This window comes from Salmo salar, chromosome ssa09, assembly GCF_905237065.1.
Source record: "Salmo salar chromosome ssa09, Ssal_v3.1, whole genome shotgun sequence".
NCBI lineage: Eukaryota > Metazoa > Chordata > Actinopteri > Salmoniformes > Salmonidae > Salmo > Salmo salar.
In genome coordinates, this window is record NC_059450.1 from 14,625,886 (window position 1) to 14,914,243 (window position 288,358).

The window sequence follows — 288,358 nt, forward strand, 5'->3', positions numbered from 1 at the left end:
TTAAGTGCCTTATTGTGATTGCTTTCAATTAAAATTGTAAAAAAAAATAATATATATATATATATATATATAATATATATATATATATATATATATATATATATATATATATATATATATATATATATATATATATATATATAAAAAGCTTCTTTGCAAAGAGCAATTTCTCAAGCAAGAATTTTGTCAGAACTGTCTGGGAGTGGTCAGAGTGTGGAGAGGAAAACTGAAAACAAGCTGTTATTGGCAGAGAGGTTTGGGACTCTTTCTTATTGGTCTATTAACCTATTTACGCATGGTTATGTCAACATTGAAAGACCAAAGCTCTTTTCACATGATGGGAATACACATATGCATATGTTGGTCACAGATACATTAAAAAAAAAGAAAATCAGTCAGTATCTGGTGTGACCACCATTTGCCTCATGCAGCGCGACACATCTCCTTCGCATAGAGTTGATTGTGGCCTGTGGAATGTTTGCTCACACCCCTTCAATGGCTGTGCGATGTTGCTGGATATTGGCGGGATCTGGAACACGCTGTCGTACACGTCGACCCAGAGCATCCCAAACATGCTCAGTGGGTAACGGGTGAGTATGCAGGCCATGGAAGAACTGGGACATTTTCAGCTTTCAGGAATTGTCTACTGATCCTTGCGACATGGGACCGTTCATAATCATGCTGAAACATGAGGTGATGGTGGTGGATGAATGGCATGACAATAGGCCTCAGGATGTCACAGTACCTCTCAAATTGCCATCAATAAAAATGCAATATTCTTCGTTGTCTGTACTTTATGCCTGCCCATACCATAACTCCACCGCCACCATAGGGCATTCTGTTCACAACATTGAAATCAGCAAAAATGTGTCCACAAAATTAGAGAGAAATACATTTTTTGTGCATATGGAACATTTCTGGGATATTTTATTTAAGCTCATTAAGCATGGACCCAACACTTTACATGTTAAGTTTATATTTTTGTTCAGTATATAAAACACAGGGAAATATATTTATTTAATGCACTGGGCCTTTAAATGGGTTTGATGAAACCAATAACTGGGTTTGATGATGAATTGTTGGCACATCTGGGGAGTTTAGTTATATTAAGATGTGTATATAACTCATTTGTTGGCAATCAGTGCCTTCGAACAAACATTGTGGCTGCTGTAAAATATGCACCGTACTGTAGCCTAGTGGTGCGAGCAAGCTAGCGATGGGTGCATTTGCATGCCTGTTGTAGTTTCACTGTACTATCCACAGCTCCCCACAAGGTGGCAGGCATGTAGTTGACAAACAACATTCCTGTCTTAATAATTATCTGTAGTTGAGGTGATAAAACAGTCGGGATTGTGTGATCCTGTGTTTTCTCATATCAGTGATATTTAAATAGGAATTTAGCTGTAGCATGAATCACATGAATTGAAAATGACTCCCTCTTTGTATGCATGCTTCTTGAAGATGCAACACATGAAATATTGACTACTGGATATATATGACAAACCCAACGCAACAGAATTGTTTTCTACCCGTGTCACCAAAATGTGGTTCTGGAGCAGTCACAGGTTCATTGCATTATACTAAGATATTGGATCAAACGAAGCTTCTGACGTCATTGAAGACGTACTTCTGATACTGTGGCACGCATTGGCACACTGCTTCGAAGTTAGCGATGCCTCAGAGTTTCGGTATCGCGCGTAACATCACTAGTAAATACTACAGTATACCTTGCTACAGTCCACAAAACACTATAGTAAATACTACAGTATAATACCGTCCTTAAAACCACTGCCTTTAATACTACAGTATACTGCAGTCTGCAAAAACACTACAATAATTACTATAGTATATATACACTACTCTTCTTTTACTACTTTATTTATACTATAGTAAACTGTAAATACTACAGTATACTACAAGTGAATACTACAATCAAGTCCGCAGAAACACAACAGTGGATAATATAGTATTCCTACCATAGTATACATTATAGTCTCTTTTTATGTCAGTAGCTTGAAGGTGACTTTGTTGACTTCTCACAAATAGTTCAAATGCAATGCAGTATATACTGTGTGCATAACGACAATAACTAGTCCTATAAGAATGACAGCTTTTTGGTCCTTTTTTATTTGATATCAATAAGAAAAAAAAGAATTGCATCATTATGTAAACTCTGTTGGTGGGATATTTGGTCGGTCATCTTGTATTTGTTCGATGTGATTTATGTTCACACTGATTATCTGAGACATGTTAGTGTGAGAAAATGAGGGCTATTTTACGTTAGTAACCCACATTAATGTGAATCATATTAACCACAGTGCTGATTCTTTGAAATAAGACCACCATCTCAAGGGTAAATAGAGACTGAAAAAATAACAAACCTCCTTCTTTCGACTGGAACTAACCACATGACCTCATCTGGGTGTGGGAAATATGACATTCAATCAAAATATACTTATGATGCCCTCAGCTTGGATAGATCTACTCCATGATACCACATGTTCATATGGGATGACATAATGCGTAGAACGGAAAGAGTCTGTCAAACAACTGTGCTCTGCGTCTCACAATGATTCGCTTGGAGTGACACAGGACAACAGAGGCAAGACAGCAGAGTGTATTAACCCTTGGATTATCTGTATTTTTAGGTATCAAGAGCTGCAATGCACTTGATGTCAAAAACAAAACGGGTCAAGACCAAGTAAGAGCACTATGTTGCCACCTGAGAGCATCTCGACAATACAGTGCATTCGGAAAATATTCAGACCCCTTTCTTTTTTACATTTTGTTACGTTACAGGCTTATTCTAGAAAATGACTACATTGTTTTTCCCCCATTAATCTACACACATTACCCCTTAATAATGACAAAGCAAAAACAGGTTTTTAGATATTGTAGCAAATGTATTAAAAAAATAAATAAATGAAATATCACAATTACTTAAGTATTCATACCTTTTACTCAGTACTTTGTTGAAGCACCTTTGTCAGCGATTACAGTCTCGAGTCTTCTTGGGTATGACACTACAAGCTTGGCACACCTGTATTTGGGGAGTTTCTCCCATTCTTCTCTGCAGATCCTCTCAGGCTCTGTCAAGTTGAATGGGGAGCGTCGCTGCACAGCTATTTTCAGGTCTCTCCAGAAATGTTCAATTGGGTTCAAGTCCGGGCTCTGGCTGGACAGAGTGGCCCAGAGTGCGGGCTCTCAAGGACAGAGTGGCCCAGAGTGGCCCAGCGACTTGTCCCGAAGCCACTCCTGCGTTGTCTTGGCTGTGTGCTTAGAGTTGTTGTCCTGTTGGAAGGTGAACTGTTGCACCAGCCTGAGTTCCTGAGCACTCTGGAGCAGGTCTTCATCAAGGATCTCTCTGTACTTTATCACTCCATCTATCACTCCAGTGTTAATTGCTCAATTGTAATTATTTCGCCACTATGGCCTATTTATTGCCTTACCTCCCTAATCTTACTACATTTTCACACACTGTATATAGATTTTTCTATTGTGTTATTGACTGTACGTTTGTTTATCCTATGTATAACTCTGTGATGTTTGTGTCGCACTGCTTTGCTTTATCTTGGCCAGGTCGCAGTTGTAAATGAGAACTTGTTCTCAACTGACCTACCTGGTTAAATAAAGGTGAAATAAAATACATAAATAAAACTTTGCTCTTTCCCTCGATCCTGACTAGTCTCCCAGTCCCTGCCGCTGAAAAATCCCGACAGCATGATGCTCCCACCACCATGGGTTGGTGCCAGGTTTTCACTCAACGTGACGCTTGGCATTCAGGCCAAATAATTCAATCTTGGTTTCATCAGACCAGAAAATCTTGTTTCTAATGGTCTGAGAGTCTTTAGGTGCCTTTTGGCAAACTCCAACCTGGCTGTCATGTGCCTTTTACTGAGGAGTGGCTTCTACCATAAAGACCTGATTGGTGGAGTGCTGCAGAGATGGTTGTCCTTCTGGAAGGTTTTCCCATCTCCACAGAGGAACTCTGTCAGGTCTTTCTCCCCTGATTGCTCAGTTTGGCTGGGCGGCCAGCTCTAAGAAGAGTATTGGTGGTTCCAAACTTCTTCCATTCAAGAATGATGGAGGCCACTGTGTTCTTGGAGACCTTCAGTTCTGCAGAAATGTTTTGGTACCCTTCCCCAGATCTGTGCCTCGACACAATCCTTTCTTGGAGCTCTGTGTACAATTCCTTCGACCTCATGGCTTGGTTTTTGTTCTGACATGCACTCTGAACTGTGGGACCTTATATAGACAGGTGTGTGCCTTTCCAAATCATGTCCAATCAATTGAATTTACCACAGGTAGACTCCAATCAAGTTGTAGAAACATCTCAAGGGTGTTCAATGGAAATAAGACGCACCTGAGCTCAATTTCAAGTCTCATAGCAAAGGGTCTGAGTTCTTATGTAAATAAGGTATTTCTGTTTGGGTTATCATGTGTGGATTGATGAGGGAAAAATGTATTGAATCCATTTTAGAATAAGGCTGTAATGTAAAAAAAATAGGGAAATAGGGAAGGGGTCTGATTACTTTCCGAATGCACTGTATAAGCACCATGCAGTGGGTTTCTCTCTCTCTCGCTCTCTTTCTCTCTGTGTGTGTGTGTGTGTGTGTGTGTGTGTGTGTGTGTGTGTGTGCTTGTTCTTTGATTGTGCTAAGCATTACATCAGCACACTACACCCACACAAGTGACGGATATGTGTGAACAGAAGTGTTTTTGAGGAGAATCAGTGGCCTAACACAGCACAGGAAAAAGTACAGGATTGGATGGCGATTCCTGTGAAATCATTCTGAAGTAACTGTTCTGTTTTTGTTTTTGTTTCTGCTTAGTGATTAGACAACATTGAGAAATGTACATCACACTGTTGTTATGTCCTCATTGGACTCTTTACCTCTCACCCATTGTAGGCTGTGCTCCAGATCCCACAAGTCCATTTCACATGTCCAACAGCAGTAGAACACCCACCTTGACCTCACAACGATGCCAACCATGCCCATTGACACTGTAAACAATATACTGTACAACACATTTAACTCAGCAAGCTAATTTAGTTTATTTTTATGTAAGCGGTCTGGGCTGTAAGCTGTCTAACTGCCAAAGTCCTGAAGAGCCTGGCAGCCCCAGTCCTCGCAAGCTCAGCAACTGGCAGTGTCTTGGACTGCCTCTGGGGTGGGTTGGGGTGGCTGGCCGTGCTGGATTTTCCCAGCATGGGAGAGAGAAAAGTGGCATGTCACTTGGCACAAACTGGTTGAATCAATGTTGCTCAAAGTAATTTGAATATTGTGTCTATGGGAACCAGGGCTATCATTCATTTTGATCTACGGTGTCCACAGATTTATAAGTGAAAATGTCGGTCGGAACCGGTACCAGAACTACGCAGATCCCCTAAACAGGTTTTTACTCCTGAAATGTATGCTTGTCACAACAAAGGGGTTGAATGCTTATTGACTCAAGACATTTCAGCTTTCCATTTTTATATTAATTTGTAAAAATTCTGAAAAACATAATTCCACTTTGACATTATGGGGTATTGTATTTAGGCCAGTGACAAAACAAATCACAATTGAATCCTTTTTAAATTCAGGCTGTAACACAACAAAATTATGAAAAAGTCAAGGGGTGTGAATACATTCTGAAGGCACTGTATTCAACCTTAAAATGAGTAACACATCATGGCCACATTTTGAGATTACTGTTACTATAAATGTTTTCTTATGTAATGATAGAAAGCGTGCATGTTCAAGATAGCATGCAAAGGTTGCAGGTCTGTGGAGATCTTCACCATTGTTATAATAATATGGCCAAAATCTCTAACAGCATTGATCACTTGCACTACAGTATGTACTTCTAATGTAATCTCAACTGCAATCCAAGTAATTTTGGTTGTGATATTAGATGAAGCACAGTGACAACACATGAAGTTGTTGTATAAATACTAAATATTTCACATTGTATTCCCATTTTAACGTTGGACTAGATTCCATCAGATTCACGCTTGCCGATTCACGCTTGCCGATTCACGCTTGTTTTGCGGGTGTCTGAGATGGACCTGCGTTAGAGCTGTCAAATCCACAAGCGGCTCCCAGCATTATACTTAAAGCAAACATTGCCATTGGCTGCACAGAGTTGCATTAAGACAAATCAGCCTTGTTCGAACACTGAAATGTGAGATGTAATCTACACCTCGATTATTTCTATTTATAAACTGGGTGGTTCGAGCCCTGAATGGTGATTGGCTGACAGCTGTGGTTTATCAGACCGTATACCACAGATATGACCCCAACATCTTTTTTTACTGCCCTAATTATGTTGGTAACCAGTTTATAATAGCAATAGGCACCTCTAGGGCTTGTGGTATATGGCCAATATACCACGGCTAAGGGCTGTGTCCAAGCACTCCGTGATGCGTCTTGTCTAAGAACAGCTCTTAGCCGTGGTATATTGGCCATATACCACACCTCCTCATGCCTTATTTCTATTTAGTCTACACATTCTCATTCTGAACTTCTCACAAAAGTGAGACGGGTGTGACTTTGTGACAATGACCACACGAGCAGCCTCTGATTTGACAGCTCTACCTCAGACACCACCAAGGCACCAGCTATGCGGGTGTCGGCTGTTGCCGGTTAACGTGTGATCTGATCTAGGCCTTTTCTGTGCTTTTAAATGGTTGATGACAACTAAACCAAAAATAGAATATTTTTTGTTGGAATTTGGTTGTGCTTTTAGTTGTAACACATTAGGAATTCAACAAACTTCTGGCTGTCTTTTTTGAGTGGGTGAATAAAGGTTGAAATGTCATTGATCAACGTCTCAACCAAATATTACCCACATTTCCATGTTGAAATGACGTGGTGTGCCCAGTGCTCAGCTGTCAAGAGTGGAGAGGGGAGCCAGGGAGCCAGGGAGCCAGCTAGCCAGGCAGCGAGCCTCCAAACAAACGCCTTCAACTGCTAACAACTCCTAGTGACTGCTGCAGAGTAGTTAAATATACACCCATGCTTTAGCCTCCGTCTACACACCGAAAGACTGGGGACAAAGGAAGAGTAAATGAAAAGACCTGGACATGTGACAAAGGACATCATACTGCTGCACCTCTCTCTCCCTGCTGAGCAATGGCTCCTTTCAAACACAGACTTCCTCACCCTTACTCCCTTCCATTCTCTCTCTGTCACAAGCACTCCCTCACTGACTCCTCAAAGAGTGTATTTCCTTGGCTGACTTACAGAGAAAGAGAAAGGGGAGAGAGAGAGAGAGAGAGAGAGAGAGAGGAGAGTGTAAAGAGAATGTGTGTATGAGAGAGGGGAGTAGGGAGAGTGGATAAGCGAGTAGAGCGAGAGAGAGAGACCCAGATCTCTTTGCTGTAGCATTTTATTCTTGACCTGGAATCCTAGAGGAGGAGAAATGAGAGAGCAGAGCTGGTCCGTTGTGATGGTATTCACTCTGTAACAAGGCAGATGAGCATGAGTAGTAGTAGTGAGAAGAGGAATAAGAAGAGGTCGTCAGAGGACATTCATATACGGAAGGACAGACTGAGTCTCCTGTAGGATTACCTTCAGCACCACTCCAAACCTAACCCTGGGGACCAGAAAGAACAGGCAAGAAAGTACAGGTAACTGTCTTCTACATAGTGCGCATTAAGTTGTGAAAGCATGCGTCTCTCCTCTCTAAACAGTTAAACCATTTGCCCGTGCCGTGGCAGGAGCTAAGCTTATCAGCTGAAATGCTCTAGTATTATGAGTTTGAAATGCAGAGAAGACTATTACTGTTGCTGGACTTTGCCAGTGCTGTTCTCCACTGATATACTGTAGGTTAGGGAGTAATGTGTGTCGGAATACCATCTATTTCAATGGAAATGGCTGCGTGCTTTGTGCAGGATGAGTGGGTTAAAATCCATGGTGTCCACATGAATTAAAACACATTGAGTTGATGACATGTTTTTTAAGAGAGTAAAGGTATTTTGACTGTTCTCAGGAGGTAGAATGGTCATTAGCAAGAAGCTAGACACGGCACTGTGACAGCACACACCGGAAAGAGAGTCATTATTCTAGCATTTCCTATAAATCACTACTTATTCCTCTGTCATTGTTATGTAAAAGCAGTGTGAGAAACCCTTCTAGCATTTAACTAGTGAGAATAACTTTCTGAGGACTTCAAGCTGACAACGTAATCCAGACAAATTATGTTCTCCTGAGATATTTAGGCTGGTAGATAAGGAACAGCTAATCCAGATTCCTCTGTTTACATTTGGAATAGATCTCTTCCCTGAACCTTGTCTAGAGGGTCTCAACTTTCTACCTGGTTATTAATTAATTTGAATGGTGTTCAATTATTTCATTTATCACCATGCCATAAATCACAGAACAGTCATGTACATTTGGTTCTCATGAACTGTAATCCATTTGTTAAGGCATACATCACACTGTCTAGCTGGGCCAAAACGAAATCTGCAACATATCTCTCTTTTAAAGGGTTAAAGGGAGTGCAGTACAGGCATACTTTAGGTTAACTGTCATTCATCTCCTCAGCACCTATCTGTCTCTGTCATGCTCCTAATCCAGACCAGCTCTGGGAGAGATAGTAGAGATACTTGTGCTTTTCCCACTCGAGCTGATGTGGTCCTCCAGCACTTAATGATATCATGGTAGATACATGGAGGAGGGGAGAGCGAGATATCCGCCATGAACATTTTTGGCACTTTGTCCAGGTCAGGGATAAGGAGATCCTTTCCAAATGTTTGTGTCAGTAGTTTACTTTACACATGTGAGCGTTTTGCTTCCAGGGGTCACCACAGTTCATTCACATACCTGTGAGATTCAGACACAGTGTCACGTCCTGACCAGTTTAGGGGTTATTTTGTTATTGTAGTTTGGTCAGGACGTGGCAGAGGGTATTTGTTTTATGTGGTGCGGGGTGGTTGTGTGTTTAGTGGTGTATTTGATTTATTATTCTGGGTTTTGGGCACTGGTCTATGTTAATGTATTTCTATGTTTAGTCTAGTTCTTAATATTTCTATGTTTAGTTTATTGGGGATTGGACTCTCAATTGGAGGCAGGTGTTTTCTAGTTGCCTCTGAGAGTCCTATATATAGGTATGTGTTTGTTTTAGTGTTTTGTGGGAGATTGTGCTGTGTATAGCTCTGTGCCTTACCGGCCTGTTATTTGTCGTTGTGTTTTTTTTTTTGTGTACGTATTTATTTTGGTTTACCGTCTTTGTCCGTTTAAATAAAAGAAGATGAGTGCACATTTCCCCGCTGCGTCTTGGTCCACTTTACCCTACGACAACCGTGACACACAGTATTAAAACTGGTCCTGTGTTTTACAATGTCTGAAGAGATATTAAGTCAGACAGACCAAGCTAAATCATACAAGTGCCACAGGTGCAGAGAGGGCACTAGCTTACTCAAACTGCTTCCCTTTCCACTGAGTTTGCCGTTGTCACAGAGCATCTCACGTCACTAAATAATTATGATATTGCATCACTTCCTTCTGATCATTGAGATGACAAGGACATGGCTAAGCTGTGAGGTAATGTAGCTCTATCAGCAGTGGAAGACAACACAGCACAATAGTGAATGTACATCCAGTACTGTTACTGCAGGGTACATCATGCACTAGGCTTTGGAATGTCTAGATTGTTGGATAGAACATATCCAATATTCTAGTTATAGAGAGTGCATAAGGGGTGATTATATCCCCTGGGCATGTGTCCACTGTCCAGTGCACTGCCATCAGCACCAGACCTGGGATAACTACAGTTTTAACTACGCTTTGGGGAAAGTAACTATTCCAGGGGAATAAATAGTTACTTTGGAGGTGACTACAACTATTTGAATACAGATCCCAAAAAGTACTACTTTTTAAAACTATTTGAATACAGATCTCAGAAAGTGACTACTTTTCGAAACTATTTTAATGCAGATCTGAGAAAGCAACTACTTAAAAACAATTTTTGAATACAGATCTCAGGAAGTGGATACCTTTCTGAAACTATTAGATGGGCCGCTTTCAACCAATGGCAGGGCTGTATCTGGAACTGCATGTTGAAGATAGAAATAGAATGAATAGAGCACACACACAATCTCCTGCACTATTCCAATCTATCTCACAGTCATATTTGACGAGTTTTGTTCCAAAATGCTATATACCCTCTGTGACTTCTAGGAAGATTTTAACCCACTCATCCCCAAAAATTCAGGTGATTAGTGATTAATTTACAAGTCAACCCTGTTATGTGAACTGAACTCTCGTTTTAATATGTTGAAACTATTCCTAAAAAAAAAATCCAACACACCTCTGGAATGCATTTTAAGGCTTTACATGCATTTTAGCAAAGATGCAAATGTACAGTATCTACATGTATTTGAAATAAAACTGTTGCCATTGATATTGAAAAAATATATAAATGCAACATGCAACAATTTCAAGGTTTTACTGAGTTAAAGTTCATATAAGGAAATCAGTAAATTGTAATTAATTCATTAGGCCCTAATCTATTGATTTCACATGACTGGGAAAAGAGATATGCATCTGTGTATCAGAAAACCAGTCAGTATCTGGTGTGACCACCATTTGCCTCATGCAGCGTGACACATCTCCTACGCGTAGAGTTGATCAGGCTGTTGATTGTGAACTGTGGAATGTTGTCCCACTCCTCTTCAATGGCTATGCGAAGTTTCTGGATATTGGCGGGAACTGGAACATGCTGTCGTACATGTCGATCCAGAGCATCCCAAACATGGGTGACATGTCTGGTGAGTATGCAGGCCATGGAAGAACTGAACATTTTCAGCTTCCAGGAATTGTGTACAGATCCTTGCGATATGGGGCTGTGCATTATCATGCTGAAACACGAGGTGATGGCAGCGGATGAATGGCACGACAATAGGCCTCAGGATCTCGTCATGGTATCTCTGCGGATTCAAATTGCCATCGATAAAATGCAATTGTGTTCATTGCCCATAGTTTATACCTGCCCATACCATAACACCATCGTCACCATGGTGGCACTCTGTTCACAACGTTGACATCAGCAAACCGTTCGCCCACACGACGCCATACACGCTGTCTGCCATCTGCCCAGTACAGTTGAAACTGGGATTCATCCGTGAAGAGCACACTGCTCCAGCGTGCTAGTGGCCATCGAAGGTGAACGTTTGACCACTGAAGTCAGTTACGACACCGAACTGCAGTCAGGTCAAGACCCTGGTGTGTAAGACTAGCACGCAGATGTACTTCCCTGAGATGGTTTCTGACAGTTTCTGCAGACAGTTTTTGGTTGTGCAAACCCACAGTTTCATCAGCTGTCCGGGTGGCTTGTTTCAGGTGTTCCCGCAGGTGATTAAGCCGGATGTGGAAGACCTGGGCTGGCGTGGTTATATGGGGTCTGCAGATGTGAGGCCAATTGGACGTACTGCCATATTCTCTAAAACAACGTTGGCGGCGGCTTATGGTAGAGAAATTAACATTACATTCTATGGCAAAAGCTCTGGTGGATATTCCTGCAATCAGCATGCCAATTGCACACTCTGTCAAAACTTGAGACATATGTGGCATTGTTGTGATTTTTTTATTGTCCCCAGCACAAGGTGCACCTTTGTAATGATCATCCTGTTTAATCATCTTCTTGATATTCCACACCTGTCAGGTGGATAGATTATCTTGGCAAAGGAGAAATGCTCACTAACAAGGATGTAAACACATTTTGCACAACATTTGACAGAAGTAAGCTTTTTGTGCATACAGAACATTTCTGGGATATTTTATTTAAACTCATGAAACATCAGACCAACACTTTACATGTTGCATTAATATTTTTGTCCAGTGTATATTGAAATGTATTTTTTTCACCATATGAATGGCAACAGAGGTCTGCTTCACGTAGCCAACTCAATGGTCCAACTCATCACTCCTGTGACATTGAGAAGGCATGTTTCTGCTTATAGTGTGTTGTGGGTTTGGGCCAGAGGAAGAAGAGGAGGACCATCCTCCTCAGTGAATTTCATAAAAATGACAATTTTAAAACATTTAAAAAGTTATAATTTTTAGATTACACTATACTAAATATAATCACGTCACCAAATATTTGATTAAAACACTATTTTGCAAAGAAGGTCTACAGTAGCCTCAACAGCACTATGTAGGGTAGCACCATGGTGTAACCGGAGGACAGCTGTCATGTTCTTGTATGTAGGTGGCAGGGAAGTCAGGCGCAGGAGAAACCAAGTTAGTTAATATGGAGTATTTAATAACAAAACCAACTCCAAAACCAATTAGCAAAATAAATGGGTAAAATTACCCGTCGCACCCCGATACACAAACCCACGTAACATAACATCAAAACAATCACCGACAAGTACATGAGGGGAAACAGTGCGTTAAATACACAACATGATTAATTGGATTGGAAACAGGTGTGTAGGAAGACAAGACAAAACCAATGGAAAATGAAAAACTGATCGATGATGGCTAGAAGACAGGTGACGTCGACCGCCGAGCACCACCCGAGCAAGGAGGGGCATTGACTTCGGCAGAAATCATGACAACAGCTAGCTTCTGTCCTCCTCTGGGTACATTGACTTCAATACAAAACCCAGAAGGCTCACGGTTCTCACTACCCATCCATAGACTTAAACAGTAATTATGACAACTTCCGGAGGACGTCCTCCAGCCTATCAGAGCTCTTGCAGCATAAACTGACATGTTGTCCACCCAATCAAAGGATCAGAGAATTACTGAAAGCATAAGCTACAGCTAGCTAGCACTGCAGTTTATAAAATGTGGTGAGTAGTTGACTCAAAGAGAGAGATAGACAATAATTGAACAGTTTTGAACAAATGAATTTCTTCCAAAATGAAGGAGAAGCAAGAGAGAAATAGAGAGTTTGTATTTTTTTTTACTTTCAGTTTCACTTACTTAGCTAGCAAATGCAGCTAGCTAGTTTAGCTTACTGAAACACTCTGCTCCAACAGAGGGATGCTTACTGACAGTACACTAACGTTACTGCATGATTGTAGCGGGTTTACTAACGCGTTAGTTCTATTAGCTTTGCTGACTATGACGTTACTTTAGCTAATATGGTGACAACGATGTAGGCTGTTTGTAGAGGTTTGGCTTGGAAAGGCTTTTTCGCTTGGTCACATACAGCTAATTTGTTGTGCATTAAAGTCCACAAGCGAAGGGAAGAAAAGGAATACATTGTGGCTGTTATGAAAGTGAACTCTGTTCACGTGTGATCAGGGTGTATTCATTTAGCCGATTCTGTTGAGAAACATTTGTTAAACAGAAGCAAACAGAACGTAACAGGGATAAACATACCTGAATTTGTCCAATAGAAATTCTTGTTTGTAACTGTTGGACTAATGTCACCTCAAATTTGTCTCTCGACCTGTGCGCACCTACGTTGTAAATGTTCATTTATAGGCAAGGTTGTAGCAACCTCATGATGGGTATAGGGAAAATTTGAGAATCATGTAGTACCCTAAACTTATCACTGTTACATTGAACTGGGTGAATGGAATATGAATGAAAGTCATCCAATATGCTGTAAAGGAAATAAGGCCATGCTCATAAAAAACAAAAATGGTCCTCCCTCATCTTAAACTGCACTGACCGCCACTGGGCCAGACTGCCTATAGTGGGTTGTGGGAGTGGGCCAGACTGCCAATATTTTATTTTTTATTTATTTAACTATTATTTAACTAGGCAAGTCAGATAACCTCTACAGGATCAGTGGGTCCCCCACAGGACTGTTGAGCTAACGTAGGATAATGTGATTAACATGAGGTTGTAAGTAACAAGACATTTTCCCAGGACATAGACATATCTGATATTGGCAGAAAGCTTACATTTGTATTAATCTAACTGAACTGTCCAATGTACAGTAGCTATTACAGTGAAAGAATGCCATGCTATTGTTTGAGGAGAGTGCACAGTTATGAACTTGAAAATGTATTAATAAACCAATTAGGCACATTTGGCCAGTGTTGATACAACATTTTGAACAGAAATGCAATGGTTCATTGGATCTGTCAAAAATGATTCACATACACTGATGTCATCTGGTGGCCAAAGTCTAAATTTCACCTAGGCTCAAATAATACATTATGGCCTTTCTCTTGCATTTCAAAAAAATACAAAAAAACGCAGATCTAATGTGTTATATTCTCCTACATTAATGTCACATTTCCACAAACTTCAAAGTGTTTATTTTCAAATGGTTTCAAGAATATGCATATCTTTGCTTCAGGTCCTGAGCTACAGGCAGTTAGATTTGGGTGTCATTTTAGATGAAATTGAAAAAAAGGGTCGGATCCTTTAAGAACAAATTCTTATTTACAATGACGGCCTACCACAGCTAAACCCTAACCCGGTCGACGCAGGGCCATCTGTGCGCCGCCCTATGGGACTCCCAATCACGGCCCGTTGTGATACAGCCTGGAGTGTGTTGTGGTGGTGGGCCAGACTACAGGAAGTGTGTTGTGGTAGTGGGGGAAGTTGGAGGAGTGACCCTGACTCTGGTTGTGGCCAGACAGAGGGTGCTGGGGCTGGTCACTATTCTCCCAGTGGTCACTGTGGTGCAGCCTTCAAACCTGGTGGGGAGACTCAGCAACAGCTGTCCCCGACCCATGTTGTCCCCATCACCCCATCACTAGACCCTAAGTCATGAATGTAAAGAATGTGTCCCAGACCTGGGTTTTACATAGAATGGATGCAGGTTACATTTCCATGTTTTGAAGTATGAAGAAAAACCACAGTGCTTCAGCAGCATAAATTGTATGGCCATGCAGTTGGTGGTCTTTGCTCTTTGATAAAGCTCATTGTGAACCAACATGACATTCTACTAATATTGTGACTGGAGAAGTCCTCTCTTTCTATATGATATCTAAAAGGAACCCTAAGCCTTCTGTATGTCACATACAGTACCAGTCAAAAGTTTGGACACACCTACTCATTCAAGGGTTTTTCTTTATCTTTAAAGAAATTGTACATTCTACATTGTAGAATAATAGTGAAGACATCAAAACTATGAAATAACACATATTAAATCATGTAGTAACCAAAAAAGTGCCAAGAGTATGCAAAGCAAGGCAAAGGGTAGCTACTTTGAAGAATCTCAAATATAAAATATATTTTGATTTGTTTAACACTTGTTTGGTTACTACATGATTCCATGTGTTATTTCATAGTTTTAATGTCTTCACTATTATTCTACAAAGTAGAAAATAGTCAAATTAAAGAAAAACCCTTGAATGAGTAGGTGTGTCGAAACTTTTGACTGGTACTGTATTTATCTATATAGGTCGTCAGTATCTTGGGTCATTGCAAATGGTTCTGACCCTATTCCAACTGACCTTCGCCGTCTCTTCTAGCTAGAAATAGTACTCATGCAAAGAAACTGGCTGCTGAACTTTTGAAAGGTTCATGTATGGAGACTTCGAATTCCCTTGAAGAGAGACTTACTGTAGTTATCATTTGAACTGTAGGGAACTTCATGCAGAGACCACCTGGCTGGGCCTGTGGAATTCCGAAGTGGTTCAGTGGAATTCTAATTTTAGACTTCAGAGAAATGACTGACTTCATGATTTAGTGTGTAAGTCTACTGTATCTGAGTGTGCTTCACCCATGTCTAATTTGCAGACTCTATGGCCTTTATGCAACATCCTGAACATGACCCATGATCCACGCTCCTCAGAATCTCCTTTTAAACATTATATCCAATCACGTCACGTTACTCAAGGAATTTGGCTCTTGATTGGTTGGTGTTCATTTACAGATTATGTAAACCTACTCCATGATGCTCCCTCAATAGATCAAATGAATTGGGTTGCTACCCAGCACAGTAGAGTTGTGAAGATCACATCTATTGTGAGATGCAGCACATGCAAACTTCAAATCAATCAAATCACATGTGCCGAATACAACAGGTGTAGACCTTACTGTGAAGTGCTTACTTACAAGCCCTTAACCAACAGCACAGTTCTTGTTCAGAACATATGGAGATACTTGTATGTGCACATTTTTTATTTTTTTTTGCAAATCTATTCAAAATAAAAAACAGAAATACCTTATTTACATAAGTATTCAGACCTTTTGCTATGAGACCTGAAATTGGGCTCAGGTGTGTCCGGTTTCCATGGATCGTCCTTGAGATGTTTCTACAACTTGATTGGAGTCCACCTGCGGTAAACTCAATTGATTGAACATAATTTGGAAAGGCACACACCTGTATATATAAGGTCCAACAGTTGACAGTGCATGTCAGAGCAAAAAACCAAGCCATGAGTTCAAAGGAGTTGTCCGTAGAGCTCCGAGACAGGATTTTATCGAAGCACAGATCTGGGGAAGGGTACCAAAAAATATCTGCAGCATTTAAGGTCCCCAAAAACACAGTGGCCTCCATTATTCTTCAAAGGAAGAAGTTTGGAACCAAGACTCCTCCTAGAGCTGTTTGCCCGGCCACACTGAGAAATCGGGGGAGAAGGGCCTTGACTCTGACAGAGCTTCAGAGTTCCTCTGTGGAGATGGGAGAACCTTCCAAAAGACAACCATCTCTGCAGCACTCCACTTATCAGGCCTTTATGGTAGAGTGGCCAGACGGAAGCCACTCCTCAGTAAAAGGCACATGACAGCCCACTTGGAGTTTGCCAAAAGGCACCTAAAGACTCTGAGACGATAAGAAATAAGATTCTCTGGTCTGATGAAACCAAGATTGAACTTTTTGGCCTTAATGCCAATGTCAGGTCTGGAAGAAACCTGGCACCATCCCTACAGTGAAGCATGGGGGTGGCAGCATCATGCTGTGGGGATGTTTTTCACCAGCAGGGACTGGGAGACTAGTCAGGATTGAGGAAAAGATGAATGGAGCAAAGTGCAGAGAGATCCTTGAGGTGAAGGTATACCTTCCAACAGGACAACGACTCTAAGCACACAGCCAAGACAACGCAGAAGGGGCTTTGGGACAAGTCTCTGAATGCCCTTGAGTGGCCCAGCCAGAGCCCGGACTTGAACCCGATTGAACATCTCTGGAGAGACCTGAAAATAGCTGTGCAGCGACACTCCCCATCCAACCTAACAGAGCTTGAGAGGATCTGCGGAGAAGAATGGGAGAAACTCCCCAAATACAGGTGTGCCAAGCTTGTAGTGTCATACCCAAGAAGACTCGAGGCTGTAACGCTGCCAAAGGTGCTTCAACAAAGTACTGAGTAAAGGGCCTGAATACTTATGTGAATGTGATTTTTCCAGGGTTTTTTAAACAGATTTTGCTTTATCATTATAGGGTGTTGTGTGTAGATTTATGAAGCAAAAAAAAATAATTTTAATCCATTTTAGAATAAGGCTGTAACTTAACAAAATGTGGAAAAAGTCAAGGGGTCTGTATACTTTCCAAAGGCACTGCACATGGCACTGTTAAGACACTGTGGTCCTCATGTTGAAGAGCCCGTGTTTGCTAATGGTGGAACCTCTAAATTGAACCAACGTAATCAGAAGACTGTGATGATGAAGGGGATACTATGAGTTGAAACCTGGTAGGGAAATGTACATTGCTCTGGCAGGATGACATGTCAGGCGTAAGAAATATTGATGCAGAGTATAAATAGAAGTAGATCACTAGATGTACCATGTCAATATGTATGTAAAGTAGCCAACAAGACAGGGATGATGACTACAATGAACTCTATTCCACATCAAGTAACTCAAGCGAGCAGTAAAATCAGATTTAAAAAACATATAAAACTAAATGTTATGGAACAACGCGGACTGTGAAGAGACACACACAAACAGGCACACACACATACGCACACACGCTAACACACACTCTACACAAACATACATTGTAATGTTGCAATATTGTTGTATTGTGGTATTATACATGTTGTATTGTAGATATGTAGTGGTATAGTAGTGGTGATCATGTGCTCTATTATATACACATTTTTCTTGTTAATCTTGTTTAGACCCCAGGAAGAGTAGCCTTGGCAGCAGCTAAAGGCAATCCTTAATAAATACAAATACAAAATGTCAGCAGGGACCATCATCTCTGAACTTTTAAGAAATTCCAAGTGAAATAAACAGAATTTCCACGTGTAATGTAATGCTATGACATCAATCAACGAGAAATGTGTATAATGTAAGTGTGATCAGCTGTCTCAACCGACAACAGACGTCATCACTCTTCAGTTTAACTAAATTTGTCTCTGGAACACGTCTGTTAGGACCTCAAAGGTCATTGCTTGTCTGCAAAGGAATGTGTCTGCAGAAAGCTGAGACAGACCAATTTGTACCACTACATGGGAAATAGGGAGTGGGACTTGTAAAAACTGTAATACTAATATTTGATTCTAGGCAATTTCTTCCACATTCACGAGTCAAGTTTGATTGAAATATCCGTTCATTGAAATTCTGGTATTTTCTGGCGAGGTCATGTTTTCCTTGTTAAGATGGAAGAGCCTTGGGATCTCATTGCATTTTATAAGTGTCTGCAGGCGTGGTACATTGCCAAACTCCTTCGTGCTGAGGCACAGTTCCCAGCCCATATTTAGTCAAGTTGGATTCATAGCGTGGATATATCAAACTCCCCAAATCAAACTATTGATTTTTCCAAAGACTTTGGAGGGTCCCTGGAATTCCGGCAGCTGCTGGCACTAGTGTCTCAGGGAGTAGGAGCTATCTACTTACCATTGCTGACATTACAGGCCTAATAAGGACCATTCGGCTATGCAGTCTGCGAAGAACCTCTGGAGGAGCGCTGGCGCTGGCACTGGCAGAGGAGGTACAGGCCTCACACAAACAACACCAACGCTAGAGAGGTCTGGGAAGGAGATCATATCCACTGGCTCAATCAGGCTCTCCAACTAAGTTTGTTTATTTCACAGCATGTTCACACACGTTGTGGTCGAAATTTGGATTGTATGTACAGTATGTGGTGGAGCTGTAGCCAAACTTTGTTACTTTTTTAATGATCATTTGACCAGTATGTTGTGTCCCAATCTAAAGTGGTGGGACTCCCCCTAAGTCTGCTGCACGCACCGCAGATAAAACACGGCTAAAGTGATGGGGATCATTTTTCTACAGCATTGACCAGGAGCATGTGTGTACCCTGAGTGACAGCTGGTCATGACTGCCAGGGTCTGGCTGGCTATGTGGGAGTAGACATGGGGACCCAACCTAACTTTAGTCCCAGGCCTCCACTGGCCCCACAGATCATTAGGCCCTGGCCTTCTCATCAGAGGGAGCTTGGGTTTTTGATGCAGGCAGTCACACAGTAACATACTACAGATGACTTGGATTCCATGGACGTGTGGGAATTCTGGTCAGGGGTGCCCAGAGAGGGCTCATTGTCCATTTGATCAGCTCCCTCTCCCATCAGGGAAGGAGGGAATGCAACATGCAGGAATGGAATGTGAGGCTTCGAGGCCAGGTGCCTTTAGAATCCCCATTTGCCCGCTAAGAATCTACTTTAATCACAGCAGTTGCAAACCATTACGCTGACATTTAGGGTCATCCTGTAAGAATCTGATAGAAATGTTTATAGAAAACACAATGTTGGAGGGAGTTAAGGGTATAGAGAAGGTCTTGTTATCATTACGCCTTGGTGAAGTTGGAGTAATAGATCAATATCCTGATCCTGGTCAATCAACAGTGTCCAGTCTGTTATCTATCTAACCTCAGTTCCTTGTGAATGTTGGGCTTTTCACAGCTCAACTCCCAATCAGCTCATTACTACTGAATCAAAGTAATGCATGTCCCAGCTGACAGTATTACACAATACCCACGGAAATGTGGGAATAAGAAACGGTTTAATTAAACTGTGCTGGAGGAAAAATAATATTGTTCTTGGAGTTTGGAATCATAGGTGGAAGCCAAAGGAGCCAGAAGTTGGAGCTGAAGTGTTTATCCATAGTTAAATGGAAGATGCACGCCAGAGAGACTAGGGAGAAGTGATACTTTACTCTAAAAAGCTGTTGCATAGTTATAGAACTGGAAGTATGCATGTACTTTGAAATTTGAAATTTATGGGAGAAGTATGAGCACTCAAGATATGGTCAGCATTGATTGTGTCTGATTCCCCTCTGACCTCTTACACCCTCTCTTAACTCTATTTTTAAACCAGACAAAAGCCACATAAGCATGTGTGGTCAGGTGAGAGCCGCTGTAGGCCAACTACTGTAGGCCAACATAATTTTCAACTACCACTCATGTTTGCACGGCAACGCTGATCACTATTTGAGTGTGTTAGAAGTGTTGGTCAGAAGCTGCGTGACTCAACAAGGCAGGGCATCTCACCCCAGTGTTTGGATAGAGTGGCTTTACTGAGCATTACTGTGAAGATTAAAGTATTGTATATTGGTTTCAGACGTCATTAAGTCATTCTGATCAGCGTTCTTAGAGTCAGACCACTACTAAAGAGGAAGATAAGCATTGTCCCTGAGCAGTGAACTGAAACCTCCAGTGAACCGCTGTCAAAACCCTGTACCTCACACATACAAGTACCAGTCAAAAGTTTGGACACACCTACTCATTCAAGGGTTTTTCTTTTTTTTCTTTTTCCCAGTTCTGACCTTTCTGCCTGTCCTGACCCTGATCCTGCCTGCCGTCCTGTACCTGCCTGACTCTGATTTGGATTACGACTCTTTGCCTGCACCTTGTACTATAATAAACTCTGAGACTCGTACTATCCACCTGCATCTGGGTCTTAGCCTGAGCCTTGATAATGATATGGACTTGGTCTTTTACCAAATAGGGCTATCTTCTGTATACCACCCCTACCTTGTCACAACACATATACAACACATATACCACCCCTACCTTGTCACAACTGATTGGCTCCAATGTGTTAAGAAGGAAAGAAATTCCACAAATTAACTTTTAACAAGGCACACCTTTTAATTGAAATGCATTCCAGGTGACTACCTCATGAAGCTGGTTGAGAGAATGCAGAGAGTGTGCAAAGCTGTCATCAAGGCGAAGGGTGGCTACTTTGAAGAATCTCAAATATAACATATATTTTGATTTAACACTTTTTTTGTCACATGGGATGACGCTGGAGAGACGAAGCAGGTACGGGGAGTCAAACATTTAATATAGAACGGAAAGGGAACGAGACAGGAACAGCTTCAGCAAACGAGTAACACAAACAAAAACAATGAATGCAGCAGCAGGGAACAGAGCAAGGGAAACTGACAAATATAGTGGAGGAAATAAACAGGCGATGAGTGAGTCCAGGTGAGTCCAATATTGCTGATGCGCATGACGAGGGAAAGCAGCTGTGTGTAATGGACGGTAGGAGTGTGTGATGCAGGGCAGCCTGGCGCCCTCAAGCGCCAGGGGAGGGAAGAGCGGGAGCAGACGTGACATTTTTGGTGTCTACGTGGTTCCATATGTGTTATTTCATAGTTCTGATGTCTTCACTATTCTTCTACAATGTAGAAAATAGTAAAAATAAAGAAAAACCCTTGAATGAGTAGGTGTGTCCAAACCTTTGACTGGTACTGTACATACAGTCATTTGTGCTGTCCTGGTTTGCTCCCAGTCTCATAACTTTCCTATCGAACATCTTGTTTTCATTGAGGTTACAACGAGTTAGACTGTTCTTTATTGATGTTCACAGTCCCACTGTTGTGCTGTTCTGGTGCCGGATTGCGTTGTTTCAAAGGTCCCAGGGAGGTGGTTAACCTGCAGATGGAGGCGGGTCGCACATCTAATTGAACCTCTAACTGATCTCAGAGCAGAGACAGCCGTGGAGCGGTTGCGGGAAGCGAGAATGAGTGTCAGTTCTGTGATCTCACTCAGCTCAGGACGGCTCAGAGCATGAGTCATGGGTCAGGGGTCGTATGACATCACCTGGGAGGTACAGGGGATTTGTTCCTTATCTGTAAATAATTAAAAGTACTGATGTCATACTGTGCCAGAACTTGATTACAGAAAGAACACTCTCAATATCAGGGTCTGTAGTTGTTCCATTAATCACAACTCCTTCAGGGGTGAGGAGAGAAGCTCGATGAGGTTTTAAGAAGTTTTAACACACGTGCATGCACACGCATACATACACATGCACTGATTACCTACATTGTGTGCAGTGCACTTGACCCCAATGGACACAGGGATGACTCAACAGAACATGAATGCAATGTAACTCTAAAAGTTCCCATACTGGTCTTACTTCATAATATGATGCATATGCCAACATAGTTTATAGGCCTGTGTTTCTTTTTGAGTTGGATCCCAGATTTTGTTCTGATTTGCATGACAAAACAGGCCAAACACCCAGGGGTGTTGCATATTTTCCAGTGTCCTCCCATTCAAAGTGTCACCACCCAGCATGAGATACGGCCTCTGTGAAAGAACAGGGCACGTCAGAAACACACACACCCTGTTGAGTGATTTTGCATGTTGAATATTTGGCTGAGCTCGTATAGATTAGAGGAATGACAGACGAAGGACATGCTGCCTTGGAGTACTGTTATGGTTGACTTTACACCTGATGATCTCGTATACAGACTACGTAAACATAAATTATACCATAGATCTGTCTTTATACTATCGGCACTGATAGCTGAAGAGCAGCAGTAGATCCGGTGCTTGGGTTTTTCGTCACTGGTTATATGGATAAATCACGATTTCGCAGGTGTACAGATTCTTAAGAATTTCGGAAGGGGAGAGGGCATTCGGCCTATAGACTTACTCGTAACTTGCGAAGCGCGAGGGTGGAGTGCCTCGTTCCGGTTCCGCTCCTGGTTGTAGCATCTCTTCATCTCTTCTCTTAACATGTATGGGCGCAGAACTTCATAGAGCAGCTGACCAATTACATGAGACTTTAGCTCTGGGTTAACCGAGATATTACACCTGATAATACTGTACACTTCCTCATGTAGCTCTAATTCAGCCTGTGTGCCTCCTGTCATTGAATAGAAGTGGGTGAGAAAGGTAGAGGAAGGGGAGGAGGGGTATGAAGATTCGTTTTCAAGGCCCTTAAACTGACTGTAAGTGATGTGTCTACAATCGGAGTAGGATGTAGTCCAGGATCTCCCTCCCTCTCTCTCTCTCTCTCTCTCTCTCTCTCTCTCTCTCTCTCTCTCTCTCTCTCTCTCTCTCTCTCTCTCTCTCTCTCTCTCTCTCTCTCTCTAACTCCCTCTATGTTTGCACTGATTCTGTTGACATTAAGTATATTGATTATTTAGTTGACATTTTCCTTCATTTGTATTCATTGCTGCACAGGTAGAGCAGAGCACAGGATTAAAATATGATTTCCTCTCTGTTATTTTTCTCTGCACAGGTAGAGGATGAGATCCAAGAGGAGTGGGGTGGAAAGCCCAGCCAATGGAGTACTGAGGGTTCCCCAGGCAACGCATGACATTAACCAAGAAGAGGAAGTAAATCTGCATGCACCTATAAAGAGCCTAAAGGTCAAAGTTCAACCAAACAATGAGGAAGTGGAGGGGTTGGTGGTCTCTGACATAGAGAAGTCAACTGAGGACAGCTCAGGGACTAGTGACCAAAGACTGGGAATCATCAACTTTACTAAAGAGGACCTTCTGAGGCTGCTAGGTGTCATGGAATGTGAGGTTCAGGTGAGTCTCACTCATGTTGATAAACTACCATACGCTCATATTGTACATATCTTTATAGTTAACTGTTGGAGGAACCACAAATCTTGTCAGCTGGGATGTTGTTTACTTGTATTATCCACTAGGTGGAACGTATTACCATGATTTTATTGTAAACCCTCACAATACTATAGTCCAAAATTACAATTTATTTAGAATTTCTCTACATTACAGCTCTCTCTAGTGGCTGTTGTTGGTACTAACACAGAGAAAACGTGTCTAAATGCTGTTTTAAAACATGCAATTAAGGACTTGGAAGAGTTGTCCGTTGGTGGGCTAAAGGAGATCCTAATAAACAATTGCATGTTTTTTCCAGAGTACTAACATTGTACGTTTTTATTTGTGTAACCCCCAGGCGATGGAGGATGTTATCTGTGTGCTGAAGACTGAGAAGACACGGAAGACTCTGGAGTCCCACTATGGTTCTGCAGCTCCTACCACAGCCCTCCAGGCCTTACAGAGAGACAGCCTTCTCACCACCATCCGGACACACAATGGCAATGTCTACCAGAGGCCAATGGCTGAAGTTAGTCACCTACTGACAGATACTTATTAACCTTAGGAAGTGCTTATAACATTTATTGACTGTAGTATTGTTTTTTTCTTTCTTCATACAGACAAATCTGGTTGAAGATTATTCTTTATTTTATATTTTTTTGCATTATTCTAACAATTTCTTAGTTTTACAGTAAGGATGCGTAGGTCAACAAGACTTAAGTGCAGTAGTTGACTGAATAGTAACAGTCTCTCAGAGTAACAGTCTCATAAGATTCTGTGTTGTGTGTGTGTCTCAGCTGGACCATCTACAGGAGAAACACAAGGACACGTACCGGCGCATGCTGGAACAGCTTCTATTGGTTGAGAAGTGTCACCGGCGCACCGTGCACGAGCTGGACAATGAGAAACGCAAACACACTGACTACATGAGCAAGAGTGATGACTTCACTAACCTACTGGAGCAGGAAAGAGAGAGGTGAGAGGATGAGAAAAAGGGAGGGGCTCTGTAGACGGGCTATTGGCTTCAATTCCCACACCACCCGTAAGTCGAATGTATGCACGCATGACTGTAAGTCGCTTTGGATAAAAGCGCCAGCCAAATGGCCTATATTATTATATGTAAGTAAATTTTTTGGGGACCCAAAACTGAAAGAATGGAAGTAAGAAAACGTTTTAGAAGTTGCTATTACTCAGCAATGAGGCATAAGGGGAGGCGGGTAGCCTAGTGGTTAGAGCGTTGGACTAGTAACCGAAAGGTAAAAATCTGTCGTTCTGCTCCTGAACAAGACAGTTAACCCACTGTTCCTAGGCCGTCATTAAAAATAAGAATTTGTTCTTAACTGACCTGCCTAGTTAAATAAAGGTTAAAAAAAAAACGGAGTTAGTGATGAGGCAACATGCATGAGAGAGAGGCCCCATCCCTGTGAGACCTGCTCACTGATTAAACTACTCACACAGAGGGATGAGTGAGTTCATCTGACCAGTGTGTGCTGGCAGTACCTCACCATGCCTTTGCGGAACCATGACCCAACTCTGTGACTCCCATTGACACTGATCATCACGGCTTATACTGTATGACACCTATCATATGGCTAGGACCTGTAAAGACAGAGGGCCAGCTCACTTTAGCAGACTTGTTGCTTCCCAGTGCAGCGACTAGTGCTTGCCCTTGGCCCTGTGCTCAATGGACGCATGGATATCCTCTATGCCCATAAACTCCACGCAGTTCCTTTGGCTCCAGCAGCAGTATAAAGGGCCATTGCACAGTGTTAACTGTTCTCTTGTGCTAAGGGTTACTGTGCAGTACCAGCCGCCTCTGGACACGGACCATTTACTCAGGTTTATAAATGATGTGCTATAGCTAAGCTGTGTGTTTGCGTGAGTGCGTGTGTGTGTGTGCAAGTGTGTACTGTATACAGTCAACCTGCGTGCGTGCACGAGTGTGTGCGTGCACCAGTGTGTGTATATGTTCCCCACACCAAGTCATCTGCAGGCCACAGGCCAGAGTGGAGCCCCAGCTGTGTTTCATAAGCTATAAAACATCAAACAGCATCTCCCAGACCACTGTACCCTCACTGCTCCACAGCCCCTTTCACAGCCCCTTCTCCTTTGCTTCTATTGGACAACTCAGGAGACATGCCATGAAGGCTACATCACTGTCAGAAGAGCCGCCATCAGACAGTGGAAGAAGCCTCAGAGAAGGAGGGAGAAAGAGGAGAGAAGGAGATGGCAATGAAGTACTGTACATTGATTGGGTTCATTACAACAAACTTGAACCTGAAATTTGCCCAGGTTGTGTTTGTTTGACACCTGACTGAGGTTGACCCTAAACATGCCTAACCTCAGGCAACAGGTTCCATTCCCTTTTGGAGAGAGATAACAACCCCAGGACCTCCCTTTAATGAACCTTCAGACGGTCTGATGAAAGCCTTAACCACCCTTAGCGAAGCAGATAAAGTCAGTGGGAGGGCTTCATCAGGTGCTAGCTATGTACAGTTTGCACAGTATGAGTGAACAGTGACTTTCATTCTAAAAGCATGGAAGGCGGATATGAACTATAATGGTTTAATCCAAACCTGAGATGGTTGTTGGGGTTAACAGGTTTACAGTTTTCACTAGGTAGGTCTACTGTACCTCCAGTTTGTCTTACTGTAAGTGTTAGCGGTGACCTCCTCTGCCAGGTTGTTTCGCTGTCCTGGTTGGCCAGTGTTCAGCCTGCCCTCCACAACCTCCTCTTAGTGCCAACAGCTGTGTGTTTTAACTCTCCTATCAGCACTGGCTGAGCCCACATTCCCCTGGCCTTGAGACACACACACTCCCATGCCAGGTAGAGGGTCGCCACTGTTTTGATGTTTCCGTCTGTCAGTGCGAGGTGGGAGCAATGTCCATCCATCTCACACCTGTTCATTCAGATATCTCACTAGCGTGTGTGAGTGTGAAAGGAGAAAAATGAAAACACCTATAGGGTCTTTTACACCAAACTACTGAAGGAATTTGGAGAGAAGCGGTTACGAACTATACTCACGACTTATAGCCAACAGCCCTAATCACTCACTCAGAGGGGAAAATAAAATCTTTATTTGGCATAGAAAAGTATGTGCATGATTAAAGGAAGAAATATCTCAGATTCCCGAGTGTTTTCTTTATATAAAACCGCAGATATTCAGTGATACAGTGCACTATATTTACACTCACTCTATTACACATATAGTATGTTGTGAATGAAGAAATAGAAGCCAGTTGTTGTGGTTGACACAAGTATTCATAAGATAGGCATTTAATACCACTAGATGTCATTGTGATCAAATGACACCGCCTTGTGCTCCACACATTGTGTGCTTTAAAGTAGCTCAACCTTGCTTAGCCGCTCTTCTAGTGCCCTTCTGTTAGCACAATGCCAATGAGAAGTAGGCCCATTCCCAAATCAACCCATAGACCCTATGGCATATTCACCTGTGGATATCTGAGAGGATTTGATAGGTGTAAGCAATTTGCTAAGACCCATCAAGTCCTCTCCGATATCCACAAGTGCATAGGGCCTAGGGTCTAGGGGTTGATTTGGGATTGGGCCATACTGTATAGATCATGCTGAGCACTTACTGTAATGCTTTTCCCCCTCAAGAGCAGGGATTACAGTCGAAGGCTTTGTTTTGACAGGCAGTGTTAGCTTCAATCCACAGGCCCCTGACACATACAAGCTGCTGCGCCTCCAACTACATTCCTCATGGAAACACAAGATGATTGAAATGTTGTTCCATCGTGAAAATCTGTTTTCTTAGGGACCCACTGTTGATTTCTCCTGAAGAAGTGGTCAAGCGAGTTCAGGAGTATCTCCTGTTTAGGTTGTGAGGACAAATGCTATAGCATATCCACCAACTTTTCACATTTGTGTTTTTCATCAGAAATGATTGCTTATGGGTACCTTCATGTGTGTGTAAAATATGACTGTTGTCAGATTTTTTATTAATAGATGTTAGATGTATATGAAAATGTATATTTTTTTTGTCCAAGGCGATATATCCATTGTTTAGCTGGAATGGAATGTTCAAATCTTGTTTATTTAACTGTGATATGTGGTTGTCTCTCCTACTGTAGCTATCTTTAGATGAATGCACTAACTGCAAGTCACTCTGGGTAAGAGCATCTGCTAAATGACTAAAATGTCAAATGTAAATGTTTTATATACAGATCTCATTCTTTTTAAACATGGTTTAAATATTGAGGTCACAAATGTATCATTTGTACAGGTATTTATTAAACATGTAGTTATTTATTACATTTGAATGTAAAATCTAGCAGTACTACTTATTTATCTGAGAGTGAGGTGGATAGAAAGCATTTTGAGAAAAAAACATGATTATTTGTCTCTCTGAAATGAAACCATCAAGTGATAGATTTTAAACAAATAACAAAATCAAATGTCTGTCATTGAACATGCCATGATTAGATATTTGAAAAAACACACCAATCTCTTTCATAATTTCTTTAAACAATAAAATCTAATTGACCAGCATTTCTGAAAACAGATATATAGCTTTTTGGAAAGAAACTCTTCAATTACATATAGACCAAGTCATTATGAAAGTTACAATCACTTGGAATGTAACTGGACACCTACCATCCTGAATCTATGCCCAATCAGAGCTGATACCATTCCACCCATGTTTCCTTACACACTAGCAGGCTGTGTGGCACATAACCTGTCATGCTGGTGAACTAACTTCATTAAAGTATAGTCTGGTTGTTAAAAGGTCAATGCTGCTCCTTGTTGGAGTCTAACTTGGCCTTAAATCATATAAGGGGCTCCTGAGGACATTGTTACACCTCTGATTGGTCTGGCAGGGTCTCAAGTAGCCTTTTTTACCACAGTTACTCCCTCTTGACTGACTGGGTCTCCAGGGAGATAGGAGCACTATTTTACAACTGCAGGTCAGGTGTGACTTCTCTCTCGTGTGACCTCGCTGCTGTAGGCCCCATTGACAGTGACATCATGCCTGTGACCTTTGCTTGAGGGTAATTTTAGAGTGCTGATTGCTTAGGTGTCAGTAATGTATGGACGTGTAAGTACAGTATGTATGAAGATCAAGTGGAGGCTGGGTGATCCTCTGTACAGTAGCCAGCCATGGTGGTAATCTGACTTTGCAGTGGGTTTTTGAGTGGAACAGATGCTCATAAACTCACAGCATTAACTAAGAATCTTCACTACTATAATCTTGAATTTAACGTATCCTCTGTATTGAGGTCAACTATGATCCACTGTTAAGGGATAGTGAATTACATTGCCCTTAATTGTGTTTGTTGTGGTGAAGATAGACGTTTGTTTGTCTGTAAGGTTTAGAGTACTAGGCCTACTGTCTATATACCAGGGATCATCAACTAGATGCAGCCACATTTTTTTCTTGAGCGGATGATCGGGGGCCAGAACATAATTACAAATAATTTGCAGACTGCAAATTGACCGCAAGAAGCCTAAACAGATATAATATTTGACTAAAACAATAATTTCCAACCTGGCTACATTTGCATACAATTTGTATACGATCACGTGTCTCTTTATTATGCGTGGGAATACTTGGCAACAGATTTCGAAAATTAAGATCACTTGGGCCTGATTTCCTGGTGTTTTTACAGTCTTTTATGTGCACCCCCCAAAAAATCTACCACAAAAAAATACAGTTGCTCAGAAAATTTGGCGGCCGGAATAAAACTGCCTGCAGGCCAAATTCAGTTGGGGAACCCTGCTCTGTACTGATCCACATGGTCACCATATCGTTCAGCACCTCAGAAAAGCATTTTCAGGGTTCCTGTCTTTCTATACATCTGACTCGTTACAGAGTCTCCTCCTGGGAGCGGAACTGGCTCATCCCAATCTGTTTTCCCCATTATACGTCAGTTTACACAGAGCAGACCACTGATCCACTTCTCCCAAGGTGACACTACAGCAGACAGACTCACCGTCAACTCTCCTATACCACTGAGTTTATAGCTTCCTGTCTGACCAGATAATTTCCTGTCTATAGGGAGGAGTATTAGGAGATTGATCACAGGCTACCCACATAAAAAAATACTACAGTTTACTATTAAATACTATAGTACTTACTATAGATTTCTATAGAATTCTGTAGTAAACCAGTATACTTTAGAATCCTATATTCCACACTGTAGTATCCCTCAATCGTTTAGTGCTTACTATAGACTTTTGGAGTATACTATAGAATTTTATACTATACACTGTAGTATCCCTCGATTGATTAGTGCTTACTAAAGAATTGTGTGGAAATACTGGAGAATACTGGGGCCTCCCGAGTGGCACAGCAGTCTAAGGCACTACATTGCAGTGTCACTCCAGTATTATTGTTATAATAATAGTATTATTATAATAATAATACTGGAGAATTCTATACTAGACACTGTAATATCCCTCGATCGTGTAGTGCTTACTATAGAATGTTGTAATATACTGGAGAATTTTATACTACACACTGTAATATCCCTCGATCGTGTAATACTTACTATAATATTTTGTGCTGTAGAATACTATACACTAGTATCCTTGACCATGTAGTGCTTACATTAAAATGTTGTAGTGTACTGTGTAGAATACTATACTACAGAATTGGGCTGTGTAAACACAGCTATGTTTGAAACAGGACCACAATGGAAATACACTGAACAAAAATATAAACACAACATGTAAAGTGTTGGTCCCATGTTTCATGAGCTGAAATAAAAGATCCCAGAAATGTTCCATATGCACAAAAATATTATTTCACAAATTGTGTTTACATCCTTGTTAGTGAGCATTTCTCCTTTGCCACCTGACAGGTGTGACATATCAAGAAGCTGATTAAAAAACATGATCATTACACAGGTGTACCTTGTGCTTGGGACAATAAAAGGCCACTCTTAAATGTGCAGTCTTGTCATACAATAATGCCACAGATGTCTCAAGTTCTGAGGGAGTGTACAATTGGCATGCTGACTGCAGGAATGTCCACCAGAGCTGTTGCCAGATAATTTAATGTTAATTTCTCTAAGCCGCCTCCAACCGGAGTACATCCAACCGGCCTCACAACCACAGACCACGTGTATGGCGTCGTCTGGGCAAGCGGTTTGCTGATATCAACGTTGTGAACAGAGTGCCCCATGGTGGCGGTGGGGTTACATTATGGGCAGGCATAAGCTACAGACAACCAACACAATTGCATTTTATCATTGCCAATTTCAATGCACAGAAGTACCATGATGAGATCCTGAGGCCCATTGTCGTGCCGTTCATCTGCCGCCATCACCTCATGTTTCAGCATGATAATGCACGGCTCCATGTCGCAAGGATCTGTACACAATTCCTGGAAGCTGAAAATGTCCCAGTTCTTCCATGGCCTGCATACACACCAGACATGTCACCCACTGAGCATGTTTGGGATGCTCTGGATTGACGCGTACGACAGCATGTTCCAGTTCCCACCAACATCCAGAAACTTCACACAACTATTGAAGAGGAGTGGGACAACATTCCACACGCCACAATCAACAGCCTGATCAACGCTGTTGATCATCTGCGCGCTACATGAGGCAAATGGTGGTCACACCAGATACTGACTGGTTCTGATCCACGCCCCTTCCGATCTGATCCACGCTCCTACTTTTTTTTTTTTAAAGGTATCTGTGACCAACAGATGCATATCTGTATTCCCAGTCATGTGAATTATAGATTAGGGCCTAATTTATTTATTTAAATTGTAACTCAGTAAAATCTTTGAAATTGTTTCATGTTGTATTTATATTTTTCTTCAGTGTACATTTTAAACTTGTTACTCACATGAAAAAATACTATGCTCTAAATAATGTGGTATTGTAGTATACTATAGTATTCATAGAATTCATGCCTGTAGTATTTACTGTTGTGTTTTTGCAGACATGCCTGTATTATGCTGTAGTATTCACTAGTGTTTTGCAGACATAACTAGTATATTGTAGTAACACCTGCCATCTAAAAGACTATGACAGTTACCATTTAATGAGGGGAACAGCTCAACCAGAACATAAGACACAGGTTCCCGACATACCACCTATTGAGTTAATTCAACAGTTGAGCAATGCAACGGACCAGACAGGTTCTAGGCCCATTAAAAGAGAAACAGTACAGAGGCAGGTAAGGAACAAGCAAGGTTTTTTAAAGCTTAGAGGATTAGGTTTGCTTGTTTGACGGGGAAATAACATTAACAAGAGTACACCAAAATGATTTCCACTAGATAGCTTTCTGAAATGCAACAGTGCTTTCACAGAAATCCAGCTGACCTAGTTCACAAGACGATTGATAACGATGACAAAGAATACTGCACTACTGATGTTAGAAAATAAACCATTAACCACTGCATTTACATCAATAGATATTTTAAAAATACAAATGACCTTACTTAAAGACAGTCACTTAATTGGAGGGCGCTGCCAATAAACTGCCTGGACCTCAAACCAGCAAAGCCACTCCAAACAAACCAACTGAAAAAGAAAATGGACATTATTGCAGTGGCTTTACATAATGTTGAATATTATCACACAAGTACATTCACTGATGGTCAAAACTCAACACATACTATTCAGAACAAATGAACCACACGCCAACCATTTCTTCACGACAGCATGGTCACAAAATGATTGCCCACAGAAGTAAACCAACACCACACACGCACACACACACACACACACACACACACACACACACACACACACACACACACACACACACACACACACACACACACACACACACACACACACACACACACACACGGGAACATGACCAAGAGCTCTCACCGGAACATGACCAAGGCGAGCTTTTATACATTTCCTTCCATAATAAGGGTGCCCAGGGAAACACTGACCAAAACTTTGTTTCCTAGGCAGTCACACAATATTCTTCAGTTACAAGACTAACTGATTGAGCGGCAGGTAGCCTAGTGGTTAGAGTGTTGGGCCAGTAACCGAAAGGTTGCTAGACCAAGTCCCTTTTTATTTATTTTTTATTTCATCTTTATTTAACCAGGTAGGCAGGTTGAGAACAAGTTCTCATTTGCAACTGCGACCTGGCCAAGATAAAGCATAGCAATTTGACACATACAACAACACAGAGTTACACATGGAATAAACAAAAACATACAGTCAATAATACAGTAGAAAATAAAGAAAACAAAAAGTCTATATACAGTTAGTGCAAATGAGGTAAGATAAGGGAGTTAAGGTAATAAATAGGCCATGGTGGTGAAGTAATTACAATATTGCAATTAAACACTGGAATGGCGGATGTGCAGAAGATGAATGTGCAAGTATAGATACTGGGGTGCAAAGGAGCAAGATAAATAAATAAATACAGTATGGGGATGAGGTAGGTAGATAGATGGGCTGTTTACAGATGGGCTATGTACAGGTGCAGTGATCTGTGAGCTGCTCTGACAGCTGGTGCTTAAAGCTAGTGAGGGAGATATGAGTCTCCAGCTTCAGAGATTTTTTTGCAGTTCGTTCCAGTCATTGGCAGCAGAGAACTGGATGGAAAGGCGACCAAAGGAGGAATTAGCTTTGGGGGTGACCAGTGAGATATACCTGCTGGAGCGTGTGCTACGAGTGGGTGCTGCTATGGTGACCAGTGAGCTGAGATAAGGCGGGGCTTTACCTAGCAGAGACTTGTAGATAACCTGTAGCCAGTGGGTTTGGCGACGAGTATGAAGCGAGGGCCAACCAATGAGAGCGTACAGGTTGCAGTGGTGGGTAGTGTATGGGGCTTTGGTTACAAAACGGATGGCACTGTGATAGACTGCATCCAATTTGTTGAGTAGAGTGTTGGAGGCTATTTTATAGATGACATCGCCGGAGTCGAGGATCGGTAGGATGGTCAGTTTTACGAGGGTATGTTTGGCAGCATGAGTGAAGGATGCTTTGTTGCGATGTAGGAAGCCGATTCTAGATTTAATTTTGGATTGGAGATGCTTAATGTGAGTCTGGAAGGAGAGTTTACAGTCTAACCAGACACCTAGGTGTCAGAGCCGTCCAGAGTAATGATGCTGGACGGACGGGCAGGTGCGGGCAGTGATCGATTGAATAGCATGCATTTAGTTTTACTTGCATTTAACAGCAGTTGGAGGCCACGGAAGGAGAGTTGTACAGCATTGAAGCTCGTCTGGAGGTTAGTTAACACAGTGTCCAAAGAGGGGCCAGAAGTATACAGAATGGTGTCGTCTGCGTAGAGGTGGATCAGAGAATCACCAGCAGCAAGAGCGACATCATTGATGTATACAGAGAAGAGATTCGGCCCGAGAATTGAACCCTGCGGCACCCCCATAGAGACTGCCAGAGGTCCGGACAACAGGCCCTCCGATTTGACATACTGAACTCTATCAGAAAAGTAGTTGGTAAACCAGGCATTGCCAACGGAAGAGAAACGCTTATTGAAATTCTCAATTATAGTGGATTTATTGGTGGTATCAGTGTTTCCTAGCCTCAGAGCAGTGGGCAGCTGGGATGAGTAAATAAGAATTTGTTCTTAACTGACTTGCCTGGTTAAATAAAAGAAAATGGAGGTTTGAGTGAAGGTTATGGTGATGTGCATCTACTGTGGGACTACAGTTAACCCTAAAGTCAATAGATGCTCTTCAGCATCAAAGAGTGAAGTCATTTTGAATAGTGTGTTTATGCTAGAGACTTACCGTTTCTTGTAGAGTCAGCAGCTCAATCCCCTCTTTCTACTGTTATAAAAGAGGCTATTGCGCCCATTCCATAACATGGGTTTTGTGAAAGCTGACTTTTTCTACACATGAGGATCTGGACAAGAAAATGGACATGAAATCGTCTGTAAAACCCAAACCAATATCAAATAATATGTCACCAATATCAAAAGGGAGACTCTCAGGCACGCGACGGAATCGGTTGTTTGACTCTACAACATCCACGCGCTTTACGGCAGTCGTCTGGACTCTGTCGTGGACGTCCTGACTTCGAAGAGGTCTTCTCACAAAACCAACTGTCCAGACTGAACCGTTACAAAGCAATATGTCACCAATAACGAAAAGGGAGACCGACGAACACGAAGATGTCGGTTGATCTGCTGTAAAACACACACAGACAAGCTTCAGGGGATTCCAGGACCGGCTGTACAAATTGCAAAAAGTGAATATGGGGTCAAATGAGCCAAAAATAACATGACAAAACATGGGACTAAAGAAAAAACATGTAGGGCAATTGCCCAGGGTCCCTAACCTCCAGGGGGCCCCCATTGATTGTGTTAGTCACTCTCACTCATACTGTATATCATTAACATTGCATAAGTCATGGTAAAATGTGTAGAACTGAGAAAAAAAACTTGCTTTAAAACTTTCTCTTGTAGAATTGCAGGAAGATACTTTAAAACGTGCATTTTTCTCTCCGCCGTCAACCAAATCTCACTTAGGGCCACCAAAAGGCTAGAGCCGTCCCTGACAGCATACTACAGCCAGGTCCGCAAAAAAATGACAGTGAATACTACAGTAAAGTGTGCAAAACACTACAGTCAATACTAAACTATACTACAGTCATGTCCGCAAAAACACTTCAGTGAATATTATAGTGTACTACAGTCATGTACACAAAAATATTGAATACTGTAGTACAGTCAAGTTTGCAAAAACACTATAGTGAATACTATAGTATTCTACAGTCATGTCCGCAAGAAGACAACAGTGAATACTACTGTAAAGTCTGCAGAAACAGTGTACTATAGTGTATTAATATAGTAATACTACAGTATTTCGACCATAGTACACAATAGTCTTTTTTCATGTGGGTACTTTGCATTGTTTTCCATTAACATAATTTGGCTTAGCCAAAACAGCGCTGTCTCTATAGAAACCACTTTAATTAATATAAGAAATAACTTCAATAATGGAGACATGACTGAGTAAGATGTACTGTGTGTCTGAATTACTTGTGTAAATAGGCTATTGTGACAGCCTGTGTGTAGGAGCCCTTTCCCTTGAAACAAGCTCCGCATTGCCTGTAAGTGAACACAAAAAAGGGGGAAACAAATTGAGGAGGAGTGTAGAGAACACCCTCCTCTGGGCAGGGTCCCTCCTACCCTCTGGCCAGGGTCCCTCCCACCCTCTCACAGTCTAAACCAGAGCCCCACAGAGCTCTGCCTGCCGAATATGGGCGAGGTGACCAGCTAAAGGTCCGGTGCTACACAACATTTTTATTCACCTTTCATTGTCCTGATGACATGCTTGGAATGTGATGGTAGAGTTCCAGTGTAAAAGGGGGCTATGCCAACTCTGAACTTGGAGTGGATCCTCTACTATGGCAAACATGTTAGACATAGACTCTCCTGTAATGCATCAAGAATAGTGGGTAAGTTTTGAATGGTGTCTAAGTTGTTTAGAGTTCAGCTGTTTCTGCTGACATGATATGGACTGTCGTCAGAATGTGTTTCTCGCTTGATATTGCACCTCAGTGTGAGATGAACTGTATTTTTATATATAGTGTGCACTTCAGGCAAAAGATGGAATGTTCCCAAGACAACTATCCATTCAGTGTCTTTTGCATGTAACTTGTTACAGGCTTCCTCTGTCTTCCTCATATGGACATGCACAGCAGAAAAAGAAGCAGAGAGAAAAGAAGATTGCTCAGTGGCGGTTTAGTCAAACTTTCAGTTTTCTCAGTCTTGATTCCAGAAGCAAGGATGGAAAACAGTGAGGGAGTTTTTGGCCATTTTTCCTAGTGTACTAGCTCTTTCAGTGTGCTGCAGTTCTTTGAACACAGAGGAAATCAAGCTCTATTACTGCATAATGGATGGTCAGGATAAAGCAGGATAAATAGAAAAATGTTGAACCATCAGTCTCTGATCTGACCATCACTGTGGTTCCCTGTGAACTTTTTTTTTTAAATGTATCCTGCTTTATCCTGACCATCCATTCTGCAGTAATAGAGCTTGATTTCCTCTGTGTTCATTTAACATCTACCAGGTTCATTAATTGGGAGCATGAGAAAATAATGTATATCTTTAGATTGATGTATGCATGCATTCATCACAAAGAGTATGTTGCAGCACTGAATACCAGTAGTTATATATTGTAAATAAATGGTATCTTAAACACTGTACCTTTCATGGCAGCTTACTGAACAATGAGTTCAATCACTTCTGTCATGTGAATCAAATGTTCTATGGTTTGACATTTCTGTAGAAATTCAAAACATGCTTGTGATACAAAGTATTAAGCTTGGCTAAAGTGAAACATTTAGACATTATATTTTTCTTTGTGATACAGTATGATACACCATATGAAACACTGTTACTTCCAGGATGTACAGTGCAACAAAACATTACACACATCCTTACTTATCCTTCATCTATAGTTTTTTTCTCTCTCCGCAGATTGAAGAGATTGCTGGAGAATGAGAAAGCCTACCAGGTGCGTAAAGAGAAGGAGCACACCAAGCGTCTGGAGAAGGTAAGAGAGGAGCTGGTCAAACTGAAGTCCTTTGCCATGATGCTGGTGGATGAGCGGCAACTCCACCTGGAGCAGATGGACCAGCAGAGCCAGAGGGTCCAGGAGCTGAAACAGCAGCTGCAGGAGAGGGAGCAGACCCTGAACGACACCAGCGGCCGAGCACAGGAGGACTGCCAGAGGGCCCTGAGCTTGGAAGGCAAGCTGAAGGAACACCAGGCCAAGTTCACCCAGGAGCAAGAGGAGATGACAGCCAAGCTGGTCAGCCAGGAGTGCCAGAACCACCAGCTGGATGCCAAGCTGTCTGGACTCACCCACAAGCTGGAGGAGAGCAACGCAGCACTGAGGAGGTCAGAAAAGGAGTTGCATGAGCTGAGGGATAAGATCAGCAAAGGGGAGTGTGGGAACTCTAACCTAATGACAGAACTGGAGAACTTCCGCAAACAGGTATTTGAGATGAAAGGGCAGGACGAGGAAATCACCAAGGCAGAGGTCCAGTACAGGGAGATGAGAAAGAGGCTGCAGGAAGAGGAGAGCCAAAGGAAAGAACTCAAACTGCAGGTGGAGAAGCTCCAGAGAAGGATGGTGAAGCTGGAGAGACTAGAGGGGGAGTTCGACGCCAGCAAGGCAGAGTGCTCCGAGTTACGCTCCACTCTGGAGAGAGGGAAGGGCATGTCGAAGGAGCTCACCGATGAACTGGTAGCAGTTAAGATACGCATGAAAGAGATGGAATCTTCTGAGCTGAGACTGGAAAAGACTGAGCAGAGCCTTAAAGATGACCTGGCGAAGCTGAAGTCATTCACTGTGGTAATGGTTGATGAGAGGAAAAATATGATGGAGAGAATGAAGTTAGAGGACAAGAATTATGATTTGAGTAAGATGTTCAAGGCTGAGCAGGGCAAGGTTATGGAAGTGACTGAGAGATTAATAGAGGAGAGTAAAAAGCTCCTGAAGTTGAAATCAGAGATGGAAGCCAAGGTAGGGATCCTCACCAGAGAGAAAGGAGAGCTTAGTACTAGGCTTGCATGTGAAATGGAAAAGAGTAAGGATCTTAGCTCGAAAGTCAGCCAAATGAACAAGAGGTTAGATGGATTGGAGGAGGAAGGAAATATTGGCAAAAAGAACAAAGCAAAGAGGGAACTGGGAAGCTTGTCAGATGGGGGTTCGAAAGAGTACAACAGGGTGAAGGAGCTAACATTTGAAATAGAGAGGTTAAAAAAACGCCTCAAGCAGCTGGAGGTTGTGGAGGGAGATTTGATAAAGACAGAGGATCAGTACGACCTGCTGGAGAAAAAGTTCATGACCGAACAAAACAAGGCCCACATTCTTTCCCAGCATGTGGAGGAGATGAAGAGTCAGATTGCCCTGAATAAAGGCATAGAGAAAGGAGAGGTGGAGAGCCAAGAAGTGGACCTACGACAGCGCTACAAGACGGAAGAGGCCAAAACCAGAGACTTGCAGAATGACATAGTAGCCCTCAAGGAGAAGATCCATGAGCTGATGAACAAAAAAGACCAGCTCTCTCAGCTCCAAGTGAACTACTCCTTCCTCCAGCAGAGGTTCCTAGAGGAAAAGGAGAAGAAGAACAAGATGAGCATTGAGGTCCTCCACCTCACCAAAGAGCTGGAGGTGACCAAGCGCCACAGCCGCACTCTACGACCCAGCCTGAATGGGAGGAGGATGGTGGACATCGCCATGGCGTCCACTGGAGTGCAGACTGATGCATTGGCCACTGAGATGGCAGAAGAGGACACCCCAGCTGTGTTCATCAGGAAGTCTGTCCAGGAAGAGAATCACATCATGAGTAACCTTCGACAGAAGTGCCTCAAGAAACCCACAGAGAAAGCTGGTGGTCAAGAACACTTCTCACTCTCTGCTGCAGCTGACTTCAGCATGAAGAAGTCTTGGATTCCATCGATGCGGAAGAGGGAAAATATTCCTCAGGGTGGTAATGTGGACAAGTCTGTGGCTATCAACAGTGAATCCATGCATTCTGAGCTGACCATGTCCCAAAAGGAAGGGCAGCCTTTACGCATCAGAGTGACCCCAGACCACCAGAACAGCATGGCTACCTTGGAGATCAGCAGTCCCACTGCTGAGGACCTTTACTCCAGCTCCAACCTCAGTCCCACCCTACAGGTCCACCAGAAGTCTCGGATTACCATCATTCCCACCCACACCCACACCACCACCTCTTCAAGGGGCAGAGCCAGCGCCGGGCCAGGGGGACCAGAGAGGGCCAAGTCCCCAGTCAGCATCACTACCATCTCCAGGGCCAAGTCGCCAGAGTGCAGCAGGGCCTCCTCATCTTCCTCCTCCTCTTCCTCCTCAGGCAGGCCCATGTCACCTATATCCATCATGACGGTCAGCACATCCATGCTGTCCAACATGTCCGCCTCCCCAGAGCTCCATGAGATGACCATGGCCCAGGCAATGTTCAAGGTGACCCCTGAGAAACAGATGGTCCCCACGCAGATCAGGAAGTACAACTCCAACGCCAGTATCATCACCACCACAGAGGACAATAAGATCCACATCCACCTGCATGGCTCCCAGTTCCATAAGGGCCCCTCTGAGAGCCACAACAACACAGGCCCCAAGGTGGTGGTTAGGCCTGTCGGCGTGGCAACGGAGTGTAACAGAGAGATGACGTTATCCACAGGCACAGTGTTGCGCTCCCCTCGCCACAGCACTGCAGCCCTCAAAACCACACCCAGTAAAATGATGAGCAGCATCACCATCACTCCAGTCACGTCCACCCCTGCCAGACCAACACAAGCTGTGGTGAGTCTCCTCAGAACACAAATTCCCCTGGCTATTATGTTAAACTGTAACTCACTCCTTCAAGCTTATACATTTTGATGTTGTATTAACCCTCTTCACCCCCAATTAAAGGAAATGTATAAAATTATTATGTTTATGAACTGGCAAAACAATAATTTTGGAAGATTGTGGACATGGACTTTCCTTTCTGTTACGTAGCATATTGATGGGCGACACGGTGCCGTCTCACTGAGCAGTCGGTATAATGAGGTCTTTGTTGGGTGGATGGATAGCCTGACAGAAACAGTACTCCTTCACTTGGTCTTGAAAGAAGGACTAAATATTTACAGGTCATATAGTAAATGTTCTCGAAGGGAAATGTTGTCATATATTTTCCCTTATTAATTGATCATTTTCTTCTACCCCCCCTTCTACCCCTCTCTGTTGTGGCCTCTCCTCTCACCCTTGCCTCTTTCTATCCTCTCTCTATCCCTGCATCTCCCAGCCTGGGCATGATGCCCACCCATCCCGGGCAGGGCTCACCCGTATCCCCATCTCCAAGAGCCTGAAGACGGGCAAAACCATGCTGGGAGTTCTGGGGATGTCTGGAGGAATGAGAGCAGAGAGCCAGTCCATGAGGATAGAGCTTAAGAAATCCACAATCAGCAGCACAACAGCCTTTCAAAATGGAGGGAAAAGCTGATAGAGTCAGAGACACTAACAGGGAACATTAATCAAACAAGTTGCCAACCATGGTAGTGTTCTATGGGTCAGAGGTGCTCAGTGTAAAAGTTCCAATGAAGTACCCTGAGACAGAGATAGGGATATTCAGACAAGAGAAAGTAATTTGGCTACTCTCTGTTGAGCAGAAGGCTGAGTTGACCATTGTGTTTTCGTCCAACCGAAAATGTTGTACTTGAAATTATGTATATATATTTTTTAAACAAATTCTATTCTGTTTTCATGTCGATGAAATCACCTTAACTGCTTTCTTAGATAACCATTGGCATGTGTGCGTTTTTTAAGGGAATATAGCCAATGTGGATTGCTAGGTAATGCTGCTACTAACTGCTTTATGTATTAGTTATGTACTGAGAGACAGATATTTAAAAGAGAGTATTTGAATAAAAGTGTTTTTATGCAGAAAAATCCACTTCTGGATATGGGCAAATTCACTCTGGGCAAGTGGCCTGTGCGGCAAAAATAAAATCGCTAACATCCCTGCTACTTCAGCCATATGCTATGTTAAAGAAAAAGCTCACTAAATGATTGGATTAAGTTTGGAAGGATTTTCCAGAGTCATACAGTACCTCAATAGGATAGAGTGTCAAGTGGCACAACCATTGGTGCCATGAGGTCAAAGTGTGAGGGAGATGGCAGGCCAGAGAGCTGTTGAGTGAGTGGTCCAGGCCCCTAGCTTGGAGGCTTTGAGTTGGTCCCATCAGTGTAATGCATTGTAGGGTATCTGCTGCCCCATGGACCTGCTGTTAGTGGGAAATATGTTAGCAGGAGATCAACAGAGAAAGCTATGATTGGCTGACACAGTCTTGGAGTTAAACCTCATGTAGTCTAAAACAATATTCACCTGCTTTCATGGAGAAAGAATTCACTCCTTTGGGGCAACTGCCAGAGTTCCCCAGATATCTGTTACAGGTTCCAGTTTTGGGAATGGTGCAGCAGATAATAGTTCCTGTAACACAGGATAAATGATGAAACAGGAGAACGTGGCTTCACTTTCAAAGGTTCTCTGCATTATTTTATTCAACTTTCTCTCAAGTGCAAATCGTCTTTTTCTGTCTTTTCATTGTGTTTCAAATTTTTTTTATTTTTTTTATTTTTTTAAGTGTATTTAATAATGTTTCATAAATCCTTGACATATTACTTCATAAACATATCAAAAATACATCAATTTACACATTAAAATGATTAAATTCCAATCTAATTTACATTTGAAAATGCATTACATTTATTCCCCAAACACATTTACTCTTAACTTGAAATAACCTGTTTAGGTTATAATTATGTAGTTGACTATAGCCCACTGTAGCCCCATAGGAGACTCTAAAACATGAAAGCCTTCAAAGAATGGTATAACTCATTAGAAGTTACTTCGTACCCATACATTCACCCAGTGTAAGAAGGACTAATAGAAAGACAAGACTATTGAAAATGACATTAATGTTAATTATTGGAAAATGACTGAACAAGCTAGCATAGCGCTAACCGAAGCAAGCAACCAACTGGCCAGAGCTAGCAAACAGATAACCCGAGCTAGACTCTTTCCTAAATCTAACCACTTTTCTAACATTTACAGTACACCAATTACAAAGTTCTTAAACATCACAGTTACAACATAAAATTCTCTAAACCCTGAGGATATAAGTGTCTTTTTCAAAAATACAAATGTTCAGGAGTTAATGATACATTTTTTTCTAGATCAAAGGAGTGCACCGCCATCATTTCATTTTACCCTCGGCATGCATTTTCTGTCTAGTACCAAGTTGTACAATTAGTATGTTGTTCAAAACCATTACATTTACTTCAACAGACAAGTTACAAACTATATTGTGGTATTCAGTGTATTTTTTCACTTCAACAGACAAGTTACGAAACTATATTGTGGTATTCAGTGTATTTTTGCACTTTTCTGATCTGTAACATAGGATAAATGATAAAGTAGGAGAACATGGCTTCTCTTTCAAAGGTTCTCTCAATTATGAGAACACAGGTGCAGGATCGCATATGGTCCCAGTGTGCAGCGAACACGTCTCACTGCCCCCTACTGGCCAACAGTAGTATAAATGCATCTCAATGGCAAAACCTTGGAGGACTGACCTTTCAGTAAAAGCATTCTTCCAAAATACAAAGAAACAATACATAAACACAAATGCGACCATACATTTTGTGTGCATCACATCTCCATACACCCCCATCGGTGGAGGTGGTGGTACAAGCTTGTTCTGTAAAACACCTCAACACATTTTCAAAATTGTTAGTAACATTATCACAGTTTAAATACATTGGTCATTCACTCATTTAGATTTAATTGAAAATCTCAGCCTTGGGCTCAGTTTTGTCAACCCACTTGTGCAAAGTTGGATCCCAGACAATCTTTTTTCTGTTTTTTTATTTATTTTACCCCTTTTCCTCCCCAATTGGTAGTTACAGTCTTGTCCCATTGCTACAACTCCCCTACGGACTTGGGAGAGGCGAACGGCGAGAGCCATTCGTCCTCCGAAACAACCCTGCCAAGCCGGACTGCTTCTTGACACACTGCTTGGTTAACCAGTCGCACCAATGTGTCAGAGGAAACACCGTCCAGCTGGCAACCAAAGTCAGCTTGCAGGCACCCGGCCTGCCACAAGGAGTCGCGAGAGCGAGATGGGACAAGGAAATCCCGTCCGGCTAAACTCTCCCCTAAACCAGACAATGCTGGACCAATTGTGCGCCGCCTTATGGGTCTGAATTGATGGGTGGACCTACGGTAGCTACAGGACAGCATCTTAATCTTACAGCTACAGTCAGGGATCTGGGAATAATGATCATTTCCATTTATTCTATTCTTAGATAATATAATAGATAAATGTACATCAAATGAATTATTTGTCGTGCCTCATTTTAGGAGGATCAGATTGTGACAGGTCTTCCTCACGTTTTTGTTTAGCATGTTTTGTGTCATCGGGAAAAGCCTCTATTAACCCTTGATACAGTTTGGAAATCAACTTTGGAGGTTTGTCAGACTGACTTATTAAAATAGTATCTGGCTTGTCTAGTGTTTGTCTAGAGAGTAAACACTAGACAAGCCAGATACTATTTTAAGTCAGTCTGACAAACCTCCAAATGTGATTTCCAAACTTTATCAAGGATTGATAGAGGTTTTTCCCGATGACACAAAACATGCTAAACAAAAACGTTAGGGAGACCTGGGAGAAGCTATTGATGAAGATGAATGGATACAGATATGGACAATCATGTTCATATAATCTCAGACATAAATTAGTGCAGTTTAAGACCATCCATAGAATGTACTATATGCCAGTGAAACTGAATATCATGCACTCAGGAATTGTACTATTCTGCAGGAGGTGTAAAGCACAAAAGGGGACATACAGTGCATTTGGAAATTATTTAGACTTCTTGACTTTTTCCAAATGTTGTTACGTTTTTTCCCCCCCTCATAAATCTACTCTGCAGGTCCTCTCAAGGTCTGTCAGGTTGGATGGGGAGCGTAGCTGCACAGCAACTTTCAGGTCTCTCCAGAGATGTTTGATCGGGTTCAAGTCCGGGCTCTTACTGGGCCATTCAAGGACATTCAGAGACTTGTCCCGAAGCCAATTCTACATTGTCTTGGCTGTGTGCTTAGGGTCATTGTCCTGTTGGAAGGTGAACCTTTTCCCCAGTATGAAGGCCTGAGCGCTCGAGCAGGTTTCCATCAAGGATCTCTCTGTACTTTGTTAATATTTCCCTCGATCCTGACTAGTCTCCCAGTCCCTGCTGCTGGAAGACACCCCCACAGCTGATGCTGCCACCACCATGCTTCACAGTAGAGATGGTGCCAGGTTTCCTCCAGATGTGACGCTTGGCATTCAGGCTTCTTCAGGCTAGGGTCTATTTTTCTCCACTTCCTGTCTGACTGACGTGCCCAAAGTAAACTGCCTGTTACTCAGGCCCAGAAGCCAGGATATGCATATAATTGGTACCATTGGATAGAAAACACTTTGAAGTTTGTAGAAATGTTAAAATAATGTATGAGACTATAACACAATTGATATGGTAGGAGTAAATCCAAAGAAAAACCAACCGGAATGTTTTGTTTTTGAAAGCCCACGCCCACGCTATGGGGCATATGCAATTCCAGCTCCCAGATTGCAATTCCTATGGCTTCAACTAGATGTCAACAGTCTTTTGTTTGAATTTTGAGTTTTGGTACTGGGAGTCAGAGTTGGAAAGCAGTCTGTGCGTGCGCGACGAAGAGGACACGCACCTGCTTATTTTGCTTTTCTATTGAACATACTTTTTTCCGTATGAAATATTATAGTTTAATTACATTTTAGGGTACCTGAGGATTAAAAATAAACATATTTTGACTTGTTTTTTGGATTCCTTTCTCTGCATGTTGAACGAGTGGTTTACTCAAATCGATGGCGCCAACTAAACTGACTTTTTGGGATATAAAGAAGGATTTTATCTAACTAAGCGACCATGCATGTTGTACGTGGGACCCTTTGGATTGCAAATCAGAGGAAGATTTTCCAAAATTAAGTGAATATTTAATCGCTCTTTGTGATTTTATGAAGCCTGTGCTGGTTGAAAAATATTTTGATGTGGGGCGCTTCATCAAACAATCGCATGGCATGCTTTCGCTGTAAAGCCTATTGTAAATTAGACAATGCAGTTAGATGAACAAGACTTTAAGCTTTTAACCGATAAGACACTTATATGTACCTGAATGTTTAATATGCATAATTTTTATGATTATTTATTTGAATTGTGCGGCCTCCAATTTCGCCAGAAGTTGTCGACAGGTGTCCCGCTGGCGGTTCAATCTTGGTTTCATCAGATCAGAGAATCTTGTTTCTCATGGTTTGCAGTCTTCAGGTGACTTTTGACAAACTCCAAGCGGGCTGTCATGTGCCTTTTACTGAGGAGTGACTTCCATCTGGCCACTCTACCGTAAAGCCTGATTGGTGGAGTGCTGCAGAGATGGTTATCCTTTTGGAAGGTTCTCCCATCTCCACAGAGGAACTCTGGAGCTTTATCAGAGTGACCATCAGGTTCTTGGTCACCTCCCTAACCATGGCCCTTCTCCCCCGATAGCTCAATTTGGAAGGAGGCCAGCTCTAGGAAAAGTCTTGATGGTTCCAAACTTCTTCCATTTAAGAATGATGGAGGCCACTATGTTCTCTGCCTCGACACAATCCTGTCTCAGAGTTCTACAGACAATTCCTTCGATCTCATGGCTTGATTTTTGGTCTAACATGCACTGTCAACTGTTGGACCTTATGTAGACAGGTGTGTGCCTTTCCAAATCATGTCCAATCATTATAATTTACCCCAGGTGGACTCCAATCAAGTTGTAGAAACATCTCAAGGATGATCAATGGAAACAGGGTGAACCTGATCTCAATTTCGAGTCTCATAGCAAAGGGTCTGAATTCTGATGTAAATAAGGTATTTCTTAAATCTTGTTTTTACTTTGTCATTATGGGGTATTGTGTGTAGATTGATTCAATATTAAATCAATTTTAGAATAAGGCTATAACGTAATTTTGGGGGGAAAAAGTCAAGGGGTCTGAATACTTTTCAAATGCACTGTATTTGCATATGTTGTGGACTTGTGAAGGCTGGCGGAATTCTGGCAAAGAGTATTTTCTTTAATCTCATTATGTCTACAGATTCTCCCTTCTCCCTGATTTTGTTTGCTTGGAAATGTTGATACTGGTGACTGTTATCAGAAGAAACTGTGTAACCTAGCATTTATAGTGGCTAATAAATGCATTGCCTGTAACGGCTGTCTTCGTGAAGAGAGGACCAAGGCGCAGCGGGTTGCGTGCTCAACATTATAATTTATTAAATGTGAACACCAAAAACAATAAACAAAGAAACGACGACATGAAACAGTTTTGCAGGCTACACCAACGCAATGCAAAAACAACTACCCACCATTAACAAACAAAACACATCCCTATATATAGGACTCTCAATCAAAGGCAACTACAAACACCTGCCTTCAATTGAGAGTCCAACACCCAATTACCTAACATAGAAATTACTACACTAGAAAGAACATAGAAATACAAAAACATAGAACATAACCCAAAACCCAGAAATAATAAATCAAACACCCTTCTAAACAAACCACCACCCCGAACCACATAAAACAAATACCCTCTGCCACGTCCTGAACAAACTACAATCACAAATAACCCCTATACTGGTCAGGACGTGACATTGCCATTAATTGGAAGGATGGTTATCCTCCCACAATGTATGGAAGAAGTTATGTTATGTATGTATGTCAAGTTATGTACAGTATCACTAGATTTGTTATAAGAATAAAGGTATACTGTGCTACTTTCATAAGGTCTGGATGCCTTATATGGAATACTGTACGACAAAAGGAGTCTGTATTGAAAACATGCCCACATCAGGGGAGATACCTATTTAGGCAATCCCTAGCTGCTGGGCTTCTCAGTCCTAGCCCTGGGGGTCTGCTTTACTGTTGTCTCTCTGGCCTTGGTCTAACACACCTGAAACCAATAATTAATGTTTCACTAAGATCCTAATGCTGAGACGGGGTGACCCAGCTATATTGTGTGCAAGTAAAAAGTGCTCTACAGTACTATTAGGCATATAATATGAATTATATGGAGGGTGTATTGTTCCTGTGTGTTAATGTGTAGATGCATGTGTGTTTTCATTCAACTTTTGTTTTCCAAACCTTTCCATTGAGACATAAAAAAAATGGAAAGGAAGTTGGTGAGAGAGTTCAGTTATTGACTAGACGAGTGGGGGTTGGCGTGAAGGCAGCTCAGGTTGGCTGGGCGATCTGGCTGAAATTTGATATAGAGGATGAACCTCTTACATCTAGACGTTCCGCTAGCGGAACACCTGCTCCAATATCCAATGATAGGCGTGGCGCGAATTACAAATTCCTCAAAAATCCAAAAACTTCAATTTTTCAAACATATGACTATTTTACACCATTTTAAAGACAAGACTCTCCTTTATCTAACCACACTGTCCGATTTCAAGAAGGCTTTACAGCGAAAGCAAAACATTAGATTATGTCAGCAGAGTACCCAGCCAGAAATAATCAGACACCCATTTTTCAAGCTAGCATATAATGTCACAAAAAACAAAACCACAGCTAAATGCAGCACTAACCTTTGATGATCTTCATCAGATGACACGCCTAGGACATTATGTTATACAATACATGCATGTTTTGTTCAATCAAGTTCATATTTATATCAAAAACCAGCTTTTTACATTAGCATGTGACGTTCAGAACTAGCATTCCCACCGAACACTTCCGGTGAATTTACTAAATTACTCACGATAAACGTTCACAAAAAGCATAACAATTATTTTAAGAATTATAGATACAGAACTCCTTTATGCAATCGAGGTGTCCGATTTTAAAATAGCTTTTCGGTGAAAGCACATTTTGCAATATTCTGAGTAGATAGCTCGCCATCACAGGCTAGCTATTTTGACACCCACCAAGTTTGACCCTCACCAAACTCAGATTTACTATAAGAAAAATTGGATTACCTTTGCTGTTCTTCGTCAGAATGCACTCCCGGGACTTCTACTTCAATAACAAATGTTGATTTGGTTCAAAATAATCCATAGTTATATCCAAATAGCGGCGTTTTGTTGTGCGTTCAAGACACTATCCGGAGGGTGACGAAGGGTTACGCGCCCGACGCGTTTCATGACAAAAGAATTCAAAATATTCCATTACCGTACTTCGAAGCATGTCAAACGCTGTTTAAAATCAATTTTTATGCGATTTTTCTCGTAAAAAAGTGCTAATATTCCGACCGGGAGTCGTTGTTTTCAGTCTTATCAATCATTTAACATATTTAATCATCTCTTACCTAGCTTGATGACTGTGGGCATTATTGCTTACTTTTTGTTGTTCTAAATATAGATGGCTAGAAGGGCCATGGGTCATATTAAATTGTGTAGAAATGCAGGAAATGTGCTTTAGATGCCCCCAAAAATGGGAGGACCCCAGACCCCCTTCCAAATTATGTCCACCTCTGCAAATAGCACTGCTAGGTGAATTAAAAAGTCATAGTCAATCGATCAATAATATAATAGTCTCTGAGCAAAAACAATTATTTTGAATTTACAATATGTAGAATCTATGAGAATAGAGAGGTTTAGAACTTCTGTGAAACATCACAGCACAGTTGAAAAATATATGGCAAATAGAAATCAAAACTGGATGGTGTTCAGAGAAAGATTGGAGGGGTTGAGTGGAGCTGAATGGGACTAAAAACAAACAAAAGATAACTATTGTAAAATATACTATGGCTGTCAAATCTATATGTAAGTGTTATTGTCCATTAGTTTACTCCAATTAGGGGAGAGATGGTATTAGGGGAAAAGGAAAATACATATTTTTAAATATATATTTACAAAGAAATATATGGGGGATTGGAAATGATGCAGACAATTACATTGATTGAAGCCACCATCTATCTGCAATATAGCAGCCCCTAAATGTTTTAAATAAATAATAATAATAATTCTATCCCCACCACTTCTAAAACCAAAGTTACGCCCCTGGGACAAGGTATGACAGAAATCCATGCATTGGTTTTGTTGTCCACTGTTTCAAATGCTAACTTTTTAGCATTTGCTGCACAAATCCAATGCAAATCAATGGTACCTATATTAGCATTTCCGTGCTTCATATCCAAATCATCTATAAGTAATATCATTGAGTTACAAAATTAATTTTTATCAGTGGAGGCTGTTGAGGGAAGTACGGCACATAATAATGGCTGGAACGAAGCGAATGGAATGGCATCAAACACATGGAAACCATGTTTGATGTACTGTATTTGATACCATTCCACTTATTCCGCTTTGTGCCGCAAATGCTAAAAAGTTTTCATTTGAAACAGTGGACAAAAAAACCAACACATGGATTTCTCTCATTCCTTGTCCATAGACTAAATCATCTGGAACAGCGCCATCTAGTGGTAATATCAGGATGTAGAATGGGACATAAACCCAACAACTTCAATGACTAATTTATCTGAACACATACATTGCATAGGTTGAAGAAACAATACCCTGAGCCATACTACTTTTCAGACATATAAAACTGAAACTATATAGTTGTTGTTGGGGTGTGATTGGCGTGGGGTCTGAAGGGTCTGTGGGTGGCTTTTGAACATTTCTTTGGATTCCTGATGTCTAACTCATTGTGTCACGACTTCCGCCGAAGTTGGTCCCTCTCCTTGTTCGGATGGCGTTCGGCGGTCGACGTCACCGGCCTTCTAGCCATCGCCAATCCACTTTTCATTTTCCATTTGTTTTGTCTTTGTTTTACACACCTGGTTTCACTTCCCCAATTACTTGTTCATTATTTAACCCTCTGTTCCCCCATGTTTTTTTGTGAGTGATTGTTTGTATGTTTTACGGTCCGTTATGTGGGCTTGCGTTAGTGTATTGTATTTGCCTATTTTGAGTAAATTACGTTTATTTACTCATATCTGCTGTCCTGCGCCTAACTCCTCTACACAAGCTACACTCAGACCACATTACACATTGTTCGAAAAAAGTCTGATCCAAATCAGATGTTAGGTACTATATTTATTGAATATTATATGAATCCCATAAATTAAAATGGCCAGATTTGGGTGCAATCAAATAGCTTAATTTCTCAGAGATCAAATTATATTTCAACAAAAGAATGTTGCAGGAATGCTAATCTTAGCAGTTTCTAACAACAGAAATTTCATAACAATTATCTGAGATGTTGGGTGTCAAAATCCTCTTTCTTGTCCTTTTTGAGTGCTTACCGCCATGCAAATATTGTCCCCTGTTATTTTGAACAAAATTGTCCCAAGTTTGCCTAATAGTTTCAGATTGTGATGCGCTGGCCTTAATGAAACAGTCAAGTAAACATTTCAGAGAAAGAACAATAACGATTCTACATGAGACAGTGCTTCCAGATATTGCAATCTCAGGGGTCCTTCTGCGGTAAGTAAATAATCTGGTGACTGACTAAATACAGGAAAGGTATCCATGATTCTAGATTAAGCTAATCCTTTATGTGATACACATCCTATCTGGGTCAGCAATGGAATGACTGCTACATCAGAAAAGACAAGCCTCCAGGCTACAATATGTTTTGGGCCTGGAAAACATATAAAAATAATAACTATTGTGATGTATTATTGTCATGGTAATTTGTAATGTTCAGTCAATGATCATTCCAATGGCCAAAGCTGATTTTGGACTATGAGACCCTGGGCTATATTAGAATGAGCCAGTAATATGCATAGATATCATTAGGCTATGTATAATGCATTGCATGAGTCAGTGTCTGGGTAAATGTACATTCCCGTGTTGCAAGGCCACCTGTCCAGGTCGGAATGTAAAGTTGCAATTTCGTTCAACTCAAGTTACTCAAGTCAAGTGATTGCAAAAGTTTGTTGTTTTGACTGAGCCTTTTGAACTAAAACATTAAAAGTAGTAATTATAGCTTAACCCATATGCTTGCACACGCATACACAAAAGTCATATCCAATCCGGGGCGAAGATACCGTTGGGCAGATAAAAGCTCAGGGCCATTTACCTCAGACACACGCTCTGTAAAGTGAATCATACTGATGATATCAAAGGAAACCCTTATTTATAATTTAAACTCTAAAATGTATTTTCAGCCAATCAGAATCAAGTATTTAACAATATGTATAACCCCACAATCATATTAGGCCACTTTACGTCACAAATTACAGTCAGTGAACATGGGTAAATAGAATGGAATGCAAGAAAATAGAATAGAATAATGTAATTTCTCCCAGAGGGACTTCAGGGAAGTCTGATTAGGCACATCATATACATTTAATTGAGATTACATGTATTCGGGAGCAGACTGACCATCTTGGCTCGTCCATTTTTCTCCCAGTGGGCCTGTCTAATTTGTTTATTTTTTGCAAAAGGATAATTATCTGACTAATAATGGGGGCTTCAAGGAATAAAATGGGCCTCAAGGGAAAAAAATGGATTAGATATGCCAGAGGCGATTTCTGGTCCCAGTTAGCCCCTGCATGTACTGCATCACTGCAATCCTATGAGGATAATCATAATAGTAATAATCATAATAATAGTAATGTATACATCATCATGAGTAGCCTAGCTTTAGTTAGGTCAAGTCTTTGAGTGCATGTATCCTCCAAAGATGGAGGGGGACAGTTCATATGATATGTCCTGCAACACTGAGTGACACAATAAAGTGATAAATTCAAAATTATTGATTACACTGTTGTATAGGATTTATACAATCATTGAACATTTTCTGTTAGAATGACTTCAGAGTTTCGAACCTCTGCCTTACACAGGGAAAACATTTTTCTGATTAATTTATATGGCCTCATGGGATAGTGAGTGTCTTTTTATTTTTTTTGCATAAAAGGGGAGTGCTCCTCAACTGATCACGTGCAACACCATTGGTTTAAGAGCTTCCTGATTCCGTCTCATCCTTAGCTGCCTACTTTCGCAGTAGATCGAAATCCTCTCCAAAGCAAATCCAAAGCAATTTGTATTTTTTATATGATTACATTTAATGTTACCTAACATTATAGAGAAGATAACTTTCGTTTCTAAGGGAATCAATCAATCCGCTTTCTCGCGACATAGCCAGCTGTCACTATTGTTGACAGTGTGGATTATTTTGCTCGACGAGAACTGCAGCCATGATGGCGTCTAACTACAACGCTAAGGAAGAGGACGGGCAGCAGCCTGCTGCTATTGCCCATGGAGGAGCAGGAACTGTGAAAAATAAAAAGCCGGACAACACTGCATTCAAACAACAAAGACTGCCCGCTTGGCAACCTATTTTGACAGCGGGCACTGTTCTTCCTGCTTTTTTTGTCATTGGTCTCATCTTTATCCCAATCGGCATTGGCCTATTCGTGACATCAAACAACATCAAAGAGTTAGAGGTAACGTTAACTAGCAAGCCAACAAAACAGGAAGTAGCCAATTGATTGTGTATGTATGTGTTATCTCTGTTTGGGTAGCTATCTTTCAGTTCTTGTCTGTATTTAGTGTATAACACTTATTTATATACACATAAGTGTCATTGATCATCTCCATACTTTACAGATCGATTACACTGGTGTTGACATGTCAAGTCCGTGCTATAACTGCTCTCAAAGCTACAGCTGGAACAGCACAAAGCCATGTACCTGCTCTGTCCCCTTCTCTCTGGATCAACCATTTGAGGTAAGCTTAGCAGAACCTGCACGGTCCCCAAACTACTGTATAATCACAGTTAAAAGTGAAGGCTAATCATTCAATAATTGATGTTAGTGTTTGCGGATCAAATCAAAGTTTATTTGTCACATGCGCCAAATACAACCGGTGTAGACCTTACAGTGAAATGCTTACTTACAGGCCCTAACCAACAGTGTGATTTTTTTTAAATGTAATTTTTTCATTTTTTTAAAGTAAGAAATAGGTATTAGGTGAACAATAGATAAGTAAAGAAATAAAAACAACAGCAAAAAGACAGTGAAAAATAACAGTAGGAGGGCTATAGACAGGCACCGGTTAGTCGGGCTAATTGAGGTAGTATGTACTTTTAGGTATGGTTAAAGTGAGAGTAGCAGCAGCGTAAAAGAGGGCTTGGGGGGGCGGGACAATGCAAATAGTCCGGGCAGCTATTTGATTACTTGTTCAGGATTCTTATGGCTTGGCGTAAAAACTGTTGAGAAGGCTTTTGGTCCTAGACTTGGCGCTCCGGTACCGCTTGCCATGCAGGAGTATGGCAAGACTAACCACATTCCGTACAAATTTGTGCAAACGCGGCATTCAAACGAGGCTGCAATGAAAACTAATGGGACTGTAGCAACTGTGTTGGCATAAAAATCAGGGGGGTGAACTACGTTTCTATTCAAGCATTAATCGACATGGTAATGGCCCGATAGTTTTGGCGAAAAGTTGAAAAAACTGACCCCTCTGACGCTGTACGTTAAATTGTGACGTGTCATGACATAACGTACAGCACACGTAAAGCAACTCATTCTGTGTTGTACAGCCTCCAACAGTTTAAAAATAAGAAAGGGACAGGGTGTGGGTGTGGGGGGATACCTAGTCACTTGTACAACTGAATGCATTCATTTTTTGCGTCATCACTGCAAGCTATCCTGACTCTCAAAAAGCTGCAACAGTTATTACTTCTGAAAATAACTTTAGCGCCGCCCCAAAAACCTGATTCAAATAGGTATGTAATGACACATTATATAAACTCTTTATAGTGTTTTATTTACATTTTAGAGGTGATAGGTTGGACAGATCGGGTGGAAAAAAGCAGTTTCCCCACATGGCTTATCTCCCTCTTTCCCTATCGCGCAGAAGGTTTCACTTCCCCACCCGCCATTTTAAAGACCCTACAGAGCTCATTGCCTTCTTCAATCATGCAGAGACGGGCAGCATGAAGGTCTCGTCATTGATTTTGCTGTAAAGGGTACAAATTGTGCTTTACAATGGTATTCATATTACAGTTGGCCTGAAAGTATTATGTTTTTTGGGGCGCTAAAATAAGGTCAATTGTACGTTACAGCGGGATGTACAGAAGTGCGTTAGCTCACAGTAGAAGGTACCCCCCCCCCCCCCCCAAATGTATGCAACAAGAAAGTATGCGTTACCACTTTTAGAGTAATGCATCTTTTAATAAGCCTACACAATGTATTGACATTATTTTACATTCTAAACATTATTTTTACATTAAAATATATGTATATAAAAATGTGGGCAATGCCGGACTACATGCTCCCGACACACATCATCAATCAAATGTATTTATAAAGCCCTTTTTACATCAGCAGATGTCAAAGTGACAAACACACTAATAAAGTCTGTCCTTGTGGTAGCGAATCCGTCTCGCCATTTGAGATGTTGAGTTTAGGGCTGTCCCCGACCAAAATAAAATCTTGGTCGATCGAAAAGAAGCCATCCACCCTTGATGTCAATGTCAGATTTTTATTTTCACTGAATTTCCTTTAGGATATTGGTTAGGCTACAATTAGGCTGTGGAATAGTGTAGCCTAAATAAATAAGGAGTAAGCCTATTTTTGCTCAATGGCGTACAGTATAGGCAACTCCAAACACCCGTTGTGAAATACAGTATGAACACAAGACTCATGCTGCGGTTAATTTATTGTTTAATTATTCAAGGCCCCCTTCATTTATTTTTAAAGTTATAAGTAAAATGCTTGAAGTAATTAATTATTTATAGATAGGTAGATATAGAAGTAGCAATTGAAGAACTCTTTGGAGATTATGGGGCAATTATCAGACCAAATGTGGACACAACAGTTCACCTGGTCCAAGACTAAAGTTGGAAATGTATCAATATCACAGACCTGCTTTGCCCTAATGAAAGATTCATCAAATGTAAATTTATTATAATCCACATTATAGGAAATGATTTATATACAGTAGAAGTCGTAAGTTTACATACACCATAGCGAAATAATTTAAACTCAGTTTTTCACAATTCCTGACATTTAATCCTAGTAAAAATTCCCTGTTTTAGGTCAGTTAGGATCACTACTTTATTTTAAGAATGTGAAATGTCACTATAATAGTACAGAGAATTATTTCAGCTTTTATTTATTTCATCACATTCCCAGTGCGTCAGAAGTTTACATACACTCAATTAGTATTTGGGTGCATTGCCTTTAAATTGTTTAACTTGGGTCAAACGTTTATGGTAGCCTTCCACAAGCTTCCCACAATAAGTTGGGAGAATTTTGGCCCATTCCTCCTGACAGAGCTGGTGTAACTGAGTCAGGTTTGTAGGCCTCCTTGCTCGCACATGCTTTTTCAGTTCTGCTCACACATTTTCTATAGGATTGAGGTCAGGGCTTTGTGATGGCCACTCCAATACCTTGACTTTGTTGTCTTTAGGCCATTTTGCCACAACTTTGGAAGTATGCTTGGGTCATTGTCCATTTGGAAGACCTATTTGCGACCAAGCTTTAACTTCCTGACTGATGTTGCTTCAATATATCCACATAATAGTCTTTCCTCATGATGCAATCTATTTTGTGAAGTGCACCAGTCCCTCCTGCAGAAAAGCACCCCCACAACATGATGCTGCCACCCCCGTGCTTCACAGTTGGGATGGTGTTCTTCGGCTTGCAAGCCTCCCCCTTTTTTCCTCCAAACATAACGATGGTCATTATGGCCCAACAGTTCTATTTTTGTTTCATCAGACCAGAGGACATTTCTCCAAAAAGTACGATCTTTGTCCCCATGTGCAGTTGCAAACCGTAGTCTGGCTTTTTTATGGCGCTTTTGGAGCAGTGGATTCTTCCTTGCTGAACGGCCTTTCAGGTTATGTCGATTATAGGACTCGTTTTACTGTGGATATAGATACTTTTGTACCTGTTTTCTCCAGCATCTTCACAAGGTCCTTTGCTGTTGTTCTGGGATTGATTTGCACTTTTCACACCAAAGTACGTTCATCTCTAGGAGACAGAACGCGTCTCCTTCCTGAGCGGTATGACAGCTGCGTGGTCCCATGGTGTTTATACTTGCGTACTATTGTTTGTACAGATGAACGTGGTACCTTCAGGCGTTTGGAAATTGCTCCCAAGGATGAACCAGACTTGTGGAGGTCTACAATTGTTTTTCTGAGGCCTTGGCTGATTTTTCTTTTGATTTTTCCCATGATGTCAAGCAAAGAGGCACTGAGTTTGAAGGTAGGCCTTGAAATACATCCACAGGTACACCTCCAATAGGCCAATTGCCATCATTTGAGTCAATTAGAAGTATCTAAAGCCACGTTCTTAAAATAAAGTGGTCATCCTAACTGACTTAAAACAGGGAATTTTTACTAGGATTAAATGTCAGTAAAATGTGAAAAAAAGTTTAAATGTATTTAGCTGAGATGTATTTAAACTTCCGACTTCAACTGTATGCATTTTGAAATGGTTCATTTAAATCTAATTCAATAGTATATTTCAGTTCTCGACTTGAGCCATTAAATTGATAATAGCCACCCAAAAACCCTCATAGCTAATTGGTGATCAAAACTTATTTTTATATCAATGAGAAATGCAACAAACCCTACAAATATGTACATTTATTATAATTCACCCAACAAAAATCCTCAAATTTCTGTCTCTACAATGTGAGCTGGAGGCATTTTGAAAACAACCTGTTTTCAAACATTTGTTTTTCATAAGTGTAGCAGGTTGTGAACGCTGTCAACGTTTCCACTCCGAGAATGAGAATGGTAAATGACTGTAATTCATACATTCATTCAATACATTGGGATACAAAAGAAGCCCATCTACCCATGATGGGCTATTAGCAGGACAATAGTCTTGCCAAGTTGATTTCTATTTTTAGGGACTTGAATTGTATTAATGGATGTTGGCCTACTAATGATAATAATGACATGGAGGGTAGGAGCAGCAAGCTCTGCGTGCTTATTACAGTATGTGTGATTTTAATCTTTTTTCCGACCATTTCAAACAGTGTAAACAACAAATACAAATTATAAATAGTTAATAGACCAATAAGAGTTCTAAACCTCTCTGGCAATAACTACTTTTCAGTTTTCCCCTCCCCACTCAAACCACTCCGACAGTCCTAGAAAAAGGATTGCTTGAGAAATTGCTCTTTGCTAAGAATCTATTTTTCTTTTTGACCATTTTAATTGAAAACAATCACAGTAATGAACTTAATTGTTACCCAGGAATTGTTTGGTATTGAGATAAAAATGGCTGCACTGGACCTTTAACGCCTAGGAAGCTCCTACTCAAACTCCCATTCGACAGCTCTCCAAACATTGTCAAAATATTCCCATTACTCAGCAAATATGGATAGCTGAGAAACTATCATAATTTACTCCCGTTACGGCCAGTATGGGTACTTCTAAAAAAGAGACATAAAAATGTACAGTCAACTGAAAAAAAATCCTATTTGGTATCTCCAATTTTAAATCACTCATTACTTCCACGTACAGGTCGGAAGTCAACAGCAGCCCAATACATTGGAGGTGCCGAAGAGGCATTTTCTCAGTTGGTTGTCATTTTTTTTTTATTTAGACCTTTTTGAGATGTACATTCCGGGCATAATGGGAGTAAATTTAAGATGGTTGCTCAGTGAAACGCCATATTTGGTGAGTAACGAATGTATTTTCACATTTATAATGCTTGCAGAGCTGTCTAATGGGAGTTTGAATCAGGGATTCCATACTCATCATCGTTGACATCTCTAACGCTCAGAGACTGGGCAACTAACATTTATTGTCCATTAGTTACACTTTATCGTCTCTGTTTAGAAATACTTGAAAGGTTCACCCATTTTGAATGTTATATTGTTTTTGTGCGTCTCTCAGCAATATTCTGTCGATTCCCTGGGTCATTTCATGTGTGTCTGAGTTATTGGCGTTGAAGCAGGCAGTAAACCGCCCGGTATGACGTAGCACCGTGATAAAGTTACTCACTACACTGGAAGTTAATAGGAATATGACTTTTAGATGACAAAAACGTGTATAATACATGTCAGATTTCAATACTGGCTGATGTTATAACTCGGGAGGATGTCTTCTCTTGAGTGAGCCTATCGATCGTGTTTTTGCAATATTCCTACCTTGAGAAATGGGTCATTTAACGGAGGTTCTAGCACATTTTTCCTATTATCTGCCTCTTTAGTCCATGGTGAATTGCATGGTGCCATTGCCAAAGATATTATAGAAGGGAGATATGAATGAAGGAATCCAATGAATGAACATATAACGCCCCACCCAGCACTGTCAACCAGTCGCGTTCACGTTGTCATTATGTATCACATGGTTGCTAAGATAATCCTCACGCAATCCCTTCACAAAGTGCCTTAGGGAAGTATTCAGGCCCCTTGACTTTATCCACATTTTGTTATGTTACAGCCTTAACCTAAAATGAATTAAATAACAAAAAACTTATCAGCAATCTACAGTGGTACACACAATACCCCATAATGACAAAACGAAAACAGGTTTTTAGAAATGTTTTAAAAAGAAAAAACAGATGCCTTATTTACAAAAGTATTCAGGCCCTTTGCTATGAGACTTGAAATTGAGCTCAGGTGCATCCTGTTTTCCATTGATCACCCTTGAAACATTTCTGCAACTTCATTGGAGTCCACCTGTGGTAAATTCAATTTATTGGACATGATTTGGGAAGGCACACACCTGTCTATATAAGGTCTCACAGTTGACAGTGCATGTCAGAGCAAAGACCAAGCCATGAGGTCGAAGGACTTGTCCGTAGAGCTCAGACAGGATTGTGTCGAGGCAAAGATTTGGGGAAGTGTACCAAAAAATGTACTCGGCATTAAAAGTCCCCAAGAACACAATAGCCTCCTCCATTCTTAAATGGAAGAAGTTTTGAACCACCAAGACTCTTCTTAGAGCTGGCCTCCCGGCCAAACTGAGCAATCGGGGGAGAAGGGCCTTGGTCAGGGAGGTGAAACCAAGATTAAACTCTTTGGCCTGAATTCCAAGCATCACGTCTTGAGGAAACCTGGCACCATCCATATGGTGAAGTGTGGTGGCACCATCATGCTGTGGGGATGTTTTTCAGCGGCAGGGACTGGGAGACTAGTCAGGATCAAGGCAAAGATGAGGTCCTTGATTTTAAAACCTGCTCCAGAGCACTCAGGACCTCAGACTGGGGCCAAGGTTCACCTTCCAACAGGACAACGACCCTAAGCACACAGCCAAGACAACGCAGGAGTGACTTTGGGACAAGTCTCTGAATGTCCTTGAGTGGCCCAGCCAGAGCCCGGACTTGAACCCGACCAGAAAATAGCTGTGCAGCTGTGCTCCCCATCCAACCTGGTAGAGCTTGAGAGAATCTGCAGAGAAAAATGGGAGAAACTCCCCAAGTACAGGTGTGCCAAGCTTGTACGGTCATACCCAAGAAGGTGCTTCAACAAGGTACTGAGTAAAGGGTCTGAATTCTTGTGTAAATGTAATGTTTCGTTCGTTTTTAAAAATATAATTTAGCACAAATTTCTTAACCTGTTTTTGCTTTGTTGTTATGAGGCGTTGTGTGTAGATTGAGGGGGAGGGGGAATACTTTTATAATAAGGCTGTAACCTAACAAAATGTGGACAAGGTCAAGAGGTCTGAATACTTTCTGAAGGCACTGTATGTCGAGAAAAGTCACGATTGCAAAGCTATACAATATTACAGATGGCAAGTTAATTATCTCATATCTTGGGAAATATTTGTAATGTTGCGTTTTAGAGCTAGCGCCCAATAGACTCCTTTTCACTCTTTAAAAGGGGAGCGCTCCTTGTCCCAGAATCGCTCAGAATGCACTCCTCTGTTAGGCACATCAATCTGCAGGTTGAACATGGTGAGATTGTAAACACCTAAATTGATAGTGCAGTTTGTTTAGGTGATTTTCATTTTTTTTTTTTTACAGCTAACTAGCTTTGTTACATGCTTATATTGTCTTTGGTATTATTGTGTGTAGCTATGTTTGCTTGCTAGCCAGCCAGCCCATAGAGAGAGCATTGCATTGTGGATGTTGTAGTCGACTTGAGCTGCAACAGATTTCCACAGATTTTTTTATTTTTTTTTTAATAAAAAAGTTTTATATATATATTTCCCCAACTCCAAAATGAAACATTTGTTCACAAAAATATAGTTCAGTGTTATTTCACACTGTAAATGAAAGTAATGGGTGTTTTGTTTTTTTTCCTTTTAATGGTCAGGCTCTTTCCTCAGAATCGATCATTACTATTTTAAAACATTGTCCTGAAAGTTATTTCACACACACATAGCTTTTATAGGAGGATGTTATTGATTGCAGGAATTCCTTTAGACTCACCCAACCCCCTGCTCTTTCATCTTAGGGTTGCAACGTTGTTGCATTGTCTTATGAAGGCCTACTCTCTCATCCGATGAATAACTAAACTAATTCATTGGTCCTTAATCTGCAATTCTTCCCCTCTAGAGCAACGTGTTCATGTACTATGGATTGTCAAACTTCTATCAGAATCACAGACGCTATGTGAAGTCCAGAGATGACAGCCAGTTGAACGGAGACAAAGCTTCTCTGAAGGTATGTTTACAGGTGCTCTTAGTAGATAGAACATAGGCCTACATCCATTCAATGTAATGTGTAATTGTTTGATTTCAACAACCTGCAACTGCACTTAAACATCTTGACACTCTTTACAGAGCCCCAGCAAGGAATGTGAGCCGTACCGCACCAGTGACGAAAAGCCTATCGCTCCATGCGGTGCAATCGCCAACAGCCTCTTCAATGGTAAGACCAGAGGGATACATTTTCTCTTAGCAAATGGTTGTCCCATTTCCAGCACAGGAGTCAAGTAACAATACTACACACTAATGCTCAACCACAATCTTAGCATATTTTCCTGTACTTACTTACTTACTTACAATGCTATTTAGATACGTGTCTGCCAATTTGGGCCAACCCTTGTATATGGAGTCTTGTCTGATTTTTTATTTTTTTTTTGAATTTTTTTTTTTATTATTATTTATTTTTTTGTAGGTTGAAGTGGTTTTGCTTTAGTTTACCATGTAGCACATCACTGTTGGTCTACTACTTAAGAGACCTGTCTTGCTGTTGATTACCATGTGGTACTGTGTTTCTCATCAGACACTCTGGAGCTGTATTACATTGACCCCAATGGCTCCAGAACTGCGATTCCTCTGGTGAAGAAGGGTATTGCATGGTGGACAGACAAGCATGTGAAGTTTAGGAACCCTGGTGGAAATGACAACCTCACTGTAGTTTTCCAAGGTGATTTGCAAACCATGCAAAATGGCACAACTGCCTAGTAGTAATGAAATTATCATGACTAACAAGGCCTTTTTCCTCCTTCAGGCACTAGCAAACCTGTCAACTGGAGGAAGTCTGTCTATGAGCTGGACCCTTCAGACCCTGACAACAATGGCTTCATCAATGAGGATTTCATTGTGTGGATGAGGACAGCTGCTCTGCCCACCTTCCGCAAGCTGTACCGCATCATCCATAAGAAGCCCAACATGACCCCGACTCTGCCCCTAGGACAGTACATCCTAGAGGTCACCTACAGTATCCTTTTGAGAAAGATCGCAGTAAATCACAACATGGAGGTTCATGGCAGGCATATAGGTTTGTATTGAGAGAACATTGCACAGAGAAGGCATAGAGACATGAGTTTGTTCAGTTATACACTTACTCCATTTAGTTATAATTACAATTGTCAACCTATGTCCAACTCCATCTTTGACAATGTTCACTGTAGTTGATCTGTATTGTTTAAAAAAATGTATATATATATATATTTTGTTTTACAGTTCACATGATACAAAACATTCACTGACACATCTGTATCATTCCAGATGTCTTTTCCTTTAACCATATGAACTCAGATTATCCCGTGCGGAGCTTCGAGGGCAGAAAGCGTATGATCCTGAGTACCATCTCCTGGATGGGCGGCAAGAACCCCTTCCTGGGCATCGCTTACATCACCGTGGGCTCAGTCTGCTTCTTCCTGGGCATCGTCCTCCTCATCATCCACCACAAATATGGCAACCGTAACCACAGTGCAGACATTCCCAGCTAAAGGTCTTCCTAGTATGGAGACCGTACCTCCTCCTCCCTCTGCATGCCTGGGTCTAGCCACCACTGGTCTGGCCCTGCTCTGCTCTGGACTGCTTGCTGATTTAGCCTGGATGCACTGGTCTTTGTTTGTTTTAAATGTTTGTGTTTTGTGTTGTAATGTTAGCTCACTCCTCCCCACCTCCAGGGGAAGGCTGCAGTCTGGTGTTTGTTCAGAAGGTTGATACATTAGCACATTCTAGATAGATATATTTTGTGTAGAACTGACACAATTGCTGATTCTGAGACAAAAGAGTCTGTTCTACAAAATATATTTCTAACATTGTGCCCTCCCAAATAGGCCCACGGTGTGTGTTGTAGAGTGAGTGACACCCTGTAAACTAATGGGATGAGACACAAGAAGGCTCTGGGAGCTTAGGATACTGTGTCTTTGTATGACATGACTGCTGAAATTGTTGTCTGTGTACCTTAAGTACATTGTGTATTTCTATTTATCCATATGTTGTCTCAAAGGAGAACATGTATATTATTTGAGCAATGCTTGTCATAAATTTCTTGATACTGAAGGATGTTTATGTTTTTAACTAAGTTCCACACTCATATTATGTAAAATGTCCTGCTGGTGAACGTACTAATGTATTTAATTTACATACCTCTGAGGCTTAAATGTGGAATGGGGAACAAAAGCTCATAGCCATGTTGCTCTGCTTTGTTTGTAATGAGGGCCAGTATTTTAAGGGATAAAGGCAGTCATAGATTTTACCAAATGTTCACATACAGATTGTATTGACTCTCACCAATTTGTTTGTCAAAGTCTAATAGTTCAATGTATAATCAAAAACATTTTTATTTGAAGGTTTTATGTACCAATGCTACTGACCTTGTCTCTAGGATGAAAATCTATTTCAAAACAAATATAGAATTTCAATGTTGACCAAATGCTATGCATTTTACAAGTGTCACATTTGTTATGCAGTTCTTACTTTTTTCATTTGGTTGTTATCTTTCTTTCAAAGCTAATTCTGCCTTTTTATTCTTTATGGTGTTGGATAATTTACTGATATTTCAGAAGTTAATAAAATAAATGGTATTTGTAAGTTATTGATTTGTTTTTGTTTCCCTTACATTTAATTGCCTTTAACACCATTGGTAAGGTCCAGTCCTTGGTCTTGCCCTAAACAAAGTGTAATTTCCCACACACACAGCTGCTCTCACAATTTACACATTTTAGATGTTACTGCCAGCCAGCAGCCTACTGAATGTCAGGCCAGGTTTCTCTACATCTGCACGTAGAACACACAAATTCACAGACACATGATGGACCCAATATTGATCTCTGACAGATCAGTATTCCAGGTGGGTGTCAATAAGTGAATTCGTTTTGCATGTCCCGGTGCCCAGGGAAGGTGAGATTTCACCTCAGGACCAATGGATGGTCTAAAATATACAAACTCCGCCACCCGGGGCACCGGACCATGCAAAACGAACTCGCCCATTGTCACTTAATGTAACATGTTTGCTAGACTTGTGCTATCGAATAAAGATCGGAGTCCAGCCTTCACACACCAACCAATGAGCAGCCATTGAACATGACCGGAAATGTAGCAATTTTCTCGCCGCAAAGAATTTTGGGATATCACCGGAAGCAGTAGCTAGGTTTTCAAAGTGTCCTTGTGCACTCACCTCGAAATAAACACATTTGCCAAAATGTACAAGCAACTTATGGTAAGTGTTCAATATTATTTGTTCGGACTTTTCATGGCAACTGCAATTACCTGACGTCTCCTCAATTATTAACTAGCTAGCCTAGCTAGTTAAATCAGGGTAGTTGGCTAACTAGCTAGCATTCTTAGCCTGCTAATGCTAGCTATCACCGGTTATTTTTTAAATTGCTTGATAAAATCAAGATAGACTTCTGATCTAAACACCTAACTAGCAGTGTTGTTTTATACAGTATTTTATTGTTAGTTAGCTTGCTACTTAACGTTAGTAGCAAATCAATCAGGTCGACCTAGTAAAAGCGTGCCCCTTAATCTCAGCTACAGTGAACAAGTATTTACAGAAGTGTAAAACAGTGAGAGCAAGTGTAGAGGTCGCGTAGGGTTACTAAAAGTCACAACATGAGAATAGTCACATTTCCTTGTTTTTTTTAACAATACATTTTATTTGATCACAAGGTCATTCAAAGGTACAATCATTGATATGTATGCAGTTTATGATAATGTACAATATCCACATAAATAGTTAGATACATAGGTACCCCAATTCTGACATACCTTCCACCAATCGGGCCCCATCCACACCAGATCTTTTTCAGAACTTTTCTTATTGGTCAAAAGACCAGAACTGGGCTTGGGAACTGTGTTCCAAGATGGCATAGCATTCAAGAAATGAAAGGGGGGAGAAAAACAGGATAGTCACTTCTGGCAGAGCATTAGTATCTAAAATGCCAGCAATAGATCTTTTTCTAATTTCTTTACACCATAAGTCCAAATCCCGCTCACCCACGCTCCCTCCCCATCCACCCCAATGTTACTCAATGATTTTCTATTCTTTATATCCTCATATTGAGGTTGTCATATAAATTGCATGGACAAAAGAAACAAAACGCTCGTCGAATCTCATTCCATAATCATGGGCATTAATATGGAGTTGGTCCCCCACATTGCTGCGGGGACTTGCTTCCATTCAGACACCAACATTATTGAGGTCGGGCACGCAGTCGGCGTTCCAATTCATCCCAAAGGTGTTTGATGGGGGTGAGGTCAGGGCTCTGTGCAGGCCAGTCAAGTTCTTCCACACCCGTCTCGACAAATCTTCTGTGTATGGACCTCTCTTTGGGCACGGGGGCATTGTCATGCTGAAACAGGAAAGGACTATATGTGTGTGTATATATGTGTGTGTGTGTGTGTATGTATATGTATATATATGTATATGTATATATATGTATATGTATGTATATGTGTATATATATATATATATATATGTGTATGTGTCGCTCTTATCCAGAGCGACTTACAAATTGGTGCATTCAGCTTATGATATCCAGTGGAACAACCACTTTACAATAGTACATCTATATCTTTTTTTTTTTACTCCATACATTTTCCCTGATACCCAAAAGTACTCGTTACATTTTGACAGGAAAATTATCCAATTCACACATTTATCAAGACAACATTCCTGGTCCTCCCTACTGCCTCTGATCTGGTGGTCTCACTAAATACAAATGCTTTGTTTGTAAATTATGTCTGAGTTATGGAGTGTGCCCCTGGCTATCCGTAAAAAAATATATAAATGAATGGTGCCGTTTGGTTTGCTTAATATAGGGTGAAATGAGTTATACTTGTACCTAAGTATCAAAAGTCAAAGTAAACTTGAGCAATTACTTTTAATTGAGCAATTTTTCCACCACTGTGCAAATTTACATTTAAGTCATTTAGCAGACGCTCTTATCCAGAGCGACTTACAAAATGGTGCATTCACCTTATGATATCCAGTGGAACAACCACTTTACAATAGTGCATCTAAATCTTTTAAGGGGGGGGTTAGAAGGATTACTTTATCCTATCCTAGGTATTCCTTAAAGAGGTGGGGTTTCAGGTGTCTCCGGAAGGTGGTGATTGACTCCGCTGTCCTGGCGTCGTGAGGGAGCTTGTTCCACCATTGGGGTGCCAGGGCAGCGAACAGTTTTGACTGGGCTGAGCGGGAACTGTGCTTCCTCAGAGGTAGGGGGGCCAGCAGGCCAGTGGTGGATGAACGCAGTGCCCTTGTTTGGGTGTAGGGCCTGATCAGAGCCTGAAGGTATGGAGGTGCCGTTCCCTTCACAGCTCCGTAGGCAATCACCATGGTCTTGTAGCGGATGCGAGCTTCAACTGGAAGCCAGTGGAGAGAGCGGAGGACCGGGGTGACGTGAGAGAACTTGGGAAGGTTGAACACCAGACGGGCTGCGGCGTTCTGGATGAGTTGTAGGGGTTTAATGGCACAGGCAGGGAGCCCAGCCAACAGCGAGTTGCAGTAATCCAGACGGGAGATGACAAGTGCCTGGATTAGGACCTGCGCCGCTTCCTGTGTGAGGCAGGGTCGTACTCTGCGAATGTTGTAGAGCATGAACCTACAGGATCGGGTCACCGCCTTGATGTTAGTGGAGAACGACAGGGTGTTGTCCAGGATCACGCCAAGGTTCTTAGCACTCTGGGAGGAGGACACAAGGGAGTTGTCAACCGTGATGGCGAGATCATGGAACGGGCAGTCCTTCCCCGGGAGGAAGAGCAGCTCTGTCTTGCCGAGGTTCAGCTTGAGCTGGTGATCCGTCATCCACACTGATATGTCTGACAGACATGCAGAGATGCGATTCGCCGCCTGGTTATCAGAAGAGGGAAAGGAGAAGATTAATTGTGTGTCGTCTGCATAGCAATGATAGGAGAGACCATGTGAGGATATGACAGAGCCAAGTGACTTGGTGTATAGCGAGAATAGGAGAGGGCCTAGAACAGAGCCCTGGGGGACACCAGTGGTGAGAGCGCATGGTGCGGAGACAGATTCTCGCCACGCCACCTGGTAGGAGCGACCTGTCAGGTAGGACGCAATCCAAGCGTGGGCCGCGCCGGAGATGCCCAACTCGGAGAGGGTGGTGAGGAGGATCTGATGTTTCAAAGTATCAAAGGCAGCAGATAGGTCTAGAAGGATGAGAGCAGAGGAGAGAGAGTTAGCTTTAGCAGTGCGGAGAGCCTCCGTGACACAGAGAAGAGCAGTCTCAGTTGAATGCCCAGTCTTGAAACCTGACTGATTAGGATCAAGAAGGTCATTCTGCGAGAGATAGCAGGAGAGCTGGCCAAGGACGGCACGTTCAAGAGTTTTGGAGAGAAAAGAAAGAAGGGATACTGGTCTGTAGTTGTTGACATCGGAGGGATCGAGTGTAGGTTTTTTCAGAAGGGGTGCAACTCTCGCTCTCTTGAAGACGGAAGGGACGTAGCCAGCGGTCAAGGATGAGTTGATGAGCGAGGTGAGGAAGGGGAGAAGGTCTCCGGAAATGGTCTGGAGAAGAGAGGAGGGGATAGGGTCAAGTGGGCAGGTTGTTGGGCGGCCGGCCGTCACAAGACGCGAGATTTCATCTGGAGAGAGAGGGGAGAAAGAGGTCAAAGCACAGGGTAGGGCAGTGTGAGCAGGACCAACAAATGTAACACCTTTGTAGAGGTCATAGTAATTTCACATCATTTTGTCTCCATATATAATTTGGTCTGCAGGGGATGGTGGAAATAGATTGTTACAAACTAAAGGGGAGTAGGGGAGAATCTCTAAGTTCAGCCTTACATGCTGACTACGCCGGGTACATGGATGGTGATTTTTGTCCATCCACACTAGATGCGATCAGGACACGCAGGTTGAAATATCAAAATGAACTCTGAACCAACTATACTGAACAAAAATATAAATGCAACATGCAACAATTTCAAAGATCATATGAGGAAATCAGTCAATTGAAATACACTGCTCAAAAAAATAAAGGGAACACTTAAACAACACATCCTAGATCTGAATGAAAGAAATAATCTTATTAAATACTTTTTTCTTTACATAGTTGAATGTGCTGACAACATAATCACACAAAAATAATCAATGGAAATCCAATTTATCAAACCATGGAGGTCTGGATTTGGAGACACACTCAAAATTAAAGTGGAAAACCACACTACAGGCTGATCCAACTTGGATGTAATGTCCTTAAAACAAGTCAAAATGAGGCTCAGTAGTGTGTGTGGCCTCCACGTGCCTGTATGACCTTCCTACAACGACTGGGCATGCTCCTGATGAGGTGGCGGATGGTCTCCTGAGGGATCTCCTCCCAGACCTGGACTAAAGCATCCGCCAACTCCTGGACAGTCTGTGGTGCAACATGGCGTTGGTGGATGGAGCGAGACATGATGTCCCAGATGTGCTCAGTTGGATTCAGGTCTGGGGAACGGGCGGGCCAGTCCATAGCATCAATGCCTTCCTCTTGCAGGAACTGCTGACACACTCCAGCCACATGAGGTCTAGCATTGTCTTGCATTAGGAGGAACCCAGGGCCAACTGCACCAGCATATGGTCTCACAAGGGGTCTGAGGATCTCATCTCGGTACCTAATGGCAGTCAGGCTACCTCTGGCGAGCACATGGAGGGCTAATGCCACCCCACACCATGACTGACCCACCGCCAAACCGGTCATGCTGGAGGATGTTGCAGGCAGCAGAACGTTCTCCACGGCGTCTCCAGACTCTGTCACGTCTGTCACGTGCTCAGTGTGAACCTGCTTTCATCTGTGAAGAGCACAGGGCGCCAGTGGCGAATTTGCCAATCTTGGTGTTCTCTGACAAATGCCAAACGTCCTGCACGGTGTTGGGCTGTAAGCACAACCCCCACCTGTGGACGTCGGGCCCTCATACCACCCTCATGGAGTCTGTTTCTGACCGTTTGAGCAGACACATGCACATTTGTGGCCTGCTGGAGGTCATTTTGCAGGGCTCTGGCAGTGCTCCTCCTGCTCCTCCTTGCACAAAGGCGGAGGTAGCGGTCCTGCTGCTGGGTTGTTGCCCTCCTACGGCCTTCTCCACGTCTCCTGATGTACTGGCCTGTCTCCTGGTAGCACCTCCATGCTGTGGACACTACGCTGACAGACACAGCAAACCTTCTTGCCACAGCTCGCATTGATGTGCCATCCTGGATGAGCTGCATTACCTGAGCCACTTGTGTGGGTTGTAGACTCCGTTTCATGCTACCACTAGAGTGAAAGCACCGCCAGCATTCAAAAGTGACCAAAACATCAGCCAGTAAGCATAGGAACTGAGAAGTGGTCTGTGGTCACCACCTGCACAACCACTCCTTTATTGGGGGTGTCTTGCTTATTGCCTATAAGTTCCACCTGTTGTCTATTCCATTTGCACAACAGCATGTGAAATTTATTGTCAATCAGTGTTGCTTCCTAAGTGGACAGTTTGATTTCACAGAAGTGTGATTGACTTGGAGTTACATTATGTTGTTTAAGTGTTCCCTTTATTTTTTTGAGCAGTATATATTCATTAGCCCCTAATCTATGGATTTCACGACTGGGAATACAGATATGCATCTGTTGGTCACATATACCTTTAAAAAGATGGGCCTCAGGATCTCGTCACGGTATTTCTGTGCATTCAAATGGCTAATGCAGTTGTGTTTGTTGTCCGTAGCTTATGCCTGCCCATACCACACAACGCGGCCGGTGTGGTCAGCATGTTAGGTTATTCAATATCTTCAGAGTTTGTCTGACCAGGTAATTCTTTCCGAAGGCAGTTGCAAGGGGAGAGCATACGATAGCTCTTAACGATGTGGCCGTACAGGATTTGGATTCTACGATTGTCCACTCTGGAGTTAGTCATGAGGATGAATCCAAAACATATTACAAATTGTTTTAGGTCCATATTATTTCTGAAAATGAGGGAGCCCCAAACCCCCTAGTTCTTTTGGGTTTTGCAGTATGGCTTTGCGGATTCGTGGCTTTTTATTATTTCATATGAACTCTGAGCTCATTGTGTCCAGCACCTTAAAAATAGTTTTGGGTATAGCAATTGGGATACACCGGAAAAATGTAGGAATTTCAGTAGGACGTTCATTTTTCAAAAATGTATTCGACCCATAACTGATATTGGTAGGGTTGACCATTGTATCAGGTCTTTCTTAGTCATTTCCAATTGCCGCATGAGATTTTCCTTCAAGAGTGACGAGGATGGCTTAACAGTAATTCCTAAGCATCTAAAATGATCTGTAACAATTTTAAATGGGATGTTTTAAGAGTAGTATTAGACAGAGTAGTCTTTGTAATTCGGTACAGTTAACTTTTGCTATAATTTAGTTTGTATCCTGAGATTGAGTAAAAATGTTAAGGACCAGTGGAATGGAAGCAACCGGTTCTGAAATGTATAAAAGCAAGTCTTCTGCACATACACTGCCTGTTCTGTCCTCTCTTTTCACTCCACTAATATTTTCATTGGCCCGGATTGTGATAGCTAGAGGTTCTATCGCAATGGCAAATAGGAGCCCCAAAAGTGGGCACCCTTGCCAAGTTCCATGTTTTAGTGAGTAAATATTGTGATTTGTGGCCATTCATTCTTACTGAAGCACATGGTAAAGCATACAATACTTTTACCAAAGGAAATTAAATTGCAGCCAAATCCACATTTTCATAACGTTGCAAAGCGGTAATTCCATTTTTTTGTTGTTGTATAAGTCAGATGCGAACCCGTCAGGTCCAGGTGACTTATACGTTTTTGTTGATTTAATAGCTTTTTTTCGTTGACACTTAGAGAGACACTTGTCAAAGAGCTATCTTGAGAATCAAGAGTGTGTAATGAGTTTATATATATATATTTTTTAGAATGATTCAATTAAGGGAGTGTTTCCAATAGATTCTGATATAAATTAAAATGCATTTTTGAATACTCGGTTTATTTCATTATCACAGGTGGCCATACCATTACTGTCATTTATTTGTGCAATTGTATGCGATGCAGCAGATCGATGTAGTTGTTGAGCTAGTATTTCACTGGCTTTTTCTACCTGATTCGTAATGTTAATGGGTCTTTCTATAAGTAATGGGGACAATGTGTGACATTGGGGTCAACGTTTCAAAATGTTTTGAAACAAAATAAATGAATATATACAAATTAACCCATAACTCCACCCTAAACAACAACATGTCTAGGACTATACATCCTTTAAGCAGGGCTCATCTACTGTATCTAGCAGAAGAAGTAGCTATAGGTTACTAGTTGGTCCACATATTACTTCAGTAATCATTGACAAACATTTTCATGTATCTTTTCCTGATCACCTGTTTTTTCAGGGTCTTCAGCAGCTGTCCAGGCGGACTATCTCCAGTAGTGCCCGCAGACAGGTGGACAACATGGTCAAAGAGAAGCAGAAGCTGTTCCAGGTAAGGCCTGGGTCGAGGCAAACGGGTGACGATGCAGCTGAAAGTTCCCCTGTAGAGCAGTAGAAATGTGGAACTGAACACCTGTCTACCAAAGCTGAAATACTGTTTTTAGAAGTTAACAATTCTATCCTGGTTTAGTTTTATTTACCTAATTTGACAGTCAATATTTGTGTTGAATCTTGTTTGACCAGTAATGGTACAGTAATGCTAAGGTTAAAGTTTGCACTTTATTCCCAGGTTCTGGAAACAGAATCTTATTTCCCCCCTTTGTAGCCTGAAAGATAAGTATGTGTTTGCTCATAGGGTTCACTCATAGTTTGGGCTGGACTAACACATTTTTGCATGCAGTATGATATGTAAACAGGCATCAGCCAACGCAAAATCAGACTTATGATATCCAATGCTTTGCTGATTCTTGTCTAACCTCTATGGTGTCCACAGCTGGCACTCACTCTGCCTTAAAATCATAGAGCTAAAGCAATGACTGCTTCTCTGCAATTTGTTGTTGAAATGCATTTTAGCCTAAGAAATTCCTGACCCTTTTAAGGGCATATGTTTATGGTAAGTGTTTCCATTTGTATTAGGTTCGGCTATAACATCTCTCAAGCAGCACTTGCTCTCCAAGAAGTAGCCTTGTTAAAACCCTTTTAGTTGTTTTAATTGGGGTTATATACAGTGGCTTGCGAAAGTATTCACCCCCTTGGTATTTTTCCTATTTTGTTGCCTCACAACCTGGAATTAAAATAGTTTTTTTGGGGGGGGGTTGTATCATTTGATTTACACAACATGCCTACCACTTTGAAGATGGAAAATGTTTTTTATTGTGAAACAAACAAGAAATAAGACCAAAAAACTATTCACCCCCCCCAAAGTAAATACTTTGTAGAGCCACCTTTTGCAGCAATTACAGCTGCAAGTCTCTTGGGGTATGTGTCTATAAGCTTGGCACATCTAGCCACTGGGATTTTTGCCCATTCTTCAAGGCAAAACTGCTCCAGCTCCTTCAAGTAAGTTGGATGGGTTCTGCTGGTGTATAGCAATCTTGAAGTCATACCATAGATTCTCAATTGGATTGAGGTCTGGGCTTTGACTAGGCCATTCCAAGACATTTAAATGTTTCTCCTTAAACCACTCGAGTGTTGCTTTAGCAGTATGCTTAGCGTCATTGTCCTGCTGGAAGGTGAACCTCCATCCCAGTCTCAAATCTCTGGAACAGGTTTCCATCAAGAATTTCCCTGTATTTAGCACCATCCTTCAATTCTGACCAGTTTCCCAGTCCCTGCCGAGGAAAAACATCCCCACAGCATGATGCTGCCACCACCATGCTTCACTGTGGGGATGGTGTTCTCGGGAGGATGAGAGGTGTTGGGTTTGCGCCAGACTTAGTGTTTTCCTTGATGGCCCTTAAGGCGAACACCAAATGTGTTTTGCTTATTCTTTTTCTTTAAGCAATGACTTTTTCTGGCTACTCTTCCGTAAAGCCCAGCTCTGTGGAGTGCACGGCTTAAAGTGGTCCTATGGACAGATACTCCAATCTCCCCTATGGAGCTTTGCAGCTTCTTCATGGCTATCTTTGGTCTCTTTGTTGCCTCTGATTAATGCCCTCCTTGCCTGGTCCGTGAGGCTTGGTGGGCTGCCTCTATTGGCAGGTTTGTTGTGGTGCCATATTCTTTCCATTTTTTTAATACGGGATTTAATTGTGCTCCATGGGATGTTCAAAGTTTCTGATATTTTTTTATAACCCAACCCTGATCTGTACTTCTCCACAACTTTGTTCCTGACCTGTTTGGAGAGCTCCTTGTTCTTCATGGTGCTTGGTGGTGCCCCTTGCTTAGTAGTGTTGCAGTCTCTGGGGCCTTTCAGAACAGTTGTGTGTGTGTATATATATATATACTGAGATCATGTGACAGATCATGTGACACTTAGATTGCACACAGCTGGACTTTATTTAACTATGTGATTTCTGAAGGTAATTGGTTGCACCAGATCTTATTTGGGGGCTTCATAGCAAAGGGGGTGAATACATATGCACGCACCACTTTTCCGTTATACATTTTTTTGAATTTTTTGAAACAAGTTATTTTTTTCATTTCACTTCACCAATTTGGACTATTTTGTGTATGTCCATTCCATGAAATCCAAATAAAAATCAATTTAAATTACAGGTTGTAACGCAACAAAATAGAAAAAACGCCAAGGGGGATGAATACTTTTGCAAGGCACTGGACGTCTCACTGAATATTTGCCAGGTCTAATTATAGTGCCGTGCTGGTGAATGAAATGCATCAACAAACGTATTCAGGTGGTGCTATTTAACATACTACTACTGCCACCACCAACAGACCTGTACCCAGGCAGAATCATTTAGCTTTTGGTTCATTTACGTTGTCCTAAAGGGCTTGTCAGTTTTCTGAATGCCGGATGATTCTTTCCTCTTTGCGCAGGCAGATAACGGGATTCCAGTCCATCTGAAGGGAGGAGCCAAGGATGCTATTCTGTACAGGCTAACAATGGCCCTTACAGTCTTTGGTAAGTGCATTAACCTGAAATTGGGTATGTGAAATTGTACAGCCCTGATATAACCCTCCTTGATTGTAAGTGTTAATGGCATCTTTACGGCAGTTGATCAAGTAATCTTGACTAGAGTCATGTCTCACATTTCAAGTCTAACCACAAACAGTTTGCCTGTTATTTTCAAAATCTTTCCTATCTCTTCACAGGAAGTGGATTTGTCGTGTATGAACTCCTCAATGCAGCAATGCCCAAAAAGGCATGAGTGCCCTTGTCCATGTCCATCCCTACATTAATGTTCTCTGTTGTGCAGATGTATGATCTGGGAGATTATTTGTCCTGTCAATAATGCCAATATGTTTCATGCCTGGGATCAATATTTATTGATTGTACAATTAATGTACCATAGAAAATAAAACGACTACAATACAAAGTCATATCCATGTGTACGTCTTCATTTTAAAATCTCAATTCATCTGATGTTGTCATAAACAAACAGCTTTAAAAAAAAATATATATATATAAAGCTTTGTATATGACAATGTTTTTAGCTGTGATTGTACACATGAACCAATAAATTAACCCTTCTATGGGATAAAAACCCCTGGGCCTATAGCCTAGTGGTCACTTCTGCACGTGAATGACTTTCAATGTGCTGTCCTATATGTATGTCCTGCTTTTAAACACTAGAGGGCCTCACTGACCATGAAATGAGTGACATATTCTAGATTGGTTTTAAGAAACTGGACTGACCATTTCTACTCCATGAAGATCCATTCAAAACGTTTATAATGAAAGGCAACACTGCCTCAATAATACCCAAACTGTTCAAGGCTGTTCACATGGCCTACCTGACCTGTAATTACTTAATCAAGTGAAATGGTACTAAATATGTTATGTATTTTATTGTTTGTAATTTTCATTAAATGTAGGACTGTTAGTGTTTTAACATCAGTGGCTCAACTTGGTTTACTACAATTTTCAATGTGTAAAAGTTGCCTGAGTGAGCGCATCTCGAGATCCACAAGAAAATCCACTTAAAGTCTGTTTAAAATAACATCAAATTGATCAGAAATACAGTGTAGACATTGTTAATGTTGTAAATGACTATTGTAGCTGGAAACAGCAGATTTCTTTATGGAATATCTACATAGGCGTACAGCGGCCCAGCAACCATCACTCCTGTGTTCCAATGACACGTTGTGTTAGCTAATCCAAGTTTATAATTTTAAAAGGCTAATTGATCATTAGAAAACCCTTTTGCAATTATGTTATGAAAACTGTTCTGGTTAAAGAAGCAATGAAACTGGTCTTCTTTAGACTAGTTGAGTATCTGGAGCATCAGCATTTGTGGGTTCGATGACAGGCTCAAAATGGCCAGAAACAAATTACTTTCTTCTGAAACTCATGTCTATTCTTGTTCTGAGAAATGAAGGCTATTCCATGCGAGAAATCGCCAAGAAACTGAAGATCTCGTACAAAGCTGTGTACTACTCCCTTAACAGAACAGCGCTAACCAGAATATAAAGAGTGGGAGGCCCCAGTGCACAACTGAGCAAGAGGACAAGTACATTAGTGTCTAGTTTGAGAAACAGACACCTCACAAGTCCTCAATTGGCAGCTTCATTAAATAGTACCCGCAAAATACCAGTCTCAACGTCAACAGTGAAGAGGCGACTCCGGGATGCTGGCCTTCTAGGCAGAGTTGCAAAGAAAAGGCCATATCCCAGACTGGCCAATAAAAAGAAAAGATTAAGATGGGCAAAATAACAGACGCTGGACAGAGGAACTCTGCCTAGAAGGCCAGCATCTCGGAGTCGCCTCTTCACTGTTGATAGTCCCACTAAGCGCAAACCAGATGGGATGGCATATTGCTGCAGAATGCTGTGGTAGACATCCTGGTGAAGTGTGCCTTGAATTCTAAATCAATCACTGACGGTGTCACCAGCAAAGCACCATCACACCTCCTCCATGCTTCACGGTGGGAACCACACATGCGGAGATCATACTTTCACCTACTCTGCGTCTCACAAAGACACTGCGGTTGGAACCAAAAATCTCAAATTTAGACTCGTCAGATCAAAGGACAGATGTCCACTGGTCTAATTTCCATTGCTCGTGTTTCTTGGCCCAAGCAAGTGTTTTCTTCTTATTGGTGTCCTTTAGTAGCAGTTTCTTTGCAGCAATTCGACCATGAAGGCCTGATTCATGCAGTCTCCTCTGAACAGTTGGTGTCCGTTACTTGAACTTTGTGAAGCATTTATTTGGTCTGCAATTTTCTGAGGCTGGTAACTCTAATGAACTTATCCTCTTGCAGTAGAGGTAACTCTGGGTCTTCCTTTCCTGTGGCGGTCTTCATGAGAGACAGTTTCATCATAGCGCTTGATGGTTTTTGCGACTGCACTTGAAGAAACTTTCAAAGTTCTTGAAATGTTCCGCATTGACTGACCTACATGTCTTAAAGTAATGATGGACTGTCATTTCTCTTTGCTTATTTGAGCTGGTCTTGCCATAATATGGACTTGGTCTTTTACAAAATAGGGCTATCTTCTGTATACCAACCCTACCTTGTCACAACACAATTGATTGGCTCAAATGCATTAAGAAGGAAAGAAATTCCACAAATTAACTTTTAACAACGCACACCTGTTAATTGAAATGCATTCCAGGCGCCTACCTCATGAAGCTGGTTGAGAGAATGCCAAGAGTGTGCAAAGCTGTCATCAAGGCAAAGTGACAACTTTGAAGAATCTCAAATATAAAATATATTTCGATTTGTTTGACACTTTTTTCATTACTACATGATTCCATGTGTTATTTCATAGTTTTGATGTCTTCACTATTATTCTACAATGTAGAAAATAGTAATAAATAAAAACCCTTGATTGTGTAGGTGTCCAAGCTTTTTACTGATACTGTATATGTATATATATATGTATCTATGTGTATATATATATATATATATATATATGTATATATATATATATAGCCTACATGTTATGTTCCTTAGGGTTGCCCATTAGGCACTTGTAACTCATAAGATCAATGTGCCAAATGAATTCAGAAAATAATGCAGTTTCCAGAAGTGCATTCCCACTTTGGGGGATGTTTCATATATCAAACCATTGCGAGGTTTACCAGTGGAGTTTCGTAAGAGCTTATTGTAAAATGAGAGTTGGGAACAGCCCCCTATTAAGTAGCAGATTGTGGAAAGATTCTTCCCACTTGGAAAGAGACTTTCTTTCTGGGACACATGCTGTTGGATCTTCCAGTAGCCAGCTAGAGAGAAGTGTCCATCCAGAGCTCCTGAAAGTTCTCCATCAGTTTCTAGAAGGGGGAGTCTTCAAGGCGGGTGCACCTACATTTTAGGATTTTTTTCTGTTAACATTGACCAGGTGAGCAACATGTTTTATTTTCTTCTATCCTGCTGTGGGTTAGAAATAATATGATTTATACAAAATAAATGGTTTTCAATTAATAAAACATTGTGCTTAGCTGTATGTGCTATATTTATGAGCTTTTTCTAATGAAAGGACTGATTTATTCTTTTTCTGTGAATAACTGCCAGACAGGTGAAAGATTTTTTTTGTGCTTGGTTAGTTCTTCAGCCTGTATTTTTCCCATAAAGGAACATGTATGTTGGATTATGACGGCACCTCTGTGTGGAATCAATAAGTACACTCTATTAGAGTATGAACATTGAATTAGAATAGCCTAGCCAAAGTAACAAATAAATTAGTTGATCATTTGTAATTTGCTAATAGGCACATTGTTTTGGCAAAAGTTATTTATGCTACATTGGTTTTTAAGTTATCTATGGGCCTGATGTATATTACGTTGACATTCATGATAGGATATATAAGGGCCACTTCTAAGGGTCTTGGGAGCTAAATGGGATAACTGAATGAAATGTCCTTACAGTTTCAGTAGGCCTATTTGAGCTCATGTGCCACTAGGCGGGGTGCACAACCTGTAGGACCAGTAGCCTATTTCTGATATTCGAGGCAGGTTTGCATTTGACGAAATTCTCAACCGTCGAGCCTATACGACAGGTCGAATTATGATACAATTATTTACTAAAACTATGTGAAATTGTTATTTTTTAACTAATGGTTATTAACGAATAGTTAATAGAGTTATGATAATTAAGTTATGATAATTCTTGAGACCGTCATTGTAAATAAGAATGTGTTATTAACTGACTTGCTTAGAGGTTAAATGAAAAAAATGTAAAAGACAACGGTGCATGCATGAGGTGACAAAAATTAGGTCGTTACTTTTCACTCCTTTGAACCAAATTTTGCCTCTTCAGTCACGTTAATTTTATATATTCCCTTTCAAAGGCTCGTGACTTTTTGCCCATTCTCTTCTCAAAGCTTAACCTAATGGGTTTGAACGCAACTCTCTCCTCAGATTCATTAATGTGCTGCTGCTGACCCATAACGTCTAAAAATGAAGATAAGGCTGTCATTGGCCGTGTCGGCTTTCGTTGCAGTGTTATTCGCCTCGGTTGAAGCGCAAGGTAAATGTGCCTCCCTCCTGCCCTTTTCAAATACCCCCCCAACTCTGGCTCGCTCTCTCTTTCTCTCTCTCTCGCTCTCTCTTTCTCTCTCTCTCTCTAGTTGTTTGATATAAACCTACCGGATTTAGGATTTATGGTATTTATTGTGCGAGAACCATCACATGGAAACAACCATAATGCATTGTACAGTATGATTAAAACAATGATACCCAGTTGTGTGTATTTTACTTGATTTGACTTGCCCTGCACCCAGGGGCACCATGCACCCCAAAAATCTGAGGGCACAAAGTACATGTTGTAGGGGGTGGTCTGGAGAATTTAGAATTTTTCAAACAGCTTTTTCCTGGAATCAAGAGACATAATCATTATGCCAAATTTTATGTAAAGAAGAGAAATGAATAAACCTATATTTTCTACATAGTTTTCTAAGCATACTGCCTTCACCTGTTCAAGTGTCATTTTAATAAACTTGTATGTAAACTTGTATGCCTTTAGTACAACTGCCACATGGGTATATAGTATCATTACCCAATAATTAAAACATTTTTATTCAATTGTGTATTTATTTGTCATTAGAGTTTTCAAAATAACAATCTAGATATCTGTCAATCTTTGCATGCATAGCTCTATCTATTAATTTCAGTGGTTACATTTCCACAGCCCCAGCCTGCATCTTTGCTAAAATATGGGTAAAATAATAGAATATGAATCTTATTCAGTACATTTAGTAATTGCTTGCTTTTTTAATGTCTAGCAACATTGCCAGCTAAGATAGTTAGGCTAGCTAGACAAGCTTGCTCAAACTTGATTGATAGCCTGAAATGGCTTCTTGGTAGCTCGTTATGAGGTTGGGAGATTGGTTGCCCATTTATAGATGGGCTACCAACTTGGCTAAAGCCAACTTGATAAAATTGCTAGCTAGCTGGCTGGAATTACAGAGAAACAACAAAACATTTTAGTTTTATTTATTAATCAAGAGGGAATCAATAGGCTATTAATATCTTTATCAAATTAATTTACAAACATACCTCCTGCGAGTTCTGCCCATCACATTCACGGCAGCTAAAATAAAATCAAACTACACTATATATACAACGGTATGTGGACACCCCTTCAAATTAGTGGATTCCGCTATTTCAGCCACACCCGTTGCTGACATGTATAAAATCGAGCATACAGCCATGATATCTCCATAGACACACAATGGCGGTAGAATGGCATTACGGAAGAGCTCAGTAACTTTTAACATGGCACCGTCATAGGATGCCACCTTTCCAACAAGTCAGTTCGTCAAATGTCTGCCCTGCTAGAGCTGCCCCGGTCAACTGTAAGTGCTGTTATTGTGAAGTGGAAACATCTAGGAGCAAGAACGGCTCAGCCGCAAAGTGGTAGGCCACACAAGCTCACAGAAGAGGACTGCCGAGTGCTGACGCGCTTAAGACGTAAAAATCATCTGTCCTCGGTTGCAACACTCACTACCGAGTTCCAAACTGACTCTGGAAGCAATGTCAGCACAATAACTGTTCATCGGGAGCTTCATGAAATGGGTTTCCATGGCCGAGCAGCCACTCACAAGCCTAAGATCACCATGTGCAATGCCAAGCGTCGGCTGGTATGGTGTAAAGCTTGCCCCCATTGGACTCTGGAGTAGGGGAAACGCCTTCTCTGGAGTGATGAATCACGCTTCACCATCTGGCATTCTGACGGACAAATCTGCGTTTAGCGGATGCCAGGAAAACACTACCTGCCCCAATGCATAGTGCCAACTGTAAAGTTTGGTGGAGGAGGAATAATTATCCAGGGCTGTTTTTCGTGGTTCGGGCTAGACCCCTTAGTTCCCTTACCATTACAGCATACAATGACATTCCAGAATATTTCTGTGTTTCCAAGAAATTGACTGGCCTGTACAAAGCCTTGACCTCAACCCAGTCGAAGACCTTTGGGATGAATTGGAACAACAGCTGCAAGCCAGGCCTAATCGCCAAACATCAATGCCCAACCTCACTAATGATCTAGTGTAAAGCCTTCCCAGAAGAGTGGAGTCTGTTCTAGCAGCAGAGGGGGGACCTACTCCATATTAATGCCCATGATTTTGGAATGAGATGTTCGACGAGAAGGTGTCCACATACTTTTGGTCATGTAGTGTATGTGCGTGCAGCGTGTCACTCTGGTCTACAACAAATATGGTGGATAGTATACTCTTACTCAGGCCGTTTACCATTGAAAAACATGGTCAGTTCCGATCTACTTAAGGGGGTGCTGTCCCGTAGACACTAATGCAATAGCAGCTGTGTCTGGTCTACTTAGTTCAGACTTCCATTGAAACAATGGACAGGTTGGTTGTTTATCAGCAAAACCGATGCTCGCGCAACCATGGGGCAAAACAGACTGGGTTGGCTTAGATTGTTGACATGTAAACTATATTTAGTCTCCAATGTTTGTTGAAAACAAAAATTAATTTGCACAATGAGCACTTGTCTCTGAAATACATCGTTACAGTTGTTGGTTAGCTAGCTAGCGATTTCTTTTGCCATATTAGCGTTGACATGAAATCAGTCAAAACACCTCAAAACAAGACATGACATCAAGAACAAGATGAAACTATCTGAAACAAGTCACGATTCCCCACATGGCAGTTTCTTGTCATTGTTGGTAGCTATCTGGCCATCCAGAATCACAACAACTTGCAGACTTCAGGCCGAAAGGAAGCCACCGCATTGCTTTCGTGACGTTGTCAGCTAACCCATCTATAGAGAATGATAGAGAAAAGTTATCTATATAGTCCCCTGTGGCTCAGTTGGTAGAGCATGGTGTTTGTAACGCCAGGGTTGTGGGTTCGATTCCCACGGTGGACCAGTACGAAAAAAAATAAAAATGTATGTAATGTATTCGCTACTGTAAGTCGCTCTGGATAAGAGCGTCTGCTAAATGACTAAAATGTAAATTATAGTGTATGGGCAGTGCCATTGAGGCAATCTTCATTTTGAAGTTGCCAATTTTTTTCTAAATGATTGGGTGATTCCTCCTAATTACCCGGTTGGACATGACTCCAGCAGGGTCATCAAGAGGGATCAGCCAATAAAGTTGGAAGTCCCACCCAGTTGACTACATTAAAATGGTGGAAGCTCTCAATGGCGCTGCCCATGCTAAAACTGCCTTTTGGCCACTAGATGGTAAATCTTTATTAAGTTTAGTAATTCATTTATTAATTTATGTTTTTTAAACAGGACAAATCTGAGAGGGAACATGCCCCTGGGCGTGACGCTTCTGTCTACACCTCTTCCCTTTCTCTGTGATGTAATATGATTCCCCATTCTAGGAGTCCCATTCTAGGAGTCCCATTCTAGAAGTTATTTCAAGATAATTACAATTTGATTAATTTATTTGACATTTAGTTCATCTTGGTATATATATATATATATATTCTCAATTTGGTTTTTTAAATGTCATATCCCAAATTCTGGAAATGTTTACAACTTTACCAATGAGAAAACAGTGACTCATGTCAACTGTAACAGTTGGATCTGACTCTTACATTGATGTCAGTGTCTTCACAAGGCCAGGTAACAATGTGTTACCTTCGTCTTATTGACGTTATTGTTTGGTAGAAGAATCCAGGACCCAATAGTCAGTCCTTTAAAAATTGGATAGGATTTTTTAAATTATCTTTCCAATTATGTTTTCTCAAACAAAAATTAAGTAAAGTTAAACTAAAATTATTTCATGGTTTAGCTATTTCCCTCTGTAATTATGTTGTTACATTGACGTTACAGTAGCTGTTCTAGATTTTATTGTTTCTCATATTTCAATATCCAAACAAAATTAGTGGTCATGATCATTTGTAGAAATGTGACATCATAGTTTCAATATCCTTGATGTTCAAAAACTGGAGCATTCAATTGTTCCCTTTTTTTCCCTGAAAGCTTTTTTGGTGGAGTCCAATGTCAACTCCCATTTATCTTCACTAACGGAATGAAAAGATGTAATATGAGAATCGCTAATTAATCCTCAGACAGGGCAAAGACAAAGAGCCTTTTTAGCCTTCTTACGGACATTCTCAAAAACGCTGAGTTGCAATCCATATAGAAAGTTAATATGCAGAAATGTTTAATGTCAGCACATGTTGCGGAATTACTTTGGCATCTGTTCTGCCTTTTTGGGAGAGTCAGAGCTCTTTCTCTGACTGGCTGGCCTGGCAGTAGAGCAGGCCAGGATGAATGGCTGACTGGCCGCAGACTGAGGTTACTGACAGTAGCCAAAGTCTGGCCATGGGTAAGGCCTCTGGTCAGGCAGGGTGCTGTGATGTGCATCCGCACCTGGCAGAGGGAACGAGACTGAAAAGATATCTGCTAATGTTTATTATGATTATTTTATATCGTCAATGTATTTTTTTCAATATCTTGTTTTAGAAAATGACATTAAAACGCAACATGAGAAGACTGAAAAGAAAATGTGTAAATTAACAACTCTGTCATGAATGATTCCAACTGGCTTGCGACTTTTTTTGTACAACGATGATCAAACACCTTGAGCGATGTGACACAGCTCTTTGCTCTTGTGAGTGAAGACAATCTCCCTACCCAACTTTCCTCCCCACTGTCCCTCCCAACCCCCAAGTGGGTTTATTGATTCTTGTTCGAGAGACTTTGTTGGAGAGGAGGGCAACTTACCCGGGCCCCCTAAATTGATGTGGCAGGTTGGTGATCCTCCTTTACCGTGTACCAATACCAGCTTGGCTCAGGTCCTAGATGTTGTCTGCCTGTACATTCAGTGTGTCCTGAGCTGTGGCTTTTCTCAGCAGGTATTTTACAGTGATATTCTTGCATCCCATCCCAATTCCCCTCCTCAGCAGCTTGCATGCCGTCCACTCGCTGACATGGTCTGAAAGACCAGCCTTTGTATGTATGTCTTTATCACATCCTCATCATCATCCTGGACTATAGTATGTAGCCTATGAGAAGTACATATACAGCCATAGGCTACAGGATGAATAGAAACTCATACAGCACTTCATAGATATTAAGACTTTCTTATATTCTACGCAGTTAAATGTTGTTATGCTGTTTACCCTTAAGTACAAGTTTGTCTGTCCAAAACAAAAAATAGTACTTTTTAAACACTTTGTTTACACTCTCCTTTAACTGCACTCACATAAAGATGAAAGGTCACCCAACCCTCTGATCTAAATAGGTTGCATGTGAAACCCCAGTGAGGAAGAATATCATTTTAAAATACATTTATTGTCTCTATGTGTGGTCCCTCGTGTACATGGAAACACTTTCACCCAATTTGTCAAGTTGTTCTGAACAACTTTCTCATGTACACATGCATGGTACCGTGGCAACCTGCTCAATGTGGATACGCGTGTTGTCGGATTGCATCTGTCACAGTTTTTGTTTGTTTATTTTGAATGTGTACATTATTTTTCCTCTGTATCTTAACTCTCTCTTCATTTTGACTGTGTACGCAGTGTGCCTTCACCTCACGCCATCTTGTGCACTCTGCCAATGAAAAGAACATACACAACAGTCTCCTGTGACACATTGTGTATTCTTTTTGCAAGGTTTGCAATGGATCTATGCCAATGACTTGTGCTAGAATCTCTCTCTCTCTCTCTCTCTCTCTCTCTCTCTCTCTCTCTCTCTCTCTCTCTCTCTATATATATATATATATATATATATATATATATATACATACATAAACACTTCATTTTGTCAAAATAGGTATATATACTCTGTATTTTTATTTATTTAAACAGGGAAATCCCATTGAGGCCTCTTTTACAAGGGTGCCCCGCACACAATCATACAAATTCACAATATTTACAATTCCAATGCAATAAAAGCATACAATATTTACAAATAATTTAAGATAAGTAACTTGCAAAACACCATCATGAAAAACGAAACACATTCCTCAGTAAAAAAAGTAATCAAACAGCTGTCTGAACTGCTCTAGCAAAACATCCAACTTTAGAGTATATATATAACATTGGGTGTTAAATTCAGCAAATGCCACCCTCAACATTACCTGGCAATCTTGACTCCATTGTATAATCAATAACGTTGGAAGGAAAATGTTGCTGTACTTATGTGTTGTTCAAGTCAACGTGTTGGTGCTGGTTGGTTGGGCATGCGTGGTAAGGACTGCACTCAGCATGTACTGGATGGGTCACTCAATGTTTGCACTCAGGGGAGTTTTGTGTGGAGTTGGTCTGTATTAATGTTGTGTACTCCAGACTTCCGGTGCTTGAGTTGCTGACTAGGGTTACCTGGTTGTGCAATTCAAACAAATGCCATTTTGTTTTCCAAAATGGCTACTCACACTTTTTAAATGTTGTTGTGTGTTTCTTTTTTGTCACTTTTACCATGGATGTCGGTTCTTCTTGTCTCCCTCAACAATGAACGTCTCAACTTCATTCATGAAGTGTTTATCGTTGGGCTAAATGTGAATGCTTGATATAAAATGTCTTGCTGAAATACTTGATCAACATTTTTAAACTCATACACACGTTTTGTTATTCATGTATGTAAGTTAACATCAGTTCCTCTTTTGTTTGCAGTGGAGCCCCCCTCAGACTTGAAATTTACAATTCTAAATGAGAACACAGTGCAAATGTCATGGAGTAAACCATCGCATAGGATACAGGGCTACAAAATACAAGTTGTATCGGATACAGGTTTGTGTTTATTGATCTCATTAGTTCATTGATGTTTGCCTGACTAGTTATAGCTTTTCTTGACAACCCGAATGATCATTTACACCAATTCTAATGGCAACCCATTCTCTATATCCCAGATGAACCAGCCAGAGAGTTAAACCTCCCAGCCACTGCTACAAAGACGTCTATTACAGACTTAACTCCTGATCTGGACTACTCAGTGTCCATCAACTCCTATGATGGCACAGAGGAGAGTATACCCATCTTTGGGCAGCTCACTAGTAAGTGTTCAAGATTCTGATGCTGTTACAAGGTTAAACATAACTTTGGGAAAATCCGATGGCTTTCTCAAAAGGCTGATATGGACTGATATGAAAACGGTTTCATCTCAGATTAGATTCTTCTGTTTTAAGGAACAAAGGACCCATTACATGGTTTCAAACCTCCATCTTGTCTGATAGCTTCTAGCGTCATTAGAATCAAATAAATCTGTTTTTAAAACTTGAATCACACTCTGTTTATCGCTGATTAACCAGTACAAATATGTTTATATGTATGTGATTGGTATCCCATTGAAGAGGCTTGATGATTTGTTGAATGTCTTGGATTTATTCCCCATACATGGCACATGGCACACAGGACGTCATGATAACAGTCCAAATTATTTTTTGTTTCAGTTCAGTCCAGTAACACAAGTGAAACAGAAAGGAGGCCGCAGATTTCAGATGCAATCAGTAAGTATGTTTACGTCAATGTCAACCAATCTGCGCTATGCCCATTGCCTGTCCACATAGCTTTATGATCTTACAAGTCCATATGTTTGTGTTTTTCCATTCTAATCATAATATTGTTCCCTGGAATAATTTCCTCAGACTCAAATACCCCATCTGTACTGCTGAGTTGTTAATATTTGAGCAAACAGGGGTTTCCGACAGTGGCTGAGAATTAGTTTGTGATTGAAAACAGTCTTCACATCAAAATCTAAGAATGAGAGGTTTCTGTTATGCGTATAATCCAAGGAGAGGGATGACGTCACTGTTGTGCCAGCTCTGTGCATTTCCGTCTTTTTAAATGTTGGAAGAAGTGGAAAGGATTACTGCTCTGACCAGAAGTCAGTTTACTGGAGTTCTGTGCCTCTTTCTGTGAGTTCAGTCTGTGGATTGACAGGGAGACATGCTCACTTTTTCCCTCACCATGTACGCTTTGGGTGGAAATTGAACCCAAAGTTCCTGATGGTCCAAAAACCTTTGCTCCTAGAAGCTATTTATGGTGGAACGCTCATAACACTCTTTCACAATTGACCTAATTGGCCAGATAAATCCATAGTACTTGATATTTGATGTTTTGTCAAGAAATCTTCAAACTCCATAATAACAAGATGTGAGAAGCATGGAAGGATATTCAGTCAAGTGGACCTACGAGAGCTAAGATTTGAGACATTCATAGAAGTCCGGCCAATCATCTTGGATGTTCCAGAGAAAATGAACTATTCATGATAAACCCAGAAAAATCATGGGGGTTTGAAAACATAAAACCAAACAATGCCGCTGAAAGTTTTAGTGATTATTTGGTCTATAAAAACAATTTTTTGTCATCATGTCTGTTGAAATACCATCTGTCAGAGACAGTCTGTCAGATATACAGTATTCATTAGAGTTCTGCCAGATTGTGTCCAGACAGTTGATTGTGTTCCTGCTCTACCCCATCCCCCTCTCCACCCCTCCAGAGTGTTCAGTCAGTGCCATAGCAGACCTGGTCTTCCTGGTGGATGGCTCCTGGAGTGTTGGCAGGGAAAACTTCAAGCACATCCGCAGCTTCATCAGTGCTGTGGCTGGGGCCTTCGACATCGGAGAGGATAAGACCAGGGTGGCTGTGGTCCAGTACAGCACAGACACCCGCACTGAGTTCCTCCTCAACCGCCACTCCAAACGAGGAGAGCTGCTCAGAGCCATCAACACCCTGCCCTACAAGGGAGGAAACACCATGACAGGTATACATGATAGGTGGGACTAGACAGCATGGATATGCAGTACTGCTGATATTTTTGTAAATTCTTGCTGGACTGAATCCTAACTTGAGATCTGTGTGTGTAACTAGAACATTGGTGCAAGTCTTCCGTTGATTGAGGTACATGTTTTGGTTACACGCTTGTTCTCAAGGTAGGCTTTCGCCCACAGACAGTAAATGTTATAATAAGCAAAAATGTTTTAAGAAACTCTATTTTCTTAAAGGTTTGATATGTTACATTCTGTGTCTAGGGGACGCCTTGGACTACCTTCTGAAAAACATATTTACGGAGGCGGCCGGCGCCAGGAAAGGCTTTCCAAAGATAGCCATGATCCTCACAGATGGAAAATCCCAGGACCCAGTGGAAGAGTACGCTAAACGACTCAGGAACATTGGAGTGGAAGTATTTGCCTTAGGTACTGTGTGTTTTACTGCTGAATGCTACTCTCTCTTGAGAACATCTCTATAATGCTTTTAGTTTTTGAATGCCTGGAAATTCTGGAGATTCCGTAATGGCTGATTTCCACACTACTCCATTTCTCAGGCTAACTTCTGAGATGTTTTTCACCATTTAGGCATCAAAGGAGCAGATGAGGATGAACTGAAGGAAATGGCCTCAACTCCCCACAGCACACATGTCTACAACGTACCTAACTTTGATATGATCAAGGCAGTGCAGCAGAAGCTCATCGTTCAGGTGTGCTCCGGTGTGGAAGACCAGCTCAACTCTCTAGTGAGCGGAGATGATGGTAAGACATTATAGATGATGCATTACATCACATTTCCGTTGTTTGATTTAAATCTTCACTTATTTCAAGTGCATTGTCTATAGGCGGTCAGTGTAACGAATCGACAACAACTATGTAACTGTAAATGTATTGTTAAAGTGTTTCCCAACCATACTACAGTACATTCCAACCTCAACAGTGTTTATTTGTTGTGTCTCTAGTGGTGGAACCGGCCTCTAACCTCCAGGTGCTTGAGATCTCCTCAAAGTCCATGAGGGTGACGTGGGATGCCTCTCTAGGGGAGATCACGGGCTACAAGCTGACCCTGATGCCCATGATGGCTGGGATGAAGCGCCAGGTTGTATACGTGGGGCCCACCCAGACCACTGTCAACATCCGGGACCTGTCCCCAGAGACCGAGTACGAGATCAGCCTGTTCGCCCTGAAGGGTCTGACCCCCAGCGATGCTGTCCTGGCCATGGAGAAGACTCAGCCAGTCAAGGTGTCATTGGGTGAGATAAAGCTCTGTAACAGCATATCAGCGATCCAGTCCCTCACTCACTCACTCACTGAAACATTACATTGTTGCTATAAAAACTTTTAAAAATCACGATGTAGACCATATACAGAAGGTATCTAATGTCCTTCCCTCCCCAGAATGCTCTCTTGGAGTGGACGTACAGGCTGACGTGGTCCTGCTGGTTGATGGCTCCTACAGTATCGGATTACAAAACTTTGCCAAGGTCAGAGCTTTCCTGGAGGTCCTGGTCAACTCCTTCGACGTCGCGCTCGACAAGATCCGGCTCAGCTTAGTCCAGTACAGCAGAGACCCCCACACAGAGTTTGCCCTGAACACTTATAATGACATTGCTTCAGTGGTCAAGGCAGTCCGGACGTTCCCCTACCGAGGAGGCTCCACCAACACGGGCAAGGCCATGAACTACGTCAGAGAGAAGATCTTTATCCCCACCCGAGGGTCTCGCGACAGTGTCCCGCGTGTCATGGTCCTCATCACTGACGGGAAGTCCTCTGACTCCTTCAAGGACGCTGCCACCAACCTGAGGAATATAGACGTGGAGATCTTTGCTGTGGGTGTGAAGGACGCTGTGAGGTCCGAGTTGGAAGCCATTGCTAACACCCCGGCGGCCACCCACGTGTACACTGTGGAGGACTTTGATGCTTTCCAGAGGATCTCCAAGGAGCTCACCCAGTCCATCTGCCTGAGGATCGAACAGGAGCTCCTCAACATCAAGAAGAGGAGTGAGTAGCCATTTAACATACCCTTATAACAAAAGGCCAGGGTTTTCTTGGTCTGGGCATGTGGTCAACTCCTAGGCCTACTCATAACACATACCCCAGTTTGAAGTTGAGCATGCTTACCATGGTCCGTACATGTGCCTGTAACTATAGCTATATAACCATACATTCTGGTTAACTTTAGTGGCAGCCGCTAAATGACCTCAAACTCCAGACAGTCTATTGTAATCAGTTATTTGCTATGTGGTACAGCAGGTCAAACTGAGCTGTGCTACTGAAATAGTGATGTCATGATGTAACTACATCTGCACAACACAAAAAGGCTGAGTAATTATCTTCATTTCTTATTTCCAATGCCTTGGGTCTGTTTCAGGCAGACACAAGCGAGACATATTCATTGTTTTAACTTTCCCTGACTGATCACGCTGCCTCCAAAATACCACAGAACCATACGCCTGCATCTCAGGGGAGCCTGTTACACCATTTGTTATCGTTTACTGTTTTTAAACACTATAGTAACTGACTGGATACTTTTATTCTGACCTAATTGTCCTGCTAATTCAAAGGCCACCTGTCTCTGAAAGTCAGCGGGACTGTGGATGGTTTTCAACACCATGGTAGCATGACATGAGTTTCTCTGCTGCACATATTGGTAATGATCCCCCTGTCACAAGAATACAGAACATTTAGGCATTGGCAATGTCCAGGGGTTTGTAATATGAATGTGTTGCAACCCTGTTGACTGAATGCATACTGCTAGCATACGAGGAGTGTTTCCTATGCATGTTCAGAGATGGAACTGTGAACAAAGTTGAATGAGTTCAAATAATTGGTTCCATTCCAGCTTTTCTGAAGGAATGAGATATACAGCTCTGCTTGATGTTATCAAAAGCCATTATGATGACATTGTCTATGAGGACAAAACACAAACCAGCCATTTAATTGTGTTTTATCCCACTCGTCAGGTCTGATTGCACCCAGGGACCTGGTGTTCTCTGAGGTGACGTCTAGAAGCTTCCGTGCCACCTGGGCCACCGATGCCACCAACGTCATGTCCTACCTGGTGCGTTTCCGTAAGGCCGAGGACATCACTGAGGATTACATCTCCCTGGCTGTGCCAGCCGACACCACCAGCACAATCTTGCCACACCTCACTCCCCTCACCACCTACGAGGTGAACGTGTTCGCCCAGTACGACAAAGGAGACAGTTTCCCTCTGTCGGGGGAGGAGACCACTCTGGAAGGTAAGGGGTTGAAAGCGTACACGTTCAGGGGTTTCACAGCATAAGCAAGTGAAGAGATTTAAGTTTTAGTGCTTTAGTTTTTTTCACAAGAAACTTTCATGGCTTTTCAAGTTGCCTCCTTTAGATGCAAAATCATTCAATAGGTTATCCAGAATATTTATTCTTAAAAAGTTATATTGACAAGCTACTTCTAAACAAAACCTAAACATTCTCCATTCCAGAGCAAGGGACTGTGCGGGGACTTAGTGTGTCTGAAGAGACCACGGACAGCTTCCGGGTGTCGTGGCTGGCGGCGCCAGGGCCCGTGGTGAGGTACCGGTTGTCCTATGTCCCCTTGACGGGGGGAGGAGAGAGGCTGGAGGCCCAGACCAACGGACCTGACACCACCATCGTGCTCCAGGAGCTGTTCCCTATCACCACCTACCGCGTGTCTGTGTCTGCAGAGTACACCCCCGGCCTGGGAGACGAGATGCAGGTGGACGGAACCACCAAGGAAGGTCAGTAAGTTAGCCAGCATGGCTGCTAACATTTAAATTCCTTACCTGTAGCTAATGCAGTTTTTTACTATACAGTACATAAGTGAAGATGCAGTAATTGGTTGACCCCTATGTCTTTTCCCCCTCAGTCCGTGGTTCTCCCCGTGATCTCCATGTCTTCAACGAGACCGTGTCCAGCATGATGGTGTCATGGCGGGCCGCTCCCGGGAACGTCCTCCAGTACCGTGTGGCCTTCAAACCAGCCGACGGCACCGGGGAGAGGAAGGAAATCGCTGTGAAGGGAGACACCACCGTGGCCCTGCTGAAGAACCTCCAGCCTGCTACTGAATATGAGCTGTTTGTCAGTGCCCGCTACACCTCTGGGCTGGGAGACCCCCTCCTGGGTACAGGCACCACCCTGGAAGGTACAGGAACAACTTTCTTGTGTCTGTCTTTATTATGACTGTCTGCTCTTTGGCTGCTTTGAAGAATGGGGTTGTGTTTCTTTGACAGCTGATGTGAGCAAGAGTGTGAAAAATAGCTTGAGGCCATCTTCAAAGTGAGTGTCTATACTGGCCATCTCTGTGTACTGCATTGTGTCCTGCTCCACTTTAAAGACTGAAAGAAGTATAGTGCCAGTAATTGTGTATGCCTCTGTTTCTTAACCTTCCATTTTTTGTAAAGGGAAAATTGTCTTTTTTTAATGTTCTTTGTTTTCGGAGTATGATGTGAAAGTCTTTAGGAAATCCTACTGCCCTAGAAATCCTTCCTAGATATGTCAGGATCCCTTTTCTCTGACTCAGTGTATAAGGGAAACTGTGAAAAAGCTGGAATGTGGAGCTTTATGTCATTCCTGTGGCACAGACAAACTGTAGGTTAGTTCTGCTTTACCGCCCATGAAGCTGGAAGAGATGGAAATGAGTGGGGGTACTCTCGTAAACCTAAAAAATCTCCGGGAACAGCCAACACATGCCATGCTAGGCTAGCTCATGCAGTTTTATTCAAGATTATTCAAGATTATTCAAGATTATTTATTCAAGATTATTTTATTTGGCAAATGGGGAGTTGTTTAACAATTCTTCGATATCACTTTAACGATTCGTAAACTATTTGTATTAGCAATGCTGCTGAGCAGAGACGGCTACCTCTGCTATTCTGCTAACTAAGATCCTCAACCATAGACTTTGATGCATACGTAGGCCTACGTCTTCAAGAATCTAATTGAGCAACATTAGCCAACATTTACCAAACCCTTTGAAGACTATTCCCCTCTCTCTAACCCTAGGGGATAGTGTTAGAAAACTGACCATTATTCAGGACTGACATGTAGTGAATTAGTGTGAGGGACATCTGTTAGTGCTATATAGGCTTTTCAGTAGGCAGCTCTGCCTAGAGGAAAACCTTCAGGCCATGGCAGCAGGAGGTTACGGTCCGGGTCACGCTAGCTTGGTTCCCAGGGCGCCCAACAACCACAAAGACCCCTGTATCCTACAAGCCAGAACTTACACGCCCCCACAATCCATTCTGCTCATGGCAGCCCAATCACAGGTCTCTGGATAGCTTTATGACATTAGTGGAGTTCCATCCTGAGGGTGGTCTAGGAGAGAAAGCTCTGGGGAGGGGAGGCTCAACTAGGACTGGGGTCAGGCACTCAGGAGGCTGTATGTGCCATGTTTCAGTTTGGTTTTGGGCTCAGTAGTATGTAATGTTTGGACTAGAGATATATAGTCCTTGTCACTGGACGAATTAAAGATCATTCGAATGGAAATGAATTGAGGGCAGAGAGGAAAAAAGATTTAGCAGCAGGTCACTACAGAACGCTCGGATCAACCCTTAAAGAGATGGGTGGGGCTAAAGTTTAAGATGGTGTGAACGATGCTGAATGGGTGTAGACAAAGTAGTAGTACCAAAACATTCAAAGGCCATTTTCTCAAAAGTGAGTTTATCAACTTTCAAAGCAAAACTACTTTCCCATTGTTCCTCAACTGTAGTGTATGATATACCATTTTGTAGCTCTGAGTCTCTACTTTTATCCAATGTAAAAAACACAATTTCATTTTTTTTTTTTTACATAAGACCGATTTGAGCCGGTCGGTCACAAATGGTCTCTCCTCTCAAAAGCAGTTTGAGCCCTCGACACATCAAAGCTTATATCATTCATCATGACCAAGCTGTGGAGTCCTTGTCTCTCAATGTCACCTCCTACCTAAATGACATGTCTAGCAGATCAAATGGCTTCTACACAAGGAAATATCAGAAGCCTTCTCCTGCACTGGAGGACAATGGAGAGGTGTCCTGCTATGAAGTATCATGTAGCTATTTTCAGTTCACATGCTGAATGGTGCACATTCATTCTTTCTCCATGGGACTCTCCTGCCTGAGGCTACCTTCTCCCCCTTCTTTGACAACAAAACTGACCTCGTGTCCACCTCTGGATCTCCAGCCTGGGAATGGTCAGAAGGTCAGAAGTCAGATGCTGAGATTCCATGACATGGTCAGTTATGCTGACTCATTAGCCTTAGCCTCCCACCAGAATAGAACCAGTGTCTGGGCTCCTCTCTGTGCTCCATGACAAAGCATTTGGTCTGGTTACAGCAGCACAGCTTGACGTCAGAAAAACAGGCCAACACTGATCTCATTATTTAGGGGGCCACAGACTTCCAGTCATCCACTGTGTGAGTTAGCCTATGTAGGCGGACCTGGAGAACCCGGAGACACAGTCAGGCTGTATGGTAGAGAATGCTAACAGCTGATGAAGACAATAGCGCCCCCTGTGACAAGCTTACTGTATGTTGAGCCTACCATATCCTGATTCCTGACCAATAAAGGTTGGCTTGATTAATGGGCCCCGAATCATGTAAAGTGGAGCTGAGTAATTGCTGAGATTTGAAATGTGAGCCTTTAGAAAACAATATGGTGAGAATATGTATTAAAGCGGGGAGTCTTTCTCAACATGTGTTAGGTTTTACCTAGGAGGTACTGTACTTCAAAGCTGTGAGCGGTCGAGTACTGGCTGGTTCCTCCAGCAGATAACTGACTGCCCACTTCCTCCCAGGCCAGTGAGGGGCCCAAAGAGCATGGGGAGAGAAAAAGCAGATAGAACCCACACCACACGAAGCGAAGCCCAGTTTGAAGAACAAAGAATACAGTTGAAGTCGGAGGTTTACATACACTTAGGTTGGAGTCATTAAAACTCGTTTTTCAACCACTCCACACATTTCTTGTTAACAAACTATAGTTTTGGCAAATCGGTTAGGACATCTACTTTGTGTATGACAAGTCATTTTTCCAAAAATGGTTTACAGACAGACTATTTCATTATAATTCACTGTATCACAATTCCAGTGGGTCAGAAGTTTACATACACTAAGTTGACTGTGCCTTTAAACAGCTTGGAAAATTCCAGAAAATGATGTCATGGCTTTAGAAGCTTCTGATAGGCTAATTGACATCATTTGAGCCAATTGGAGGTGTACCTGTGGATGTATTTCAAGGCCTACCTTCAAACTCAGTGCCTCTTTGCTTGACATCATGGGAAAATCTAAAGAAATCAGCCAAAACCTGAGACAAAAAATTGTAGACCTCCACAAGTCTGGTTCATCCTTGGGAGCAATTTCCAAACGCCTGAGGGTACAACGTTCATCTGTACAAACAATAGTACGCAAGTATAAACACCATAAACACCATAAACATGCAGCCATCATACGCTCAGGAAGGAGATGCGTTCTGTCTCCTAGAGATGAACGTACTTTGGTGCAAAAAGTGCAAATCAATCCCAGAACAACAGCAAAGGACCTTGTGAAGATGCTGGAGGAAACAGGTACAAAAGTATTTATATCCACAGTAAAACGAGTCCTATATGGACATAACCTGAAAGTCCACTCAGCAAGGAAGAAGCCACTGCTCCAAAAGCGCCATAAAAAAGCCAGACTACGGTTTACAACTGCACATGGGGACAAAGATCGTACTTTTTGGAGAAATGTCCTTTGGTCTGATGAAACAAAAATATAACTGTTTGGCCATAATGACCATCGTTATGTTTGAAGGAAAAAGGGGGAGGCTTGCAAGCTGAAGAACACCATCCCAACCGTGAAGCACGGGGGTGGCAGCATCATGTTGTGGGGGTGCTTTGCTGCAGGAGGGACTGGTGTACTTCACAAAATAGATGGCATCATGAGGAAAGACAATTATGCGGATATATTGAAGCAACATCTCAAGACATCAGTCAGGAAGTTAAAGCTCGGTCGCAAATGGAGCTTCCAAATGGACAATGACCCCAAGCATACTTCCAAAGTTGTGGCAAAATGGCTTAAGGACAACAAAGTCAAGATATTGGAGTGGCCATCACAAAGCCCTGACCTCAATCCTATAGAAAATATGTGGGCAGAACTGAAAAAGTGTGTGCGAGCAAGGAGGTCTACAAACCTGACTCAGTTACACCAGCTCTGTCAGGAGGAATGTGTCAACATTCACCCAACTTATTGTGGGAAGCTTGTGGAAGGCTACCCGAAAAGTTTGACCCAAGTTAAACAATTTAAAGGCAATGCTACCAAATACAAATTGAGTGTATGTAAACTTCTGACCCACTGGGAATGTGATGAAAGAAATAAAAGCTGAAAGAAATAATTCTCTCTACTATTATTCTGACATTTCACGTTCTTAAAATAAAGTGGTGATCCTAACTGACCTAAAACAGGGAATTTTTACTAGGATTAAATGACAGGAATTGTGAAAAACTGAGCTGGCTAAGGTGTATGTAAACTTCCGACTTCAACTGTAAACTTTTACTTATGTTTTGGGTCGGACGGCAAAAATATGTTTTCTATAAAATTATTGAAAACATGCCCTTTTAGTGTAAGAGCTGTTTGAAAAGACTGCCTGAAATTTCAGCCTGTTGAAGTGGGATGTTTTGGCCTGCTTGGTGACATCCCCAGGTGCTAAATTAGTTCATAGTCCAAGAAGAAAGAGAGTTCCAAACCTCTCTACCAATAACAGCAAGTTAAACATTTTCCTGTCCCCACTCAGACAACTCCCAGACAGTCCTAGCTAAATTATTGCTTGAGAAATTGCTTGAGAAATTGCACTATATACAGTGAGCTCCAAAAGTATTGGGAGAGTGACACTTTTTTTGTTTTGGCTCTGTACTCCAGAACGTTGAATGTGAAGTGAAACAATGAGGTTAAAGTGCAGAATGTCAGGTTTAATTTTAGGGTATTTTCATCCATATTGGGTGAACCGTTTAGAAAATACAGCAGCTTTTGTACATAGTCCTCCCATTTTATGGGACCAAAATTATTGGGACAAATTCACATACAGTGCGTTCGAAAAGTATTCAAACCCCTTTACATTTTCAACATTTTGTTACATTACAGCCTTATTCTAAAATGGATTAAATTAAACCATTTTCCTCATCAATCTACACACAAAACCCCATAATGACAAAGTGAAAACAGGTTTTTAGAAACTTTTCCAAATTTATTAAAAAATAATATTTTTTTAAATAACGTATTTACACAAGTATTCAGACCCTTTGCTATGAGCCTCGAAATTGAGCTCAGGTGCATCCTGTTTCCATTGATCATCCTTGAGATGTTTCTAAAATGGATTGGAATCCACTTGTGGTAAATTCAATTGATTGGACATGATTTGGGAAAGGCACACACCTGTCTATTTAAGGTCCCACAGTTGACAGTGCATGTACGAGCAAAAACTAAGCCATGAGGTCGAAGGAATTGTCCATACAGATCTGGGGAAGGGTACCAAAACATTTCAGCAGCATTGAAGGTCCGCAAGAACACAGTGGCCTTCATCATTCTTAAATGGATGAAGTTTGGAACCACCAAGACCATTCCTAGAGGTGGCTGGCCAAACTGAGCAATCGTGGGAGCTTCCTGGCCTTGGTCAGGGAGGTGACCAAGAACTCGATGGTCACTCTGACAGAGCTCCAGAGATTATCTGTGGAGATGGGAGAATCTTCCAGTAAAGGCACATGACAGCCCGCTTGGAGTTTTCCAAAAGGCACCTTAAGGACACTCCGAACATGAGAAACAAGATTCTCCGGTTTGATGAAACGAAGATTTCATCAAATGAATGTGGCAGCATCATGCTGTGGGGATGTTTTTCAGAGGAAGGGACTGGGAGACTAGTCAGGATCGAGGGAAAGATGAATGGAGAAAAGTACAGTGAGATCCTTGATGAAAACCTCGTTGTCCTGTTGGAAGGTTCACCTGAGTTCACCTTCCAACAGGACAACGACCCTAAGCACACAACCAAGACAACGCAGGAGTGGCTTCGGGACAAGTCTCTGAATGTCCTTGAGTGACCCAGCCAGAGGCCTGACTTGAACCCGATCGAACATATCTGGAGAGACCTGAAAATAGCTGTGCAGCAACACTCCCCATCCAATCTGACAGAGCTTGAGAGGATCTGTGGAGAAGAATGGGAGAAACTCCCCAAATACAGGTGTGCCAAGCTTGTAGTGTCATACCAATGAAGACTCAAGGCTGTAATCGCTGCCAAAGGTGCTTCAACAAAGTACTGAGTAAAGGGTCTGAATACTTATATAAATGTGATATTTAAATGTGAAATTAGCAAAAATGTCTAATAACCTGTTTTTGCTTTGTCATTATGGGGTATTGTGTGTAGATTGATAGTGAAGAAAAACGATTTAATCAATTTTAGAATAAGGCTGTAATGTAACAAAATGTGGAAAGACTCTCAATAAAATGCAAATTAATTACTTCAAAATCATACAATGTGATTTTCTGGATTTTTGTTTTAGATTCAGTCTCTCACAGTTGAAGTGTACCTATGATAAAAATTACAGACCTCTACATGCGTTGTAAGTAGGAAAACCTGCAAAATCGGCAGTGTATCAAATACTTGTTCTCCCCACTGTACTTATTTCCCTCATTAAAATGCAAATCAATTTATAACATTTTTGACATGCGTTTTTCTGGATTTTTTGTTGTTGTTATTCGGTCTCTCACTGTTCAAATAAACCTACCATTAAAATTATAGACTGATCATTTCTTTGTCAGTGGGCAAACGTACAAAATCAGCAGGGGATCAAATACTTTTTTCCCTCACTGTAGTAAGCATTTGCAAGTAGTAAGCATTTCATGGGCCACAGAGTGTGGCGTGAAACCAGGTGAATTCCTAGCCATTTGAGTTGATTTCCTTTCATGACTATCCCTTTGGAAACTGGGCTCTTGGCGGAGCGGTGATTTGCCAGGCTCAGTGTCACAGTGGAGCCAGTTGTGGCTGTTTTCCTCCAGACTGAAGGTCCTTTGAGGCGAAAGGGCAGAGCAGGGCATCCTTCACACGCAGGTGAACCCTGTGTCTTTACCATGGTCTGGCCTAGACAAATTCTAGGTGGACCAGGGCTCCAGGGCAGTTACATGAATGAACTGTAAATGGGTGTGCCAGGCCTAAAATGGCACTTTGGAGGAATAGTGGGTTTGATGGATCCTCTTTAGACCAGCAATCAGGAAAGAGCTGTTCTCAAATCAAACTGAACTAAACTGTTGATCTGTACATTTAAGTGAATTTCTCAATTTCCAGTGGCGTTTCTTCTTTACCTGTGTGCTCAAGAAATAGAACAGTCTGTAGTCTGTTTGTCGGGCAATAAATCATGTACTGTATGAATGCAGTCAATGCATGCTATTATGTTACATTGACAAGACCGGAGTTTGTGTCCACGTGAGCGGAGAGGGTGAGCTTTTTATGAATGCTCAGCCTCATAGCAGGTAGCACACATGGTGTACGTTTCCTAGCACCTGACTCATCCTCTTGACACATTCCAATTCAAGCACAAACTCACAAGCCTTTTGGCAGTCAATTTGAAGTTTAGGTACATCAACAAACATGCCTTGGTTACAGGAAACCCCTGGCTTTACTACTCCTATACTTCAGTTAGTGAAGTATACAGATTAGGCTCTGTGTCTCAGTGATATAGTGAAGACCCATTGTGTTTGTCAGATCTGTTTCCTTATTGGAGATTAAGGAGATTACGATGACAACTGTTTAGCCAATTTGCTGATGAATATGTGCTCTAAGTCATCCTTGGTTGATGGCTCCTTCCTCAGTTCTTCCTTAATGCTTTTCTTTGGTTCGCTACACAGAGGCCAGGCCCAATTATGTAGTTACAAATCTAAGTTCGGCTTGCAATTGTTGGTTTCAAATGCAAGCTTAGCTAATTCCAACTGATTCAACTTTGATGATGAACTCAAAATGGCGCCAGCTAGCTGTCTACGTCTGTGTTCCATGTGTTTCATGTGTGTGCTTTAGTGCTTGGTCAGACAGGGCCCTGTGACTGTGCTGTTCTCAAAGTACTGAGGGAAAAGTGGGCCATTGTCTGCAGAAGTGAGTATTGTGTGACCCGGTCCCTCTTGTGCAGCAGCACAGCCGGGAAAGTCAGTGGCTTCATTCCTCAGCGCTTGACAGCAGCTCGCTGCACCCTGGATAGAGGGGACTTGGCATCTACAGGGGCCACAGCACATTATCCTGGACAGGCCCTCCAAAATCTGTAATTCTCCGTTCATTCCTTGTTGAATTCATTACTCCTCATATCTGGAGCAGCTCTTTCTCTCTCTGCAACCCACACTGCCTCGTTGGTGAATAAGGGTTGAATAGTGAACCCTGGATTATTCATTTAGATTGATGACGTTTGATAACACATAGAATCATGCTAGCTTCACAGCCAAACCAGTCACTGAGGTGTCTCTTTACTGGCACACATTAACTACCTGATATCTGATTTGATATCTCTAGCTGTTCCCTCATTAGCAGTGTTAGGTCCAGGCTGTGTGCAGGTTACAGCCACAGCTCTGTCCTCTCCTGTCCTGCCCTGAGGTTGTGTGGGAGAGAGATGTGAGGTGGTCTTTCTCCCTGTGGTGAGTGAAACTTGTCTGCGCAGCCAGGCTGTGTTGAGAGAGCCCATCTCAGTAGGGGCGCCCAAAACAGCCAAAGATCTGTTGGCAGACAGCTGACTCAGCTAACGCCACCGCAAATCCTTCTCCCGTAACTCAGCGTCTGCTACTTCCCACCCACCCCAATAGTCTCTCAGGAAAGAGAGAGATGTAGAGAGACAGAGAGCGAGAGAGAGCAACATCTGTGATTGTAGCAAATACACTTTAATGGATCAAGTTTCTTCTGTTTCGATGGAAAATGAAAGTGCTGCTAGACGCTCTGAGCTGAGGGCTGGAATCGGGTGATTGGTTTTGCAGAGCTTTTTCCAAACCCTCAGATTATGAACAAGGTAAATCACTGGTTTTAAAAACACCCCGAGGGGTTAAACAGAAACAGATCAATGATTGTTGGTGGTTTATCGCTATACCAGCTCATTTCTCCTGCTCAATAGAACACAGTCCCCCAGACTGCATCTGTCTGCCTTGAAATCATCAGCACCCACATGCAGACAAACAACCACATCAACTAGCACCCTTGACACAAACTCTGCTGTGGTCCACTTGTCAAAGACTCTATGTACTAACACTGATATGTGAGATGATGTATCCCAGCTTCCTAAGGTTTTAACTCTGTCCCTTTCCCTTCACAGTCCTTGGCTCCCCTAAAGACCTTGTCACCAAAGATGTCACAGACAACAGCTTCGCTGTCTCTTGGACGGCGGCGCTCGGTAACGTGCGCTCATACCGGTTGAAGTGGAAGTCGCTGTACACGGAGGAGACAGGGGAGAAGTCCGTCCCCGGGGACGTAACGACCACTGTGCTTGAGGGGCTCACTCCGGAGACGCGCTACCAGGTCTCTGTGTACGCAGCCTACGGCAGGGGAGAGGGAGAGCCGCTCGTTGGTGCTGAGACCACAGATAGTAAGTCACACCCTAATGTTTCCACCATACACACACTTACTGTGGGACCTCTCTCTATGTCTCTCTCTCTCTGTCTCTCCCCTTCTCTCTCTCTCGGTCTCTCGCTCTCTCTCTCTCTCTCGTGCTCTCTCTCTCTCTCTACTCTCTCTCCCTGCCTCTGTAGCTCTCCCTCTCTCTTTCTTCCTGAGAAGATGCATTTCCGGATTTCTCGTCCCTGGGTTAACTCAGAGCTGGGAAAGGATATAAAAATACTCCATGACCGCAGAGAGTTATATCTACAGTGCCTTCAGAAAGTGTTCATAACCCTTGACTTATTCCACATTTTGTTGTTACAGCCTGAATTCAAAATTTATTAAATATAATTTTGTTCTCTAACACATCTACACACAATACCCCATAACGACAGTGAGAACATGTTTTTAGAAATTTGTGCAAATGTATTACAATTTAAATACAGAAATATCTAATTTACATAAGTATTCACACCCCTGAGTCAATACTTTGTAGAAGCACCTTTGGCAGCGATTATAGCTATGAGTCTTTCTGGGTCAGTCTCTAAGTGCTTTCCACACCTGGATTGGGCAACATTTGCGCATTATTCTTAAAACATTTTTCAAGCTCTGTCAAATTGGTTGTTCATCATTGCTGGACAACCATAACATGATGCAGCCACCATTATGCTTGAAAATATGGAGAGTGGTACTCAGTAATGTGTTGTATTGGATTTGCCCCAAACATAACAACACTTCTTTGTTTTCAGGACAAAAAGTTCATTTCTTTGCCACATTTTTTGCAGTATTACGTTAGTGCCTTATTGCAAACAGGATGCATGTTTTGGACTATTTGTATTCTGTACAAGCTTCCTTCTTTTCACTCTGTCAATTACGTTAGTATTGTGGAGTAACTATAATGTTGTAGATCTATCCTCAGTTTCCTCTTATCACTGCCATTAAACTCTGTAACTGTTTTAAAGTCACCATTGGCCTCATGGTGAAATCCCTGAGTGGTTTCCCTTCTCTTCGGCAACTGAGTTAGGAAGGACACCTGTATCTTTGTAGTGACTGGGTGTATTGATACACCATCCAACGTGTAATTCATAACTTTGCCAGGCATTGGAAAACCCCCCTGGTCTTTGTGGTTGAATCTGTGTTTGAAATGTACTGCTCGACTGAGGGACCTTACAGATAATTGTATGTGTGGGGTACAGAGATGAGGTAGTCATTCAAAAATCATGTTAAACTCTTATTGCACACATAGTGAGTCCATTCAACTTATTATGTGACTTGTTAAGCACATTTTTACTCCTGAACTTATTTAGGCTTGCCATAACAAAGGCGTTGAATACTTATTGACTCAAGACATTTCAGGTTTTCATTTGTAATTCATTTGTAAAATGACATTTGACATTATGGTGTATTGTGTGTAGGCCAGTGACAGAAACATCTGAATTGTGTTAATTAATTTTAAGTTCAGCCTATAACACAACAAAATGTGGAAAAGGTGTGTGAATATATATAACTGGAATGTGCCTATGTAGAACACCAGGAATGAAGACAAGGTCCAGAGTGGGTCATATTTGTCTCATGACAATTAAGAGCGATAGCAAGATAGCTTCGGGCTTCAAGAGATTGGATTTGGGTACAGACCTTATTTCTGTAAATAAACCATGAACGTATAGCTTTCATAGCCTGTATAATCCACAAATAGAACCTAGACATGCTAAGAAAAAAACATTATTAAATTACTTCACTCCTATCAGCCTTCAAAAGGAGTGACGCAGGCTTTAGAGTTATGCAGGAAACAAGGGTTTTGAAGGCCCAAACTTGAGCCCCATTCTTGGGCGTGATGTGGAAAAAGTGAGATACGGTGACAGTTACGGCTCATTCTTTGAGCTTGCAGATAACGTCACTGCTTCTGGCAGTCACCTGGTCCATCTAAAAGGCCACTGAAATGCTTTTGTAATCAGGGTGACGACATGTGTATTATATAGTATATGGCCATGACGCAATACGCCACACCTGCTACCAGTTATCAGGGGAGGTTGTGGATTCAGAGAGACACAGGAGTAGAGAGTGCTTCCCCTCTCCTTGCAATACAGCGACCCACTGAAATGAGAAAAGCACATTGACGGAAACTTGCCCCGATTGGGGAATTTATCCGCTGCTTAGCGAGACAAAATGTGCTAATGGAAAACTGTGTCGCTCCATCGTTTTGCTTATTGATTCTGGCAAGCGGGACATGTGCAATTTACACCAAAAACAACCTTCAGGCACCTCCAGAGGCTTGTATGGTTTATATCCGTGGTCACTTCCCCCTGCTGGTTCCTCCACCAGAACCACAAGCCCTCTCTCTGTCTGTGCTAACAGGACAGGTCCATTTGGGTTGAGCCACACACTGAAAACTTGGACAGGCTGCTTTTTTTCCATCCATAAAACTCCTCCCTCTGAAGTCTAGCTGTCTGAATATTTTCCTGCTCGTTAAGGGTTTTGACAATTCACACTTGTCCTTCCTGCACCAAAAACATACTGGGGTCATAGTATGGAAATCTGCACAGTGGGTCTGGTCAGTGTATGTTCTGACTGGGATATAAAACAATGTTTGGGAGGATCTGTGTTCACAAGCGTATGAAAACTGAACCGATACCTCAGTAAAAATCTCAGAGCTAACCAAGCATGTCAATGTTTAGATTGCCCACAAGCAGTTATGGCTTTGTACTGTTTGGAAATGTAGACAGCAATTTGGCATGCATTTCAATTCTGCTCTCTGCTCAAACTCAAACACACCATGATACTGTTATCAATCCATCAAGCATTGGTGTTTAATTTTCTTTCTTTTGTGCTCCCAGTGTCTGCAGCCGGAAAAGTTGTGGTGGTTTCAGAGGAGACGGAGAAGAGCATGAAGGTGACTTGGCAGCCTGCACCTGGAAACGTTGTCAACTACCGGGTGACGTACAAGCCAACGTCGGGAGGGCGACAGCTGGCCGCCAAGGTGCCTGGTGGTACCACCAACACCATCCTGAGACGCTTAACGCCCATGACCACCTACAACATCACAGTGCTGCCTGTGTACAAGCAGGGAGAAGGAAAAGCAAGGCAAGGAGTAGGAACCACACGTACGTTGGTCTATCATTAACCACAACTGAACTGTGCTCTGTGCTGCTTGCTTTAGCTTAGGGGAGTCCTGTGCAGTAGCTAGTGGCTGGAGGGTTATGCAGACTTGTATCATGTACTCATCATCAATCATCCTCAACTACTAAATCTACGATAGGCCAGGAGAAAATGGGTCTCCAGAGGCCGCTAAGAACTAGCATTTTACCTGTAATAATCTAATGTTTAGCCTGAAGTTTAGCCTAATTTTACTTCCACTTTATAGTCATTTGCTTATATAGTCATCTGCTTATATCAAATCTTCATGTTCTCTGTTCCAGTGTCACCGTACAAAGCCCCTAGAAACTTGCAGACCTCTGAGCCTGCTAGGACCAGTTTCAGAGTGACCTGGGACCCCGCTCCAGGGGAAGTCAAGGGCTACAAAGTCACTTTCCACCCCTTTGGAAATGATATAGACCTGGGAGAGCTGCTGGTCGGACCCTATGACAACACTGTGGTTCTGGAGGAGCTCAGGTAGCTCTATCTTTGGAATGTAAAGTACAGTGCATTCGGAAAGTATTCAGACCCCTTGACTTTTTCCAAATTTTGTTAGGTTACAGCCTTATTCCAAAATGAATTAATTGAAACCGGTTTTGCAAATTTTTGTTAATTTATAAAAAATAGAACACTGAAATATCACATTTACATGAGTATTCAGACCCTTTACTCAGTTCTTTGTTGAAGCACCTTTGCCAGCGATTACAGTCTTCTTGGGTATGACGCTACAACCTTGGCCCACCTGTATTTGGTGAGTTTCTCCCATTCTTCTCTGCAGATCCTCTCAAAATCTTGTTTCTCATGGTCTGAGAGTCCTTTAGGTGCCTTTTGGCAAACTCCAAGCAGGCTGTCATGTGCCTTTTACTGGGGAGTGGCTTCCTTCTGGTCACTCTACCATAAAGGCCTGTTTGGTGGAGTGCTGCAGAGGTGGTTGTCCTTCTGGAAGGTTCTCCCATCTCCACAAAGAAACTCTAGAGCTCTGTCAGAGTGACCATCGGGTTATTGGTCACCTCCCTGACCAAGGCCCTTCTCGCCTGATTGCTCAGTTTGACTGGGCGGCCAGCTCTAGGAAGTGTCTTGGTGGTTCCAAACTTCTTCCATTGAAGAATGACGGAGGCCACTGTGTTCTTGGGGACCTTCAATTTTGGCACCCTTCCCCAGATCTGTGCCTTGACACAATCCTGTCTCGGAGCTCTACGAACAATTCCTTCGACCTCATGGCTTGGTTTTTGCTCTGACATGCACTATCAACTGTGGGACCTTGTATAGACAGGTGTGTGCCTTTCCAAATCATGTTCAATCAATTGAATTTACCTCACGTGGACTCCAATCAAGTTGTAGAAACATTTCAAGGATGATCAATGGAAACAGGATGAACCTGAGCTCAATTTCGAGTCTCATTGCAAAGGGTCTGAATACTTATGTAAATAAGGTATAATTCTGTTTTTCTAAAAATCAGTTTTTACATTGTCATTATGGGGTATTGTGTGTAGATTGCTGAGGAATTGTTTTTATTTAATCCATTTTAGAATAAGGCTGTAAATGTAACAAAATGTGAAAAAAGTGAAGGAGTCTGAATACTTTCCGAATGCACAGTATATCAGATGGTTTGTCACAGTTACTGTATTGCCTTGCAAAGATAGTTTGAACTATGCTGCTTTTTCATTAGTTCGCCAGTTTGTTGTCAGTCATTTCTCTCAGACAAACTGACAAACTTGTCGAGATGAATGAAGTGTAACTGATTTAGGTTTTTTCTCACAGGGCTGGTACCAAGTACACAGTGAGTGTGTTTGGGATGTTCGAGGGGGGAGAGAGCCAGCCATTGGCTGGTGAGGAGAAGACCACTCTCTCTGACGCCCCTGAACCACCACTGTATGATGGAGGTAATGCCTCCTCTCAAACTCCTCCTACATGATTAATCATATAGCCAGCAACACCAGCCACACAGCACTTTTTACACAAGAGACGACACTGTAAAGTACTGTATTCACCTTATGCCCAGCCATTTAACAGGCACGGCAGCCATGTTGAAAAGTAAAAGGTCATGCATAAGGTGAATATTAGTCTGTAGGAATCGTATAAACAAGCTGTGATCCATTTTATAGAGGCAAAAGTGAAACAACACATTTTCCTCAAAGAACTCAACAGCCCTACCCACTGGGCACACACTGGTTGAATCAACGTTGTTTCACCGAAATGTGTCAATGTTTTGTGAAGTGGAAAATACATTGGATTTAAAAAAAGTAATCAACCAGCATTGTAAACATTGAAATTAAGGCTCACCTTCAACTTAAATACATTGACTCAACCTGACTAACAGGTTTTAACATCAATCTAATTTCAACATAATCATCAATGTTTACGTTGAAATTGAGTTGAAAATTCCTCATAGAAATGTCCCCAAAAAATTCATCCTATATTCAACATACTGTATATTGGGTGGTTGAAATTCTGTAGAATTTTATAGTTGGTTAGACATTTTATTTGGCCTTGTTTCAATGTTGATAGTAAAATGGTGTGTTTGATTCAACGCTACAGTTTTGCTTAACAGTGACTCCTACTGGTTTATGAAGGGTAATGCACTTCACTGCGAACAAGTCTACCATCCAGATGCCTACCTCTATGTACCCTGCTAAGCTTTGGAAACGAGCTGTGTTCAATTCAACTGAACTATCATGTCAACACATTAAGACACCGGTCAGCTCCATACTCGTTTGTGTAGACTACCTAAATAACATTGACTAGTTTAAAGTAACTCCTCTAACTTTTCTTACACAAGCTGTATGTAAAAGTACACTGAGTGTACAAAACATCAGGAACACCTTCCTAAAATTGAGTTGCACCCACGTTTGCAGTCAGAAGAGCCTCAATTCGTCGGGGCAAGGACTCTACAAGGTGTCGAAAGCGTTCCACAGGGATGCTGGCCCATGTTGACTTCAATGCTTCCCACAGTTGTGTCAAGTTGGCTAGATGTCCTTTGGGTGGTGTACCATTCTTGATACATACAGGAAGCTGTTGAGCGTGAAAAACCCAGCAGCGTTGCAGTTCTTAACACACTCAAACTGGTGCGCCTTGCACCTACTACCATTCCCCATTCAAAGGCACTTCCATTTTTTGCCTTGCCCATTCATCCTCTTAATGGCACGCATACTGTATACAATCCATGTCTCAATTATCTCAAGGCTTTTTACCTGTCTCCTCCCCTTCATCTATACTGATTGAAGTGCATTTAACAGGCTATATCAGTAAGGGATCATAGCGTTCACCTGGATTCACCTGGTCAGTCTATGTCATGGAAAGAGCTTTGTTTTGTACACTCGGTGTATATTTAGAGTGAGTTTGGGGTTATGTTGGTTACATTGACATCTGATTTGCTCAACAAAGGACCCCATCATTTCGAACCCAATGTATTTTCAACGTTAATTCCACGTCACAATACGTTGACAAATTACATTGAAACAATGTTGATTCAACCAGTGTATGCCCAGTGGGTAATGACCAATATGATTTTAAATTCCTTTTTTAATCTCCCTCATCATACTTAAGAACTTATACAGTACATATATTATTATCATATACATGTTGTTACTTCTGCGGCCATAACCAAAGTGTGGGATATATATCACACTGTCCATTTTTCGTTAGGAAAATCCGTTCTAATCCCTCTCCCCATAAAAACAGATGAGTTGCCCTAAATGCCTTTCCTCAAAGCTAATTGTCTCACCAAATAACAGATGTAACTACTATTCCATCTGTTGGCTGCTTGCTTTTTCATCATTTCGTCACTTTGGGTTCCTTTTTCTTTTTCTGGATCCAGCAGCAGCTAAGAGCAGCAGAATTGACATAAAAAAATCTAATCTGTTTGCAATTATAAATGTTTTACAACCTCACGGGTGTGAGCGCGCGGCACGACACAGGGCAGTGAGTGTTAGGAGAGGAAAGAGAGAGAGGAAAATGTTATGTGTTTTAAGGAAGGCTCCAGAGGCCAGTCCTGACCCTCAGCTGCCTGGAAGGCCTCCTCTAATAGAGAACAGATTCAGTGACAAGACCCTGTCAGTCAGTCACCCACAATAATATAATTTAATAGAGGAGGCAGAAAACCCCTTCTCCACCCCATTACCCCCTTCTCCTCACCCAGTACTCCTCAATTTAATCCCCCATCCCGATCCTGAAGGAGGACTGAGAGTAAGAGAGGAGAGGGGATTAGGTGCACTAAAAGAGCCTAAAGTAATCTGTACATCATCCTCCCTCTCCTTTGAAGATAATTTACAAGAGACAGTCATGAACATTTTTGTCTCCTGGTTTCCACTTTGAAAGTTTTTTTCTTCTTCCTGTAAATAAAAGATAACCTTCTCTTGAGTGACAGATATGTATGTGCTGCAATGCACAAGTTGTAAACCTAACGTTGAATTTATAGTGCCATTAACAGGGACTGGACGTGAATTTATTTACTTGGCGAAATGCATACTGCAGTCAAAGGTCAAACATCTGGCGTGGCCAATAAATCTTCCCCTCTTGTCTCTGTCCGATAGCCTTAGATCATTTTCTTTATTGCGACTCACTAAAACAGACTGTAGTCTGAACGGCACACGGTTCAGCCACTCTAGAACCCTCACACTCCGCTGGACATCTGTTTATCTGTGGGTTGCATGGGGAGGGAAAGAGAAGTCTGTAAATCAAACATGTGACAGTGGCAGATTGCTTAATCTGTGCGTTGCTGCCGCACCTGCGGTCTTAACGGACTGCGGACGAGTCCTTCTTCTCATCATGCAGGTGTCCGGAACACAGCGAGAGCTGTGCCAGTGAGGAATGCACAGTAACTCTCACCAAGGAGACCCTCGTTTATATCACATCAGGACGGCTTCTTTTTGTTGTTCCCCGGGAGAGGCTGAGGAGTGGCCAGAGAAGAACACTCCTCAGACACAGAGAGCGAGAGATCGTCTCAGAAGAAAAGAAGACAACCATTATATTGACACCTGGAAATGAAATGTGTGATGATGAAAATGGCTCGTAACCCTGAAAATGGAATAGAAAGTGTTTTTACTGCTTGCTTGTAAAGAGACAGATACAGATGTGTTTGGGAATTCTGTGTGATGTTCTGTGAATCCATGTCAACAATGTCATGTCAATGACCTCTTTCCTTTCCTACTCCTTCACTTCCCTTCTCACTCATGCATTTTGAACACCTCTGCCCTCATAACTCCAGCTGTGTTATACCTGAAACAGCATTTTAATAACTAGTGCCCCATCACTGTTCTGTACTGTCTCTCTGACCTGTAACCTCTGACCTCTCAGATGTGGTGTGTAAGACCAAAGCCCGGGCTGATATAGTCCTGCTGGTTGATGGCTCTTGGAGTATCGGTCGTCTGAACTTTAAGACCATCCGCTCCTTCATCTCTCGCATGGTGGGAGTCTTCGACATCAGCCCTGACAGGGTCCAGATTGGTAGGTTAAACCTCAGTGTGCCTGAAGTCTCACAGGACATGCGCATTCCTGCAACCTACTGCAAATAACACTATTGTGTCTCCACTCTTTAGTCATTTTCTTGGCATGATCATGTTGGAGGGTTATACAAGGCATCTGATCTGACAGAGGCTCCGTGTGTTTCTCTTAGGTCTGGCCCAGTACAGTGGTGACCCCAAGACTGAGTGGCACCTGAACGCCCACAGGACCAGGGCTTCCCTGCTGGAGGCTGTAGCCAACCTGCCCTACAAAGGAGGCAACACCCTCACTGGTACTGTACTCAATCTACAACCACAACCTCCATTCAGAGACTGCTGTATACCGTTAGTCACATTTAAAGGTCTATCATGTTCAAGCTTCTATTGGCTATTTAGACGGCTACTGAAAGAAGTTACAGTTCATAAACTTCAAAATGAGAACTGTGCCTCTGCTTTGGTTGTTGGCGGTTGAGCTGTTTGTGTGATAGCCAGAAGGTGAAGGAAACTGAATTGCATGCTCCATTACGCGAATAAAACTGAGTTGTTTCTAATAGACTCACAATGTATTTTATCACAATCTCCTTGCTCTTTAGCTGCCTTGTTGGAAAGGCCTCCGAGAAATGATTAAACCATATAATCAGTGTGAATAATTGTTTCTGCCCTCGTTGCAGGTCTCGCTTTAAACTACATCCTCCAGAACAATTTCAAGGAAAATGTTGGGATGAGACCCAATGCTCGTAAGATCGGAGTGCTGGTCACTGATGGCAAGTCTCAGGATGACATCATTGCCAACTCCCAGAACCTGCGTGACCAGGGCATTGAGCTGTATGCCATTGGTGAGTCTCAGCCATCGTCACTAGGCAGTTTGACCTTTGCTCTATTTTGACTAGGTAGGACATCTGAAGCTCTTTGTATCTATCTCAACTCGAATAATAGCAGTTATCTTTGTCATCTTGAAGTACAGTGTGAATGCTCAAGTTGCCCCAGAATAATTCCTTACACACCTTTGCCATACTCCAATTATCTTCCTCATTAAATATCTGTAATGTATCCTCAACCTGCTCTGAGGGGATCGCTGACTTGATGTCCCTGTTTGACTCCTCCTAGGTGTGAAGAACGCTGATGAGAATGAGCTGAGGTCCATCGCCACCGACCCGGATGAGATCCACATGTACAACGTGGCTGACTTCTCCTTCCTGCTGGACATAGTGGACGACCTGACCAACAACCTCTGTAACAGCGTCAAGGGACCAGGTACATTCAGGCCGGCATTACTGTACATTCCCTGCCGTGACAGTTAAGGATGTCAGTCTAAATAGGCTATGTAGGGTATCCCTCAGTCTTATTACTAATGACTTCAAGGCTCATATTCACAGTGTCTCAGAATAAAAGTGCTGATCTAGGATCAGTTTTGCATTTAAAATCATAATGAATAAGGTGGGGGGGGGGGCTGGGCCCATATTCTCAAACCATTTTAGAGTAGGAGTTCTGATCTAGGATCTGTCCATGTAATCTTAATCATTATGATCTAAAAAGCTAAACTGAGCCTAGATCAGCACTCTTACTTTGAGACTCTTGTGAATACGGGTGATGATCTCTGCAGCCAGCTGTGTTGTGTGAGACTGTAGTTATGTAAACAGGGTTTAGGTCATGGCTAGGGGAGACCCTCAGTAGAGTAGCATGTCTGGTGCACCAGGGGAGACAACACAAGGAGCTTGAAGACCAGCCAACCACTGGAAATAATTTAGAATCTAAAGCCCTCTTTTCCTCACCGATAGTTAATTTTTTCCTCTCTAAAATGAGAAATAGTCTGCTCCTTAATCACATTCAAAAGCTGTAACTGAATACTATGTAGGATACATTTTTTAGGAAAGGCTTAGACTGTCTATATGTCTGTCTCCTGGATTTTCTGCTAGGGAGCTGTTTCCACATCTGCGAAAGATGCAATGAGATCCTATGCTTAGGGTTGATTTGACCCCCATCTTTTCCCTGAAAGGTGGTGGTCCCGATGCGCCCACTGACCTGGTGACCTCGGAGGTGACCCACTACTCGTTCCGTGCCAGCTGGACAGGCCCTGAAGGTCCGGTGGAGAAGTACCGTGTGGAGTACATGACCTTGTCTGGACGCCCTCAGAAGGTTAGTACCCCTGACGTCCACCGTCGACCGGTAACCACGACCAACCCCAAACTCCTCTGCCAATCCCCCTCTATCAGCCTCCCAAACCCCTCTATCACTCCAACCCTGGGCCTGAGGATGGAAGCAAGTTGTAGTAAAGCCTATGTTCTGTGACTTACTTGGCTGAATAAAGATTAAAGTAATTACATTAGAATTCATCCTTACCCCACACCTAACTTTGACTGCAGGGTATTGGCTCCAGTGTACTAGAATGGGGTAGGCTAGCTGCTAGATCCACTTCCTACTCCTTGGACTCCAATTTCATTTAAAAAGGGTTTTAGTCCAGCTCTCATGGTTTGGTGAGGCAGTGGTCTAGTATGTGATCTGAGTTGTTTTTGTGTTTGACTCTTATAAATAGAAACGCACACTGGGTTGAAACCGGTAGACTTTGGTCAGAGTTCTACAACTTAATTTGTGGTTCAATTGAAACCAGACGCATCAACACAGGAAACACTTATAGCTGTAGTTTGTTGTATTGTTTGTCTTGTTTGTCCGCCAACAGAAACAAACCTGTCCAATGCAGTGAATGGGTTACGCAAAATAGACATTCCAAGTCATTCTCCATACTCCTGCTGTGTTCGCCTGGTTCATGTGCACTCTTGTTGTCTGGTTGTAGATGTTTGTTGATGGCTCAGTGACCACAGCCATGCTGCCCAACCTGAACCCTCTGACTGAGTATCTGGTCAACGTCTACTCTGTCATCGGAGAGGAGAGCAGCGACCCGCTGAAGGGGACTGAAACCACCTGTGAGTCCTGATCTGTTTTTCTGTGTTCTCCTTTGATCCTCTATACCCCCATCCCCCCCCCCCCCCCCCACCACAAGCACTACACAGCTGATTCAAATAACCAACTCATCATTAAGTTTTGATTATTTGAATTAGCTGTATAGTGCTCGGACAAAAAACAGTCCCAGGACTGAGTTTGAGAAACCCTGCACTGTACTGTACCTGTCCATTACTGTGCTTCAACATACCTGTGTCCCAAACGTAATCCCTGTGGGATCAACTAATGGACATCTTTGGGACTGTAAAACAAACATTCTTCCAGTATATTTAGCACACCCTGTTCCTGTGATGCTTGTGTGGTTCCTGTGTTCAACATTAAAGAAAGAACAAAACTGTTTTGTTTATGATAGGCTTAAAGACAGCATCATTGCAATAACAAATATATATATGTATATGCGTCCATTCACTCTCTGCAGCGAGAATTAAGTGTTTCTTTAACATTGTTCTTCAGCTTAACTTTATTTGTCCTCTAGAATAGTGTGATTTTATGAAGCAAGTCATTTCTCCATAAAAGCGGCCATAAAATAACTCATTGTTTAGTTCTCACCACATGAAATCTGCATGGCTGCGTCTCACTGCGAACATGCTGTTTTGGATGGTATTGTGTGCGCGTGTGTGTTTGTGTGCATGTGTGTTTAGAATCTAACAGTGTTCACCTCTCCCTGTTTCCCTGTCCAGTGCCCCTCAGCGCGGTGAGGAAGATGACCATCTACGAGGAGCGTCCCACCACGATGAGGGTGAAGTGGGAGGAGGCAGTGGGCGCCACGGGCTACATGCTGCTCTACAGTGCCATCAATGCCACCGAGCCCTCTGTGGATAAAGAGGTGAGAAGGCCGGGCCAGAGAGAGAGAGAGAGAGAGAGAGAGAGAGAGAGAGAGAGAGAGAGAGAGAGAGAGAGAGAGAGAGAGAGAGAGAGAGAGAGAGAGAGAGAGAGAGAGAGAGAGAGAGAGAGAGAGAGAGAGAGAGAGAGAGAGAGAGAGAGAGAGAGAGAGAGAGAGAGAGAGAGAGAGAGAGAGAGAGAGAGAGAGAGAGAGAGAGAGAGAGAGAGAGAGAGAGAGAGAGAGAGAGAGAGAGAGAGAGAGAGAGAGAGAGAGAGAGAGAGAGAGAGAGAGGAGAGAGGAGAGAGAGGAGACAGAGGAGACAGAGGAGACAGAGAAAGGGACTCCAGGCCAGACCAGCTGTGGAACAGACACAGTCAAAGTCTCCACTACACACACACACACACACACACACACACACACACACACACACACAGACAGATGCTGCCAATGACCAAATACACCGGTCTCCTGCCAATGTCTCCTGACAGCATGCAGATGTCACAGAGCAGTGATGAGTCACAAAGTGAGCGGAGTCAACAAAACACACAATTATTGAGACTCAGAGGGATGTGAGGATTATTAGCTCACTGTGGCAGGATATTAGTCCCGGAGGAGTCAAATCCAGAGGGTAAGATCGTCTGTAGTATTGGCAACACTTAGATTGTTTCAGCCCACTGTACACCACCGCAGATATTTAATCTGTTCATCTAAACTGCCTGTCTGAATGACAGTAAGCCTTGTAAACTAAGATTTGTTCCGTTATGGTCCCCCCTCTTGCAGATAAGAGTTGGAGAGGACACGACTGATGTCCAGCTGGTGCAGCTGATCCCCAACACGGCTTACACTCTGTCCATCTTCGCCCTGCATGGAGAGTCAGCCAGCGACCCCCTCACCGAGCAAGGAGTCACACGTACGTGTAGTGAAGAATTCCTCTACATTCACATTCATGTTCATGTTTTACTCTCTGTGCTTCATGGACGGTGAAGGACGACAGGTCCTTACTCCTACAGAGTAAACCAGGGCTCCTCACTCCCAAGTTTATGGAACTAAAGTGATTAAATTGGTCCCTCTGTCCCCTCCATAGTGCCCATGCCCCCTGCTGGAGAGCTGAGGGTCAGAGACGTTACCCACAGCGCCCTGAAGATGAACTGGGACGCGGCACCTGGAGCCGTCCTCAAATACATCATCACCTACAAGCCTGACGAGGGAGAAGCCAAAGAGGTGAGACTCAATGGTCACAATACATCTGTTGGATACAGACGGTAGTGAAAGCAATACTCTGCACCCTAGATAGATACTCCCCCTGGGGCTGAGGTATATCAAATCCAGGTATAGGCCTAGCTAGCCCACCTACTGGTGACAGCAGAAACCAGCTCCTGTGCTTAGCCCGTTCTCTGTTTATGCCATAATAAGCCATGATAGTGATCCTGGATAGAGAGCTAGCAGATTGATATTGATACTTTTTACAGATCATTTGAGGTATGACATTAGACAGCATAATGGGAAAGGCAGCTGGTGAGAGGGGTATGCCGGGGACCTCTGGGGCTTTGCTATTAGACCGGGTACCTGGTGGAATGATCACACCACTATCGGCAGGAGATGGGGAGAGCAGGTCCCTGCCTTGCATCCTGGGGTATAAATCACATGGAGGTACGCAAATCACATGTTCCTCCATTGGACTTAAGAGATGAAAAACACATCCACGCGTCTGATTGTGATGCGGTGGAGGGGAGGGGAGCGGTGGCTAACCTCATGCCCAGAAAGTGGCAGCGGTCTGGGCTAGCTGATGGATGATGACGCAGGCCTGGATTAGCAGCTCCAGCGCTGTTCCTGACAGTGAGAAAACAGGAAGGGCTCTTCTTCTGCATCCAAGAAAGAACGTTTGCTGTGGATTTATGATCCAGAGCCCCTCGCAAAGAAGTTTCTCCCCGAAAAACTCTGAATGCAAAAACAATAAGCCAAAAGAAAGACAGAGATTTCGGACTAAGGAACATTAGGAATGGCTTGATCATGAAATTCCAGCAGTGGTGGAAAAAGTACTCAATTCTCATACTTGAGTAAAACTAAAGATATCTTAATAGAAAATGACTCAAGTAAAAGTGAAAGTCAGTAAAATACTACTTGAGTAAAAGTCAAAGTATTTGGTATTAAATATACTTAAGTATAAAAAGTAAAAGTATGAATAATTTAAAATTCCTTACATTAAGCAAACCAGACGGCACAATTTAAAACATTTTAATTTTTATTTACGGATAGCCAGGGTCACACTCCAACACTCAGACATAATTTAAAAACAAAGCATTTGTGTTTAGTGAGTCTGCCAGATCAGAGGCAGTAGGGATGACCAGGGATGTTCTCTTGATAAGAGTGCGAATTGGACCATTTTCTATCCTGCTAAGCATTCAAAATGTAATGAGTACTTTTGGGTGTCAATGTATAGATTAAAAAGTACATCATTTTCTTTACCAATGCAGTGAAGTAATGATGTAAAAAATATAAATAGTAAAGCAAAGTACAGATGCCCCCAAAAAGTTGTACTTTAATGTATTTTTATTTAAGTACTTTACACCACTGGATTCCTTTGGCATGAAAAGCAATGGAGAAGTTAACGGTGCATTTTGAAGAAACAAAAACATACTACTGCTTCTACTTTGACAGAATATATGTTTTGTTCATTGTTTATCCCTCTCCACCTCTGGATGTGCTGGGGATTTAAAGATTTCCTGTGAAGGAAGTGAAGTTTACAGACTGTCTCGCCGGATGTTTACAAGGTCGCCCAGAGTTCTCTCACAGATTCTTTGGAATTCATCATTGAGACCAGAATGAGACTTTGGAAGCCATTCAACGTGACCTTGATGACAACATTATTACTCATTATTACTAACCTTAACCCTTCATTTACAACAAAAAAAGTAGTCATTCAGCTGCACGCTTTAAAACCTAATATCTGTGACACAAAGAAGCTTGATTTTAACAAGGATGTTTTCTTGGTCTGCAGCTTGAAGTGGGAGGAGGTGTGACCGCCAAAGCTCTGGACAACCTCATCTCTCAGACTGAGTATGACCTTGCTGTTACACCCATCTATGACGAGGGAGCTGGCAACCCCATGCTCAACACAGCCATCACAGGTACAGTACAGTTACACAGCTTAGTACAGGGTTAACACACTGGGGTTACACTCCATGGAAGTCCTACTCACTACTATACACTAGGTAAGGCCTGACCAGGAAAAACATTATTGATGGCATGGCAATCTCACCAATATCATTTTCCCTTTCTTCTGTCTAGATGTTGTTCCTGCTCCTAAGAACCTGCGTTTCTCTGAGGTGACCCAGACCAGCTTCAGAGCCCACTGGGACTATGGGGCCCCTGATGTGGCCCTCTACCGTATCGGCTGGACCAAGAAGGGAGAAACCAATTTCCAATATGTAAGAGCACTAGCATTACTGGTTCTCATCTTTTAATACCTGTCGAATGAGGCAAAACATTAGGCAACAAATGTCAACAAACCCTTACAAGCACAAAGCATTTGATGGCTTTGGGTAGTTTAAAGTCTTACTGGTGTTCTAGCTCCTTAAGGCCCATTGTGTTGTGTCTCCCAGGCCATCCTGAACAGTGATGAGACCAGTAATGTGTTGGAGAACCTAGAGCCAGACACTCTGTACGACGTGTCCGTCACCGCCATCTACCCCGACGAGTCTGAGAGTGAAGACCTGCTTGGCAGCCAGAGAACATGTAAGACAAGTCCATCATCTAATCTAATGCCATCACAATACATCAATCAAGATACATAGTTGTTGATTCCCATCAATGCCTGATCAGATTTACTAATAAGAGCTCATTATATTTCTGTTTCTCTTGCCAGTGTCCAAGGTCATCATCACCCCTGGTAAGTTTGTTTGTTGCAATCAAGCAAAACCCATACAGCACTCAGAGAGAGCATGCATTTGAATCAAATACATTCCATTTTGTTCAGCGAATTTTACACAGGTGATCACAATCCAGAAGGTAAAATGTGAAGATGATCTGTGTTGGTTGAATGTGTGTTTAAGTGGTTGTTTATGTTGTTGTGTTCGTTCCCAGCACCCACAGGCCCTCCCCAGAACCTGCAGGTGTTCAATGCCACCACCACCACTCTGACCGTCAAGTGGGACCACGCCCCTGGTCGTGTCCAGAACTACAAGATCACATACGTCCCCACCGCCGGAGGCAAGACCCAGTCGGTAAGAACCAGCCAGTAGCCACATGGCTCAGCTTAAGCATCACAGTTCCAAGTCCCAAGCCTTTCATAGTGCTAACGTCATTGTTTAATTCTAACCATCCTCTGGATGATGAACGGAAAAGGATCATGTCCATGGAGGCCTTGTAGCACGACACACAATCACCTTGTTTGTGTGATAGAAAGATCATATAAACCTTTGAGAGTCTTCCACCGAAATCCCCCCAGTAAAACATCAAGATGACAGGGTACATTTTAGGAGCACATGTGGGTCAGGGACATTGACCAGAGCCTCAGGGGAGTGTGTGTTATCAGTGAGGAAAGTGGGAGAGGTGGAGGAGGGGGGAGAGATGGAATGACTGGGCTCAGCCGGGTTGTGGGTGGGTGGATGTGTGTGTGTGTGTGTGTGTGTGTGTCTGCGTGTGTGTGTGTTTATGTAACAGGACGGGAGTGTGGTACCAGGGGTCGTTGACCTCAGACTGTTACAGGGTTACACAATGCTGTCTGGCCTTGATGCTGCTCCACTCTAGAGCTGGATAGTAGTTTAGTCAGACAGGCTTCTTTCATCAGGCCAGATGTTTAGGCACTTAGCGTTTGTGTGATGTAAAGGCACACAAAGAGAAAGAGATACAGTAAATGGGTGGAGGCAGTTTTAGATGTTTTCTCTCTCTTATCAGACTTGTCTGTAATGTATGATAGGTCTACCATGTTGGAGTTCAGGGGTAGATAGCGTAATGCGAGTTATTTGTCCATTCAGAGTTTCCATTGCAATGCGAGATGGAATGTTTTCCATTTTTTAATTAGAGGAGGGGAAACCTAGTTCTGTCCAGCGGCCATCCGTCCACCGGTTTCTGCGATGATGTCACACGCTAAACGTTGAGGCATTGTTGAAAAGCTGGAAGCTAATGAGCCACGCTCAGCCAAGTGTTTCTGGTTCACTGACAGCTTTTCAACAAATATGGCGAGCTCAGTAGGCCGCGCTTTGTTTAATTTGTGACAACAGGTCTGTGTAGGAAATGGGAGACACACGCTCCATGCTTGTGTACAAGGAAAATTGTCTTGGTGCCAAATAACATGACTTCCATCATACAGTTTCCCATTGCCTGCTGATAAGCGTTTTCCCCAGGCAACACAAAGCATAACTTGAAAACCCACACTCACGCACACACACAGAGTTTACTGAGTCAGCCGTCTCTGTGAGGCGATGCAATCCAGAAGTGTTCCTTTCAATACAGTGTCTCCCTGGTAAAGAAAAAAAAACTATGCACTAAATTCACCACTCATACCTCTAAGACAACACATCCCACTGGAGAATATGACTAAAATGAATGAGTAAAATGTAAAATGTAAAATGTAGAATAGATTTACCTTGGCTCTTACAACAACAAAGTGCAAAAATGCTCGCTGCATCCTCGGACAAAAATGTTGACAGTCTGCGATTGCTCAACCCGAATTCTTTCGATCAAGTTGCTGACACTGACAGAAAACTGTCAAGGGAGAGAAGATAGAATCAGAGGCATCCACATCTAATGAGAAAATAAATCTATTTTTTCCTGTTCATGTCTTCTGAGGCCACGCTGAAGAAATGATTTGATGCATTTGTAATCTGAAGGGAATATAAGAACCCTTCATGGTTGATCCAATAGTTTAAAAATGAGTCAGCCCTTAGGCCCTTAGTGCAATCATTGACCAGGTGAGAACAGTAATTTTAATCTGTCTTCATCCCCCAACAGACGCAGATCGGAGGGAAGAAGAACACGGTGCTTCTTCCCAAGCTGACCCCTGACACTCCCTACTCCATCACCGTTGCAGCCATCTACGGCAGCGGGGAGAGCAAGGACATCTCTGGCATCGGAAAGACAAGTGAGTGACCTTGCTGTGGCCTGTCGAAGGCCTTCGTGATTACATCATGTTCCCTTTTGGCCTCTCAGCTGCACCTTCCCGCCCTCAGGGAACCTGGGTTACATTTGATGCAGTAAAACATATATTCACACCTACCATATGCCATGTCTGTACCTCCACATGCATTTGAACATGAGAACCTCAGGGTTCTCATTCCACATAGTATGAATCCGATGGCCTCCCTTCTCTCTCTCCAGAGCCTCTGGGAGGAGTGAGGAACCTCCAGGTCACTGACCCCACCACCAGCACCCTGAACGTCCAATGGGAGGCTGCCGAGGGCAACGTCCGCCAGTACAAGATCTATTATGTACCTGCTGCTGGAGGAGCTGAGGATGTGGTAGGTTGAGCCACCACTAACCAATCACTACTGAATTTCACCATGGAATGCACACACATCCGTTATCAAATCCATGATCTAATGCTAAACGCATACTACACTGATACTTGGCATATTCACTCAGACAGTCAAACACGCATGCAGAAATACTGTTCCTTTACCAGACGTTTTATGTCAGATCAGCTCTGTGTAGCTAGTATGACTGTTGTGTGGATATGTGTATTCACAGTCCCAGGTCTCTGGTACTACCACCAGCACTGTGCTGAAGAACCTGATGTCTGACACCCTCTACACCGTCACTGTGGTCCCTGTCTACCCCCCTGGAGAGGGCAAACGCATGTCTGAGAATGGCAAGACACGTGAGTCCACGTACTGTGAGGATGGTTAATGTTCTGTAGTACAGCTTCAACAACCATTTTCTCATGGTAATTGTCATGCTATACCATGGTCACTCTGGGATGTAATGAAGAACCGGTGTTCAATACAGGATGATTATATTTCCACCATTATTAGTTCAGAATTTCCTGAGGAGAAGATTGTACAGTATGCTAAGGCTACAAAATCAGATTACGAGTTGGGATTTTGTTTCGTCGTTCTTTGAGAGCTGGCTTATCTGTAGAGCATACACCCCCGGGCCTTGTATTGGCTTCCTTACTCCTTATGCCAGTAAACTCTTGGATGTGCCCAAAATATGTCCCAGTCTTATTGTACCTGAATTTTCCTCGTAAAATAACCCCTTTTATATCCGAAGGAAATGCCAAAAATATCTAACATGGTTTGCTTCTCATCTGTTTACAGCTGAAATATCCACTTCAATGCTTGATAGAGGGATTCACTGTAGACACTATATTTAGTTTATTAGCCGTTTTCCTTTCAGATTTGAACACTTTCTCCCACAATTATGAGGCCTCCCCTCAGTGTGACTCAGTCTTTAGTGGTCTGATTGCACAGCAAAGGAATTCCTCTGCATTGGCAACAGTAGTGGTGTCTCCAGCCTTACGGTAATGGGGTCCGTTTATGGGGTGTAATGCCTGGTTGTGGTGGTGGTAGCCCGGGGGGGTGGCATGACGTCTTTTTCGACATTCAACTCAGCAGTCTGGTTATATTTATGTCATTACTGTTACTGGAACCCTTATTAACCCCCCCATCAGAACGTACCCCAGAGGTCACCGAGCAATGATAGCGTTGAAGCTTTTGATCTCTATCAGAAGTGTGGGACTCTACATCCGCATTCTTCATTCTCAGTGGAATCTATGTCTCTTCAGGCAGTCTGACAAATGCTATTAATCAAACTTAACAGATACATTTTACCGTGGCCTTGGGTCATCTCGTTCAATTTCAGCGATTGATGTATTGCTCTGACAGAGGCTATCGACATGGACTAAATCAAATCAAATCAAATTTATTTATATAGCCCTTCGTACATCAGCTGATATCTCAAAGTGCTGTACCGAAACCCAGCCTAAAACCCCAAACAGCAAGCAAAGCATGTGAAAGAAGCACGGTGGCTAGGAAAAACTCCCTAGGAAAAACTCCCTAGAAAGGCCAAAAACCTAGGAAGAAACCTATAGAGGAACCAGGCTATGAGGGGTGGCCAGTCCTCTTCTGGCTGTGCAGGGTGGATATTATAACAGAACATGGTCAAGATGTTAAAATGTTAAAATGTTCATAAATGACCAGCATGGTCAAATAATAATAATCATAGTAGTTGTCGAGGGTGCAACAAGCACGTCCGGTGAACAGGTCAGGGTTCCATAGCCACAGGCAGAACAGTTGAAACTGGAGCAGCAGCACGGCCAGGTGGACTGGGGACAGCAAGGAGTCATCATACCAGGTAGTCCTGAGGCATGGTCCTAGGGCTCAGGTCCTCCGAGAGAAAGACAGAAAGAGAGAAAGAGAGAAAGAGAGAATTAGAGAGAGCATATTTAAATTCACACAGGACACCGGATAAGACAAGAGAAATACTCCAGATGTAACAGACTGACCCTAGCCCCCCGACACATAAACTACTGCAGCATAAATACTGGAGGCTGAGACAGGAGGGATCAGAAGACACTGTGGCCCCATCCGATGATACCCCCGGACAGGGCCAAACAGGCAGGATATAACCCCACCCACTTTGCCAAAGCACAGCCCCCACACCACTAGAGGGATGTCTCCAACCATCAACTTACCGTCCTAAGACAAGGCCGAGTATAGCCCACAACGATCTCCGCCATGGCACAACCCAAGGGGGGGGCGCCAACCCAGACAGGAAGACCACGTCAGTGACTCAACCCACTCAAGTGACGCACTCCTCCCATGGACGGCATGGAAGAACACCAGTAAGCCAGTGACTCAGCCCCTGTAAAAGGGTTAGAGGCAGAGAATCCCAGTGGAAAGAGGGGAACCGGCAAGGCAGAGACAGCAAGGGCGGTTCGTTGCTCCAGCCTTTCCGTTCATCTTCACACTCCTGGGCCAGACTATACTTAATCATAGGACCTACTGAAGAGATAAGTCTTCAGTAAAGACTTAAAGGTTGAGACTGAGTCTGCGTCTCTCACATTGGTAGGCAGACCATTCCATAAAAATGGAGCTCTATAGGAGAAAGCCCTACCTTCAGCCGTTTGCTTAGAAATTCTAGGGACAATTAGGAGGCCTGCGTCTTGTGACCGTAGCGTACGTGTAGGTATGTACGGCAGGACCAAATCGGAAAGATAGGTAGGAGCAAGCCCATGTAATGCTTTGTAGGTTAGCAGTAAAACCTTGAAATCAGCCCTTGCCTTAACAGGAAGCCAGTGTAGGGAGGCTAGCACTGGAGTAATATGATCAAATGTTTTGGTTCTAGTCAGGATTCTAGCAGCCGTATTTAGCACTAACTGAAGTTTATTTAGTGCTTTATCCGGGTAGCCGGAAAGTAGAGCACTAATCCGGGTAGCCGAAAGTAGAGCACTTATCCGGGTAGCCGGAAAGTAGACTACCCATTGATGATGTGCTTTCAGGGTGAAGTCCTTTCATTCTTTGTCTCTGGCCAATACTGTCTGGTCTCTAAGTAAAGAAGCTCGCCATGTACTTCCCACTCTGTCTTTATGAGGGTACATTGCTGAGTGGTACAAAGACTGGAAACATCTGCTTTAGTTTTAAAGGCAATTTTCAGAGGGCAACAGACCTTCTCTCCTCTTCTTCTGATGAACCGTTAGCTACTGTAGGTACTATAGTGGTGTTTACTGAAGGTGTACAGTGTAAAGCTGATGTATGTTTTGAGCAGAGTCTGTGTGGTATTGAAGACTGGCCAACTATGTTGTGTTTTGCTGCAGTTTTAATGGCTGAGTCAACTAGTATGTATTGTACACAGGCCCGGTGAAAGCTTTGATGGCTTCAAGGCAAACATTCCCTAGTGTCTCATTCAGGCACCAATAAATCTTTAGTCAGACTCTCTAATTGATGTTTTCAGCTACTGTTCTCAACCCAACTCTCTTATTTTCCTCCTCTCCCCTGTCCCTCTATCCGTCCCTCCATCTCTGTGTCTCTCTCTATAGTGGAGCGTATTCCAGTGAGGAACATCCAAGTCTTCGGCCCCACCACTAACACCCTGAACGTACGCTGGGAGCCCGCCTCTGGCGAGGTCGTGCAGTACAGGGTTGTCTACGCCCCCCTGAGTGGCACCAAGCCCTCCGAGTCGGTGAGTCACCACCAAGGAGACCCACAGGGCCTCTGATTGATCCCGCCCCAGGTCAGAGGTCAAATGTTAGAGTCCAGGGACTTGGGGTGTGTGCAAGGGTGGCCGAGTCCAACGCTTCATTTCATTTGCAGCACTAGAGCTCTTTGGGAAGGAACAGAACGGAACAACATCAAGCTCAACCTCGCCCCTGACTTACTGTTAGTAAAAGAAAGCTCTCTCTGTCTGTGCTCCACATGGACTCGCTCTCTGGTGGCAGTTTTATTTAACAGTCTAGAACTGGTTTAAGGTGAGATGTTCATTAATTCAAACAGGAAACCCCATCTGGGCTTTTTCCCTCCTTATCTGGCATGGCTGTGCCCACCTCTCTGGAGTTATAAAGTATGTATGGTGAAGCCCCACAAACAACTAATAGAGCGTTACTTGACACCGCGCAAACAGCCACATCTGTGAGAAGCATTGAGACACTGAGACCCTGTTTTTATTTAAAGTCAAAGAACATTTGTTCTTTGAAGGGTGATGTTGTTCCATTTTATTGATAGCTAGAGGTGCTCTCGTTTTTTTTTAAATAAAGTCATCACATTTTGTTTCTTGGGGAATATTATGATGGACTCAGGGCTGGGCTTTTCCAGTGCCAGAGCCAGCTTTCCACGTCAGCATGTGGCCAGTGTCACGACCTACCATCAAATTGAACACTGGGAGATTTGGTGTATGCTTAACCAGATTAGGAAAGCAGCTTTGTAATATTGGGTTTACCTCTTGAGAGGAATATGTTGCTATTAAACCCAGAGCAGAGACCGAAGTAAGGGTTTGATGACGCTCGTCAAAAACAGTCATGTGAAGCAGAGAGATAGAAAAATCACACATTGAGCATGATGCAATGGTGCTTTGGGTCAGAAGTGAGAGTGAAACCAGATGGCTGTGGACAGGGCTCCTGTATGTATAGTATGTGACTCTAGGTGACTAGGACATGGCAGGTAGATGAGAAGAGACTAGTTTCCCTTTGAGATCATGTTGGCAAGACACAGACAAGTGGGGTCTGGTATCCAGTATGGGTGAACAAACACAGACACACGCAGACGACTGACACACGCAGTCAGATAGGTCATAAGAGCCAGGCAGTAAGCAACTATCAGCACATTACGTTAGTTACTCAGTGTGTTATTTCCCTGACTGTCTGGATGGGTCCTACATCATTGACATCAAAGCATACTTTTGTTCCCCCTTTCAGTGAGCACTGAGCAGTGACAACACAAGAGGTTGTTGAGTGAGGTGAGGACGAGCTGTCAGGGTTGTCACATTAAACAGCTGTCAGGCTGGGAGGGTCATAGCTGCTAGGACCATGCGGGTCATAACAGCATAATGGCATGCTTGTTGTTTTCCCCATACAGCTGACACATTTTAAAACAGGAAGTACTCCTCCCTGATCTGGATGTTGCAGTGTAGGCTAGCCTAACTGATCACTGTTCTTCTACAGATCTCCTTGATATTACTGTTCATTCTAGTCTTGATCAGTGTTTTGTCTAGTTTTCGGAATCAAACGTGGGTATGAGGGTAGTAGTTTGATTGAATCCATCCCCCTGTAAGGCCTGCTGTTTGCTTCATCCTCCCATTGGGCCCAGTCCTTCAGCATTGACTCCTGTGTCTCTGTCCTCTCTCTCCCTATTCAGATCCTGGTTCCTGGGACATCCACCACCACCCTGCTAGAGCAGCTGGTCCCAGACACGTCCTACAACGTGGGAGTGGTCGCCATCTATACTGACGGAGAAGGACCTCCGGCCGAAGACAAGGGCAAAACACGTAAGATCCACTAAATCATACATAACATCCTGTGGCCTTTATCCACGTTCACCTATTCGCTTGCTATCGTGCTAACTTCCTTATTATCCCGGTCCCAGTTCCCCGCAGTGGCCCAAGGAACATGCGTGTGTATGATGCCACCACCAGCTCTCTGACTGTGGCATGGGAACATGCTGAAGGTCCAGTGCAGCAGTACAAGATCACCTACGCCCCCACCACTGGAGACCCCATTGAGGAGCACGTAAGCACCCATATTGCTGATTTGTCTAATGAAATTCTCATCAAACACCACCAAAGTTGTATGTGGCCCAAGGCACGTCTGGCCAGAAGTCCTTATTTATCCACTGTTTGAAGTACCTGTAGTTTCAAATAGTCACGCAGTGTCCTGCCTGTATGTCCTGTAGACTATGGTTCCTGGGAACAGAAATACTGTCATCCTGCCCAACCTGGATCCAGACACTCCCTATAAGATCAACGTGCAGGCCATCTACCTCGACGGACCAGGAGGAGATCTGGATGGAGACGGACACACAGGTATGCTAGCACATTGTATGCTTGGTCCTCTACGCAACATGATAGAATAACAGACCCACACGGCGCTCCACAAACACACAGTTATTACATACTGGAAGTCATAGTCGCACGCATGCACACACACACACACACACACACACACACACACACACACACACACACACACACACACACACACACACACACACACACACACACACACACACACACACACACACACACACACACACACACACACACACACACACCACACACCACACACACACACACAAAGTTAATGGAGAGAAAGAATTCCCAGTAGAGGAGTTGTATAAACTCAGCCACTGATTATTATCCTAGATCTGAGAAACAATAGAAACTGCATGACTTGGCTTCAGCTCAGTCTGCCTGTTGGTGCCAGAGACGTGAACTGGCTGTCCTCCAATGGGAGATCTCATACGGGAGCTGCCCAATACCCAGTCTCATTTCCCCTAACAAATTACACCACATCAAAGCAAATACATAGCTTAGGATCGCATGGCTATGATATTCATGTTAAAAGCGTTTAAATATGTTGTTAATATGTTTTGGATGTCTGTGTTTCCTTCCCCACAGTTGGCATGCTGGGGCCTCAGAACCTGAGAGTGTCAGATGAGTGGTACACTCGCTTCAGAGTATCCTGGGACCCTGCCCCCTCCAGAGTGGTGGGCTACAAACTGGTCTACTCACCTGCAGGTCAGATAGCTACTGTTCTATTCTATTCAGCCGTGAAAGAACATTGTCTGACGACAAATCACTTGACTTGCTTAATATGCCTATCCTGCTAAAGAAAGTCACATATCTTTTGAAGATGTGATTGCTTGCCTGCTGTTATTGACCTGGAGTGTCCCTGTCTGTGCTTGCAGGTACTGATCAGACCATGGAGACTTTCGTTGGAGATGTGACCACCTACCAGCTGCACAACCTGCAGTCAGGAACCACCTATGACCTCAAGGTGTTGGCCCAGTATGACGCTGGCCTTAGCGGACCTCTCATTGGACAAGGAACCACACGTAAGTGATTGATTGGTTGTTTGATTGTTTTGGTTGATCAAATGGTTGATTGATTGGTTAGTTGATTAATTGACTGTTCCTGTCTTTCACAGTGTACCTGAACATCACTGATCTAACCACCTACAATGTTGGTTATGACACCTTCTGCATGAGATGGACCCCGCATAGGGCTGCCACTTCCTACAGACTCAAACTGAATCCCTTCGACTGTAAGTACTATTCCTGGCTGGGAGTCAGACAAGGCTGGTGGGAGGAGCTATAGGAGGACAGGCTTATTGTAATGGCTGGTATGGAATAAATGGAACAAAGTCAAACGTGGTTTCCATATGTTTATGTGTTGGATACCGTTCCATTATTCCGTCCCAGCCATTACAATAAGCCCGTCCTCCTGTAGCTCCTCCCTCCAACCTCCTCTGCTGGGAGCCCATTCATAACATTGATCCCAATGGGAGAGGATTGTTTCTATACATTAGCTCTTGTTTTATATTTATTTCAGAATGTCTACTGTCGATCAGATATGTAGCCAAAGTTACCAACCTATCACAAAGGTGTAGTTGATAAAATGACTTAAGAATGTTAGATAATTGTATTTTATTTATGCCCACTGATTCATCTGTTTCTCATTAACTCTCCGATGCTAGAGTTCTGTAAGAGGAAAAAAGATGGGAAGAAATGTTGGAATATTTAAGTCTGTTTACAGTATGGTAGCCATTATAGATGGAAGCAGTGCACTTTGCCACATTAAGTGAATTCTTGTTTATTTGAAAGGGTATCTGTTGAATAACAGAAATCACTGTGTAAGCCCACTGCTGCCTCAGTCCAAGCGCTACAGTACCACTGGCTGTAACCCCTTTGAGGGAATACGTTTAGTGTGTATGGGGATAAATCAGCTGATCCACTACCGATGTGGGTAACTCTTTCCTCTTCCCTGCAGCCTCTAACAAGGGAGCTCAGGAGACCACCATTACTGGGTCTGAGAGCCATTACTGCTGGGACGGCCTGACTCCTGACGCCCTCTACAACGCCACAGTGTACACACAGACCCCGAACCTGGAGGGGCCTGGAGTCAGCGTCAAGGAGAGGACGCGTAAGAAACCCCACTAACCATCAGTCCTGTAACATATCACATCCATTGTGTTCACAGCATGTATACCCCCCCCACCACACTCAGGGTGTAAGAAAACACCTGTGTCTTTGCAGGGGTCTAACATGGCATGCTAGTAAAGCCCACATGGTTTGACTGTTTATGTTCTGGTCTTTGTTACAGTGATCAAGCCCACAGAGGCCCCAACTGAGCCCCCTACCCCACCTCCACCTGCCACCATCCCCCCTGCTTTGGACGGTAAGGAAGTTTCAAGTCAGCAGGCTGTGGAGTGACGTGAAGCTAACACAGAGAAGAAACTCTTTATATGTCTCTTGCCTGACATGTCCATTGACTTTGCTCTGTGTGTTCCACAGTGTGCAGGGGAGCCAAGGCTGACCTGGTGTTCCTGATTGATGGCTCCTGGAGTATTGGAGACGAGAGCTTCAATAAAGTGATCCAGTTTGTCTTCAGCATGATCGGCGCCTTCGACGTAATCCACCCTGGTGGCATGCAGGTACATAGCCACGCAGACTATCCTCTGAGATATAACGCTTCAAAACGAAAGTGATGAGTCTCTGGTTGTTTACAGCATATTCTCTTCTCCTTTCCTTTTTTAGAGTGGATTCACGTCAATGCTTTATGTTCTCTCTTCTCTCTCTCTCTCTCTCTCTCTCTCTCTCTCTCTCTCTCTCTCTTCTTCTGGAAACAGGTGTCTTTTGTGCAATACAGTGACAGTGCCAAGACAGAGTTCAAACTGAACACTTACCAAGACAAGGGAAGGACCTTGGCTGCGCTGCAGCTCGTCCGCTACATGGGAGGAAACACCAAAACAGGTACGCCCACAGACCACTCTGACTGGCTGCCAGTCTCAATGTGACTGACTGACATCCTTAACCCTCAATGCATAATGTTGAGTTAATAGAAAAGTCGATATACATTCACTCAGCGACAATGTCATCATAGTGTCTTCATCATGCTAGTGGAGTTGAATGAGTCCATAGTTAAAGGTTGAGACTGATGTCCGACCCCTCTGTGTACAGGTGCTGCTCTGAAGCACGTTGGCGAGAAGGTGTTCACCTCAGACAACGGCATGAGGAAGCACGTGCCTAAGGTTCTGGTGGTCGTCACCGATGGTCGCTCCCAAGACGAGGTCCAGAAGAGTGCCTCCAACCTGATACACTCGGGTAAGTGTTCAAAGTTGGGATTTGTCCTTATAGAAGTCAGAAACTGGATATTTTCAGTCAAGGTTTAGTAAACCTTAGTTGACTTTAAACGTCATTTTAGTGTAGCTAGCTTTGTAACTTGTTTTGAGGTATAGCATTGTTTACCTCTTTTGGGGGTTTTTCGTTTTTTTTCAAATTGGAGTGCTGTACTGGCAGATCTAATCAGCTACTGTGAAATAGATGTGAACAGCCACTAAGGTTTGACTAGGCTATGGCGTATGGATTCCAAAGGTTGTCTTTGTACTCATCTCACTCCAGGTTACAGCGTGTTTGTGGTCGGTGTGGCCGATGTGGACATGGCAGAGTTGAGGAACATCGGCAGCAAACCAAGTGAAAGACACGTCTTTGTTGTGGATGACTTTGACGCGTTCGCCAAGATCCAGGACAACCTCATCACATTCATCTGTGAAACGGCCACATCCAGTAAGATTAGCATCGGCATGACGCAGTACCTTAAGACACAAGTTAAACCAGATTGACGTTTGCTGTCTTTTGTCCTCTAGCCTTTTACAGCTCGTCATGTTGTTTCATTTCTCCCTCTTCAGCTTGTCCTTTGATCTACATCAACGGGTTTACTTCACCTGGTAAGTATATATTCAGAATAAACTGACAGATACTGATAACACCTACGGGCCAGTCAGTACTGTACAGAATCTTCCTTTGTATTGACTTGTATTTTCTCATGATTGTGTATTGACCTGATGTGTATTCTCCAGGCTTCAGAATGCTTGAGGGCTTCAACATCACAGACAGGACCTTTGCTGCCATGAATGGCGTGTCCATGGAATCTGGCTCCTTCAACAGTTTTATAACCTACAGGCTTCACAAGGACGCATTCCTCTCTGCGCCCACAAAGTAAGTGTGTGTGTGCGTGCTTGCAGCCTGTTTCCTTCGTGCGCGGCCTGCTCCTCTCCTGCGTACTATAATGCTGGCCTGTGTAATCATTTTTAATGACCTTCAAAGGCTCAGCAGTCTGCGGTCCCCCCAGCGCCCATCCAGCATCTACAGTGCCCCTTGCCAGTTCTGTTTGTTGTTGCAGCTTGTTGAATATGAAGTGTTAGTAAGAGAAAATAATTTTGTTCAGAGTGTAAAGCTCCCAGGGCAGGGCCCTCTCCCACATATGTCATGGAGGGAGCACCAAAGCAGCCACAGGTCAAAAGCCCAGGTCTTTATTGAGCCCATTAAAATGTCTTCAAGCAATTGCTGACCTGCTCAAGAATTCTGTTCTAACCTCTAAGGCACGAGCATGCTTTGTTAATTTGTCCATAAGGATTTGTGTTTGTGCGTGGGTTAGCCATTGACTCAATGTGCACATGTGAAAACACTTCCAGCCGTAAAGTAGGGACAGAAAAATATTTCAATATGTCAGTAATTTTTCAAGGCTGGGGTAAAACTGGCAACCATTTTTAGGTTGTGTGGCCAACGTGACAGGGTGGATATTGTGTGTCTTTTTGGTTTATGGTGTGGTTTTTAAGGTGCCAGCATTGTTGCTCTGTGTCTTTGGTCTTCCAGGAGTTACAAAGAATCTAGTGTTTCATCCTGGCCAAAGGTTGTATAGGTTACGATTTGCCATCTTAATCCAAACAGGTTTTTGTGAACTCTCTGATGTTGCTCAAAGATTTATAATTATCTGATGATCTATACCCACTGGGCACACACTGGTTGAATCAACGTTTCCATGTCATTTCAATGAAATTACGTTGAATCAACGTGGAATAGACTTTTGAATTGACATCTGTGCCCAGTGAGTAAAGTGGTGATCAGATATTCTCAAGGCTGGTGTCTATGAAGTTGACCATCTTACAAAAGTAGAATCCTTTAGCTCCATGAAAGATGTCTTCCATGACACCTGTATCCTGTATTTTTGTTCCTGCCAGGGAGATCCACCCAGAGGGTCTTCCTCCATCCTACACCATAATCCTGCTCTTCCGTCTCCTCCCCGACACCCCCAACCAGGCATTTGATATCTGGCAGATTGCTGACAGCAACAACAACCCTGAGGTTGGGGTCACCGTCAACCGTAAGACCCCGCCATGCTTTGTTTCTCTTATGGGGTAAGCTGTGGCTGCCCAACAGCTGTGGTCTGATTCCCCTCCTTACTGCATCAGATAACAGTGTTTAGAAACTTAGACCAGTGTAATGACCTGTAGGTCGCTACGGTCCATTGATCCTCTCTTGGTAAATGCAGGACAAAGGAGATTCAGACCTCTGAATGCAAAAACATCAACCCCCAGACATGGCTGTATCAAGTTCACTCTCATAGGAAAGTGTTTTGGTTTGACACTGACTTTTACGCTCTGTGTGTATTTCCAAGTCCATAAGTGTTCCCTTGTGTGCCTAAGTTTGTGATCAAGTACTGTACCTAAGTATTCGCTAGTTACCTAAGTGTTTAGTTGTTCATAAGTGTTTACTTGTGAGGGCTATATCCCCTGTAGCTCACTCTCTGTGTCTGTTTCCATGTGTGTTGCGTGACTTCTCCCTGTAATGTATGGGGGCCATCTGAAACCATCGTTCCCTCTTTTCAGCTTCCAGCAAAACAATCACGTTCTACAACAAGGACACCAGAGGGGAGATCCAGAGAGCCACGTTTAATGAGGATCAAGTGAAGAGAGTTTTCCACGGAAGCTTCCACAAGGTAAACACCATTTCACTTGAATGACATTAAGGCTTGGCAAAGGAATCACATATCTTGGCTTATTTTTCTGGTTGAATTTCCTGAGGACATACAGATCAGCAATAATCTACAATCATTTGGGATAATTACTTCCAAAACACCAGGGTCCAAAGAAGCCTTTTCACATGAATAATGGATTTCTGTGGTAAAATGTTTAGATTAATGTTCAGGGGAGATTATTCCTGTCTGGGATGTGTACCCTTGATATGGTCACCACCTATGATAGATGTATTTGTCTGTTACCAGTCTTTATGAGCGGTCATGTCTGTTCATAGTTGACGTTTCTGTGGATTAGTGTTTTGCCTCATTGAGTTCACCTACCGAGGTGATAATCAATGCCAAGACTAAGGTCTAGCTAGGATCTGGTTACCTACCTCTCACGACACTGAATGCGATATGGATTCGGTGCCAAAGTGGAGTTCAGGCCTTTTTACAATCTGGCGTTTAGCTTTGTTTTCGGAGACTTTAGGCAGTTATTTTGATGAATGGTTTGGAAGGACTATAAATATCTTTCCAAAGGTTGGAGGAGACTTTGGTGACCCATGGTCACCTTGCACAATGTGCAACCAGTTAGCCTAGCGATGGAGGCTTACAGTGTGCTGATTGGCCATTGTCCTGGCGGCGGTCAGGTGGGAATTCCTGAACATTCTGAGGAAATGGGCTGTTATTGGATCAGTGTTTGTTGTGGTTTACCTCGTTTACAATAAATAAAACCTGATACATTGGGAAAAAGACCAGGTCGTACTTTTACCACGCAAAACAGAAAGCTAGCTGCGTGTGCCCTATGAAGTATTTTCAAGAGTATTTGCTGCTTGAATCAAATGATCTGTTAATAACATTAATTTCCTGCTTCAACAGATGGTTTCTAAAAGTCAGAGAAAATCCTCTCAAAGTATTATCACACGCCATGTTTGCAGCCGGGGGAATAAACTGATGTAATCGACCAACAAATTCAACAAGCCCAAAGAGACTTACAAACATCTGTAAACATGAATGGAGATATTTGGCGATATATTGCATCTCCTATACTTCACATCTTCATGCCTCTGAGTGTGGATTCCCATTGCCGCCCTATTACTTTCCTATGGTGGGATTACAATGCCAAGTCTGAGTGGGGGTTATTGAGAACATACCTTCAGTCATTAGCCACTCAATGCTTTTCAACCCTGTTGAAATAACACTACAGACAATGCCATAATTGATTTTAAAAGCCCTTGTTTCTCTAGAATGATTTTGTCACAATGCCGAGTTTTAAAACCGTCATATAAAGTGTTTCTGCCACATTCTGGGTACGGCAATGTCACAGCAGGAGCAGAGGAGCTCACATGGGACATCAAACACTAGGCCCAACTCAAAGCAGGGCACAATGTAAAACATCCTCTGTTATGCTCAGCTATCATAAGATGAGAAGGATTTAAACGATGAACGTCAGTATATTTTCATATTATTTTATGAACGTTTCAAGATGTAAGATACATCTAAGATGTAGATGTTACTGTTTCCAATGGACTTGAAGAATGTTTCAAGTGAATCCATGTTTCTGAGGGTCCTCTAAAATCACGAGGACCCTCTAGTGTAGTCTACTCTGATCTGACATCAAATGTACTTCCTAAGGTCAATGAGTCCACTCTGAACACATTCAAGTTATGAGGGAGAATGGTTTGCCCATAGAACCTAAAATAAATCTAGTTTCAGTCAGACCACTAAGCAGCAAAGCTAATTACAGGACAGTGTTATGAATGGGACCCTGGAAAATGTTGGGTCAGGGCTATATCCGATGACGTCAGTGACATCAGCACAATGACATCATCAGAGCTCTAGTTGGGTACCAGCCTATGTGTCTGTGTTTCTTTTCTATTGCTGTGGTGGTGCCTGCAGTCTGAGTGTTCTGAGTGGCTAGTATGTGGTGCTGTGGTTACTGCGCTGAGGGTAAAGGAATCTACAGCGGTCTACCTACCAGATTAATTGCTGGACTGGTGCATGTGTGTACTGTAGTTACTGACTGGTGTTTTTGTGTGTATTGTGGTTTCCCAATGGTTCATCCATGGGTGGTTTGGAGTGACCTCAGCGTGTGGCGCTAGAACCTATCTGACTAGTGAAGTCAGAAAAGACAGCTGGACTTAAATACAGCTGTTACCCAAATGCTCAAATGTAGCCCTTAGCATGTATAGTGTGCCCTACCTCAGAGCACTTCATATCTTTTGATATGAACTCAGAATAGATTGTTATGAGACTCATAATACATTTGAGGTTTTCCCCTCCTCTCGACTATTTCACTCACAAAATGAATTGTTAATTCTAAGATTAGACATGTCCATGGGAAAATATGAGACAATAATCCAAACCAACCCTCATCTTTATTTCTAGTCTGACCCATGCTCTCATTTGAACTATAGTCCTGATGTTTGCCAAGTGTAGTAAAATGTGTAGGGTGTAGCTACTTCATATAGTTCAATAGCAGGGTAAACGGTATTTCATCAACTCATATATTGTATGTATCATTGGTGCCATTGGAGGTTTTGCATTTTGTTGCGATCAAGTGGAAATATGAACGTTTTTAGTGGTTTTTGTCATAGCTAGATGTATTCAGTCCACCCACTCTGCAGTTTCCCCATACTTAAAGCTTCACAAATGCAGCTATTATTCTCTGAGAGGATCCAAACTCTCTCAAACTTTCCATTCAGGGAATGGGTGGTTAGGTTTTGCCAGTATTTGCATGCACTAATTGAGAATTAGTGGGAGAAGAGAATGCTCCAAAGAACCCAAGTTGTTTAAAACGTTGGTCTTTGGTCAATCTCTAACTGATACTCTGCCATAGCCCTGACTGCCCTCTTTGTACTCTCGTTATTACAGTGTTTTCTCTGATGCCTTCTTTTAAAAGCCTTCCATTCCGTGAGGTAGCCAAGCAGATTTAATGACGTATACAACCATTTCAGCCCCAGAGGAAGCCACTCGGAAATGAAATGGTGACTTTACAGCCAAGGCTAAGCAAGCTCCTTCAGAAGCCTGGATGGGAATATTCCATTGTCCTCCAGGACTGGACATGGGAGCGTAGATGTCTGGAATGATATGGTGGCAGTAGTATACCTAAACTAGGATTTTGTGTCTTCCTGGAAAAAGCTGAGATCTGTGAATGCAATTTAGCGCTGCATCAAAACATTTCAGGTAAGTGAGAGAGATATGTCAATCTAATTAAGGAATCCTATCTTAGGTAGCAAGGCTGGACATGAATTGTGATTTCATGGCCATCAGGGCTCAGGAGGGAGAAAAAGGAGGAGCCGTGAAGACAGCCAATACTAAGAAAATGGAGTCCGATAGAAATCATGAACGTATGTCAGGGGAATCAGGGGGAAATAAGGCAAGAGAAGCCAATATATGACTATATGAGCTGTTACTGTACTATGTCTGTGGACTGGACACCTAGCTCCGATATAGCCTACATTATGGTGTCTACAGTATACCAATGGGAGAATCCATACTAGTGTGAATGGAGTGCTGAGAAAGAGAAAGTGTTCCAGATGTGTCAATGTCCAGAAGAGCTATGGGCAGAGGAAGGGAGGATTAATTGAGTGTAATTGTGACTTGGCTGGTCACGGTGGAAGTGGAGGTCTGGTCTGTCTTGACTCCTGTGGTTTTTGATCCATTCAGAAGATGTTAATCGTCTGTGTCAGTGTGAGAGTTGTCTCAGGCCTTTGTTAGAGAATGAGCCATTGTGCGATTCAATGATTGGGTTCCAATTGAATAAGCTTCCTGTTCACCAACATCAGCCCTTTTCAGTTGATGGAATTCTAGTTTGCTTTCAAATGATGAGAGAAAACACTGACCGTTTTATGGTGAATACTAATTTTCCAGTAATATTTTCCAGTAATGTATAAGTTCGCATTCTTTGCACTTGCAGTACATCATTGAGCGTTATTTTTGGTTATCCCACAAGTGCATCATAGTATATATGTCCATGCCAGGATCCCGAGGTATCAGACCACTCTCCTGTGGTTGGCCAGATAGTCTGTTCTCTTGCCAAGAAAGTCCACTGTAATTTTGTGAGTGGTTGCCAAGTGCGGTTGTTATTGCTCTATAGGACAGTAATGTTAGCCTGCTCTCTCTGTCAGGGTGAAAGCTTGTCAGACTGTTTAAAAAAAATGCAACTGCACAGGAAAGTATGTAAAGTGTAGCACTTTTGATGGGTTACCACAAACAACATCATTTCAAAGGCCCATATTCTGACAGTGCGTGTTGTTTCATATATAGCCATAGCTTGTTTTATCTTTTAGATTTTTTTAATGTTCTGATATCAACTTTCTTCCAAGGGACCTAAAACCAGAATGTTCTTACGTGATTCTAAGCTATTGCCTTACCTCCTTTCTCCATTTGCACACACTGTATATAGATTTTTCTATTGTGTTATTGACTGTACTTTTGTTTGTCCCACGTGTAACTCTGTGTTGTTGTTTTTTGTCGCACAGCTTTGCTTTATCTTGGCCAGGTCGCAGTTGTAAATGAGAACTTGTTCTCAACTGGCCTACCTGGTTAAATAAAGGTGAAATAAAATATATATATAATAACTTAATTATAAGGAGGACTGAATAACAAATCATGTTAATAGTGGTGATTTAGTGAAATACAGTGCAGCATCTTAATAAACATCAGTTAGACTTTAGGTGTTTCGACTCCACATGGGTTCAACTGGGTTCTTAGTATCAAATCAAATAAAAAAATGTAGTTTATGTTACGAGACTATCGAATAATGTTGCTTATTAGGTCTTTCCATTGTAGAGAGAGGCTCTTTTTTAATACGGAAATGGCATGTCAAAAACTCTGGATGCTCTCAGTATCTTTCGCAAGCCTGGATGTCCAAACATTGTAATAAAATAATAATAATAATATGGTGGGTGCTTATATTTGGCCTACTTCACTTTGGAAATGTTTTTTTTTTTTACATATCCCAACTACCCCTGAGACGCCCTCTGAGAGTAAAGGGTCACGGCTAGGGTCTGCCATTATCAAGGTGACCTGGAGCAATTAGGGTTAAGTGCCTTGCTCAAGGGCACATTGACTGATTTTTCACCTTGTCGGCTCGGGGATTCAAACTAGCGTTTTTTTGGTTACTGGCCCAACGCTCTAACCGCTAGACTACCTGCCACCCGTTGTTGTTGCTGTCGTAGTTCATATTGAGATTAGAGTGGTCTTGACTAATAATCCTCTTCCTCTTCCTCCTCCTCCTCCTGCTACAGCTTCACATCAGTGTTTCTCCCGAGAGGGTCAAACTGAACGTGGACTGCCAGGAGGTGGCAGAGAAACCCATCAAGGAGGCCAACAACATCTCCACAGACGGCTATGAGGTGCTGGGAAAGATGGCTAAGTCAGGTGGATCAAAAAGGGAGTCGGCAACGGTGAGTGGAAAATGTTCAAACTGGAAAACCCCTAAGGAAATGCATCCGTCACTCACACACAAGCTATTGGTGTTAAGTGTGAAGTGCAAAGTGCCCAGGTTTTACACCTAGCTCCTCATCTGCTGATGCTCAAGTAAGAACTACAACTCACAGTCATTGCTGGAGGAATGAAAGACGCTGCTCTCTCTCCCACTCATCTTACCTGTGTTCCAGCTCTCTGTGGGTGCTGGCCTGCGTCTGGAGCCGTGTTGTTTCTGAGTCCTCAACGCTGGAGCTCAATGGAAGCCATGTGTAACGCCCATCTGTGTTCTGATCTCTCTTGTTCTCCTCTCTCTGTTCTGTTGTACAGTTCCAGCTCCAGATGTTTGATATTGTGTGCAGCTTGAGCTGGACCAGCAGAGACAAATGTTGTGACCTCCCGGCCACGGTAAGAGCAGCTTCGCTGTGGACGGCCCTCTAGTAAGGCCTCATACCTGTACAGTACCATCAAGCCTTGGCACTTTGACTCGCCCTCTAGCACGTACTATAAGTTAAGAGCGTCATTATATTTTACCATGCATGTGTCAGAGGTTACATGTTATTTCTAAAGTGTGCATGTGCTGTATAGACTTTGTCTGAAGCCTAGCTGGGAAAAAGTTTAAAATGAAATGATTGCATTGGCAGGCCTGAATAGACCATTGTATTCCTCTTTAATTGGACTAATCTCAGTACAGTTTTACAATTCCAGTCCCACCCAAACAACTGGTCCTTTTGATCATGTGGTGAACAGATGAATCATTGTACTCATCTGTGATATGTTTATTACCAGATACATGTGCACTTACTTACTTGACTGTAGCCAATTACCCATCTCTCCCTCTCTGTGTAATTTGCATGATATATTCATATATCATTGCAAAGAAGGCTGTGTTGTGTAAGATGTCACATATTTCCTTCCACAAAACAGTTGGGTTTCAGTTGTCAAAGAGTATTTGTGTGTAGGCCATGCACTCCATTAGGGCAGCAGTCATATTTCAGTATGCACCCCAGTTTTCTAAAAACTTTATCAGCTTTTCTAATGGGTTTCCTTAAGGAAAACTTCAAGGCACCATTTTATGGTTTGGGTTGTCAGAGCAGTGGCACTCATTTTCAATACAGATACTCCTATCTGCACTTATCTGTATTTTGTGGGTTACCAGAAAGGCCCACAGATGTCAAGAGATGCCCAATGGGTCATACTATTAATATTGTATTTTAGTAAAGTATTTTTTACATTCTCATTATCTTCCATTCCCTCCCCCTCTCCTTCCTTTCTGTATTGCAGAGAGATGAGCTCAAGTGCCCGGCTCTTCCACACGCGTGCACATGTGCACAGGACAGTGTTGGCCCTCCGGGGCCACCCGGCCCCTCGGTAAAGACATTAACCATACCTCCATCCCTCCATTTCGCCTTGTCTTGGTGCAGGGTTCTCTCTACTTCAGTCTGTCCTCGCCTGGCGGCAAAGCTCTCTGTCTACTCTCTCATATAATGATGATGATGATGATACCACTCTGTCTCCACTATGATGATGTGGACATATAGGAATAGTGTTACAGAGGTATTATTTTTTCTTCATAATTGTTGCCCTGCTCTAAAGTTTAAGCATGTGGATATTAGAGTGGGGACATCCCTCATGTGAGTATCCGTGTTTTTTCCCATGGAAAACGAAAGAGAGGGGAATGAGATGAATGGCGTGCGATGAGGTGTGGGCTATCAGGCTTAGAGATGTGTCAAAAGATAAATGCCCATCTGAAGAAAAAAAATAACAGGAAAAACCTTGAAGAGGAGTCTGGAATATGTATGCTTCACTTTGCAACCTCACTACGCCCCTGTGGGGATTCCTGAAGGCTTGAGGTTTAGGTCTGGAAGCAGCTCCTGTTGTGGGGATGGCTCTCCGTCTCTGACTCTGTCTTTCATTCTGTCTTGACTTTCCCAGGGTGGACCAGGTACTAAAGGACCCAGAGGAGAAAGAGGAGACTCAGGCCCAACTGTAAGTCAAGATTTTGGATCATTATCAAGCCATTTAACACACACTTGGATCCAGAGCGATTAATGAGTCTGAGTCATTGGATATTATGGTGTTGTGTGGTCCGAGCCGCAATCAAACATTGAATCAAGCCATATCCAACTGAGCTAACTCGGCTACAGTCCAAGGCCCAACTAATTTACAGTAAAGCAGAGTTCAGCACAATGCAGTAGGGATCTCAAAGCAGTTACCACTGAACAGTACAGTCCGCCATTTGCATGCCCCATCAGACAAAACAGATTGCTCACATCTGAACTCACTTATTGAATGTTCTGTATATTCTTTAGCTTGATTTGTACTGTGTATTTTTCCCCAGTTTGATTTACGGAGGCCAGTGTCGAGAGGTCTGATGAGAAATAGAACTTGTTTCTCACCAAACAGTTCATTCTCATTCTCTCAGCCCTGCTGTGGAGAGGTCTACAGTGAGATATGGTGTGAATAGTTTAAAAGTAATGGGACTATGTTTGGTTTTGTCATTCCGCTTCTACCATAGGGTTCAATGGGCCCCCGTGGAGAACAAGGACTTCCAGGACAATCCGGACCTCCAGGTCCACAAGGCCCTAACGGCTTGTCTCTGCCAGGAGAACCTGTAAGTAACACCCCCTTAGATTACGAGGAAAACCCGTGTCTTAGGGGTTTATGTTTAGTGAACATAAAAATACAATTGCAGCCGTCACTGCAGCTATCCTTCATCTGGAGTGTTCTGTAGGATTCACAGTGTGTGGGGACTGTAGGACGTCCTCCCTGACTTATGATTTACACACACAGTCACCGAGTGTTAAGATCCTATTTATTCTAGAAAGTTCTTCCTCCTGGAAATTCTCCTAAAGCTGGGCGTAAATTCACTCTCAGTTACAGATTACATGACAAAGAGAAACACCAGATCCCTGTAGTTGTTCAGGGTTGGACTTCCCTTTGTACTCATAGTTCTAATCCTCTCCTTCTCTTCGTCTTCTCAGGGACGCCCCGGACCAAAGGGAGATCCCGGAGACTCAGGCCTGACTGGGCTGAAAGTGAGTACAGCTCTCTTTTTCATTAGTTGTGGTTTGGAACAGGAAACCGGAGGCGATTCGCTGAGAGAAGCAGTGCTACTGGAGCCTGGAATCTGTCCACATGGCAATGCTGCAACCACTTTCAAAGTAGGAGGTAGACCATACAGTCCCCAGAGTGGGATATACTCTCCAATCAACCTGCTGTTTGACACTCAGTGGACGGCCACCAGTTAAGATATTATGGGACAGAATGGTCTTGCCAATGGGAGTGGAGGATTGACATGAACTGTACATGTTCGTGTAGGCCGTCATTGTAAATAAGAATTTGTTCTTAACTGACTTTCCCAGTTAAATAAAGAAATGTAAAACATTTAAAATAAATTCCACTACAGTTCTGCAACTGCACTTACTCTAAACCCTGTAGTCAAGGCCAAAAATAGGTATTTGCAGACTATTCGTGGCGCTACTTGGGTACCACTAATTGGATATAAATAGCTGGGAAAGAATATGTTGAGAAGACAAACAACCTCAGCATTGGATGAGTTGCCAGGTTGCCAATGACCACATGATCATGTTCTCAAAGTGTATTTGGAGCCTACATTGCATCAAAAGCCCAAAGAGCGATTTCTGGAGACAATGGGACTAAAGATCAAGAGTTTTCTTGGAAGATATCCTTCATCTTCTCATAGATGGACTCCTTGCACATCTTAGAAGGGGACCACAACATACTGTGATAATTCTTTGGAACTGGTCCTCCACACAACATCCAGCATGGCCAGGGACTTTACAAACTGAGAACTCCAGTGCTGAATGATCTGAGACCCCTTGATTCCAACGATCGGAGGGAGTATTCTGTAACGTCAATAATGAGCATCATTTACGTAGTCATTTCGCATTCCATCAAGGACGACTTTACTTTGGGAATACGAGACTCCCCTGAACCCTAACAATTACCCTGCGAAGATAATAATACTAAAGAAGCATTTAGTTGAGAATTTCTCATTGCGTTATGATTATGGCTATAGCAGCCTTGTCTGTCAAAAGCTCCTGTTAACAACATGCATTTCAACAGCCAATACACGTATCCTAAGGTACTGGCACTAAGATGCATCAGCAAAGTGCATCATGCTCTCACTAAATCACAGGGAACCTAGAGAGAAACAGAGAGAAAACGAGTACCTATAATTGCTGGCAATATGAAAATGCAATTATGGGCCATTTGGGACAAGTCCGATGTGTGTGTGTGTGTGTTATTACTGGTTATCACAGTTTGATTGAGTGTGTTGTGTTCCTGCAGGGTCCTGCTGGTGCTGCTGGTCCTATGGGTCCTATTGGACCAGGTGGAGTGAGGGTAAGATCTGCACCTCTACACAGAGCTGCTTAGTGTACACACCCTGTTGAAAGGCCATTAATCTAGCCAGCACCCACTTAAGCATGTGATCACCTACTTAACTCAACGTGTGCAGTTAAAATGTTGTGTGCTCATAGTATTCTGTTGCATGTTAATGATGTTACTACCCTTGTCAGATGACGTAGTTTGGCTCCGTTGGACTGGTGCAGTAAAATACACTACAGAGATGGGTCGCTAGGGAGATTAGAGAGGTCCTGGTTTATTTCACTAAATCTTTATATACTCATCTCTTGGAACGACAACATAACTTTGAAACAACAACTTTATACCAACAACTTAATGACTGCAACTAAAACTTAATGCCAACTTATTTTTTATGAAGTGTAACTTTTATTGTTGCCTGTTTGTGATTGCCCATCTTCTTTCCCCAGGGACCACCAGGGAAGGAAGGACCCTCGGGACCTAGAGGCCCAACGGGACCGATGGTGAGTACTGGATTTCAGTCAAGAGAAGTTAAACCTCCTGGTAGTGTCTTTTAATGCCTGATAGTCAGCCTGTTAGTTAGCCTGCAGCATGTGGTCAAAACACAGACAAACTCAGTCCGTCAGTAAGTATTGACGATAAAGCATGCATCTCATTCCCTATACTGTGGTGGAGGCCTGCCTCCAGTTAATGAATGGCCACACCATTCCAATAGGAAGAGGGCCTACTTTACCATAAGGACTGATCTGAGGACCATTAAGCATCCTATCCCTGTTGGGAGTGTTTCCACCCACTTTAGTGTTCTTGGCACAGTATACTGTATGGTGCCTTGACTGTGGATATACATCACAATATAAGGCTGGACCGTATTATACAACATGTTATTTAACAGAGACCGGGAGTGGTTGTTGTTCTTGTATTTACTCCTTGGTAACTTTGGTAAGTGGATGTAACAATGACGCTGTTATCTGTCCATCATCCAGGGAAGTCCAGGATCTCCAGGAAACACAGGAACCACAGGCAACCAAGGAAAACCAGGAGACACAGGAAACCCAGTATGTACACATACAAGTGGTCATATGGTGATTTGCATGGGTCTTCAAGGAGGCAATGGCCAAGATGTGCCAAAATAGTGCAGAATTTCCTCCCACTCTTGAAATTAAGTTCTAAACTTCATTTGTGGAAGCATGAAGGGATGGTTTGGTTACAAACAATGGAAATTACAACAGTTGATTGCATTGTGTCTTGGATTTTACTCTGGTTCTGACTGGATGACCTTATTCGGAACATTTACCCCTGATTGCATTCGATTCAGTTGGAAAACGTTGCAAATCTCATGCAAATGAATGCCATTCCTGTTATTGAGAAAATCAATGTTTCCTCTCTTTCACAGGGATTGGCTGGAATAAAGGGAGAAAAGGGAGAGAGGGTATGTACAGTACTGTATCTTTGGACACTTTATTACTTTTCAGAGTAGCATTACCTTGTCTCACCAAAATGTGTGTGTTTTCCAGGGAGACTTTGCATCTCAAAATCTGATGCGCTCCATTGCCAGACAAGTTTGTGAACAGCTTGTGAACAGTGAGTGGCCGTTTAGAACGTCATAAGCCAGCATTGGTTGGGTACACAAACACAGACTGGATTCATTGTCTGACATCATATCTTTATTCATTCCTCTCAGGTCAAATGAGCAGAATTGATAATATGATCAACCAGATCCCCACTGGTTACCGTAGCAACAACCCGGGCCCTGCCGGCCCCCCTGGTCCTGCCGGCAACACAGGTCCCCCTGGAGAACCTGGACAGACTGGCCGAAACGGTTTCCCTGGAAACGCCGGCTTACCTGGAAACCAAGGAGAGAGAGGTGAGTGTGATATGTGTTGTTTTTTGTTTGCCTGTTGTATTACTTCCTGTCTGTTTTTGGATGGCTAGAAAGTCAATTACAAGTCCTACAGAGATGCAGAACTTCAAGTTATGGCTTACATGTAGGACACAGTCTGTGCTCTTGTTCATCCCATGTAACCTCATAGCAAATCATCTGGAGTAGCATTGAAATTTTTACAATGATGGTATAATTAAATAATGACGAGCTCAAAGATCAAACGGCAGTTTTGATTGCAAGCGATTGTGCATAACCCCCATCTACAGTAGTCTGAACATATAGGGTTGAAGTTGGAACCTGACATCATGCTAAGACCTGAGGGTCATCTGCCATCATGCTTCACTTCCTACAGTAAATCTGATCTATGCTACAATTTCCTCCATCCTCAAACATGCTCATTTGTGGTTTCAAGAGCAGTTATTTTCTGTTACAGATACAGGTACATTGTACTGTACAATGGGACCTTTTGTCATTGCTAATAACCCGTTCTCTGGGTCTGATTGTGTTGTTGCAGGGACGCCAGGAGAGAAGGGCGAGAGAGGATCCCCTGGAACAGGACAGAGAGGACAGAGAGGACTCAGTGGTCCGCCTGGTAAGACCTCGGACATCACTTCTCAAGTACAATAACCTATTGCACAGCTATGCCTCTTCCAAGGTCCCCCCCCATCTCACTAGAAAACAGGGACCATTAATGCAAGCCCCTGACTCTGTAATTCAGCTCATGTACCTTAACAACAAGGCATGGAACCTAAGAATATTACCACATATTTACTCTAAACGGTCGTTTTCAACCGTGGGAGACAATATGTTCCCATTCATTACTTCCTGATCTACAGTTCTGACCTAGTTTCACCATGGCAGCCATTTTGTTCTACATCCTGTACTTGGACGTCTCTTTGTGACCTTTAGAACTCCTCCCAGTGCATTCTAAATGACAGACCTGAGGGGCAGGCCAAGATTTGCCAAGCTTTGTCTCAAGAACCTTCGTTTGGGCTGCTGTGCTTCATAAATTCTTAGCAAACGATCAAATGTATTTCCAGCAAACATATTCTCCTTTCTAGAGAGAATGTATGTTTCTTCTTCATGGGATCGGTCCGCACAGATGTGTTCACACGTTTGCCATGGGAATTAAAGTTCCTCTTGATCAACATACCACAAGTCTGATGATGCAAGATCAACATACAGTATAATACATCATATGTCTGAGGGCCTAGGTCTATTTCTGAATGAAGGATTTAACATGTGCTGATGCATTATAGCTGCAATTTTCTATAATCAAAACAATCTTACTCCTACCTCTAATCATTCACCAGTGATCCCAAACCCATTCTAGAAATGGCTGAGGATTAGTCTCTAATAGCCGTCTTATTCAATGTTGATATTATTCTGTCTTCATGGAGGCCCCTTTAACATAGCATTCCCCTTTAATTGAAATTCAGCATGTGAAGGCCCTGAGTCCCCAGAAGCTTTCCTATCACGGGCTAGTGGAGATATCAGGCCAGTCATTGATGTCTACTTTTCCCCTTCAGTCGAACACTGCCAAGTCTGTTTCTGTGAATGAAGTGAGACACAACCTAGCAGCAGAAGGAGGAAGGTAGCTAGCGATGATTACTCATTGCTGAGTGGGAGAATCAGATTTTTGTACAATGAGCATTGCTTTGGTGGCCCATTCATTGACAACACATGTGCTCACTTAAGAGAGCGAGAGAGAGTGGGGGGGGGGGGGGACATTCCATCCTTGGTTTGTACTGTCTAGACAGACTGGGGCAGGGGGTAACTCCACAGTCTGACTGGCTTGCTTTTTTTCAGACTTTTAATTGAGCTGTCTAAATATCTAAATTACAGTGGTATAAACCAATTTCCCCCCCTCCACTTCCAGTTGCGATTTAAGGGTAATGTCAGTGTGGGTTTCGCTCTGAGTCTGAGTATTTGTTATTTAATTCCCACACCCTACCTTTCTTTATCTATTCCCAGGGCCACCAGGTGAGGCTCGGACTGGCCCCACAGGTGCTACGGGCTCTGCTGGGCCTCGTGGCCCTCCTGGTCGCCAGGGAACCTCAGGAGTGAGGGGACCACCCGGGCCCCCTGGCTACTGTGATTCCTCCCAGTGTGTTGGCATTCCTTACAATGGACAAGGCTACCCAGGTATGTCCACGACTGACTGAATCTCTATCCGCATGGCAGGATAGCTGAATACATAGTGAATGTACGAATGTAACGTATGCACACTAATTTATTTACAACTTACAGAGAGATACTGTACTCAACAGCTAACTTTCTGCTCTGGTTCAATATATGGAGACCTTGGATTTCAAGGGTTTTTAACAAAAGGGCAATGTTGATATTCAGTATAAGTATCCAGTTCCTTTTGATCCAACAAACTTTATGCAAATGGTATAGTGGATTTATCTTAGCAGCCACAACAGGCTTTTCACAACATTATAAACCCTTTACTTCCAAGGTCTCAATATGTTTGTCATAGAGTTAATATTCATAATAGCATGTAAAACAAATAGAAATGGCAAATAACTTTCTCCAACAGAGAGATCTAACCCCCTGTTTGAACTGTTTTCAGGTCGGTCCTAGTAAACTTTCTAAGCCGCCTTACACTTTGAAGTCCTGTTACTGAGATGTTAGCTCACTGGCTAATGACCCCGTAAGGATAACCATCATGGACATAACTGATGAACAACGTTAAAAACCCAAAACGAGAAAGAAAGGAGTGGACTGGCACTAACACCACTTCACAGCTTCTATCAGACAAGCTGCAGAGATGGCAACCCTACTGGCCTGTTTGCATCTTGAGCAAAAACCCCAGCAAACCGAGAGAGAGAGGGCTTCTCTGCGCAGGGAGGAGCATGTAAAAAAACCACTCAAAAAAACCCTACTAATAAATTGGATCTCATAACAAAAGAACAACAGTGTTAACATGGAGACGTGATATCTGTAAATAAACTAATTGTGCCTTGTAAATGATGTTTGAACCACACAATCCACTAAAATCAGTTGACATCTGTATTGAGCTCGTGCCTTTTAACCCGCTTCTTACTGACTTACTTCCAGCATAACCCTCGGTTTTATTATGATGCCTGAGTGACTTACACAGCTTGTACGCCAATCCAAACTGAAGCATGTGCCATTTGTACATTTAATAATGATGTTCTTTGTATGTTTGCCTAATCTATGCTAAATGTTATTTTCTTGCCATTTTCTTCATTTAAAACAAAAAACATATATACATCATATTAGTTCCTTTGCTGTAGAACATTTGTTTTCTAATACCTCAGTGGGTTTTAGGACTAGCAAAGGGATATAGGCAAGAGCTAGACACTAGTGGCAGTGTCGTCTTAGTGTTTTGATGCAAATTCCATCCCATATTACTTGTATTGGTATTTATCTTTATTTGGGGTATGTGTTCAACATGGTTGATAGTTGTCAATAACATTAAGTGCTAGAGTGCATGGAATCACTAACATTCTTAGAAACCGAGAATTTAACAGATAAATAACAGTTCTTAGGTCCATACAGTGAATACCTTGGTTGATTATTCATATTTAGGAGCTAGTCGAAAGTTTAGGTTGTACATTGTGCATGTCAAGTCTCAGACTGCCAACTAAAGTCCTGTTTGATTGGCCAAACAAATATTTCTAGCCACCGGCTACGAGCTCGATCCTGAAACCTACATAGTCCCTATACTCGAGGAAGAATCGGAAGACGAATCTGAGGCTATACAGTCGCCTGGTTACTCACGAAACCAGAGAGGAAAGAGGTCACTATCAAGAGATGATGCAGAGAGGATATCACAATAAACAAAAATAAAAAAAGAATTGTTATATTGAATTTATCTACATTTTTACATGAGCGAGTATTAGTGAAATTCAGATAATAAAATCTATGGGTTTGATACCCCTAGCTTTATTGTACATATCTCTACACATAAACAAGCTAAATTTAGGAATATTAAGTGAAAAATATAAAGAATCTAGACATTATTTCATTACAAATCTGTGTGCTTGCTAACTGTTCCCTTAAGTGTCTCTGCTTGTAATATAACTGCATTAAGTGTTTATTAGAGTCCAATGTTTAATGCACTAATCATGTCAAAGTCAGCAAATACATTAGGGGAAGTATACAGTGGCAAGAAAAAGTATGTGAACCCTTTGGAATTAACTGGATTTCTGCATAAATTGGTCTGATCTTAATCTAAGTCACAACAACAGACAAACACAGTCTGCTTAAACTAATAACACACAAACAATTATACGCTTTCATGTCTTTATTGAACACAGCGAATCGACATTCACAGCGCAGGGTGGAAAAGGATGTGAACCCTTGGTGGACCCTCCTTTGGCAGTAATAACCTCAACCAAAGTTTTCTGTAGTTGCGGATCAGACCTGCACAACGGTCAGGAGGAATTTTGGACCATTCCTCTTTACAAAACTGTTTCAGATCAGCAATATTCTTGGGATGTCTGGTGTGAACTGCTCTTTTGAGGTCATGCCACAGCATCTCAATTGGGTTGAGGTCAGGACTCTGACTGAGCCACTCCAGAAGGCATATTTTCTTCTGTTGAAGCCATTCTGTTGTTGATTTACTTCTGTGTTTTGGGTCGTTGTCCTGTTGCATCACCCAACTTCTGCTGAGGTTCAATTGGCAAACAGATAGCCCTACATTTTCCTGAAAAATGTCTTGATAAACCTGGGAATTCATTTTTCTGTTGATGATAGCAAGCTGTCCAGGCCCTGATGCAGCAAAGCAGTCCCAAACCATGCCTTTTTTGGATTTCTTTAAGTCTTTAGCTGACACTAAGATTCTTCTTAACCTCATTGAGCATTCTGCGCTGTGCTCTAGCAGTCATCTTTGCAGGAAAGCCACTCCTAGGGAGAGTAGCAACAGTGCTGAACTTTTATAGACAATTTGTCTTACCGTGGACTGATGAACATCAAGGCTTTTAGAGATACTTGTGTAACCCTTTCCAGCTTTATGCAAGTCAACAATTCTTAATCGTGGGTCTTCTGAGATCTCTTTTGTTCGAGGCATGGTTCACATCAGCTTTTCGTGAATAGCAAACAAAAAAAAATTGAGTGTTTTTTATAGGGCAGGGCAGCTCTAACCAACATCTCCAATCTTGTCTCGATGATTGTACTCCAGGTTAGCTGACTCCTGATTCCAATTAGCTTCTGGAAGTGGTTAGCCTAGGGGTTCACATACTTTTTCCAACCTACACTGTGAATGTTTAAATGATGTATTCAATATAGACAAGAAAAATACAATAACTTGTCTGTTAATAGTTAAAGCAGACTGCGTTTGTTGTTGTGACTTAGATGACGATCAAAACAAATTCTTTGACCAATTTATGCAGAAATCCAGATAATTCCAAAGAGTTCACATACTTTTTCTTGCCACTGTATGTATGTTTCTGTACCCATCCACATTACCCCTGTCCCTCATAATTAATTGTAAATGTCACAATGTCAAGCGGTCTGTTCTATTGAAATCACATAGTTTGCCACCCTCCTCATCAGAAAGAGGGTTACTGGTTCCAGCTCCATGAAAGGTTCTCATCGACTGGTAAATCCGGCTTTCAATTAGTTACTTTAGACCGAATGTGTGTCTGTTTTTATAATACCTACTCACAGCTGATTTTTACCAAAGGTGGAATTGCATGTCTGTGTTGTATATTTAGTAAAGAAAAAAAGGAAAAAAATAAATATATAGTTGTTGTTTTGTATCAATACCAAATGCAGTTGTAATTTGTTTGCAAGACTATGGACATAGAATTGCTTTTGTCATGTTTTAACTGCACATCGTGAATTCCACAGCCTTATTTTCTTATTTATTTCTGAAACAGAAGAGGCATTTTTCAATAAAACTACTGAAAATGTATATTTTGTTTCAGTCTCATGTCTGTGGTGTGCACTGTAGCTGCAAACATTAGATACAGTATGATAACATGGCAGATGCCAATCCCTCCCAAAATGTACTTAGTAGAGTATTAATAGGTTATAGCTACACATAGGCTTATAGATACAGGAACACTTAGTATGACGAGATCACATGGAACATGCAATTGAAGGAGAAGGTCCACAACTGTACAATATTAACTGCACTCTTAAGATTGGCACACATACTGTACAAGAACAGGCATATCATACCGTACCACATGAGTAGAAAATGTAGTGACCATAATATAGTGGCTATATCCAGAAAAGTTCCCAAGGCCAGGCCGAAAATAGTTTATAAGAAATCATACCAAACGTTTTGTAATGATTCCTATGTTCAAGATGTAAAAACATATGTATTGGTGAGATGTGTGTAATGAGGAGCGTACAGTGGCTGCACTTGATGCCTTTATGAAATTGTTTCTTCCCAGTTATTGATAAACATGCCCCTATTAAGAAAATGACTGTTAGAACTGTTACGGCGCCATGGATTGATGAGGAATTTAAAACATTTGTGGTTGAGAGAAATGAAGCAAAAGGAGTGGCTAATAAGTCTGGCTGGATTATGAAACTAAGCTAAATGCTATAAAGTCTGATGGAAAAAAGCTTTGGAGTACTTTAAATGAACTCTGTGAAGCATTTATTTGGGCTGCAATTTCTGAGGCTGGTAACTCTAACTTATCCTCGGCAGCAGAGGTAACTCTGGGTCTTCCTTTCCTGTGGCGGTCTTCATGAGAGATAGTTTCATCATAGCGCTTGATGGTTTTTGCGACTGCACTTGAAGAAACTTTCAAAGTTCTTGACATTTTCCAGATTGACTGACCTTTATGTCTTAAAGTAATGATGGACTGTCATTTCTCTTTGCTTATTTGAGCTGTTCTTGCCATAATATGGACTTGGTCTTTTACCAAATAGGGCTATCTTCTGTATACCGCCCCCACCTTGTCACAACACAACTGATTGGCTCAAACTCATTAAGAAGGAAAGAAATTCCACAAATTAAATTTTAAGAAGGCACGCCTGTTAATTGAAATGCATTCCAGATGGTTACCTCATGAAGCTGGTTGAGAGAATGCCAGGAGTGTGCAAAACTGTCATCAAGGCAAAGGGTGGGTATTTGAAGAATCTCAAATATAAAATATGTTTTGATTTGTTTAACACTTTTTTGGTTACTGCATGATTCCATATGTGTTATTTCATAGTTTTGATGTCTTCACTATTATTCTACAATGTAGAAAATAGTAAAAATAAAGAAAAACCTTTAAATGAGCAGGTGTTCTAAAAATGTTGACCTGTAGTGTATTTAAATATATTTATTTACAAAAAATATATTTGGCGGATTGGAAATGACGAAGACAATTATATTGATTGAAGCTATAATCTATCTGCAATATTAAAGCTGATCTACCCCCTAAAAAAAACTAAAACAAAACATGCAGACTTGGAACAGGGATGTACCCATCAAAGACACTTAGAATTGAAAGCAAAGTTATGAGCAGTGCTTGGGTGTGTGTTTAAACAAGGTGCTCTTTGGAGTTATTAGAGCTTACTTCAGTTTTCAAAACATTTCCCAGGCACTCTTTATATTGTGGAACGTTTAAAAGCCTTTATTATATTGGCATGGACATAAGGTTCAGGTTAAAAACTTCAAACATGGTTCACTAAGAAAAACACTCTGTGAAATGCAACATGGGAGTCCACCAAAGGGGGATGTCTAAAGATTAGAATGTTCAGAATGCAAGATTACATAATTTTCTCTTAACTAAAAACAGAGGCTCTTTCAGAGTACAGCAATGGTTGATGAGTTTAATGATCAGATATTGATTTACGTGTAGCTTAATAATAACTATTTGATAGTGATCTGACTGTTACCCCTAGGAATTTTTGGCTCAAAGAGCACCTGGCAAATTCCTGCAGATCCCTATCCAAAGAAACTAACTCCATGTGAGTGCCTGAATAAGGTCAGAACTGTGATGTAAGTAACAACTGAGATTATTTATATTTATCATGATGAAGAGAAAATACCTTACATGGGGAGTTCTATAGAAGAAAGGCCTGGAGAAAGAGTGGGAGAAGAGGCATTTGGAGGTCAATACTGCTACCCCAGCAGACATGGGAAACTGTTAAAAACACTCGATTCTCAGCAGTCAAAGGATCCAAGTGTTTTCACACTCTCCGCCTGGATGCAAACATTAACGGCTGTAAAACGGCTTATTAAAAACATTTTATTTGCTTCTTGGATCTTCAAATAAATTCGATACAAGCTTTTTATTTGATAGAGCCCTGCATATAACAGTGAGTGCTAAACTGCCTGCAGGTAGGGTTTTGTGACCAGATGATATGTGTTAGCCATGAACAATTTGAGAAAACCATATCCACTAATGTACGTAGCCTAACCCTTTAGGGGTTTTGATCTTTAGCTATCAAAGGAAATATGAGAATCAGAATAGTGAAACTAAAATACCTTTTTTTTATAAGATATTGTTTAAGTGCAGTAAAAACCAATCCTCTCTGCTTTTAAGATGTCAACCGCAGTATAAACATACAGATTTGTGTCAAAACCAACTGCTCTTTGAAGCCGATGTGTACTACTGTTCTGATTAGGAAGGGAGTATACTATGGAGATACGTAAAACAATCTATAAAAAACACCACATTCCATGCACTTCAAAGCCTGACCCCTCAGCATTTCTGAGTCATGACTACTAACAGTAGACTAAACAATGGCTATTTCATTATTCTTTATACAACCATCATAACCAACCATAGCCCTAAATCAGGAAATTTGATTGTCTATACACAAATAAGTCCAACTCAGTTGTGGCAACATCCTGGTACTAGTCACCATGTCTGGTTACTGTCTTTTTGTTTGTCAGAATTCGCCATTACCCAACGTGCCTCTGTGATCAATTTGTGGCAAGTGTTTAAAGTGAGTTATGTCTCAGAGACTCTGGTTGTGAGAGATCTTTACTGGCTCCCTAATTCATTTCCAGTTGTCTCCCTCATTGTCAGACAATGTACAAGCCCCATATGGCTCAAACCTGCAAATATGTCAAATTTTCTCTGTAGACTACAACACAGATTTAATTGATTATACTGTATTTGTTCTGCCGGATGGGATGACATGTCTGCCGTGCTTCCCAATGACATGGACTGTTTATGTTCAGAAAATATAATTCCTTAAAAGAAAATCTATTGTCCTCGTTGCGCTTTTAAATTCCATTCAAAAAGCTTATTGTCCAACAACATGTACATATGATGGAAAATTGTCTTTGATTTGACTCATAACACTCAACACAAATTGACGCTTGACTCCCGAAGATCTGACTGGGTGACCTTTCCTTCTTTTCTTTTTCACAGAGGACAACCATATGAGGACTGATAGGTACAGTATGTGGTTAGATTAACTTTCTATTGAATAAGTAACTTGATATTACATTTTATTCTAAACAGTCTACCACACTGCTTTGATGTGCCCTCTTACAAGAATAATATCATCACTAAGATGCCAGCCTTTGCATGTTTCAAAGGCTTTTCTCCCTGGTGTGATATGACAGTACTAAATTCACATCGACCCCCTGAGGACAGATCCTAGTGGAGACATAATGTCAGACACATTGGCAAGTCAAAGAACCCTGTCTGTCGGTGTGTATGGAGGTTCAAAGAGAGGGAACCATAACCACAGTGGTTCCCACAAGTTTCTGATTTACAATCGAACCACAGAGCTGAGTATAAGTTTAAAGAACGCTTGAGAAGTTGTCTTTGTATCTTTGTTTAACAATTTACAATTAATTCTAAGCTATTAATCAAATGGTCAGATTTATAGTGAGTCATTGCATAAAGCAGCAGACATAATTTTAAGCCAAAGCAGGCTAAAATAATTGGAACATGCATGGACATTCGACAGTCCATGAGCGAAATGTACCAAGTATTGAAAAATTCATTAAAAGTGATTGAGAAGCAAACTCTAATTTTAAGAGGTCAATGAAAGGGCTAGTATGAGGAATTGTTTGAATTAAGGCTCAGAAAAGGAAATTACTCATAAAAACGAACATGAGAACATACAGTGCCTTGCGAAAGTATTCGGCCCCCTTGAACTTTTCGACCTTTTGCCACATTTCAGGCTTCAAACATAAAGATATAAAACTGTAATTTTTTGTGAAGAATCAACAACAAGTGAGACACAATCATGAAGTGGAAGGAAATTTATTGGATATTTCAAACTTTTTTAACAAATAAAAAACTGAAAAATTGGGCGTGCAAAATTATTCAGCCCCCTTAAGTTAATACTTTGTAGCGCCACCTTTTGCTGCGATTACAGCTGTAAGTCGCTTGGGGTATGTCTCTATCAGTTTTGCACATCGAGAGACTGACATTTTTGCCCATTCCTCCTTGCAAAACAGCTCGAGCTCAGTGAGGTTGGATGGAGAGCGTTTGTGAACAGCAGTTTTCAGTTCTTTCCACAGATTCTCGATTGGATTCAGGTCTGGACTTTGACTTGGCCATTCTAACACCTGGATATGTTAATTTGTGAACCATTCCATTGTAGATTTTGCTTTATGTTTTGGATCATTGTCTTGTTGGAAGACAAATCTCCGTCCCAGTCTCAGGTCTTTTGCAGACTCCATCAGGTTTTCTTCCAGAATGGTCCTGTATTTGGCTCCATCCATCTTCCCATCAATTTTAACCATCTTCCCTGCCCCTGCTGAAGAAAAGCAGGCCCAAACCATGATGCTGCCACCACCATGTTTGACAGTGGGGATGTTGTGTTCAGGGTGATGAGCTGTGTTGCTTTTACGCCAAACATAACGTTTTGCATTGTTGCCAAAAAGTTCGATTTTGGTTTCATCTGACCAGAGCACCTTCTTCCACATGTTTGGTGTGTCTCCCAGGTGGCTAGTGGCAAACGTTAAACGACACTTTTTATGGATATCTTTAAGAAATGGCTTTCTTCTTGCCACTCTTCCATAAAGGCCAGATTTGTGCAGTATACGACTGATTGTTGTCCTATGGACAGAGTCTCCCACCTCAGCTGTAGATCTCTGCAGTTCATCCAGAGTGATCATGGGCCTCTTGGCTGCATCTCTGATCAGTCTTCTCCTTGTATGAGCTGAAAGTTTAGAGGGACGGCCGGGTCTTCGTAGATTTGCAGTGGTCTGATACTCCTTCCATTTCAATATTATCGCTTGCACAGTGCTCCTTGGGATGTTTAAAGCTTGGGAAATCTTTTTGTATCCAAATCCGGCTTTAAACTTCTCCACAACAGTATCTCGGACCTGCCTGGTGTGTTCCTTGTTCTTCATGATGCTCTCTGCGCTTTAAACGGACCTCTGAGACTATCACAGAGCAGGTGCATTTATACGGAGACTTGATTACACACAGGTGGATTCTATTTATCATCATTAGTCATTTAGGTCAACATTGGATCATTCAGAGATCCTCACTGAACTTCTGGAGAGAGTTTGCTGCACTGAAAGTAAAGGGGCTGAATAATTTTGCACGGCCAATTTTTCAGTTTTTTATTTGTTAAAAAAGTTTGAAATATCCAATAAATTTCGTTCCACTTCATAATTGTGTCCCACTTGTTGTTGATTCTTCACAAAAATATATAGTTTTATATCTTTATGTTTGAAGCCTGAAATGTGGCAAAAGGTCGAAAAGTTCAAGGGGGCCGAATACTTTCGCAAGGCACTGTACATGTGGAAAATCTTTATATTTTCATGAAACCGTGTTAACGGTCAGTGCCTTTTGATGTTATACTGTAATGTGTTACGGTTGTTGTAGGGTAAAATGCACACACTTAGGGTCATTTTAAAAGAACCACAACAGGTTAGAAGTGGAGAACTCTTGATTGTTTTGTTGTAAGTTGGAATATTATGAACACTGCTCTTGTCAAAGATGTGTGGTTGGGGTTAACCACCTTAATATCATCATTGCTCTCTGAATGACTGTATTAAGAAGTCTGTAGTTACTTCTGTCCATTTGTAGCACCCATATTACGTTATATGCCTTAGTCAACTCTGCTTTTGGTCTTGATCACTATGTGGATATCAATACATCGTTTTCTGTATCCTTGTTACCTTACCACACAGACAGCAGCTCCAAGTATCAGACTGTGTTTGTGTTTTGCTTTGGGATAGACTGACAGGCTCCACATTTATGAAGGTTTTATATCAAATCTGTCTTTTGTATTGAACCGTGCCATTTATAATTTCATAGTCCAAAAACACTCTGTAAACTACAGCATATCTAACTCATGTTAGTTTTCCTCTACAATTTAGATACTGAATACGTTAGTTTTATTTCAAGAATTTGGTTTGGCATTTATTTTAAAACACATTATATTTCTCTTTTGTGAGTTTCAAGACTGTGGAATTGTGAAGAAATACCCAGTAATGCATCAAATATTGGATATTGAAAGGATTCAATCTTTCTACTATTGTTTAATGTGGAGGCACTACAGAACACCATTTTTCCAGAGGAGGACAATGGAAGCACTTATTCAATTCACTTGATACCTTTGGAATGGAGGAACCAGAATGAAGTTACTGAATCGGAATTCCTCATCCACTTATACTGAGGTTACTGCTTTGTGTAAAATCTCCTTACAATTGCATTCTTTATGCAGCCTTACATCCGATGCGTTCCTGATGTCGTAACCTTTTCCATGTGTACCGTTCATCTCGACACAAATACTGTTTCTGGAAAGTTTTCGATGTAAAACAAAATGGTCAGAACCACTAAAAACACACAAATTGCTTGACTTAACTGAAAATGGTGCAGAAAGTCTTTAATTCATAATCTGCCAAGCAACAGTTCAGGAAGGAATGAAGTGGTCTTTCAGAACTAGAAGGGGGTTGTCCTCAAAGGTCAAGCATTCAGCATTCAGACACTAGTTTTCCACTGAGGTTCCAAAACCAACAGGAGAGCAGCAACACCAATTGAATGAGTATAAGGAGGAAGGCCAAGAGCTCTCCGACTGACTCATTAAAGTGAAGCAGTCAGGTCCGCAGTCATGAATTAAAGCTTGTCCTCATCTGCTCCTGTCATTAACTGTCCCTCCCATGTCCCAGACACTGGAAAAGAAAAACATGAGAATACTGTACAGTGTACAATATATGGTAGTACAGTATGCAGATAACAGTAGTTCCAAGTAGTTGAATTATCATTTCCTACATTTAGTTTCCCATGTAATAGTCACTATAATCCAGTAATAGTATCTGAGTATAGATCATCTGTAATGTCAAGTGTTGTTTAGCCATGCTGGGAGGCTTAGTAACACAGATTACACTTACAGGAAGCCTCGGAATTGACAACTGATTTTAATTTACCTTTGTCATAAAAGTGTACCTCATTAGTCTAGTAGTCTGTTAATTCTCTCAGTCTTAAGTCTTTAGAGTGTTTTACTCTCTTGTGTACACCCGTCTTGCTCCTGCAGGTAAAGGAGGAGAGGAGTCTCCCTGTGTTCTCCATCTAGGCGTTAACAGCTCCCGCTCCAGCAGGAAGCACCACATGGAGTCTGAGAGACACAGCTGTGCAGATGGCTTATACTGAGCCAGCCGCTGTTTAGATTCTTCTTTCCCATAGAGGAACTGTTTTTATTTGTGATACAAACGTCTGATTTTGTCTAAGTGTGTTTTCCCTGAAGTGAAAGTCTTCCTACATGTTTTGCTATTTGTCCAGTGTTGTGTCTGGGGAGTTTTTGAGGTGAATTGTCTTGGATGGTTGGCTGTTGCAGGTATCAGCGGCTATTTTTAGGAGAGGTCAGATTTCAAATGATTGTTCATAATTCAGGTTTTGCACTACATGAACAACATACATTTTAAGAACTCTATACATTTTAAGAACTCATAAACCATCAAGTCCTTGGCGTAAATGGTCAGCATCTTAGTTATTCTTCAAAATATGTAATAGTCAAACCCCATCCATTTCAATAGTTCTCCTTGTTATCCAAAATGTTAACACGTTTATATGTTTATTATGCTTTTGTTGGAGCCTCCAAATACCGCCAGGCAGCTGTGAAATATTTTATTACTACAAGTCATCTCCAATGTTTGCAGGGGCGGACTGGGATAAAAACAATCGTCCCTGACATTGCTAACACACAGGCCCATTATTTTCCTTGAGGCCCCCACACCGGCCCATTCTTTTCCTTCAAGCCCTCACACTGGCTCATTATTTTCCTTGAGCCCCTCATTATTAGCCAGATAATGACAATTCTGCGCAAAAAAAACTAAATTACATTTACATTTTACATTTTAGCCATTTAGCAGACGCTCTTATCCAGAGCGACTTACAAATTGGTGCATTCACCTATAATATCCAGTGGAACAACCACTTTACAATAGTGCATCTAAATCTTTTAAGGGGGGGGGTTAGAAGGATTACCTTATCCTAACCCAGGTATTCCTTGAAGAGGTGGGGTTTCAGGTGTCTCCGGAAGGTGGTGATTGACTCCGCTGTCCTGGCGTCGTGAGGGAGCTTGTTCCACCATTGGGGTGCCAGAGCAGCGAACAGTTTTGACTGGGCTGAGCGGGAACTGTGCTTCCTCAGAGGTAGGGAGGCGAGCAGGCCAGAGGTGGATGAACGGAGTGCCCTTGTTTGGGTGTAGGGCCTGATCAGAGCCTGAAGGTACGGAGGTGCCGTTCCCCTAACAGCTCCGTAGGCAAGCACCATGGTCTTGTAGCGGATGCGAGCTTCGACTGGAAGCCAGTGGAGAATTAGACAGGCCCACTGGGCCAGAAATGGACCAGTGGAGATGGCAATTGTGGGAAATGCCAGACGGCCAGTCCGCCCCTGAATGTTTTTGGCATGGTCCATCAGGTTCCATTAAAACATGCTAATTTCATCCCAACTTCTTACTTAGCCCATTTGATGTGTTAATAATAAATTATATACATTTTGTTTGGCAGATGGCTTTCAGGACACTCAAGGAAATGTTACATTAATTAAAGTAGGCCTAAATAAAATCAAGTGCAGAAGTCTATGCTCAACAGATTGTTGACATTATTATTATTACTATTTTACATATGTGCCTCCATTTTTAATACATTGAATCCATGATGCTTGTGTTATTAGCGGTCACATTTGGAAAATACAGTTGCTCTAATTTATTATATGTATTTAATCATAGCAGATTAATTCTTCAGTAGATTGAAGTTGAGTTGGGTTATGGATATACTTGATCAAGATGATCTTACAGATGATTTTACCATTATCTATTAGCCTTTAGATATGTTTAAATCAGTGTTTTTTTTACGACAGAAGGCGAGACCCAGATGCAGACACCGGAGGCAGATGGTTCGAGTCTCTGATATTTATTGAACAATGAGGGGCAGGCAAGAGGCAGGTCGAGGACAAGCAAGAGTTCCTAACCAGGTCAGAGTCCAAACGGTACAGGGCGGCAGGCTCGAGGTCAGGGGCAGGCAGAATAGGCAGGCAGGCGTGCTCAGTGTCAGGGCAGGCAAAAGGTCAGAACTGGGAGGACTAGAAAAGAGAGACTAGGAAAAACAGAAGCTTGGAAAAACGCTGGTTGACTTAGCAAGACTAGATGAACTGGCAACAGGCAAACAGAGAACACAGGTATAAATACACTGAGGGTATTAGGGAAGATAGGTGACACCTGGAGGGGGGTGGAGACAATCACAAGGACAGGTGAAACAGATCAGGGCGTGACAGGTTTTGACTGTAAAACGTAATATTTTGTTATTTCAGGGGGAATTGGGCATGTATAGACCCAACAATGAGTGGTTTGAAAGGAATCAGTGGCTATCTGCAAGTGCTGCAAAGCAATCACTAGTCTGCTATTCACTGGAGTGGGTGTGTGGTCCAAGTCTGGGTTTAAGGGTCTCTTTACCAAGCTTAAAAGGATAAACATTTACATGCCATGGGCAAAATAGGTTGAATACATTGACATGCTGTCAATCCAGCATGACTTCTGACATCATGATTCGACCTGATTTCCCAGTTGTCTTGAAAGCACCATAAATCCAGAGTATGCCAGACTTTGATGACAACATTTTGCCCACAAGAAGGACTGCTGTGCCACCTTCCTGTTCAAGTGAGCACACCACAACAAGGTCAGTCCAAAGAATGTGTTGTATGCTGCTGCATAAATTATGTAATATGCCAAGGAGACATGTATTCTGTAGCTAAGAAAGTAATATGTTGAGTAGTAAGCTGTTAGTAGCCCATGTGCCTCACCCTAATAATGTGGTCACTTTCCCCATCATAATTTTGCCTGCTGTTCTGAATTGGTGGTGTACAAGTAGCCTAAAGCCTGTTGTAGAGAAATGTAATCATTGAATATTGTAAGATTTAATTGTCTACTTATATGCCCCCTTTATTTATCCTACGGTTCTGACTTGGTTTAGAGGGAGAATACTATAAGAACGGCCCATGTTCTGAATTATGTCGCTGTACATTTCAAAAGTGCTGAACAAATAGTTATATTGACTATGTCGGTCCTAGCTCGCTCATTAATGTCTTAATCAAAATTAAGGATTGCCTCTGTGACGCTTACTGTAGTGGGTGTGGAGTCAGGCGCAGGAAACAGCAGTGTTTGCTATCAGGCTTTAATGAAATGCACCGTCAAAATAATATACACCCAAGAAACAACAACAGGGTGTAATCCAAAAACACACGATCCAAAAACACGTACCACTACACAAAACACAGTGAACAACAGAAATAAGCCCGCACACAGAACAGGTGGGGAAACGGGCTTAAATACCTAACTAAACACTAATGAGACACACGTGAAACCAATAAAGACAAAACCAACAGAAAAGGAAAAAGGGATCGGTGGCAGCTAGTAGGCCGGTGACGATGACCGCCGAGCGCCACCCGAACAGGGAGAGGAGTCACCCTCGGCAGGAGTCGTGACAGTATCCCCCCCCTGACGCGTGGCTCCCGCAGTGCGCCGACACCGGCCTCGGGGACGACCCGGAGGGCGAGGCGCAGGGCGATCCGGGTGGAGGCGATGGAAATCCCTCAATAGTGTTGGGTCCAGTATGTCCCCCACCGGCACCTAGCACCTCTCCTCCGGACCGTACCCCTCCCAGTCCACGAGGTACTGCAGGCCCCTCACCCGGCGTCTAGAGTCCAGAATGGCACGTACTGTATACGCCGGGGACCCCTCGATGTCCAGAGGGGGCGAGGGGACCTCCGGCACCTCATCGTCTTGTAAGGGACCAGCTACCACCGGCCTGAGGAGAGACACATGAAACGAGGGGTTAATACGATAATATGAAGGGAGTTGTAATCGGTAACACACCTCGTTTATCCTCCTCAGGACTTTGAAGGGCCCTACACGCTGCGGACCCAGCTTCCGGCAGGGCAGGCGAAGGGGCAGGTTTCGGGTCGAGAGCCAGACCCTGTCCCCTGGTTGGAATACGGGGGCCTCACTGCAGTGGCGGTCAGCGCTCCTCTTCTGTCGTCCCCCTGCTTCTTTAAGGGCCTCCTGGACAGCCCTCCAGGTCTCCTTGGAGCGCTGCACCCAATCCTCCACCACAGGAGCCTCGGTCTGGCTCTGATGCCACGGTGCCAGGACCGGCTGGTAGCCTAACACACACTGAAATGGTGAAATGTTAGTGGAGGAGTGGCGGAGTGAGTTTTGGGCCAGTTCGGCCCAAGGTATGTACCTGGACCACTCCCCTGGCCGGTCCTGGCAGTACGACCGCAGAAACCTACCCACCTCCTGGTTAACTCTCTCCACCTGCCCATTGCTCTTGGGGTGATAACCGGAGGTCAAGCTGACCGAGACCCCCAGGCGCTCCATAAATGCCCTCCATACATGGGACGTGAACTGGGGACCCCGATCAGAAACGATGTCCTCCGGCACCCCGTAGTGCCGGAAAACATGGGTGAATAGAGCTTGCGCAGTCTGTAGGGCCGTAGGGAGACCGGGTAATGGGAGGAGACGGCAGGACTTAGAGAACCGATCCACAACTACCAGGACCGTGGTATTCCCCTGAGATGGGGGAAGATCGGTGAGAAAGTCCACCGACAGGTGGGACCACGGCCTCTGTGGAACGGGGAGGGGTTGTAACTTCCCTCTAGGAAGGTGCCTAGGAGCCTTACTCTGGGCGCACACCGAACAGGAAGAGACATAAAACCTCACGTCCTTAGCCAAGGTGGGCCACCAGTACTTCCCCCTAAGGCCTAGCACTGTCCTCGCCACCCCAGGATGACCCGACGAGGGTAACGTATGAGCCCATCGAATCAATTGATCACGGACACCAAGCGGCACGTACTTACGGCCTGCTGGACAGTTGGAAGGCGGAGGCTCCAACTGTAGCGCCCGCTCGATGTCCGCGTCCACCTCCCATACCACCGGTGCGACCAGCTTAGAGGCTGGAAGGATGGGAGTAGGATCGATGGGTCGATCCTCAGTGTCATAAAGACGGGACAGTGCATCGGCCTTAGTGTTCATGGAACCTGGTCTATACGAAATAGTGAACTGGAACCGGGTGAAGAACATGGCCCACCGTGCCTGACGCGGGTTCAGTCTCCTAGCTGCCCGGATATACTCCAGGTTCCGGTGGTCAGTCCAGATGAGAAAAGGGTGTCTAGCCCCCTCAAGCCAGTGTCTCCGCACGGTCAGAGCCTTGACCACAGCCAACAGCTCCCGGTCCCCCACATCATAGTTACGCTCTGCCGGACTGAGCTTCCTACAAAAGAAAGCACAGGGGCGGAGTTTCGGTGGCGTACCTGAGCGCTGAGATAGCACGGCACCCACCCCAGCCTCGGACGCGTCCACCTCTACTATGAATGGTAAGGAAGGGTCCGGGTGCGCCAACACAGGCGCATCAGTGAACAGTGCCTTCAACTGGGTGAAATCCCTGTCCGCCTCTGTCGACCAACGCAAACGCACCGGTCCCCCCTTCAGCAGTGAGGTAATGGGCGCCGCCACTTGGCCAAAACCCCGAATAAACCTCCGGTAGTAATTGGCAAAACCCAAAAACCGCTGCAGTTCCTTCACCGTGGCTGGAGTTGGCCAATTACGCACGGCCTTAACGTGGTCACACTCCATCACCACCCCCGAGGTGGAAATTTAGTCGCCTTCTTCTTACAGAAGGCGAGAGCCAAATCGGCATACTCAGGGTGAATGCGCACAGTGGAAACCTGGTCTGGACTCTCCACCGACGTGGCACCGATGGAAACTCCCAGACACCTACCCGAACACTCCTCTGACCACCCCTGGAGAACCCCCTGTTTCCACAAAATCTTGGGATTGTGACTGGCCAGCCATGGCACTCCCAGCACCACTGGAAATGCAGGCGAATCGATAAGGAAGAAACTAATTCGCTCCTTATGATTCCCCTGCGTTACCATGTCCAGTGGCACCGTAGTCTCCCTGACCAGCCCTGACCCTAATGGCCGGCTATCTAGGGAGTGCACGGGAAAGGGGGAATCTAACGGTACTAGTGGAACTCCCAGCTTAAGGGCGAGTCCGCGATCCATAAAGTTCCCCGCTGCGCCTGAATCGACTAGCGCCTTATGCTGGGAACAAGGGAAAAAATCAAGAAAAAAAATCTAAACAAACATATGACCAAAAGAGGGTTCTGGGTGAGTTTGGTGCTGACTCACCATGGGGTGAACGAGGAGTGTTCTGCCTGCCTTCTCGACTCCCAGAGGGACCCCCCCAGCACCGGTCGACCGTGTGTCCTTGGCGACCACAATTGGTGCAGGAGGAGCGCCCTCCTCCGGTTCCCTTAGATGCAGCCACTCCCAGCTCCATGGGAATGGGCGTGGGAGGGCTAGGAGGTGGAACTGACAGGACCCCTTCTGAACGCCCGCGGGCAGCCAGCAGATTGTCCCGTCGGATTGACATGTCAATCAGTTCATCCAAGGAGAGTGCAGTGTCCCGACACGCTAGCTCCCTGCAGAAGTCCTCCAGGAGGCTGCACTGGTAATGATCCATTAGGGCCCTGTTGTTCCACTCGGACCCCGCAGCCAAGGTCCGGAACTCCAGAGCGAAGTCTTGCGCGCTCCTCGTCTCCTGCCTGAGATGAAACAGTCGCTCACCCGCCACCCGGCCTTCTGGAGGGTGATCGAATACGGCCCGGAAACGGCGGGTGAACTCAGGGTAATTCTCTGTCGCTGAGTTGGGGCTGTTCCAGACAGCGTTGGCCCATCCCAAAGCTCGCCCCGTTAGGCAGGAGACGAGGAGGCCGACACTCTCCTATCCCGAGGGAGTCGGCCTCACGGTAGCCAGGTACAAGTCAATCTGCAGCAGAAACCCCTGGCATCCCGCTGCTGCTCCATCATACTCCCTCGGGAGCGCAATACGTAATGCTCCAGAACCAGACGTAGGAGGGAGCGGTGTAGGTGGACTCCTCTGGTGAGTCGGAGGCGAAGAGAGGAGACCACTCCTCTCCCATCGGTCCATCCTTTCCATAATTTGGTCCATCGCCGACCCGATTCGATGGAGTACGGTGGTGTGGTGGAGGACCCGTTCCTCCATAGAGGGGAGAGGGGTGGCGGCTGCTCCTGCTGACTCCATACTTGATGGTGCGGGCTTCTGTGATGCTTACTGTAGTGGGTGTGGAGTCAGGCGCAGGAAACAGGAGTGTTTGCAATCGGGCTTTAATGAAATGCACCGTCAAAATAATATACACCCAAGAAACAACGACAGGGTGTAATCCAAAAACACACGATCCAAAAACACGTACCACTACACAAAACACAGTGAACAACAGAAATAAGCCCGCACACAGAACAGGTGGGGAAACGGGCTTAAATACCTAACTAAACACTAATGAGACACAGGTGAAACCAATAAAGACAAAACCAACAGAAAAGGAAAAAGGGATCGGTGGCAGCTAGTAGGCCGGTGACGACGACCGCCGAGCGCCACCCGAACAGGGAGTGGAGTCACCCTCGGCAGGAGTCGTGACAGCCACTTATCCTCTCGTCGTCCCATTATGCCATAGTTTGTACATCTCATTTGTCAGTAGAAACCACATTTGTTTAAGCAAATCAGCCATATCAGCTATGTTTTTTTCAAAGGGAGTAAATGAGGCTGAATGAACTGTTTCGCTGCCAGACAAGGCTCCGCTGATAGCCAGGTGTAGCGGTGGTAAGGATTCACTCCATTGTAATGAAAAGAAAGCTCTGCTGTTGGGACAGTTTTATGTAGGCCCTAACAGTTTGTGCGCTCGTTTGTCACCATTATAGTGCAATTAATGTATTGTTTAGTGTTGTGTTGTGTTGTGTAGTGGCTTACTGGCATGCATCCCAAACATTTTTGGGGAGTTTGCCCCACCAAGATTTACTTGCTAAAATCGCCACTGGTATGGTCCCTCAGTCGAGCAGTGAATTTCAAACACAGATTCAACCACAAAGACCAGGTTTTCCAATATCTAACAAAGAAGGGCACCTATTGGTAGACGGGTAAATAAAATTAAAAGCAGACATTGAATATCTCTTTGAGCATGGTAAAGTTATTAATTACACGTTGGATGGTGTATCAATACACCCAGTCACTAGAAAGATACAGGTGTCCTTCCTAACTCAGTTTCCAGAGTGGAGGGAAACCACTACCATAAGGCCAATGGTGACTATAAAAGAGTTACAGAGTTTAATGGCTGTGATAGGAGAAAACTGAACATAGATCAACAACATTGTAGTTACTCCACAATACTAACCTACAAAGTGAAAAGAAGGAAGCCGACAGAATAAAAAACATGCATCTTGTTTGAAATAAGGCACTAAAGTAAAACTGCAAAAAATGTGACAAAGAAATGAACTTTGTCCTGAATACACTCTTCATATTTTTCAAGCAGAGTTCCTCTGTCCTGTGTCTGTGTTCTTTTGCCCATCTTTTCTTTTTATTGGCCAGTCTGAGATATGGCTTTTTCTTTGCAACTCCAGCATCCCGGAGTCGCCTCTTCACTGTTGACGTTGAGACTGGTGTTTTGCGGGTACTATTTAATGAAGCTGCCAGTTGAGGTCCTGTGAGGCGTCTGTTTCTCAAACTAGACACTCTAATGTACTTGTCCTCTTGCTCAGTTGTGCACTGGGGCCTCCCACTCCTTTTTCTATTCTGGTTAGAGCCAGTTTGCGCTGTTCTATGAAGGGAGTATTACACAGCGTTGTACGAGATCTTCAGTTTCTTGGCAACTTCTCGCATAGAATAGCCTTCATTCTCAGAACAAGAATAGACTGATGAGTTTCAGAAGAAAGGTTTTTGTTTCTGGATATTTTGAGCCTGTAATTGAACCCACAAATGCTGATTCTCCAGATACTCAACTAGTCTAAAAAAGGCCAGATGTATTGCTTCTTTAAACAGAACAACAGTTTTCAGCTGTGCTAACATATTTTCATAAGTGTTTTCTAATGATCAATTAGCCTTTTAAAATGATAAACCTGGATTAGCTAACACAATGTGCCTTTGGAACACAGGAGTGATGGTTGTTGATAATGGGCCTCTGTACACCAATGTAGATATTCCATAAAATATCTGCCGTTTCCAGCTACAATAGTCATTTGCAACATTAACAATGTCTACACTGCATTTCTGATCAATTTTAATGGTCTTTTTTTTTTCTTTCAAAAACAAGGACATTTCTAAGTGACCCCAAACCTTTGAACGGTAGCATTCCACAAGCTTCCCACAATAAGTTGGGTGAATTTTGTCCCATTCCTCCTGACAGAGCTGGTGTAACTGAGTCAGGTTTGCAGGCCTCCTTGCTCGCACACGCTTTTTCAGTTCTGCCCACAAATGTTCTATAGCATTGAGGTCAGGACTTTGTGATGGCCACTCCAATACCTTGACTTTGTTGTCCTTAAGCCATTTTGCCACAACTTTGGCAGTATGCTTGGGGTCATTTTCCATTTGGAAGACCCATTTGCGACCAAGCTTTAACTTCCTGACTGATGCAGTCTATTTTGTGAAGTGCACCAGTCCCTCCTGCAGCAAAGCACAGTTCTATTTTTTGTTTCATCAGACCATAGGACATTTCTCCAAAAAGTATGATCTTTGTCCCCATGTGCAGTTGCAAACCGTAGTCTGGCTTTTTTGGGCGCTTTTGGAGCAGTGGCTTCTTCCTTGCTGAGCGGCCTTTCAGGTTATGTCGATATAGGACTCGTTTTACTATGGATATAGATACTTTTGTACCTGTTTCCTCCAGCATCTTCACAAGGTCCTTTTCTGTTGTTCTGGGATTGATTTGCACTTTTCACACCAAAGTACGTTCATCTCTAGGAGATAGAATGCGTCTCCTTCCTGAGCGGTATGACGGCTGTGTGGTCCCATGGTGTTTATTCTTGCGTACTATTGTTTGTACAGATGAACGTGGTACCTTCAGGCATTTGGAAATTGCTCCCAAGGATGAACCAGACTTTTGGAGGTCTACAATTCTTTTTCTGAGGTCTTGGCTGATTTCTTTAGATTTTCCTATGATGTCAAGCAAAGAGGCACTGAGTTTGAAGGTAGGCCTTGAAATACATCCACAGATACACCTCCAATTGACTCAAATGATGTCAATTAGTCTATCAGAAGCTTCTAAAGCCATGACAACATTTTCTGGAATTTTCCAAGCTGTTTAAAGGCACAGTCAACTTAGTGTATGTACACTTCTGACCCACTGGAATTGTGATACAGTGAATTTTAAGTTAAATAATCTGTCTGTAAACAATTGTTAGAAAAAATACTTACGTCATGCACAAAGTAGATGTCCTAACCAACTTGCCAAAATGATAGTTTGTTAACAAGAAATTTGTGGAGTGGTTGAAAAACAAGTTTTAATGACTCCAACCTAAGTGTATGTAAACTTCCAACTTCAACTGTAGTTATATTGACTACATCCGTCTTAGTTTGCTCATTAATGTCTTAATCCAAACTACGGAATGCCTCTTATCCGCTCATCGTTCTTTTAGTTTAGTAGCTAAAACCGATCGATGTTGCATTAAACTGGGTGAATGAATATGAATGACAGTCAACCAATATGCTGTAACTCCCAAAAAATATTTCGTACTCCCTCATCTTAAATGGCACCGCCCGCCACTGATCTGAATGTGTGTGACATTTTAACAAGGCCGGACCACTGAGGTGACTTCTTGATATACAGGTAACTGCTGAAATAATGGAAACACTTGAGTAAATGAGAGATACAAAGTATATTGATAGCAGGTGCTTCCACACAGTTCTGGTTCCTGAGTTAAATAAGCTATTAACATCCCATCATGCTTTGGGTCATGTATAAAAATGCTAGGCAGGCCATTATTTTGGCTACCATGGCTGTGCCCCCGTCAGATGACAATGCCCCCATCCACAGGGCACGAGTGGTCACTGAATGGTTTGATTAGCATGAAAATTATGTCAACCATATGCCATGGCCATCTAAGTCACCAGCCTGTGTCAGAGATGAAGGCTGTGTCTAATGAGAGCAAAACACTGAAAAGAGAATGGAAGCCTCTTCATGGATGTATTATTTTGAGGAATAAATACCATAGATTTCCATCCTGAAAGTCATTCTTCTCGATGTGAACAAGACAATGAAATATATTAGAAAATACACATTCCTATTCAAATCACCTTGATCCAAGTAAAAAATATGATTCATGGAGCATGTGGAAAAATGCAAGAAAATCTCCAGGAAAGTTAGTTTGGTCTGAGGGAAGCTTTTACAGTGGCTTGCGAAAGTATTCACCCCCTTAACATTTTTCCTAGTTTGTTGCCTTACAACCTGGAATTAAAATCAATTTTTTTTTGTAGGGTTTGTATAATTTGATTTACACAACATGCCTACCACTTTGAAGATGCAAAATATGTTTTATTGTGAAACAAGAAATAAGACAACAAAACTGAAAACTTGAGCATGCATAAAAAGTAAATACTTTGTAGAGCCACCTTTTGCAACAATTACAGCTACAAGTCTCTTGGGGTATGTCTCTATAAGCTTGGCACATCTAGCCACTGGGATTTTTGCCCATTCTTCAAGGCAAAACTGATCCAGCTCCTTCAAGTTGGATGGGTTCGACTGGTGTATAGCAATCTTTAAGTCATACCACAGATTCTCAATTGGATTGAGGTCTGGGCTTTGACTAGGCCATTCCAAGACATTTAAATGTTTCCCCTTAAACCACTCAAGTGTTGCTTTAGCAGTATGCTTAGGGTCATTGTCCTGCTGGAAGTTGAACCTCCGTCCCAGTCTCAAATCTCTGGAACAGGTTTCCATCAAGAATTTCCCTGTATTTAGCACCATCCATCATTCCTTCAATTCTGACCAGTTTCCCAGTCCCTGCCGATGAAAAAAAAGCTCAATTTTAGTCTCATCTGACCAGTGTACCTTCTTCCATATGTTTGGGAAGTCTCCCACATGCCTTTTGGCAAACACCAAACGTGTTTACTTATTTTGTTCTTTAAGCAATGGCTTTTTTCTGTTCACTCTTCTGTAATGCCCAGCTCTGTGGAGTGTATGGCTTAAAGTGGTCCTATGGACAGATACTCCAATCTCCGCTGTGGAGCTTTGCAGCTCCTTCAGGGTTATCTTTGTTCTCTTTGTTGCCTCTCTTGTTAATGCCCTCCTTGCCTGGTCCTTGAGGGCGGCCCTTTTGGTGGGCGGCCCTCTCTTGGCAGGTTTGTTGTGGTGCCATATTCTTTCCATTTTTTAATAATGGATTTAACGGTGCTCCGTGGGATGTTCAAAGTTTCAGATATTTTTTATAACCCAACCCTGATCTGTACTTATTCCACAACTTTGTCCATGACTTGTTTGGAGAGCTCCTTGGTCTTCATGGTGCCGCTTGCTCCGTGGTGCCCCTTGCTTAGTGGCGTTGCACACTCTGGGGCCTTTCAGAACAGGCGTATATATACTGAGATCATGTGACAGATCATTTGACCCTTAGATTGCACACAGGAGGACTTTATTTAACTAATTATGTGACCTCTGAAGGTAATTGGTCGCACCAGATCTGATTTGGGGGCTTCATAGCAAAGGGGGTGAATACATATGCACGCACCACTTTTACGTTTAGAATTTATTTTCAATTTTTTTAAACAAGTAATTTTTTTCATTTCACTTCACCAATTTGAACTATTTTGTGTATGTCCATTGCATGAAATCCAAATAAAAATCCATTTAAATTACAGGTTGCAATGCAACAAAATAGGAAAAACGCCAAGGGGGATGAATACTTTTGCAAGTTACTGTAATATTTGCACTGGCACCATTCTGGGACTAAGGGAGAACATTTCAGTTGGTCATTTCAAACTGTGCTCATTTAGCTGAGCTTAGTGTGTGTGGTGGTGAGGGGCCCTGGAAAGTTTATGTCTGGCCAAATGAGTTAAAATGCCTCTCTCTAGAGCACAATGAGGACTACAGTCTTGAACCAACACACCCTGAACAGCTTACCCCCAAGCCATAAGATTGCTAAATAGTTAATTAAATAGTTAACCAATAGCTACCCGGACTCTCACGCCTGCTCCCGCTCTTCTTCCCCCTTGCGCTCGGGGGCGCCAGGATCCCCAGCATTACGCACTCAAGCACCATCAGTACGCACACCTGCCTTCCCCCTGTCACGCGCATCAGCGATCATTGGACTCAATTACTTGTGTCATTACCTTCCCTATATCTGTCTGTCCCCAAGCTCTGTTCCCTGCTTCGGGATTAATTGTCTCTTGTCCGTGTTACCAGTGGTCTGACGCTGTTCCGGTCTTGTTTCCTTGTCTGTTCCCGAATAAATGTCTGACTCCCCTTACCTGCTTCTCCTGTCCGGCGTCGGCCCTTACACCGGACTATCTGCATTGACCCTTTTTGCACTCTTTTGACACATCACACACGCTGCTGCTACTGTTTATGATCTATCCTGTTGCCTAGTCACTTAATCCATACCTACTGTGTACAAAACATTAGGAACACCTGGTCTTTACATGACATAGACTGACCAGGTGAATTCAGCTGAAAGCTATGATCTCTTATTGATGTCACTTCAATCAGTGTAGATGAGTGGGAGGAGACAGGTTAAAGAAGGATTTTTAAGCCTTGAGACAACTGAGGCATGGATTGTGCATGTGTGCCATTCAAAAGGTGAATCGGCAAGACAAAATATGTAAGTGCCTTTGAACGGGGTAGGTGCTATGTGTACCAGTTTGAGTGCTGGGTTTTTCACTCTCAACAGTTTCCTGTGTGTATCAAGAATGGTCCACCACCCAAAGGACATCCAGCCAACTTGACACAACTGTGGGAAGCATTGGAGTCAACATGGGCCAGCATCCCGTGGAGTCCATGCCCACGAATTGAGGCTGTTCAAAGGACAAAATAGGGTGCAACTCAATATTAGGAAGGTATTCAGTGTATGTACATATCTACCTCAATTACCTTGTATCACTGCACATCGACTGCAACCCATTGTATATAGCCAAGTTATCGTTACTCACTGGGTATTCATTCCCTGTGTTATTACTTTTCTATTATTTCTCTATTTTCTTTCTCTCTGCATTGTTGAGAAGGGCACGCAAGTAAGCATTTCACTGTTAGTCTGCATCTGTTGTTTACGAAATATGTGACAAATCTTTTTTACAGAATACTATTGTCTTGTGTCAAAATCCTTTCTCAGTTCTCCATGATAGGCATCTAGTTCTGAGCAGCTGGTAGACTGTTGGTCATCATGTCCTGGGACCATTGGGATGTGGTAAGCAGGGGGAAACCCCCAACAGAGGAAGAGAACCATGATTACAAAGCTCCCATGAGTGTTTGTCTGGGTGAGGGGGAGGCAGTGTGGGGCTTATGGGCCGGCTGATTAGAAACACCTGCTGTTGTTCAATGGAAAGCGAGGACTGGTCATGATGAAGAATGTTGTGTGGTGTTTTCATTCATTCTTTGCCAAAGAAATAGTGAGTTTTCCCAGATGAAGACGTGGGTGGATGTAAATAAGATTTCAAGATTTAGGATGCAATAAACATGCTCACATGGAGTGAATGAGAGGAGTGGAATTGTGTTTGTTTTTGGTATAAAATTATCTGTATTTTGTATCTCCAAAATAGAATGTGATATGCATATATTTTGATTAGCAAACTGTGAATTAATTAGATAATAGACATGATTGTCAAATGAGACCTCACATTGTTTTTCTAAGAACATGTACTCTACTGCCAATGTGAACATGTGTAGAAAACAGTTACATGTGTCCCTTGCTAGTCATTCTAGGGCCTTTTCATGCTTAAATTCCTCTTGTCCTAGAGGTAATGCGAGCCAGTCACTATTTTATGGTGAGAGCACGGCTTGAAGGCACGAACACCCTCATAACCCTTACAGTTTTTACACTGACATCGTCACCAAACGTCCCCATTGAACATATGTAGGTTTTAGGTTACGGAACATATATCAAGGTTAGGTTCCACCATTTGGTCTTTCACTCACTGCCATAAAGTAGCCAGTTATGTGGAATCCTATTATGTGGCAGAGATGGGATGTTATACTGTCTACCAGTGTGTCCCACCTTAGGGAATTTCCCAAAATACAAGGTAGTATGTCTCATGCAGTTCCCAGCATGCATTTCATAATAGATATTATGGTGCGATGGCTGGTATGTGTGGTTCCATAGATTATACTTATATGGCTGTTTATATGAGCTGTATGTGTGAACAAAGTTGTCCTCATAATAAATAAATAATATGACACTCACAATATGACCATGTTGTATAACATATCATGTGTGGGTGGGATATTCCAAAGGGATGATTATGGACTTTAATAATCCCCGTTTTTATCATTGATGATCTTCACAGATATCTGTTTTGGTTAGTGTACACTGTGCAGGTCCCATGCTACAGCCTAATGTGATAACCCCTTGAGAGAAACCATTTCTCAAAGAACTGTTATGTCCCCTCCCTCAGAAACCTTGTCTCCTACTGTAGTAATGTGTATGGGCAACACATGGAGCGCCACAGAAGTGATGGTCCTGTTTTGCATTTGAGGGTGATTGAGAACATTTCAGCACGTTTGCTTTAATGTAAGCCAGAGAACTGTACACGTGAGACTCTGTATGCCGTGCAGCCTCCGAATACAGCACCAGTCTTCACGCTGAGATCAAAGAGGATCAAATATAAACTAGTCATGCTATTTATTGCACATAAACAATAACTTCATGACATCTAAAGTGGTCCATTGTTATGTTTACAGCAAATTAACATTTCGGTTTGATTGAAGAATTGCTGTTGGTGAAGAAATTGTTAAGATATTTTTTTTAATTAACAAACATAGTGGCAGTATATTATATACGGTGTAGTACCGTATATCCTGTAGTGTTGTATTTGGCTCTACATGTGTGAGTGTCATGTGTTGTAATGCATTTTCTCCTGAAATGAATGTTGATACATTGGATTCAGACCTTAAGCCTGTTACTAACTGTAACTAATGAAGGCCAGGACATATTTCAGCTCTAGGGTATTTGACCAGGTTTCCGAAATAAATTACAAACATTTGTCTTCTTCCGCATGTCTGTTTGGATTCATGTACTCTGCAAAAAAATGTTTATGATACCAAAAGTAAACCAACTGAATATTACCTTAAATAGCCAGACATTGCGTCATAAGTGTTGTTTCTGACATTTCCTGGGATTGATTGAAAAGGGCCTCATATCATATTAGGGGAAAAGCGGATTGAGTGTCTACTGTCTAGCCATGGCAAAGTCGATAAAACATTTCTTCCTAAGTTTAACAGTGGAGCTAAACAAAATGGTCTAATCATCTCTCCACATATTGGTTTCAACAGGAGTGATAAAGGAAAGTTTGTGGCACTCGATAGAAGTTGTAACGTTCTGCAACATTTACCCAGAGAAGACAGCTGATAGACAGTCATTGGGTTCCCCCAATTGTCCCCATGTCGGGGAATAAGATATTTGAAAGTTTTGGTTCGAAATAAAATAAGTCACCAAATACTCTTCCAAAATGTTTTTAGTTTTTTTATTAAGACCTTATGGTGGCACTCTAAACATATGCAAATTCCCATTGGAAGACAGCCATTTTAAAAGCTCAGGGCTTGTGCAATGTGTCATGCCTTCATTTTTCGTTTTACAGGAATGATATACTGTGTATTCACACCCCTTGACTTTTTACACATGTTGTTGGGTTACAGCCTGAATTTTAAAGGGATTAAATAGAGATGTTGTGTCACTGGCCTATGGGCCTACTGGCCTACACATAATGTCCAAGTGGAATTACTGTATGTTTTACAAAACAAAAAAATCTTCAAATGAACAAGTCACATAATAAGTTGCAGGGACTCACTGTGTGCAATAATAGGGCTTAACATGATTTTTGAATGACTACCTCTTCTCTGTATCCCACACATACAACTATCTGTAAGGTCCCTCAGTTGAGCAGTGAATTACAAACACAGATTCAACCATAAAGAGCAGGGAGGTTTTCCAATGCCTCGCAAAGAAGGGCACCTATTGGTAGATGGGTAAATTCATTTGCCGGAGAGGAAGGAAAACACTCAGGGATTTCACCATGAGGCCAATGGTGACTTTAAAACAGTCACAGAGTTTGGCTGTGATAGTAGAAAACTGAGGATGAATCAACAACATTGTAGTTACTCCCCAATACTAACCTAATTGACAGAGTGAAAACAAGGAAACCTGTACAGAATAGAAAATATTTAAAAAAAATGCATCCTGTTTGCAATAAGACACTAAAGTAAAACTGCAAAAAAATTGCAAAGAAAATTACTTTATATCCTGAAAACAAAGCATTATGTCCAACACAACTCAACTTCATTATTATGGGTATACTTGTCGTCGTTAAGGACTGCAGAGTTTCTCAGGATGAAAAGATACTTAGTGCAGCTAAGCACAGGAAAAATCCTAGAGGAAAACCTGGTTCAGTCTGCTTTCCAACAGACACTGGGAGACGAATCCACCCAGCAGTGAATGTCCCCGAGTGGCTGAGTTACAGTCTTGACTTATATCTGCTTGAAAATTTATGGTAAGACCTGAAAATGAATGTCTAGCAGTGATCAACAACCAATTTGACAGAGCTTGAAGAATTTTGAAAAGAATAATGGGCAAGTGTTGCACAATCCAGGTGTGGACGCTCTTAGAGATTTACCCAGAAAGACTCACAGCTGTAATCGCTGCCAAAGGTGATTCTAACATGTATTGACTAAGGGGGTTGAATACTTATCACTTTTGGTAACTTGACCGACATTGCATACTCTATATGACTATAGCGCCTGATTTATGGCGGTGGGGGGGAGAGTCTTATGACAGTGCCAGCAGTAAGATTTGAGTTCAATTTCCAAAAACATAATGGTTGTAGCATTCAAATGATATGTCACGTTCTGTACTTGCCGGGCCCTGTTCATGGCCCAAAACAACCGCTCAGAGTTTGTTGAAGTGGCAGCACTCAAACCTCCTTTCACACTGAGTCACTGACATTTTGTAGCCGTTACTGGGCTTAGCCCGAACGGGCAAGCATGTAAACTATGGAGATCAGGCATGCTGTCAGTAATTACATTGACAAAACAGTGTCAGACCATGTGGGGTTGGGTGGCAGAAATGGTTTGACAAGGCACATAAAAGCAGACAATGCATCAGTGTCTACAGCAAGGCTTTAGTAACTGTGCAATTGCCTTGTTGTTAAATTTAGCATTTGACATTAGCAGAGATGGGACCAAGTTACAATTTTGCAAGTCCTAAGCAAGTCTCAACCTTCGAGTCTCGAGTCAAGTCCCAAGTAATAATGGGCAAGTCTCAAGTTCCCCAGCTCATACGGCCTTCCCTGTAGCTCAGTTGGTAGAGCATGGTGTTTGCAACGCCAGGGTTGTGGGTTCGATTCCCACGGGGGGCCAAGTACGAAGAAAAAAAACAAATGTATGAAATAAAAAAAATGAAATGTATGCATTCACTACTGTAAGTCGCTCTGGATAAGAGCGTCTGCTAAATGACTAAAATGTAAATGTAAAAAAATGAGTCAAGCCACACGTCCCTAATTTCGAGGTTTCGAGTCCTCAAGTCAGTGTTTTATGCCAATTTCATTGCAATTGCAATGATTCAGTGATTTTGGACCCACATGTTTTATAAACTGCATCCTTTTTTTCCCCCACTACCACATACGGTAGTCCTTGAAACCAAACTCAAATATTTTTGGGTTGTCTAGCAGTGATCAACAACCAGAGTTGTGGGGCAAAAAAAAAATAATCCCTGGGGCCCGGAGGTTTTCCTAACTCTATAGGGTCTGACAGCGATTCATTAGATGTAAAAAGCTTTTTATATGGGCAATGAGACCAGATGTACATTTTAGTCATTTAGCAGACACTCTTATCCAGAGTGATTTACAGGAGCAATTAGGATTATGTGTCTTGCTCAAGGGCACACCAAAAGCTTTTTCACCTAGTCGGCTCTGGGATTCAAACCATCAACCTTTGGTGACTGGCCCAACTCTCTTAATCACTAGGCTACCTGAGAAATTGTCATTGTTTTGGGGGAGAATTCTGTGAGGTTTTAGGTGTTGTTGTTGGAGATGGTTTAGCTCAGAAAATGCTGCCATCGTCAATCTGCCGCCACAGGCGGCCACCTAATCCTGCCTAATGAGCGGGCTGGCCCTTTTTCTTCCTATACAGTTTAAGTGTAGGCTGCTGCAAAATTTCTGTGAAGAGTTCTTGCTTGTGTCTTTACGGAGTGATGTGTTATCACATTTGCTAAATAAATACCGGAGGACAGTGGAGCAGATCGCTTTGCTAGGTGACATGCATTGTGCCCAGCCTGCACAACCTGTGATTTCCGTGAATCTGATTGGTCAAGACACAGAACGCATAGAACCTGCAGCACTCCGAAATAAAAAAAACAACAGTGGCGACCCGGCATTCAGGGCAGAGCCCCACCTGCTTGAAGCCCCACATGTCTTTTTTTGTGTGCCTGTTTTGCATGTTATTTTGGCATTAATACGTGTCACATATCAGTTTGCAAACAATGTAAAAAATAAATAAAATCATTGAGTTAATAAAGCCGCATACAAACATGGTCTTTTTTTTGCTTTCTTGAGTAAAGCAGCTCCAAAATGCAGGTGTTTCAGCCTAGCTCAGTGCTTTCTGTGGTGATGGGACAGCCAGCGGAAAATACGGATCACAGGGGTTGGTAATGTTCTCTCGTTGTGCTGTGATTGGCTCAGTGTTCTGTCACTCATGGGGACACCCCTTGGGTGCTACCATAGAGTTACATTAGATGTGCCCATCCAAGAAGGCTCAAGGTCATTAGCCACAGACAAAATGACATCAAGTCCCATTATATCTACAGTAGCTTTGATTGGATTGTCAACATCATACTTTCAAAATCTTAGCTAGCAAACTAGAAGTCATCATCATGAATCAAGTTGACCATCTTCTGGCAAATCCTTTTCAATCCTTGTCATATGAAGAGAAATAGTGAAGAGAAATTATAGATAAAATGTATCGGTGCTCATCGGCCATTGGACATAAACATTCCACAACAAGTTGGAAATCGCAAATTCAACAATGAGTGGTTTGGAAGGAATCAGCGGCTCACGGTCATCCAACTTGGAATTGCAAGTCAGGAACTCTGGACTCTTTCTACATCACTGACATCATCATGATTCAACCTTGTTTTTTCCGAGTTACCAGTTGTCTTAAAAGCACCATAAATCCAGAGAATGCCAGACTTTGATGACAAAGTTTGATGACAAAATGTGCCCATGAAGGACTGCCACGCCACCTTCCTGTTCAAGTGAGCACATCACAACAAGGTGTCCAAAATGTATTGTATGCTGCTGCATAAATTATGTAATATACCAGGGAGATAAGTATACTGTCTGTAGCTAAGAAAGTAATACTAAGTGTATGTTGTGCAGTAAGCTGTTAGTAGCCTACAGTATGTGCCTTTGGTCACTTTTCCACTTTTCATAATTTTGTCTACTGTTCTGACTTGGTGGTGCACATGTAGCCTATAGCCTGTTTTAGAGAAATGTAATCATTGAATATTGTAAGAGCTTACATTGTCTGCTTATATGACCCCTTTATTTATCCTACGGTTCTGACCTGGTGTACAGGGAGAAAATTGTAAGATGTTCTGAATTCTGTCGTTGTTTCAAAAGTGCTAAACAAATAGTTATATTGACTACGTCCGTCCTAGCTCGCTCAATAATGTCCTAATCGAAAATACTAATTGCCTTTCATCCACTCGTAGTCCACTTATGCCATAGTTTGTACATATCAATTATCAGTAGAAACCACATTTGTTTACGCAAGTCAGCCATATCAACTATCAACTTTTTTAAAAGGCAGTAAATGAGGCTGAATGAACTGTTTTGCTGCCAGACTGCGCTGATAGCCAGGTGTAGCAGGTGTAAGGTGTTGGGACTGCTGTTAGGACTCTGCGGTTGGGGCAGCTTTATGTAGGCTCTAACAGTTTGTGGGCACTGTTTGTCACCGTTATAGTGCAATTCATGTATTGTTTAGTGTTGTGTTGTGGCTTTGCTGGCATGCAGCTAAAAAAAAAAAAAATGGGGAGTTTGCACCACCAAGATTTACGTGCTCAAATCGGCACTGAAAAACAGATAAGCCTACATTGTGTGCGAGATGACAAATCAAGTCTCTTGAGTAATATAGCTCAATTCCAAGTTAAGTCACAAGTCATAGAAGCTTAGGTTGAGTGGCAAGTGTTTTTCTTTTTGCCAAGTCAAGTCTCAAATGACTTGAGTCCACATCTCTGGGCATAAGTGACCACAGGTATTGTTTCCTAAAGTATAGACGTGAGAGACTGGCCACAGTTCCTTGTAAGTGACATGAAATTCAATACTTAGGGTATGATAAGCAATTGAAAGCCAGTTGTGCATGTGATTTGATGAATAGCAGTAATATACTGTAGCTACCCTGGTATATTTTTATTTATTTATTTATTTATTTCACCTTTATTTAACCAGGTAGGCATGTTGAGAACAAGTTCTCATTTACAATTGCGACCTGGCCAAGATAAAGCAAAGCAGTTTGACACATACAACAACACAGAGTTACACATGGAGTAAAACAAACATACAGTCAATAATACAGTAGAATAATAAGTCTATATACAATGTGAGCAAATGAGGTGAGATAAGGGAGGTAAAGGCAAAAAAAGGCCATGGTGGCGAGGTAAAACACTGGAATGGTAGATTTGCAGTGGAAGAAAGTGCAAAGTAGAAATAGAAATAATGGGGTGCAAAGGAGCAAAATAATTAAATACAGTAGGGGAAGAGGTAGTTGTTTGGGCTAAATTATAGATGGGCTATGTACAGGTGCAGTGATCTGTGAGCTGCTCTGACAGCTGGTGCTTAAAGCTAGTGAGGGAGATAAGTGTTTCCAGTTTCAGAGATTTTTGTAGTTCGTTCCAGTCATTGGCAGCAGAGAACTGGAAGGAGAGGCGGCCGAAGGAGGAATTGGCTTTGGGGGTGACCAGTGAGATATACCTGCTGGAGCCCATGCTACAGGTGGGTGCTGCTATGGTGACCAGCGAGCTGAGATTAGGGGGGACTTTACCTAGCAGGGTCTTGTAGATGACCTGGAGCCAGTGGGTTTGGCGACGAGTATGAAGTGAGGGCCAGCCAACGAGAGCGTACAGGTCGCAGTGGTGGGTAGTATATGGTTCTTTGGTGACAAAACAGATGGCACTGTGATAGACTGCATCCAATTTATTGAGTAGGGTATTGGAGGCTATTTTGTAAATGACATCGCCGGAGTCGAGGATCGGTAGGATGGTCAGTTTTACGAGGGTATGTTTGGCAGCATGAGTGAAGGATGCTTTGTTGCGAAATAGGAAGCCAATTCTAGATTTAACTTTGGATTGGAGATGTTTGATGTGAGTCTGGAAGGAGAGTTTACAGTCTAACCAGACACCTAGGTATTTGTAGTTGTCCACATATTCTAAGTCAGAACCATCCAGTGTAGTGATGCTGGACGGGCGGGCAGGTGCAGGCAGTGATCGGTTGAAGAGCATGCATTTAGTTTTACTTGTATTTAAGAGCAGTTGGAGGCCACGGAAGGAGAGTTGTATGGCATTGAAGCTCGTCTGGAGGGTTGTTAACACAGTGTCCAAAGAAGGGCCAGAAGTATACAGAATGGTGTCATCTGCGTAGAGGTGGATCAGAGACTCACCAGCAGCAAGAGCAACATCATTGATGCATACAGAGAAAAGAGTCGGCCCAAGAATTGAAACCTGTGGCACCCCCATAGAGACTGCCACAGGTCCGGACAACAGGCCCTCCGATTTGACACACTGAACTCTATCAGAGAAGTAGTTGGTGAACCAGGCGAGGCAATCATTTGAGAAACCAAGTCTATTGAGTCTGCCGATGAGGATGTGGTGATTGACAGAGTCGAAAGCCTTGGCCAGGTCGATGAATACGGCTGCACAGTATTGTTTCTTATCGATGGTGGTTAAGATATCGTTTAGGACCTTGAGCGTGGCTGAGGTGCACCCATGACCAGCTCTGAAACCAGATAGCATAGCGGAGAAGGTGCGGTGGAATTCGAAATGGTCAGTAATCTGTTTGTTGACTTGACTTTCAAAGACCTTAGAAATGCAAGGTAGGATAGATATAGGTCTGTAGCAGTTTGGGTCAAGAGTGTCCCCCCCCCCTTTGAAGAGGTGGATGACCGCAGCTGCTTCCCAATCTTTGGGAATCTCAGACGACATGAAAGAGAGGTTGAACAGGCTAGTAATTGGGGATGCAACAATTTCGGCAGATAATTCTAGAAAAAAAGTGTCCAGATTGTCTAGCACGGCTGATTTGTAAGGGTCCAGATTTTGCAGCTCTTTCAGAACATCAGCTGACTGGATTTGGGAGAAGGAGAAATGGGGAAGGCTTGGGCGAGTTGCTGTGGGGGGTGCAGTGCTGTTGACCGCGGTAGGGTAGCCAGGTAGAAAGCATGGTTTATATTGGTTTCTAACTTCCCTGAAGAGTTGCATATCACGGGGGCTGTTTGATGCTAATGCAGAACGCCACAATATGTTTTTGTGTTGGTTAAGGGCAGTCAGGTCTGGAGAGAACCAAGGGCTATATCTGTTCCTGGTTCTAAATTTCTTGAATGGGGCATGCTTATTTAAGATGGTGAGGAAGGCATTTAAAAAAATAACCAGGCATCCTCTACTGACGAGATGAGGTCAATATCCTTCAAGGATACCCGGGCCAGGTCGATTAGAAAGGCCTGTCGCTGAAGTGTTTCAGGGAGCGTTTGACAGTGATGCGTGGAGGTCGTTTGACCGCTGACCCATTACGGATGCAGGCAATGAGGCAGTGATTGCTGAGATCTTGGTTGAAAACAGCAGAGGTGTATTTAGAGGGCAAGTTGGTTAGGATGATATCTATGAGGGTGACCGTGTTTACGGCTTTGGGGTGGTACCTGGTAGGTTCATTGATAATTTGTGTGAGATTGAGGGCATCAAGCTTAGATTGTAGGATGGCTGGGGTGTTAAGCATGTCCCGGTTTAGGTCACCTAGCAGCACGAGCTCTGAAGATAGATGGGGGGCAATCAGTTCACATATGGTGTCCAGAGCACAGCTGGGGGCAGAGGGTGTTCTATAGCAGGCGGCAACGGTGAGAGACTTGTTTTTAGAGTGGTGGATTTTTAAAAGTAGAAGTTCAAATTGCTTTGGTACAGACCTGGATAGTAGGACAGAACTCTGCAGGCTATCTCTGCAGTACACGGATATCGACTGTCAACGTGAAAAAAATATTTAACCTCTACGGGATCGGTGTCCCCCCAATCCCGTAGTTAACGTAGGCTAATGTGATTAGCATGAGGTTGTTAAAAAAAAGAATCCCAGGACATTCTTGTTAATCTAACTGCTCTGTCCAAGTTACATTAGCTATTACAGTGAAAGAATGCCATGCTATTGTTTGAGGAGAGTGCACAATTATTGTAACGAGTGAGCTGAGAGTCGGGAAGCAAGTTCAGGGAGTGAGTGTTTTAATAAATAAACGTAACATAATACAAATTAAGAAAACACGAACAACGCACAGACATGAAACAGAAACAATGACGCCGTGGGATGGAACCAAAGGGAGTCACATATAGGGAACGTAATCAGGGAAGTGATGGAGTCCAGGTGAGTCTGACGACGCGCAGGTGCGGGTGACGATGGTGACAGTTGTGCGCCATAATGAGCAGCCTGGAGACCTAGAGGCCGGAGATGGAGTACACGTCACAATTATGAACTTGAAAATGTATAAATTAACAAATTAGGCATATTTGGGCAGTCTTAATACAACATTTTGAACAGATATGCAATGGTTCATTGGATCAGTCTAAAACTTTTCACATACACTGCTGCCATCTAGTGGCCAAAATCTAAATTGCGCCTGGGCTGGAATAATACTTTATGGCCTTTCTCTTACATTTCAAAGAGGATGGTTCAAAAAAAGAAGGAAAAAACGTTTTTTTCCTTTGTATTATCTTTTACCAGATCTAATGTGTTTTATTCTCCTACACTGATTTCACATTTCCACAAACTTCAAAGTGTTTCCATTGAAATGGTATCAAGAATATGCATATCCTTGCTTCAGGTCCTGAGCTACAGGTAGTTAGATTTGGGTATGTCATTTTAGGCGAAAATTGAAAAAAAGGGTTGGATCCTTAAGATGTTGGATGCTCAAGTGGTAGAGTCGATATCAGCACTTATAAACCAGGGTCGCTACAATACATTCATGGACTGCATACTATAAAGATCTGTTTTGCCATATCTCCAATGCCTGATGGGGCAGACATGTTCTGGTGTGGTAGTTAATAATTTATCGATACTGCAGACCCTCAGCTAGCACCAGCTACCAGCTGAGGAGAGAAACAGAAACTATTCCACAGTGGAGCATCAGTTTTCACTCTACCTTCCTCCATCCATCAAAATCCATCACTTTTCACTCTCAATTTCCCCAGCATTCCTATGCATTTAAGAGTAGTGGAATTTCAATTTGTGTAACTGTACTTCTAATACCAGTTGTCGATAGAATGTTTGTGTTGAAGGTCCCTTGACCAATCAGAATGAATGGAGGCAAATCGTTAATGGAGGCAACTATTTTTCCCTTCATCAAAAAAGGGACACCGGCGTGCATCCTTCTGCAATAATACTATTTGTGTAAATGTTCCACTGGCCTTCAGAAGTAGGTAACGTTATATTAGTGTTAACTGATAGGTGAGGACTTCATGAGACACCAGAGACTCCCAGTGGAGAAGGTAATTTTCTCTTCAGCAGACTGGGTCTTTCCCTGGCCATTCCTTAGCTGGGAGGAAATTTCTATCATCCCCTGGGACGGCTCAGTTACATGTCTGCCGCATCCATTCTAGAAGTTTGTTATACCGATTACAAGGAGAAAGTGGTGTGTTTCAGCCGACAGACAGATTGTTGCGGACTGGGATTACTACAATACTGACGATTTGTTTGGAGATGTCGTTGTCATCAGGAGCAAACTGTTAACCAGCGGACACGTCCTCCCTGCTCAGGTCACAGGGTCTGAGATGTTTTATGGGTCTGAGCTGCTTCCTCAGCACAGTTTATTCTGTTGTTTTATTGACCCATTCCTCTTTCTAGAGCCCATGATAAGAGCTTTAACGACCGCCTCCTACTGTACTGTTCTCACAGTTCTCAAAGCATGAAAAACAACCAGGGACTAAGAGACATCCCGTTGACATTGTTGCACCCTTCCAGCTTTTCCTCTGCAAACATATCCCTTCAAAGTTGCTGCACGCTGTATAGGTAATGCAAGGGAATGGGCTCTGTAATGTGAACTTACAGCACTGGAAGAGGTCCATGACAGGATGAATATGTAAGATGTTTCTGGTTTCATGGTTAAGTTTGATGGGGTTTAAGGAGCTCAAGTGCTGCCAACATCTCTGTGCAACACAGCAAATACAGTACAATGAACAAGGGTGCCCCTTGGGTGCCACTTGTGTTCCTGTATGCAGGCCAAGATGAGCTGGAGCTGGGCCACGGAGTGATGGTGACAGTCATGGTGTTACAGTCCAACTCCCAACCCCACACTAGCTGATTCCAGTTCCATTTATGTCGTGGAACACGGTACTAAAAAGGTAGACATCAAGCACTTACTGCTCATAGTATCCCTTGAGTCTGTCATGTTTGCCTACCCATCTATAAAATCTCCCTCTCGCACCCATGTGGTCCAGATTAGCGCGCCATCATTGAAGTATTTCACCGGTATGACTGACTGAGGGTCCGTCCAGGTTTCAGCAGATGTCTTCAGTTTCATTCACCTCCCTGTTCCCTTCCCTTCCCCCCCACTGGCTTTCCTTTCCACAATAGCTTGGATTAGGATAGGAGAAATAGCTATGGATCCGTACAGTATTTCCCCTTCTGTTTTCACTTAGGCCCCGCACGGCCAGCTAATTATCGCTCTCTCCCCCAGATCGGATTAACAATGGGGGAAATACAGAATAATTGAAGGCTTCTTGCGTGATTCAGAGTTGGGTCAGAACTAGTCCTTATGACTTCCCCTGAAGGTAGCCCTCTCTCTCTCTCCTGGTGTGGTGGTTTCAGCTCCAGACCTACTCAGTGCTCACAGCCCCACTCACAGCCCTGTGCACTATGACAAGGTGATGTCTTTTCCTGTTTCCAGACTAGAAACCCATAAAGGCAGAACGGTCTCCGCCCCACTCTCCCTAATTTCCTTCTCTATTCACAAGAGTTAACTACTTTTTGGTGGAGACTCAAGTAGCTGTCTTTTGTAGAAAGTGCTCAGACATTTAACAGTGACTTTCCCCTTCACAAAATGTCCCATTTCTTTGTGCCTTAATAAAGAAAAATGGGGATTATTTCATTGTGGTGTTTTTTTTTTACTCTGATGATGACTGTCTTTGGCAGATACTCAGCAGGGCCCAGCTAGATTCATTGTTCTAGGGCCATTGCATCAGCCAATACACCAATAGTGCCAAAAAAAGCCATGATATACTGTGCTGTATGTTTTGAACAGAACTGTTAGAACAGGCAGAGGTGATTTGTTGGTACAATAGTGATTATTTTACTTGGCTGTCAAGTTCAGAGCACAACACCTGTTGTGTTTTCCTATTCTGTCTGACCCACCTTCCCTAGGCTTACACACACGCACATTTAAAACACTATCTGTAAACCATGTTTCCCATATATGTCAAATATGCTAGTTTGAAAGGCAGCCCAGCTAGCACATTTGGTTCCTTGGAAGTTGTGGGAACGTATGTTTTTTGTTTCACATTGGTTGTGGGAATGAAGCCATATATTTCCTGACCGGTAAAACGTAACATGTTTTAAACGTTCTGAGAACAGAAGTAAAGTTCCGGTAACGTTTCACTTTATGTTTCATTAAGACTTTTGAAAACACTACTAGCTTATTATGCGTTAACTTTTTTGAAGTTCAAGCACAGAAAAGCATTAATTATGCAAACACATTAATATTTCATTCTGACACGGCATCAGTGAGATTCAAACTTACATGGTATACTCTTCTGTCTCTAACCACAGAATTAGTCCACTGCGCCACTAGGATGGAGCAAGCATGTCATGTTTCTTATGCATACAAAGTTGTTCATTTTTGTCTATTCAAACAGACCCCATTTCAAAGGAAACTAGTACTCATTAAGATCAGGTGTGGCCAATTAGTGGGCACGGCCAACACACCTGAACACACTTGAGAAAAGAGAGAGTTTTGTTGATGCTGAGAGCGGAATGTATATGTTTTTAAATAACATTCTCTGAATGTTACTAAACTTTTCTTGTGTTTTTGTGGAAAGTTTTAACATTCTCAGAACAATTTGAAACCATGACTTTAAATAGAACCATAAGGAAGCCTTTAGGAAACGTTAAGCTGAAGTACTGAAATTCACAAAGAAAATTGTTTCTTAATGTTCTTGGAACAATTTCAGAACATGACTTTAATTAGAACCATGAGGAAACCTGTAGGAAATGTTATGCTGAAGTACTGAAATTCCCACAGAAGAACGTTGTTTCTTCACATTCTCTGAACTATTTGAGGACATTTGCAATGTCAAACCAGTTTATTATATATATATTGTTTTTCACCAAGTTCCTTAAATGTGCTGAGAAAGTTCCAAAGCCAAGTAATTATCCTGCACCATTCTCAGAAAGTTGTGGGAAGGATGTATGCAAAATAACCATAGGACAACAACGCTATCATCAAGCTCTAAAAAACATATGGTTCTCAGAACGTCATAGATGCGGTAAAGGAGTCAATGGAACGCAGATGTTCCATTGAGCAGATTGGTGCACATTCAACAAATCTGCTCTAACAAAGTGGATATTTGTCAAATCCGTTATGATTTATGTATTGTAACGGGCCCACAATGTCGTTACTTAAGTCCAATTTGGAAATATTTGGCTGTTTCGCTACATAACATGTAGAAGTTTTTCCTTTTCAGGTTAAGAAAAAGTGACCGCCATATGCTAACTCCCGTTCATATGAGATGGTTAGCATAGCTAGCATACAGAAATTAGTGGTGGTAGTCAAAGTCTTTCTTTAACTGTAATGCAGGTGATTGGTAACGATGACATCTATACAAGCATTATGCTCTGATTTTTACCTCAACATGGAGTGAAATACATATGTAGACAGTAGCTTAAATGAAGGCTAATTTTGCTGGGGAGCATTGAGGCGACTCGGATTCTTTCCCCCATGGCCCTTTCCACCAAGTGTTTCCATGGCAATTCCATTGTTTTTGGTCGAGTTAGATTGACCTCCTTCATGTACTAGCTGAGAGAGCTTTATTAGTTCTCAGGTGTCTGAGTAACACAATGCCCTAGAATATTGCATAATGGGATTATTATTCATAATTGTAATGGGACTCTCATCATTTACCAGAAAAATATATTAAAATATATGAATCATACAATTAAGTTGGATAATTCATAGTCAATGGTCAGTACACTACAGACAATTTTTGTGTAATGAAAGGGTTTTTGGCAGACGTGTTTGTACAAAACAGTAATTCTACTAAATTAGAAGTGAGTAATGACTCACACTATAATCTTTCAGAGGTACATTGTGATCAGGAGTACAGGATTGGGTGTACAGCACTATTCAGGAAGTCATGAAATTCGAGAGGGATGCTTTGACTATTACTAATATGGGTCTGCTTGCTTTGGCCGTTATCATGGACACAGAGAAAGAGAGAGATCCCCAGTTTGTGTTAGAGATCCTCCAGTGAGTCAGCCAGCCAGGCAGCCTTCCATCAGAGCATGGGGTCCTCTGGCCGTACGCCATTCTGTTTAGGCCACAAGGCCAAATTTACTATCGGACCAACACTGCTCTGCTACGTTACCAACACTGCTCTGCAACGCTATGCCTGGTTGGCTGGCTGGCTGACTAGCTATAAGAGGAGCTGTGCTGTGCTGCCTCCCAGCCTTGGGCCTACTTTAAACGTTCAGTCAGACAGACAGACTGACTGACAGAGACAGTCAATGTGATCGGAGTGTGATCTGATCAAACACCAGACTCCCCACCCATCACCACTGACAGCCCCCTAAGTGAGCAGGACCAATAAAAGTCTCAGCTGCGCTCCCAAGCTTATATAGGCCAGACAGTCCAGAGCAATGAAATGAGAAAAAGAGGTAACCATTGGAAACAGGGAGAAGACAAAATAAAGGAGCCGAAAAACATTATTCGAAGGGAAAAGGTATGCAGCACGTGCACCTGAAGGATGATATGCTGATGTCATTGAAAATACAATTTTTCTTTTTCATCGGGAGTATCATGCATGTTCGTTTAGCCAATGATATGTTGCAGATCACTACATTATAGACCTATATCCATCCTGCCCTGCCTTTCTAAAATCTTCGAAAGCCAAGTTAACAAACAGATCACCAACTATTTAGAATCCCACCATACCTTCTCCAGTATGCAATCTGGTTTCCGAGCTGGTCATGGGTGCACCTCAGCCACGCTCAAGGTCCTAAACGATATCATAACCGCCACTGATAAAAGACATTACTGTGCAGCCGTCTTCATCGACCTGGCCAAGGCTTTCAACTCTGTCAATCACCGCATTCTTATCGGCAGACTCAATAGCCTTGGTTTCTCAAATGACTGCCTCGCCTGGTTCACCAACTACTTCTCAGACAGAGTTCAGTGTGTCAAATTGGAGGGCCTGTTGTCCGGACCTCGACAGTCTCTATGGGGGTGCCACAGGTTTCAATTCTCAGGCTGACTCTTTTCTCTGTATATATCAATGATGTCACTCTTGCTCTGATCCACCTCTACGCAGACGACACCATTCTTTATACATCTGGCCCTTCTTTGGACACTGTGTTAACAAACCTCCAAACGTGCTTCAATACCATACAACACTCCTTCCGTGGCCTCCAACTGCTTTTAAATGCTAGTAAAACTAAATGCATGCTCTTCAACCGACTGCTGCCCGCACCCGCTCGCCCAACTAGCATCACTACTCTGGACGGTTCTGACTTAGAATATGTGGCCTGGCACCTAATTCTATACGCCCCATTCAAAGGCACTTCAATGTTTTGTCTTGCGCGTTAATCCGCTGAATGGCACACATACACAAGCCATGTCTCAAGGCTTAAAAATCCTCCTTTAACCTGTCTCCTCCCATTCATCTACACTGATTGAGGTGGATTTAACAAGTGACATCAATAAGGGATCATAGCTTTCACCTGGATATGTCATGGAAAGAGCAGGTATTATTTTGTATTATTATTATTATAAAACATTTTAGGTTGTAGAGCAGATACTCTTAATGTTTTGTATACTCAGTATATGCCATTTAGCGGACGCTTTTATCCAAAGCGACTTACAGTCATGCGTGCATACATTTTAAGTATGGGTCGAACCCACTATCCCGGCGTTGCAAGCACCATGCTCTACACTGTAAAAAGAATGTCCAACACTAGGTATTTTTATGTCTAATAAATGTTACTTTTTACAGAACAGTTATTGTAAATTGGATCTACTTCACTCTGCATTGAAGTCACCAGTCCCGGGCTTTCGGGGCTTTAGCCCCTAATGATTTTGTCTCAGCCCCGAGTCCTTTGCCCTGCTGGGATGGTGTAAAACAAGCTAGGCTACACTGTATTACACACTGCAACAAATACTCCAAACCCTTTAGTGCTGCCTAAAACCAGCATTTCTGTGTACACTTTAGGAGGCGGAGTCAAAGTGGTTTTCCAAGTACATTTGCACCCACACTGCTCACGCACGTCAACGAGTATCTGCTTAGCCAGGAGGCTAAAATAGAACTTGGTTCTATTTGTGACACTCGACGCGCTGCAAGTTCTGCCTCTCCCATCTCCTCATTTGGTTTTAGGAGCATATACCCACGTGGGTGATTGAAAGATGAACTGAGGTCCACATTCCAGTCCAGTCGTTTGTGGTAATGCAGCTTATATCCAACTGCCATATAAAGTCCAAAGAAGAAGAAGATGCCTGAAGGAGGAGAGATTAACTCAGTTGACCGTTTTATCTGCTCATTAATTGTCAGAGTAGAGCACAGGATATGGCAGGATTTCAGGTAAAATAACAACCCAATGTTTATATCCCAGAACAAATTAGCTAGCAACAGCAAGCTTGCTAGCTAAATTGCTATACAATTTTTATGCTTTTTGACCTCCCCCCAAATTAATATAGTTGATTCAGAGTGTTTTGATATTTCAACCTGTGTGTCCTGATCACATCTGGTGTGGGGGGACAAAATCAACATGCGCGAGATGGCCCACGCAGATGCACCCACAGGTGCGGTCTGGTCACCATGTTAGTTAGCAGTAATGTGACCAACATCAAAATGAGGCTTTTTTATGGTTTATGAAAACATTGCAACAAAATTAGAAATACTTTTTCCAAAATGTTTCTTAACGGAAAATTATGATATAGTTATGCACTTGTAATTTGTACTTGCTAATAGATAAAAAAATATATATTATTGACACCATATTCCATGTGTTTACTAGCCACAATCCATTGTATTGTAAGGGGTGCGTAACTGGTGGCAGGGAAGTCAGACGCAGGAGAGCAGAACTAGGTAATACCCGGAGCAGTTTAATACCAAAACCAACGGCATCAAGAAAAATAACAACATGGGTACAAAACCTGACGCGCACCAGTCAACATGTGCACAAGCACTTACAACAAACAATACCACACAAAGATATGGGGGGAACAGAGGGTTAAATACACAACAACACGTAATGAGGGAATGAAAACCAGGTGTGTGGGAAAACAAGACAAATGAAACGGCAGAAGTCGTGACATGTCTTAATAGTAATTATTAGGCATCAGGAGAGCACAGCGCATGGAAGAAAGCAATGAGATATGGAACATAGTGTTATGTTTCTGCAAAATGTTCACTGCTAGCGTGCGAGGACAAGAGTGCGGGTGCTTCTAGTGCCGTCCCTGCTCTGCACTTGTGGAGAACTGAGAAGATTTGACAGTTGTTATCAATCTGATAATAACTATACCTTGCCTCCCTAGGTGGTAGTAATACCATATTATGTAGAACAATCAAATCCTCTCAAGTGCGTAGGGTTTGGTGTCACGTCCTGACCAGTAAAAGGGAGATACGCACGGTGTTGCCAGTGCGCAGCTACAGCCCGGTGCGCTTGATGAAAGCTCCTCACAGGTGTCATGCTAGAGCCAGCATCGAGCCAGGACCGGTGATGCAAGTTGCAAGCATCAGACCACCGGTGAGGGTCCAGGGCCCAGTGTATCCCTGTGGCTCAGTTGGTAGAGCATGGTGTTTGCAACGCCAGCATGGTGTGTGCAACGCCAGGGTTGTAGGTTCGATTCCCACGGGGGGGCCAGTACAAAAAATAAAATAATAATAATGTATGAAATGTATGCATTCTCTACTGTAAGTCGCTCTAGATAAGAGCGTATGATTAAAATGTAATGTAAATGTATCCTGTTCCTGCTCCTCGTACTCTTCCTCCAGTGCACCTTTCCAGCCCAGTATGTCCTGCTCCTCGCAATAGCCCTGTGGTGTGTGTTACTAGTCTGGCGCCTCCAAAGCCAGCCCCATGCATCAGGCCTCCAGTGTGCCTGCCCAGCCCAGTATGTCCTGTTCCTGTTCCCCGCACTAGCCCTGAGGTGCGTGTTACTAGTCTGGTGCCTCCAAAGTCAGCCCCATGCATCAGGCCTCCAGTGCACCAGCCCAGTCCAGTATGTGCTGTTCCTGCTCCCTGTGCTAGCCTTGAGGTGTGTGTTACTAGTCTGGCGCCTCCTAAGCCAGCCCCACGCATCAGGCCTTCAGTGCGCATTCCCAGTCCAGAGCTTCTGGCAACAGTTCCCCGTCCAGAGCTTCCGGCGACAGTTCCCCATCCAGCTTCCTGTGACAGTTCCCCATCCAGCTTCCTGTGACAGTTCCCCGTCCAGAGCTCCCGGTTACGTCCTACAGTCTGGAACTGACAGAGATGTCCTACAGTCCGGAACCGACAGAGATGTCCTACAGTCCGGAACCGACGGAGACGTCCTACAGTCCGGAACCGACAGAGACGCTCCTCAGCCAGGAGTCTCCAGCGACGCTCCTCAGCCCGGAGTCTCCAGCAATGCCGCGCAGCCCAGAGTTTTCTGAACGGGAGCTACGCCCAGAGCCACCTCCGTAGGGGGAGGATTGGGAAGGGGGGGGTGTAGCACAGGGACCGTCGTTGACGGTAGCCACCCTCCCTTCCCTCCCTTTAAGTTTGGGGTTATTTTTGTGGGGTTTTTGTTTTTGAGGTGCATTCGGGGTCTGCACCTTTGGGGGGGGTACTGTCACGTCCTGACCAGTAAAAGCGGTTATTTGTATTTGTTGTTTGGTCAGGGCGTGGCAGGGGGTGTTAGTTTTGTGTGGTTCGGTGTTTTTGGTTTATGTTCTATATTTTCTATTTCTATGTGTTTATCTAGTTTTCTATTTCTATGTCGGGTTTTTGGCAATGACCTCCAATTAGAGGCAGCTGGTTGTTGTTGTCTCTAATTGGAGGCCATATTTAATTGGGTTTGTTTTCTCTTGTGTTTTGTGGGTGGTTGTTTCTAGTATAGTCTGTGCACCTTACTGGACTGTTTTTGTCGTTTGTTTATTTTGATTAAGTGTTTTTCTTTAATAAAATAAGATGACCACTTTACCCGCTGCGTTTTGGTCCTATCCTTACGATTTGGGATTGGCCCTTTGTAACATTTCCTGCCCATTTGGTTAAAGAACCTCCTCAAGGACAAGTCTTGGTGTGTATGGGTCCAGTTTCTCCATGAAGGTGGATTGAAAGCAGATGGTCCTGCTCCTTTGGATAATTCACCCAAATTACCAAATGATAAATAAATCATGAATAAGAGGTTGAATAGTGGTGAGATTTGAACAGATTCAAAAAGACAAAGCAGATATTGTTAAGCAGAAAAATGAGGCAACACTATTACCCTTCAGCAGGAAAAGCCCTCTTTGCAAACTTAAAAGGCTGCCCAGTCTTTAAGTTAGAATAAACTTTGCATTAAACATAAAGCTTTGTATTAAGCATTGAACACTTTTTCGCTGCCCAAAACATTTGAAAGATGCAAGTAGGGCTGATTCAAAACAATGCACACTGACTTGACTGAGAAATAACAGCAAACACAGAACACCACATCTGACTAAAGACTTAGGTGGACTAGGCAAAAGCCCTTTCAAAATGTTTCACTTGCCATTTAGGTAAGGGTTTCCTCCAACAAACATCCTCTCCACCTCAAAAATATATTTCAGTTGTTTGGGGTAGCTTAGTTTGTGTTGTGGAAAGAACAGCTGCTTTCCCTAGTAACATGGACTCTTTACAACATGATTCAACTTTGTTGCTCCTTGTTTCAGCAAGGTTTTGTAGCAAAAAAGTATTGTTTAATGTATGCACTCAATCAATGGCTTACCAAAACAAAAATAGAACATAGTGACATGATTAGAGAATTACCAGCAAAATGTAAACACAGAACAGCATACTGATACAGTCTCTGATTTGAGTCTTCGGTTGCCTAGGTGAAAGCTGCATCTTCAATGTTATATGCTTGCCATTTAGGCCAGCGTTTCCCAACCACTAGAGTTTACTACTGGGCTTTGGCATGACAAGTAAAATCCCCAAACACATGGGGTGGGTAGATGGTTTTGTGAACCCCCAATTTAGGTGACTAACTTGGTCCTAAGAGTTTGGATCTTGTGGGAGGCTTTCAATGTATCTATTTACAAAAAGTCTGTTTGGAACATTTCAAAGGTGTATTTCCATTTTTTGAGGTAGCTTATGTATAAGCAGTAGATAAAGCCCATAGGCAAGATACAAAAGTGCAACACTGGGAATACCAACTAGGACCTTGGCTCCTTCGATGCAGAACCCTCACCACAAATACCTTCAGCACATGCTGAGCGAGGTCCTCTTGGAGAATGTGGTCGTCAGCATCCTCAGAAGTTAAAAACAATAAAGTACATAGACAAGGTCAACTAGATCCAAACTGTGCAACATGAGGGAGGAGAGAGAGAAGAGGGATCAAAGGGACATAACTAAATAAATAAAGCTATGAAATGGAAAATAAAATAACCTTTAACTTGTAAACCTTGACAAGGTCCTCGACCCTTTTGCCGAGGTATATGATCAGGCCACAGTTCAACCAGTCTCTTCTTTCCTCTATGTGTCACGACTTCCTCTGAAGTCGGTTCCTCTCCTTGTTCGGGCGGCATTCGGCGGTCGACGTCACCGGTCTTCTAGCCATCGCCGATCCACTTTTCATTTTTCCATTTGTTCTGTCTTGTTATCCCACACACCTGGTTTACATTCCCTAATTATTTGACGTGTATTTAACCTTCTGTTCCCCCCATGTCTGTGTGTGGAATTGTTTGTTGTAAAGTGTATGTGCACGTTAGACTAGGTTATGTCAACCCTTATTGTGTTTAGTGTTCTTAGTGCCGTGTGTTTTGTTCGCCGAAATAAAAGGATCCGTTTGCTACCCAAATTCTGCTCTCCTGCACCTGACTCCCTTACAGCCAGTTACGCATACCTAACATTATGGTGTTGTCACTGTCAAAATTGTTGTATTTACTACATACAGGCAACTAAATAAATGTCACCAAATGTAATTATTGACTGTACTGTGAATGTCTCTTGACTGCATACGCTGCACTGCGTTTCCAGGATGCCCTGCAACTCTTCCTTTACAGCACCTCCTTTTGACTTATACAAGGACAACAGCCTGGTTGTGTATTTGTCCACATTCCCCATGAAGGTGGACTGAAGTCAGACGGTCGTGATTCTTTGGAACACTTCCTCGATCTGTGAGCGAGAGAACAAGAGAGGGAGAAAAAGAGAGAGAATTGTTACTCATTACCAATCTTTACATTCATGATTTACCATTATAATTCAACTGTAATTGTACCTGAATAGGCTGGAATAGCCTTTGAAGGCATTCACGTGAGGGCTCTGCACAACATCTTGTCTTCTATGTGAGAAGGTCTTGGACATTTTTCACTCACACTGTTGAAGCACATAGTCCACAAAGCTATAAGGGGTACAAATGCCTTTATCAGTTGCGGGTAATGTTCAATCAAATTATGCTTCGGGATAATTCTTCCCTGGGGGAAAACCTCCAAGAATCAATGCCTGTGCTCAGATATCTTTGTGTCAATGTACCAAATAGTATCCTCTGTGTGAAGTGGGGCAACCAAAAGTTCCACAATATCTTTGGCAATATATTGGCTCCTATGAGATGCAATGGTTCCATAAACATTCATTCTAAAATCACACTTGTCAAATACGCAGAGGACAGATTTGTGCCTCATAAGATGGATTCCAAAATGTTCAAAATAATTATTTTCAGTTAAAAAACTGCGAGAGTTGCACACATCTAAACGAGAAGACCTCTCCTCGCCTTACTGAATGGTCAGTTAGATGTTGTCTGGATAGATGTGACTTGAGATTACTCATGTTTTGAAGGAACAAAAGCAATATTCATAGAGGCAATGATTGACTGTGTCCATGCCTCAGCCTATAGTGTTGAAGAAATTCAATTTGTTTGGATGCGACAAGGTCTACATCTCATATGCTGTCTGAGCCCTACAGGAGGAAGAAAATGTGGACCGTCAAATAGGGGGAATGCTATTATTTTTAAAAACCTGCCTAAGCAATCATGTATGGTGTAAAATACCAAGATACCTTGTTAACCTCTCTTGGGTATGTGGGACGTGACCGTCCCACCTGCGGCACACACTATTCAACAGCCAGTGAAATAGCAGGGCGCCAAATTCAAAATGACAAAAATCTCATAATTCACATTTCTCACACATACAAGTATTATACACCATTTTATAGATAAGACTCTCGTTAATCCAACCACATTGTCCGATTTCAAAAAGGCTTTACGGCGAAAGCAAAACATTAGATTATGTTAGGACAGCGCCTAAAAAATAAAAGCCACACAGCCATTTTCCAACGAAGGAGAGGCGTCACAAAAACCAGAAATACAGCTAAAATGAAGCACTAAGCTTTGATGATCTTCATCAGATGGCACTCATAGGCCTTCATGTTACACAATACATGTATGTTTTGCTCGATAAAGTTCATATTTATATCCAAAAACCCCATTTTACATTGGCCCGTAATGTTCAGAAATGTTTTTCCTTCAAAAACTTCCGGTGAATGAGCACATCAATTTATAGAAATACTCATCATAAACGTTGATAAAATATTAAACTGTTATTCAAAGAATTATAGATAAACATCTCCTTAACTTACATCTAGACGTTCCGCTAGCGGAACACCTGCTCCAATATCCAATGATAGGTGTGGCGCGAATGACAAATTCCTCAAAAATCCAAAGACTTCCATTTTTCAAACATATGACTATTTTACACCATTTTAAAGACAAGACTCTCCTTTATCTAACCACACTGTCCGATTTCAAAAAGGCTTTACAGCGAAAGCAAAACATTAGATTATGTCAGCAGAGTACCCAGCCAGAAATAATCAGACACCCATTTTTCAAGCTAGCATATAATGTCACAAAAAACAAAACCACAGCTAAATGCAGTACTAACCTTTGATGATGTTCATCAGATGACACTCCTAGGACGTTATGTTATACAATACATGCATGTTTTGTTCAATCAAGTTCATATTTATATCAAAAACCAGCTTTTTACATTAGCATGTGACGTTCAGAACTAGCATTCCCACCGAACACTTCCGGTGAATTTACTAAATTACTCAAGATAAACGTTCACAAAAAAATATAACAATTATTTTAAGAATTATAGATACAGAACTCCTTTATGCAATCGCGGTGTCCGATTTTAAAATAGCTTTTCGGTGAAAGCACATTTTGCAATATTCTGAGTAGATAGCCCGGCCATGATAGCCAGCTATTTTGACACCCACCAAGTTTGGTACTCACCAAACTCAGATTTACTATAAGAAAAATTGGATTACCTTTGCTGTTCTTCGTCAGAATGCACTCCCAGGACTTCTACTTCAATAACAAATGTTGGTTTGGTTCCAAATAATCCATAGTTATATCCAAATAGCGGCGTTTTGTTCGTGCGTTCAAGACACTAGCCGAAGGGTAAAGATGGGTGACCCGCCCGGCGCGTTTCGTGACAAAAAAATTCAAAATATTCCATTACCATACTTCAAAGCATGTCAAACGCTGTTTAAAATCAATTTTTATGCGATTTTTCTCGTAAAAAAGCGATAATATTCCGACCGGGAAACCCTGTTTTCGTTCAAAGACGAAAAAATAAAAACATGGAGTTGTCTCGTGCACGCGCACACAGTCTCATTATTCTCAGAGCGACCACTATCCAAATACGCTACAGTTTTTTAGCCATGGCCTGCAAAGTCATCATTCAACGTTCTGGCGCCTTCTGAGAGCCTATGGGAGCGTTAGAAAATGTCACGTTACAGCAGAGATCCCCTGTTTTGGATAGAGATGATCAAGAAGGCCAAGAAATAGTCAGAGAGAGCGCTTCCTGTTTGGAATCTTCTCATGTTTTGGCCTGCCAAATGAGTTCTGTTATACTCACAGACACCATTCAAACAGTTTTAGAAACTTATAATAATTATATGCATATTCTAGTTTATGGGCAGGAGTAATAATCAGATTAAATCGGGTACGTTTTTTATCCGGCCGTGAAAATACTGATTGTTGAAAGATTGTTGACATCTAGTGGAAGCCTTAGGAAGTGCAAAATGAACCCTAAGTCACTGTGTGTTAGATAGGCAATCACTTGAAAAAATTACAGCCTCAGATTTCCCACTTCCTGGTTGGATATTTCTCAGGTTTTTGCTTGCCATATGAGTTCTGTTATACTCACAGACACCATTCAAACAGTTGTAGAAACTTCAGAGTGTTTTCTATCGAAATCTACTAATAATATGCATATCCTACATTCTGGGTCTGGGTAGCAGGCAGTTTACTACGGCACACTTTTCATCCGGACGTCAAAATACTGCCCCCTACCCTAGAGAAGTTAATGTTGCTAGCCCCAATATGAACTACAGTGACAGACTGACATGATCTGATTTCACCCACATACCATAAAATTAATTCATGATAGCATGGACAGATGGAAGCTCAGCAACATCCTGGAATGGGTCATCACCTGGTGAAGAAATGTTTTGATTAAAATCAATGAGAATGTCAGGACACCGAAGTGCTCAGTTAGCTAGCTAGCCACTGGTAGCTAGCTAGTTCAAATAGCTTCCTGATTTATGCTCTACTAATACTATTAGTAATAGCTAGCTAACTAACGTTAGCTTGTTCTTGTTTTCGACGTGCCCAAGCACATACATTGCAAGCTACACATGTCACCAAATATACACTACCGTTCAAAAGTTTGGGGTCACTTAGAAATGTCCTTGTTTTTGAAAGAAAATGTAAAAAAATGGTCCATTAAAATAACATCAAATTGATCAGAAATACAGTGTAGACATTGTTAATGTTGTAAATGACTATTGTAGCTGGAAACGGTAGATTTTTTATGGAATATTTGCATAGGCGTACAGAGGCCCATTATCAGCAAACATCAATCCAAAGTTCCAATGGCACATTGTGTTAGCTAATCCTTGTCTGTCTATTCTTGTTCTGAGAAATGAAGGCTATTCCATGCAAGAAATTGCCAAGAAACTGAAGATCTCATACAATGCTGTGTAATACTCCCTTCACAGAACAGCGCAAACTGGCTCTAACCAGAATAGAAAGAGGAGTGGGAGGCCCTGGTGCACAACTGAGCAAGATGACAAGTACATTAGAGTGTCTAGTTTGAGAAATAGACGCCTGACAAGTCCTCAACTGGCAGCTTCATTAAATAGTACCTGCAAAACACCAGTCTCAACGTCAACAGTGAAGAGGCGACTCTGGGATGCTGGCCTTCTAAGCAGAGTTGCAAAGAAAAAGCCATATCTCAGACTGGCCAGTAAAAAGAAAATATTAAGATGGGCAAAAGAACACAGACACTGGACAGAGGAAGATTGGAAAAAAGTGTTATGGACAGACGAGTTTGAGGTGTTCGGATCACAAAGAAGAACATTCGTGAGATGCAGAAAAAATGAAAAGATGCTGGAGGAGTGCTTGACACCATCTGTCAAGCGTGGTGGAGACAATGTGATGGTCGGGGTGCTTTGGCGGTGGTAAAGTGGGAGATTTGTACAGGGTAAAAGGGATCTTGAAGATAGAAGGCTATCACTCCATTTTGCAATGCCATGCCATACCCTGTGGACGGCCAATTTCCTCCTACAACAGGACAATGACCCAAAGCACAGCTCCAAACTATGCAATAACTATTTAGGGAAGAAACAGTCAGCTGATATTCTGTCTATAATGGAGTGGCCAGCACAGTCACCGGATCTCAACCCTATTGAGCTATTGTGGGAGCAGTTTGACCAACAAATTAACAACTAGAATGCCAAAGGTCTGCAAGGCTGTAATTGCTGCAAATGGAGGATTCTTTGACGAAAGCAAAGTTTGACGGACACAATTATTATTTCAATTGAAAATCATTATTCATAACCTTGTCAACGTCTTGACTATATTTCCTATTCATTTTTCATGGAAAACAAGTAAGTGACCCCATACTTTTAAACGGAGGTGTATATCAAACTTTTCAAAACTATTTAAAAAAATGAGTTGATGTTAAATGATGCCAAAGAATTTGACAAATACCACACAATGCTAGTTACAAAGACAGGAACAGTTTCTGGCTCTATTTCTATCAGCGTGGTTGGTTAGCCAGCTAGCTAGCTAGCTAGCTTGCTAACTGGCCTCAGACTGTAACATTAGTCCTATTTAGCCAACAGCTTGTTAACATTAACATTAACTAACCATATACAGGCCATTTCCAATTTCTATAAAATAGTTATGTTTAAAATACCATGTCTGTTGGACTGCAACGCAATAACTAGGCTTTAGGCTGAAATACGGTCCTTACCTGTGGCGTGACAGCTTGATTCAGTCTGGATTTTCTCGGGGCGGGCTTGTCTGTTGGTTCTTGTCCACTGTCCACACTCAAGTTCCTCGCAAATTGTATGTCTGTACAGATATGAGAAAGATGCAGCATGTAAATTTTACATACTTTTTTAGGTTGTTATATTCACAAATAATAATTTAGATTTGGGAGTATATTGAATTGCGTTTACATTTTTGAATATCATGCTTTTTGAACACATACAATGAAGTAAGCTATTGAAATATTGAAATAAAACCAGAAACCTGCATTTTTATGTGAAAATCCTAGATGTTTTGGGGTAATATTTAGATTTTTTTTACAGTGAACAAACTGAGCTCCAAATAACCTTTGGCCCTCTTCTCATAGGAGGGTTAAAGGGCGGGGGCTCCAGCACCCCTAGACCCCTATCTGTGCATGTGCCTATATGGGAACCATTTAAGACAGCCCCTGGACCTGAAAAACATGCTGTGGATGGTGTGACTGCTGAAGACTTCCAGTAAAAGCCTCCTGCCTTTGTGTTACTTGGGATGAGGAACGGAAAAGGTAGACAAAGCAGACTCACCAGATACTGGGAACTGTAACTGTACCTTAGAGTTTGGAAAGCAAAAATGAGTGATTTTGGGCAACTTTGCTGTCCAGAGATTGTAAAAAGGAAACGTTTTGTACTTTGTTTGCAGAAACATTCACATGTGGGCTACCTTTAGACACTTGACACATGACCCTTGAGTTAGGAGGTAAATGATGAGTTAAGATATTTACTTTGAATTTTCTACAAGAACATTCCCTTTTGAGACTGTTTAAAAAAATATGTATGCCTGCTTTTAGTTATGAGGTGGCCATGAAATGTCTGACTTGGCAAAAGAGAGGATTTTTTACACCTTTAATTTGTTATTGATTTATTTATTCAGAAAATGGAATCCTTGTCTCTGTCGTCAAGCACTGTCTAGTTCAATTAGACATGTTCAAACCATTGGTGCACTTTTTCCAATGTTTGCGCTTCATTTGGTCACATTTTCCATTTGCTTCGAAAGCCTTGGTTCCAATGTTTTCATCAGAAATTCAAGGCACTTTTCCTCTCTTTGCTCTCTGTACTGTAATACTTCTTAGATAGGTTGAATTGGGGGGAGACAAAATCACCTGTGCAGCCTGAAAGCCCCATCCAAACTGGCTATTTCATTCTGTTTGTGTATGGTCAGTGGGAGTTTAACATGGATGTAGTCCCTTCAGTTCAAGTTTAAAGTACATTTTTGAATGTTGTCATTAAAAAGCTTAAAACAGCAAGCACAGTAGCTGACGCAGATTTTATATTTGATAGATTACGTAATTCAACTAATTTATTCTTCTAACTGTAAAGGCTGACTAACATTTGTCCTGTCAAGCATTTATCCTGTTTATTGGACTGTTTTATAAGTCTTGCCCTCCTTCCTTCCCCCTGTTAGACACCTCTTTATTTTGGTTTTATAGCCTCTTTGTAATTACCCCATATCACATTATACATCAGAAAAAAAATCTGAATCATTGGAAACCATTCAGATGCAGCTTGCTCATGTCATTTTCCACAATCATTCCAGTGAAGCCATTTTGGGAAACCAAAAATAGTGAAGGAGTGAGTGATTCTCTGGCAACAGTCTTTAAAGGCCCAGTGCAGTCCAAAACTTGATTTTCCTGTGTTTTATATACACTGAGTATACAAAACATTAGGAACACCATCCTAATATTGAGTTGCACCCTCTTTTGCCCTTAGAACAGCCTCAATTCATCGGGCCATGGACTCTAAAAGGTGTCGAAAGCGTTCCACAGGGATGCTGGCCCATGTTGACTCCAATGGTTCGCACAATTGTGTCAAGTTGGCTAAATGTCCTTTGGGTGGTGGATAATTCTTGATACACACAGGAAACTGTTGAGCATGAAAATCCCAGCAGCGTTACAGTTCTTGACACACTCAAACTGGTGCGCCTGGTACCTACTACCATACCCCGTTCAAAGGCAATTAAATTTTGTGGCACACACACAATCCATGTCTCAATTGTGTTAAAGATCCTTATTTAACCTGTCAGTGATGTTTAAGATGAGGGAGGACTGTTATTTTTTATTATTTCGATTACAACATATTGGATGACTATCATGCATATTCCATTCATCCAGCTTAAAGTAAGATCGATAGGTTTAGGCTACGACATGATACTCACATTTTCCATACAACCTATGAATTAAAGTTTACAACATAGGTGCACAGGTTGAGAGAACATTTTGAGCACACTCTTACCTGCATCTAGCTGATCTAGGGTGTAATCATTAGTCCAATAGTTGCATACTAGAGTTTCTATTGGACAAATTCAGGTATGTTTATCCCTGTTTTGTTCCGTTTAAGGAACGTTTTCAATAGAATCGGCGGAATGAATACACCCCTGATCACACGAAAACACAGTTCACTTTCATAGCAACCACATACAAACAGAATGATCATTTTGCTCGTTGTATAATTCCTTCTCGCATCTACGCGTTCTCCTCTTCTCACCTTTTCCCTTCGCTTGTGAACTTCAGTGCACAACACATCACTGTCTGTGACCAGGTGAAAAACCTTCCCAAGCCAAACCTTCATATCATAACCGCTAACCGCTACACACAGCCTACATTGTTGGCACCATATTAGCTAATGTCAACATAGCTCCTAGAACTAACGCGTTAGTAAACCCGCTACAATCATGCAGTACAGTGTACAGTCAGCAAGCAGTTTAGCAGTTACACCGGCAGGCCTCGGTGGCAATATATTTCTAAAACCAAAATCTTACCTTGACTTGGAAGAGTTCCAATGTTGGATAGCCATAGCCAGCTAGCTAACATAGCATCCCTCTCTGTTTGAGTAGGCTAAACTAGCTAGCTGCATTCGCTACCTAACTGAAAGTGAAAAAAATACAACAAAATATCTCTCTCGCTCTCTCTCTTGCTTCTCCTTCATTTTTAAAGAAATTATTTTGTTCAAAACTGTTCAATTATTGTCTTTCTCTCTCTTTGAGTTAACTACTCACAACATTTTATACACTGTAGAGCTAGCTAGCTTTAGCTTATTGTTTTAGTACTAGATTCATTCTCTGATCCTTTGATTGGGTGAACAACATGTCAGTTCATGCTGCAAGAGCTCTGATAGGTTGGAGGACATCCTCGGGAAGTTGTCATAATTACTGTATAAGTCTATGGAAGGGGGTGAGAACAATGAGCCTCCTAAGTTTTGTATTGAAATCAATGTACCCAGAGGAAGACGGACCACTAGCTATCCTCCGGCTACACCATGGTGCTACCTTACAGAGTGCTGTTGAGACTACTGTAGACCTTTATTGTAAAACAGTGTGTTTTAATCAATTATTTGGTGACTTTAATATATTTAGTATAGTTTTAACTAAAAAGGATATCATTTTTTATGTTTTACTATTACAAAAAAATAATGGTCCTCCCCTTCCTCCTCTGAGGAGCCTCCACTGCAGGAGACACTCGGGATGTTGTGGAGGACTGTCATTACAATTGCTTCACAGGAACCTGGTAAATGTATGTTTGTAGTAAGGCTAGCCACTGAATGGCTCTGAATTCACTGTCAGGTAGCAGTCAAAGTCGTCCCCACTTTTGGAACTAACAAGTGCTCTCAAAGCATGTATTGATATCGACAGCAGATGAGAGATGAGAGTTGTGTTCATTACATGGCTACCTTAGGTAGCTAACATGCATTTAGAGAAAACATGTTACATTAAGTGACTTGCTAGCTAGCGTTAGCAATGTTTGGTGGTCAATGAGACTGAGAGCTAGCTAACCAGCTGAGCTAGCAAACAATATAACAAATTGTATAATTTAGGAGTAGAAAAATACTCCATCAACAGGCTCTGCATTTCAGGAATCACAGTAGCAAGTACTCCTGGTGCACTGTTCAATTATTTAGCCATACAATCCATTTTTTATTTTTAAAGAAAACTCTCTGTTTTTACCATTGCCCTCACTGGCTTTCATGCGTTTGAAACGAGAGCTTGTCCGAGGTGTCGGACTTGATGACAGTTGCTATCCATTGGAGCGCTGCTATTGGTTGGCCAAAATTCTGGGGGAGGCATAATGAAGGGTCAGTTGTTACCCAGAAATGTTTTGATATTGAGATAAAACCGTCTGCATTGGACCTTTATATCATGATGTGGAGCCAGGCAGGAATGCCGATGCCATAATAGTTATGGTTATAGCTCAGAGTTGAAGGAACGAACTGCAGAGGAACTCCTTGATCCTGCCCTTTTTACCGATTGGTGGGAATACCAAACACTGGTCTCACTCCCACCACATTCACAGGGAAGGAATCCAATCCACAGACTGGAAGGTCATAATACATGATATATCTGATTAGCTTATTGCAACTTCTTACTGAACTGTGTCTGGATTACTGTAAATGTTGGTTAGTGACTCCCTCCCTCTCAGGATATAGTTTGTGTGTGGGTTGTGGATGGGGACAATATACTTCATTATACAGTACTACACATGCAATTGTTGATACAGTATGTGATGCCCTTGGTCAAGTTTAATGGAGTCACTATTTTGTAACATTTACATTTTTGTCATTTTGCAGACGCTCTTATCCAGAGCAATTTACAGTAGTGAGTGCATACATTTTCATGCTTGTCCCCCGTGAGAATCTAATCCACAACCCTGGTGTTGCAAATGCTGTTGTTTCTTAGATGATGTAGGGTGTCAATGGGATCTTAGAAACGGGACGTCTATCTGAAAGTGATGAGCACTCTATCCCTGTCAATTATTAATCAAATCACATTTTATTGGTCACATACACGTGTTTAGCAGATGTCATTGCAGGTGTAGCGAAATGCTTGTGTTTCCTGCTCCAATAGTGCAGTAATATCTAACAAGTAATATCTAACAATTTCACAACATATACCCAATACACACAAATCTAAGTAAAGGAATGGAATTAAGAATATCTAAATATATAAATATATGGACGAGCAATGTCAGAGCGGCATAGACTAAGATACAGAGGAATAGGATAGAATATAGTATATACATATGAGAAGAGTAATGCAAAATATGTAAACATTATTAAAGTGACTAGTGTCAATGATTTCAAGTCTATGCATCTAGGCAGCAGCCTCTAATGTGCTAGTGATGGTTATTTTACAGTCTGATGGCCTTGAGATAGAATCTGTTTTTCAGTCTCTCGGTCCCAGCTTTGATGCACTGACCTCACCTTCTGGATTATAGAGGGGTGAACAGTCAGTGGCTCGGGTGGTTGTTGTCCTTGATGATCTTTTTGGCCTTCCTATGACATCGGGTGCTGTAGGTGTCCTGGAGGGCAGGTAGTTTTCGCCCGGTGATGCGTTGGGCAGACTGCTCCACCCTATGGAGAGCCCTGCGGTTGCGGGTGGTGCAGTTGCCGTACCAGGCGGTATTACAGCCCGACAGGATGCCCTCAATTGTTGTATGGGGTTAGTTCAGGTAACAGGCGTGCATCTGGAATTGAAAAATATGATGTGTGTGTCTTTCTGTGTGTCTGTGGATTGTCCAGGTGCTGTGGATATATATGTAGTGACAGGATTATATGGGACATGATGACTAATAATTGTCCAGTCCTTACTCTGCTCCTGCACCAGACACAAGCTACTTGTAAAGCCTTGGCTTTCCTTGTCGTCCTCCAATGCCATGGGAGGAAAAACCCTGAGAAAAGCCAAGAGTCACATCAGACATTGCTAGAGAGCTAAATAGATTTGAAAACATCATGCAGGTTCCATAAAATCATATTTGAATATATGTTAGTCAACATCTCTTCAAATATACAGATACATTGGTGGACACATTACCTTTACAACAGGGACAAAAATGGTCTTGATGGTAAATCCACATTTTCTCAACACTTAATTTAACTAGGCAAGTCAGTTAAGGACAAATTCTTATTTTCAATGACGGGTTAACTGCCTTGTTCAGGGGCAGAACAACATATTTTTACCTTGTCAGCTCGGGGATTTCATTTTGCAACCTTTTGGTTACTAGTCCAACGCTCTAACCACCAGGCTACCTGCCGTCTAGTATAAAGTTTAAAAATATTATTATACAGAATACAACAATCTTACAGCTTTCCTTGCAAGTAAAATAATTATGCAGTGCACCAACAATTTCTGAAGTAAATTCAAAATGCTCAGAGGCTAACCCTACACCTGCAAGATCTCTTTTGAGAACATTTGAGCTTCTTTCCTTTAAATACGATTAAACCATTTGCCACTGTGCGTGCTATACATGTACTGTACGTGTAAACCTACAGTATATAAGCCATCACTCAGAGGTATTGGACACCCAGAGAAGTCCCACACAGTGTCTACAAGTTTTATTTGCTAACCGTTTAAGCTGATCTAGCTACCGGGTCAGTGAAACCCACCCAGTTGTCCAAATCACCCCTGTGGCTTCTGTTTTGTGCTATGATGCATCATTGCGTCAACTCTCAGTGGAGAGCTTGTGATCAACCATTTTGAAACAGAATGGAATGGAATTTGTGGGGCTGCGTGCAGTTTTGCAAGTCTCACATACTGTTATTATAATTTTCATTGGTTTGAGGATGCCTGCCATGTACTGTTAAAAAGAGAGCTTCAGCTCAACATATAGATGATTAATAATGCAATTAGAGGTCTTGGAACATGGACATGATGCCAGCACAGAGAGCCTGTGAGCTTTCCAACAGCCAATTATATTGAAACCAGTTCCTGTTTCATTCATTGGTTCTGGTTCTGGGCGTTAAGGCTTTCCTTTGGTGGAAAATTTAAGCACCTCTTTACCCCTTCCCAACAGCACAAACTATGCACTTTGAAAAAAAAGGTGCTATCTAGAACCTTGGCTGTCCCCATAGGAGAACCCATAGGAGAACCCTTTGAAGAACCCTTTCCACATCGGGTTTTTCATGGAACTCAAAAGGGTTATATCTAGAAACAAAAAGGGTTCTATCTGGAACCAAAAAGGGTTATCCTATACTCCAGGTCGATATTCACTTAATAATAAGGAATACACCTCGACTACGCCCACAAATTGGGGTAAACTAACATTCTTTCCTATTGGCCGAAATTGTAAAAGAGCCAACTTCGTCGCCAATTGTTTGTTATACAAAACTAACAAGACATGCCGAAAAGCTCCTGTGTTGTTCAATGTACATGTAACCAGGTAAAATAATCCCGACCTACAGTTCGCAATGCTCCCACGTAGGAAAATAGAGCCTGCGAGAAGAGCCCTGTGGCTTCAGGCCATTCTGCATGGGAGTGTGGGAAATGTAGGGACTTGGTGTCCAAGTAGGCTACACGTAGCTATTTGTGTGGAAAACATTTCATCACAGGTAAGATATTTAACTTGTTCAGTATAGTCTGTTTGTAACTCCACTCATTACTTGTAGCTGTATAGTCTGTTTGTTTTTGTCGTTGGTCTTGGCTAGCTAGCTATGTTCGAGCATGAGGGAAGCCCTAGAATATTCAGTTTTTCTAAGTAGTGAGAATGCTCGGGAGCAGGCAATGTTGAAAAGTAATCTTTAGACATGTTGTTCTTTTCTTAAATGTAGTTTTCTAATTGACTAAAATATGCAGACAACAAGAAAATTGCATTTGAAAAAGGTCAAGTTTTTGCTGTGAACCAATGTAACCTTGGTAACCACAGGTTATTTTCCCCACACGCGGGCAGGGCCGCGATGTTCTATCTTTCTTATACCAACTGGGACGATGTGGACAGCCAAAGAACCCTTCTGAAACCTTTTTTCTAAGGGTGTGGGGGTATGAAACCCACTGTCAAAGCCCCATGGTCAGAACTGTGTTATTTGTTTCAAAAACACACTCCACTCCACTCTTCTTCTCTTCCCAAAACTTCGGCGGCAAATAGCCTAGCGGTTAAGAGTGTTGGGCCAGTAAATGAAAGGTTGCTGGTTCGACTCTCTGAGCCAGCAAGGTGGTAAAAACTGCCCTTCTGCCCTTGAGCAAGGCAGTTAACCCCCAACAACAACTGCTCCCCGGGCACCGATGACGTCGATTAAGGCAGCCCCCTCCTCTGATTTGGAAGGGTTGGGTTTAATGCGGAAAACACATTTTGGTTGAATGCATTCAGTTGTGCAACTGACTAAGTATCCCCTTTCCCTTCCCAAAGATTACAAAGAAATTGAACAGACCATACATTCCATGAAGACCAATGCATTTCCATGGTGTTCCGTGCGGTGGAGGCTTTACCAGAATCTTCCTAATTGTGTTAAGGCTGTGTCTTTGAGACATGACGCAGGCAGCAAGCTGGAGATGGGGAGCCATTCTGTTGCCTGCTAGGGTTTGGATCTCCACTCTCTGTCTGTCAGGAGAGGAACAGGATAAGAAGGATCTCCTCCAGATTGGCTATTAATCCGTGTGTAGAGATGAATTTAAGATTTCACACAGCTTTAGGTCTCAGGAAAACCATTTTTTGTATGTTTTTCTTTCTTCATTGAACAGGAAGCACCTGAATAAACGTACACAAAAAAAAGGTCTGCCCTATTAGGTACCCCTTATCAAATCTTATTTACAGTACGATCAAGGGCTGTGGTGTAAGGGTTCTCTGAGTTCACGCAAAGCTGACAGTAAAAGCTAGTGGGCATCTCATACTGTATATTTTGGATGTGATTTGCAGGCCACAAAGCTTTTATTAGCATCCGGATTGGCCTTGTGAATGAAATCTAAATATATACAGTTGATCCAGGGATATGGGATCAACTGAATATGATTTGGGGAAACCAGTCCAAATTGCTGTGAATTTCCGTCATTGATGTTGTCTATTTATAGTATAATAAGGGGTCAGGACTATTGGCATTGATATTAACCTGGAAATATACAACATATATATATATTTTTTAATTTTATTTATCTCAAACAGCTCTAAAAATGTACAATTCTATCTTTTGGATTTTTCCTGCGCTGTACTGGACTGCATTCAGGATCTTTAAGGAGTTTCATAACCAATTTTGAGCTGACAAGTACTTGGATTGAGATTCCAGTGGAAGAACATTAAAAGCTAAAAAAATAAATGTCTTTGGTCCAGAATCCATGTTCTCTCAACACTGACCATCAAATAAGGGAACTATGTCTTCCGCAACCTCATAGATGACCACAGTATCCTCTGATGTTTGCCAAAATCCTGAGGGTTGAGTGAGGCAAGAAATTAATTACTCTTGCAACCTCAAGAAAATTGGGCAACCACAAACAGATTTGAAATATCTTAGCAGAGGATCAATGACAGACACTGGAACAGAGTAGAAGCAAAGGCAGCACAGCAGAGTTAATGTATTTCCCACCACCTTGCCATACTACAGTATCCTGATGTTTGGAATAATAGGGATGGATAGGACTCTGGCCTCAAACCACAGACATAGCCTACAGGATATTCACTGACTTTACATATTGCGAATTAAAAGGAGAAAAAGTGCTGGAAAAAGTGGCCATTTTCCATAGAATTAGCATACTTTGTTGTGAAAATAAAACTCTGTGTGTCACTCCTCTTTCCTGATCATTTGAATGAACTCTCCAGATGTTAGGTACATTATGTTGCTTTGTGAGTTTGTGCCGACTCTTTCCCGCATTCAAAATATATGTTCTCAATGTCTAGTGTGGACTAAAAATCTCGGACTTACAACTACTTCATAATGTAACATGTGGCTATCAACTGATAAGTACTCAGCATCCACATTTTACTTTTCAATTATGTTTTGGTTTTTACTGGGCAATCTCTGTTTTCTTCTGTTATTTACAACACAGCCTTTGGTTTCAATGTTAATAATCATTTACAGGCTTCCAACTGCCTAGCCAGTTGTAGCTCAATCTTGGGTGCAATGATCACGTTCCCACACTGTCTAACTGTGTGGTGGTTCATTGATTTAATGTTACGTTAGCCTGCATGCTACACAAGCAAAGTTATATATAGCTGTCGGCTATATTAGCCACGACCTATATTAGCCCGTTCTATGTGCAGCTTCAAATGTCGAACAAAGTTGGAAGTTGTTGCTCCTCTGTCTTTAATTTTCTTCCCGCATGTTTTGCAAGTTGCAATCCGTTTTTTGTTGACTACAGCGTAGTCTTTATATCCAAAAATAATAATTTTAGGTATCATCTTTCCAAAGTCTCCGACTGAATTCACCCACCAACATTCCTCTGCACTGCCACGCGCAACTTTTTCTCAGCTGGCACAATTTGATTGGCTGCTGTCTGATTCAAACTGAAATCTGAACTTCTTAAAGAGAGTTGATGCGCTGCACACTTTTTTAATAGCATCATTTTTAACATTTGGGCTTGGGGAGGGTATCAAGTCAGTTCGAGTCAAAAGGCTCAAGTCCAAGTTACAGTGGGGGAAAAAAGTATTTGATCCCCTGCTGATTTTGTACGTTTGCCCACTGACAAAGAAAGGATCAGTCTATAATTTTAATGGTAGGTTTATTTGAACAGTGAGAGACAGAATAACAACAAAAATATCCAGAAAAACACATGTCAGAAATGTTATAAATTGATTTGCATTTTAATGAGGTACGAGTCATTGGTGTTAAAGTCAAAGTCGAGTTGCAAGTCATCATATTTGTGACTCGAGTCTGACTCGAGTCCAAGTCATGTGACTCGAGTCCACACCTCTGGTAATTTACGAGCAATGCTTTAAAAGTTAAGAATGAAAACCATTAAAACACATCATACTAGGGCCAAAGGGCCTGAGTCTTGTCAGTAGTACTGAATTAGTACCTTTACTGATGGTATAATATGACCATCTCTCTTTTCTCTTCCTCCTCCTTTGATCATTGGTCATCCATCATTCCTAGCCCTGACACATGGCCACTTAGCCATTGAGCCACCCTCCACAGGGATGAACCACTGAGCGAGGCTGGTTAAGCCTCAGGGGGTCCTCTTCCTGCTGGGTTTACCTCCTGGTCACCACAGTACCACTCTGTTACACAAAGAGGCCTCAGAATACTGTCAGACAGATGGTGGTCCAATGGTGGCTTCCCTTTGACTTCTGAAATTTTGACCCCCTCAGGTTCATGCTTGTCTACGCTTGCTTATATTTAGTACTGTTTCAATGAGGTCACTAGAAAGTGTGTAGGTTTTTTACTATTGTAAAGAAATGCACATTTAATAAAGGACATGTAGTGCATTGGGTGTAGTAGGCCTATGAACAATTCAGGATACAAATAGAAATATTCAGAATGTGTATTCATGCCTCATTTGCTCTTGCAGAACATTTACATTTGTAAGTGCAACCATGGACAATAATTGTAATATTGTCTGAGAAAAAGCAGCAGAATACTAGCTACAGTTTTTTTTTCAGAGAACGTTTGGCAACTGAAGGCCGGTGTTGAGAAACATGCAATTATTGGTTTTGCGAAAAACTCAGAGCCTTCTTTTCACTTGCATTTTTTGACAAGCCGAGGCAGAATAAGGGTTTGGACTCTCTCTCTCCCCTCACTCTTTGGCAACAAGGAACTCTGAGTTCAGATACTTCCATCCTACATAAACTTAATAACCTGTAAAAAAGAACTGGATTCTCTGTTCTTTCTATCATGTAGGAATACACTGTCTGTAATTATGGCTTTAGTGCTTAAAGAAGCACATCCAGCTCTTTCAATGAGTAAAGGGCTTGATCTCTCTGGAGGTTATTGAAACAGTGTTATCGCAGAGGCTGATCAGGAAATGTGTCCTTAAACGACATCATGCATACATTGTGCGGTCAGCCGCCTTCCTGGCTGCCGGTCAGTTACAGTATGTCATCCTGTGAGAAACGAGGTATTATTAGCGAGGGTAAATAGCACACCCCTGACGCACTCCTTCATGTAACGTTTAGTAGGGGACTCGTAAGGCTGAATATAGTTCTGATCGGTCCAACCTCTAAGTCGCAAAAAGAACAAGAGCTACTCTGCCAATTTCCCTGTGGTTAGAGGAATGTCTAAACTTGATTTCTTAATTTACTTTTACACGTTGTCTGGCCTTTGACGGTTATCTGAGCATCTGCTGTGCCAAGTGGGACGGAAACCCATGGTGAATGCTGTAAAATATAAACCTATGTTGCAATGGGACTATTTGGGAATAAACAGTCATATTCTCAACATCCTCTTAGGACAACTCATCTAATATACATACTAGTAAAATGTCACCCAAAGGCCTATTCAATGTGAGACTGTAAAATGTGAATGTCTGAGCTGAACAATCTAGGGCTACTGAATTCTGAAGAAATATCTCTGGTTAGCAAGGCATAATGAGTAGGATATGGCTACTATAAATCAAACCTTACATTGAAAAGGAAAAACAAATGCAGTGGTTCCATACAGTAGATGATTAATGTGAGCTGTCAGACCTGGTTTCACCAATAGGCTGTGAACTTATTTGGGATAGTGACATCCTTCTCCAGTGACCGGAGGCTGGAGGGCTGGGAAGACAAGCTATAATGTGCATGCACGGTAGTTCAGGAAGTAGCTCAAGTCTGAGGAGTCTATGTGTAACACGTGGGATATGAAACCCAGGTGTCCCACGGGAGCAACCAACGTCTTAGACTGTTAGACCAAAAGGTCAGAGGGCAGACACTGGACTTGAAGTTTGTACCCAGGGCTACCTCATCACATGACCATGAGCAACCGTGCCTGACTCATGTCTGCTACACATGCTGTGCAAATGCTGTAGGCTATGTGCTGATGTACACCGAGTGCACAAAACATTAGGAACACATGCGCTTTACATGACATGAAATCAAATCAAATTGTATTTGTTACATGCGCCGAATACAACCTTAACAGGGAAATGCTTACTTACAAGCCCTTAACCAACAATGCAGTTCAAGAAATAGTTAATAAAATATTTACTAAATGAACTAACCAGGTGAAAGCTATCCCTTACTGATGTCAGTTGTTAAATCCACTTCAATCTGTGTAGATGAAGGGGAGGTTAAAGAAGGATTTTCAATTCTTAAAACAAATTAAGACATGGATTGTGAATGTGTGCCATTCAGAGGGTGAATGAGCAAGACAAAAGATTTAAGTGCCTTTAAACGGGATATGGTAGTAGGTGCCAGGTGTACCGGTTCATGACAAGAACTGCAACGCTGCTGGGTTTTCAACAGTTTCCCATGTGTATCAATAATGTTCCACCACCCAAAGGACATCCAGCCAACTTGACAACACTGTGGGAAGCATTGGAGTCAACATGGACCAGCGTCCCTGTGGAACACTTTCGACACCTTGAAGAGGCCATGCCCCTTGACGAACTGAGTCTGTTCTGAGGGAAAAAAGCAACTCAATATTAGGAAGGTGTTCCTAATATTTGGAATACTCAGTTTACACAAATGATGCTTCAATGGAAAGCAGTTAAAAGTCCAGCTATTTGCAACCTATCTGTAATAGTCATAATAGCGCAGAATAGATATAAACTTATTTATTTGAATAACTGAATCAAATAGTTGGACTAATAGAATCAAATAAAATAACCATTAGTTGTTTTCTGTTCATAAAACAAACTGCATTTTATTATTCCATTTGCTCAATTGACTACAAAATATTCACATTTTCCCTGGAATGGAACGCTAGAATTTCATAAATGGAAAGCTTATCATAAAGTGAAATGAGAAACAGTGTGTGTTTTATGTCAATGTTATCTGGTGTTAACTTTATGATGGTAACGCTCACCCAACCATGACTGCATCCACAATCTACTCCAGAAAGGATTATGGAACATATTTAATAGCTGGTTCTGAGATAAAACATCAGATGGCTTTAAACAGCTCAGTTACAATGTCTTAACACTGTATTCTACATCAGAATTAGTATTTGTAAGTATGACTGTTGAAGCAATGGAGCTGTTTTGATGTTCTAAACAAGTTTAAGGTGATATTAGGTAGATTGTGAAACGGTGTCAGAACCAAGTCATTCACAAAATAACAGTACTCAAATCCTTTCACATGTTGGCTACAAGGAGCAATGCCACATATCTTCCCTAACTGGCCCAACAGAGGAGACAGTGGTTGTAACAGAGTGGTTGTTAGGCTGATTCATGTAGGCAGGCACCTGAACAGTAGTCTAGGTTTTAGGCTATGAATAAAGGGAGCAAAATGTGCCTTACACAATTGCCCTTTTAAAACAACTTTAAGAACAGTCCCTTTCCTTGGTAACCAACCACCTCCAACCACCCGTGGCCCCCACTATCTGTAAAGACTGGGGCACGTGACTCACATGAGAACTGTGGTTAAGATGCCTTCCACACGCATCACTCTCTTGGATCTAGCATTCATTTGTCACCTCCTTTCCCAGAACTTTGTGACTTTGGATGTAGACATTTGTGACTTGTTTCAGGAAACTAGGCGTATGTCGCACGTCACTACTTCACAGGAGAGCCATTTGAACGTAAACTTTTCGTTCAATCAAAATGCATTTTTTAGCAGAAATACCTTCTGGTACATGTGAACTTTCATGTGCCTTAATAACACATTTGTATGCCATCTGTATATATTCAGTCAACACATATATCTTAAGAATATCATGGAATATAATTTAACATTTTCATTTCTCCATGCTTGTCTCAGAGCAGCACGAAATGGTGCTGAAATAGTTGACCACAGCGGGAAGGCTATATATAACGATATTTTGGAGATCATTTCGTTTAAAAAAAAACAAAAGTGAGCGATTGTAATCTGAAAAAAGGCCAAAATATTTATTTATGTTTTTAGAGGGAGAGAAACCAAGGACATCCTGGCCAGCCAAACCCTCCCCTAACCCAGATGATGCTTGGCCAATTGTGCACCGCCCTATGGGACTCACAATCACAGCCAGATGTGATACAGCTTGGATTCAAACCAGGGACTGTAGTGATGCCTCTAGCACTGAGATGCAATGCCTTAGACCACTGCGCCACTCATGGGCCATGACCAATATGACCAATATATATTGTCCTGCTAATAGCCCATTTATGTAATTCAGTGATATTTATTCCCATAGTAATTCGTTATGGATCCATAACTAAATAAGCATCTGCATTTTGAAAGAGTATTTCTGTCATTATTTTATTAACGAAAACAACTGTCTTGTGAGGACCGACACTCGGAGATGAGAATCAAGTACAGGGAGTGAACATTAATGGATAATAGACAAGAAACAAACAAGGACAGCATCTGGATAGGGGAAAACATAACAACATCAGTAATGACACGGGGAACAAACTGAGGAACAGACAGATATGGAGGGGCAATCAACAATGTGAAGGAGTCCAGGTGAGTCCAATATTGCACTGATGCGCGTAATGATGGTGACAGGTGTGCGTAATGATAGGCAGCCTGGCGCCCTCGAGCGTCAGGGAGGGGGAGCGGGAGCAGGTGTGAGATGTCTCTGGATTACATCTTCAAACTAAGGGCACCCATGGTATCCGTGACAGAGAGGGAGAAGCGTCCATCCATGTATACGGTAAGATAGTCTAGCTAGCTACATTTTCAGAAATTACACGTTTCTAATTTTGTCAGAAAGTAATTTTTATTTCAAGTTAAAACGTACTGTTAGCTAGCTAGCTAGCTAGCTAGCTAATGTCAGCTGGCTGGCTCGCTAGCTAACAATACATAAATGATCTGTGTCATTATATTATTTGTATCTCAGAGCCATTTGCATTGGTATTTATAGCCATTGAACCTGGTTGGTTAGCTACCTGCAGATTCATGCAGGGTAGTAATGTTATGAGTTGGGATTATGGTTTATTGTTTAGCTAGCTAGCTGCATGTCTAAACAAAACACTCCTATGCAAGTAACATTTCAATAGAATGTTCATGTTGTCAGTGCGACAACTGTCGATAGACGTATCTGGTAAATTTGTTCTGGCTATCTGCTCGCCAACGTTAGCCAGTTAGCTTGGGTGCTTGACTGCTGTTGTTAGGTCAGAACGCTCGGATCAATCCCACTCCTCGGCCAGAGTGTCCAAATCTTTGGTTGTTTAGAACATGGCCTCACATGTGAATCCTTAAAGAGATGGGTATGGCTAAGGCTTTAAAGGGTGTGAACGATGCTGAACGGGTGTAGACAAAAAAATTGCGGTTACAAGTTTATCAACTTTCAAAGCAGAATTACTTTTCCATTGTTCTCAACTGTAGTCTATGATATACAGTTTTCTAGCTCTGAGTCTCAATTTTTATCCAATGTAAAAAACTAAATTTCAAATGTAGCATTTTGCCAAATAAGAGCCGGTCGGTCACATTTACTTCTGTGCTTTAAAACTGCAGAAATTGGTCACAATGTGAGGTTAATGAAATAACATTATGTTAGAGATGATTTTTTCCCCACCTCATATGTCTTGTACTGTATGTTATGAGTTAAGGCTATTGACCATGACTGTTCCATAAATGTAACATTGACTTAAGCATTTGAAATGAATTACAGCTTTAACAAATGACTGCATTGAAAGACATTCACAAGGTCTAAACATACAGATTTAGGATCTAAATTTCACCACACTTTTGTTGCTGAGCATTTTCCTGCACAGCAGATTTAAAAAGTATTCTGAAGTTTGTAATTTCCAATTTAATTTACCTTAACAAAAAATGTATCAACCCCGACAAAAAATGTCCATTGATTATAATTCACATGTCCTGTTGCTTCAGGGTTATGTTCCTGCTGTAGCAAACTTGCTCATATTCAGATCCTACATCTGTACAGTCTAGCATGTTTAAAAGCCAGAAGCATACTTTATGATAAATGAGCTACCAACCCAGAGAATAGTGAGGCGCTGGACAGAGGAGGCAGACTGAATGCTGGAAGACTGTTTTGAGAATACTGATTGGAATATGTTCAGATTCATCAACCCAGGACTCATCCATCAACATTGCGGAATATACATTGTCATTCACAGGCTTCATTAGGAAATGTGATGATGATGTTGTACCCACCCCAACTAAAAACCCTGGATGAACGGAGAAATCCATACTATGCTGAGAGCCCGTAATGCAGCATTCAATGTCAGCAGAACAAACCCCGGTCCACTACATTATGTTATTATATTTTTACCATCTTGAAATACAAGGGCAAATGTTATTAATCAATGACTGAAATGTCGCGCTATGTGATATTCACTTCCGGACATGGAGAGAGCTCAAAGCATTTTAGCACACCCTTCTGAATAACGGGGTGTGGTTTTGGCTCAACTGCATTGGGAAAAAGAAAGATGCGTCCCAGGATGTTGTCCCCACCTGCTTCAAGGAGACCAACATCGTCCCAGTGCCCAAGAAAAACAAGGTGACATGCCCAAAGTCCTATGACTCCGTCGCACTCACCCCGGTCATCATGAAGTACTTCGAGAGGATGGTCATGGCTCACATCAAGGCCAGTATTCCAGGCACACTGGATATACTCCAATTTGCCTACCGCTCCAAAAGATCCACGGTAGATGCCATTTCCATTGCTATTCGCACAGCCCTAAAACATCTGGACTAAATGTACACCTAGGCATATAGCCTAGTGGTTAGAGTGTTGGGCCATTAACCGAAAGGTTGCTAGATTGAATCCCGAGGTGACAAGGCAAAGATCTGTCGTTCTGCCCCTGAACAAGGCAGTTAACCCACTGTTCCTAGGCTGTCATTGTAAATAAAAATGTGTTCTTAACTGACTTGCCTAGTTAAATAAAAAACATTTTGAGAATGCTGTTCGTTGACTACAGTTCAGCATTCAACACTATCGTTCCCTCCAAGTTCAATACCAAGTTCAAAGCCCTGGTTCTGGACACCACACTCTGCAACTGGATCCTGGACTTCCTGACGGGCAGTGAGGATTGACAACAACACCTCCTCCACACTGACTCTTAATGCAGAGGCCCCCCAGTGGTGTGTCCTCAGCCCTCTGCTGTGCTCCCTGTTCACCCTCGACTTCCTGGCTTCGCACGACACCAACTCCATTATCATGTTTGCTAACGACACCATGGTTGTTGGCCTGATAACCAACAACGACAAGTCAGCCTATAGAGAGGAGATAAGTGAACTGGCATTGTGGCGCCAGGACAACAACCTCTCCCTCAATGTCAGCAAAACAAAGGAGTTGTTTGTTGACTCAAGGAAGCAGAGGAGGGAACATGCCCAGATCCACATCTACGGGACTGCAGTAGAGTCAGCAGTTTTAAAACTTCTTCGGGATCGGTGTCCCATCCACGGGACGGTTGAGCTAATGTAGGCTAATGTGATAAATTCTTGTTAATCTAACTGCACTGTCCAATTTACAGTAGTTACTGCAGTGAAAGAATGCCATGCTATTGTTTGAGGAGAGTGCACAGTTTTGAACATGAAAAGTTATTAATAAACAAATTAGACACATTTGGGCAGTCTTGAAACAAAAGTTTGAACAGAAATGCAATGGTTCATTGGATCAGTCTAAAACGTTGCACCTACACTGCTGCCAAAATCTAAATTGCACCTGGGCTGGAATAATACATTATGGCCTTTCTCTTGCATTTCAAAGATGATGGTAAAAAAAAATGTCTTTGTATTATCTTTTACCAGATCTGATGTGTTATATTCTCCTACATTCCTTTAACATTTCCACAAACTTCAAAGTGTTTCCTTTCAAATGGTACCAAGAATATGCATATCCTTGCTTCAGGGCCTGAGCTACAGGCAGATAAAAAAGAAAAAGAAAAATAATAGCGCTAGTAATAAAAACTCAATGAGCAACGATAACTTGGCTATGTACACGAGGTACCAGTCCAGAGTCGATGTGCAAGGGTACAAGGTAATTGAGGTAGGTATGTACATATAGGTAGTGATAAAGTGACTAGGTAACAGGATAGATAATAAATACAAGCAACAGCGTATGTGATGGATCAAAAGAGTTGGTGCAAAGAGGGTCAATGCAGATAGTCTGGGTAGCTATTGTGTTAACTATTTTGTAGTCTTATGGCTTTGGAGTAGAAGCTGTTCAGGGTCCTGTTGGTTCCAGACATGGTGAATCAGTATTGCTTGCCAGAGGACAGGACATGGACCAACACCACCATTCTTGACAAGAGGGCGCAACAGCGTCCCTACTTCCTGAGGTAGCTAAAGAAATTCGGCATGCCACCCCGGGTCCTCTCCAAATACCACCGCCGAGCCATCGAAAGCATCCTGACCGGTTTCATCACAGCCTGGTACAGGAATTTCTCCCTCCACGACCGCAAGGCCCTCGAGAGGGTGGTGAAGATGAGCCAGTATATCACTGGGACCGTGCTCCCACCCATCCAGGACATCTATTCGAAACAGTGCCTGAGGAAGTCCCGCAGCATCATCAAGGACCCCACACGCCCAAGCCACAAGCTGTTCACTCCCTTATCGCCGGGCAGACGATATCGACTCTCCGCACCTCAGCACACACACACACACACACACACACACACACACACACACAACTGCTGCTACCAGAATCATATTATTATTGCTAAATACTGCACAATTTAAACTCTAGCCCTCAATCTCCCTTCGCCAAAACATGTGTAAATATAAGACTATAAATTGTGCCTTCCTGCATTATACTTGTGCAAAAATCTTTTCTATTCTACTGAGCCATTTACTTTATGTTCCTTAGGTTGTATTATTTCTTATGGTTGTTTCATTGTCCAGAAGGAACCTGCCAGTAAGCATTTAGTTGGACGGTGTATACCATGGGTATCCTGTACAGTCAACTAATACAATTTGAAACTAGAAATGACATACTCTTTTGTCACGCCCTGACCTTAGAGATCCTTTTATGTCTCTATTTTGGTTGGTCAGGGCGTGAGTTGGGGTGGGCATTCTATGTCCTTTTTTCTATGTTTGGTATTTCTTTGTATGGCTCTCAATCAGGGACAGCTGTATATCGTTGTTGCTGATTGGGAGCCATACTTAGGCAGCCTGTTTTCCTTTGGGTTTTGTGGGTAGTTATTTTCTGTTTAGTCATTTGTTACCTGACAGAACTGTTTGGCTGTTGTCTTTTGTTTAGTTGTAAGGTGTTCTCATTTTCCATTAAATTTCATGATGAGCACTAACCACGCTGCGCCTTGGTCTACTCCATTCAACAGCCGTTACAGAACTACCCACCTACAATGGACCAAGCAGCGTGGTAAGGAGGAGCAGAGGGTTCAGGACTCCTGGACTTGGGAAGAGATACTGGACGGAAAGGGACCCTGGAGACAGGCTGGAGAATACCGCCGCCCACCGGAGGAGATTGAGGCAGCGAAGGCAGAACAGCGTTTTTGGGGGGGGATCGGCTGGCACGGCAAGAGGAGGACAGGCAGCCCCAAGATTTTTTTGGGGGGACACAGAGGACGGTCCGCGGTGCCGAGGATGGAACCAGAGCCAGTCGGGGTGAAGTTGGAGGGGAGCGAAGGGAGCGAAGCAGAGACAGTGAAGGAGTTGATGGGGAGATTGGAGGAGAGAGATATAAGAGAGCTGCTGTGTTGGTGCATGAGGCACGACATTCGCCCCATGCACCAGGCCTCCTGTGCACCTCCCCAGCCCTGCACGTCTTGTGCCTGCTCCCAGAGCCAGGCCTCCTGCATGTCTCCCCAGCCTGGTGGATCCTGTGCCTGCGCCCAGAGCCAGGCCTCCTGCATGTCTCCCCAGCCTGGTGGATCCTGTGCCCAGAGCCAGGCCTCCTGCATGTCTCCCCAGCCTGGTGAGTCCTGCGCCTGCGCTCAGAGCCAGGCCTCCTGCAAGTCTCCCCAGCCTGGTGAGTCCTGTGCCTGCTCCCAGAGCCAGGCCTCCTGCAAGTCTCCCCAGCCTGGTGAATCCTGTGCCTGTGCCCAGAGCCAGGCCTCCTGCATGTCTCCCCAGCCTGGTGAGTCCTGTGCCTGCGCCCAGAGCCAGGCCTACGGAAAGTCCCCATCCAGAGCTTCCGGCGACAGTTCCCCATCCAGAGCTTCCGGCGACAGTTCCCCGTCCAGAGCTTCCGGCGACAGTTCCCCGTCCAGAGCTTCCGGCGACAGTTCCCCGTCCAGAGCTTCCGGCGACAGTTCCCCGTCTAGAGACGGCCCACAGTCCGGAGCCTGCCGAGACGGCCCACAGTCCGGAGCCTGCCGAGACGGCCCACAGTCCGGAGCCTGCCGAGACGGCCCACAGTCCGGAGCCTGCCGAGACGGCCCACAGTCCGGAGCCTGCCGAGACGGCCCACAGTCCGGAGCCTGCCGAGACGGCCCACAGTCCGGAGCCTGCCGAGACGGCCCACAGTCCGGAGCCGGCCCACATTCCGGAGCCTGCCGAGACAGCCCACAGTCCGGAGCCTGCCGAGACGCTCCTGAGTCACAGCCAGAGTCACCCGCCAGCCGGGCGCAGCCAGAGTCGCCCTCCAGTCCGGGGCCCGCTGCGAGGGTCCCCAGTCCGTGGTCGGCGGCAAGAGACCACGCTCTAGGGGAGCCATTAAAGTGGGGTGAGCCAGCGGCGGAGCGGGGTCTGCGTCCTGCTCCTGAGCCGCCACCACGGGTAGATGCCCACCCGGACCCTCCCCTATAAGTTTAGGTTTTGCGGCCTGAGTCCGCACCTTTGGGGGGGGTACTGTCACGCCCTGACCTTAGAGATCCTTTTATGTCTCTATTTTGGTTGGTCAGGGCGTGAGTTGGGGTGGGCATTCTATGTCCTTTTTTCTTTGTTTGGTATTTCTTTGTTTCGGCCGGGTATGGCTCTCAATCAGGGACAGCTGTATATCGTTGTTGCTGATTGGGAGCCATACTTAGGCAGCCTGTTTTCCTTTGGGTTTTGTGGGTAGTTTTTTTCTGTTTAGTCATTTGTTACCTGACAGAACTGTTTGGCTGTTGTCTTTTGTTGAGCACTAACCACGCTGCACCTTGGTCTACTCCATTCAACAGCCGTTATATCTTTATTAATTAATCGTTTTCATAGATAAAATCCTGCTGCTCACAAATAGGCTCCTTTCTCATGAAAATTTAAATATTAAAAATTAAACAAAGACCTCTTATACTTCTGGAAACGATTGTTGAAAACTAATTGGGCTCATTTCTTAGATTGTCCATTTATGATGCTTCAATCTGTTTCCTAGGACTTGAGTGAACACCATACATCAGGGAGGTCCATGGAATATTACTCACAAATTGGTATTTAAGACAATTTCCACATTTTTAACACATGTATATGATTTAAAGGTATACTTTGTGTTCGTGTGAAATAATATTATATCTATATTTACTATCTATATATATACTATCCCACAAGGACACCAATACCCTCATGGATGTTTAAACTTAAATGACTCACGAGAGAAAATAAAGACTTTGACATCACAGGACAATGGTTTGTTATATTTGGATATACAGTATAATAGCTATCTGCCAAGACTGTATTGATTATCATCATTAAATATGGGGTAGGTTCAAGAGCTTAGCATGTGTCTTTCTGGCTTTACCGGTTCACTTAACGACCCATAGTAATAGCATCAAGCTGCACTGTTGTAACTGGAATCATATTTTATGGATTGTATCATGCATATTTCAAACATTGTTGTGCCCTTTTTTTAAAAGATTTGTGGGATTTATCACTAGGGATTTGGTGGTTTGGGACAAGTGTGTACATGTTTTTGGAAAACAATTTATGTCCAATACATTGTCCAATAACTTAAACAAATAACTTGATTATAGCAATGAATTATCTGTGCGAGTCAAAACTATCAATTTGGTATGAACTTTATCTGTTATGAGTTTCTTATTTTAGAGAAAAATTTATGATCGCAATAACGACCTCACATTCCCATGTAGGATTTTTTTATGTTCAACAAGTGCTCCGTTTTGAAGCTTGTTGACTAGCTTCCTTGATGTCTTCTTCCCCACTGTGCTCTAGTTTGGCTCATTATATGAGAGCAATTACACATCCTGCTGACAGGTCTCTCCACGGTGATATGTAGAATGTGGTAAGTATCCAAAGTGTTTGATGAGGACATGCAGAAACATGTTGCTCTAACGTAACTTTAGTTCAAAGGTGTACAAATAAAAGGTATTGGAATAAACAGATGTTGGACTCTTGCTTTTTGCAAATTGAACTTCAAAGTGGCACCCCATTTCAGATGTGGTGTGTGACAAGAGAGTTCGCTTAAACAGTAAAGAAGGGGCTTAAATTTAGGAAAATGTCTGAGGGACCTCAACACAGATGGAAAATAATCTTGAGTCTTGGTAAGTGTTGCCACATGTCCATGTAGACATAAAGAAATCCCCATGTAACAGGAGGAACTAGGAGAAGCACATATCATTCTGTAGCTGATCCAGGATCCGATTCTGAAATCAAATTACCATTCTGTCTCTGCAGTGATGTCCAGTGTGGATAGTCAAAGTTATTACCAGTGAGGGTGAGGGACCTGGTGAGAAGTGTGTTCAAGGCCCTCAGAGTTATGCATTCTTACACGTTAGCACAACCTCAAAAAGTCATGTACATCCAACTGTACAGACAAAAGCTAGCTAAACAATGGACCATAATCACAACTCATGATGTTACTACCCTGCATGAGTCTGCAGGTATTGAGAATTTTCCAGACCATGTGTGTTAATTATTAATTGCAGAAGAGCTAGTAAGATGGGTGCACTCTATATGTGCTCTGGGTCATTAGACACCATTAGACATGGACCTGTCTGGGGAGTGGACACGACTGGTTATTCCTGTAACTGTGTTATGGCCTAATATGTACTGTTACTATGGTTACACCTCTTGGGTCTTTTCCAGAACATGGGTGTCCCTTTCAGAGGAGTTGGCAGGATGACATTGGTTATTTCTGTAAAGTGCCAAGGACTGTTGCTATGGTCCTACAAGCATGCACCTGTCTTAAGGTGAGTACATGTCTGTATTTCTGAACTATTGGTGTGGCTCTACAGTTTCCATGCCCTAATATGAAACCAAACTAAAATTAGTGCAAGGTAATAAGATATCGGTGGTTAAATGCCAGAGGAGAGGAGTCATTAAGAGGAGTTACTATGGGTGTGACGTAAGGAGGAAAAATGTATAAGAAGTATGTGCCAAGACGGGAAGTTAGTTGATTTGACAAACCAGCTCAGCATTTATTATGTTGTAATAAAAGTCTATTTGAACTCACAGACTCTGGTATTTGAGAAATATGATTGACTGAATATTTCCACGAGACAGGTAGTTAACCAACCAGGTTCTATGGCTATAACTAGTCAAGCAAATGTGTCTGAGATACGAAGAATAAGATCATACACATAACGTTATCTAGCGACCCAGCCAGCTAACATTTGCTAGCTAACAGTACATTTGAAATGAAACCACTTTCGGTCAAAATTAGAAATGTGTAATATTTGAAAATGTAGCAAGCTAGACTATCTTACCCATGGTCTGAAATCGGAGTAGATAGCCAGAGCGAATTTACCAGCTAGTAGGTCTATCAACAGTTGTGGTGACATTCTATTGAAATGGATACTTGCATGGAGTCTTTTGTTAAGACACGTAGCTAGCTAGCTAGCTAGCTAAACAATGGACCATAATCACAACTCATGATGTTACTACCCTGCATGAATCTGCAGGTAGCTAACCAACCAGGTTCTATGGCTATAACTAGTCAAGCAAATGTGTCTGAGATACAAAGAATAAGATCATATAAGAATAAGATCATTCGCAACGTTAGCGACCCAGCCAGGTAACGTTAGCTAGCTAATAGTACACTTGAAATGAAACCACTTTCAAAATTAGAAACGTGTAATATCTGAAAATGTAACTAGCTAGACTATCTTACCAGTATACATCATGGCTGGATATGTCTCCTGTCTTTTGCCATGCATGGTTGCCCTTAGTTTGACGATGTAATCCAGACTGGTGTTTTCTCCATCTCCTTAGCTATCATACTCGAATTCTACTGATTTCAAAACTTGGTCCTCCAGAAAGTGGAGAGCATACACATAGCATTTGCTAGCGAGCTAGCCAGCTAACGTTAGCTAGCTAACAGTACACTTTAACTTGACATTAGGTTTACGCAGTTTTACTACGTGATACAATTTTTAAAAAGCCGCATTTGACACGATTACCTAGACATACTGATCAGCTCCAATAGACAGACGGATGCTATATGGCAGACTCATCTCATCGCCAAACTCATCTCTCGGGATGTCAAGCCCACTCATTATCCCAGCCAATCATGGCTAGCGGGAAGGTTGCCCCCTTTTTCTGTGGCTAGACCAACTAGGCTCGTAATTTAACAATTTTATTTGCATTTACAGATATACAAGTCTGATATTGAAGCACATGAAAGTTCACATGTTCAAGAATTTTTATAAAAATATATTTTTCACGTTTAAACAGCTCTCCTGTGAAGTCGTAACTTGCAACATACGCCTAGTTTCCTGAATCGGGTCAAATATAACCCTATGTGTTTGAGGTGTTTACAAAACCCACTCGAGTTGTGCCTCCAATGAAGAGCTGGAGAGTGGATATCATGGATGGTATGAAATAACACCACACCGCTAAAGCTAGGTGATCATGCAAGCAGTACCAGCTGGCAATCAAGCCACATTTCTTGATCACATGATTTTTCAACTAAGTAGCACCAGTCTGTGACTGACAAAATGTCATCTGCCTTGTAACAAACACCAATACCGACAGTATGTCATATTTCAGGAATTCCTATAAATCAGAGAGAATGGTGCATGGCAGTGGCTGAAGAGAATCAAGCTATTTTCAGCCATGGATAACATTAGATATTTTCCTTCCTGACGCCTGGAAAGAGAAGCTATGGCATGGCATGACCAACTGTATCTTTCCCCTGAGGCTCAGAGGTGGGAAATTTGAATGTTTGACAATGACAAGCTATTACTCTAACAATCACTACTCATGGCCGTTAAGCTGCCACAGTTTTCTCAGAAACACCCCATTTAGCAATTCAGTAGCAAATAGATTACTGGGCCACGTTTGGGAACACATGCCACAGGGCTTCAATTATTGAGCTGTTTGTACATGTGGTAACTCCAGTTCGCCAGCTTTGATTCTTTTAAAAGAACATAACTTCAATGTAATGCCGCAAATCTATATGCTGCCCCCTCTGTAGAGGGTGTGGGGGAGGGGGGTGGGTGGGGTAGTGCTCCTTTGCTCTGTCGATGATGTAGCAGAGAAACAATGCCCAGTGTCCTGGTGTGTCACAGTGACGACTCTGCTACCTACCAGTTTTACTCCGATCGGATTCGGCCAGGTTTGATCTTCAGTATTTTTTAAGCTAACGGGACCCAGATTTTCCACTAAGATCTGCCAGTGGTGGATAAGTAAAAGTCTGCCTGGGCCGCATCCATTGGAGGAAGATTACAGATTACAGCTGCTGCTAGCAGGCTAATTCAGATCACATGTGTTGGAGAGAGGCGAGAGAGGAAGCCTGTGAGCTGGAAGGACAACAGCAGGGAGCAAGGCGGCTAACGCTTTTAATCCCGCACTTTATTGAGAGAAGATCAGGATTTCTGAGTTACAACCACCCTCAGTACGCTACTGTATTTGTTTGATCTCTCCTTGAAACACTATACACCATCTACGTTTACCCAACTCATTCCCCCTCACCCCTCCTCACCCCTTGCAGGCATAACTCAGTAGCCTAATGACAGGGACGATATCCTTCCAACATTATCCATGCCTACAGTATATGTGCAGTGTCCATTATGGTCATAACAAAGATGAATTATAGAAGTGTAGGAGCAGTTGTGATATTTACTGTTAGTACATGACTCACTGATAATCCTAAAACAATAATGGAAGATGTGCCCTGACCAGAGTTGGCGTGGGATGCAGTCTGAATTACAGCCTGGGTAGCCCTGGCTAGAAGCAGACTAATATCGCCTTCAGGAGGCTAATCTTGCCTTCAGGGTGGTCACGTCTCCATTCTTATATCTGTGGTGATGAGAAACATATTGACACAAACATGAACTATTTACCCCAGAAACTCAGTCAAGCTTTACCTCCACCATAGTGTTGCCTATTGTTGCCCATCAGGCTCTGCCAGCCATGATATAAAACAGACAACATTAAACAATTATTCATAATATACAAAATTGACGGACAATGGGGAACAAGTAATGCGTTTATTTCTATAGTGCCAGTTCTTTCCATAGAATCATATGTGCATGCTCAGCTGACTGTGTTGAGTAAATCATCTACAACTTTCCTTTAATTTCCTTCAGAGGAAGTTATTCAGTCTTCATTTATATTACATGTATTTAACTTGGCATGTAAGTCAAATGCCCTTTAAATTAGACTGCTTTCATACCTCTCGTTTTCCCTCCATACTTCGCTTTCCTGCTTCTGTCTAGACAATGATGTTGTGGTCAAGGAAGATGCTTATAGTTCCATAGAGGGGGTTTACAAAGATTGAAGTTAACTTGTTAACTCGGAAGAATAGTGATACATTATAGCTACAAGGAAGTACTCCCCTCTGCAATGAAATGTCAGGTACATGTAGACTGCAGTACACAAGAAGATCAGAAGGGTGGCAGAGTCGAGTGGTTAGAGTGTTGGAACAGTAAAGGAAGGTTGCTAGTTTGAATCCCCAAGCCGACTCGGGGCTCTATTAAATCACATCTGCTTTTGCCGACATCCACATAGTGGTTGTTTTGGCGGTGTTGCTGGTTAAAAAGCTTGATCTGATTGAATCTAGGTCCTAGATCTCCAAGCGTGTCCATTTCCATTTCACCAAACACTGTACAGGTTACACACTTGTACATGTCAAATCAAATCAAAGTTTATTTGTCACGTACACCGAATACAACAGGTGTAGACCTTACAGTGAAGTGCTAACTTGTAGGCCCTAACCAACAGTGCAATTTTTAAGTAAAAAATAGGTATTAGTTGAACAATAGATAAGTAAAGAAATAAAAACAACAGTAAAAAGACAGTGAAAAATAACAGTAGCAAGGCTATATACAGTAGAGAGGCTATATACAAGCACCGGTTAGTCGGGCTAATTGAGGTAGTATGTACATGTAGCTATGGTTAAAGTGACTTTGCATATATGATAAACAGAGAGTAGCAGTAGTGTAAAAGAGGGGTTGGCGGGTGGTGGGTTGCTGGACACAATGCAGATAGTCCGGGTAGCCAAATTGTGGGGGTACCGGTTAGTCGGGCTAATTGAGGAAGTATATACATGAATGTATAGTTAAAGTGACAATGCATATTTGATAAACAGAGAGTAGCGGCAGCGTAAAAGTGGGGTTGGGGGGGGGGCAATGCAAATAGTCCGTGTAGCCATTTGAGTACTTGTTCAGGAGTCTTATGGCCTGGGGGTAAAAACTGTTGAGAAGCCTTTTTGTCCTAGACATGGCGCTCAGGTACCACTTGCCATGCGGTAGTAGAGAAAACATTCTATGACTGGGGTGGCTGGGGTCTTTGACAATTTTTAGGGCCTTCCTCTGACATCACATGTTGTACAGGTCCTGGATGGCAGGCAGCTTAGCCCCAGTGATGTACTGGGCCGCACACACTACCCTCTGTAGTGCCTTGCGGTCGGAGGCCGAGCAATTGCCGTACCAGGCAGTGATGCAACCAGTCAGGATGCTCTCGATGTTGCAGCTGTAGAACCTTTTGAGGATCTGAGGACCCATGCCAAATCTTTTTAGTTTCCTGAGGTGGAATAATCTTTGTCGTGCCCTCTTCACAACTGTGTTGATGGGTATGGACCATTCTAGTTTGTTGGTGATGTGGAAACCAAGGAACTTGAAGCTCTCAACCTTCTCCACTACAGCCCGTCAATGAGAATGGGGGCGTGCTTGGTCCTCCTTTTCCTGTAGTACACAATCATCTCCTTTGTCTTGATTATGGTGAGGGAGAGGTTGTTATTCTGGCACCACCCGGCCAGGTCTCTGACCTCCTCCCTATAGGTTGTCTTGTCATTGTCGGTGATCAGGCCTACCACTGTCGTGTCGTCTGCATTCTTAATGATGGTGTTGGAGTCGTGCCTGGCCACGCTGTTGTGGGTGAACAGGGAGTACAGGAGGGGACTGAGCACGCAGCCTTGAGGGGCTCCAGTGTTGAGGATCAGCATGGCGGATGTGTTGATACCTACCCTCACCACCTGGGGGCGGCCAGTCTGGAAGTCCAAGATCCAGTTGCAGAGGGAGGTGTTTAGTCCCAGGATCCTTAGCTTAGTGATGAGCTTTGAGGGTACTATGGCGTTGAACGCTGACCTGTAGTCAATGAATAGCATTCTCATGTAGGTGTTCCTTTTATCCAGGTGGGAAAGGTCAGCGTGGAGTGCAATGGAGATTGCATCATCTGTGGATCTGTTTGGGCGCTATGCAAATTGCAGTGGGTCTAGGGTAATCTGGGATAATGGTGTTAATGTGAGCCATTACCAGACTTTCAAAGCACTTCATGGCTATGGATGTGAGTGCTATGGGTCTGTAGTCATTTAGGCAGGTTGTCTTTGTGTTCTTGGGCACAGGGACTATGGTGGTCTGTTTGAAACATGTTGGGATTACAGACTCAATCAGGGACATGTTGAAAATGTCAGTGAAGACACCTGCCAGTTGGGCCCTTGTGAATGTTGACCTGTTTAAAGATCTTACTCACGTCGGCTACGGAAAGCGTGATCACACAGTTGTCCGGAACAGCTGATGCTCTCATGCATGCCTCAGTGTTGCTTGCCTCGAAGCGAGCATAGAACTGATTTAGCTCATCTAGTAGGCTTGTGTCACTGGGCAGCTCGTGGCTGTGCTACCCTTTGTAGTCTGTAATAGTTTGCAAGCCCTGCCAAATAAGACGAGCGTCGGAGCCAGTGTAGTACGATTCTATCTTAGCCCTGTATTGGCGCTTTGCCTGTTTGATGGTTCGTCGGAGGGCATAGCAGGATTTCTTATAAACTTCCAGGTTAGAGACCTGCACCTTGAATGCGGTAGGTCTAACCTTTAGCTCAGTGCGAATGTTGCCTGTAATCCATGGTTTCTGGTTGGGGTATGTACGTACACATGTCCTCGATGCACTTATTGATAAAGCCAGTGACTGATGTGGTGTATTCCTCAATGCCATCGGAAGAACCCCGGAACATGTTCCAGTCTGTGCTAGCTAAACAGTCCTGTAGTTTAGCATCTGCTTCATCTGATCACTTTTTTATAGACCGAGTCACTGGTGCTTCCTGCATACATTTAAGCTTGTAAGCAGGAATCAGGAGGATATAATTGTGGTCAGATTTACCAAATGGAGGGCGAGGGAGAGCTTTGTAAGCGTCTCTCTGTGTGTAGTTTTTTACCCCTCTGGTTGCTCATTTAACATGTTGATAGAAATTAGGTAAAAACTGATTTAAGTTTCCCTGCATTAAAATCCCCGGCCACTAGGAGCATCGCCTCTGGGTGAGCGGTTTCCTGTTTGCTTATTTCCTTTTACAGCTGACTGAGTGCAGTCTTAGTGCCAGCATCCGCCTGTGGTGGTAAATAAACAGCCATGAAAAGTATGGATGATAACTCTCTTGGCAAATAGTGTGGTCTACAGTTAATCATAAGATACTCTACTTCAGGTGAGCAAAATCTAGAGACTTCCTTAGATTTCGTGCACCAGCTGTTGTTTACAAATATGCACAGATCCCCCCCCCCCCCCGCCCTTATCTTACCGGAGTGTGCTGTTCTATATTATTGTATATCCCGCTAGCTGAATATCCATGTCATCATTCAGCCACGATTCCGTGGAACATAAGATGTTACAGTTTCTAATGTCCAGTTGGTGATCATACCTCGTTTAATTTATTGTTCAATGATTGCACGTTGGCAAGTAATATTGACGGTAACGGCAGCTTTCCCACTCGCCGTCTGCGGAGCCTTACGAGGCACCCCGCTCTGTGTCCTCTGTACCTGTGTTTCTTTCTCTTGCCAATGACGGGGATGTTGGCCTTGTCGGGTGCTCGAAGTACATCCTGTGCGTCCTGCTTGTTGAAGAAAAAATCTTTGTCTAATCCGAGGTGAGTGATCGCTGTCCTAATATCCAGAAGCTCTTTTTTGCCGTAAGATACGGTGGCAGAAACATTATGTACAAAATAAGTTACAAATAACGCAAAAAACCCCCCCACAAAATAGCACAATTGGTTAGGCACCCGTAAAACTGCTGCAATTTCTTCCAGCGCCATTATGGATGTTTGAAACAGGACACATATAAGCACCCCTATTTGACCTTTAGGTGTACTACATAATGATTAATGTAGGCATTTGTAATTCCTCACAATCCATATTATCAAATGAGTGAGAAAACAGCTTTGTTGTCTGTCAACCCACCAGGAACAGCACTTTTTTTTTCAAATAATGCACCATTTTTTCCAGAAAACTGTTGAAATTAAAAAAGAGTTTGGTATCCACATACTGTATGTATGTCTTTGTTTTGCAGTTGAACAAAACAAAAAATGTTCGCTTATTCCACAGAGAAATTTTAAAATGGCCCAGACAATCTTATTGGCACCTTCTAGAAGTAGTTAGAAATAATTAGATTTCAAGCAGGTGATTCTCCTTTACTTTGGAATTGAACTCACCTGTGGTGAGTTGCAGGTGTCTGCAACATAAAAATCACTATTTCAACCAGTTTGAATAGAGAAAGGGACTCATTCTCCGGTTTTGTGTCACTGTGTGTATCGCAATGTGCATGCAAATAAAGAAAACAAAATGGAGAATTATCTGAGGTCAGACACAAGATTGTAGCCAAGCATGGACAATCTCAAGGCTACAAGTCCATCTCCAGAGACCTTGAGGTTCCTGCTTCCACCATACCCAATGTTATCAAGAAGTTTAAGGCCCATGCCACTGTAGCCAACCTCCCTGGACGTGGCCGCAAGAGAAAACTTGATGGAAGATTGCAGCAAAGGAGTGTTTGAATGGTGGAGAAAGCACCTCAATCAACTGCCACACAGATTCAAACTGACCTTCAGACACAAGGAACGACAGTTTCAACTCACACCATGCGTCGCCAACTCAATGAATGGGGGTTATATGACCCAGGAGGACCCCACTGCTGAGAAAGCCTTACTGCAATTTGCCAAAACACACACCTGAACATGCCAAAATCCTTCTGGCAGAATGTCCTGTGGACAGATGAGATGCAAACATCTCTATGTTTACAGAAAACAAAATGAAGCCTTTAAAGAAAAGAACCCCTTCCCTACAGTCAAACATGGAGGAGGTTCAGTGATGTTTTGGGGTTGCTTTGCTGCCTCTGGCACTGGGTGCCTTGAACGTGTGCATGGCATCATACAATCAGGAGAATACCAAGGCATTTTGGAGCGCAGTTTGCACAAGAGGAGTGGGCCAAACTGCCAGTAGAGAGGTGCAGGAAGCTCATCGATAGCTGTAGGAAGCGCATGATTGTAGTTATTTTGACGAAAGGGTGTCAATAATTTTGTCAATTACATTTCTGTTAATTTTCTGATATAAATGGATATATTACCTTCAAAAAATGTAAAAAGTGTATGTATATATAACAGTGAAATAAAGCATTGTGGAGACCAAATACTTTGCTCAATTTCAACTTATTTTGGGGTAAAATTTTGAGTTACTTGAAAAATGTGCAATGGTGCCAATATTTTTGGCCACGACTGTATCTCATCTCCGATTTGGAATGTATGCAATTCACTTGATACTGAATGTGAATACTGGACCAAGTCCATCCCGGAATGTATCATCCCTGGACAATAAAGCATATCTCACGTCTTGGCATGTTCTGCATTACTGTGCAGCATGTACATTTTCCACATACTGTAGTTAACATGATTTCTTCCTCTACAGTATCTTCCCTTGAGTCCTTGACAGGAACAATGTGTCACAGTGTCTGATACAGGCATGATTTTGTGTTATCTATGTTGATTTTTTAAATTTCTATCCATCAGAGACCATTCGGAGCACTTTATATGCTTTCAAGCAATACACATTGCTGAAAGTAAGTTGTAGTAGTAGTAGGTTTGTAGGTTTACATTGAGAGGATGTAGCATCACTCTGGGAATGGTCTTGGCATTATGACATGCATCCTTGGGAATGGAGTCTCCCACTGCATTTCGAGCATTGGATAATGGGTGGGCATCTTATTACCATATCAGGGGTTTCCATTTCCTTCTCTGATTTTCCCTGCCCTTTTTTATAACCATAAGGAGTGCTAAGGAGACTCATTCACAGACAATCCCTCAACGTTTTCCCAGACGCGCGTGGCCAGTACTAAGTTATTGATCGCACGTTCAGCTGACTGCCAAACTCCTTATAACATGGTCATTTACTTTGTCTTTAGGTACCTTCCAGTAATAACAGTGGTAGATATATTTCTTCTTATGTATTTGGATCTGCTCAACAACCCCAGTTCAGGGAAGTCAGTGCATTAGCTCAGCTTTGTAGAGTATGTGGGATGCAAAATCATCAAATCAATGCTGGATGGGTGCGTGGTGTTGCTGGGTGTTCAGTTGTTTGTGCCAGAGAGGCCATGTGAGATAAAATGTGTACAAGCAACAGATTGAAAACACAGTAGATGTAAGGAAGAAATAAAGAATAAACTGCATGCCAAGGAGCTGTAAACGAAAACAGGGTTAAGTACCTTGCTGAAGGGCAAATTAAGAGATTTTTTGGGTGAAATGCAGTTTAGGCCTAAATGTCCTTTAGAAACTACACTAAAAACAATAAGTAGCATTGCCAAGATTATGAAACAGCCCAGACAACCACTGTGATTATTATTATTTGACCCTGCTGGTCATCTATGAACATTTGAACATCTTGGCCATGTTCTGTTATAATCTCCACCCGGCACAGCCAGAAGAGGACTGGCCACCCTTCATAGCCTGGTTCCTCTCTAGGTTTCTTCCTAGGTTCTGGCCTTTCTAAGGGGTTTTTCCTAGCCACCGTGCTTCAACACCTGCATTGCTTGCTGTTTGGGGTTTTAGGCTGGGTTTCTGTACAGCACTTTGTGACATCAGCTGATGTAAGAAGGGCTTTATAAATACATTTGATTTGATTTGAAGATTTTTCACCATGTCGGCTGAGGTATTCGAACAAGCGGCCTTTCGTTTAGTGGCCCAATGCTCTAACGCTACACTGTAAAATAGAAAGTATTATGATGATACCATAAAAAGTAGGGCACCTAAGCTGAGATCTTGTCACGACAGTGACGGATGGTGGCGCCCCTCCTCGGCTGGGCGGAACTCGGCGGTCGTCGTCGCCGGCCTACTAGCTACCATCGATCCCTTTTTGTTTCACTTTCGTTTGGTTAGGTCTAGGTAGGCACGCACCTGTTTTGGGTTAGTCATTAGTAAGGGGGATTATTTAGGTTAGCGTAGGATGTATGTGGTTGTACGTGATTGTGTTGCTTGTCCGGGTTTTTGTGCGAAAAGAACGTGTACTGAGTTTTCCTTCTGCCAGTGGTTTATTTTATTTGTGTACACCACCGCAGAATCTTTAAGGGCTGCGCCCCTATACTTTGTCGACCACATACAGTGCTTCAAATAAAGAAGTGTGGTCACGAACTTTCTGTCTCCTGCGCCTGACTCTACCTCTCCTGTTGTTCCTCGAGCCAGCCCGTGACAGATCTGGTGTTTGAATGCAAACCTAATGTAAGTGTTTTAATACATAGAATGTTATTTTTATTTATTCTTTACCTTTTTCTCCCCAATTTCATGTAATCCAATTGGTAGTTACAGTCTTGTCCCATCGCTGCAACTCCCATACAGACTCGGGAGAGGCGAAGGTCGAGAGCCGTGCGCCCTCCCAAACACAACCCAACCAAGCCGCACTGCCTCTTGACAAAATGCCCACTTAACCCGGAAGCTACCGTACACCAGGCGATCGTGTCAGCGTGCACTGCGCCCGGCCCGCCACAAGATTTACTACTGCGCCACTCAGGAGGCCCAGAATGTGTATTAAAACAGAAATGAATTACTCTGAAACACCCAAAGTGGTTCTTCAACCTGAATATTAGTGTTTTTAAGAGAGTGTTGTGAAAATAATTTTGGGGGTTGAGTGCATGTAAAATGCAGCATCAAAACATAAAAACTGTTTCTCATACAATCAATGATTTATAAATGCAACTGGTTTATAGCCTAAATATTGATGATAAGGGATTATGGAGAATATCTTTAATATTTGACCCCGTTTTTTCTCCCCAATTTCGTGATATCCAATTGCGATCTTGTCTCATCGCTTCAACTCCCCAACGTGCTCGGGAAACAGGACCCGCCTAACCTTGCTTCTTAACACCCGCCCACTTAACCCGGAAGCCAGCAGCACCAACGTGTCAGAGGAAACACCATTCAACTGATGACTGAAGTCAATCTGCAGGTGCCAGTCCTACCAAAAGGAGTCGCTAGAGTGCGATGAGCCAAGTAAACTCCACCCGGCCAAACCCTCCCCTTACCCGGACGACGCTGGGCCAATTGTGCGCTGCCCTATGGGACTCCCGGAGGTGTGTTGGGTCATTGTCCTGTTGAAAAACAAATGATAGTAGTCCCACTAAGTGCAAACCAGATGGGATGGCGTATCGCTACAGAATGCTGTGTTAGCCATGCTGGTTAATTGTGCCATGGTTTCTTTGTCTCATTCTCTCTTACCATGCTTAGAATAATGCCTTGTAATGCTTGTTAATGCTTTGTAACTTAAGCTGTATGCCTAGAGAGAGGAACTGACACCAAAAGAGAAGGTATCTATTTCTGCACTAAACAGGACTCGAAACAAAGCTGTCATCAAGGCAAAGGGTGGCTACTTTGAAGAATGCTAAATATATTTTGATTTGTTTAACACTTTTTTCATTGCTGCATGATTCCATACATGTTATTTAATAGTTTTGATGTCTTCCCTATTATTCTACAATGTAAAAAATAGTAAAAATAAAGAAAACCCTCGAATGAGTAGGTGTGTCCAAACTTTTGACTGGTACCGTATATTTTTAAAAGGTAGACAATATAACTTTCCACTTAGTGCCTTATCCAGGCATGATTTTTTGTTATCTATATTGATAAAATTAACCATTCTAAGCTTAATAGTAGTAGGTTTACATTGAGAGGATGTAGCATCACTCTGGGAATGGCCTTGGCATTATGACATGCATTCTTGGGAATGGAGTCCCCCACTGCGTTTGGAGCATTGGGTAATGGGTGGGCATACCATTACCATATCAGGAGATTCCATTTCCTTCTCTGATTTTCCCTACCCTTTTTTATAACCATAAAGAGTGCTAAGGAGATTCATTCACAGACAATCCCTCAATGTTGCGCCAGACACACGCGGCCAGTACTGAGTTACTGATCTCACCTTTTGCTGACCGCCAAACTCTTTATAATATGGTCATTTACTTCATCTTTAAGTACCTTCCAGTAATAACAATGGTAGATATATTTCCTATTACGTGTCTGGGTCTGCACAAAAACACCAGTTCAGGGAAGTCGGTGCATTAGCTGTTGGTTCAGTTTTGTAGAGTATGTGGGATGCAATGGCATCAAATCACAGCGTACTGGCTGCTGGGTGTTTGGTTGTTGTTTGTGCCAGCGAGGCTATGTGAGGTGAAACGTGTACAAGCAACAGATTGGAAACACAGTAGATGTAAGGAAGAAATAAAGAATAAAACCGCATGCTGAGAAGCTTTAAATGGAAATGAACCACAGCTTTGGCAAGGCTTGTGTCGTGTCTTTGGGGCACCATTAAACTGAAGACATGTTTATCAAAATAACGCCCTGTAATTATTATCACGCGATTAAACTGATTAATCGTTTAACTATAATTAACTAGGAGATCGGGGCACCAAGGAAAACATTCAGATTACAAAGTTATAATTTTCCTAATATAACTTTCCTATATTATAACATTATATATTATATTATAGTATAGGCTGATTATCGTCTGGTTTAAATGGTGTATTTTACCTCGCGTCCAGTCTCATTCCAAACGTCGTAAATTGTTGTATCTGCACGAATCCAGCCTTTACTAAAGTCATCCATACATCAATTGTCTTAAAATCATTTATTTACTAAACTAAGTAATTCACAGAAAGCATACAAACAGTAATTATCGTCACAAAGAATTGGTAGAGTAATGCGCCCTAGTGGGCTAAACAGGCATGGCTGGTGTCTTGTTAAACAAAGGGTCATAAAGGGCAGCTGAGGAGGCACACAGAGTTCATTAATATTAACAATTGATATGCTAATCGTTTGCACATGAACGCTCACTCATTCGGGAACAATTGCAATCAATATATATTTACGCTCAGTGTGTTGTCGGGATCCTTGTTGGAGAGTTTTTGTCCTGTTGGAGAGTTTTTGTCCTGTTCTCTCTCTCGGTTAGAATGGATCTTTCAAAGTGACATTCATTAATGTCGTTATAGAATGGATGTTTAGTCGGTCTTCGCGTTCAATGATACTTATTTCCCCCATTTAAAATGCAAATCAATTTATCACATTTTTTACATGCGTTTTTCTGGATATTTTTGTTGTTGTTCTGTCTCTCACTGTTCAAATAAACCTACCATTAAAATTATAGACTGATCCTTTCTTTATCAGTGGGAAAACGTACAAAATCAGCAGGGGATCAAATACTTTTTCCCCGCACTGTACTACCTCAATTGGCCCGACCAACCAGTGCTCCCGCACATTGGCTAACCGGGCTATCTGCATTGTGTGCCGCCACCCACCACCCGCCAACCCCTCTTTTACGCTACTGCTACTCTCTGTTCATCATATATGCATTGTCACTTTAATCATATCTACATGTACATACTACCTCAATCAGCCTGACAAACCGGTGTCTGTATGTAGCCTCGCTACTTTTATAGTCTCGCTACTGTATATAGCCTCGCTACTGTTTTTTCACTGTCTTTTTACTTTTGTTTTTATTTCTTTTCTTACCTATTGTTCACCTAATACCTTTTTTGCACTATTGGTTAGAGCCTGTAAGTAAGCATTTCACTGTAAGGTTGTATTCAGCGCACGTGACAAATAAACTTTGATTTGATTTAAAGTGCATGATTATCCCACCCAGAAGTTTAAATTCCACCACCAGAAGTAAAAGCTCTAGATTGTGAGGTTTTCCCATAGCTGCTCCAGTACTGAGGCATTAAATCAATCACATTTGAAAGAGCCACTGAGAGTTGTCAGGGAACTATTTCCCTACTGTTTGAACAAGGATAGTGAACAACCTGATTCCATAACCACCATGTGACCAAAGCCAATCATCTGCTCTTCCCCCTAGCAGAGAACAGACATGATTCAAAGGCTTTTAATGACAGTGTGTGAGGTGATGTTATAAGTGCTGAACCAGGTGTGAGAGAATGGAAAATCTCGAAGTCTTCTGTCTGGTGAATGTGCAATCTCAGCAGTGTGTTGCCCCCCCACACACACACACACACACACACACACACACACACACAGTCTTACACTTAGGCCAGTTCCTGTGATCCATCTGTATTGGCATGGGCTGGAGAGATAACCAGAATCCTTGCTCACTTTCTCCCCCTCAAACACACATCTGGGATTTACATTACACTTTATGTTCTGAATGGATATTAACGTTGATAATAGAGTCTAATATAATGACCTTATATGACGGGGTGTAGTAACTGTGCGGATTACATAGTCAATTAGCGGAACGGTCAGATCAGATGGAAAATGTTGCCGTCTTTCTGTAGCGTGATTCACTTTGCATCTGTCCAGTGTACAAGCAGTGTCTCATATGACAGAAATCTGACTTTCCATTCTACATCACCGGGGAGGATGTCTTCCTGACCTAAAATGGTCCAGGAAAATCATCAGAATTGCAAATTTACAAAGACCCTCAAAATCGTGACACTAACATCATATGTAAATCGTATACATTTCCAACATTTCCATTAAAAAAAATCTATATGCATACAGATTGGCATGGGTTTTCAACAATGTTTCACAGTCATTTCATGTATTTATTTTGTGGGGGAAAATCGGGATGGTCACTTTGTCCATCTTGCATGTATGTACATTTTGTTGTTTAGTGGTGTCTGGCACTGTTTTCCAAAGGGCTACCATCCGTCTGACTACAGGCTCCTCTCATCTTCTCTCCCACTCATGGCCATCTGCTGAAAGACTCTCCTCTGTCTTGTGTCTGCTGCTGCGGTTCATGGGAAAGGAGGATTGTGTTTCCAGGAGATTTGTTGGCGGTTTTGAACAAACACTGGAAACACCTCAACTGGATTTGATATTAAGCTGGAGAGACTTGTGAATGAATGCACAGATTCAGCAAAAAAAGCTGCCGACTGAAGTTAGGGGATTGTGGAAGACAAGAAGTGCTGTTTCAAAGCCAGTGGAAACACACAGTGCTGATTATTATGAGACAAATAGTAATTCATGAAAACACAACTATAACTCTGTTGTACCGGCTTATGAAACAAGATTTAGGCAAGTTTTGATTTTCCAATAGAAACTCAAATCAGAGGTCCCTTCATTCTCCGCTCACCTTTATTCCGTAAGACAACAATACAGCTCTGAACAGCACTGTGGAAATCTCTATGTAACCATCTCTACAAGTTGGTATTGGTATTTGATATGCCCACAACTTCCCCAGAGTTTTCATCACATACCAGACAGGATTTATCACGTCTGCCAGTCTGGTAATGCAATCACTACAATCACTGTAGCTGTGTTATTGTTGGCTTTGGTTTTATTATTGTTAACTTTCGCCACCAATTTATTGTAAATAACTTATTAGAAATATGATATCATTTCATCTCTTTTTTGCAGCGGCAAGCCCTACACTCTCCTTCAAAAAGGATTCTTTGTGGAGGGTAAGGATTCTACCAAGAACCGTATTCGTCTGAATGTTACATTCGTCGTAAACATTGGACCAAGGGGCAGCGTGGTAGGCGAACATTTTACTTTATTTTAAAATGAACACTGAAAAAAACATCAAAATACAAAACGAACGTAAAGTTCTGCAGGCAACACAGCACCCATGCAAAAACAAGATCCCACAAACTAAGGTGGGAAAAAGGCTGCCTAAGTATGATCCCCAATCAGAGACAATGATAGACAGCTGCCTCTGATTGAGAACCATACCCGGCCAACAAAGAAATAGAAAACATAGATTTCCCACCATAGCCACACCCAGACCTAACCAAATAGAGAATAAAAGGATTCTCTAGGGTCAGGGCGTGACACTGAAGGCAAAGAGTTCTATCTAGAACCTTTCTTCATCCTAAGCACCATTTTTCAAAGAAAGGGTTCTTTGATGATTCTTTGGAAGGCAAGAAGGGTTTTTACATAGAACCCTTCTGAATCTGAATAAGCTTTTTTTTCCTTTTTCCCCTTTCTTTTAAATAGAGCCTGAGCATTAGTGTTTACCGAAGGTGTTTAAACTTTAACATCAGGAGTTTGAGTAATCTGAAGTTTAAAAAAATAGGTGTGAGAATGTTTTAAACTGTACCTATATGGGAATATTTGCACATGTATCTGGTACTTCCTTTAGTCATGTTACATATACAGTACTGACATTGTCTTTGCCATGATTTCTTTCTTTCAAATTTATATTTTCTGTGATTTTTTGAGCAGAGTAGGAGAATAGAAAGGAGTCTGAGTGAACCAGCAGTATATGGTACAGAGCAAATTGTCATGTGTTACCTAAGTGTTGATTTTATTGTGTAACGTTTATAGTGTTGATTCAGGAGTTGAATTAACTCTGTAAGGAGTTAAATCAACACTCAGTGGTGTAAAATAATACCAGTGTTGGTGTTAATAACCAGAGTTGAGTGTGATTGTGTCATTTTACTCTGTGTGGAGTAAAACACTCAAAACCATGCTGATCATTATCATATTTCCCAGCATGCTCTATTGCAGATCAGCAGTGGTGCATGGGTAAAATCATCGGGGAAAGCCAAGCTCCCCCCAAAAAGCCATATTACAACCTTCACTTTTTGGGGGAAGCCTGGCTTCCCTTGGCATCCATGAATACACGCCACTGTTGCAGATAGATTTTCAGAATTGTTTGTTTCAATATCTGTGTTCTTGCACGCACATTGATTGGTTAATTAATCTTATGCCACAAAGATAAATAACATACAGATTGGATTAGTTTAGAAAAATGTAAGTAGTTTGACTTATTGTACCTGTTACTGTTTCAGTTTAGATGATTTAGGTTCTCAGTAATTCATTTTCCCTACCTTGGTAGTCATTCTGAATAAAGGTTGCGGTTGATTAAAATGTCAAATTGTTGGATATCCTCACTCTGACTGATTTCTAATAGGGATTACGTATCACTTTGCAAGCAAGCATAATTTGACTTGCAGGGCTGATGTAGCCTGTAAATCTGGAGTATGCGACCGTCATGTTAGAGTACAGCTAGGCCTTGAAATCAAGGCCTTATGATATACATTACCGGTCAAACATTTTAGAACACCTACTCATTCAAGGGTTTTTCTTTATTTTTTACTATTTTCTACATTGTAGAATAACAGTGAAGACATCAAAACTATGAAATAACACATGGAATCATGTAGTAACCAACATTTTTTTAAACAAATCAAAATATATTTTATATTTGAGATTCTTCAAATAGCCACCCATTGCCTTGATGACAGCTTTGCGCACTCTTGGCATTCTCTCAACCAGCTTCACCTGGAATGCTTTTCCAACAGTCTTGAAGGAGATCCCACATATGCTGAACACTTGTTGGCTGCTTTTCCTTCAGTCTGTGGTGCGTCTCATCCCAAACTATCTCAATTTGGTTGAGGTCAAATAGGGCTATCTTCTGTATACCCCCCCACCTTGTCACAACACAACTGATTGGCTCAAACGCATTAAGAAGGAAATAAATTCCACAAAATAACTTTTAAGAGGACACATCTGTTAATTGAAATGCATTCCAGGTGATTACCTAGTGAAGCTGGTTGAGAGAATGCCAACGGTGTGCAAAGCTGTCACCAAGGCAAAGGGTGGCTATTTGAAGAATCTCAAATATAAAATACATTAGTGAGGTCAGGCACTGATGTTGGGCGATTAGGCCTGGCTCGCAGTTGGCGTTCCAATTCATCCCAAAGGTGTTTGATGGGCTTGAGGTCAGGGCTCTGTGCAGGCCAGTCAAGTTCTTCCACACCGATCTCAATGGACCTCGCTTTATGCTCGGGGGCATTGTCATTCTGAAACAGGAAAGGGCTTTCCCCAAACATCATTGTATGCTGTAGCGTTAAGATTTCCCTTCACTGGAACTAAGGAGCCTAGTACGAACCATGAAAAACAGCCCCAGAACATTATTCCTACTCCACCAAACTTTACAGTTGCCATCATGCATTGGGGCAGGTAGCGGTCTCCTGGCATCCAGCAAACACAGATTAGTCCGTCGGACTGCCAGATGGTGAAGTGTGATTCATCACTCCAGAGAACACGTTTCCACTGCTCCAAAGTCCAATGGCAGCTTTACACCACTCCAGCCAACGTGGCATTGCGCATGGTGATCTTAGGCTTGTGTGTTGCTGCTCGGCCATGGAAACCCATTTCATGAAGCTCCCGACGAACAGTTCTTGTGCAGACATTGCTTCCAGAGGCAGTTTGGAACTTGGTAGTGAGTGTTGTAACCGAGGACAGACGATTTTTACGAGCTACGCACTTCAGCACTCGGCAGTCCCGTTCTGTGAGCTTGTGTGGCCTACCACTTTGAGGCTGAGCCGTTGTTGCTCCTAGACTTTCCACTTCATAATACCAGCACTTACAGTTAATCGGTGCAGCTCTAACAGGGTATAAATTTGACGAACTGACTTGTTGGAAAGGTGGCATCCTATGACGGTGCCATGTTGAAAGACACTGAGCTCTTCAGTAAGGCCATTCTACTGTCAATGTTTGTCTATGGAGATTGCATGGCTGTGTGCTCGATTTTATACACCTGTCAGCAACGGGTGTGGCTGAAATATCCGAATCCACTATTTTGAAGGGGTGTCCACATACTTTTGTATGTATAGTGTACCACAAAAACTAAAAACATTAAGAAAGACGTGAGCTGTACCACGAAGATTGAATGATTTTCGTCATTGACAATTACAGATGTAGGATCTGAATTTGAGCCAGTTTGCTACAGCAGGGAAATTATTTTGGTAGGGGCTAATACATTTTTCACAGGTGAAATTGAAGTCTGAAATTTCTAAGTGGAAATTACAAACTTCTGCACTACTAATGCATTACAAGTAAAACAGTTATCCTGCAACAGGGTGATCCAATTAAGATCCTACATCTGTAATATTTTGTGTTTTCAGCAAATGACGAAAACATAATTTACTGTAACGACACTAGCATTTTATGTATGCTGTGGAGAGTCGTCTCCAAACTGCCAGAGTAAGGCACGTTTCAAATGCTGGAGGCACCACGTCTGTATTCTTTATTATGCTTTGTGCTCTGTCTACTTTTTCAATTTGGCATCATCCTCTTTTCCCAGTTATTTTCTGGGTTATAAGAGCATACACTTAATTCAAACTAATGGCTGCGTCTACATTTTTGACAGTGCATTGAGGAAAATATTTTGTGATTTAGGACTAAACTTCCGCGCTTAGACATTGCACCTACTATACAGTCTTGAGTAATTCATTTTAACAACGCCTTTATCATATGTAACTTTAAAATATATATTTATATGCGCTCTTTAAACTGCATTATTCATCTATGTTGCCTTTTCCAGTAAATATAAAGAGCTAACTTTCAGGTCTATGGCATATCATGAGATTATATACGGCCTCTAAACTCCACCTTTGATGCACAGTGGTTCTATAAGCCTGACAATTCAATTTCACAGATCCATTCATGATTCTCCAGAGTTAAAAGGGTTACCTAGAAACTACTTTGTCTATTCTGGACCAGGCATTACTCTAGCTTTCTCATAAATCACGTACTGATGTCAAAATGAGATTTGCATGAAAGATCGAGATGTGCGCGCATTTCCTCGACCCTCTGTGCTTAAGTGGTTACACAGCAATATGATATCATAAGAAACCCACAAACATTGAGCATCTTCACATCTGTCTCCATGGCTATGGCACCCTGCATGTCCACGGGGTTCCAATGTTTAGCTACTCTCTGTGGTTCTTTTTATGGTTTCTGCAGCTGTCTGAGATATGTATTAGATATCTTGCCTGGGGGCTACATGTCATTTACAACAGCGTGATCCCACATTTTCACACTAAACACACCTTTACACATGGAGGGAAGAAAAACAGAAGACTTAACAGAGGAGGATGTAAAAGCCAAGTCCAATCTGTGTCTCCTTACTGTGTTCACACATTGTTATGTGGGGTGAGATCATCTGTCTGCCTGTGGAGAATGCCTACACCCTGGTGCTTTGGTCTGGTACTGCCAATCTCCATCTACAAAAGGTGCTATCTAGAACCTAAAAGGGTTCTTCAGCTGTCCCCATAGGAGAACACTTTCAAGAACCCTTTTTGGTTCCAAGTAGAACCCTTTTGGGTTCCATGTAGAACCCTTTCCACATAGGGTTCTACATGGAACCCAAACGAGTTCTACTTGGAAGCAAAAAGGGTTCTACCAGGAACTAAAAAGGGTTCTCCTATGGGGACAGCCAAAGAACCCCTTTGGAACCGTTTTTTCTAAGAGTGTACTGCTGGATGGTGTTGAAAGGAGTATTCAGTCTCATGTAATTCCCTGAAGGCTGGTTTATACTTCGTCTATCGACATGTCTGTAGATAGTTGTTGCTGTGACATCATTAACATTCTATTCTCATCCGACATCAAACTTGTCATTGGACCAATTTGCGTGTTGGTCCAAAATGCGTTCTTTTACACCAATAAATCCATCCGTTTAAAAATGTATTTAGTATATGTCAATCTTGCAAACCAGGCAACTGAAAGCAATTTTCTAAACAATGTTTTGGTTAGTTTCTAGCTTGTTAGCTAGCTAACGTTAGCTGTCTAGCCAGTTCAAATAATCACCATATCACAGCTGACAACGTCTTAACTTTAGCAAATATGTATTCATTATTACAGGAAATTAAACTCACAACAAGATCATTATTTACAAGTTAATGGCGAGCTAATTACAGAAAATAGCTTGAGTGTGATGAAATAAAAGCAGGGTATTCAACCAAAGATTTTTACAACTTGAGCACTGTCTCATTGCTGGCTCAGTCAGATAACCATAACAACGGATGCAGCGACAGGGTCAAAGTTGAACTCTTAATATGTCTGCGACAAGGAAAACGACAGTCTATAGACATTCCACCGGAGTATAAATTCTAATTGTCTAGGCCTCCCGAGTGGCGCAGCGGTCTAAGGCACTGAATCACATTGCTTGAGGAATCACTACAGACCCGGGTTCGATCGGACAAGACTGTAACTACCAATTGGGGAGAAAATGGAGTAAAAATAAATAAATAAATCATCAAATTGTCTACAGACATGTCAATAGACAAAGTACAAACGAGCCTTGAAACCTATACTGAACAAAAATATAAATGCAACATGCAACAATGTCCAAGATTTTACTGAGTTACAGTTCATATATGGGAATCATTCAATTGAAATATATTCATTGGGCCCTAATATATGGATTTCACATGACCGGAATACAGATACGCACATGTTGGTCACAGATACCTTAAAAAAAAATGGGCCTCACAATGGGACTCAGGATCTAGTTGCGGTATTTCTGTGCATTCAAATTACCATCGACACAATGCAATTGTGTAAGTTGTCCGTAGCTTATGCCTGCCCATACTATAAAGCACTGCCACCATGAGGCACTCTGTTCACAATGTTGACTTCAGCAAACTGCTCGCCCACACGACGCCATACATGTTTTCTGCGGTTGTGGGGCCGTTTGGAGGTACTGCCAAATTCTCTAAAACGATGTTGGAGGCGGCTTATGGTAGAGAAATTAATATTAAATTATCTGGCAACAGATCTAGTGGACATTCATGCAGTCAGCATGTCAATTGAAAGCTCCCTTAAAACTTACATCTGTGGCAGCGTGTTGTGTGACAAAACTGCACATTTTAGAGAGGCCTTTTATTGTCCCCAACACAAGGTGCACCTGTGTAATGATCATGCTGTTTAATGAGCTTCTTGATATGCCACACCTGTCAGGTGGATGGATTATCTTGGCAAAGGAGAAATGCTCACTAACAGGGACATAAATTTGTGCACAACATTTGAGAGAAATCAGCTTTTTGTGTATATGGAACATTTCTGGGATCTTTTATTTCAGCTCATGAAACATGAGACCAACAGTTTACATGTTGCGTTACTATTTTTGTGCAGTGTATATCTGTCTAATCACTCCCTTGGCTTGCTCTCTGCTGTCCAGCAGTGGTATACTGGCTTAGTCCTTTATTTCACCGATGATGATACACATACTTACACTGTTCTAAATATCCTTATTGCCTATTGGGTCTCATTTAAAGCAATAAGAATACAGTTCTTATGTTTTTGAAAGGTTCCCACAAGGAGATAGTGGGGGGTAAATGATTCACATATGAGCTAAATGTCTCTCCACTGAGTGTGTCCCTGGATGATTGTTACAGGCTGCAACTATAGATGGATGACAGTGAGAAGATGATGACATAACCCATCAGGTCAGATTGTCTGGTCATCTTCACTCACACACCCCTCTCTCAGTGGATATTTCTCACTTCCTCCTTCAACTACATCAAATTCACTTTATTAGTATTTTACAGCCTTATCTTGCCTACATCTGTTGTTCTGCCATTAATGTATCGAGATTAGTCTTATTGAAATAACACCTATTTGTCTACGTCCATGTCCCTCTTTCGTGTAGTTGGACAAGGTCCACCCTCCATCTGGAAACTGGGTTTTCATTGGCTGCTTATAACGGAAACAAGGATAACAAACTCAATGCAGTGTATAAGTAATTTACAAAAAGTCAACTTTGATTTTCTGAAACAGGGTTGGTTAGCATGTTAAAGAGAGGCAACAAAAACAGAATTCACTTTCCCAAAACAGCTTGAAACATTTTCTAAATAAAACATTTACAACATACATACTTTTAATGTCTAAATGTATCATGACTGAAAACTTCAAAGAAAGTGTAGGCCTACAGATCAAGAAATGAGAAAGAGTGTCATGTTTTTTTGCAGCCTCAAAGACTCCAAAAAGCACACGTATATTTCTAACTGCCATAAATCTATTTAAGTTATGACCCCTAAAGATTCCATACAAAATTCTAGATATCCCAGTAATTATGTTTGTTCAATCTCAGTTGACAGGGAACATTCTGTATATGACAGCTGACTTGTATCAGATTTATTCTTAGTGCATGCAAGAACAAGACAGAGAGAGTGTGTGAGGGAGAGAGAGGGGGAGTGAGAGAGATAGCTAGGGCGTATAAATATAGAGAGATGTGCAGGATGTGGAAGAGTAAGAAAGCGAGAGACGAATGACATTTTACTGTAAAATACATTTTCAGCAAAAATGACTGATATAGTATATTCTTATATCCACCATAATTTCAGGATAAAACACTACACTCCAGTTATTTTCCTGCAATTCTACACATTTTGCCATGGGGCATAGAGAACAATTTGCAGTTTTAAAGCAACTTTGCTGCAACTCGCACATTTTGCCAAGGGGTGGAGAAAAGATTTGGCAATTTTATAACTAATTTCATGCAATTCTACTCATTTTGCCAGAGGGCGGAGAAAAACATTATCAGAGTCTGAGTGAGAGTGACAAACAAAATCAATGGGGCCCCATGATTACTGCAAGTTTAGATAGCTGGCCGCTAGACAACTTACCAATAGAAAAAAGTCAGCTGACATGGGCTAATTGAGTGACTGTCAGTGACTGACAAAACAAGAGAAAATCTGCTGATCCACAACCACATTTCGAACTTGCACCTTGTATATTCTGCTATTTTAACTCTCAACAGTAAGTTGAGATCCCGACTGAGTTCCTAAAAGGTATATATTTATTTTTTTGGGGGAGGGAAATTGATCGGCAGTCCTACATAACCGTGGGCCACCCGTTGCCCATCCTTGATCTAGCGGGATCAAAGCTGAGGGCCAGGTAAGCAGGTTACACAGAGTTGACATTCTGCAATGAGGAAGTGCCTCAGGGGAAAGCCGATGACTAGGACACAAATATAACGGAGCTTGGTCTTTATGAGCAGCATAGGGTAGGAGGATGTATCTGTTCTATTGATCAAAATGGTGGATGTTTGCAGCTCAAATCTAGTCTATATCTTTGAAATCAACTTCAGATAATGGTTTTTTTTGGTGTCACTTTCTTTTCAAGTGTTTCCATTTTCAGACATTTTCAGTTCTCATCAACGTATTAATGTATTTTTTCTTGCTCATCTGGGCTTGTTTCCTATTATTCTATCCGTTACGGAAGCAGACTTCCCTCCCGCTCTCTCTGATGCTGTCTGTCAGTCTGTGGATAGATGTATGTTCTGAACATGCAGAACCCCCACACCAAAGACCCCTCCGCTTCCCCCTGTGACTCTGCATTGGAAAAACATCAACAGAATTCCACACTGTAAATTGGCTGAAAGTCAACCTGGAAAATTATTAGACTGATATGATGTTGAGAGAAATGTTTTTTGCAATGTAAAAGGCTTTCACCAAATGCCCACGCATGTTTGAGTGTTTAAACAAGGGCTGTCCCCAACAACAAAAATATTGGTAGACTAAGAGTCGTCTGTTCTTTCGACCAATCGACTGGTCAACATTTTTAATTGTTTTTTTTTCCATATATAGATACAGCCTATGTGTTTTAATAAAATCAACTATATGTAGGCTTCCGAGTTTGTCTGATGCTTTAAGCACACTGTGATTCAATAATTAAAACACACACATGACTTAAGAGGGAGCCAGAGATCAAGATAGCCTAACCAGAAGAAAGAAACCTGTTTCTGAGCCACCTCCTCCCACTGCTGCTGGCCTTTGAAGATTCTATCATTATGCTCCCGAAGTTGCCAGTAATAGGCTACACCAGGGGCGGCAACCTTTTCCATTTGGAGTGCCATTTCTACTGATCTGCGTGCCAGTTAGGATTTTCACATGCCCATTTTCGTGGAACAGATTCATTTATTCTTTGTATCTCAAAATCATTGTCGTGATTAATACAAATTATATCTAAATCTAGATTAAAATTATACAAATCTAAAAGTAACTTTTATTGCCATTGCCAACAATGTAAAACTAGCCTACATAAAGCCAACTAATAAAAACATTGCAGACTGCAGGTAGAAAATATCCTGATAATAACAAATCACATTGGTAGCCTGTCTGAAAGGAACTTAAACCATTGTATCATCTATCAACTTGGTCCATCCCAAAGTTTGTGCTAACAAACTTGCAACATTGTATTCTGTATGATTTCTGAACTTGTTCTCAACTAGCCAACCTGGTTAAATAAAGGTGAAATATATATTTTTAAATATAAAATATTCTGGACCCTCAGAGTTTCCTGGGACCAATGAACTCCAGACAGACACTGCTGTATTTGCTTAAAGGATAAGAAGTAATCGGGTAGGTCTATTTTATGACATTTCCACCAGATCAGAGCAAGATTTGGTTAGTGGTTATTGAAAGGGAGAGAGCTGGAAAGATTTTTTAAATAGGTTACATTGAAGAACTATTGTCATTCTCAATGGATGTAAAAACAAACTTTGTTTACTTGCTGTTTGAGGTGAAGAAAAAAATACTTTGAGAAGCTCCACAGCTCATTAGTGGTGGTGAGTTAAGACAATCAGAAATACTATCAGATCCCTAAATGGGAACATTTCTAAGCCAACATATGCATGCAGGGGAAGTAGCCTAGGCCTACTTCTATGTGTAATCAAGTGCAAGTCTTTACTCAACATTGACAGGAGCGCTCCAAACAAAACACAATTAATACATTGACAACTCCTAAATGGAATGTAATAAACCAAAACTTGTTTCTCACAAGCGTAGCCCAGGTTGTGCTCTCTAAAAAAAAAAAAAAGTGTCCACTCCGACAATGAGTAAATGGTAAATGTACTGCTGGTGACACTGGTGTGCCATCTTCGTGGCCTCGGCAATGGATTAGTCCACTGAGACAGGCGTCAATCAAGACGTGCCATAAAATAATGTTTTTTTTGCAACTGCCCAACTAAAAAGTTATCGGTCGACCAACAGCCTATCGACCAAACCATCGACCAGTCGACTAAATGGGGTCAGCCCTAGTTAAAATCCATCAGCAGAATAAAAGCACACCGAGTTTGCAGATGTATTTGACTGACTGTGCCATTGTGCTTCAGATCTGGCACTCTTGTGGCTTTTCTGTGAAATGTTAATGCTTCAATTGAATGAAACCACCTACAGAATTTGTTGGATTGATGTTGTTGATGAACATGCCAGGAAAGATTCTACTTTGTGAGAATGTTTGCACATTTGTCTCTCTTTGGGGCAAGTTGAAATCATCAAGGTACAGAGCTGCCATCTTATTACCATATTATTACCTATTATTAGAATTACCATAGTGTTGCTATTATAACCAAAAAACTTTTGCATGGCATAAAGGTGTCTCAAGTGTCTTTTGGCACATTAGGGCCACCTCTTAAGCTCTGTCGAATGTAAAGGTCACCCCTTCTGCTTCTGACTAGATGGATCATTCCAGGCACAGCCCAACCCTTGGTAATGTGGAGCCAGAGCACAAGATGTCTTCCGTGTGTTTTGGATGTTCTGGTGTTAGCTGCTCGAATAGCCAAGGGCTGAACGTTCTGGACACCGTCATAACTCAAAATGGAGAAAGAACAGGTGTTAAGCTCATATATACTCTAATTTCACAAAAATGATGGTTATAAACAAAGAAGCTGATCTAAAACGTGCCATGTGTTATGATCTATCCTCCAGATCCATTTTAAATTAGTTGTCTCCTTTCCTGCCACATTCACCAGCCACGCACACCCACATTTCTTCTCAGCACTGAAAATTATATTTTACTGAATGACAGCCCTATTACCATTAGAAAGACTTTCACACACCCTGTTTGGCCAATCCAAAATAACCAAAAGAGATACCTTTAGGTAACTAATAGCCTCTGGACTGAACTTGTTATGCAATGATGTGGAGAAAAACCCAGCCCATGCTACGTTTCTGGCCGCATAAAACTTTCAACAGGGTATTCTGTATGATTTCTGTGAGCCAACTTCATCTCCAGTGGAGTGAATGTGAGTATGAGGGAATGGCAGCTAATATGCTTCATCTCTGAATAAATGTAACACTATTTGCAGATGGCACATTTGAGGTGAAATCAACACTTCCATTCACTGTGCTGGTATGAGATTTCTGTTGTCAGAAATGGTTAGAAACTACATCTCAGCTGAACTGGGTATAACAGTGGTTTGTGTCGTTGTAAAATGCATTGTGGTTGTCTTTTTTTCATCTGAGAATACATTTTCTAAGTCACATCTTACATTGTGGTCTTGAAACAGTCCAAGTTACTATGTCATTACATTTTAATAGACACCAAATGTGTGAGTACTGACTTAAGTAAACAGGTTTTTATTTTTGAAAGCCAATTTATCAACAACATAACGTAGTTTCTCTTACTGAATACTTTGACTTCACAAAACTCATTATTTCCCCTTCCTGTACACACCTTTTCTATTCATATACTGCCCATAATGTCTATACACAAAAGAAGAAGCCATATGTGGAGGTCCTGGGCTGGCATGGTTACACGTGGTTTGCTGTTGTGCGGCCGGTTGGACGTATTGCCAAATTCTCTAAAACAACGTTGGAAGCGGCCTATGGTAGAGAAATTTATATTAAATTCTCTGGCAACAGCTCTGGTGGACATTCCTGCAGTCACATGCCATTTGCGTTCTCCCTCCAAACTTGAGACATCTGTGGCATTGTGTTGTGTGAAAAAACTGCCCGTTTTAGAGTGGCATTTTATTGTCCCCAGCACAAGATGCACCTGTGTAATGATGATGCTGTTTAATCAGCTTCTTGATATGCCACACCTGTCAGGTGATGCTGTCCCCAGTCCACCTGGTCATGCTGCTACTCCAGTTTCAACTGTTCTGCCTGTGGCTATGGAACTCTGACCTGTTCACTGGACATGCTACCTTGTCCCAGACCTGCTGTTTTCTACTCTCTCTCTCTACTGCACCTGCTGTCTCGAACTCTGAATGCTCGGCTATGAAAAGCCAACTGACATTTACTCCTGATGTGCTGACCTGTTGCACCCTCTACAACCACTGTGATTATTATTATTTGACCCTGCTGGTCATTTATGAACGTTTGAACATCTTGGCCATGTACTGTTATAATCTCCAGCAAGCACAGCCAGAAGAGGACTGCCCACCCCTCAGAGCCTGGTTCCTCTCTAGGTTTTTCCTAGGTTCCTGCCTTTCTAGGGAGTTTTTCCTAGCTACCGTGCTTCTACATCTGCATTGCTTGCTGTTTGGGGTTTTAGGCTGGGTTTCTGTATACACTTTGTGACATCTGCTGATGTAAAAAGGGCTTAATAAATACATTTGATTGATTGATTGAATGAATGATTATCTTGGCAAAGGAGAAATGCTCACTAACAGGGATGTAAACAAATTGTGCACAACATTATTGATAAATAATCTTTTTGTGCATATGGAACATTTCTGGGATCATTTATTTCAGGTCATGAAACATGGGACCAACAATTTACACTTTGTTCAGTTTCCAGACTTTTTGTTCAGTTTCCATATTTTTTTTTATTTGCATGTATTGTTTTGTATTACTGCACTGTTGGAGCTAGGAACATAAGCATTTCGCTTCACCTGCAAAATATGTGCAAACGGGCAGTAAAATTTAATTTGATATTGATTTGATTAATCTCTACATGCTTCTCTGCCTATGCTTGTTAGACAATTAGCATGGGGATCCTATGCTGGGAAATGCATGACAGAAACCCACACCGATATGTAGGTAAATCTTTGGCCAAACCTTAGAAAGCATCAACCATTCCTTAATATGAAAATCTCCATACAGTAGTCAGTGTGTCTGGTCTGGTATCGACATTCATTGGACCAGTTTGTGTTTGTTATTCTTTACATAGTCAGAGAATGATGAATGTCTTCCCCACAGCCCTTAAGGAGAAGAATGCATACATGTGGTAAATAAATTAGCCGATACCTCATCTACCAAAGTCAACCTATAGTATGCTTTATATCTGGCCTCCAGGCATTGTAGATTTACACTAGATGAACACAAATGTTCTCTTTCTAGGGAAAGAGTGCTGCTGATAGAGAGATAGCTGCATTTGTATTGCAGCAGGAGGATGGTATTGTTGTTTTAATATTCACCAATGGTTTAGGGACATTAGTGGATGTGCACGGTGAGAGATGGGAGATTAGCCAGGGAGATATTTGTTTTGGCTCTCTTCCTGGGACAATCACTACCACAGGGACATAATTATATTCAAATTCACTTCGACTTGTGCACTAAAGGGATGTTTCCATTTTGTAATTTTGGTTGCTGTTAATACCGACTGCAACTATTGATCACTGAGAAAGATTGCTGTTATTATTCTAAATTACCCTGCTAAAACGCTACTATTAACGTTTGTTACCTACCTATCACTCATTTTCAGACATCTACGTACTTCATTGTGGTTCATATCATTTTTATCAATTTCATCCAATGACCATCAAGCCAGTATTGACGTTGGAGCCTGATGTATTTGAACTTCAGGATTCATGTTGTGATTGTTGAGGCATGTTACTCATAGAATTGCCAGAGAAAAGTGTATTGAAATTTCCAATGAAAGCACGGACCATGTCCAACATTGTGTGAACAATCACTCACGTAGCTGACATGCCAAATAGGGAACTTGCTAAATGTCCCTATGTCCCTGATTAATCAACCATCTTTGACCTCATAGTTCATAGCGCAATCATTCAACTCAATGGTTCATGCTGCTTTAAGATCAGTTAAATTGCAGTTAAATTTAAGTGCTGAATTGCATATGCTCTCTATGGTTCTGGCATGTGTGTTTACATAGGCATGATCTGTTCAAACCCCTCTTTACAGAAAGAACCTAGCTCTTTTTCTCTTGGACGTTTACATGAAGAACCTCTCAGTCCAGATTACATTTTTACATTTTAGTCATTTAGCAGACACTCTTATCCAGAGCGACTTACAGTAGTGAATGCATACATTTCATACAATTTCATATTTTTTAAAATTTGTTATTATTATTTTTTCTGTGCTGGCCCCCTGTGGGAATCAAACCCACAACCCTGGTGTTGCAAACACCATGCTCTACCAACTGAGCTACAGGGATGGACCTCTGGACTACCATATCTGCATTGCCAGGTGATTGAAAAGAATGTAAACATGTAACCCTGATCCAAAAGGCAACTGAACAGACAAGCTAGTATGTTTGGTACTGACTGACCCTTTTGTATTTGGACCTGTGACACTATAACTATACTACCTGCATTAACCCTTTTTTGAACTAACTCTCTTGCACTGACTCTATGCACACACACTGGACTCTACCCACACACTCACACATACTTACATTGACACCCCAACACACACACACACACATGCTGCTGCTACTGCTCCACATACGTTGCATTTGGAAAGTATTCAGAACCCTTGACTTTTTCCACATTTTGTTACGTTAGTCTTATTCTAAATAAATATTTTGTTCTCCTCATACACACAATACCCCATAATGACAAAGCAAAAACAGGTTTTTAGATTAAAAAAATATATATTAACATTCAACTGAAATATCACATTTACATAAGTATTCAGACCCTGTAGTCAGTACTTTGTTGAAGCACATTTGGCAGAGATTACAGCCTTGGGTGTGACGCTACAAGCTTGGCACACCTACATTTGGGGAGTTTCTCCCATTCTTCTCTGCAGATCCTTCAGGCTCTGTCAGGTTGGATACACAGCTATTTCCAAGTCTCCCCAGACATCTTTGATTGGGTTAAAGTCAGGGCTCTGGCTGGGCCACTCAAGGACATTCAGAGACTGGTCCCGAAGCCACTCCTGCATTGTCTTGGCTCTGTGCTTAGGGTTGTTGTCCTGTTGGAAGGTGAACCTTTGCCCCAGTTTGAGGTCCTGAGTGCTCTGGAGCAGGTTTTCATCAAGGATCTGTACTTTGCTCCGTTCATCTTTCCCTCGACCTTGATTAGTCTCCCAGTCCCTGCTGATAAAAAACCTCCCCACAGCATGATGCTGCCACTACCATGCTTCACTGTAGGGATGGTGCCAGATTTCCTACAGACGTGACGCATGGTATTCAGGACAAAGAGTTAAATCTTGGTTTTATCAGACCAGAGAATCTTGTTTCTGATGGTCTGAGTCCTTTAGGTGCCTTTTGGCAAACTCTAAACGGGCTGTCATGTGCCTTTTACTGAGGAGTGGCTTCCGTCTGGCCACTCTACCATAAATGCCTGATTGGTGGAGTGCTGCAGAGATGGTTGTCCTTTTGGAAGGTTCTTCCATTTCCACAGAGGAACTCTAGAGCTCTGTCAGAGTGACCAACTTCTTCCATTTTAGAATGATGGATGCCACTGTGTTCTTGGGGACCATCAATGCTCCAGTATATTTTTTGGTACCCTTCCCCAGATCTGTGTGTCAACACAATCTTGTCTCTGAGCTCTACGGTCAATTCCTTCGACCTCATGGCTTGGTTTTTGCTCTGACATGCACTTTCAACTGTGGGACTCTATATAGACAGGTGTGTGCCTTTCCAAATCATGTCCAATCAGTTGAATTTACCACAGGTGGACTCCAATCAAGTTGTAGAAACATCAAGGATGGTCAATGGAAACAGGATACACCTGAGCTCAATTTCGAGTCTCATAGCAAAGGATCTGAATTCTTAAGTAAATAAGGTATCTGTTTTTTATTTGCAAACATTTTAAAAACCTGTTTTCACTTCGTCATTATTGTGTATTGTGTATAGATTGATGAGGATTTCTATTGATTTAATCCATTTTAGAATAAGGCTGTAACGTAACAAAATGTGGAAAAAGTCAAGGGGTCTGAATACTTTCCGAAATTACTGTACGCCGCATTCACGGTAAAGGCTGCATACATCGGCTCAATCAGAAATGTCCTTTACATTTCTATCATGCAATCTATAACACCTCACAGGTACAGATTGAATAGAGCCTCTATTCTCATCCACCAGCCAGCTCTCCATGCAGTAGCAATTGAGCCAGTGGACCAGGGGCGGAAATCCCGGGGGGGACGGGGGGGACACGACCCCCCCATCCTGGGAAAAATATGATTTGTCCCCCCCAATATATCACTGAAACATAACTATGTAATTTAAATAATATTAATAATACGCAATGAAAGCAATTGTGCTGATTATAGACACTTAATAGCGCGTTAAGTTTCAAAAGATTGCGACCGCCCCACCCTTTGCCTCACAATGGTTTGATCCACTGCCAGTTCCTTAGCTTGCTACGTAACTGCCGTGAGGTTCATCCAGTCAATCGCGCACACACACTAGCTGAATATGCAGAGCTAGCGCGCAAATATTAACTATTAAGCTAGCTAGTACCTATTCCATTTATGTGGCGTCGTCAAAGATGGAATCAGCATGCAGATGATGTAAGTTAGTGCTTCAAAGTCCCTGTGATAAGGTTAGCGATGAACTGAAGTCCAAACTGAACAGAACTACACTCTCATCTACCATTGTCTTAAATATATTTAATGGTCTCGTTGCAAAAGCTAAATTGTCGCAAGGGAACTTTTATTTAATTTCACCTTTTATTTAACCCGGGTAGCAAACACCACTGAAACTGAATTGGTGCTCGCTAGCTTTGCAAATTCAGCTATTGTTGGAAGCCAGCCAATATGAAACAAACTATTAAAATTACAAAAGGTTGCAGCATATGTTGTGTAAATGGTGAACTCATACAGCTGTCAACTCTTGTCATTTTAATCCGTTTCACATTTGCTCGCTACCTTTTAGATCGAAGCCCATATAGAATGATTGAAGATGATAGAAGCCCATCTCCTACTGTAAATAACCTACACACTGTGTGTGTAGCCAGCCAGGTAGAAAAATGGCAGAAAAATAAAAGACGGACATCAGTCTTTTTCAATACACCAAAACGCATAGTAAGAACCCTAGTAGCCTAATATCTCAAAGACTAGTTGATAAAATGTTCATAAGGAAGAAATTAAATTCTAATGGAAATGTTTCACAATGATGTCATTAGGCAGAGCAGGCAACAGATGGCACACAGACAGCAGAGTTGGGGACAGATATGCAGGGACAGACTGGCAGAGACAGGGAGTCTCAGGTAAGTTTGTTGAGTCTTTGTTTGGCAACATTATGAAAGGTTCTACTTTTTTTTTTACTTGTAAAATAGGAACATAATTGGAAAATGCCATGGATACCCCCACTCTCAACTTAAACTGGTGACTGAACTAAGATTTGTTAAAGGCAATGGTATTGCTGTTGTGATTAGTTGTGTAGTTTTGGGTACCGGTAGTTAGGAGTACGGCAAACACCTTATTTCTTTGGTTCCTCAATATACATTTACCATATTACAATGTAGGCTATGTGTTACAGCACTACTTTTGGTGTCCCCCTCAGGAATTGCTCTTGAGAAAATTTAATGTAATTGTCCCCTCCAAAGTGGATATCAGATTTTCGCCCCTGCAGTGGACGAAGTTACACAGAACCATGTACTCCAGGTCATCAGTTTATGATTGCACATCTTCCCATCTGCTCCAACATCCCACTAATGTCCTGTTATGGTGTTCCAAGATAGTAACCATGTAGAGAACAATAGGAGAGGAGAAAGGGAATTCTCTTCTCCATTTCTTTTCAAAGCAGCTGAAATTTAAAAAAATAAATAAACTCCTCTATGCCCTGGTGTAAATAACAGCAGATGAGACTTCCTGTGATTTGGCATCCATCACCCACAGGACTTTGTAATTTCAAGTATTTGCATAATGGCAATGGTTTCAAGACTACATCCAGCTCAAGCGAAGCACTCATGCATTCCAGAAGGCCTGTATTCCATCCCTGCAACGATCAACAACAACTGGTTTTATATTTCGTAAACTAATGCAGACCTATAATATTCAGCTCATTTGGTTACAAATGTGTTCTAAATCTGGACTGGCTCAAAAAAATGCTTTATTGCCTAACTGTAGTTTATATTACCTTATTGTGGATTTTAGAAAAATATCAAGGACTATGCCCAATCCTTTTCTCTGAGACTGAACTTCTCTCTCTCTCTAACAAACAGTCCTCATGCACACAAAGACATACAACCAGTTAAACAACAATGAGCAAGTGGCTACGTTTGCATGGCTTGTTGAAAGTGCAGTGAAGTGAGAGATACCGCAGAGATCATCCTCTACCAGTCCTTCTGGGTGACCCATCTCCCAATCCAAACACATCACACCAGATGAGTGGCAGGGAGATAGGTACCCAGAGCCCACCTACCTTGATCAAGTCAGCCCATGTTTTCACCATGACTGTGCGTCCTCACATCATACTGCGTAACCTCTAATGACATGACCTTTAGAAATCATAGAGTGGGTTTGATGTCTGTGGAGGCAACAGACAGACTGACAGGGCCTTGGCATAAACTACAAACAGATAGTTAAAAGGATGTACGTTTCTTACAGTATTTTTTGCCATGAGTTGTCAACTGTATAAGTAATATAGTAGTATGTCAAATTCACACCTAATATGTCCTGTTATGTAGGTCTAACATAGCAGGAGATTCTGCTGTATCCTTCTTTGTTTATGGTGCTGCTCCTACTCTTCCTGACCAACCTGCCCTCCCCATCCAGTGAAAAACATACCTTACACTCAGGCCTTCCAGGATGAAGATGAGGAAATGCTATTCTACCTTATAGAATACACTTTAAAGCCATAGCATTAACAGAGAATTTTAAGTCCAGTTTTTGAGCCCATCGCTGTACTGCTTTTCTGCAATGCTTTTAAATTTAGCAGTTTTTGAAAGGGTATATTAGTGTGATAAATTTCAGTGTCAGGTGTCAAGTAGCGATGGAAATTAAGCAGGACCAATTCATTAGAAGCCAGACTCGTGGTGCGTCATGCAACTACACAGCTGAGAAAAAAACGTCTCAAAGAAAAGTGATTATAATGAGTTGGGGCAGGACCTGGCACCGCCAACCTTTTTTGATGCCATTTCCCTTTAAAAATGCACATTATATTGATGTTGTCTCTTATCACCTTCCCCCTTACGGTTTTCTCTGAAATAGAGCCTACTCAAGTAACAGTAGGTGTCACGCCCTGATCTGTTTCACCTGTCCTTGTGCTTGTCTCCACCCTCCTCCAGGTGTCGCCTATCTTCCCCATTATCCCCTGGGTACTTATACCTGTGTTCTCTGTTTGTCTGTTGCCAGTTCGTCTTGTTTATCAAGTCAACCAGCTGTTTTTCTCAGCTTCTGCTTTTCCCCAGTCTCTCTTTTTCTCGCCCTCTTGGTTTTGACCTTTGCCTGTCCTGACTCTGAGCCCTCCTGCCTGACCACTCTGCCTGCCCCTGACCCTGACTGCCGTCCTGTGCCTTTGCCACGACTCTGGATTATCAACCCCTGCCTGACCTGACCCTGAGCCTGCCTGCCTGCCATCCTGTGCCTTTGCCACTACTCTGGATTATCAACCCCTGCCTGACCTGATCCTGAGCCTGCCTGCCGTCCTATGCCTTTGCCACGACTCTGGATTATTGACCCCTGCCTGTCTTGACCTGTTGTTTGCCTGCCCCCATTGCTGTAGTAAACATTGTTACTTCAACACAGTCTGCATTTGGGTCTTACCTGAAACGTGATAGTAAGACACGTCCTAGTGAGCATGGTCCTCTGATAGAAGCCTGTGGTTTGTATCTACAGTTCAATCACTGAATGAAACTCTGCCATAGCTATTTAATCTGACAATCATCGCATCCTCTTCTATTTGGGGAGATACAACATTGCTAAGTGTGCTGCACAATAGATGCTCCACAAATGCATTACATATGTTTTGAAATGGCCTGTGCACATTTGGAGTTTGTTACGCCTTTGTTACGCCTTAACTATGCAAATAAAGTTAATTGAATTATGGCTTTTAAATCAGAGAGTGCACATACAACAATAATTGAAGACTAATATAAAAAGCATTGATTTCTCCAACAGCCATTGTTTTGTACCCAGGTGATGCCATGAGCAGTCTATGCTTCAACAACTCACAATCAAGTCACATACAGGGAATATTTATACAGGTGAGAATACCTACAGTAGCTCTACACCTCCAAACATTGGATCCTAAATAAATAGATTGAGTCATGTCGCATAAGACATGTAAAATAATGCATCAGGCTGAAGATGGCAAAGAGCACATTCCTCATCAAAGATCTCCACTAACCAAAACCCACTGACTCCATGGTCTGCTGCCAGAGGCAATTACTTTCCCAGGTGCCATATAGTGGATCTGCTACACTTCTATGTAATGTATCTATTTCAAGCGGGATACAGACCCATTTTAAACAAAGCCCTGTCTAAAGTACAGAACCTTACTCTATCTTTGGGTGACACATGGTGTTGACAGATCTCATTCACAAAGACACACAATGGAAGTCAAGTCAGGTTTGATGAGAGGATGTCATTCGGCATTACTGTTGCAGCAAGGTACTAACACTATTGTGGCTAGGATTTCTGCACTGAGACTCTCTCACTGTGGCTCTTGAAAGATTTTACAATGTTCTCTCCTCGTGAGAAGGGAATCTTTGTAGCGTGATAGTCTAATGTATGCATGTGTATTTCTTCTTTCAGTAGACAAGCGTGATTACTCTTTAGCCTGTAACTAATTATGAGCATTATGAATGTCTCTGCAATCTGTGTTGGCAAACCAGCCATGGCCTGACTCTTCTGTCTGCCTATTAGAAGCTCCAATGGGCCTAATACTTCAAGATGAGAACCCTCTTTATTACCACAGCTGTAACACCAACAACAATACACTGTATTGTGAGTACTGTAATACAGTAAGTCAAGGCCCTTTACAAGTGTCGGCTGTGCAAGCCAGATTCTCTCATCTCATTGGGGAGGCTTGCACTGCTTTTCTTTCTCTTGGTGTGAGAGATAGAAGACGTGAGGAAGGCCCAGGTCAGAACCCCACAGACCACAGAATAAGAAATGAGGTGTACCAAATCTATGATTAATAAAGTGTAAACCTCATTAACTGGTTTCCACATGGTGAGGCCACCACCATCTACAGTAGAGTTAGAAATTAAACCCCAGAATCACCTTAAATATTTACATCCAACAGCTCCTGAATGATGCTCAGAGCAAGGCAGACACACCCAGTTTGATTAACGTCTGGTTGAAGAGATAACGGTGTTGATACACTGCTCGTTAAAGACATGATTAGTGGGTTCATGCTTCCTGACACCACCATCTGTATGTTGACTACATCAAGCCGTCTCCCATGCAGCCCATCCCACAAAAGCTAGGCCTAATGTCATGGATTCTACCCTGAGATGAATGTTGATTTCTACAACGGTATGTGATATTTAAATGATTAAAGGGATTTCATAGTAATGTTTTAAAGGAGAGTCTCAAGCCAAGTACAATTCCTATCAAGGCACAAAGCGAGACCCGAATGCAGACACAGGAGGCAGATGGTTGGAGTCATACAATGTTTATTAATCCAAAGGGGTAGGCAAGAGAATGGTCGTGGAAAGGCAAAAAAGTAAAAAACCAGATCAGAGTCCAGGAGGTACAGAGTGGCAGACAGGCTCGTGGTCAAGGCAGACAGAATGGTCAGGAAGGTGTGTACAAAGTCCAGAAACAGGCAAGGGTCAAAACCAGGAGGACTAGAAAAAGGAGACTGCAAAAAGCAGGAGAACAGGGAAAACCGCTGGTTGACTTGGAAACATACAAGACGAACTGGCACAGAGAGACAAGAAACACAGGGATAAATACACTGGGGAAAACAAGCGACACCTGGAGGGGGTGGAGACAATAACGAGGACAGGTGAAACTGATCAGGGTGTGACAATTCCACTGCCCTTCACTACAGAAAATGCTCTCAAATCCTCAATTAGACAAAAAAAATGGTGTGCAAGGAATATAACTCAGCATTGTTGCATTATGCATAAGACCTTGATGACTGTAATTTGGAGAGAAAAAAAAAATACTCCAATCCAAGCACATACAACACATATTGTTGTATTCACCATCCAATTATTTCCAATTACAGTGATGTACTAAATCGGGTGGCCTGAGGTTTTGCCCCAAAATAAAGTATCCCAAAATAAAATGTTAAATTGCCATCCTTGAAAATGTAGATTGTACGACGCCTGAAAGCGAAAAGGTGCTTTCATGTGGGTAGGTCCATACAGGGCCAGTCATAACGCAGCTGGATTGGCACTCTCCAGGAGAATGGAAAACGTAGCGCTGGGAGCCAAGCCCCATGCTGCATTGCCTGAGCTCTTTAGTCTGCTCAATAGTCACTGCTCTCAGCTGGGACAACTCGGAGGGATTTCAGCCACGAGTGTTTGAGCACAGCGCAATGAGGCAGCCATGGGATCTGGCTCGCTCTTCTAGAAGCATCTGCCCTAATTAGCAGAAATCGCTTGGCAGGCAGAATATGAGACGGACACGCAGTGATAATTTCAGGGTTTTCACTGCCTTTGGGGAAGCGATCCATTCCAATACGTTTCCCCGCCACATCTGAGAACTGGATCGGCCATGGATCCTTTTGGTCTGGGGGAGTCTGGTCTGACAGACATAGGCACCAATAAAGATGGGAAAGAGGGGTTAGGGGGAATTTTATTTTTTTGGTTCTTTATTAGAGAGTAAGCAAACAGTGATCGTTCAAGAGAATGATGCGATTACTGATATTTGGTAAGCATTGGCATCATCAATCAACTGCCATTGTGGTTGCATAATTGTTGCAGATGACTGAAGAGTGAAAGGCCGTCAGGGAAATTGCTATTGCTGCTCCGTATGGTTAGACTATTTGCTGGCCATCTTATCATGGGAAGACGCCATGTGGTGCTCTTTGAGGGCTTACCTCACTGTTACTATACGCTGTCTCAAGCTTGCTTGAAAGTGAGCTAGGATTTGCTTATGTAAAAGAGAAACACATCTCAATGTTAATTTCCTTTTACTTCTTTATCAATCTCAAGGCTGCAAATATATTAATTTACCATGCTAACAATAAAGCCAATTGGAAAATGTTAATGCCTATGAGCATTTTTAATCACATTTACTTAGCCTTCTGGCCCCTTCTGAATCTCAGCCTTGGTATGCGTTTGCCATGGATTGTGCTTGATTGGGCTGTGGCTTTAAATTGAGCTACTATATTTGACCACCCAGAAGCAGCAATGAATAGAACACAACCAAACCCAGCACAGCCCAAACGCTAACTCTACCACCATCTGGGAGAAACACAAAGCAAACATCTGACATAACCAACAGCATGGTGGTATATGACCTTCAACCACCTTTCTAATAGTCAGTCTTGTTCAGTCATGCAACGTTGTAAGTAGACAACATTATGGTTGAGACCTTTGACACACCCACTGCATAGATAGCAGATAGCAGGCCATTAGAGGCCTTTAAACTTATTAGATGGCTGTTTTGTGTTCAAATCCCAGCTAATCACAATCAGCCGTTGGCAAGGAATGTGGCCAATGGCCGGGAATTGCATGTCAGAGATTCCTTGGGAAGGTTAGACAATACTTTGGGAAGAGGCAACTTCTCTTGGCAAGTTTGTAAGTTCTCAAACATCTCAAAGTTAGTTTGTTTCCCTAAAACATCATTCTCCATCCCATTATATGCCAAATTCAAAGTCCATACATTGCTATAAATATGATATGACTCACAATGATCAAACAGTTAAACAAATAACAGCTATCACATCATTGACATCTGTCTCATGTTAACAGCCAAGTCTTACACCCCAACATAGTCTGACACAGTTTGAGATCTCCTTTCCTTCTACATGCTTTGGCCTCCAACTAGCCTCTCTGATATGGAATGTGTTACAGGTCTCTCCATATGGAAAATAAAAGGGATTGATTAGACTGTGCAAAGGCCTGCTTGGCTGTGTGTGTGTGTGTGTGTGTGTGTGTGTGTGTGTGTGTGTGTGTGTTTTATGCATATCTCTGTGTAAAAGTGAGTAACAGTGTCTGCATGCACACTTACATGTCTGTTTGTGTGTGTGTTTGTGGGGGGGGGGTTGAAGCATGGAGCACTGCAGTGCTAGACCAGAGCAACAGACAGCTGTGTTTCAGGAACACAGAGCAGCATGTGGTGAGAAGGACTGGGAGGGAGGGAGCATGACCCTGTCCCAAAGGATTAGATAAAGTGGCCCTGAGGACAAGTCTACACACTGGAGGGTTGAGGGTTAGAATGGAAGTTCTTACTCTCTGTCTTCAAAGTCCTCTTGAAATATGAGATTCACAGTAAGCAAAGGCCCACCTCATTCCAACACAATGACTTAGGACAATCTGGGAGAACTCTAGGAGAGTAAGTGATAAAGATAACAGCTAATCTTTCTTTTCAGCGAGGAGGGAAATGAATCAAATGTATCCATGAAGGATGCTCTCAATTACGTTTTCAGTAGGGGGATGGATGGGGAAAAATTCATCCAGAGATAACTAGTTTGCTCCAGGTGAAAAAAAAAGTGTCTTCATAACATTAATAACATGTAAATGAATGTCCATACTCTATAATTATAATCTAACTCATACATTCAATATTGCTTGTCAGCAGTTTGCTAAACCCAAGTCCTCAGGCTGTATACTCCAATAACAAATATAAGTTCACTTAGCAGGCAACTTTAATGATAAAAGGAGGTTCACCAACAGCAACCTATTCTCTAGGTTATTTACTTAATAACTTTCTACTGCATTTACCATCTTCAACTTTATTGTTGGTTTGTTCAGTACAATTTTTGTTCCAGTGAAGTCTGCACTGGCATGCATCAATTACATGTAATTCACTTTATTGAAATGATCTCAGCATTTGAAATCCAGTCAAATGGACACCTAGAGCTTGTCAGCTGCCATCCCACATGGTATATTTATTTACCTAATTCTAGGCGGAATTTCATAGCAATTTTTATGAGGAAGATATTCAGAGTTGAAAGTGTTTGGCATTAGGACTCCCCCGCCTACGGTGCACTAAGTACAATTAGTTAGTGCAGTCAAGCTAAATGTAAACGGAACTCTATGGCATGCTGCTTTACAAATGTTGAGATGTTAATTAAGTAATACAAAAGTGGCAAATTCAGAACAAATGCAAATTATCAAATGAAATGAACAGTACAGCATATTGATTAGTGAAAACGTATTTGTCTGAAAATGAATGGAACACATGCAGGGGGGGGGGGGGGATGAGAAATTGCTTTCACATGTTTGAAAATTAGAGTGAACTGGTCAACACGGATGTGCAGTTGAACACTTACCCAAATCACTGCTCTGGTGATAGAAATGCAATAAGAGGCAGCCTAGCTGGAGGAAAGGCAACAAAAGAGAAATGGTAGAGAAATGTACATTGAGTACAGAGTGAGTGAGTTTATTTTTATAGTATAGGAGGATGTGACTTTCCAAATGCTGTTTTCACAATAAGAGACAGAGGTGTAGTTACTATTATAGTGGATCATACTGGAGGTGTTTCTCCTGGCACAAGATTAGCATCATTTTCCATTCAGTGGTCCATACACCAGCATATCCTCACCAAAGCATACACCTCAGATGGAGAAGACAGACTGGCGCGGCCAGGGTTGGAGCCCTTGTTCAGACAGATTAGCTTTGGAGGTCCTTGGTTTCCTGGGGGTTACCACAAGGTGAAGTGTGTGGTAATGGAAAAACTAACGTCCTCTCTCTGCGCGTCAGGCATAATGTTTGGCAGTGTGGATTCTCTCACCAGACAGACAGAAGGACAGATGGGGGGGGGGTCTGTGTCTGGGAAGTGGTGGCGAGAGAGGGAAGCCTTGAAATTAAATCAGGGGTTATGCCGTGTGAAAGCTGCACTTAGCATCACTGTCTCTTACTGGCTGAGGGGACTGGTGAGATGGCAGAGGAACAGTGACACCTAGTGGTTAGAAACAGAGGTCCATGGAGCAGCTCTTCACCGGGCTCTATGGGCCCTGATATAACTAACACTAACACGGTGTAACATGGACAGAGAAGTCAAAACCCATAATGTATAAGCTGCCCTTGCCAAGACAAAGCTTGGGTGGTATCCATCTTGTCATACCTTCATACCGACCTTGTGCAATACCAGGATATTCGGTAATACCGGCACTGAACACAAGGGGCGCTATTTTCAAACCCCACTGAGCTTTTGTAAACCGAAGGTTAGCAATGCTAACAAGTACAAGGGATGGATCGAAATCTACAGAATAGCTACCTGGAGGAAAATGGGGGAGGATCATGTTTTTTTCAATTTTCGTCAAGGGGAGGGTTTCGTATTTTTTTAACATAGTCCAGGGGAGGGTCATGTAATTTGTAATTGATGCAATTTCGATATTTCTCAGTGTTTAAGAATTAATAACTTATTAGGCTATATATATCGATGTGTGCCCTATGCCGCCCCTCATCTCGGATTCTCCGCTGGTCCCCCTTTGGCTGTTTAGTGTGGTCTCAATCAAATGATCCATAGCCTATAGGCTACAAAGTGCATGCTCGGAGAAGCACTGAGCAAAGTTGTGTTTCTAAGCTACAGTAGCTGCTGGGATGGTGTAAATACAACTAGGCTGCATTAAACATTGCAATGGATATTCCAACCCTGAGCCCTGCTCTGATCAAAAACGTTTTTGTGTGCTCCCTAACCAATGGCTGTGCTGTGTTGGCCTACAGTGGTAGTTCAGGAGAGACAAAGGCTTTTTCCGAATTGTTTCATTTATTAGGCCTAGTCCAAAAGAAAATGCATTATCTTGCACGCAGACTAGCCTATAGTCAATGTTCTGTTCAGTTTGAGAAGGAGAGTGCGAATATGAGTAGAGGACAACTTTGATAGCTTGCTACTACTATAATAGATTTGATTAAAAACAATATGTTTCTTGCTCATGATGTATGTGTCACAGTCATTGACCTCACAATAAGCGAGATTCAAATAACTTACATTGTTGTGCTGAAACTTGAAGCAGCAGCCTTTAATCAGCCTTTAATCACAATCAATCCGAAACGGACAGCACATGGTGCTGAAAAGTAGGCAAATTCAAGTAGGCATAATTCCTTTAAACCATCATTTTAATTAGACTTTATTAACAACAATAGGGCTTTATGTTGAAGCCTGTTTCTTCCTATTTATGAAACAAGAGGTAGGCCGATAGACCAAATTAGACAGCGTTTGACATGCTTCTAAGTATGGTAATGGAATATTTAGAAATTGTTTGTCACAAAATGCGCTCGCGCGTCACCGTTTGGAAAGTTACCTGAACGCATGAACAAAACGGCGGTATTTGGATACAACTATGGATTATTTGGAACCAAAACAACATTTGTTGTTGAAGTAGAAGTCCTGGGAGTGCATTCTGACGAAGAACAGCAAAGGTAATCCAATTTTTGTAATAGTAATTCTGAGTTTAGTGAGCCCCAAACTTGGTGGGTGTCAAATTAGCTAGCCGTGATGGCCGAGCTATCTACTCAGAATATTGCAAAATGTGCTTTCACCGAAAAGCTCTTTTAAAATCGGACATAGCGATTGCATAAAGTAGTTCTGTATCTATAATTCTTAAGAGAATTGTTATGTATTCTGTCAATGTTTATCGTGAGTAATTTAGTAAATTCACCGGAAGTTTGCGGTGAGTATGCTAGTTCTGAACATCACATGCTAATGTAAAAAGCTGGTTTTTGATATAAATATGAACTTGATTGAACAAAACATGCATGTATTATATAACATAATGTCCTAGGAGTGTCATCTGATGAAGATCAAAGGTTAGTGCTGCATTTAGCTGTGGTTTGGGTTTGTTACATTAATGCTTGCTTGGAAAATGGCTGTGTGATTATTTGTGTCTATGTACTCTCCTAACATAATCTAATGTTTTGCTTTCGCTGTAAAACCTTTTGGAAATCGGACAACGTGGTTCGATTCAGGAGAAGTGTATCTATAAAATGGTGTAAAATAGTCCTATGAGAACTTTGAATTATGACATTGTGGTTTTAAATTTGGCGCTCTGATTTGTCACTGGCTGTTGAATAGTGTGGGACGATTTCATCCCACCTCCCCTAGAGAGGTTAAGTCTGTGAGAGGAGAAGCTATTGCGGCAAAGTTAGTAGTACCCTGCTAACCCTAGCGATGACTTCACCTGCCTCTTGGTTCGGGGGAAAATCGGCCACCCCCTAATGGCAGCGATGTTTTTCTTGGGGTTTCACATTTCCCCTCCCGATCTGATAGCCCAGGTACACCACCTCGTCGTAGCCCAGCTTACAGTTGTGGGGGTTCGCGGTCAGACCTGCATCCCTTAGCGCATCAACCACGGCCTGTAACCTGCCCAGATGTGACTCCCAACTGTCACTGTGCACAATTATGTCATCCAGATAAGCAGCTGCGTACTCACTGTGCGGCCGCAGGACGCGGTCCATGAGTCGCTAAAAGGTCGATGATGCCCCGTGGAGCCCGAAAGGCAGAACCCGGTAGTGGTATAGCCCCCCCCGGGGTGGAGAAGGCCGTCTTCTCCCGGGAGGCCGCTGCCAGTGGCACCTGCCAGTACCCCTTCATCAGGTCCAAGGTGCTGACGTATCTCAGCATCCCCAAGCGGTCGATCAGTTCGTCCACCCAGGGCATGGGGTAGGCATCAAACTTACTGTCCTCGTTCAGGCCCCGGAAGTCATTACAGAAGCGGACGGTTCCGCCCGGTTTCAGAACCAGCACTATGGGGATAGACCACTCACTGTGTGACTCCTCCAGTACCCCCATTTCTAGCATTGTCATCATTTCCCGCTGGACCGCCACCCTCCGGGCTTCTGGTATCTGGTATGGCCGTTTACGCACTTTGTCTCTCGGACGGGTGTGGATATGATGTTCCACGAGATCCGTGCGCCCCGGCACCTCGGAGAACACGGCCGTATTCCGCTGGACCAACTCCCTGAGCTCTTGTCGTTGGGTCGGGCTCTGGTCGTCCCCCATTGCAACTTTGACCGAGGGTGGGTCCTGCTGTGGCCGGGTCCACATTACGCATAGCGCCTCGCGTGCGTGCCATTTCTTCAGTAAGTTCACATGGTAAAGCTGGAGGGGTTTTCTCCACCCCGGTTGGCGGACCTTATAGTTGATGTCGCCTACCCGCTCAACGATGTCGTAGGGCCCATGCCACATAGCCAGGAATTTACTCTCCGCTGTAGGGTTTTCTCCATCCCCAGGTGTGCCCCAAGCAGTTGGGTGTGGGCAAGCTGCAACACAGTCCTAACATACTGGCTGGGTATGAGAAAAGAGTAACAAGTCTGTCTCCCCATTATGCTTTACTACCTGATACAATAAATTCTGCTTAATTGCGAAGTGGGGGTAGCGCCAATCACTTACCCCAGGTAACAGTACGCCATCCACCGCAATCACCTGGCCCCTAGCATTCTGGAGATTGGGGTCTTCAAACTGGGCCATCCCGAACTGGAAGAGAGGGCAGTCCCGACCGAGGAGAATGGACACGGTTAGGTTAGGAACAGCTCCCACGCGCATCTTGCACTCCCCCTTGGGGTGGTTATCCTCACTGGCACTGTTGGGTACCTCTTCGTGTCCCCATGTACACAGGACACTGTCACCTCCTCGTTCGTGTGAGCCACTGCGGGTGGGCCAGGGTCAACATTCTGCCGGAGTCCAGCAAAGCGCTGGTGTTGATGCCATCGATTCCTACAGGAACCATCGGAGGGGCCGTCTCGGTGTGCGCCCAACAGGAGGTGACGTAACTCACCATCCGGGTTACCCCAGAGCTGGGGGATGCGGAGGGCATGGCCTCCTCCCGGCCGGGACAGCTCCCGCGAGGTGCCACGGGTCACCACACTCATAGCAGCGTCTCTGATCTGGGTCTAGCCGCCGCCGCCGTTGTCGGTTTGGGTCAGCCTCCAGCTTCACAGCCTTGGCTGGTTCCATCCGGGACCTCCTTCAGACCCATGCCTTTCTTTGTGTTGTTCACCCCCCACGCCGTGACTCCTCTCTCCACTCGGGCCCCTCTCAGGTCCTGGGTGTTTTGGTGAATCTCCACCACAGTCAGCAATTCCTCCAGGCTCTTGGGGTTCTGCATGCTAACCGTCTTCTTCATCTCGTATGGCAGGGCCCGAAGGTGTTTATCCAGGACGAGCATCGGTAGGGACGGTACTTCCATCAGTAGCCAGCCCTTGGTCAGGCGCACCAGGTCGCTCATCTGAGCATGGGGGGAAAGGGTGGGGTCAAAGGCCCAGTCGTGGATCAGTTGTGCACGGTGTGCATAATCCGCAGCCTGGTCAGTGTTCAAATCAAAGTAGGCCTTCTGGGCCTTCCCAGAGAGGTAGGCTGCCAACAGGCTGGCCCACTTGGGCTTGGGCCATCCTTCCCTCTGTGCAATCCTCTCAAAGGTGCACAAATACGACTCCACGTCATCTTCCTCCCTTAACTGAACCAGGAACTGATTCGGGCCAGACTCCTGAGCCCTCCCAACCTTCAACTGGGCTACCTCCGCTACCAGTCTGTGGTTTTGTTGGTGCTGCTCCTCCAGTGCTTGCTCCTGGAGAGCCTTTTGCTTCTGCTGGCTGAGGATGAACTGAGCCACCAGCTCCTCCATGGTAATCTCCGTACGCTCGACCCCACGGCACCCAAAGCTACTGAGATGCCTGCATTCTCCACCATATGTGGTAAACCGTGGGGTGTTGGGTTGAGCGTGCAGAGATTGACACAGAGACAGGGAGGCTTTAGTCCACAAAAACAGCTTTACTAAGACAGAAAATAAACATAACAAAGAAAATCACTGAGGTTTGACTCGGTCCTTCTCTCCTTTCGCTTGGTATCGGTCTCTCCCCGTTCTCTCACGGTGTGTCAACGTGCTCCTTTTATTTGGCCTCCACGGCTGGTTGGCACTTTCCTCTAATTACCTCCACTTAGAGCTGTCTGTGTCTTGGTGCCCAGCTCCCGTATTCCCAGCAGAGGGAGCCAACGTTGCCTCACGTACCTCCCCTCTATTACCATCCCCCGGGGTAGACCTCCTGGGATACCACAGTAGTTACTCCACAATACTAACCTAATTGACAGAGTCAAAAGACGGAAACTTGTACAGAATGCAAATATTCCAAAACATGCATCCTGTTTGAAACACAGCACTAAAGTAATTCTGCAAAAAAAATGTGGCAAAGCAATTACATTTGTCCTGAATATGTTTGAGGCAAATCCAATACAGCACATTACTGAGAACCCCTCTCCATATTTTCAAGCATAGTGGTTTTTGCATCATGTTATGTGTATACAGTGGCGACCCATCATTCAGGGCAGGTTAGTAGGAGATGCAGCTGGCTGATTACAGCTGCCACACGTTGTATGCTCATTAAAGTGAAGTGGATAATATTGGACCTCCACATACAAGAGACTAGTGGCTCGTACTTCAATTCAACTGAATTTATAAACAAAATGTACTTCATTAACATTTTACAACAGGCATCAGCAGGTTCTTTAGATCGGTAGGGCTGAAAAAGTCAGCAGTATCATATGAAACAGTACTACGGTATTCTGACGCGGGCCCCATTTCTGCCTGTACTCTGGCATCGGAATTTTGGTGCAGCCCCCGGGATGAATGGAGCTGCCTCAGAAAGTTTGAACAAAGGATCCAAGTCGAATTTTGGTCGAATGAGGAGTCAAGCCTCGACACACATACAACTTATTAACTCATCAAAACACAGTCCTTTGCACCACCGCCAGCTCTTGCGCAAACATATTTGAAACACCTATAGCACATCTTAGCAAATCCAATCCAGCAGCAGATCAGTCCCCAGTTCCGACTTTGACTTTCCTCCTACTGTTTGTTGGATAAAATCAACATCTGTGAGCCGCACTCACAAATTCCTCCATAAAACACTTCCAAGCAGTGCCTCTGTCTGGCTTGATCAAAAGCCTGTTTAAGTTTATTGACTTACATTTTTACATTTTAGTCATTTAGCAGACGCTCTTATCCAGAGCGACTTACAGTAGTGAATACATACATTTCATACATTTTTTTTTTGTTGTACTGGCCCCCCGTGGGAATCGAACCCACAACCCTGGCGTTGCACACACCATGCTGGCGTTGCAAACACCATGCTCTACCAACTGAGCCACAGGGGGGCCTAACTTACTGTCTTGAGAAGAAATGCACAGTTGAGCCTGAACAGAACAGGAACCAGAACTTTTGGCTTCAGCATATGCTGCATTCATATGCTATCAGAGTTATCAGAAGTTCGTAGTTCTGACTGGGAAGTTTCACTTGAACGACCTTTCAAGTCGGAATTTGAAGTGGCAAACTAGGAGAAAATGTTGTTGGCCGAGTTGCGACATTTCACCACTTACCTTTTACCTTTTCAAAACAAATCAAATCTTATTTGTCACATACACATCGTTAGCAGATGTTAATGCGAGTGTAGTGAAATGCTTGTGCTTCTAGTTCCGACAGTGCAGTAATATGTAACAAGTAACCTAACAATTCCTCAACAACTAGCAAATCTAAAGGGGTGAATGAGAATATGTACATGCAAGTATATGGATGAGCAATGGCCGAGCGGCATAGGCAAGGTGCAATAGATGGTACAAGGTACAGTATATACATGTGATATGAGTAATGTAAGATATGTAAACATTATTAAAGTGGCATTATTTAGAGTGCATTGTATAAAGGGACTATTGATCCATTTATTAAAGTGGCCAGTGATTGGGTCTCAATGTAGGCAGCAGCCTCTGAGTTAGTGATTGCTGTTTAGCAGTCTGATGGCTTTGAGATAGTCTCTCGGTCTCAGCTTTGATGCACCTGTACTGACCTCACCTTCTCGACGGTAGCAGTGTGAACAGGCAGTGGCTCGGGTGGTTGATGTCCTTGATGATCTTTTTGGCCTTCCTGTGACATCGGGTGCTGTAGGTGCCATGGAGGGCAGGTAGTTTGCCCCCGGTGATGCATTGTGCAGACCACATCACCTTCTGGAGAGCCTTGCGGTTGAGGGCGGTGCAGTTGCCGTACCAGGCTGTGATACAGCCCAACAGGATGCTCTCAATTATGCATCTGTAAAAGTTTGTCAGGGTTTTGGGTGACAAGCCAAATTTCTTTAGCCTCCTGAGGTTGAAAAGACGCTTTACCACACTGTCTGTGTGAGTGGAACATTTCAGGTTGTCTGTGATGTGTACGCCGAGGAACTAAAAACTTTCCACCTTCTCCACTGCTGTCTCTTCAATGTGGATAGCGGGGTGCTCCCTCTGCTGTTTCCTGAAGTCCACGATCATCTCCTTTGCTTTGTTGACGTTGAGTGAGAGGTTGTTTTCCTGACACCACACTCCGAGTGCCCTCACCTACTCCCTGTAGGCTGTCTCGCCGTTGTTGGTAATCAAGCCCACTACTGTTGTGTCATCTGAAAACTTGATCAATCAGTCAAATGTATATATAAATCCCTTCTTACATCAGCAGATGTCACAAAGTGTTGTATAGAAACCCAGCCTAAAACCCCAAACAGCAAGCAATGCAGGTGTAGAAGCACGGTCGCTAAGAAAAACTCCCTAGAAAGGCCATAACCTAGGAAGAAACCTAGATAGGAACAAGGCTATGAGGGGCGGCCAGTCCTTTTCTGGCTGTGCCGGGTGGAGATTATAACAGAACATGGCTAAGATGTTCATAGATGACCACCAGGGTCAAATAATAATAATCACAGTGGTTGTCGAGGGTGCAACAGGTCAGACACTCAGGAGTAAATGTCAGTTGGCTTTTTATAGCCAATCATTCAGAATATCTCTACCGCTCCTGCTGTCTCTAGAGAGTTGAAAACACCAGGTCTGGGACAGGTAGCACGTCCGGTGAACAGGTCAGGGTTCCATAGCCGCAGGCAGAACAGTTGAAACTGGAGCAGCAGCACGGCCCGGTGGACTGGGGACAGCAGGTTTGACAGGTTTGCTAGCAACAAACTACTTAGCTAGCTTCTACCCTAGTGTTTGATATGCAATGCGATCTCGTAATTAACAGTCAGTGATGACGAGTGTCCTAATGAGAAGGCAAACTTTTCTAGGTATGGCAGGCAAAAATCAGGCATTATCAGCTCATAGTTACGGATGTATCCAAATTAATATCAACAGAAAACAGCTACATTGCTGCCAGAATAACAGCAGAGGTCATGACTGTGTTAGCCGCAGCTAGCAAGCAAGGGATAAGAATGTTGTCAGCGAGCATGGCAACGGAACATAAAGAATGAACGACTGGGTCATGTCCATAAATATCGAAATAATCGAACGAACGACAGGCAACCAAAATATGAGAAAGTATGAATTTGCTTATATAAATGAAAACGAATCTACCGATAAATGTGTGCTTAGTATTGTTTTCTTTAGCAACTGTTGTATAAGCGAGAAACAGCTTAAACGCAATGGAATAAACTTAAAGCTAGTTGGTTAGCTAGCAGCAAGCAAGGGATAAGAACGTTGCCACTGAGAACTGCAACAGAACAAAGCATGAACGACTGGGTCGTGTCTCTAGCAACCTAAACGTTATGAATTCACTTCTAAAAGTAAAAATACTGGTAAATTTGTGCTTTCATATTTTCTTTGGCAACCGTCGTATACATTTAAATGTAACTAGGCAAGTCAGTTAAGAACAAACTCTTATTTACAATGACAGCCTACTGGGGAACAGTGAGTTAACTACCTTGTTCAGTGGCAGAACAGATTTTTAGCTCGTCAGCCCAGGGATTCGATCCAGGAACCTTTCGGTTACTGGCCCAACACTCACCACTAGGCTACCTGCCACCCAGTGTAAGTGGGATAAAGTCCTCAGTTCTGTAATTCCCTTGGGGGGAAAAAATGATCTCCACAAAGCAACTCTGCGACACCTCGTCCCGCTGCATTGTTCATTATTTCCAAGGTAACGTACGGAATGTCGGTGTTTATCCATTAAGTGGTATTTACACACATTTTAATGTGTACATGTGAGACCACATGTACAGTTCCTAACTCTGCCAAATCAATGCATGGCCCAGTATTGAAATGATTGTAATGTTTAAATAGTGTGGAAAAAAAGTTAAGGTCTGAGTTTGTTTCCAAAGAGTTATTGGACTATAAAACAGTTCTCCAACAACCCGAGCCAACTGTTAAACTACCACGTGTAATTTATTTTACTAGGCAAGTCAGTTAAGAACAAATTCTTCTTTTCAATGACGGCCTAAGAAGTGGGTAAACTGCCTTGCTCAGGGGCAGAACGACAGATTTGTACCGTGTTAGCTTAGGGATTTGATCTTGTAACCAAAAGGTTGCGAGTCCAACCACTAGGCTACCTGCCACCCCAGTGGCTGTTGACAGTGTTTTCTGTGGTCAGCATGAAATTAATCTACATTCACCTCAGTTTACCTTCACACTTCCCTCAGGTATTGTCCAGCAAGATCACAGGCACCAGAAACAACCAGTAGGTAGGGTTAGGAAGGACTTGGTCTAGGAGGGGGAAAAGAAACACAGGGTCAAATCAACATAAAGAGCACATTAACAGAGCCAGGGGAATAAATACATGGAAAATAGGCTTAATGGTAATATGGAATAGACATAAAACTGCCAAACTGCCATTGACAAGAGCAAAGGGAGCACATGGCATCAAAACATTATACAACAGATTACAAAAATTGTCAGCATAATATACATATCACTTACTAATCAGCATACCACAGGAAAAAGATCAGGCCATCGCATCACCAACCATGAACTGAACTAGCGTATAGGAAGGCACATGTTGCTTATATGGGGAAAAAGGTAGAGGACAGGTGATTAAGGGAGTGGGAACAGGTGTGGAGGGAAGGGCCATAGCCTAGGGTAATTGGAAGCAATTGGAGTCCTTTAGGGGTGCCATGACCCTACACAACAATTTGATGAATTGGATGAAGCTGGATGTGTGTGACACAAACAACAGACAACATACAATAATATACAGTGAGCTCCAAAAGTATTGGGACAGTGATCATTTTGTTGTTGTTTTACCTCTGTACTACAGCATTTTAGATTTGAAATTATACAATGAGGTTAAAATGCAGATTGTCAGCTTTAATTTAAGGATATTTTCACTGTTTAGAAATTGACAGCATAAAAATGTTACTTTTGCTCAATTGCCCTCAGCTATGTTTAGACTCTTGTTGTTCATGTTTCACTGTGTTCTAGTGTACTATGGAATATATTGCTTTCTTATTCTTGACACTTCTCCCAGACATATTTTAGGTTATAACTACCTTTCTAAGTGTTCTGATACTTCTAGCTTGGAGTTAAATTTTTATGATAACATAGCTACAGTATTTCACTTTAAAGTGTGTGTACTATTGCTTACTAGGTGTGTCCAATCAATTTTAACCACTCCCTCTTCAAATTAGGGTTAATTGGAAAAGCTGTTAAAAAGAGAACGTTGTATTATTTTTTTTTGTACTCCCTGACGAAGGCCATGCAGCCGAAACGCGGCGGATTTTTATAAACCTTGTTTCTATTGAACATGCCATACTAATAAAGGCATTTTAATCAATTATATGAAGAGTGCCTTGGTCCTCCTTTCTTTTTGATGACCAATTCACCCCTTTTACCAAAGAGCACATTCTGTCTACCAACATTTACTATTGTGTACCTTAGTAGCGCTTCCCTTCCTCCTCTTTCTACTAATTATTCACAATTCATTCAGGATTATCCATAAATCAGGAATATCGGACCAAATACAACACTTTTGACTACTTTAATTTTGAGTATGGGGTGGAGCAGAGAGAGACACAGCTGCATGGGAGCTCTCACATTTTTCAACATGTTTTTTTACTAGATCTGGAGTTAGATAAACTTGGATTTTTCGGCAGGGATATATGCAGGATGCTATCCTCCACAGCATGGCCTTTGCTCCAGATCAAAACTCCAAACCTACAACCTAATTTTGGCCAAAATTAACTGGAGGGTTTACTGCTTTTCTTTTTCCAAGCTATACGGAGGGTGCTCTAGCAAACAAACAGCAGAGACCTGAGGACACCATCCAACCTGGAACTGAGCTTGCTAGGACAGACCAGATACAACTTCAATTAGCACGGAGGTGTGGAGTGAGAGGTGTCGAGGCCTTTGGGCCCAACAAGTAGCAGTAGTCTTTGAAGCCATCCACTGGCATTTTCTACAAGAAATCTGCCTCCAGAAATAAAAGCTTCTCTCAAGTGGGTGTGACACCTACTCCCGTTGCCTGCTGCACCGCTGCTTGGATTCCACCTGGCGATCTGTTCACCATCTGCCCTGTCTCCCCGTGTCTGGTAAAGGTACACCCACAACCCTCCCCCCTCTCTCCTGAGCTTTCGCTCACCTCCAGCACACACGCGCTGTTGGGGCAAGTGACTCTGAACTTACAATGGCTAGCCCCAAGTCGTGGTTTGCTAACTACCTCTCTCAAAGAGTGCAGTGTATAAAGTCAGAACATCTGTTGTCTCAGCCACTGCCTGTCACCATGGGAGTACCCCAAGGCTCAATCCTAGGCCCCATGCTCTTCTCAATTTACGTCAACAACATAGCTCAGGCAGTAGGAAGCTCTCTCAATCATGTATATACAGATGATACAGTCTTATACTCAGCTGGCCCCTCCCCAGAGTTTATGTTAAATGCTCTACAACAAAGCTTTCTTAGTGTCCAACAAGCTTTCTCTACCCTTAACCTTGTTCTGAACACCTCCAAAACAAAGGTCATGTGGTTTGGTAAGAAGAACGGCCCTCTCCCCACAGGTGTGATTACTACCTCTGAGAGTTTAGAGCTTGAGGTAGTCACCTCATACAAGTACTTGGGAGTATGGCTAGACGGTACACTGTCCTTCTCTCAGCACATATCAAAGCTGCAGGCTAAAGTTAAATCTAGACTTGGTTTCCTTTATTGTGATCACTCCTCTTTCACCCCAGCTGCCAAACCAACCTTGATTCAGATGACCATCCTACCCATGTTAGATTATGGAGGCATAATTTATAGATCGGCAGGTAATGGTGCTCTCGAACGGCTAGATGTGCTTTACCATTCGGCCATCAGATTTGCCACCAATGCTCCGTATAGGACACATCACTGCACCCTATACTCTCTGTAAACTGGTCATCTCTATATACCTGTCGCAAGACCCATTGGTCGATGCTTATTTATAAAACCCTCTTAGGCCTCACTCCCCCTTATGAGAGATACCTACTGCAGCCCACATCCTCCACATACAACACCCGTTCTGCCAGTCACATTCTGTTAAAGGTTCCCAAAGCACACACATCTATGGGCCGCTCGTCTTTTCAGTTCGCTGCAGCTAGCGACTGGAACGAGCTGCAACAAACACTCAAACTGGACAGTTTTATCTCAATCTATTCATTCAAAGACTCAATCATGGACACTCTTACTGACAGTTGTGGCTGCTTTGCATGATGTATTGTTGTCTCTACCTTCTTGCCCTTTGTGCAGTTGTCTGTGCCCAATCATGTTTGTACCATGTTTTGTGCCGCAACCATGTTGTGTTGCTACCATGTTGTTGTCATGTTGTGTTGCTGCCTTGCTATGTTGTTGTCTTAGGTCTCTCTTTATGTAGTGTTGTGTTGTCTCTTTTGTCATGATGTGTGTTTTGTCCTATATTTATATTTTATTTATTTTTATTTTTAATCCCAGCCCCTGTCCCCGTAGGAGGCCTTTTGCCTTTTGGTATGCCGTCATTGTAAATAAGGATTTGTTCTTAACTGACTTGTCTAGTTAAATAAAGGTTAAATAAAAATAAGACCCTCAAATTTAAACTGACAGTCTGAACTAAACCTCATAGTCATTGTACAATTTCAAATCCAAAGTGCTGGAGTACAGAGCCAAAAAAAAACTAAAAATATGTCACTGTCCCAATACTTTTGGATAACACGGTACTAAGCAGGGACAGCACTGCCTGAATCCATCCTCTTGAAAACAGTTAAATGAGGACATACGTGTATCTGGAAAAGTTGCTACCACCTACCAGGATCCTCAGACATGTCTCTTTTAAGAGCAGACTCTGGAGACGTTAACGTCTCCTCCCTCCGGTGTCATGCTGTTCGGGCTGCACTGATGACATCACAACCAGGAATTCTGACCTGTTCAAGACAGGCTGAGTGCTATCAAGGTGTCATCATAACACTCCCTGAGTACACAGATTGTCTCAAAATGTTCCAGAAAGCAACAGAATGTACAATACAGAAGATCTACTGTTTGTCTGCAAATCTAGCGGACTCTAAATCTGACAGGTATCTTGTTTTACACAACAAAAAGTGTGTAGCTAACTCATTAACTGATTATGTTTTCTGTTTGTATCAATCCAGCTGCACTAAGCCATGCATATGGCAAATACGAGTTCAAAACAAATCAAATTGTATTCGTTTGGGGGGCAATGCAAATAGTCTGGGCAGCCATTTGATTAGACATTTAGGAGTCTTATGGCTTGGGGATAGAAGCTGTATAGAAGCCTCTTGGACCTAGACTTGGTCCTCCGATACCACTTGCCATGCGGTAGCAGAGAAAACAGTCTATAACTACAGTGGCTGGAGTCTTTGACAATTTTTAGGGCCTTCCTCTGACACCGCCTGATATAGAGGTCCTGGATGACAGGAAGCTTGGCCTTAGTGATGTACTGGGCCGTTCGCACTACCCTCTGTAGTGCCTTGCGGTCGGAGGCCGAGCAGTTGCCATACCAGGCAGTGATGCAACCAGTCAGGATGCTCTCAATGGTGCAGCTGTAGAACCTTTTGAGGATCTGAGGACCCATGCCAAATCTTTTCAGTCTCCTGAGGGGGAATAGGTTTCGTCATGCCCTCTTCACGACTGTCTTGGTTTGCTTGGACCATGTTAGTTTGTTGGTGATGTGGACACCAAGGAACTTGAAGCTCTCAACCTGCTCCACTGCAGCCTGTTGATGAGAATGAGGGCGTGTTCGGTCCTCTTTGTCCTTTAGTCCACAATTATCTTATTTGACTTGATCACGTTGAGGGAGAGGTTGTTGTCCTGGCACCACACGGTGCACCACACCACTCTGACCTCCTCCCTATAGGCTGTCTCGTCGTTGTCGGTGATCAGGCCTACCACTGTTGCGTCATCAGCAAATGTAATGATGGTGTTGGCGGCCTGGCCGTGCAGTCATGAGTGAACAGGGAGTACAGGAGGGGACTGAGCATGCACCCCTGAGGGGCCCCTGTGCTGAGGATCAGCGTGGCGGATGTGTTGTTACCTTCCCTTACCACCTGGGGGCGGCCCGTCAGGAAGTCCAGGATCAAGTTGCAGAGGGAGGTGTTTAGTCCCAGGATCCTTAGCTTATTGATGAGCTTTGAGGGCACTATGGTGTTGAACGCTGAGCTGTTGTCAATGAATAGCATTCTCACATAGGTGCTCCTTTTGTCCAGGTGGGAAAGGACAGTGTGGAGTGCAATAGAGATTGCATCATCTGTGTATTTGTTGGGGCGGTATGCAAATTGGAGTGGGTCTAGGGATTCTGGGATAATGGTGTTGATGTGAGCCATGACCAGCCTTTCAAAGCACTTCATGGGGCCAAATGAGGTAATGCTTTAAAGGGGAACTGACAGAATGTTATTGAATGCTGTAGCATTAAGATTTGCCTTCACTCTAACTAAGGAGCCAAACCTGAACCATGAAAAACAGCCCCAGACCATTATTCCTCCTCCTCCAAACTTTTCAGTTGGCACTATGCATTGGGGCAGGTAGCGTTCTCCTGGCATCTACCTAACACAGATCCGTCCGTCGGCCTGCCAAATGGTGAAGCGTGATTCATCACTCCAGAGAACGGATTTCCAATATTATTTATCTATTCTTTTGCTTTTAATATTGAAAAATTATATACAACATCCTATGTACATAAGTGGACATATTTTTTCATATAAAACAATGGCCAGTTTGGGTAGCAGTTTAACGTTTTATTGTTAAAACAAATAGGCTATGTCTGGCCTGCAAATTTGTTGTGTTTTTTCCAATATAGCCCGTGCCATGATAGAGTTTGACACCCCTGGGCTAGCGTATCTATTTATGTAGCAAACTAAAAACACAGATCCTAACGTTAGCTAGCTAACTAGCTAACATTGAACCTTTTGGTTAACTTTTGCTATCAATGACAATCGGTTTGTATTGCTAGTTAAAGTTTGCTGTTAGCTAGCCAGCTGACGTTAGATGGCTGGCTAGCTAAAGTAGCTAACATTCCCTGTATGAACTGTGTGTAGTGATATCTCAGAATGCCATTTCGCATCTATTGTATAATAATGCTTAAGTATTTGTATCTGGAATTTGTCTCTCAGCATCAATCAGTAGAACACACCTGAGTCTAATCCACCAGTCATACAGTCATCAAAAAGAGAGCTGGCCCAAGCAAGCAAAGCAGCAGCACTGTCATCAACTACATGCACCATTTCTTCACCGACTACGGAGTTGGAAAAACACCTGAATTGTGATAACTGCAGTGGCCAAAACAAGAACAAGTTTGTGCTCTGGTATTGTGCCTGGTGGACCATGCACAAGCTCCACCACAATCTGGACCTTCACGTCCTGATCACAGGCCACACCAAGTTTGCCCCTGGCTGGTGCTTCGGCCTCATCAAGCAGCGCTTCAGAAAGACCAGAGTGAACACTTTGTCTGAGATTGCTGGTGTTGTGAAGGACAGCACTGTGACAGGGGTCAACATCCCACAGCTGGTTGGATTGGACTGGTACATACTACCTCAATTGGGCCGACCAGCACATTGGCTAACCGGGCTATCTGCATTGTGTCCCGCCACCCATCACCTGCCAACCCCTCTTTTACACTACTGCTACTCTCTGTTCATCATATATGCATAGTCACTTTAACCATATCTACATGTACATACTACCTCAATCAGCCTGACTAACCGGTGTCTGTTTGTAGCCTCGCTACTTTTATAGCCTCTCTACTGTATATAGCCTGTCTTTTCACTGTTGTTTTAATTCTTTACTTACCTATTGTTCACCTAATACCTTTTTTGCACTATTGGTTAGAGCCTGTAAGTAAGCATTTCACTGTAAGGTTGTATTCAGCGCACGTGACAAATAAACTTTGATTTGATTTGGAGGATGGTACAGTGCTGGTGGAAAGTTATGGCTGGCCACAACACCTGACCCCGTACTTCAGGCCGCTGCCACAGATCAAGCAGTATCAGCACTTCAGGTAAAAAATCATGTTCATTGTATGAGGTTATTCTTATCTAAACTTGGGAGGTGAATTGATGTTGTGCAGGGTTGTAATGTCTTCTGATGTTTTGTTATTCCCTGTTTTACAGCTTCGATATTCTGGAGCCTGGTGTTGTCGCCAAGGAGCTTTCAGACTGTCGGGACCAGGTTTCAGCTGCTGCGCATCCTTCCTTCCATAGATGGTCTGCCTGTAAAAGCACCACCTGGATTGGACACAGCTAGACAAACTATCTTTTTGACAAGATTATAGAGTTTTGCGACGAAGAGGCTATGGACATCACATGGACAGAAACAGGCTCTCCGAATATAGATTCCCTTGTTCATGCGTGGTTTGGACGGACCAGTCATCAACACTATCTGCAGTGCCTCTATTCACATGACTCTCTCCTAACACATTGGTGCTGCTATTTATTTTTTATCCTGCTGCTCAGCCACTTTACCCTTGATTGTATGCGTATAACTACCTCGTCTATCACTGATATCGTTATTGATATCGTTCTTGTTTCATACTGTATATGTTATTTATATTGACACTATCTATTTCTGATATTGCTACTATGCAAGTAACCATTTGGCTGTACCGTTTACACCTTCTGTAGAGACCATCCACTTAGCAAAATATTGATATATAATGAATATTGATGTGTGGTCGTAACAGGATTTTGTGACATACCACAACAATATCATGTGACCGTATCAAGTGTCCACCACACAAATACATGGTGCACCTCACTCAGGTTTCAACTCAGTTTGCATGGCCTTAACTTATGTATGGAATACTATGTGATAAGTGCATGTGTAACAGTACTTCCCTGTAGCTCAGTTGGTAGAGCATGGTGTTTGCAATGCCAGCGTTGTGGGTTTGATTCCCATGGGGGGCCAGCGCAGATAAAAAATGTATGAAATGTATGTATTCACTACTGTAAGTCGCTCTGGATAAGAGTGTCTGCTAAATGAGTGAAATGTAAATGTAAAAAATATAAAGTGTGCTAATGTACTGTTGTGAAGGCATTTGGGCAGTGGTGTAAAGTACTTAAGCAAAAACACTTGAAAATACTACTTAAGTTGTTTTTTTGTAGTATCTGTACATTACTTTACTATTTTTGGCTACTTTTACTTCACTACATTAGTAGAGAAAATGTACTTCTTACTCAATACATTTTCCTTGACACCCAAAAGTACTTGTTACATTTTGACAGGAAAATTGTCCAGTTCACACACTTATCAAGAGAACATCCCTGGTCATCCCTACTGCCTCTGATCTGGCAGACTCACTAAACACAAATGCTTCGCTTGTAAATTATGTCTGAGTGTTGGAGTGTGACCCTGGCTATCGTCAATAAAAATAAAAAAATGTAAGTGTGCCGTCTGGTTTCATCTAAGGAATTTGAAATGATTTATACTTTTACTCTATGACAATGTAGTACTTTTTCCACCACTGGATGTGGCTGGGGATTATAGCATTTATTTCACATGACCTATCAATTTAGACAAGTGTGTCTGGGTAAGTGTCTATTATTTCCTTAAAAAGTTTACCTGGAATTGTTCCTTATTGCAGACTTTTACCACTTTTAGTTTTAATCTTTACTACAGTACTCGCTGTTTAGCACATGACCTCACATGTGAATCCTTAAAGAGATGGGTGAGGCTGGCTTACGAGGGTGGGAACAATGCTGAATGGGTTTAGACAAAGGAGAGCACTCCAGTACGTACCAAAACTTTCAAAGGCCCTTTTCTCAGTTGATCAACTTTCAAAGCAGAATTACTTTCCCATTGTCCCTCAATTGCATTGTATGATATACCATTTTGTAGCTCTGAATCTTTACTTTTATCCAATGTAAAAAATAAAAATAAAAAATCGAATTTTGCTACATAAGACCGATTTGAGCTAGTCAGTCACATTTTCACATTCAACATAAAACCGTTACTAAACACCAATCAAAACCTGCAAAACGAAATGCTGGGAAGTACATCTGGCAGCGAAAGACAGACTCCCACTGATATCCTCCAGTGACCCTGCTGCCCCCCTGAAACACATCTCCTCCTGGGCGAGGAACATGCTCTCACGGACCACCACACTGCATGGCTTGACGCAGTGTGAATCAGAACCTCAGCAATGCACTCTGAAGTTTCTCTCCTAGCAGTCAATAAAATGACGCAACCAGAGGAACAGGAAGGCTGCTGTGAGGGGTAGTGCTGAGTCCGCACATCGCCATATTATTTTAGGGAGAAATCTGATGACGGGGGTTTGCTTTGAGGGAGTTTGGGGCTCTTTTTAACAAGCGGAAAATAAGGCCTGGGAGCTATATTTGCATTGTTGGTTAGGAAAGTATTCGGGAAGGCCATTGGTGGATGGAAAAGCCCTATGCTGTCTGTGGTGGGGAGGGCGAGGAGAGGGGGAGGAGATTGGTGACCACTGACTGTAGGGTTCCTGGTTCTACACCACTGTGTTCTCTCGTACTGGGTCCCAGCACGTGCTCACAGAAGGAAATAGCTTAATGCTGGCGTGAGTGTATAAGTGTGTTGGTGATAGAGAGAGGTCTGGTGACCACATTCTGCAGGGTTCCATCCAACTCGGTTCACCACCATACTACGGCACGTGTGCACAGATGGGGAAATATCACCATTTCAAAGCTAACACAAGGCAACATATGGTACATACTGTAGACCGAGAGCATTACATAATCTCCTTAATGAAAGGCCTGTGTTAGCAACAAAAACTGTTCATGAGCATTATGAGGTCAATACATTTTTGTCAAGTGAAAAGCACCTTTCTCTTTATTGGTTTTCACAGACGTCCTTAGAGCTATTGTGTTAAATGGTCTGAGTGTTGCTTAAACGGGTCTGGCCATGCCATTAGTCTATCACAACAAACTCCGCATACACTTCTGGGAAGGCTTTCCACTACATGTTGGAACAATGCTGCGGGGATTTGCTTCCATTCATCCATAAGAGCATTAGTGAGGTTGGGCACTGATGTTGGGCGATTAGGCCTGGCTTGCAGTTGACATTCCAATTTATCTCAACAGTGTTCGATGGGGTTGAGGTCAGGGTTCTCTGCAAGCCAGTCAAATTCTTCCACACCGATCTCGACAAACCATTTCTGTATGGACCTTGCTTTGTGCACGGGGGCATTGTCATGCTGAAACAGGAAAGGGCCTTCCCCAAACTGTTGCCACAAAGTTGGAAGCACAGAATTGTCTAGAATGTCACTGTATGCTGTAGCGTTATGATTTCCCTTCACTGGAACTAAGGGGTCTAGCCTGAACCATGAAAAACAGCCACAGACCATTATTCCTCCTCCACCAAACTTTACAGTTGCCACTATGCATTGGGGCAGGTAGCGTTCTCCTGGCATCTGCCAAACCCAGATTAGTCCGTCGGACTGCCAGATGGTAAAGAGAGATCTCTGTGGGCTATACTCGGCCTTGTCTTAGGACGGTAAGTTGGTGGTTGGAGACATCCCTCTAGTGGTGTGGGGGCTGTGCTTTGGCAAAGTGGGTGGGGTTATATCCTGCCTGTTTGGCCCTGTCCGGGGGTATCATCGGATGGGGCCACAGTGTCTTCTGATCCCTCCTGTCTCAGCCTCCAGTATTTATGCTGCAGTAGTTTATGTGTCGGGGGGCTAGGGTCAGTCTGTTACATCTGGAATATTTCTCTTGTCTTATCCGGTGTCCTGTGTGAATTTAAATATGCTCTCTCTAATTCTCTCTTTCTCTCTCTTTCTTTCTCTCGGAGGACCTGAGCCCTAGGACCATGCCTCAGGACTACCTGGCATGATGACTCCTTGCTGTCCCCAGTCCACCTGGCCATGCTGCTGCTCCAGTTTCAACTGTTCTGCCTGCGGCTATGGAACACTGACCTGTTCACCGGACGTGCTTGTTGCACCCTCGACAACTACTATGATTATTATTATTTGACCATGCTGGTCATTTATGAACATTTTAACATCTTGACCATGTTCTGTTATAATATCCACCCGGCACAGCCAGAAGAGGACTGGCCACCCCTCATAGCCTGGTTCCTCTCTAGGTTTCTTCCTAGGTTTTTGGCCTTTCTAGGGAGTTTTTCCTAGGGAGTTTTTCCTAGCCACCGTGCTTCTTTCACATGCATTGCTTGCTGTTTGGGGTTTTAGGCTGGGTTTCTGTACAGTACTTTGAGATATCAGCTGATGTACAAAGGGCTATATAAATACATTTGATTTGATTTGATTTGATTTAAAGCGGGATTCATCACTCCAGAGAACGCGTTTCTAGTCCAATGGCGGCAAGATTTACACCACTCTAGATGACGCTTGGCATTGCCTATGGTGATCTTAGGCTTGTGTGTGGCTGCTCGTCCATGAAAACCCATTACATGAAGCTCCCGACGAACAGTTATTTTGCCAACGTTGCTTCCAGATACAGTTTGGAAATTGGGAGTGAGTGTTGCAACTGAGGACAGGTGATTTTTATTTTACACGCTATGTGCTTCAGCACTTTGCAGTCCCATTCTGTGAGCTTGTGTGGCCTACCACTTTGCGCCTGAGCCGTTGTTGCTCCTAGACATTTCCACTTCACAATAACAGCACTTACAGTTGACCGGGGCAGCTCCAGCAGGGCAGAAATTTGACGAACTGACTTGTTGGAAAGGTGGCATCCTATGACAGTGCCATATTGAAAGTCACTAAGCTCTTCAGTAAGGCCATTCTACTGCCAATGTTTGTCTACGGAGAATGCATGGCTGTGTGCTCAATTTTATACACCTGTCTGCAACGGGTGCGGCTGTAATAGCCGAATCCACTAATTTGAAGGGGTGTCCACATACTTTTGTATATATAGTGTACCTCATGTCTTTCACTCCATCTGCCCTGATTGTTGTATTGATTCCTTAAAATGACCTAAATGCTTTGACTGCCTGCTGACATTGGAAAACTAGAAGCATGGGACATGTGGGATTGCAACGTGACACTCTACACACAACCAATGCTGCCATCTCTAGTGTGAAGCAAAACATTCCATTTCACAACCTGTGACATTTACAATGGATATAAATGTGTCAAAACGTGTGGTTTTGGGTATGACTTTTATTTTTCTCAAAATCAAAGACAAAAATACAAAAGGCTTTCTAAGCAATGTAATTTAAATGAAGTCGTAACTTCTTTGGCAGTTCGTACTCCTGCATTTTTTGTCTTGCCGTCTGTTGTTTAGATCGTAACAGCAGGAATTATATAATATCAACATGTGTCCTAATTTTGATCGACACAGACAGACGGGTATAGCAGTGATACACTATAGGACAACATGAAGTATGTGTATTTGGCGACCAGCAGTGTGACAGGTTTATGACCAGTGAGAATAAGTAAGTGACTGGCTATGCCATCAGACAGCCAAGGACTTGTAATCATTCTGGAGAAGAGAGCTATTGTGGCTGCTGGCTTACACTGGAGCTCAATTCATGGTTACCTAAATAGAATGTACGGTAGTCTACCATTAATCAATTCAAAAAGTAACTTAAGTGATCAGTCATCTGTCAAGGTATCATACTGTTATGAATTACAGTAGGGCAAGAACTAGACATATACAGGCCAATATGACCACAACTACAGCCATTGTTCTCTAAGCATTGAAAAACCTTTCAACTGCACTTACTGGCCTACCTTGCACAAGCCATTACAATTCCTTCTGAAAAGCAGCCATCCCATGGCACTTTCATAAGGAAATAAAGTTGATGGACTCCCTTTTCTGTTCAGCTCTTCCATTGTTGTGAGTGTGGGGGTGGCCCCTCTTGGTCCTCCAGGGCTGCAGGGTCTGGTGGGTTTCATTGTGCTTCAACGCTCAACTGGCATAATGACTTGGCCAGCGACAAGCTATACTCACTCACCTGGGTGTTCTGCAGGCCAGCATGCACTGATGTAAAGATTACTGTAAGAGAAGCCCCTGAGAGCTGCGAATTGCCTAGCTGCCATACAGCAATGAATAGTGCCGTAACATAAAAGCACAGTACCCCACTGTGAAAGTGTGTGAACATTCTACAATGCCTATGTGTATTACATCTTATTTGGCCATTCAATGCTCTTACAGCAAATGGAATAAAATCTGAAAATATCAGATGTGAACAACTGTATTTGTAAACACACTGCAAAACACTGAATGGTACAGCATTGGTAATAGTGCTGTTTAAACAAGGACACTGATATATATTTGGTCACTTTTTCAGTGCTTTATCAGTAATAGCTGACCACACAGACGTATCACATGATGCTTAATAAACATATGAAGCTGCCCTACCCTGTGCTTTGACCTCTTTCTCCCATCTCTCTCCAGATGAAATCTCGCGTCTTGTGACGGCCGGCCGCCCAACAACCTGCCCGCTTGACCCTATCCCCTCCTCTCTTCTCCAGACCATTTCCGGAGACCTTCTCCCTTACCTCACCTCGCTCATCAACTCATCCTTGACCGCTGGCTACGTCCCTTCCGTCTTCAAGAGAGCGAGAGTTGCACCCCTTCTGAAAAAACCTACACTCGATCCCTCCGAAGTCAACAACTACAGACCAGTATCCCTTCTTTCTTTTCTCTCCAAAACTCTTGAACGTGCCGTCCTTGGCCAGCTCTCCTGCTATCTCTCTCAGAATGACCTTCTTGATCCAAATCACTCAGGTTTCAAGACTGGTCATTCAACTGAGACTGCTCTTCTCTGTGTCACGGAGGCTCTCCGCACTGCTAAAGCTAACTCTCTCTCCTCTGCTCTCATCCTCCTAGACCTATCTGCTGCCTTTGATACGGTGAACCATCAGATCCTCCTCTCCACCCTCTCCGAGTTGGGCATCTCCGGCGCGGCCCACGCTTGGATTGCATCCTACCTGACAGGTCGCTCCTACCAGGTGGCGTGGCGAGAATCTGTCTCCGCACCACGTGCTCTCACCACTGGTGTCCCCCAGGGCTCTGTTCTAGGCCCTCTCCTATTCTCGCTATACACCAAGTCACTTGGCTCTGTCATATCCTCACATGGTCTCTCCTATCATTGCTATGCAGACGACACACAATTAATCTTCTCCTTTCCCCCTTCTGATAACCAGGTGGCGAATCGCATCTCTGCATGTCTGGCAGACATATCAGTGTGGATGACGGATCACCACCTCAAGCTGAACCTCGGCAAGACGGAGCTGCTCTTCCTCCCGGGGAAGGACTGCCCGTTCCATGATCTCGCCATCACGGTTGACAACTCCATTGTGTCCTCCTCCCAGAGTGCTAAGAACCTTGGCGTGACCCTGGACAACACCCTGTCGTTCTCTACTAACATCAAGGCGGTGACCCGATCCTGTAGGTTCATGCTCTACAACATTCGCAGAGTACGACCCTGCCTCACACAGGAAGCGGCGCAGGTCCTAATCCAGGCACTTGTCATCTCCCGTCTGGATTACTGCAACTCGCTGTTGGCTGGGCTCCCTGCCTGTGCCATTAAACCCCTACAACTCATCCAGAACGCCGCAGCCCGTCTGGTGTTCAACCTTCCCAAGTTCTCTCACGTCACCCCGCTCCTCCGCTCTCTCCACTGGCTTCCTGTTGAAGCTCGCATCCGCTACAAGACCATGGTGCTTGCCTACGGAGCTGTGAGGGGAACGGCACCTCCGTACCTTCAGGCTCTGATCAGGCCCTACACCCAAACAAGGGCACTGCGTTCATCCACCTCTGGCCTGCTCGCCTCCCTACCTCTGAGGAAGCACAGTTCCCGCTCAGCCCAGTCAAAACTGTTCGCTGCTCTGGCACCCCAATGGTGGAACAAGCTCCCTCACGACGCCAGGACAGCGGAGTCAATCACCACCTTCCGGAGACACCTGAAACCCCACCTCTTTAAGGAATACCTAGGATAGGATAAAGTAATCCTTCTAACCCCCCCCCTTAAAAGATTTAGATGCACTATTGTAAAGTGGTTGTTCCACTTGATATCATAAGGTGAATCCACCAATTTGTAAGTCGCTCTGGATAAGAGCGTCTGCTAAATGACTTAAATGTTAAATGTAATGTATTCCATTCTCTGTTGCCGAGGAGTCTTCTTGATCGTGTTCACCATGTTTCACTTTGACTACTTGACATCTAGAGCAA

At 42.6% G+C, this 288,358-nt stretch overlaps 4 protein-coding genes and 1 non-coding gene across 7 annotated transcripts; all 5 read left to right on the forward strand.

Annotated features, from left to right (window-relative positions):
* The first annotated feature begins 7,291 nt into the window (after nucleotides 1-7,291).
* On the forward strand, nucleotides 7,292-40,986 carry LOC106610770 (filamin-A-interacting protein 1). Its single transcript, XM_014210326.2, has 6 exons — nucleotides 7,292-7,615; nucleotides 23,278-23,572; nucleotides 23,964-24,134; nucleotides 24,403-24,581; nucleotides 37,002-39,858; nucleotides 40,343-40,986. The coding sequence occupies exons 2-6, from the start codon at nucleotides 23,285-23,287 to the stop codon at nucleotides 40,538-40,540; spliced, it is 3,693 nt and encodes a 1,230-aa protein (XP_014065801.1). The 5' UTR covers nucleotides 7,292-7,615; nucleotides 23,278-23,284; the 3' UTR covers nucleotides 40,541-40,986.
* An 11,052-nt stretch (nucleotides 40,987-52,038) lies between these two features.
* On the forward strand, nucleotides 52,039-63,275 carry LOC106610771 (cell cycle control protein 50A). Of its 2 annotated transcripts, none has more exons than XM_014210328.1 (7): nucleotides 52,039-52,532; nucleotides 52,696-52,815; nucleotides 60,555-60,662; nucleotides 60,782-60,869; nucleotides 61,227-61,370; nucleotides 61,455-61,724; nucleotides 61,955-63,275. In XM_014210328.1, the coding sequence occupies exons 1-7, from the start codon at nucleotides 52,284-52,286 to the stop codon at nucleotides 62,176-62,178; spliced, it is 1,203 nt and encodes a 400-aa protein (XP_014065803.1). In that variant the 5' UTR covers nucleotides 52,039-52,283; the 3' UTR covers nucleotides 62,179-63,275. The 2 variants fall into 2 exon arrangements, with proteins under 2 accessions (XP_014065803.1, XP_014065804.1); XM_014210329.1 differs by having other exon boundaries at nucleotides 52,041-52,532; nucleotides 61,455-61,664; nucleotides 61,985-63,275.
* Nucleotides 63,276-63,571: 296 nt separating this feature from the next.
* On the forward strand, nucleotides 63,572-74,069 carry LOC106610772 (cytochrome c oxidase subunit 7A2, mitochondrial). Its single transcript, XM_014210331.1, has 4 exons — nucleotides 63,572-63,899; nucleotides 71,032-71,121; nucleotides 73,566-73,650; nucleotides 73,842-74,069. Exons 1-4 carry the CDS (start codon nucleotides 63,882-63,884, stop codon nucleotides 73,895-73,897), a joined length of 249 nt encoding a protein of 82 aa, XP_014065806.1. The 5' UTR covers nucleotides 63,572-63,881; the 3' UTR covers nucleotides 73,898-74,069.
* A 2,713-nt stretch (nucleotides 74,070-76,782) lies between these two features.
* LOC106610773 (collagen alpha-1(XII) chain) lies at nucleotides 76,783-148,711 on the forward strand. 2 transcript variants are annotated; one of them, XM_014210332.2, is made up of 66 exons: nucleotides 76,783-77,027; nucleotides 78,046-78,154; nucleotides 84,717-84,833; nucleotides 84,953-85,096; nucleotides 85,493-85,549; nucleotides 86,542-86,805; nucleotides 87,074-87,238; nucleotides 87,398-87,571; nucleotides 87,772-88,062; nucleotides 88,208-88,810; nucleotides 89,773-90,051; nucleotides 90,273-90,548; nucleotides 90,677-90,952; nucleotides 100,087-100,356; nucleotides 103,202-103,468; nucleotides 103,784-103,976; nucleotides 105,261-105,382; nucleotides 108,795-108,944; nucleotides 109,114-109,233; nucleotides 109,612-109,776; nucleotides 110,048-110,194; nucleotides 110,937-111,076; nucleotides 111,732-111,861; nucleotides 112,579-112,724; nucleotides 113,502-113,631; nucleotides 113,806-113,942; nucleotides 115,720-115,849; nucleotides 116,010-116,149; nucleotides 116,324-116,456; nucleotides 116,587-116,610; nucleotides 116,805-116,944; nucleotides 118,674-118,803; nucleotides 119,040-119,179; nucleotides 119,409-119,538; nucleotides 122,698-122,840; nucleotides 124,508-124,637; nucleotides 124,736-124,878; nucleotides 125,042-125,171; nucleotides 125,766-125,885; nucleotides 126,056-126,202; nucleotides 126,295-126,411; nucleotides 127,137-127,289; nucleotides 127,470-127,544; nucleotides 127,661-127,800; nucleotides 127,996-128,119; nucleotides 128,327-128,470; nucleotides 128,768-128,932; nucleotides 129,055-129,093; nucleotides 129,226-129,364; nucleotides 130,387-130,529; nucleotides 131,035-131,144; nucleotides 136,415-136,573; nucleotides 136,923-137,000; nucleotides 137,877-137,963; nucleotides 138,528-138,581; nucleotides 139,111-139,206; nucleotides 139,577-139,630; nucleotides 140,907-140,960; nucleotides 141,392-141,445; nucleotides 141,926-141,997; nucleotides 142,336-142,371; nucleotides 142,457-142,523; nucleotides 142,624-142,806; nucleotides 143,339-143,416; nucleotides 144,799-144,969; nucleotides 145,400-148,711. In XM_014210332.2, the coding sequence occupies exons 2-66, from the start codon at nucleotides 78,085-78,087 to the stop codon at nucleotides 145,408-145,410; spliced, it is 9,216 nt and encodes a 3,071-aa protein (XP_014065807.2). In that variant the 5' UTR covers nucleotides 76,783-77,027; nucleotides 78,046-78,084; the 3' UTR covers nucleotides 145,411-148,711. The 2 variants fall into 2 exon arrangements, with proteins under 2 accessions (XP_014065807.2, XP_014065808.2); XM_014210333.2 differs by lacking the exons at nucleotides 84,717-84,833; nucleotides 84,953-85,096; nucleotides 85,493-85,549; ... (10 more) ...; nucleotides 103,784-103,976; nucleotides 105,261-105,382.
* Nucleotides 80,936-81,009, forward strand: trnat-ugu (transfer RNA threonine (anticodon UGU)). The gene has a single exon. It is a non-coding gene; the product is annotated as a tRNA-Thr (tRNA).
* Nucleotides 148,712-288,358: the final 139,647 nt, after the last annotated feature.

Excerpts from the sequence above, each read along its gene's own strand:
- LOC106610772 (XM_014210331.1), top strand. Across the intron at positions 71,122-73,565 it reads AGAAGCAGAAGCTGTTCCAG|GCAGATAACGGGATTCCAGT; the intron begins GTAAGGCCTGGG and ends CTCTTTGCGCAG. Across the intron at positions 73,651-73,841 it reads AATGGCCCTTACAGTCTTTG|GAAGTGGATTTGTCGTGTAT; the intron begins GTAAGTGCATTA and ends ATCTCTTCACAG.
- LOC106610773 (XM_014210332.2), top strand. The coding sequence starts at position 78,085 with ATGAAGATAAGGCTGTCATTGGCCGTGTCGGCTTTCGTTGCAGTGTTA. Across the intron at positions 88,063-88,207 it reads GCCAGTCAAGGTGTCATTGG|AATGCTCTCTTGGAGTGGAC; the intron begins GTGAGATAAAGC and ends TTCCCTCCCCAG. Across the intron at positions 142,807-143,338 it reads TGGAAACCAAGGAGAGAGAG|GGACGCCAGGAGAGAAGGGC; the intron begins GTGAGTGTGATA and ends GTGTTGTTGCAG.
- LOC106610770 (XM_014210326.2), top strand. The coding sequence starts at position 23,285 with ATGAGATCCAAGAGGAGTGGGGTGGAAAGCCCAGCCAATGGAGTACTG. Across the intron at positions 23,573-23,963 it reads TCATGGAATGTGAGGTTCAG|GCGATGGAGGATGTTATCTG; the intron begins GTGAGTCTCACT and ends TGTAACCCCCAG. Across the intron at positions 39,859-40,342 it reads CCAGACCAACACAAGCTGTG|CCTGGGCATGATGCCCACCC; the intron begins GTGAGTCTCCTC and ends TGCATCTCCCAG.
- LOC106610771 (XM_014210328.1), top strand. The coding sequence starts at position 52,284 with ATGATGGCGTCTAACTACAACGCTAAGGAAGAGGACGGGCAGCAGCCT. Across the intron at positions 52,816-60,554 it reads CTCTGGATCAACCATTTGAG|AGCAACGTGTTCATGTACTA; the intron begins GTAAGCTTAGCA and ends CTTCCCCTCTAG. Across the intron at positions 61,725-61,954 it reads GGTTCATGGCAGGCATATAG|ATGTCTTTTCCTTTAACCAT; the intron begins GTTTGTATTGAG and ends GTATCATTCCAG.